This window comes from Acinonyx jubatus, chromosome C1 (assembly GCF_027475565.1).
Source record: "Acinonyx jubatus isolate Ajub_Pintada_27869175 chromosome C1, VMU_Ajub_asm_v1.0, whole genome shotgun sequence".
Lineage (NCBI taxonomy): Eukaryota > Metazoa > Chordata > Mammalia > Carnivora > Felidae > Acinonyx > Acinonyx jubatus.
In genome coordinates, this window is record NC_069381.1 from 147,345,492 (window position 1) to 147,633,849 (window position 288,358).

At 39.4% G+C, this 288,358-nt stretch overlaps 1 protein-coding gene across 9 annotated transcripts; it reads right to left on the bottom strand.

Annotated features, from left to right (window-relative positions):
- Positions 1–17,906: 17,906 nt before the first annotated feature.
- On the bottom strand, positions 17,907–235,194 carry RBMS1 (RNA binding motif single stranded interacting protein 1). 9 transcript variants are annotated; one of them, XM_027055649.2, is made up of 15 exons: positions 234,665–235,194; positions 109,451–109,623; positions 61,692–61,750; positions 56,750–56,841; positions 47,729–47,886; positions 45,446–45,525; positions 31,988–32,103; positions 31,046–31,095; positions 30,826–30,919; positions 28,296–28,343; positions 27,362–27,412; positions 24,362–24,472; positions 23,162–23,242; positions 21,319–21,403; positions 17,907–20,564 (listed from the first exon to the last, which is right to left on the bottom strand). In XM_027055649.2, exons 1-14 carry the CDS (start codon positions 234,737–234,739, stop codon positions 21,326–21,328), a joined length of 1,266 nt encoding a protein of 421 aa, XP_026911450.1. In that variant the 5' UTR covers positions 234,740–235,194; the 3' UTR covers positions 17,907–20,564; positions 21,319–21,325. The 9 variants fall into 9 exon arrangements, with proteins under 9 accessions (XP_026911450.1, XP_026911449.1, XP_053071125.1 ...); XM_027055648.2 differs by having other exon boundaries at positions 109,451–109,626; XM_053215150.1 differs by having other exon boundaries at positions 31,997–32,103; positions 109,451–109,626; positions 234,665–235,193.
- Positions 235,195–288,358: the final 53,164 nt, after the last annotated feature.

A 288,358-nucleotide genomic window follows, 5' to 3' on the forward strand; every position in this document is an offset into this window, starting at 1 on the left:
ATCAAACTCTTATCAAACTTTTCTGTATCATGTGTGTTGTTTATATTTACATTTCTTCAGAAGGATCCTGGTGTTTTCAAGTTAAGTCTATTTTATTGGCAGCTCTGGCTTAAAGTCACTAGCCTCTAAAAATGGCTTGTTTGGATAAACCAGAAAAAGAAAATAAAAACTGATGAGATTAGTATTAAAAATGGTGCCAAACAGTAAATGATCCAGATTGGATTGGATTTGTTCCAGTCGTGCACAGCTGAGACGAGACATCCATACAGCTTTTGAGAAGAAGGGTGAAGTGTTTGGACCACACTCTTCTTCTGAGGCTGAGGCCAACAGTGTAGGGCTTTGGGTCTGCCTTCAAGGAAGTCCTGTGATAGTAACGAGAGATGCTGTCCATTGAGCTGCCGTGGCGTGCAGCTCAAGCACTTGAGATGCATTACCTCACTTAATTCTTACCAGCACACTGTGGAGTGGGTGTATAGTCCTGCTTTAGAGATTTGTTGACTTGTCCAAGGTCACACATGAGTGACAGGATTGAAACTCCAGTCTGACTCCAAAGCAATTTCCATTGGGCAATTTCCAAAGCATTGCCTCTTGAGCATCTGACCAACAGTCCTGGAGGAGGTCTGGTGGCTTTCAAGCCATGTGGTATTTGAGTACGATGGAAGCAAGAGCTGCAGAGAGCCAGAAGACCCGGGTCTGAATCCTGACTCTACCACTTACTTGGTGTTTGAGCTCAGAAAAATTCCCTACGTCTCTGAACTGTCTCCTTGTCTATAAAGAATGTGTGTCTTGCGTGTGTGCTGGATTATTAGAAGACTTTTAAGCCGCTTTTCGTTTCTAACCTTCTATGATACCATGGAGCATTCAAGGGGCTTTTAATTCCCCATATTTGAGGTGCACATTCAGTCTTTTGCTCACTTAGTAAACTCATATGTGAGGAAACACTTCGATTTGGAATTCAAGAACTGACTTAATTTCTGCCATAGAGATATTACTCTTTCTCTGCAAAATTCATTTCCTCTGTGGGTAGTCCCAGTGCTGACTATCTTCTATTTCCTGGGTGGACCTACTCCACTGTGTGCAAAGCGTAGTGCTCTGCTCACAGGAAACCATAGACAGAAAGGCCTCTAGAAATACAAAATGGTATTTCGTAATATCGCAAAGAATACCACTAAAGTTGGCATTCATCTGAAGGCAATAAATGTGCTTCAAGTAGGTTAGAGAACCAAATGTCCAAGTATTCCCCTCCTTATGTGTAATTCACTGTAATACGCTGACAAGTTTTCTCTGAAAACTGCTGTCTGCCATTAAACTGTGCCCTCTATTGCTTGTTTGGCTTGTACCCATTCTGTTGGTGAAAATGTATACTTTGGCTTTCCTACCATGGGCCTTCATCTCCTGCTACTCCCCCGCTCTGCTCAGCATTCTTGAGGATCAAGTGACATGGGCTGGGCTGTGTGTGGGGAGCAACATTGGAAAATTCCTTTGATGTTGTGCCTTGTGATACTCAATGGCTAAATCCAAGCTTTTGCTATTTGACCAAATGCCAACTGGACTAGTTCCTGAATGAATATCTATGATCTTACAGATAGCTGGATGGAAAAATAAGAAGAAACCACTGGAAAAAATATTTCAAGACTATTTTACAGGGCTAATTAAGGCAAAGCTTTGATTAATTGGAAAGTGAGTTGAGCAGAGCGTTAATTAATGAAGAGCTAAGGTGTAACATTAAAAAAATTCATTTAATATATCCTGAGTGTCATCTATGTATAAGGAATGCAAAGAGGGTCAAAAGGTCATATAATCCCTCTGTCTAAAGCACCTTCTGGCTTTCTTCTAGCCATTACTGTTGAAAATTTTGTTCTTTTTCCTTCTGGTCCTTTTTAATGCTTATGTTTTTTGTTACAATGATGTGATCATACAGAATATATACTTTGAATCCATTTTTATTCACTTAACATTGTAAGAATTTAATCTAAGCATCATCTAAACTGTAATGGTGTGCTTAAACATTCCTTTATTTGGTTAAAATTTAAGTTGTTTCCACTTGTTTTCCATGATAGGAAATGCTATAAAAAAATCTTTCCACAAAGAGAATGCCCTTCATTATTGTTAATTTTGTGTTTCTTATGACAAACTCTCATGTGGAATTATTGGATCAAAGAAGACAGTTTTAAGTACTCATTTAAATATTTCATTTAAATACTCAATGCACGGGTGCCTGGGTGGCGCAGTCGGTTGAGCGTCCGACTTCAGCCAGGTCACGATCTCGCGGTCCGGGAGTTCGAGCCCCGCGTCAGGCTCTGGGCTGATGGCTCGGAGCCTGGAGCCTGTTTCCGGTTCTGTGTCTCCCTCTCTCTCTGCCCCTCCCCCGTTCATGCTCTGTCTCTCTCTGTCCCAAAAATAGATAAACGTTGAAAAAAAAAATTTTTTTTTAAATACTCAATGCAGAGGCACCTGGGTAGCTCAGTTGGTTAAGCCTTGGACGCTTGATTTCAGCTCAGGTCATGATCTCGCAGTTTGTGGGTTTGAGCCCTGCATCGGGCTCTGCACCGATGGTGTGGAGCTTGGTTGGGATTTTCTCTCTCTCCCTCTCTCTCTGCCGCCCGGCCCCCCACATTCTCTCTCACTCTCTCCTTTTCTCCCTTCCACTCAAAATAAATGAATAAACTTTAAAAATAAATAAATACTCGATGCAATATGCATTGCAGTTGCTTCCAACATATACTTGCACAACCATCGTTTGACTATAAATTTCTCCCTACTATCTCTATCATTATTGGGCTCTTGATTGTTTACGTTTGCCTAAAACAGGCAAAATACTTTTGAATCAAAAAAACAAATTTAATGCTCATTATCTATGCAATTCACACAATAACCTTGCAAAGGTGTACAGATGAATAGCTACGGGGAAAGATTAGGTGACTCTCTCAAGACCGTACGACTATTATCTGAGCTGGGACTTGATCTTGTTCCTTGAGCCCAGGCCCGCGTGCTGCCCTCTTCCACAGCTGCCCCTAAAACCAGGAAGCTTTAGGCAAATGAGCCTCCAAGATAAGCCTGGATAGGCTCCATGATTGGTATGTATCAAGATGGAAATGAGCAGGACTGTCCAAATGGCTTTGTTCCTTTAAAAACCAAACACTTCCTCAAACTGAGTGAATTTTTGGTTAATTTACACATGCTGTTTCACCTTCCCACATGCACATTAAAAAGATTTTTTTTTTTAAAGGAATGTTATTTAATAGTGCCTGAGTGTTGGAGTGTTTTAACTAAACTCAGATATACATGAGTAACTTCAGTGGAAGTTGTTCATGCATATCTGAAGCAGAATGTGGACTTTTGACTTTAGCCTATTAAACACAAGGAAATGCATCGTTAAAATTCCACTCTTGGCTCTCCAGCCAAGAAGAGAATTGCCCCGGCCACAAAACATGACAGACAGGTCTGCCACGAGGCCCAAAAATTTGTTGGCGTTACAGAATAGGGTAGGCAAACCCCAGTAAATCAAGGCCTCACCTTCATTCCTCAAAAAGCCAAATGAATGAAAGTGTGTGCTTCATTCCTTACAGTGATAAGTTGGGTTTTGCTGGCATGTAAATGTGGAGTAAAGGGGCAGAGTGCAAGTGTGGAGGAAATGACAGATGCCCCCCAGTCAGAAGGTGTTTGGATGCCTCAGGTACCCATTTGGAAGGTCATAATGGAGAAATGATTTGGAACCATGTGGCCTTCCTGTTCTTTGCAGGGGTGAAGAGAAGGCAAACCCAGTTTGCAGGTCACAGTCCTGTACGATAGCAATGTCTGTCAGTCCTGGCTCCGCTGAGTGTGGCTTGGGCAGAGCAGTTTGTGCGTCTTTCCAGCTGGAGGTTCTTGAGATTTAGAAGGTCCCCTGTAAGCTGAGCAGGAGGTTAAATAACGGGGTTTAACAAAACTCAGAGACAGGCTCCTCTTACCTAGATTACAAATCCTGTTCATCTCTAATCGGACTACTATTTAATGGACATTAAGAACAAAACAGCAAATCACCAATATTTATTTCACAAAGATATGACCCTGACCGTGGATAGCAGAAAGGATGCCTTGTTAACATCACCCAACAACTCCGTTTCGATAATTGCAAAGAGGTCTGGATTTTCCAAGCGTTCGGACAATTTCCTCTAGAAGCTTCTGTAGGGAGCTGAACGTGCTTTGGTGCATCCTTCTGTCTGAGAAGGTGATTTGGATTCACTGTGCTTTAAGGGAGAAGCGGGAAGCAGCAGGATGGATTTGTAGAGATGTGGACAAGTGAACGTCTCTCCAGGTCACTCGTTTTGTAACCAGGTTATAGTTTTAACCAGTGAGGAATCCTGAAAAACAATAACAGAAAACAGCTTGGAAGCAGCTTTGCTTTCAAAATTTCTCAGTGATGTCTCCACTCCACCAACGTATTTTCATAGCCTTTTGCCTGAAAGGCCAGGCAATAAATATGCATAACATTCAGAGCTCTGCCTGGAGCTGGGTTCTTGTTTTGCTGGAAGGCATAGAGAGAAGACTCGCTGAGCAGATTACCAGGGGCATTTTCCCCTTTCTAGTGAAATGGCTATTCTCTCTGATGCTACTAGAGTGTTTTCTGTCACCTCCAAACACTACACACTGTGACAACACTGATCTCCAAGGCCCGTACCGTCTGTGACACTCTGTGTAAGATGCAGGCAGAGTTGGACAAGACGCTGAACCCCTCCCGCCCAGCCCTGGCCAGGAGGTGGAGCTGGGGAGGGGCTGGCCCTCAATTTGCCTGTTGTTTTTGGAAGCTTTCATTTAGGTTTTTACTACTGGGTGGTCCCCTGGGCCTCCCACTACATTCTGACTATTTCCAAAACTTTCTGAGAGGTGGTGGTTCAACCGAATGAGCATACTGTCCTCACTCACGTGGAAAGCTGTAGGCGCAGGCTTCCTTCTGTCACACATTCTTCACGTTTTCCCTCTTTATTTGCTTTAAAGTCAGTTTGAACAAAATAGAATTGTGACTCTGAAGTTCTAAGATTCTGGGTACAGTGGTATATATGCTGTTGTTGTTGCTGTTGTTGTGTTGTTGCTTTTCCAGCCCCTTATGTTTCGATGCTCAGTGATCTCCACGCTTTTTGGATGGCTGGCCAGAATGAGTAAAAGATTTTAAGGAGATACTCCCAATACTTGTTATTTGTTCATATATACCTGTACTATTGAACTAATATATTCTGTTCATTAAAATCATACAAAGGCAAACATTAAAAAAAAAAAAAAGGTGGCGGGGGCGGCGCCTGGGGGGCTCAGTCGCTTGGGCATCTGGCTTAAGCCCAGGTCATGATCTCACACTTCGGGAGTTTGAGCCCCGCGTGGGGCTCTTTGCTGACAGCTGAGAGCCAGGAGCCTGCTTCGGATTCTGTGTCTCCCTTTCTCTCTGCCCCTCCCCTACTCATGCTCTCTCTGTGTCTCAAAAATAAATAAAAACATTTTAAAAAAATTAAAAAAAAATAAAAACACACAAAGACAACATTTTGAAAGGTAAAACAATATTAGGTTCTTTTATTTTCTCCCTGGCACACACACAAAAAAAACTTTTTACTTTTACTATGCTATTAATGTCATACGCTCATTTTATATTTACATGTGCCTGAACTGAGTATGCCTCGCTTGAAAATCTTGCTTTACCACTTGGTGATAGGATTCAGAAATTTAATTGTGAGGGCAGTTTATGTTAATATTTGGTCTTAGTGATTATTGTGGCTAAAAACAATTCTACAAAGATAATGAGAGAAGTGCACTGATGTCTGTAATTACTCTACCCTGACTCATGTTTCAGCCACATCTACCAGCTAATGCAAAGGTTCTGTTGAAAGTTCACTAATAAGTTTCCATCTTCCTTGGCATCAGTCATTTGCTCTTGTAATCCAATCAAAAGTGCTTCCCATTGGCCAAACCCAGAGCAAGTCAGAAGGCAAGGGAGACTAGTTAATGTGCATTTTCATAGATGGATACATGATAGATAGATAGATAGACTCAAAGCTCTCTGAAATTATTCATTTGAAAGATTTTTTTTTTATTTTAACGTTTATTTATTTTTGAGACAGAGACAGAGCATGAATGGGGGCGGGGCAGAGAGAGAGGGAGACACAGAATGGGAAGTAGGCTCCAGGCTCTGAGCCATCAGCCCAGAGCCTGACGCGGGGCTTGAACTCACGGACCGCGAGATCGTGACCTGAGCCGAAGTCGGACGCTTAACCGACTGAGCCACCCAGGCGCCCCCCCTCATTTGAAAGATTTTTAAATAATTTAGAAAAATCCCACTTCCCAGTTTTAAAAATATGTACATATCAGAATTTTTTTTTTTTTAACAGAGAAATCATTGTTTTCAGAAGCAAACATATACGATGATGGAAGCTATTCTAAATGTCCATTTGCAAAGTGTTCTCTCCAAGGCATGAATTTTTCAAGGCAGTCACTTTCTCACTCACCAGTACAATGTCAACATTACCTTGGTTGCACAGATTTGGTGTCTTTATTTTTTGCAAGGCTCACTGCTGGGTTGCAGCTTCTTGTCACCATAGGACATTTCAGAAAATGTTGTTTGTTTTTCTTTTTTTTTTTTTTTAACGTTTATTTATTTTTGAGACAGAGACAGAGCATGAATGGGGGAGGGTAAGAGAGAGAGGGAGACACAGAATCTGAAACAGGCTCCAGGCTCTGAGCTGTCAGCACAGAGCCCAACGCGGGGCTCGAACTCACGGACTGCGAGATCGTGACCTGAGCCGAGGTCGGACGCTTAACCGACTTAGCCACCCAGGCTCCCCTGTTTGTTTTTCTTTAAGAAGTACAGCGGCAGAGGGTTCATCTCACCCAGTGACCCCGTGAACGGTTGTGGTTTGTTTCCGCCAGGTAGGATTAGATTTTAGGAACAATTTGGGCGAATGGTGAGGGCAACAAGTGGATGGGTTGAAGTTCTTGCTAGGAACTCCTGGTGTGCGAATCGGGTATTCGAAGTGAGTTTAGCGAAGGTGGGTAGCAAAGTGAAGCAGCCATGATGCAACAGCAAGACCAAGGAGCCTTTACTTCCTTCCCCGAAGCCTGGGGTCTGGGGACAGAACAATAACCCATGCCCAGGGAGAAAATTGTTTCTAGGAATGGAGCATGGTCTGTATCTGTGATTTTGGTAGAGGGACTGTATGAGTTTGTTCAGAATGCCCTAACAAAGTACTGTGACTAGGTGGCTTAAACCACAGAAATTAATTTTCTTGCAATTCTAGAGGCTAAAAGTCCAAGGTCAAGGGGCTGGTAAGGTTGGTTTCTTCTGAAGCCACTCTTCTTGGCTTGTAAATGACTCTCTTCCCCTGGGGTCTTTGCATAGCCTTCCTTTTATGCATGTGTCCGTGTTCAAATTTCCTCTTCTTATGATGACACCAGTCATGTTGGATTAGGGCCTACCCAATGACCTCATTTTAACTTAATCACCTCTTTAAAAGCCCTGCCTCCAAATACAGTCAGTCACGTGCTGATGTACTGGGGACATATAATTCGACATACGAATTATGGGGTGGAGACACAATTCAATCCATGATAGGGACATGCCGATCCGTGGCCCACAGGGAGGAAGCCTGGGCAATAAGCCTCATTGGATCTTCCCTCCAGCCCACCAGTTCTCTGCATGTACTTTGCACTGGCCAAATTCAGGTGGAAGCCAGAGGACAGGGAGCCTGCTTGATGCTATACCCAAAGGTCAGTGTCCTAGGACATGCAGAGTTAAAAAGGGTAAAAAACAGACAATACCCAGCTCACAAAATCACAGTGCTGAGCTTAGAAAACAGAAATGCCATTGGCCTATAGGGTTATCAATAATTTAACATAGAAGGAAAGAAGTAATGGTCAGAGAAGCCAGGGTACTCAGCTTTGGGGATTGCACTGAGATGCTAGCTTCAGGGAAGTGCTGTTACTAGGTAGCTTGGCTTTGTGGAAACAGTTTGAATGTCTTGCATAGCACTTGCCCTGGTGAGAATCAGAAAAAGACATCCGCTGTGGGCAAATTAGAGAAAAGTGGTTTCCGTGGGCTGAGCAGTCCTTTCAATGCCCAGCTTTTGGGATCCTCATTTGTCCTCCTCAGCCAAACACACCCTGCATGACTCTGTGCAGTGACCGTTATCACAGGCTCAGTGTCATGGTCAACATGTCCTCAGCCCCCTTCTTCCAGACCCTTACCACGGACACCTGGAAGGATGCCTGTTGATTTGTGGCTGCTTCAAACTGGCAGCCGCTCTAGTTCCGCATGGAAAAAAATCATTGAACTATGGCAAAATTCACATCGATCACTGGCTGTTTTATGAAATCCATCAAGCCCTTTTTGCTGGCAGTTTCTGGCTGATCTGAACTGAACTTTTGGTGGTTCTCCCACCTAAAGGGAGTAATTAGTGTTCTTTTAGACAGTTGTTCCTTGTGAGCACCTCTTGGTAACCCCATTTTAAGAGTTTGGGATGACTGACAAACATGAGGTCTGAGTATAAGCACTGGAGTTTAATCTATCCATCAGACAGGCTGCAGCTCACGGTGAGAACAACTCTGGGGGGGAGCACATTCACATAGTCACTGCAGATTTGTATGGTCGTTCTGACAATTTTCTGGCAGGTGGCAGCATAGAGTTCTGAAAATGGTACACACGGAGTTCTAAGAGAGGGTGCTTCCTCTGTCCCCAGTTGCTATAAACTTGCTGTCTGGGTAAGTGACTGGTTGGGTGCCCTGTGTGTGAGGGACTCTGTTAGGCATGGGAGTGGGTCTGGGGAAAGGGAAGGACCCAAGGAAGACTAAGACATGGTCCCAACTTCTCCATAGAGTGAAGAGGAGGACAGAAGGGTATCCTCTCAAGAGCTTCAGCTTCAGAATAATGTCCAGATGTACCGCCTTCTCTGTCCCACCCTCTCAAGTTCTGACAGTAAATGAGCAGTGGAAGGTCCAGAGGGAGAACTTCTGCATCCCTCCCGGGCGGTGGCGACATTAGGCTATTGCCTGGGTTCTTTGGGCTCCAAGGCTTGAGCCTGTGAGAGACCCCTGACAGCCATGGCCAGGCCGGGAGTAGAGAACTACTGGAGCTGAAGGGTGAGAGCTGGTAGGACTGGGTGGATGTTGGTTGCGGGCGGGGCAGGCCAGGAGCAGCCTGGTTGGTCCCGCAGCAGCTGTGGGCATCTGTGGAAACCACCAGAACAAAACCCAGGCACCAGAGCACCCTAACAAAAAACTGCAGCTTGCTTGGCAAAGCCCAAGGAAAGCCCTTCTTTTTAGGAGAAAGGAGGGGAACTCTTTTTCAGTGTTCTCAGTGGGAAGCCATTTATACTAGTTATGCACTTGCCCCAGCACTACCCCCTTCCCATGGAGCCTGGGCCCCCTTGGCTGTGGTTACTCACCCCGACTGCTGATCTTTGCCAACACTCACCCTCTTACCTCTGGGCTCTTACGACTGCTTCCCCACCCCCCCACCCCCCCACCCCCCCACTTAAATCTTAAGTAGAGGTATTCTTTGTGAGAAAGACAGTTATTTCACATAATCTTAGGGTCTGTGATTACCACTTTGAAAATACTTGGACATTATCTTATAAAGCCAAAGCTAGGCATACCTCATGGTACAGCAGTCCCCTTCCTGATATACCCTGCAGAAATACGTGTGCACATGTATGAAGTGACACGTACAAGCCTTTTTGATCATTCTTGTTCACACTAGCCAAAAATTGGAGACAGCTCCCATGTTTATCAGAAATGGAATGGACACATTTCGATATGTTTATACAATTTTTACCACCATACAGTGGTACAAATAAACGCATTACTGCTATGCGAAAACACACGATTAAATCTTACAGATATAATATTGAGTGAAAGAAGCAAGACACAACAAAATATTTACATTTTTTAAATGTTTACTTATTTATGAGAGAGAGACAGAGAGCAAGCCGGGGAGGGGCAGAGATAGTGGAAACACAGAATCCGAAGCAGGCTCCAGGCTGTCAGCACAGAGCCCGCGAACTCAAGAGGCATGAGATCATGAACTGAGCTGAAGCGGGACGCTCAGCCCACTGAGCCACACGGGCGCCCCGATGCAACAAAACATTTAGTGCACAATTCCATTTATATGAAGTTCAAATGTAGGCAAAACTAAACTGTGGGTTTTCGGGACACATATTTGGGTGGTAAAATCATAAAGAAAAGCAAGGCATGGAATCCTCTATTGTCTATGTAGTGTGACCCGCTGAGTGGAAGGAGGGGTTCATTGTGAAGAGGCATCATTGGGGATGTCTAGGCAGGCGGCCATGTTCTACTTCTCATGGGCCGAAGTCATAGGGAGCCCATTCTGCAATGAAAATTCGAGCTGTATATTTGTGTTTTATGCACTTTTCTAAGCTTATCGCACAATTTAAAAAAAAAAAAAGTGAAAAAGAAAGCAACTCTTTATTGTCTAGTTATTCTCAGGAAGATTAAGTACCGGGTTGAATCTTGAAGGATAAATAAGAATTATCCACGTGGAGAAGACTCAGACAAGAAGGGGCAAAGGTGCAAAGTATAGAACTTTTCTGAGATTTTAAAGTTCAGGTGGAGGTGTGGTTGGAGGTGGAAGCGAGGTCTTGGGGAGCCAGGTGTTTAGACGTGGTGGGCTGGTAGAGGGATTTGAAGCAAGGGAATGGAATTTCAAGTAGAGGAGGGCTAGTCACAGGGACAAATGCAACAAAGAGGTCATTCAGATAAAGACTGAGGGGTGTCTGACTTGGGAAAGGAGGTCCCTGGCCTCCAGGTGGGAATTGTGCAGTGGGGCCTGGCAGTGGACAACAGACTGGAGTGGGAGGAGGGTGGGAGGGGAGGTGGGGGAGTAGAGACAGATGTGTTTGGCAGTCCTGACCAATGCTGTAGGGAAGGCCAACAGATGAGGAGGTTTAGATCGGGGAACTCACTATTTCTCCATGACCATAAAAGGATGTAGCTCTTTGGTTCCCCAAGTCTGGAAGGCGTTTATTTCAGACTTCAGAATTCACTCATGGGAAATGAGATGGTCGAACGGGTGAGGAAGCATCGCCCTGCTCTGTGAGGTTGGACTACATTCACTTAGGAGGCGCTGGAAAAATCCCTGGGAGTCTCAGAAGACTGTTGCGCCTGAGTTTCTGCAGGATGTTGGATTTGTGGCCTCAGAGATGGCAACTCAGAGATGGAAACGTCTCTGTTCCCTTAATTTAATGCACACCGGAGTAGGTGGCTGAGAGGTTGCAAGAGACCAGTCTGTCTGCCAGGCCCTCGAGGGACAGCTTCAGGAAAATGGTGTCAGTCAACAGTTTCTCTTCTTTTCTCTCCTGCACTCAAACCATCTTATATGCGTTTTCCTTCTTGTCTCCCTTTCTAAGCCTCTTTCCTGCTTCCGTTCCTTCTCTTCTTTCAGACATCCTCTCCTTCTATCTCCTTTCTGGATTTTCCACTTCCACACCATTCCTGCACTTCAAGTCTCTGCTTCAAACCTTTTGCCACATTCCATCTGACAATGAGAGGTAAGCAGACTTCATGGGGCCAATTTATGGCATCACAGAAGGCCCCCTTCTTTTGGGGAAGCACCTGCCCCGTTATGGCAGAGAGACTCCTGCCCCTTGACATACAGTTCCTGTCTCCTCCTGGGCAGAGTTGGAGGATGACCAACTTCCTCACCACCCCCAGACTCCCACACAAAGCCTGAGCAGGGGAGCAAGGCTGAGGCATTGGTACAGCCAAGATGGTGATGTCGGAGCTGGGAGGCTGGTTATACACAGGGGAACTGACCAAATGAGTAAATATACCAAGTAAATATATCGGGATCCAGGTTACTTGCTGTCAGAGATGAGAATTACAAACATGGGAAGGGAAAATAAACCTGGAGGTGTTGGATTGGAACTGGAGGTATAAATGTGTGAACACGTTTTTCAAAATATATGGATAATGTAGAAAACACGGATGTGAGTGTGGGCATGTGGACACCTCCCCCCACATATATATTCCCTAACCCCATTCACTGACAGGGCTTGGGAACAGTGATATATCAGCAGCACAGTGCACCAGGTCCTCAAATCTTACCTTCCAACAACCATTCTCAACTAAAAGGAACCAAGACTCTTTGGAGAAATGGCCGAAGCCAGAACTGGGACAGGAAAAGCACAAGAGGAGCTTGGGACATCTACTGGTACTGGGGAGCAAGGAAACGCTTAAAAAATAATGGGGACATGTTTTGAAAAAAACACAGAAGTTGGCATGCACAGGGTCCCAACTGACCAAATTAGGGACAATTTGAGCATTAAAACAAATAATGATTGTAACAGATTAGAACCCAGCAGATACAATAGGAAACCCTGAGTCCATCCTCATGTAAATAAGTAAATGAATAAATTCAAAGTTTGAGGAAGTCCAGGATATTTACATGGTTGCAAAGCATCTCCCCACGAAATACTTATTAATGGCCAAGTGAGAAGGAATAACTTTACAGTGGAGATGCCAGGCAGAAACCACCTTAATTAAGTGATCAAAGGGAACATTGTTGGTAATGAGAAAAATGGAAATCCTGCACCCCCAAAGGGATTCGGTGGGGAGAACACAGCCTCACTTTGGTGATACTCCTGCCAAAGGTGCAGGACCACGTGGAAACTTCAACCAACCTGAGGACAATCTGAATAACTGGCACATAATCTTCAATTGTGTCAAAGTTGTGGAAGTCAAATAAAGACTGAGGAGCTATTTCAGACTGAAGGAGACTAAAAACACAGCAAGTAAATGCAACGTATGATTTTGAACCGGACCTTTTTATTATGAAGAACAATGGTGCTCTCATTGGCGTTACTTTCCTTATTTTGGTGGTTGTATTGTTGTCACCTAGGAGAATGTCCTCGTTTGTAGAGGATAATGGAGCACTGGGCTGGTAATTTGCTCTCAGACAAACCAGGCTAAAAAAACTCCTTTGTAGTGTACTTGCCACTTTTGTTTCAAAATTAAAAAAATAAAATGGCACAGCCATGTTGGGGGAAAAAGAGAAAGATAGGTTATAAGGTGAACACAAAATTCGCATTAGTTGAGGAAGAAAACATGAAAATTTTTGTGTTTATCAGGGGTCGTGCAGGGCTGTGCCTCAACATCCTTGGAGTCCCCAATGCTCTCTCCTCAGCTCTCAGGGGTCATTTGACAGAAAAAGCGAGATGTATTATTGTTGACAGTCGTTGGAGAGCTGAAGTATTAGGTAATGGCAAGTGTCATGATTCTCCTTCCCAAGTCACAGGCCTTGCCAGAGGACTTGAGCCCAGCGACTTGAGCTGTAGCTGCTGCTTCACGGGAAGTGGAAGAGAACGGACCATGTGTTGGCTATCACTGGAAGTGCTCAGTTAGTGGTAGGACAACTTGTGGCTTACATCTCTTTTTCCATCTGAGGGGCTGAACTTGGACGGGAAAGGAGCATCTGGAATGTTTGTGCTGTTGCAAGACATTTTGTCCTTCAGGATCAGGGCAGAAGGAGGGATGAAGTATGTAAGAACATTTGAGAAGAGACTTAACTGAGAACATTTATTACAAGTTTACAGTCTTCCAGAGTCACTTTCATGGAGTGGGGCTTTGAAGTGCTGTCCTTGGCTTCCATTAAGGGGCCCTACCTGAAACAGCCTTGGGAAAGTGTCCTAGTATTGGCAGATACTTCCCAGTATCTCCTGCAGAGGTCTCTATACAAAGGTAATAAATACTATCTTTTCCCAGAGGATTTGGTAGGCTTTGCTACCTTTGACAAGAGTAGATGTACTTTCTCCCTTTTCACCTTGGCTGCTAGGAAACTCAAAATTATTGAGGTTCAACATAGGGATAATGGAGGCCTTTTGGCTTGCAGAGTTACATTCTGTGCTCTCCTTCTCTCTTCACTGTTAATCTCCCAAGCCCTGATTTTTAAATGTGTTTTATTGTATTTCCTATAAGCTGCTTTAAACTATTGTAAATTAAAGGTTTGTAAACCAAATAAAGGGACAGAAGGATCACTGTAAGAGTAAAAGTTGAAGGAAACAGAAAATTTCCTCTGTAAGACAGAACTAAACATTAGGAAGAAAAGTACACAGCAAGAATGCAAGAAGTTCCTTCGGTATTTCTTAAGAAAAGAAGAGGTAAGAGGGCCACGAACAATATTCACGGTCTCCAGCATGTGTCAAAGCACAGTGTATGACAAGCGGGTACAATGGGATGCCTGCCTAGACTTCTGAGAAGAAAGTAATAAATATAAGAGTTCTCAAGATATTGTGGTGGGGTAGGGAGGCGGGTCAGAAAGCCACACAGGTGTTTGCAAATCCACAATCTGGCCTGTGCAGAACATCTGACAGAGGGCGAACAAAGTCAAAGTGATGCTATTTAAAAAGTATCCTACACCCTGCTTGATTAAAACAAACCAAACCAACACTTTCTTTTCCTACATTCCAATATTTTCAGAGCAGGAGTGACAAAGAACATCAACTCTTTGGACATCTGCTCCAAGTCTCATTCTGGCACTAGCAGACCTATTGAAGACTTCATTTGTCTGCCTGACAATTTCATCTCTCAGAAGGCACAGGGGCCGATGACAGAAACGGCTGCTTTGGCGTGAATTCCGATCAGTAAAAACGGAAACGGTTGGTAATGTGGAAATGACAAGAGTATCAGGAGAGAGTGTTTATGTCGTCTTGGCCCCTCCCGGAACTCCCAAAGCTCTTGATTTAGGTCATGCTTTTGTTACTTCTCCTTGCTAGATTGTCATTCATATGCTTGTGTCTCCTCGCAAGACTGTCCCTGGAGGACCGGGACCACATCATGTCATCTTTGTGTTTTCTGATGTCTGCTGCAGTATCTTTTTTTTTTTTTTTTTTTTAATATATGAAATTTATTGTCACATTGGTTTCCATGCAACACCACCCTCCAAAAACTCCCTTGTGCGGTCCCTTTATAGTCACATCTTCCTCTCCCTCTTTAATTCCTGGCAATCACTCTCATGTCTGTCAATACACTTTGGTCTTTTCAAGAGTGGAAATGACTGACTTACTCTGCAGCATCTCAGTTGGCAGGACTAAGAGTGATAGGTAGAAATTACAAAGATGCAATTTGACTTCGTTATAAGCTAGTTTGGGATCTGTTCCAAAATCATACATGATGCCAGGTAAGGTGGGAAGTGCCCTGTCACTGGAGGTATTCAAGCAGAGAAATTGGATTTAGGGATACTAGATGGTGGAAGATATCTGCACCTCATTTATGATCCGAATCTTGTGTAAAAGAGCATTGGAATAACCTAGATCAAATCTCAGCCTCTCAGAATCACATTTAAAATGAAATGAATAATAGCATTAAAGTTTTTATTTAATCCAAAGCCACCTGTTTTCAATTCTGAGCAGCCCAGAGACCTGCCAGTGCTTTCTCCTGCCTCCAAGTCATGAGGTCTGGCAAGGCTTTTGGCTTTCTCCCCTACCCCCAGCTTCCTTGAGCCTTAAAGTCACATTTGTTACTCCCCAGGTCTGAGCAACAATGCTCTTGGTGAGGAGAGGGCTCTGCCAGCAGCAGGCAACAGTGGTTATCTGTGTGTCTGTTCTTAAAATTACTCTCCGATTCAGAGCCCGGTTACTCCCAGCAGCCTGTGCCTGGAGCTTCAGAATATCCTACCCACCCCCCTTAGTTGCCCTCTAAGGCGCTACATTGTGTCTGTGTATGCAGGTCTCCCAAAGGAGAGCTCACAGCTGAAGCTGAAGAACAACATAACCCTCCCTCTAGTGGCTCAAACTAAAACACTCTGGCCCTACAAAGGTCCAGAGCGAGACGCTCTGGAGCCACCTCGCAGGGCTGAAATTCCACTGCTTCTCAGAGTTTATCCTGAACAAAGGGATAGGCACAGAGCAGCGCCTCTCAGCTGTGCCAAGAGCTGCCTGCTGGGACCCGTGGGCACCCATCTCCCAGACCCACTCCCCGCTGCCATCTGGCACGGGCCCCGGGTGGGAGCCGTGTTCCGTGATGGAGGGGTGGTTGTCTCATCACGTTGCTATCTGAGGTTAGAAACTGCCCAGCTTTTCTTAACCCCTGAGCTCCGAGTTTCCTCCCTCCTCACCTACGTGACATCTTCTGAAGCTTTGTGTGTAGGGAAGGGACCTTTACTCAAGGTAGCTAGAGCTTTTCCTTTTTGGCTACTTGAGTGGAATGAAGGCATGAGTCAGATCTGAACTTTGTTTGAGTCCCACTCAGGCTGGGAAGCACTGCATTTCTACTAGTGAATTTTTAATCAGTGTTTGTGAAATGCACGAGGTGGAATTCAGGCTCCTGTGAATTTACCTAGTGTCACTGGCCAACTTCACCCCAGCCAGTATAGAGAGGGATATATATGCATCCCAGGGAGCAACTGTCAGCTCGTCTGCCCTCCCTTCCAACCCAAAAGTTCCATCTCAGAGGATGGGCCCAGCCCCACCTCAGACAAAGGTGAAATCCTGGCTCCCGAGGATGACCAGAGCAGCCACGACCTTTTAGCTGGGCACCACAGTTCCCCTATATATGAGGGATGGCTCTTTCGAAAGCACCATCACTCCGGTGATAGAAAGGGTGCTCCTGAAAAAGTGTCTACCAGTTTCCTTAAAAAAAAAAAAATTTTGTTTTTAATGCTTATTTATTTTTGAGAGAGAGAGAGACCGCGCGAGAGCGCGCACGAGTCGGGGAGGGGCAGAGAGAGAGAGGGAGACACAGAATCTGAAGCAGAGCTCTGAGCCATCAGCACAGAGCCCAACATGGGGCTCAAACCCACAAACTGTGAGATCATGACCTGAGCTAAAGTTGGATGCTTAACCCACTGAGCTACCCAGGCACCCTCAGTTTCCTTTTAAAGGCAGCCACTGGATGTCTCAGGACTCCAGTGACATAAAGCCTTCCTAAAAGAACAAAGTTAACAAAACCTAAGATGCTTAGCAGCCCAAATAGCAGATCTTTCCTGCCTTTGGTCACTGGTCACATGAGGAAGCACTGGGACAGTGTGAGGCTGGGAAAGAAAGGAGACCATGCAGCTTACAGTCCTAGCAGCCTGCGTTCATCCTGGCGAGGCCACACTTCCTCCTGCCCTGACATCCTTCTTGCTCAAGCACTCATTATCATCAAAGGGCCATATTTCCTTTTCTGAAAGAGCCATTCAGTACCAGGGTTTTCTCGGCCCTGGCAAGTTATGTGGTCTAAACTCCACTTACGTACTTCACACCCCACATGGCCCCACGGCAGGGAGGTGTACAGAGATGGGGGGTGTGGGTTCTTATTGCCTACTTCTCTCATCACCGAGCCATTGGGTAGCAGAAAAAGAATACTGTAGGACTACACCAGAACATTTAATCTGCCTTGGGTAAAGGACTCAATTTCCTGTTCCGAGTATTTCCCATAAAGCACCTTAGCGTGGCAAAGGGAAGAGTTCTCTCTCCCCCATGAATGCTGAACAAGAGCTTCTTAGCCAAATGAGGTCACTGAAGGAGGCCCGTGGTCATCAAGGCACGGATAAGATCATCCTGAAATCCTTACCCATGTGCTTACTTAACACGACAGGGCAGTTTTCTGTTCTGGGCAATGACAAATAGCACCACAGTCAAAGGGTAGCAGTAGGAAAGAGGGAGACGGGTCTGGCTTTCTGGCCTTTTAGAACAGACCAAAGGTGGACTTCGGCTGAGAAGGACTGTGGTCAGCTGATGGCTCATGTCTCCAGTTCCTATCAAAAAAGAAGGAGGTGGCAAGGTTTTCCCACTTCTTTCCAAGGACATGTATTTTGAGTACATACCGAATCTGAAGTAATTTTCAACTCACTTTCAGACCAACTTACTGAGCTGAAGAAAGAGATCAGAAGTGAAATGCATGAAATTCTAATCTACAATGAACCAATTAAAAAAAAAAATAATTGACAGGAAAAATAAAATTTCAGATGTTTTTTATTCAAAGGTTTTCAAAAGAAATAAAACAGAAAAAGCTAACAATCTGATCAAATGTACAGTTCAAAAATGTCTTTTGGCGTTTAACAACAAGTCCTAGGAAAGAAAACTACAGAGTTATCTTGAACCGGACAAATAAGTTACCACTGGCAAGTTTGTGGCACTAGTAAAACAAAAATAAAAAATTAACTCTCTTGATCATATAGATATCTCTATGAAAATCTTTTTTTTTCAATCTGTACAAAAGGTCTTTCTTCATAAATTAATTTTTTTTATAATTTAATGGCTGTCTACTATGTGATGTTTAACTGATTTTTTTTTTATTTTTATTTTTTTATGTACAGAGGTTATGTTTCCCAAATCTTACCCAGACGAGTATGGCACTTAGTTCAGACATATCTAGCAGCAGATTTCCCCTCCCCTCTAACCGAGCTATCAAATTTCTGTCTTAACTAATGCAAAAATATCAAGTAGTGAGAGACCCAGGTTTATAAATGTATTAGGTACAAGGAGGGCGCTGCGTTCAGTCTGGACTTTCACAAAGCAGTAATATTCCAGGGAGCATAGAACCAATTAATACCACAACTTTAAAAAAGGAAACAAAAACAAAAACAAAACACATTTCTCTTAGGACTATGTAATTTTCACTAGAATCTACACTTCTCAGAGCAGCAAGGACTTTTGAAACTATGAAATGTCACTGACATCTATAATCAAATACAAGCATAAAATTTAAGAACTAAAAAATACTCGAAAGAAATAACTGCTCAGCCCTAGCTCCTGAGCTAGGAGGATTTGGTCTGTGGAAACAGGGAGGGCCAGCAACCTGTCCCAGCACAAAAGAAAATAGACTCTGAGGTAGATAACTGATCACACACCGTTGACCAGACAAGTACACAGTTTTGGAAGACAACTTAATTTACCGTTGCTTTTCAAACGTATGCAATCGTCTCACTAAAAGAGCTTTAAGAACAGTGAATCACCTTAGATGTACTAAAGTAGAAATAACCGTGTATTTATGAATCAGGAATTTCATAGTTTCAAAATTGGTTTCTCTTTACACTGAATACTTGTAGTGATGATGTAAAGTGTGGCACTGCTTGGATCCAAATCTTCCTTCATGCTTTTTTTTTTTTGTTTGGGTGTGTCCATACATCAGTTAAAATTATAAAACCTAAATGCAAAGGTACAAAAAAGGCACATTCTCCTAACCGCAAACTGGTCCGGCAAAAATAAAGAGCACAGAAGATATGACGCTGAGACAAGGTGGAGCAACTGGTTACTGGCTCTTCGGTCTTTGGTGAAGTTACCTTTAAAAGTGCCAAGTAATTTTTATTTCTCAAATTTATGTAATAGAGAGAGCGAGTAGCCAATCGTTTTGCTTCTATTCATATCTCAGCTTAGGTTTGAAGATAAAATCCTTACTTTTAGCTTTTGCCATTTAGTTGCAATAGCAACGTTTTTCGCTTTGCCAGATCTCAGGCAGAATTCTCATTCTAAAGCACTATCATTAGTATAAAGGAAGGACAAAACATTCGGTGACTCCCCGCCCCCGCCCCCCACCCCCAGCCCCAACGCTACCTACACTAAATCTAGAACATCGAGTTAGTTTTTTTTTTTTCCTGAAAAAAGGCAAAAAAGACTTTACATTGCATCATACAGCAGATATCCTAAATCAGTCAAACTATCAGAGGAAACTGTTGGCATACAGCCTTACAAACAATTTACCCTATTAAAAGTTCCCCAGTCAGAAAATGTGTTTCACACAAAACATTTTTTCCCTTCTTGCATTTCACTACCTTACACATCATGTGAAAAATCATTAAAAACACCTACTACATATTTAAAAAAGCCAAAATTTCAGCAACTTTATTGACTACCTTTTAAAAGCCCTATGCTGCTGTTTTACAAGGCATAATAGACCAGCTCATTTGGTCAAAGCATTCTACATCATTAGTTTGAACTAACTTTTACTGAAACAGCTACAGCATCAAAGGAGTTAAGGCAAATTGGAATTCATAGAAAAGGAGAAGACACTTCACACTACGTTGAAAGTAAAACGGAAAAGCTAAGAAGAGAGACGCGGAGGGCAACACTGAGTACAGGGACACTCACACGGCAAGCACAGAACGCCATGGGGGAGGTCGGACTACTTAAACTTCAGAGCCCATTTCATACAGCTGAAGAAAACGCAAATTCAACACAAAAATGGACAAAACCACAAAAATCTGGTCATGCACTTGGATAAGTCTTCATGGTCTTTGTGCATACCCAGAAAATTGAAGTTTTCTTTTTCTTTTCTTTTTTTCTTACTTTTTTTTTTCCTTTTTTTTTTCTTTTTTGCATCATAACATTTGATAAAAATCTTTCGTTTTGTTTTTTTTTTTGTTTTTTTGTTTTTTTTGTTTTTTTTTTACTAAAATAAACCTGTTCGGGGGAACAGCTACTAGATGAATTTAAGGGTTTTATGCACCTTATAGAACTTATAGCAAAAATAGTTTTAGTTGATTTCATTATAAATAACGTTTTCAAGAACCTGTGCAAAACTGTCAATAATTTCCTAAAGCACAATTGATCAGAAAAATCCATGATTGTTCAGCCTTCACACCCTTCTTCATGTAAGAACACCCTTCTGTACATCTGGAAGAGAAAAATAAAAGATAAATGCTTTTGTGCATTTGGTATAATACGGCACCTCCTTCTTGTTTTAACGGTGTAGGTGTTTGAGGAAGGCAAGGTGGTGGGCATCTCTGGTGGTAGACCAATAAATGCTGGAACCGAGGGTCGTTCCAATGCCTTGACTCCACCTGTCAAACCTGGGACCTGCACCAGTTCTGGTGCACTTGCACCAGAACAAACAGAGACCCAAGTGTCTTAAGTTCCACACAGCTATTTTATTACGATCTACATGACCAAGTAAAAAGTTTTGAGACTTGTGGTCCAGGTGAGAGCTGGGAATGCAATCCTCCCATCTAAAGATACTAACATTAAATTCACAGTCAAGATATTGCTAATCTTATAATGCTAGATGAGGCAAAATCTCGTATTTCCTTCAGTTTGTGAGGAGTAAAGCAATATAAATTTGGGTACATGTACTATAGGTCAAATTTGATACCTGGTGTTCTGACAGGCTACAGAGTTTTAGGGTGGGGAGGGGTAAGGAGGGTGAGAGAGTAACTATACACTTGACTTCAATACAAGGCACTATTTTTGTTGGACAGAACTGGAAATTGCACAAAATCACTGATTTAACATTTCAGTAACACTGGATTCCTTGGCCATGATTAAGGCAGTGTGACCAAATCTGAGCTATGCTAAGTATCACTATGATAAAAGAATCATAGACTTTTTCCTTGACGTGAGCCCTACAGTTACAAAGATGTTGCCTTCATACCTCACAGTTACTTATTAGGTTGAAAGGTGTATGGTGAATGGTCATTAGACGTCTCGACAGCCACCTGCTGCTGACCAGTTGCTTCCTACGAGAAAGCAGAACAGGTGACACATGAGCAATGGCATCCAAGCTCTGCTACTCACGTCTGAGCTCCACATCTTAAAAAGCAAGCACTCATTAAAAGTGATTTTCTTCATAGTATGTAGGGTTTTCAAGGTTAATTATTTTCCCAAGGAGTTAACATGTCTGACAGACCCAAAGAACCTCCCACCCCAACGTTTATGAGTTGTCTTTTCATATCAAGCTATAACTTATCAAACAAATATCCCTTGAGGCCAGATGTGACTTGGAATTCAGTATTTTCAGATTTTAGAATCTGAAAAACGGTAGGCACATGCTGTATATCACAGAACATATCCAGTGGGGTCTAGGGCTGCACCTCATAACCAAACACATGAACAGGTCTACACTGAAGGATATAAATATGCCCAGTAAGTGCGCTAGGATTCTTGCTTTCCATAAATTCGGGTTCAGTCTTACCACAGGTCAGGTTTTTGCTGAAGTGGTTACAAAGAGAATTTTTACTTTCAGATTTTATTGTGTTTCAGAATTGCAGATAAGGGACTGTGGGTTCTGTAACTGTGGCTGTCAATATGTACGCAAATTTAAATCAATCAGAGGAGAACAAAACAAAGCAAGAATGCCCCAAATGATCCAAACACAGGCCTAGGGGTGTTTCTGCAACTGGAACTTGTGGGATCTGCCTAGTGGGTACGGCTGATTGGGTTGACGAATTTCCTTGGAATTTTCAGGGTACTGTGCAGAAAAATGCTATGTTTTGTTCAATCGTCATTCAAGTGTCAGTCTTCTTCCATGATCATTAGCATATCGGTATCTTCTATAATAAAAACTAAGAGTTATTTAGCTATACTAACAGCCTCTATTAAAAAAAAGGTATGGTTTGTTCCTCATCCCTATTATGATTCTAAAACATCTGAAATACCTTACTTGCAATTGACTACTTCTTGTAGTTATTATTATTGACAATCTTTGGTACTAGGATTACAATCTTTAGCTTTATCTTTTTTTTTTTTTAACGTTTTAAATTTATTTTTGAGAATCAGAGAGAGGCAGTGCACAAGCAGGGGAGGGGCAGACAGAGAAGGAGACACAGAATACAAAGCAGGCTCCAGACTCTGAGCTGTCAGCACAGAGCCCGATGCGGGGCTCGAACTCAAGAACTGTAAGATCATGACCCGAGCCGAAGTCAGATGCTTAACTGACTGAGCCACCCAGGCACCCCTTCAGCTTTATCTTAATTTGCCTGTAAGTATCACTTTACAGGACACAAGATAGATTCCTGAAGGGTATGAAATGTACTACAACCTTGGGAAAATATTTCTGGGAGTTTTGGGGTGTGTGTGGCCTGGATGTTGCTACACTCATCGGTATGCATAGAATTATCTTTCACAGTTGAAAATAATCCTAGCTATACACGCCCTCTAAACTCAATTCTTTATGCAAATATTTGACTTCTGATGGATCTTTGAGTCCTATCTAATTTACCCATTTCTTTTTTTTTTTTAATTGTTTTGAATGTTTATTTTTGAGATAGACAGAGAGTGAGTGGGCAGAGAGAGAGGGAGACACAGAATCTGAAGCAGACTCCAGGCTGAGCTGTCAGCACAGAGTCCGACGCGGGGCTTGAACCCACGAACCACGAGATCGTGACCTGAGCCGAAGTTGGACGCTCAACTAATTGAACCCCCCCCCAGGCGCCCCTAATTTACCCGTTTCTAAAGCTACTCATTGCCAGAATGGCCACTGGAGGGTCTGTACCAACCTCAACGGGAACCGCCGTTGTCTGCACATGTGTATACTGTGGCAAATAAGCTCCTTGCATAGCTGACGTTGCAGGCATGTACTGAAAAGGAGAATACGGTCAGGATGGGAAATGAGAAGCCATGCAAAATTCTGAGTGCTTGGGAAATTTTGAGATGGGATGTCAAGTATTTGAAACTCTCAAAGGAGAAATTTAAACAAGCCACCGCAAAGTTTAATTAGTAAGTATGTCGCATGGAAGGCAAAGTGAATGTTTTCTACTTTCTGAATTTGTCAAACTAAAATTCCCACCTGTCTTTGGATTTCCTAACAAAGAAATACATACATGAAGATCACTAGGGCTTCTCATTCTCAATAATTCAATATCACTAATGTGCAATTTTAGAAGATCTCATCTCAAACAACCTCATTACTTTCCAGCAGCCCCCTGAACTAGTATCTATAGAGTTATTTCCATAGGTGGAGACCTAAGGAGTAAATGATGTGTTGAGTTTTTATCAGGTCACTGCAGAAGAGGAAATGGACCCTTGGTTTCCTGATGCTGACAATCATCCTTTTCCAAAGGCCGCAAAGCTTTCTTGTTGATCTCACTGTGTACGAACCTGGCTGAGCCTTCACAAGAAGCTGCTGCTGGTTTTGAATGTAAGCAAGGAAAACATACCTCCCTTTGTTCTTTTCTGCCACCATCGATATGGTCTGAATTAAAAGCCTTTGGCCATCTTACCGTCTAAATGCTATGTTGATGAATATCAACCCCGAAAGTTCCTCTGGTACCAGCTCAACCTCAGTACCCAACTAAGTCCCCTGGACTTCGGAGAAGTAAGTCAACACTAAGACTCTAATACAGGGCCTCCAAATTTCATAAAAGAAGAAGCGAGGAACAATCTCCTGCCTTTATCACCAAGTACCACCTTCATCTTTTGCTTCATGAGACCAGGTCTGCAGTATGAATGAATGACACCACTGATTAGGGCTATACGTGGTCAAGTGTGGTTGCCAGATTCTGGTAAAGGAGAGCTACCCAAAGGACAGGCATTTAGTTCATCAATTAATCATGTGGAAGGCAATGTTGGGGGGCGGTGAGAAGGGCTCGGACATAACCTTTGATGTCACAGAGCCTGTAATTGATAGATAAGACACAGGCTGCATTAATTTACCCCCCTCCCTTTGCTGAGACATAGGATATTAATTTGCCACCTACTGTTCCGGTGCTGCCTAGTGACAGATGACTCATCTGCTGGGCCAGAGGGCTGATCATAGATGCAGGCTGTAGTGACATGGTGTGCTCCATTGAAGGAGTTAACACGGCCCCCTGGGGAGTCGGGAGACAAGAACAGTGTAAGATAAACTCAAGGAGGGAATGAAGATTCTGTCATTCCTTTTGCAAAGGAAATGCCCTAGTCTGCTGAGATGTGAAGCAAAAATAACCTCTCACACTTGCAAACGGTTTCCTTAACAATTGCCTAAAAGTCTTCTAGCTAATGCTTCCTAAAACTTTCTTAAGAGCATTCATTTCACTGAAATCACTGCATTGAACATCTTCCCCTTTCCTTTTGCTCAGCTGTAAAGCAGGCCAGTCCAGCAGGAGGAGCTGTAGTAGGAAATGCAAACTATTTTTGGCTGGATAAGGCTACAAAAATGCTTCCTTAATTTTTAAAAATTAAATGACAGCTGATGTTCTATGCAGCCACAAAACAGCACACATATCATACGGTGTCTTTGTGTGAAAATGTTCTGGACAGTCACTTGACTCAACATCAGGCTGTTAGGATCAAGATCACATTCTTCATTCACTCTGTTTCTCAGAACTTTCAGCTACAATTTGGCACCAAGGGAGGGAAGCAGATCCAGATATGATTAATACTCCAATTTCAGGTTCTTTGCTTTCATTTGAAAAAATTCTGGGCATTAAACATAAAATTAAATACGATTAAATGGGGTGGGGTGGTGGAGAACAAAAAAAGTATCGCCCATAACCCAGCCTCTCCCTAATACACAATAAACAATTTCATATCCTAGGTTTTTGCTTTGAATGTAACATTCTATTATAAATATTTACCTAACTTAGTGCATAGCCATCATTATCATCATTTTTAATTTTTTTTTTAATGTTTATTTATTTTTGAGACAGAGAGAGACAGAGCATGAGCAGAGGAGAGTAGAGAGAGAGGGAGACACAGAATCCGAAGCAGGCTCCAGGCTCTGAGCTGTCAGCGCAGAGCCTGACACGGGGCCTGAACTCACAAGCTGTGAGATCATGACCTAGGCCGAAGTCGGACACCCAACCGACTGAGCCACCCAGGTGCCCCTATCATCATTTTTAATGATTGCATAATGATACACTGATTGTCTAAACCGAAATGCAGTTAAATCCATTTCTGCATTTTCTCTAATTTATCCTATGTGATATTCTTATGGATTACATCATTCCTCTCACTTCTGCAATCACCCAATTACCTGAGAATGCAGTTATTCTGACACATCCTACCAATATTAATGTCACGTTTTTGGTATCATTGTAACTGATCTACCCCTTCAATAAATATGCTGTTATTTATTGATAATTAGAGCACAAATAAGGCAGAGACTGGTATGTGGGCACTTTAATTCTGGTTGCAGTCTAAACTGGGTAGGGAAAGGCAGATAGGAACCTTCTGCACACACTACCACTGTCTCCTCTAAGATGTTAAACTAAGATATGTGTAGGCTTTGTCTCCAAAAGTTGCCCAAAAAAGATATAGATGTGTGTCAGAAACTGTTTGTTGTTAATGAATGTCATAGAAAATTTCTTTTTAAATTTTTGGTGTGCATCACCAAAAAGTATGTGGGAACATGGAAATGATTCAGAAGCCCAGAATATGCTGAAGGAATTTCCTGCCCCCTTTTCTCATTCATCGGTAGGAGCTACTGTCCAGGACTGTGCACACAGAGACAAATATGTGTGCGTGTTTATAAAGACACACACACGTGTCATCGGAGAGCTCATCTCCTGTGTTATCAGCGAAACTTGTTTTCTCTACTTCTTCAAAGTCATCTCAGCGACTTCCGATTTAGAACATGTCCTTGGATTACTGTTTCATACACATGGTCTCATATTGCATGCTATCCTTCAGGAGCTGTCCTGAGAGAAATTCCTACCTCCTCTTATGGCCAACAATGGTTTGTTTTTCCTAAACAACGGATCTGTTATTATCTTACAAGTACCATGAATTGTTCTGTTTATCAGAATTCCCATTTTGCCTTAGTGACTAAAAGCAGAGGGCCAAATTTGTAGCCTTCTTATGATGAGCATATAGGCCACTGTGTTGGGTGCTGTTAACTTTTTTTGGTGATTCTGTTCTCCACTTTTATTTTTCAACTGTTATTTACTTATTTTTTTAATTTTTATTTATTTTGGGGGATGAGGAAGAGAGAGAGAGAGAGAGAGAGAGAGAGAGAGAGAGACGATCCCAATTAGGCTCCATGAAACATCTGTCAGGGCAGAGCCCAATGCGGTGCTCGATCTCACAAACTGTGAGATCATGACCTGAGGTGAAATCAGCAGTCGGACACTTAACTCAGTGAGCTACCCAGGTACCCCCATTTTTCAACTTTTAAAAGGCATGTTTTAATTCAACAAACTGGATTTTATGTATTTTTGAAAAACACATAAATACACTTAGTGTAACTCAATTAAAAGATGTAATATGCACATAAATATAACAAATGCTCACGCCACTAAAGAAATCACATTTATCAAAGAGTTACTGTTTCAGTATTTATAATTTCTACACAGGCTAAAGTAACACTGATAAAAATCTCTAGCTTAATTTGTAATGCTTTATACCTGCATTAAACAGAATGCAATTAAAAAAAAGTGAACTGTTTCATCCCAACTACTGTTAAAAACAGTAATTTTAAAACTTCAAAATTTTAAAATTCAATTGGGTGGTCCTCTATAGAACTGGTATAAAGAAGAAAATGGTACCCTGCTTCAAATATGATACATTTTAAGTTCTTACCATTGCAAATTTAATTTGATGTCAAGTACCAATCTGTTTTAAGACAAGGGCGAGTGGACGCTTTATACTGAACTTGTATATTCGCATATGCCATGCTTAACATATCCCAAATCCCATACCATCTTTGGCAAAAGGTTTTAACCCAGAGAATGGGTTTCTAAATGTTGCAAACCACAAGGCCATGAAGGTGAAACACTTACAGGGTGCTGTAGGATATATGGTTGAGGTTGCATCCAAGAAGGACTTTGCACCTGGAAAAGGGAGGATTTTGAAAGAAACATTGATTTTCATTGGAATGCTAGCGACTTCTCTAGAGATCTTTTAATCATGTTAAAATCTACAGGAGGAAAATAAGGAAGCAATACTATCAATGATTAAAAAGATCAAGGCAGTTAGAGTTCTTGGCAAACTGGTCACTCTGAATAGGATGAAATGATTATTTAAAACCAAGTTCCACGTGCCCATTCAAGAAGTATTAACTGAGTACCAGGCATCAAAGAGAAAAAGGCAAAGAAGATATGGGCCCACCCTTAAGCAATTTATTGTCTAAGTAAGGAGATAAACAAGTAAACAACTCAAATGGTGAAAGTGTTAAGACCTAGGCACTTTCGGGATGCAGATGAATGAGAATTAATTCCAGCACATCTCATTACAAACTAATCCTTAAAGTATGTGCTTATTTAAAAAGAATAACGAAATTCAATCCCTCTTTGATACCAGGACATTAGGTTTCAGGAATCTTGTCTGGTGGTCAACAATTTCTAGTTAGTGTGTAAAATAAAAATCTGAAAATCAGATTTAGGAAATTAAACTCCAGTAACTACATCTTGACATGTACAGTCAAAAGGGCACCTGCACAGTAGACCCTCTGGGTTGAGGAATAAGCCATGAGAGTCAGGTTCCATGGCAGGAAAGAAAGCCTGTGCAGTCTGCCACTCCAGAGAAAAAAATATCAGTCCATTTCTTGATGCCCAGAGCATTACAGAGGCTACACAACTGTTAAAAAATTAAGTTTCAGTCTCTAATTCTTAGCAACAAAACCCTCCTGTATCTTATCCCCTACTGTTAACTTCAAAGGTTCTATAGAGAGGATATGGGGGAAAGTCATGGGGGGAAGAATGTATTGTGATTTACCTTGATAGCAGAGCCCCGATACTTGTTTTCTCTGGTTTCCTTTGCCACCTAAGGCAGACCAAAGTTAAGTGCTTCTGCCTTGTTAACATTTCAGTTATCTGGACTGCAGTCTTTCCCCACTGGGGTACTACTGGTGGTTTCTTGCAGATGCCAATTTCTCAAATCCAATTGTATAAGCATATGGTGGTTTAGTGGAGAAAGGCCCACTCCAACACGAGTGCGAGGCCTTCATTGAATAAATTGTGGGGAGGAGAGCAGCTCCCTGTAGCCCCCAATTGGGGCAAGATGCTCTCATTTTTGTATGCTTTCAGTGGTCCTAATAATCTAACAGTTTACAGCATTATGGGGTTAGGGAGCTATAACACCTAATCCAATTTTCTTTCTGAAGCAGCAAACGAGCTCCTGTCAATTTCTATTCCTCAATTTTCCCTAACTATAAAATGGGAATAATAATCTATGTTCTTTGAATTCTTCACCATTGGTTCTCCCCTCCTTTGGGTCATGGCTCCCTCTGAAAACCTGATGAAAGAAATAGAACTCTGTCTCCCACCCACTGCCCGCCCCCCAACCCCGCCAACTAACTGCATACACACAAGCAACATTTTGCAAACAATTTAAGGGAATCTCAGACTACTTGAAGCTCATCTGCTGACCCCACTGTGTCCCTGAATTTATGGGGTTAAGAACCTCTCAGTTTTACAGGTTACAGCACTAAGTGGCAAATGGAATGAAATTCTACATGCATCTTAGGGAAACACAGAATGCCCAGGAGAAGAAATCAGGCCTTTGAAATGAAATGCTGTTTCCACAGTCAGGTCTCCTAATTTCTTTTTTCTATTCTATGAAACAATTCTGTGGCCATAATGCTCACTGCATTACAGTAAAGAGGGAAAAAGGTGGTAGGGACATGCATTAGTAGCTGAAATAGTTATAGCAGCACAATTCAAATCAATATGCACAATCATTTACCCGAGAATAAGCTTACTTGTCCCTAGTTTTAATGATCTACATAAATGGCAGAGGTTTCCAAGTTCGGATTTTTAAACAGAACTACCTTTCATTAGGGAATTGTTAATTAGGGAAAACACATTAGAGCAGATGTCACTGAGGCTTCTAGAGTAAGGGAAAATAGAAAAATTTTATGTCCAAAATAATGGAAGAGGCATGAAATCAGCAAATACCATGCCCAGCAGATTGAAGGACTAGCCCAAGTAACATTGAAAACCCAGACAGATAAAAGAAAAAATGAGTGAGAACTCAGGAAAAGGCAGAAAGAAGACCTAAAAGCTGAGGGAAGCTACGAATGCTCCATTAATACTTCAGTTTCAGTGCACTTAACCACTTCTTTATTATTCGAAGCTACTTTTATGTTTTCAGACAGAACCACCTTAATGATATTGCTTATGTTGACCAATCCATTATTTTAAAAAGTATAATGAATATACTCTCATCAGCCTGCTAATCCTGTATATGTATTAACGATGATGATGATAATCACGGCTAACATGTAGTGACTGCTCATGATACACCAGGTACTGTGCTGAGCTTTTTACATTATTTAGTCCTCATACCAAGCCTATGAGAAAGAAACTATTATTATCCCCATTTTAAAGATGAGGAAACTGAGGCTTACAGAAATAAAATAACACAGTTATTAGATATTGTAGTTCCCTAACCCCAGAAATCAGGGCTACAACATCTAATTCAATTGTTTTAAAAAAAACAAACAAACAAGAATACACAAAAGTTTAGTCACACAGGATCTCAACAGTCAACAAAAGAGAGAACTATATTCCCACGTGTCTGTATTGAACTGTTGTTATGTTTCTGTCTGGACCAAGGCGGTAACCCTGTTAGAGGTACTCTGCTATAGGAGGAGAAATGAACACCACCGGGTTCATGGCGAATAGGAGGTAACCCTGCAATAAAACCGAATCACAGAACAAGGTACTTCATGAGATCTCGGTGCTAAGTTGGGAATTTAAGATAAAGCCTCCTCAAAATAACCTGTTTAAACAGGGAGTCACCTCCTTTTTTTTTTTTTTTTTTTGCTGCAAATCTCATTGCATTGCTCATTTAATGTTACCTGATGGAGACACAGCTTTACTCATTAGCATGTTCACTTGCCCTTTTCTTAGTTCCTGCTGAGGAATAAACAAAGGCAACGGTGCACACCTATTCTGTATTTTACCTAACGTCAACGTTTTTTAAGTTTCAACTTCTGGGACACGTGGTGTCCAACAGCAAAGCCCGCTGTGGAGGAAGTATGTGGGTTCATCCCAATTCTAAAATGCTATGATTTCAAGGACTGACAGCTGATAACCATTTTCTCTTGTTTTATATTCTCTTACATAAAAGTAAGTCTCTCTGTCAAATAAAAAGCAGCTTATTCTAAACTGGCTATCCAAGCTGCATAACATTGGACTTAAATTTCATTATAAGTGTTTAAAATTTTAAGACACATAAAAACGCAGCAGTGATTCACAGCCGGCAAGTTGTCATACTCTTGATGAATCCTAAAGGTACAAACCTGGTAGGCAGATACAGGAGATGCAATATAGGGTGTGAGAGAAGTTTGAGTGATCATTCGGTTTGTAGCAATACTGTATGGTGAAGGATAAAATCTAGAACAAACACAAAAGCCTTTATTAAGTAATCCTTTAAAAAGAATAATTCCCGGAACAAATGTCTGATATCTTCCACCTTCACATTTTCCCTCAAGCCATTATGCATTGATCTTAATGACATACCCGTTTTGTATAGCAGCTGTGGTTGGGTCATATGTAAGTGTCATTCCAGCCTATGGGAAAGAAAAAAAAAAAAAAAAGAATCACTCACCGCAAGGGCAAGGTTTACAAACTCCATTTCTTAGGTCATGGCAACATAAAATAGAGACAGTTTACTAGCATTTGATAAAAGTGAGAGTTTCCTTTAGGCAAACATAAACTCAATATGAGCATTCAGCTCTACACCTGCACAGTCTCGTTTGGTAGTTATTAGTTGCATGCAGTTATTGAAACATGGCGTCTCTCCAGCACAGTGGCTATATCTCAAGTGCTCAAATAGCCACATGTGGCTTGTGGTTATCACTGGACAGTGAAGACTCTAAACATTTCTCTGAGTCTGAGTCTCTGAAGACTCTAACATTTCTACTGGATGGCACCTCCTTAGACATTCTTGAACTAGTAGGTTACTTAAAAAAAATTCATTGAAAATAAATATGGAGAAATGGACATCCAATATTTTTACTGTCTTTTTTTTTTAAAGAACATTACTCAAAAGAATTAGGCAAAAAACTCAACAACAAATACACTGTTTGTTTTAATAATGTTACTTAGGATAATTTCTGAGTAATTATAAATGTAAACCTTGAAGAGACCATGACGTTAAAAAAATACCAAACAGTTGTTCCATTTCTTCGAAGCAATTTAAAATTTTCTTTTACTTGATATGCAGCTAACTGGGAACCATTAACTGCACCCACCATCTATCTGTCCATCTGGAGAGTCATCACTCTCTTAGCACCATTTTCACTGGGAAGAGTTTTAATGGGACATCATCTGCATCATAAAGCCTGAATGCTGGCACCTATTTCAGAAGTACAGCGGCCAAGTCAAGATGCTGCATGTGTGCCCAGTCAAGTAGGCTCTCATGATTACACACCCACACTGAAGTCTCAAGAAGGGACTTACAAGTCTCACCTCTCCTTCTCTATGCCATGGTCTTCCATTAGGGATGTATTTGTTTGGGTTCTGCCTCTTCTTCTGTCCTCCATCCGCAAACTTACACAATAAAGGTTCTGTGGGAGCTGAATGAATGGGGACAAAAAACAGAAAACAAAATTGTATGTGTGTGCATGACAAAATGTAGTTCAACTTTTTTTCTTTAAATTTTTTTTGAATGTTTATTTATTTTTGAGAGAGCGAGAGAGATAGCATGAGCAGGGGAGGGGCAGAGAGAGAGAGGGAGACACAGAATCTGAAGCAGGCTCCAGGCTCTGAGCTGTCAGCACAGAGCGTGATGTGGGGCTTGAACCCACAAACCATGAGATCATGACCTGAGCCAAAGTCGACGCTTAACCGACTTAGCCACTCAGGCGCCCCCATTTTTATCCCTTCAATAGAAGCTGTGGCAGGTGCCATAAGGGAATTGATAGAACACTTTAAGCCAAAGGTTTACGCAGACCCTTATATGATTATCCGATGGTGAAAAAGATAGTAAAGAAAATATATTAGTTATTATTTTCAAACCACAGAGTGATGAACAAATTTATTCTAAGGAACCAAAGGAATCTTTTCATTCACTTTTATACTTGTTTACGTGCAGACCCACTTGTTTTCAATTCTGTTGATGAATCTCCAAATGCAAATAACATTGTATCACCTCCCCCCACCCCCAAATTAAAAATGCTCCCTTAGCATCTCATCATTCATTCTTCAGAGAGGCCTTCAATTCCCCCAGGAGAAAACAAGTTCCCCTTTATACTATAGCTCATATTATATTTTTAAAAAATTTTTAAATTTTTATTTGTATTTTTATACCTAGCATTTATAACAACTTGGAAGTGTGGTGATTTGTTTGGTGTCTGTTTCCGCCTCGGGAATGTAAGCCCCGTGGGGAGCGGTGACACTTATTTCTTCATCACTGTATCCCCAGTGCCCAAGTATCTGTCATGTTGTAGGCATGCATGGCACCTTGGTTGAACCAATGGATGAATAAAAACAGGTCTCATATGTTTATTTGTGAAGTACAGCCTTGAAGACAGCTGTTGTAAGAAACGCAAAAACACCTACCCAAGCTATTTAAAGTTTTTTTTCTGTTCCTTTAATCATCCCTCTTGGGGTTGCTTTACTGTATATCCACATCATAGAATGATCCAAAGAACAACTCAAGAAATGAACGCAGAAAAGCAAAAGATTCAAAACTATCACACAGGGATAAGTATTCATTAGCTTAAAAGAAAAAAAATGTGGGGGGGAGGTGATGGCATAGTAGTCTACCCATGACTTTTCATTTTCTTTGCTTTTCCACAATGAAAATAGTATATTCCTGAAAGTTGTGCATATTTCGATAGGTTTCTGGTTAATGTAATAAAGGCAATCATACCTTCCTGTCTGGTTCTCACATTCTGTCCTTTGTCTACTACAGAACTCTGATTACTACTTTCAAGTTCTGTTTCAAAGTTAAATAACCAGGAAGAGAAAAATATTACTTATGGAAAATTTACTCCTTTCTCCTTTGCCTCTTATTATCCTAATTCATCTCTTATTTTATATCACTATTACCCACCCACTAATGACAGGGTGGAAGCAAGAGTGCCTCTTAACACTTCTCTGCCAAAAAAACAAAACACAACAAGAAACGCAACTGTAATTCGTTCTCAGTGAGGGATCTAGGCTGTCATCTGGTATGGCTTCCTCCTCTCCCCAGTGTGAACCAGTCCAGAGGGACAGGCTGGAATGTGAGCTCACTTCTGAAAGGCAGCTGTACTACAGGAACCAGAAGTTGAGAACAACACTGTGAGGTGTTTGGGGAGAATACCAGGGAATCTTGGCCCTACCACTGTTTACCTTCTAACTCCACCCCCAGGCCTCAGGCTTTCCTGAACAGGGAACTTCCATTTAAGACAAATGGGCGTGAAGAAAGACAGACTGGGGCCAAATCCTAGACTGCAGATGAATTACTCTGTCTTTTCAAAAAAATGTACTGACTTTTGGAAATTTCTATACCCACCAACAATCTCAGAAGGTAAAGTAAGTGGATACAAAGGAACAAGAGGGCTTTCTCATAGGTGATGATGTTTTTAATTCTATAACCACGCGTTTGGCAACAGGTGGAAACGAGGGCCAGGAGAACACTGCTTTCGAGTAGAAGGAAGGGATAAAGGGCAAACCTGCCTGAAAGTTAGGATTTTCCTTCTGCCACACGTGGGGATGTCTCACCTTGAAGTCTAAGGACAAACACACAGCTCAGAAGCACAATCTCATTCTTCACAGATCTAAAAGTCCTTCTGGCATTGAATGTTTCCTCCAATGATGTTTTAGAATTTTTACTCCCCATAATCTTGTAGGGCAAGTGAGTAGAATAAACTCTGCAGTGCTAGCCCTTTGTGGGACTTCACTTTGAGGACACCCTTTTATCTAGAGGCATTATAAACACCAGCTAGCTCCTAGACAGAGATTTAAGAGTTTTCCAAAAAAGATTTTAACTTGGCACACTGAGTAATGCAAATGGACCATTTTCCTTCATGAGCATCATTTCTTCCAGAGAAAGAAGGCAACCAAGTTGGACACATTCTAGAAACTCACTCTGGGCTGCCTAAGTAGGCAGGTGTGAACAAAAGTATTTAGGCAGCAATCCCTGGGAGCACCAAAGCTCTACATTTGCTCAAAGGCCAAGTGTCCCTATCTGTGGTAAGATGCTGTCAATACATTTTCATTCTTCTAGACTATGCTCTGCCAAAAAAAAGAAAAAAAAAAAAAGCAATCTCATGCAACAATAAAGCCTGCTAAAAACATCTAATGATGCGGTAAAAGTTGATGAGGTAAACATCAGGTAAGCAATGACACGTTTGCAAATATATCATTCAAAATGAAACGGAATAGGATGTAGTTGAATCTTTCAACAACGAATTATGTTTACTACATGATGTGGTGATGTCATTAGGATATTTTTCTCCCTCCAAAAGCAAAAAGGTAAGTAGTTTAAACAGTTTGATACTGGCAGGTATCCCATATTGTTGGAAAGCAAATTTCTTATTTTAAAGAATTACAACCAGCAGAAATGACAGATTTTTTTTTTTTTTTAAACATAGTTGTTGGCTCCCTGTTTTAGGGAAATGAGAGTGCCCCAGGATTCCATGTGAGGCAAAATAAAATTCTAACAGCTTCTTTCCTCTGTTAAAAATTCTCTTTGGTCTGTTTAGCAGTTGGAACTTATTATTGAGTGCCTACTATGCATAAGGTATAGTGTTAAGAACAAGGAATACAATTGTGGCTAAAATAGGGTCTTATCTCACACAGCTCTGGCAATCTAATGGGAACGAGAGTGCACAGAGTCTTATGAAAACCCATTTAGCCATTAATGGGACAGAATATTGTTTTGAGAGATGTCCGTTTTTTAATAAAAATGCCACCCAGAAGCGAGATACTTCTGATACTGAAATGGCTGTTATTTCTTTTACAGTGGCTGCTTCATGTACCTGGGTGACATTATGAAAAGCAGGTTATCCCTCTGTGTTCTTGATATCTTATTTATTACATGAATTGTACCGTGTGCTCCAGGAAAGCAACTATGTGAAGATTTCTTTAAGATATTTATGTTAGCATGAAGCTGAGCAAGGGTTAGAAGATTTCAGTTAGATTTCTGAATTGAAAGCAAACAAATACACCCAGATCTGTGTCATGGCTCACTTATTTTTAAGTGTGTGGGAGACTGTTGCAAAATGAGAGATCCTTATTTGATTAGCATATCCTGTGTCTTACTTCAAGCCAGACCAGAAGTCTCTAGCATTTGTGTTTTGAAGCCTAATACACAGTTTCCAGGTTGAATACTGAGAGATGCCATGGGATGTCAGATTGTTCTACACATCAGATACTTCCGGTGGCCTGCTTGGCTGTTCTTTTCAGAAGGGAGATATTGAGGAGGACTGACATGCAGAAAAGGAAGTGCCATGAATACTAGCAATATGACCACGATTAACAGGTAGATTTGGGCATATTACCTCAAAAATATTCATATGTAACAGTCACCCCATATCTTTTACATGGTCAATTTTCTAGATTAGCAATATTTTATCCTATTATGCAAAACAGTAATTGGTAAGAGTCCTAACAAATGATTTGTGACCTGAGATATATTCCTGTATTAAAGTGATATAAAAATTCTATCAGATTAGCCATACTCGATTGATTTTGCCAAATATGCAGAGAATTCTTAGCCAAATTTAATTAACCACCATATTTTGGGTTTGTAAAGGGTGTGCCTCAAAGGGTGTGAGAGAAGGTCAAATTCTCTTACTATCCAAGACAGAAAAGTTACTTAGTTATCAGAACCAACAGGAACATGTAATTCCAAAAGCTTGACCACTGTAGTATATAACCTTCCAGAGATGATGCCACAAACGCAAACACTTACCTGATATTTTCTGGCATCTCTTCAGAGCCATCTAAAGTGACTGCATTGTAGGATTCTCCAATGCGCCCTCCACAGGGCCTTGTGAGCTGGGATAACCTTTTATGAATGCCTGATTTTGTGGCACTAACAATCTGGTCCCATCGTAAGGGACAATGAGCTCTATGGGTGATGCCCTTGCTGATTCACTGCCCATCTCTACCAAACAGTTTGCTTACCTATCTTCTGAAGCTCAAACTCTGTAACTATTTAGGCTAAAATGTCTTCCCTTGACATCCACACTAAAAATCACTTCTGGTATGCCTGCTTTGACTAACCACTGTGGCTCATAATTTGACCTCCTAGAAGTCTTCCTCACCTATCCTAATCCAGTGGCTCAGAGAATTAGAGTTGTCTGTCGTTTGTAACAGAGTGGACCTTTTCCTCACTGTGTTCTAACAGCTGGAGAAACTGCTACTTCCAAACTCCCATTTTTCTAGTTAAGCAGTATTTATCCTAATCAACATTCTGTAAAACGTGAACTGCCCTCGATGGAAGTTTTTCCATCGGTTGTGGAAAACCAGCCCACTCAGCAACTGTAATTAGCTTTCTTTCTGATAACATTGCCTACTTTCAAAATTCCTCAACTAGCAACACGCAAGGAACTATCTGGGGCTCTTCCTTTAAAAATTTCGACGTAGGGATCTAATACATATTATCCATTTTTTGTGTGCACGTCATCACTTCCTGCCTAGCTTCCTCTTTGTTTCTAACCAAATCCTGCTGTCCTGTCTAAGCACCACACAGAGCCACAGCCTCTCTCCATAGATGCATGTCCTCCTACGCCTATTTTGTTAGGTTCTCTCCCACATTCCTGACCCTTGTAGAGTGGTTCCTTCTCCCACTCAGCTTTACCTATCAGTAAAATAATGATTTAACAACATAAAAGTCAGGTTAAATAAAAAATAAAAATGTAATCCTTCCACATCACTCCAAGTTAAATATTTTACTATTCTATATTTACTGCTTTTCACAGTCTAAACTTTTCATATTTGCAACGGTAAGTCTTTTTCTCCTACCGTTTTCATTGTGGACCTTTCCCTGTCTTATTATGGAATCTTTTTTTTTTTTTTTTAAGTGGCTACATAAGGTTCATTTTGAAATGGGTTTATGTACAGTTTCTTTGTTGTTGTAACTAACACTATATGAACATCTGTGTGTGTATCTTATTTCTCTCTTTAACCGCATTAATGCCGACTGCTAAAATGGTGGTCAGGTTGTATGGTAACACTGGCTCCAGACTAGTCTCCCTGGTTTGAATTTTGGCTTTGCCATTTGTCACTTAGTGACTCCAGGCAAGTTATTCAATGTCTGAGGTTTCATACTCTGTGGAATGGGGATAGTAATTGTACTTATTTCAGAGAATTGTTACAATTAACATACAAAATGCTCAGAACAGCTCAATGCACAGTAGCTATTGTTATCATACTATGACGACAGGAGGAAGTCAAATGTTCGAATTATGACTCTTCCTCTCGCCTTTGAATTATTAAAACAAGTTCTCAGGAGAGGGACTTCTGGTTTATTAATGTTAGAAACATTTTTAGAGACTGGCCTGTTTTCCGTGGACTTTGATTTTTGTGAGATTTTAACAAGCTGGCCAGGGGTTGCCGCCTTGGCTTCACATACAATGAAGAAATGTTCAAGTTGGAGTTAAGGATGAAGTTACTGGCAAATGCCTTTCAGAAAACTGTTTCACAGTAACACTTACACTTCCCACCCAAGGTCCTTATGCTTTAATAAAATTTTACTCTGCTATTTATTGTTCCTCCCTGGCAGAACCCGATAGCGAAAAGGTATAAAACTGATCTGAGGGATCTGCTGTAGGCTGGGTATGATCGATGGAGCCCCATCACCAGCCTGGCATGGCACGCCAAGCATCTGAGGCTGAAACAGTGGCACATTTCCAGTTGAGATCCCTTGTTACTTTTTAAAAGCTAGACTTCCCCTCCACAGTAGAGAATGAGTTTGCGTTTGGAGCTGTAAGACAGCCCTCTCCCCACGGGCCACCCAGGAGTATTCCAGCAGTTTCATGGCAGTGATTGTTCTTCCTAAGAGCACAGCCCTTGGAGCGGCTGTCTTGACAATACACATATTTAGACTCTGCTCTATGTACACACTGGGTAAGGGAGACAGGAACACATCGCAATCCCAGGGGTGTGATCACATTGTCCTAAAGCTACTACCAGGAGCATCACACATGTCTTCAAGGGTTTCTTTTGTCCAGAGCTGTCAACATTTTCTGTTTTCACAGAGTAACAATAGCTTAAGACAAACATTCAAGGAACAAAATAGGCAATAAAAACCCATGAAAGATTTCTAGCCTTTTCGTTAGAGTCGTAATTTTTCCTCTAAACATTACCTTTCTGCCTCCTGGCATAGGACAATGCCCAAATAATATCACCTATAGACAGAGACTTATGAGATGTGGGTAAGAGCAGTTCTCAAGCCCTGCTGGGCATATACCCAGTCTGAAAAGTCAGAATAACACAGAAACAGATGTAAAACAAGCTGAGGTCTTTGGACAGACCTGGCCAGCAGTTATGCACTTCACTGGAGCCCTTCCATGACAGACGAAGCTTCGGGCTGTGGCAGAATGATGCCAGCACAATACCGAGAATATAATGACTCACATATCCAGGGCTAGACACATTTTTCTCTTTTAAAATTCTTTGCCCTTAGCACACAGGAACGTATTCAGACTCCGATAACATCATGGAGAGGTCCAGAAAGAAAGATGAGTAATCACACTGCATCCTGCAGCAATGGACATATATGTGGACTTTGTCCGTGTGTGTGTGTGTGTGTGTGTGTGTGCGCGTAGGCAAAAACAGAAGGCACGGAGCAAGCACTCTAGGACAGTTCCAGCTAACATGCCAACGTGCATTCATTAGTCTTCTCAGAGACTGTACTCTCTTCCAGGCAGGTACAGGAAGAGCATTTTTTAGACAAAACCCTGAATCATGACCATGAGTGACAGTGTTGTTGCCTGGGGCATGTCTCCTAATCTGAACATCTGGTCTAACTAATGAAAACTCCCCATCCCTTGTTTCTAACATTCACTGTGTGGGAAACCACCACCATATGATTTCCCCGTAACAGAATTTTTATCAAGGAAATATTAAGTTATTTCAAACCTCTGTGAAATTCACCTGGACTGTCTGACAAAGCAGTCATTGGTTCTTTAACCCTGGTTCAGAACCTTCCACGCAAATCTGATGTACTGCAAACCAGCTAGCACTCAAAATCAAGATAGAAATCAAGACAAATCCAAATAAAAGGACAATGCTTCAACATTTTCAGGGGAAAACAAGAGGCTGGATGGGGAAGGATAGAGGGGATGGCCTTATGAGTAATTTTTTTCCAATACAAACTATTATGTATATTTAAGAAAGTTTGCTGGAAGATAAAGCCTCTTTGGAAATATGGTAACATCAGGGCCACCTGGGTGGCTCAGTCAGTTAAGCGACTGACTCTAGGTTTTCAGTCAGGTCACCATCTCATGGTTCTGTGAGTTTGAGCCCCGCATCAGGCTCTGCACTGACAGTGTGGAGTCTGCTTGGGATTCTCTCTCTCTCAAAATAAATAAATAAACTTAAAAAACAAAACATATGGTAACATCAGGCACCAAAGCACAAGATTTTTAAGAAGCAATTTCAGAAAATAGATTGCATTGAAAATCCTGATGTGGATTTTCACAGAGCTATAAACACGTACTCCTTTATGCACATGCCCCCAGGACAGGGTGGAATATGTCTGGTGCGGGGAATTCAGCCACATCACTCTGGTATGAAAAGAGCTGGCAGAAGAGTGGGTGGCACGTGATAAGTGACAATTTATGTGCAGATCTGACCTCCTGCTTAGCCACCTAGAGACTTTCTTAAGACCGCTACAGTTAAGATGAGTTCACTGTTCAGTTTGTTAATTTTCATAGTGTCTTTTGGGGAATGCATCTAACATGGGTTTCTTTTCTGTACTTGCTTGGCTCCAATGTCACAGGCAAATTGCCAGTTGTGCAAGAATCTGAGTACTCTGACAGAAACCATCCTGGGTAATTCTGCTTATGCCGGCTCAACAACTTGCATCACTGATTAAACCATCCTCTGACTGTATTTATGAGACGTTATGTCTGCCTAGCAATGAGCCTACATTATTTAGACATTAAAGTGGAGGCTCATTCAATTTACCCTTGCCTGACAATATTTTTGTTTTTCATCTGGCTCTACTGAAAATAATATATGCATTCCTTGGAGAAACCCATGGTATGCAGTAGCCATTTAGGCAATTTGAGAGAGCAGTATCTAATAAACAGACTGGTAGTCAAAGAAAATTTTCATATTATGTGTACCAAAAAAGGGGAAAAATCCAGAAGTTCAAAACTGCTTCAAATTCTGTTGTGGCTCTCAAATCCACTTGGGACTTGTTTTGGGGAAAAGTTGAGTTGACTGGAACTATCCTTCCAAGGCCCACATTATACATTTCAAACTCCTGCCTAAAGGCAGTTCAAACTCGTTTACATGCAAAGAAGTATTCAGAGAAACCCTCAAAATAGCCATGATTACTGTGATGAGCGAGCCCTACGTGAAAAAATGCTCTTGGAAACCACTTGGTAACCTCTGCTGTTATAGGGCGATGCACAGGCTTTCTGTGCCTAGCACAAAATTAAAAATAAAACAGCCCCTGCTGCCAAAGAACTTGCAGTCTAGTTGGGAACTAATACATAGAAAAAAATCAGGAAACGTTAGAAAATGGCACAAAATCAAGTTCTGATTCAGAACAGAGAGAGTGACTTGACTGCACCCCCCCCCCCCCAGCAGTGATTCTCTGGAAGCAGAAGGAATCTGTTTCTTACCCCCCCGGTGACACCTGGCACAACTTAGAAGAAACTATTCTCTACTAGTTGCAAAGGTACAGAGACTCCTACAATCATTTACATGTGGTTTGGAAATCAAGGTCTTTTTTTCCTTGAATAGGTATGACCAATAGTCTTTAAACCCACTTCAAAGAAAACAGTTTAAATCATACAACCATGAAGTCCAATCTCGATCTGTGACACCCTGAGATCTACTTCATTCAGGAAACTGGTAGATCTTATCTCATCTCAGACTCACACAATAGCAAAACAATTGTGTGCAGGGGTATTCTTCCTTCTCGAACTTTCTTTGTTGTACGTAAAAATGAGCTGAGAAAGTAAAGTGGTCACTGGTGGGTGGATGAGCAGCCCTTCGGAGAGACTAAGAGCGTGGGGTCCTGACACCGATGACATGGGGAAGTGAGGAGAACACCAGGAGTCAGCTGTGCACACGTGGTAACCTCAGAAGGCCCCGCGGGGTAGGCTTTACAGAAAGCTCCCACGTATTAAATTTCTCTCTCGTCTTTACTTGGTTGGAGGGTAAAAACATTGCTTTTTATTTTCTTTCAACTCAAGTGCTGTTGATGGAAAACAAAACGAACTTAAAAAACAAAAAGAAAGCTCCTGCACAAGGTTGAGTTCCCTGGAATAGTGTATTTCAGGTCTTTTTATTGCACGCTCCAAACTTGTGCCCTCAGGCACTTCAAGTTCACAGGCAGTCCTGCAAACTGTGTGCTGTTGGGTTTTAGCATGCCAAGATGAAGTGCAGTCTGTGGTATCACATGTACTTACAAATAGGTTCTTCCACGAAGTGAGACTTAACTAGATGTGGAGAATTAAAGTAAATCTCTAATCACTACTACCAGCCACCCAGTGAAGCATGGAATACTGGGGCTACAGCAGAATAAATACTCAACACCAGTTACACATGCACAGCCTAGTGTATGGGGCAAAATGGAAACGTCTTCCAGTTGGTGGTCGGCCGTTAGCACACGAGCATGTGAACATGTAGTATTGTCTTGGTGAACAGTACAGTGAAATTGATACAAAACCAGCAAACATATGGCTGATGTACTGTGCCGGGATGAAAACAGGAAGATGAGAAAAGTTTCTGCCTTCAAGGAGCTTCTGGTTTAGTCAACTGACACATTTAAACATATTAAGGGGACACAGAGGACAACCCAACTGAACAGGGGAGGCTCTCACACGAGGAGGCAAGATTTGAACACAGGCCTGAAGGGTGAGGGTTGGAGAGCCAGGTTAAAGGGAACTGGAGGGAACTAACTTGGAGACCTTATGAAAGAAAGCAGAGAGGAACAGGGCAGCATGGCATGTTTGGAATACATCTGCAGTTTGGCCCGGGAGGACGGTACATGGTAAGGCAGAGAACAGAGAGAGGGCTCAAGAAGTAGGCAAGAGCCCTTTCACCTCTGGCCTTCAATGACATTCTAAGAGCCTGGAAGGGAGAAGGGGGCTTTTCGCCATAAAATGACACAGAGGCCTGTATTTTATCAAACTTGCTGGCCGCAGGCAGGGAGGGTATCTGGGAAAGGAAAGGCTAGCTATCAGGCAGGCAATTAGAAGCCTGCTGTAATGGCCTTGGTGACAGAGAAGGGGTTAAACTAGGCTGCGGTGGGAGGGATGGAGGGGAGAGGGTAGGTTCTAGAAGTTATCAAGAGAAAAAAAAGTAAGGACTTGAATGGCTTTGTACGTGAGAGATGACGGATGGTGCGGAAGGCAGAGCCCAAGGTGACTCGACCCTGAGTTTCTGGCTTGAGTGCCTGGCTGGGTACCAGTTCCACTCACTGAGAAATGGCTAACTGAAGAAGAGCAGGATTAGACGGGAAAGGGGGCTCGTTCCTCTTTGGAGACAGTGAACGTGTGGTGACTGAGACCAGGCAGCCTGAAGCTCAGGGGAAAAGCCAGGGTGGGAGATGAGCGCTTCTGAATGTACATACCAGCTGAAACCTTGAGAATGCATGACGTCTATTAGAACTGTGGAATTTGGGGAAATAGCAACAGTTAGGGTTTAGATAGAAGAAACAAGCCCACAAAAAGACAAGGAAGTAACACAAGATGGGAAGAAAACAGAGAGATGGGTGAAAGAGACGTCAAAGGAGGACACATCAAAGGATGAGTAATGGACCAGTAGCATCAAGTATAGCAGACAGACAGCATCACAAAGGTAGAGAAGCTTCCAAATTGGATAGTCAGGAGCTAAGTGTTAAGGGCTGCATTGTGTTCTCATGGCTCCCGCCCCCCAAAAAGGCTGGCATCCTAACCCTTGGTAACTCATAATGACAGAACAGGACCTTATTTACAAATAGAGTCTTTATGCTTAAAAAGAGTGGGCCCTGATTGAATGACTGGTATCCTTGTAAAAAAGGGGAAATTTGGACATGGAGACAGACATGCACAGGGGGAAGAAGGCATGAAGAAACACAGGGAGAAGATGCTCATCTACTAGCCAAGGATGGAGGGAGGCCCCTCCCTCCCTGCCAACACCTTGACCTTGCACTTTCAGCATCCAGAACTGAGACAACACATTTCTACTGTCTAAGCCACCCAGCTTGTGGTACTTTGTCACAGCAGCCCAGCAGACTAATATGGACAGTTTACCATGCAAGACACAAGGGGAAGAAGTCAGGTTGGGGAGGGCTGAGGTATGAATGTAAGACAGAAATGGGGACTACACTCTTACAAGGTTTATGTGAGAAAAAAGCTAGAGAGGAACACAGTGCTTGGTTTAATTTAGTTTCAAGATCAGAGACACGTGAATGATCTCAAACACAAATGGATAGATTTTTCCGGGAAACTATTTCAAATTTAAAACGTATTGGCATAGTTCATAGTTTTGTTCTCTGTATTCTGTGATTTAAAAAAAGGCCTGTTGTAGTAACGGTCACAATTTTTGTTCCTAGTGTTATTTGTGCATTTTCTCAACTTCTCTACCAATTAGTCATGCCAGAGATGTTACAAATTGAAAATAAAGGTTTTTGTGTTTTTTTGGAAAAAAAAAATAAAGGCAAAAGACTTTGAAATTATAAGAGAGGGAGGGGATAACTGGCAGAGCAAGGTCCTGATGGGACGCGATCAAGGCCACAGCTTGGGACCCCCTGTTTTTTGAGACTTCAGGGAAGGAAGGAGTTAAGAATGGGGATGGAGGTGGTCCTTGTTGGGAAGAGGCAGGAAGTTGATGGTGTTTCCACCTGTGATCTCAATTTTACTCATCAAGTAAGAAGCAAAGTCATCTGCTCAGAGTTGACAGGGGGTTAAGGAAGACCCGAGCAGGTGGGTGGAGACTGCCGCCAGGGAAGGATGAGAAAACTGAATGAGGGCCAATGATGCTGGGGGTCTGGTCATGCTGGAGACAACATTTACCTGCCTGGATTTAATAGAGGCAGAGGAGGTGGCCTGTTGTAGAATTAATCCAGGTTTAGCATTCTGCAAAGCAGGTGTGACCAAGGTACGGGTACAAGAGAAGTCACGATACTGTTAAAGAAATGGTTTTAGCACTCAAGAACGGAGATGAGGTTTGGCAGGGATGGAAAAGTGGTAAAGGAAGATCCTTCTGTATTTTCGATCAGGTTTAGTGGGAGCTAGAATGAGAGCGATCTTGGAATGAAAAGCTCCTGAGGTGTGGTATTCTTGGTCATGACAACACAAGGCAGAGCGCTGGGAGGAGGTGGTTAGAATGGACTGGACAGAAGGGCTATAGGGACTGAGGTCCGGGCTCCAGAAGGGGGTGCACGGTGACACATGCTGGAACCTTCCACAAGAAAGGCAGGAGCTAAGATGGAAAGTACCTCGGCCCTCAACGGACAGGACTGCAGGACACAAGATTTACTGAGGATGGTAGTGGTAAGATGGGGAGTTACAGGACGGCCTGTCTACCAGAGAAGGAGGGGCTTCTACAAGTCAGACCCTCTGTCCTACTGGGATGGCTTCCATTCATATTTAAACACCCAATGTCTGGAAGAGACACATTTTTAAGTCTTATTTGTACGATCAAAGAAATAAGTTTTAAGAGCTAAATCAGAGTATGTGGTTCTTGATACATCATGTGCTAAAATTATAGATACATTACATAAAAAACGACTGATAAAATTTTAGATAAACAACATACCAGAAACTCCAGGTGGTGTCTTAATGAATTTTCCATTAAAATGACCAATAACGGCTTCGCACTTTTCTGTTGATTCCATCCTATTCATCCATAAAAATAAAACACACGTTTAGAGATCTCTTAGTTGTCATTTGGTTTTGTGCGTGTGAGCACTCTTACAGGTTTACTAGATACAAATGAAACCTAGCAAAAATGTGAATAAGAAAAAGTGGGTTTATTCTTTTACCTAATTGTTATATGTGTACTTCTGTCATAAAATGAAAACTGGTCTCCACAGAGTACTTTCTGAATCATAAAAGAAATACATTATACCCAGAGAGTTTAATATCAAGCACATCAAATGTGTCAGTTTTTTCTACTTGTTGGAAAACTGGCAATCGATACACAATAGTCTTTCTTGGTCATGATACTGAATTAAAACAGAAATGTCAGCTCAAAATACGATTGTATTTATTATTGCTGCCAGAATATTAGTCATTTGATGACCTTTCCTTTTATATAGTCACAAAAGGACAGACTCAAAAGTCATAAGAACGAGTGAAAATCACAGGACACTCCTTGTATGGTTTTACGTTAGCTTTAGGTTTAAAATTAAGTCAGCAAAGTCAGTCATGTACCTTCTTTGTCACCCTGGCTTCAGAGAATGAGCAGAGGACGGAGTCTAACTTCACAATTTATTCTACATCTGCAGGTGGCTAAAAACGTTTGAGAAACATTTCAGGGAAATTACATTATTTTGACTTTTTTTTTTTTTTTAAATGGAAGAAACACTGAATAATCTATTCAAAATGCACTACACTCCTGATTACCCAGAGAGTTACATCTTGGTTTTAATGGGTAGTAACAGTTTTAAAAAGCCATAGAATTTAATTGGGTTCCATCTTTGGATACAAAACTGAAACTGCTTGATCTGCTTTCCGAACACCCACAGAGGTAAGGATTTTTAGATGGTGCTGAGCTTTTCACTGTTTCCCTTGGACCTTTGAAGCAATGAAGGGTACACTGGAAATGCAAGTTTTGGTGACTTTCCACCCATAGAAATTTTAGTTTTGTTTTAAAATTATCTGGCTGAACAGAAAGAGCTGTTAGCTAAAAACCAGAAGAACCGAGTCCCAGACCAGTGCTTGGAAGTCTGGTGAAAATGCAAACATTTCTTCTTTGACTCCATTTTCTTACATGGAAAATAGTAAACAATGCTGTTTGTGTTGATTTCACAGGTCTATGGGAGACATGATGGTCACCAAATAGGATACTGCATATGAAAGTAAAATGCCAGCAGTTTTTCTTCTAAAATAAAAGTCAACACATTGAAAGATATAGACGTTATGTGTTCCTGCACAGTATGAATAGGTTCCTAAATAATGTAAAATCAGTTTTCGTGCATGGGCTTTCAAATTAGAACTATGTCAAAAATCAAAGCTCCTTCTGTTTAAGATTTTTCTGTTGGAAACCAAATTAACCAATACACTGAAGTATCCTTTCTGGGGAGGAAGGTATGAAAATAAGCTGTAAGGGGCCCCTGGGTGGCTCAGTTGGTTAAGCATCTGACTCAGGACTTCAGCTCAGGTCACGATCTCAGGTTTGTGAGATTGAGCCCCGCTTCAGACTTCTGCGCTGATAGCGTGGGAGCCTGCTTGGGATTCTCTCTCTCTCCCCCTCTCTCCTCTGCCTTCCCTGCTCTGCTCCTACTCTCTCTTTCAAAATAAATAAATAAACTTTAAAAAAAGCTAGAAGTGAAAGCACTTTTAGATATATCTGTAACATATTTCTTAAAAAAAACACACTAATCTGAAGCAAAACTGTAAAATGTTACAACTGCTGTAGCAATTGGTGGTTAGACAGGTGTCCAATCATTGTCTTACTTTCTGAATGTTTGAAATAATCTAATCCATTGACTTTATGATGAATCAAATTTCCATCTAATAAGAAAAAGCCATACCAATTTATTTATGAAATCTAGGAGCCTATGATTGTTACTTTTAAGAAGTTATAGGCATCCTGGTCTAATTAATCAAAACATTAAGGACACATATTTTCAAAACTATTGCTCATGTGGTATTTCCTTGCCCTGGGTCACCGAATATTTAGTGTCCTCCGGTTCAAGAATCCTAATGAACTCCCAAAAGATCTGGAAAAACTACCAACCAAAACTTACACATTTAAATTCATGGTAGAGCTGGCTCCCATAACCCTGCCTCTTCTCTTTTTGCTCGACTTTTATTTTGCAGGAAACTTAGCAGAGCTATTGTCACTGACACGATAAAGACAGAGCAGCGTGCTTACCTAGCAAAGCCAACACCACGACTCGTACCACTGGAATCACGTAGTATCCTTGTAGAAATAACTTGTCCAAATGGCTTGAGCATAGTTTCAAGTTCTTGCTCATCCATGGACAGTGGCAAATTAGAAATATATAGGTTAGTAGGATCTTGTTCCTGTTGCTAAAACAGAACAGAGAATTGTCCGTTAATGTCGAACTGAAGTTGAAGTATTTACGTTAACACACTTACTTTTCTTGAGCCCCTCTCTCTGCTCAGGTCCTTTTAGAGCGTTACCTAGAGGGAGCATGGGAGCTACAGAACACCCAGGTCACCTTGGACACTTGAAAACAGTGTCTGAAGCTTGGACAATCTGTGCAGGTCGGACATGACTCCACTGCGTCGTTCTTAGCGGATCTGGGGGTGGAATTGCTGGCATGCACTGCGGAGCTGGAGAGGAAGCCCTCATTGAACCACACTCTCAGCTGTTTGCAGCGCTCCCAAAAATAACCAACCTCTCCTCCACTACTATTTTTAGGAGTCCATTTCAGGCACACTATTGCACACAAGGGTAATACTGTGAATAATTCAATCCAGAGACAGATAACGGATTCTGAACCAAGGCGTCTAAAGTCCACTGGGGCTTTATCTCAGTCCCCTTCCTCTGCTCCATGGCAGGGTCCTTACTACTTCCTTTTGAGTTGTGATCACCAACGGGGAAAGGAGAGCCCGTAAATTCACGAAGACAAATAAACTCAAAGACATATAAAATGATAAACTCTAGGCAGAGCAAACTTTAGAATCTGCATAAAGGTGAACTCAAGAGTAAATGGGGAAAGGGAGCTCTGCTACATCCTTGCTCCTCAAAGAGCGATCCAGGGGCCAGCAGTGATGGGATTACCTGCAAACCTATCAGGAATGCAGAATCTCAGGCGCCCTCCCAGGCCCACAGAATCAGAAGCTGCATTTTAACAGGATTTCCAGGTAATTCATATGCATATGATGTTTAAGGAGCAATAATTAGATCATTTCCCACTCACCTTTCCTTTGCTCAGACAGAATCAGCTGAAACCAAAGATACGCAACTGAATATCCTGAGAACCAGTAACTACTAGGTATATTTACGGAGTCCAGTGTTAAATCATCAGGGAAAAAGCTTATATGACAACTGGAATATTTTCTGACCACGTCAGAATCACTTCTCATCACTTCTGCAGGATCACTTCTGCAATTGTTAAGACTGGAATTTTAATTTAATTTTAAATCAGGCTTTCCTTTGATCTTACTAACCAAGTGTACCTTTACACACTGAACTATGCAGGCTTATGACTTTTCTTTAATGAGCACTTTTAGTAGTCATTCATTGATATTTTAGCATTAGGCAACAGAATGGCAAACTCATATTTTAGGTGTCCAAAATGCACAGTGCTTTGAAGCATACACATATTTGAACTGTACAAAAGTCTCTACTTTTAAATTTGTCCTATCATTAATTAAACCTGAAATGAAACCCGTCCTTTTATGTCATCTGGAGTAAAAGTGAACAGTGACCTTTCGTGATATACTTACCTGGTAAGATTTAAAATAACAACCTGGTATCCTAGGACATGGCAAATGCTCTGGTATTCCCAAGCATTCAAGTTATCAAATCTGGAGAAACTATGGGCAAAAAGTATTGTCCCTATGACCTCCTGGTTCTGACAGTGGGCAGCAACATGGAACCAGGCCAGTCCCAAACGTGTGCAGCAGAGGCTCCAGGCCTGGGAGTCCCTGGGGTGTGTCAGTGTGGGTGGATCCAAGAAGAAAAGTGAAATTTTTCAAATGCTCACTAGCAAGCCAAATACTTAACCTATTAACCCTTCACAGACTGAACAAAATGCTAACTATCTTTGCTTTTAGCTGAAATTAGGATCAGCTCAATGTGGAACGACTGATTATTTTATGCTGAACAAAACCTATCTTTATATCTTTAAGGTATAAAAATTGGAAAGTGATTTAATAAATAAAAAACACTAACAGATAAAGTGGAAATATAAAGAAAAGCAAAACGGTCTTAGGTATGAAAGTTTTCAAATGCTTCTGCAGTAGGGTGAGAAGTAAAATATTCTCTCCTTATTTTCATTTCACTCACTACATTTGCCCCATTAATTGCACAGCTCCTGGGTTAGTCATCTCACGTGGGCTCTACCCTCCCAAGTCCCTGAAGATTTCCTGCGGTACAGAAGGCTCTATTTGTTCCTATGGAAGTCTGGTCCTTAACTGGCCAGTACAGATGGAGTCCTTTCTCTGAGGGTGGGTCCTTTCTCTGAGCCCCGTAGCCTCCTACAGCCAAATGATGTGTACAGCACATTTCATGCATCCCAGACTCGCATAAAATAGCCTTGACGCCAGTCCCGTCTTCCAGCTGTTTATAGTTAAGTAGGAGAGATAGAAACACAAGTAATAAGTGCTATGACAGAGATGGGTACCAATCACAATGGAAGGACGGATGGGGGGAAACGTGTCTTGGGAAGACAGTGAAGACTTTCCGGAGGGCATGACATTGAGTTGAGACTTGGGAAACAAACAAGTTGTTGAGGCTGAAATCAGATTGTGAAAGGCTTTCTAAAGAATTTGATTCTACTCGGTCAGTCACTGCTGTTGAAACTTCCATTTCAGTGCTGCGAACAGCAAGAAGGACTATGTATCCTGAGGAGTCGGCAGGCAGAGGCCAAAGTAACCTTGCCAGAGTGCAAAATTTTTTTGAAGCCTTGTGTTGTATCTTAGAAAAAAAAAAAAAAAAGTCACGTAAATGTTGCAATCTATTCCCTAACTATTTAGGTTTGTTTTAGTATAGAAACAGTATTTCTGACCTCATACTTTCAAGTACTACTGATACTCTGGGGAGATAAGCTGTGTTTATCCTGTGATTTCATGTACTGGGGTGGGGGAGGGGAAGCAGGAGGAAGGAGGGACTGCCTGCCATCCATGAACTGCAGTTAGAAAGCCACAGTCTGACAAACGGGGAGGTTTCAGAAGCATGGAAACAAGGAAATGATATGATCAAACCTATCTTATGAGAAAAATCTCTGAATCATGCTTAGTCAGATTCAGAATAAAGCTGGGAACCCCCTAATTAAAAAGAATTAAAACCCTCCCTGGGCAAAGATATGGCCTAAAAAATGTTACGTAAGAAACATATACCACAAATATTGTGGAGACTTCTCTATAAGTTACAATTATAACAATTAAATGACTAACATTTAAGAACGTTCAGAGGATATTTGTCATATGTGAAGTATTTTTAAAAGGGTTAACAATGTAGGTACAAAATACTTTCTAAATCCATGTTTTAAAATACGATTAAAATATGTGTAAAATACTACATTCTTTAAAGTCTTGATTCAACCTGAAAATTTACCAGTGAAGAAAAAAATAAGCACTAAAATCAGAATCCAGAAAGAAACTGAGCTCTTAACCCATTCATTGGTAAATAGTGAGCTAAAAGTAGACTAAACACAAGTGAATATTTCCTATGATTTTAATACATTTGTTTTCAACAGCAACAACTCAATTAGTTTTTTCATTTGGGATGATCTTTAAAGCTAATGTTATTTATTTTTCTTTTCAAACGGTCAACTTATCCTGCAAACATTAGCTACAAAGTTGCAGTAATTAAAAAAAAAAGAAAGAAAAGAGAAGAAACTCCAGGCTGGCAGGACTGGCCACAAAAATATCTAATCCCCAAAGTGTCCATGGATCCTAATTACCACATGTTCATAGCGAATGGAATATATAATACTTGCAGTGAGTGGGGAGTGGTTCTTGAATGAGGGTAATTTAGTTTCTTTAAAATCAGTGACAACCATAACTCTGTTTTATTGCATACAATGTTATGTCCCAAAAAACAATTATTCTGTAAATTATGGGTGGCCAAACATAAAGTGGGGCCAACAGGCCTCTTTATATCCATCCTTAGGCATGGAAAAGGTTCAATGGCTTCTCTAACAAGTAGAAAACTAGCTCCCACATTGGCCATGAGAGGGATAAATGGCCACTAATGTTCACTTGAGTAGAAAAGCAGGGCTCAGAGGTCCCGTGTGGTGTAAAGCACTCAGTCATCATCTGAAAGAAATTAACAAAAACCTCCCTGTGCATGTGGAATGGTTCCTAACATGCAAGAAAGGGACTTGGCAGGAAGACCAGACATCTGTTTTCCCTTGTACTGAATAGGTTCACCAACCAGCCGAGAGCTGCTTACAGGCATGTGAATGCAAACTGCCTGAAGCATGGTGGACTCTGTGTGGAAGGGGGATTAAATTCCTGCTCCTTTGCCTATTTACTGGGGGAAAAAAATGTGCTCGCTCACCACCAGGCAAAGAACATATGATGGCCTGTTGACTCCCAGCAGGCCTTAAGAGGTAGTGCTGAAAGGCCTGGAGAAGTCATTCTATTAACAGATATTACCAATGTTGATTTGATTGTTAAGTCTTTTCAGCTTGGTATCTGAAATTTTCTCTTCTCTTTACTGATTCTGAGTCTTCTGTTCTAAAAACAAACACATCTGAAACAAAGCCAAGTTTAACAGAAACGGGAATGGCCTTGAGCCTTTGGCAAAAGCTTTTGATAAGTTTCATCAGGGTAGTCTATAGACAGAGCTCAATAAATCTAATTTTTAAATATCCCATTCTTGTCACTATCTGCTCAAGCTAGGAAGAAAGTTTTTCTCTCACTTAGTTGGCTTCTCTGGTCATCAACAAAAAAAACATTTAGTGTCTACCCTATGCCAGGTACCAAGAAAGGTACTGAAAGTTAAAACATGAATAAGAAACTATTTCTGCTGCTGAATGCTCTCCACTCTCAATTCTGCACTTCAGTTCTGAGTATCTGGGGAGTCCTTTTTCAACCCAGGTACCCAATGTGTCAAACAATGTTATATGCTTCCTCACCCTGAACCCCACCCCCCACCCCCTGACTTCCCTGGAATGCACTTTAATTTTTTCTAATTACATAAGAAATCAAGACTTTAATATGTAACAACATGAATTTTCAAAACCTTATGTAGTATCCTGATTAATTCACTAGCAAAAAGTGGATGGCAATGGGTCCCTTATGACTCAACATGGGAGCCAGACCTTAACTTCTTTTAAAAAGCTGTCTCCACAAAAGGTGCATGCCAGGTGCTCCTTTATCCAGACAGCATAAAGGGATGAAGTCAATTCCAGATCTTCAAATCCATGGTGCCATGCTACAGAACAATGGACCCTCTAGCATTTAAAATATCTTTTGTAACTTTAATGATATGATAAAAAATAAATCAGGTCCAGGAAACTCAATCTTTCCACAGAGACCTAAAGAAATTCAGAAATTCATGAAGTGCAGGATGTTGGCACACTGCCAGCATCTCTGAACCTACGTACTGTTCCTTCCCGACAGATGATGTAGAGCGGGATCACTCTTCCCAGCCAATTTACACTACCCAAGTCTCCTAAGGAGGCCTTTGAACAGTGCTCATTATCAATCCACAGGAAAGTGGCGTTCAGGTGCACTGTTGACATGTGCCAATCTAGACCCAGTCCAGTTTTGACTAAATGCAGCGTAAAGAGTCCTTCAAAACAGTGGTTATTTCATAGACCACGCTGCTTAATATCACTGGCACTGAAAAGATGCCTAGGTAAGTGCTCTTAGGGTTGCTTTAAAGAAGGCCTTTGCATTTGTAACAGGCTGTTCAATAGCCCTCTTTCTAACTTGGTTTCAGCAGAAGCCACAAAACAATGGTTGGCACTCTGACATTCCAGAGTGAGAAACCAGACCACCTAAAGAGAGCTGCTGAGAACTGGTTTGGGGTGCTTAGCTGACCACCCACCTCCGTCTGGCCACGAGAGATTGGAGAGGCTGAGGATGAACATGTATGTGGAGAGAAATGCTGATGTGTTCTGAGTCTCACCATGTGGGCTGCTTCCCTATCACTGCGAGTCAAGCAAGAGGGGCTTGAACAGACCACTCAGGAGGCTTGATCTGTGTGCCGTGGAGCTTGGTGGATACAATGGATCAATGTCCGACTTAAACCTGAGGAATCTAAAAGGCAAAAGGCTGGTTGAAGGGGCATATAAGTGTGGTTAGTAAATTACCTACTCTCCCACAGACAGTTGCCAAACGCAGATCAGATGAGGGCCACGCAGGGTAGAACTGGCCCAGCGTTGTGTTAAATCCTTCCAAGAAGGCAGCCTTGAAGGTCAAGGAGGTCTCAGCAGAAAGGGGTTGAAGTTAGACTCTTAGATTATCAGGAGCTGAGGCATATATTTACCAGTTTCGAGGAACCACGGGAGAAAGATCAATTAGGGGTGGTGGTGGTGGTGGTGTAAGAGATCTCTGAAAACCTCCCAAAGCGTTCCACGAAGGAAAACATTAGCCCTCTGTCTGGCCAGAGAAATTAATACCAGATTATACCACTGTCAGGTCAAGAAACTTTCCCATCCTGTACCACTGTTCCAAGGTGGTGGGGCGGGGGCATAGGGGGCAAGAAATCACAGTTAGTTAGCTGATGGAAGCACAGGAAAAACAAGCTTGGGAAATAGGAGAGAAACTAATCATGCTCCTATCCTGTTGTAGGCTTACAAATTAGGGCAGACCTGAGCTGGAAAGAGGGAGAAGCTTCAATGGGATACTCAAAGTTTCATAAAAAAAAAAAAAAAAAAAAAAAAAAGTCCAACCAAGCCAACAAAACCCACCAGGACTGGACATTTAAATTACAGGCATCACACATACAACATCAGTAATGTGTTCTTAAAAATCAGATGTTCAGCATCAAAATGTTAATTAGGATCCCATTCCACATTATTTCAAATAATAAAAAATCATAATGTATTACACATGAATCACCACCCTCAATTTCCTAAAATGTCATTACTTATTTTCCTATTTTTCTACAATTTCCTAAAATGTGACTTAAATACATTTGTTACATATGTATGTATATACCCACGTAATAGATGGTTGTATTGGGATATAAACCTTTAAAACATTGCTTCCTGATCACCAAGTAATCAATACAGTTGTTAGCAGACAATTGCAGTTTAAGCTGTGATTTCTTTTAGCACCAGTGACAGCCGAGACACCTATCTCTTTTGCCCACTCTCAGCAGTTTTCAAAACCTCTCCATGTGATTCTGACATTTTACAAACTGTATTTAGAACGTAACTTGAGACTCCCTATACAATATCTTATTTAAAATATCGTATTGTTTGGTGTAAGTACATTTAGAAATGGCTGAAAATGGGTCGAAAGATAATTCTATTCCGTGACGTTTGGATATAAAAAAAATCAAGAGGCATTCTACCGAAAAAAAAAATTTATCAGAAAGACCTGGAATGAAAGCAGCAATGGAAGGGACGTTTTAAGATAATGAGAGTGGAGGGAAAAGTCATGGGACCTGCCCTGGATATTATCCATGAGAGGATGAAGCAGGAACTTTATAGAACAGAGGAAATGGACAGAGTAGAGGGACAAATAGAGTTGTTTTTTTGACTGTGTCTTGAAAGTCCTGCTTAGAAAATGTACGGTTATCCATTATTTACAGAGGCAGACTAAACATTCTGTAAATCATTATACAACACAGGTACTGCACAATCATAATGAAATATATTTAAAATCCTCATAATCATGATCTTTCAATAATGCCACAGGGAATTAATTACTCTATAGTATAGACCATCTGAAAATCATGATACTTAATATTTATAGATTTGGTTTATTTTTTTTTTTAATGTTTTTTTGTTTTTGAGAGGGGGGAAGCACAAGCTGGGGAGGGGTAGAGAGAGGGAGACACAGAACCTGAAGCAGGCTCCAGGCTCTGAGCTGTCGGCACAGAGCCCGAAGCAGGGCTCGAATTCATGGATCACGAGTTCCTGACCTGAGCCTAAGTCGGATACTTAATCAATCCAGCTACCCAGGTGCCCCTCAGTTTATTTTAACTTCTTACTCTGGAGTTTGAGAAAATCTGAAATATGTCCAACTTATGTCCAAATATTGGGGCGCTTGCGTGGCTCAGTCAGTTAAGTGTCCGACTCTTGATTTTGCGGTTCGTGAGTTTGAGCCCTGTGTCAGGCTCTGTGCTGACAGTGTGGAGCTTGCTTGGGATTCTCTCTCTCCCTCTCTCTCAAAATAAAGAAATAAACAAACATAAAAAAATATATCCAACTCCATTCAAAGCTTTAAAAATATTAAAAGTCAAGGACTACTTTAGAAAGGTGATTCCTTTCAGTAATTCCTGACATCTTTCATGATGTTGAATCTTTTGAGTCAAGGTAAATGTCTATCTTGGTAGGGGCACCTGTGTCCTTCAGGAGCCTCAAGGTCTTAGCAGGTAACTTATCTCTTTCCTAGAACCCTTTAACTTCTATAAATCTTTCCTTCTGGAAATGGGAATGTCCCTGAGGGAATGATCACATGCTACTAGCCAGAAGTAGCAGAGGACAGCACAAAATTACTTTCCTTTGTACTTCAAGAAGCCAGAGAATATAAAATTATCGATCTTTTGAAAAGGATATACGAAATATCAAATTGGTGAGTTTCAGGCTTGAAAATATTTCCCACAGCAATTCAAGGACCACAAATGGAAAAAAAAAAATGCATATAATTATATGAATTTCTGAATAAGTGCCCCCTACAGGTACTAAGTATGACATAACCTGACTTTACATTTGGGCAATAAAAAGACTGGGGCATAAACCTCACTTTAACAATATTCTTCATCTAGAATGCTAAAAGTTCATCAGAAACAACCCTTGAGTAAAGCCACTGTAGAACTACTAAAGAAGAGATTTCTAACCTATAAATAACCAGTGTCTAAAAAAGTCGGACTTGTGTACAGATTCGAAATAGCATTTGTGGCTTCCACCTCACTTAAAGTACTACTGAGGATGTGGGGGCACAGGACAGGTGTTCAGAAGTGACCCAGGCTGTCTGGGACGGAGGGAGGATGTTCGCAGTGACAGGCAAAGCACCAATGCCAGGCTTCGGAACCAAAGCCAGGGACCAGAGCAGCGACGACTGGCTCTCGACTCACCTTTGCCATTTGAGCTTGAACCCCACTAGCCTTCAGGGCAGACACAGCTTTTTGAGCTGCTGCAGGACTGTCGAAGTCGACAAAACCATAACCTGAAATGCAAAACACACTTCGTTATTAAGCCATTCTTTTGTAATAATGTAAAGAGCAAAAAAAAATGACTCTAGTTGGTTTCCAATGTGGGCAGCAGAAACGAAACCCTGACGTCCTGACAGATGTCTAGCACTGACAGCTGCAAATGCAGCGTCCTTCTCAGGCTGTCTTTCCCTGTCGTCTCTCATGAGCTAGACCAATGTCCCTTCAAAGTAAAAAAGAAAACAAAACAGTTTCCCCTTTTCTCAGGTGTCCTATACTTACTGGAAAAAAAAAAAGACATCTAAGTTAACCAACCAAAGTTAAGAAAAGAAAGGGGAGGGAATCAACTTCAGAGAAATAGCATTTCTAACGATTTGGCGAGAAGGATAGAACAATCCTTTGGAACTTAAGACATGACAGGAACAAAAATGTTTATTCCATAGACTAAACTATATTTTTCAAAGAAATTAAGAATACCCATTAAATACCCCAAATATAAAATAATCTAAATTTTAGTACTTGATTAAAAATATGATCACTTGTTTACTTAAAATATACCTCATGATCCCCCTTCACTTAAAGAAGGGGGTAAAAAATGCCTCCAGATATCCAAAAGAGCTGTTTCAGCAGTTCATGCTCTAAAACCTAAAACTAAACCTCCCCAAAGAGGCTCTGATTTAAAGCTTATTTACCCATAGCTTTAGAAACATTTTTAACAAGCTGGTCAGCTACTCCTTGGCCACAATGTATCAAAAGCAGAAAAAGGGAGGGGGGGTGTCAGGCTAAGGGTAGGGCTGCTACAAAAGAAGCATATGGATGGTACTTACCAATGAAAACTGGCAACAAGCGATAAAAGAGGAAAACTATACAAAGAACAGGACTTACTCAGTGTAGAGCAATAGCTCCACGCGTTTTGCACAATCCAGTGAATATCACTGTACTAAAACAGGCACTCTCCGATTTTTCCCTGTGATCATTAAGTTATTGGCAAAAAGCTAAATTGTATTTAACACACTGTTTAAAAGATCAGGGAAACCAGGCAAAAATACCAACAGAGATTTTATTGGAACTCAAACCTATTACAAAATAAATTTTCAATGAGTAAGAGTATTTTGAAAAACAAAAACACTGTTAGGACGCTGCACAGAAGAAGGGCCAGTCCTATCATTGACGTGTAGATATCGTAAAGATAGTTTAGACTGTGAAGTCCTAGTGCCAAAACAGACCAACATACAGATCAACAAGGCCAAATGCAAAGCTTGGAAAAGGTTCAAAGGTCAGTGTGCACTCTTAGTACCAAAAATACGGTCTGGTAACAAAACAAGTTGTAATGAAACAGAGTAAGCCATCAATTATAGAAATAGATGTTTCAGTAGAGATTAGATTAGTTAAAGCTGAAGTAAGAAGCAGCTTCCTTCTATTACTTGGAATTGGACTGAAATAAAGCCTAGTTTGATTTAGACAGTGGAGAAATAGCCAGGTTGGAAAGAAAAAGAAGAGTTAGCTCAGGTAAAAGCAGAGAATGCTACTCAACTACCACATCAGAAATTAGGTTAAACATATTCTGAGTGTTACGTAGAAACCTGTAGTTAACGGTAATATGCATCCCTCCGTGGGCACACACAGGCACACACTCTCTCGCTCTTGTACGTATTTTATTACCAAATACAACTTGAGCAGGCCATAAATGAATACCCAACTACAATGAAATGATGTAACTCCTACTCATGGATATTTAAGCGTGTCCTCCGCACAATTCTGCTGTTGCCAATAAATCACAAGAGACAGAGGATCTCAATTTTGATGTAACTGTGGTTGAATTTATTACCAGTCAAGTACTATTAGTATCATTTTATCTGTTATTTTCTTATTAGGAAAAAATCCATAATGGTTGCATGCTAGTTGTTTACATCCTTTTCTAACCACATAGCTGTTTCATAAATATTTGCTTTAAAACGAACGTTAACGGATAGGCATGCAACCACGTGCCCTTTTCCATTTTCTCTATTGTATCACTTTCTAGTAAAATATGAGAGTATGCAAATTTGAACTACAGGTTCTATGGGTTTCATTATAAATATATGTATAAAGATGTTTCTGAAGGTGGGATTCACTAAGTAACACAACACCCTCACACTGGGTCCCCAGGAGGGGTCTCAGCTCTCAGGACCAGGCATGTCCTGCTTCCTGGATTTTCCTCCACACTGTAGTGACTGATCCATGAGAATAGCTATGTTTTCTGTTTTTGCTTTGGCTATTAGGAAACATAGGCAGGCCATTTCTGTAGGAACCTGAGGTTTCCTGCTCTTACCCTTAGTTTCTCACTGGTCACCCATTTTTATTTTGCGTGCATGTGTTCTAGTCCTGTATGTAATTCTGTAAGCATTAATAATTAATCAGTGTCATCCTCAATACTTTGTAAGTTGTTTCTTTTTCTTTTTTCTTTTGGTCCTGAATTGCCATATATACCAGTGTTGGCAAGTTTTTAAATACCTTTAGTTGGCTAAAAATGGACAAAAATTGAAATGCAGGAGAGCAAGTGATTCGTGAATTTTCACATTTAATAACTAAGGTACATGTTATTCAGAGCAATGTTTCTCCCTTCAGTGTAATTTTCTTTCTTGGATTCTGTCTATAAAATCTGCTTTGTGACCAAAAAAAATGTTCCGTGACCTCTAAGGTCTCTTAATTTCTAGGTGTAAAATTCTTTGATACAGTCAACCTCAAAAAATTAGTATATAACACAGGAACTTTCCATTTATGTGAATATAATCTCTTAGCATTACCTATTTATCCATCTATCCATCCATTCACCTACCTACCTTCTCAAGTTATCAGTGGCTAACATGTTATTTGTCTTTACCATGAGGTATGTTGTGTTATTTCTTCTCGTCTGTCTTAAAATTACTTTTTTTTTTCAGGCGCTCTCTCATTCTCACTTCTAGGATTTTATAAACCCATTTTGCTTCCTTGGTCCCCTCACTCCCTATCCACCCCTCACATATGCTGACATCTATCTATTCCTGAGAGTCTGTGTGAAACAAAGAGCCCTAAAAGATTCCTGTCATTGCCCTCACACAAAGCAGTATCTCCTTCGATTCACTTCAAGAGAAGGTCTCTAAGAGATGTGGCGTATAGAAAATCAGTTCCGAATTATTCCTTCTCTTATTCTAAAAGCACCACAACTCTCTCCACTTACCTTTGAACACTTTCCAACTGTTAAGGCTTTGTATTATGAAAATAGTTTACATTTAGCAGGAGTATTTTTTATTTATACCTTTTCTATACCATGTTGAGCATTTTATAGATTTTGGTTTCTAGGGAATAAGTTCTCATTGGAGAAGAGTGCATAATACGTAGGAATTTTCAGTGCAGGGGCGTAGTGAGGAATTCACCCTTACTTAACTGGGGCAGCTTTGCTAATTTTAAACACACTGATCTGCCATGGAAGATTCTTTTGGGGGGGTGGGGATGGGAGGAAAGATAGGGTAAAGCCATAAAAGCACTGGTCTACTGCGATTTCTCTCTCAGTTTGAAACAAATGTTGGAGATCAGCTTCCTGTTTTATGCCTGCAAAAACCCATTTTGCTTTATACAACTAAAAGATTTTTTTTCTGTGTCCTGCTTTCCCAAATCATTTACAAATATGTGAAGTGACGCTAACCTTGGCAACTAAATGTAAACAGTACAGTCTACAATTTGACTCCCTCTAGTTTAATTCATTTAAAATATTTATTGAGTACCTCTCTACATAAAGCAATGCTTTATTCCCTGTCCCCAGGCAAAACTGTCTTAATGTGCTATGTTGCTTCAACAGGAGCTTAGCTATTGGCCACAATGGCTTCTTTAAATTTAGGAGCTTTGAAGAAGAGTCAAATACAATGAACCACTTCACGTCTAGATTAAAGGAAATGGCTGGCTTCTAAGGCGAGGCCTTACCATAGGGTTCATTTACATTCTTTGCCTTTCTCAGACGGTGCTAAACCACAGCCATCACCACTACTTGAAAAACTAGGGTCTAATTAATGAGGAGATTTGCCTTCTCTGCCTATTCCTGTCAACCTTATTTCAATTCATGGGGTCAGTAGTTCGACTCAAAGTCAGCTGACTCCATTCTTCCCCTTTCCTAGAAATCACATGCCCATTGTTAAGATGCTGGATCATTAAAAGTCAGAACCGGGGAGCATCAGCACTGCCTACTGTAGACGCCTCCTCTTCCAGCTCATGGAGCTGGATGAGCTCATCCTAATTACATGGAAAACTGAAGGTCAGTGCATCAAATTAATGCAGCAGCATATTTCAAAGGGGGATATGACCTCCCCTCCCTATTACAATTTGGTCAGTGAAAATGGTTCTCTCCTCCCTGCTGCCAATATTGTCAACAGGCATTCAGCACAGAACAATTGGGAGTATTGAAACATGTAATTAAGTACTGCTTAAAACTACTCTATTCTAATTAATAGAGCCAATTTGCACAATATGTAATCTTTTCAGTTCTTTAGTGCAGTCCAATGGTCTTCAGTAAGCAGCTCTAATCTCCTTGGGCTCAGGAAAGAAAAGCTATTTTCTAACTTTACTTCCCTTTTAAAAGTAGCGGCTAAATGCCAACCAGTATCCTGCACATTAGCTCCACTGGTGTCCGATCTGCGATTCTGGCAAACTGCTAACTGCTTAGGGTTTCCAGCCAAAGCTCGACCAGGGACAAATGTAAAGGCATATGCTGACATTGTGCAAGACGGGAACTGGGTGACACATAAGACTTGCTTTTTAATAGAATGGAGGTAGTTTTGAAACCAAAGATCAGGTTTAAAATTCCATCATTTTCCTAAAGCTAGGATTTAGTAGATTATCATCCAAGGGAAGGTACCTTTGCATTTGTTCGTTGTCTTATCCAAAATTGCCTTCGTGGAGACTATTTTCCCATATCTAAAAGATAAACAGGAAAAAAAAAAGGAGAAGTTAAAATCAAGGAACACTTGTTAACATCTAAGTCCAGAGAACACACATACTTTTCAAACATCTGCAAACTTTAAGACACAAAATGTTCTATACTTAGAGGACAGAAAATGAGACTTCTAAACTCTAAACTAAAAAGGGGAATGACTAGGTCTGCTATTTGAATCTTTGGATTACAGTTGGATGTTGAACTTTGAGGAATCAGAGGTACTTACCTGACAACCTTGGGACCAAAAAAAAAAAAAAAAAAAAAAAGAAAAGAAAAAGGAACATGAGCTCTGTAAAAAGTTTCTTCTAGTAACACTATGTGAATACAAAGCCAAATGTAAGGCTACAAAATTACTGAAGTACTATGATCCCCAAAGACTTTATAAACTGACATGAGGGGAAAGCTGCCTGCATTATATCTATTCATTTTGGTTTTGCAGACAGCACTGCATGGCTCCACATCGTCACGTGCACGCACGTCCTTGTTTAACATGCCTGATGGTGTATTTAGTGCAGGTCTTTTTTTACCTAAGACTTTGATAGCTATTTAGATCTATATAAACAAATCTATAAAAATATATAACTAACACATTCATTAATATCTGTTTTAACTGAGCAGTAACAGCTATATAGTATACACGCTAATGTGTGTGTACATGCATGTGTGTGTAAGAAATGAACACTAATGAGGGTGTGTATAAATGTGTTCAAATTCCTTAATGTACAGTAGACACTGGGGGAAGAAGGGAAAAAGTCCAGAATACACTGTTACTGAAGATGAAATGGCAGCATGGCTTAAATATATGTACTGATCCTATATCCTTCATAGTGACTAGACCATTATGTAAGGTGCTGCCATCTATGTCTGTCTTCAAAACCCTAAGGAAAAAAAAAAAACCAAAACGCTTTGAAAAATAATTCTTAAAAATGATTGGGACTCAGATATGCACATAACTTACTTCATGATCTGAAACCTGTGTCTTCATTTATACATGGTCAATTTTCAGATTTTACTTTCCTATGTTTTACTTTTAAAATTTCACGTTTTCTCATGATCTTGAGGACTAAAAAGTCTTAAAATCTTAGGAAATGAAGCATCTGTGCAGCACTTTAAACCATTCTGAATACTGTAGGTTTCTAGTTTATGCATTGAACAAGCTGAAATGTTTTTATCAAGAAGAAACAAATGGCTTGAGCCACCTCTTTCCCTCAGTTAATTTTTACTCTATGTAATCATGTAATCAAATGATTACTAACTAGGCATTAAAGTAAAGATAATTTAAGGTTCAAAAGACAATTACATCCAAGAGGCATAATGCTGTACAAACACTTTCAATTCCCTGTAGAGACTCTTGAGTATTTATAACAACATTAACACAGGTCACTATGCTTACCAGGAAAAAAAAAAGTAATAATTAAAAAGAATCTGCTAATCAGAAAAAATAGGTGATTTTAGCAACCATTTCTCTATGTAGGTTATTTACATGCTTGATATTTACCAGTGCTCTCTCCTTTGCTCAAGTTTTGGATGAAAAGATTTTTAGACTGCATTCCTGTCTCATACCGTTCCAAAAGTACGGAAGAAGAAAGTTAGTACAGCTCCAATTTGGGATAAGGAGATTGAGAGTCACAGAGATTAAGAGACTTTGCTTGAGGTCACAGAGTTCAGGGTCTTTTGTAAACCACACAGAAGAAAGGAAATTTAGGGAAGGTCAGGGGCTGGCCTTCTACCCTTCTGGTCCTGCCCTCCACACTAATGATGGGAAGGAAAGAGAGGAGTGGGAAGTAGGAAAAAAGAAAAGGCTCCTGGAACTCAATCCATGTCACACTCTCTTTGGGTTTCTGTTCTCTCTGGTCTCTTTGCTACTTTGAGGTCACTCCTCACTTCCACATCTATGAAACCCACACCTCTTCTGCTCTGAATTGACTCCCCAGATCTTGTTCTACTTCTCTGGGCACTCTTTCCATTCTTCTTTGCCCATTCAGCCTCTTCTTCTCCCTCCTTAACCAAGTACTCTCATCTCAACCCTTCCTTTGCCTAGGAAATCCATCCAGTGCTATGGGGTTGTTTAACGCATCTTCTCTGATGGTGCCTGTCTCCTTTTGGAGTTGTTTGTTGTTGTTGTTTTATCCCCCCCCCCCCCCCGACTTTAGTTTTTGTCTCCTCCGCTTTCAACTTAAATATCTTAGTATGTTATTAAGATACTTTAATATCTCATTCAATGTCACCTAATGCCCGATATTTTCTAAATCCCATCCCCAAAGAACCACAAACACATCTTCCCTGTCTTTTTCATTCAATAGCACTATCTCACTCCCAATCTCCCCTCAAGCTCGAGATCTTACAGACACCATCAACTCAGGCATTCCTGAGTCCAGGCAGTCAGTAACTCTTCTGACTTGTCTCTGATGTGTTTCTCATATTCATCCTTTCCCTTCACTGTGTCTAGACCCAAGCAAAAAACACATAACAGCTCTTGCCTTGCCTCCAGCATCTGGTGCTTCCAACCCTGTCTGCTTTTATTTACCTTAAACATCACTTTAAACATGTCTCTCCCATCCATCCCACCATTATCCCATTCTACCCATGCTTCAACTTGAAGAACCTGTTCAAACATTTTCTCTTCCATGAACCCATCCCTAATCTCCTCATCCAAATCCGTTGTGATTTTGTAAGAAACCAGAAAAGGGATTACATGTACTCAATTCCTACTTATGTTCTAGGCACTGTGCCAGGGGCTTTGTATGCATGATCTTATTTAATTAACTTTGCAACAATCTTAGGAGGTAGGCGCTATTATTCCCATTTTTGCAAATGGGAAAACGAAAGCTCCTGTAAATTTTAAGCCTAAGATCTCACCTAAAACCCCAAAGCTTAAATGAATTGTGTTTCATTTTTCACTGCAACTTACTCATGAAATAATTTTGAGAAACAAGTTTCCTTTATACACTGAGGGTATGAAAGGAGAGGAACCAAGCAGAAGCCCTCTTTGTATTTTATTTTACCTGCAAAGACTTCTTCTTATCAAGTGGGAGTAGACTTATTTTCAAGCCAAAGCAGAGCTTCTGTTTGTGTTAAACACAAGAAATAAACATGTGGTTCCTGGCTGAAAGAGGGATGGGAGGGGGGGGTGTGTGGGAGAAGAGATATTTCTAAAATGTATCAGTTTTGCTTTCTACTGTGGTTTTTACCATGATTTGTGGGTTAAGCCTGAAAGACTGTGACTCTCAGGCAGAAAACAGTTTCCACTCAGTCTGTGCTGCTAGTATTCCATATCGTCTCCCGGCATTGCAGTGGATCAGTGGACTGCCCGTATGGAGTTACCTGAGGGGTGCAGCAGGGTTTACCTCTCATAAGCTGTCTTCTTTTGGGGGCTATCCACTCACCTACACTTCCCACAGTGTCAGAGGTACCTCATTAAAATCACCAGGCTGGAACATGTCACACTTGCCATCACTCAGGCCCTGGCTAAGGTAGCTTCTCAGCGGGTGATGAAGTCAGCATGTTGTGGGGAGGGAGTACGGGACAAGTAGTTCTGATGACAGGTGAAAGGATCTAGAACATGGGGATGAACTGTCTATCAAATGGCACCTCAAGAAACAGGAAAAAGTACAGCAGGGCTTTAGAGCAGTCACCATTTCCCACTACTGGTTCTATCTGCAGTAAGATTTACTAACATGGGGCCAGGGATGGGGGTGTTATAGATGATTAACATTTCGTCTCATTCTGTTGTTGATCATCAGGGCCCAGGTGTAAAAATTCATAAAGCAACTATTCACCTACCCTTGTTCCAACATGCATTTTGTTTAAAAAAATCATGAATTGGGGCGCCTGGGTGGCTCAGTTGTTTGTGTGCGACTGGTGATTTTGGCTCAGGTCATGATCTCACGGTTTGTGAGTTTGAGCCCCACTTTAGCCTCTGCGCTGATGGCACGGAGCCTGCTTGGGATTCTTTCTTTCCCTCTTTCTGCCCCTTCGCCACTTCCCACTGCAAGTCTGCATGCACTTGCTCCCTCTCAGTAAATAAACTTAAAAAAAAAAAAAACAAACTCATTAATTAACAGGGACATGTTGGGAAAAACAGGCCTCTTGACTGGCAGAATTCATATTCTGACAACACCAAGGAGAAGAGAGCAAAGCATAGACTTTTATGGGAAAAATGTGAATATGAAGATTCTTTGGGTTTTTACCCGATTCAAAGTAACAAGGCTCAGACCACAGCTCTGGTACCCAAAATATAATATTCTTTGCTAAGAGCAGATAATCCACTCCAGAGGAAGCAAAAGGATAAAGAGTAATTAGGAGATGTGACTACAGAATCATTAGAATTTCAAAGGGAGAGGATAACAAGTAAAGACTCACATTTAAACCTATTGGCCCAAGTGAACTTGGCTGATAAAACCTTCTGCTGATAATCTACCAACATTTCTTGTGCTTCTATCACAGCTTTAGACATTTCTCCCCCATTTCCTTTTAAATTTCTTTCATCTAAGTTTCAGTCTGTACTTAGTAAGTAAAACTTCATTTTCTCCTCTGCCCCCATCAGTCACTCCTAAGCTCTAACTTTTTATTAATTTACCTTAATTACAACAGAAATGCATACTTGTAATTAGAAGACACAGAAAAGTAGGTTGAAATGTTAGTATCACCAGAAGTCCTGGGTAGGAATGTTAAAGCTCATTAGTGCCTATCTTTAGACTTTGTCCAACGTGCGGGCACATATGGAACACACACGTGTGCAACCTGTGTACACACACACACACACACACACACACACATGTGTGCACAAACTCCTGTACTAGGGAACTCATGGCTTTTATCACATTCCAAGTTACAAGCCCAGGCTCTGGAAAGTGGAGTCCAACCCACCCACCACCAACAGATGGCGACAGTGGTTGATAAGTTATTTTAACATTGGTCATTCCAGTTGTAAATTTATTTAAGATACCACAGGGTTATGTGCAGTGTCTGTTTTGAAATATTTTAGGATCATTATTAAACCTGAAAAAGCAATGAGTATGTGGAAAACAGGAAGAAAAAGTATACACTTACAATGTGAACAAAAAATATATTTTAAGTTTGATGAAGGTGGGATACTGCTCATGTATAGAAGATGATTGGTTTTTGTTTATTTTTTAAATTTTTAAAAGTTTTAAGATAGAGACAGAAAGAGAGAGCATGCGAGTGAGCAGGGAGAGGGGCAAAGGGAGAGAGAGGATACCAAGCAGGCTCCGCACTACCAGTGCAGAGCCTGACGTGGGGCTCGATCTCTTGATCTCAGGATCATAACTTGAGCTGAAATCAAGAGTTGGATTTGACCCAACTGAGCCACCCAGGCTCCCCATGGTTTTTGTTTGTTTTAATAGCTGAACTGCCAGTGAAGGACAGATTGAGTATGCATCCTGTGAGATTCTGTGCCTGTGCAAAGGACAATAATCAGCAAGAAGGAGGGACAGGGAACTGAAATGATGTATGAGTATACGACTATCAGTTCAACATCAATACTGGACAATATGATCTAATGAGTTAATTCAGGAGACTAATAAAAGCAACAGCTTACATTTATCCAGCTTTTATTTTATGCCAGGCACTACTCTAAGTGTTTTAAGTCATTTTAATCTTAACAACCACCTTTGGAGTAGGTGAAGGCTTTTTCTCACTTTGTAGATGTGAAACTAGAGAGCAGAGCACGGGGCCTAGTAAAGGTAGCACAGCCAGGAAGTGGCAAAGATGGAAGACAGGAAGTTTGCTCCGGACAGCCATGCTGACAGATGCAGAAACTGGTTACCAACCATGGGCTGTTCCATAGGTTCAAAGCAATTCCCGTCTTGAGTCTGCATGGCTCTAAATGAGTGAGAGGATGAGGGCAGACTCTAACTGCAAAGGTTTCCAGGACAGATGCTGATAACATTCAGAAGGGAGTTACTGCACTTTCTGAGATAAAATAGACAACACTGTTCTGCTTGGAATAAAATGCCCAATAGAGCATATGTATTCGTGGAAAGGAGGCATGACTGGCTTTAAAGCGTAAAAGGAATAATTCATGTATTTACTGGGTAATAATGGATTTGGGACTATAAGCCATAACTCTTGTCATTTTGGACTTTTGGGGGAGAAGAAAAACAATGCACACACAAACACACCCACACAGAGATCATACTGTATATGCTGTTTTCTACCTTGCTCTTTTCGCTGCTTTACTTTTCCAGTGGCCTCCCAGGAAAAGAGAATTTCCTAAAATTTGTTTTAGCTCTTCTAACAATGGGTTGAAAAGAGGAAGGAAAAAAAGTATTAGATAACACTCATTTTGCTAATTAGAAAAGTTTGTTGGAGAATGAAATAAAAAAGTAGGAGTTTTCCAGTGAGGATTCAGAATAACATGGATAACAAAGCCATGGATATATGTTTTTTATATATATATATATATATATATATATATATATATATATATATATGTATGTATATGTATGTAACATGCATAACATATATATATGTATGTATATGTATGTAACATGCATAACATATATATATATATATATATATATATACATATATATATATATATATTTCCATGGATATGTTATCCATGTTATTCTGAATCCTCACTACCTTGAATAACTCAACTGGTTATGTTTTCTTTATTTACTTGGTATAGGAAGTGGTAAGCATTTGAAGATGTGACATTTTACATTTTAAAATTAGGCAACCAATATCAAGCAAATTTTATAAGACTTTACCTTTTTAGCACTGAAGATTTTATTTTAAAGTTTATTTATTTATTTTTGAGAGACAGTGCAAGTGGTGGGGAGTGGGGGGAGCAAACAGAGAGAGAGGGAGAATCCCAAGCAGGCTCTGCACTGTCAGTGAGGAGCCCAAAGCAAGGCTTGAACTCACAAACTGTGAGATCATGACCTGAACTGAAATCAAGAGTCAGATGCTCAACCGACTGAGCCACCCAGATGCCCCAGCACTGAAGATTTTAAATGTTTCTGCAAGACTCTTCTAAGATCTAAAAATACGAAAGGTATAGAAAGTTATTCTACTTTTCATTTCAGTTGTTTTGCCTTAATGGTCCCTGTTACTTGGGTGTAACAAAGGCTGGGTGTGCCTTTGTGGATAAATGATTTCTGGCACATGGGACAGAACAGAAATCTCCCCCATCTTATGCAGCTGAAATTGGAGCCAGAGTTTGAAGGAGGTAAAATGCTTGGCAAGGGAAAGCTGCTACAGCCTTAAAGGTCAGGAACAAACCTGGTGCTGAAGGTGATCGGAACACAGGAAAGACAAGAACAGTCAAGAAAGGGATCTGACCAAGAAACCAACCCACACAGCATGTCTTTGGCATGCCCTTTACCATATAAGGCCTAGGAAGAATATACACAATGCCATTCTTGTCATCAAAGGGGGGACACTCTGTTGGGGGAATGTTAGGGAATCTTTAATATTAAAAAAGAACTAAGAGAACTTGAGGTGTTGTCTGATGAATGCTAAATCAAGGAGGCATAAAACATAGGATAAATGTCAAGTTCATGAAGAAAGACTTTGGGGAAAGCAGAAATTCAATAAACAGAGGAACCTGTCTAATGCAACCCGTGTTGGAGGAGCAAGGGACGCTAAGTGTGCAAAGGTCCTAGAGGGCCTGGAGTTCCAGGAAAAGGAGTCAAGGAACAGGACAAGGCTGGAGGTGTTGCAACTGCACAGTGATATGACGAAAGCAAGAGTTTAGTAAGATTAATGAAAATCTTATGGCTAGGATCAGCAGAGAGATGCCACATTTTATTATTTTTGTTTTTGTTCTTGGTACTCAAGCAATAACACTCACGTTCAAGAAATTAAAATGGAGGGATCAGAGCAGCTAGGAGATGACTGGAAAGGTTCCAAAGGACAGAAAAGTTTTAAGACAGAGGACTTTTGTGAACTAGCCTTAAATGCTTAACTTGACAGCTGAGAAAAATAATCCATGGTGTCTGTGCGATGGAAAGCCGGTGGCTTGTTTCTGTGAATGCAGAGAAGAGGGAGAAAAGGAGCCACTGCAGCTCACTTTTCCACACTGTCCTGGAAAGGACAAGGGGTTCCAGACCCTGTCCCAGACCTAGAGCTTCAGGAGACATGATCTGGCAGAAGCTCTGACTGTCCTTGGGCAGTCTATCCCTCCTCTACACTGGTTCTGTCATGGCACAGGTGCTGGTGGAGAATAAATTACAGAAGCTCTGGAACAAAGCGTCACATTTTTCAAGAGAAAATATATACACCTGCGGATCTGATTTTTTGTAACACTAACATGTTAAGATAAACATGCCCTTCAGGAATACAAATAAAATTGGCAATTTGTACCCAGTTTTTGAGGTTTATAACCTCTTCTGACTAAATTTAGAGCCATGCCTGCTCATCTGCCTTTTCAACATTCCTGGGTGGCACAGCTCATCTATTATAATTGCTACACAAAAGTAACCAGTTCAGTCTGTTTATTGCATATATGGCTTGAACTAAATAAGTCATAGAGAACGGACATTAAAACTACCTCATTAGAAATGGCTAAGATGCATTTTTGCCATATTCTATGAAAAAATTACACTTCTAAATAAAAGGCACACTATAAAGCATTTGATTTATTACACGGATTTGCTATTGTAGTTTAATATCAAATCTGTTATGATCTGCAATCAAGGTAAAGTAGCTTTAGACTATTTTATGGTCTTTTAAGAGCACACAGCATGCAAAGTGTCATTTACATTATCTTATGACAGAATTTTTGCCACAAGTCACTGTACTACGGCACTTAGGGATGCAGTCACAGATCTATGTTAGCGGTCCCAATACTAATATGTCAGAGGAAAATAATACTCCCTGAAAACGGAAACCAGAATTTTACATGTAAAATAGAGATTATCTATCAGTCTGAAACACTGATTAGTGTCTAACATTTAAAACAAAGACAGCTTGGTTGTAGAAAGTGGTCTTTTATTTCTGAACTGAATTTATGCACTGACAATGACAGAGCATTTTAAAAACTCTCTTCCTCTCCCATCAAAACCCGGAATGTATTTTCTTTGCTTTGACAATGTCACCTTCATGTTGACTTCACGTTACTGTATCGTAACGAAGACAGTATTATACTAGAAAGTAGACAGATTTGCAGCCAGAGAGGTCTATGCTCAAGGGATCCTTTGGTCAATGACCAGCTCAGGGACTCTGGTGTAGCAGTTGTCTGGCCTCAGTAATCCTACCCATAAAGCAGAATGGTAACATCTAACCTCACAGGACCACTGCTAAGGGGCTGGCACAGTGCTTGACACAGAATACATACTCAATAACTAATAAATGCTGTCCTCTTCTCCCAACACACTCCAAATAATGGCACTTCTAATTCTTACCACTTGATAGCACTAAGCTAGACTACCTCCTTACCTTAATTTCGACATGATCCTGGGTTTGCAAATGTTGAGAAAATGTAGACCTACCACTTTTTATCGTGACTTTTCAGTACAGTCATTTGCATAATGTAGCCACTCAATATATACTGGCTGAATATGTGAAACATAAACATGTAATATGAATTTTTTTCCGCTGAAAGTGTTTGGTAGGGAACTGAAGGAGGTTGGCAGTAGTAGGGAGAAGGGAAATATTACATTTTGCCTTGGAAAATGAACACTGCCTTGTATTTTATTCCAATTTAGCTTATAAGAACACCAAGGAGGGAAGCGAGGTAATTTAACAGTTTAACACGAAGTAAAAATTAGTACCAAGAAGAGAAATGTAAAATGTTAGCAGGGGGAGAGACCCAAAAAACTAACAGAATTTTTGTTCCTAGATTGTTTTTCATGTATCTCTAAATTTGTTGCTCTTATAAAGAGAAATCAAAACTAGAAATCTTTCGGACACACACACACACACACACACACACACACACACACACAGTACCAAAGAACTATGTCAGAATCTGCAGAAACTGAATGCATTAAACTGCAACACTGAAAAACATATTAATGTTTTCATTAATTCAAACTGCTTCATTCAAAACAAGAAAAGCGTGACAGAGACTAAAAGTAAACAATGCTCTCTGAAGCAAAACAGAGAGTTATCTGAAACTATTAAAACAGAGTGTGCAAATTACCTAGAAATTTCTTTTGATTCTGATACAAGCAAAAGAGGCAAGAGTCAAATTGGACATTTCCTAGACCAAACACTCGTGTTGGCTTTGATCCAAAACACAGCACCAGCGTATTGATTTTCAAATGCAGTAGGTCCATCCTTTTCTAAAGTAAGATGTCTTGACTGCCACAGGACCTTGAAAAGCCAGTCTGGAGAACAGACTGAAAAGGGAAATGATATCTCTTCTACTCATTTTTAGCTCTAAGAAATCTGGGGACACAGTATAAATGCATCACTGGTATATACACTTGGACAGTATAAGCAAGAGAATGCTAATGTAATCTGCCAGCACAGTTGATGTTCCTAAACTCAGATATTTCATTCAAGGGGCACTTGTGACCATGGTCACGGTTCTGAGTGGATCTGATGGAAAAGGAATGTTGGTTTCTCCCACGTGGGTTTCCTACTGGTTTGCCTCTGAGCAAACCGTCCTTAGACACTGTAGCTGAAGATAAGCAGTCATTCCAGAGCCAGAGCAGTGTGGTTCTGAAAGTTTATAGTCTTAACAATTAAGAAAATCAGAGGGGAATCATCTGTATGTAAAAGAATGGAACTAAGGAGAACCAAATGCTGTAAATTACTTCAGAATCAGTTTCACGAAATTACCATATCCCAAATCAAAGGGCTATACCTCACTCTCAAGATGGCTGGAATTCACTGCATTTTCCAGAAGATGTTCTCATTCTCCTTTGCGAGTAAGGGGGCTGTGAATGAAGGCTAGGACTGTTTACATGACTTTGTAATAATTTTCCCATCTTGGTTGTTTTGAGAAATCTTGCACAATAAGAGAGGTACTAATGGAAAGTGAAAATGCCATTCAGATTCTCTAAAATAACAAAAAACTAGATTCAAGAAATGAAGGCTAATACTGATCTGAAGCAAAATTCCAGAGTGGATTGGTAAACAGAAGGTTAGAGAGACTTGTGAGAAGAACAAATACGAGTGAAGTCCTGAAGAGCAAACCATACACATTCAAGTTTTGTTCTTTCTGTTTTGTCGGGGGGGGGGGGGGCTGCTAAGGAAGAAAGAGCTGCTTGGGAATGCTACACAGCGTATTTTTATTTGAGCTAAATAAAAATCATTATTTGCTCATGGAACTAGATGAGGACACCTGGGAAGAGAAGTTTGGTTTGGATGAGTGGGTATGTAAAGGGTTAAACAGGTGTCTGGGCTGAACTCTGTTGGTCAGTGATCGCAGCATGGAGGGAAGGCTCTAGTGCTGTGCCACACGGCTCTGTTCCTGGCAGCACTTTCTCAACACGTAAGCAACTACATAAATCAGGTAACTAATAGCATGCTAATTACATATATACATGTTCCAAAGCTGGCAGGGGAGGATGGTGGATGTAAGCTGTCAAAATTAATACTTTGAAACTGTTTCAACAGGCTACAATAAATCCTTGGCCAAAGCCAACACTATAATATTTAACAGAGAAAAGTAAGTCATTTGTATATGACTTATTCTGGGGGCGGGGGTGGGGGGAATCAACTGTATAAATTTAGGTAATGCTTCAACGTATTCATGTGAAAATACATGATTTTTTGATTAGGAACAAACAAGTTCAAGTTCTCTGAATAAAACAGACTTAGGTTGCACTAAGAAAAATACATGATCCTGATCATAATGATAAATTGTGCTTTTGGGTCTCTTTGCTCACCAATCCCCAAAACCCACCATTATGGGTTAAATTGTGTGCCCCATAAGATGTCTTAGGCTCCAGTACCTATGAATGTGATCTTACTTGGAAATAGGGCCTCTGCAGATATAATCAAGTTAAGAGGAGGTCATTATTAGGGCAGGCCCTCATCCAATGTGACAGGTGTCCTTATAAGAGGGAAATTTGGATACAGAGACACAGAGAGATGCTATATGATGACAGGTGGGGAACTGAGCTACAAGCCAGGAATACTAAGGATTTGTGGCAAGCCACTGGAAGCTAGGATGAGGCAAGGAGGGGTTCTCCCCTATAGGATTCGGAGGCAACACAGCTCTGTTGACACCTTAATTTTGGACTTCTGGCCTCTAGAACTGTGAAACAATAGTTTTGTTCTTATAAAGCCACCCAGTTAGTGGTACTTTGTAAGAGCAGCCCAAGCAAACTCCTAAAACTCACGCTTGCCTATCGCTATACATGTTGCTGTGCCTGCCCTGCTCGGTCTTAATTTCCTGACCCTTAAGCTATTACTTCGCTCGGGGAACTTTAGTGTCATTCTGCAAGACTCAGTTTCATGGTGTTCTCGGGCAGCAAGGCTTTCTGACCGCCCCTCCCCGCACCCCCCCTCCCCCGCTCCCCATGAAGTGGAGTGCTGTGTCTGCACTACGTCCATGGCAGCGTGTCCTCAGTGCATCTTGTGCGGCAGTCAGCAAGCTGCCGCACGGCCGGCGTGTCTGCGTCCTCATTAGATGGGTACCTTTGAACTGCTTTCCTTTGTGTATCAGGCTCCAGAATAGTCAGCAGTCAAAATTAAGAAGAAAGGAGTGGAGGAATAAATAAACGAGGAACAACAGCCTGCTTTCTACATCGAACGTATTTGTTCTAAACCTCTCCTCTTCCCCAGTCTGGGCGCTTTTCGGAAGAGAATGAGCACAATAGACAAGTCCAGAAATCACAGCCTCTGAGGCAGGCACAGCTGAGAGCCTTACAGATGCTTGCCTGGAAAGGGAGACTATATATATATATATATATATATATATATATATATATATATATATATATATATAAAGGCCTTTCTAAACACGACGTAGAGAGTTGCCACCACAAGCAGTGGTGAAGCAGAGAAGGATCTCACAAAAACTGACCTAGGAAGAGAGGATCACCAGCACTCGACAGAAAAATAAGTGCAGCGAATTCTTCCAAAAGTTAAATTTATTCTAAGATTAGTTTTAAAATGGCCTTTCTTTTTAGGAAGTAGTGGTGAAGAGGGGTGGTTATTTCAGTTTGTGTCCTTTTTGACAAAATATAATCTTAACTCTGTACCGGCTCTCTAACCTTAATTACTTTTGTTTAGTATACTGGCACAACCCTCACTCCCGACTTCCTGCTTTGTTCAGGGCTTACTTAACCTTGAATGCTTCAACTGTCAAGGTAAAACAGGTTCCGAATGTAAATGTTGTATTATGTCCTGTATCTTTAGAAAGGCCCTGTAGAATCTGCTAGGAGAGGATCTTCGTAAAAGAGCCCAAATCCTAGTGATACTAGAAAGTTACTGAAGACAGGGAGTCAAAGGAAATCACCAGAAAGTCTCACTACGTAACACAGTCTTACATATATAAACACGTACATATATGCACGCACGCACACAGTTCTTTTCAGGTGAATGTAAAGTTCACTTACCCCAGATGCCATCCCAGGCCCTAGTGGGTGGAGATGGGGGTGGGGGGAGGAGAGGTGGCCTTTCTTTGAGCTTGAGTTGAAAGCAAAACATAGGGATACGACATGATTATCTCCTGTGCTTACTGGAAAAATACACATAACATTCAATCTATAGGATGATCCTAATAATGATAATTCCCACTCTCTTGTAAGAAACATGGGACTGTTTTAGAATGCAGATAAAATAAAATACAAAGTGTGAAGTAAAAGTGAAGTACCCTTTCTCAGTACTTAACTGTTCAGAGCTCAGCTTAACAAAGTATTTGTTTTTCTTTTACCTGGGTCGGTCCCCACCAGGCCAGTATCTGTTCCAAACTGTATCTGACGAAGGTGATAACTGTCCCCTTAACACCCGGGCCTACACTGGGCACACAATTGCTCCATGACCTTGAATGTTTCTACTACAACACTCTAACTCCCAAAGAAATCAGGGAATGTCTTTAAACTGCAGCTTGCTTTCTAGATCTGTCTCCAAGCCCTCACACTTCAAAGGGTTTCCAAATCATACACTTCATTTTCAGAAGCAATGCAACAGGAATGAAGGGCAAGTGAAGAAGGGGATGGGTGGGGGGAAGGAAATAAGCACCTTTCGGTCCAGTAAATGAAAAATTACATTTCCTTCTGGTGGCTGAGCGTGCAACACAAAGAGATACCCAATTATAGAAACCAGAGAAAAGTTGCAATGGAAATTCAGAAGATAATAACAACCAGCATTTTTTAAAACCAACAAATACTTCAGAGACATGTGAAACCATGAAACTCCTGCACATGAACCTTGAATGGTGCACCTTAAAGAAAACAGAGACAGAGTGCATTGGTTTTAAATAGATGAAAACTTGAGGGGTCGGGACCTGCTCTAGTCACATGTGTAATGAGCTGCCCACATTTGTGTTCGGCAAGGATGATAATTTTTAACACTCAGTTCTATAAATATTTTCATCCTTTTCAATGAGAACAACTACTTTGAATTACTACTCAGAGAGGATTTATCTGCAGTACCTGAAGATTTCCATTTCTCTGACATCATTTTACCTAAGGAGATTTTGCAGAGAAGGAGAATAAGATGTTACTCAGGTAACAAGTTACTCTTGAGTAAGCAAATGAGCTAATAAATGGGGAATCGGTACATCTACCAAGTGTGCAACGGACAAGTGGGCAGTTAAGAACTAGGAGAGAAGCGATAGCACGTGTTTGATTTCTATGATAAACTTTGGAAAGAACTGTCACATTCGATATGTTGTAAGGACTTTCACACACATATCTTGTGCAAGCCTCATGACAACCTGGCAAAGGAGATTAGTCCTGAACAGGACACAGGAAAGGAACGAAGACCGAGGAAGAAAGGGGGTCATCTTTCCACTGCACTGCAGCAGAGATGAATTGGAAGTCAGGTTATTTGGTAGGTGCTCAGTAAAAAGGAGTGTGAATCAGGTTCTTCCTGGAACTCATCAAATAGCCACTTCCAGTGACAATGTGCTTTAAGGAAACTTGGCTAAATGGGAAGAGCTTGTCACTACAGCCAGACTGGACCAGTGCCATGAAGATTGTGTTGGGCCAAGGAAATAATGCAACACAACCCTCTTCTTTAGGAAAATGAAACCAAAACATTTAAGGCCAAAATCCATCTCTTTAAAAGTCACCATTTTAGGCTACGTTGAAAGCACAAGTTTTAAGTTTACTTTTATTAGTAGAGATGAGATAATTTGGGGGAGACAAAAAAAATTCTAATGTATACCTAAGACTTTATCCTGAAATGGGGGGGATAAAGTAAAAAAAAATAATAATAATAAAAAAATAAAAGGTCAAAGCTCTTCAGCTAATCACATAACAAAAAGCAAAATGATGAAGATTAAAATCTATCATAACCCACGGTGCAGAAGATAGAAAGAAAAAGGCATTTAGAATCTAAAGAGTATGTTTTAGACACAGGTGTTTATTCTCAACAAAGAGAAATGACACGGGACCTAGCTGTCACCTGAAAAAGGGATGAAAGAGTGCGCAGGACATTATTTTGGGGGAAAATATTTTTTAAATCATCAAACCAATCACTAAGTGGAAACATGCAAAGGTATAAGGATCTGCAGTACCACTGGGCTCTGGTCAGAATGTGGAGGAGTAGGGAGAGTAAAGGTGTCACAAATACCCAGGAGTGTCCAGTCCCTCAACTGGTGGAGCCTCTTACTGTTACATCCGCACAGCAAACCTGACACATGACAGGTGCAGGACAGCAGCCTCCTAGGGAACTGTTCACACTGTTGTGTGGGAAAAACGTTAATGTGCTCGAGACAACAGTGGCAATCAAGGTCTTGACATAAACCAGCTCCTACCCTTGCTAAAAGAAGAGAAGGAACGCAAAGGGGTGTTCAGCATTTCTTGTCATTTGCTCTCCTCAACTGCAGAAGGCTCAGAAGGGATTTTCATAAACTCTGAGCTAATTGGCCTTGCAATCCTGATGTAACCGTATCCCATGTAGTCGTGCCAATTAAAAACTTCCCACTCGAGGAGGACTCTTCTCCCCAGGATCTTCATTATGTACTTCTAAAACTACACGTAATGTTAACTGTTCTTGGCTTCTTTTCATTCCTAGGGCACATGTATGGATCAGTTCCCACAAGATTCATCCCACAGGTATTCCATGCATTTTTAAATTATTTATGTCTTAGTGGCTTCGTTGCTGGCAAAGAGAACCAGACATTCATTAAAACTATAATTTGGGATGGTCACTGAGTCTGATGTACTTCTGCACAGACTACAAATTAATTCAAGCCTCCATCCCAACTGGGTTTGGATAAGCTGTCCATCATTCTTTCCTCTTATTTGACACTGGGCAGCTCATGTCAGAGTATAAAATTTGGTTGTTTTTCCTTTTCTAATAGAGATAACACACACTCTCTCTCAAATCAGCAACGATGATAACAACAACAAAGTAAAGACCCCCAGGTTGCAGACAAAATGGCCAGAAAGGCACACACCTCTGGCTAAGAGCAAACTGGCCATGCTCACAGGGCAGTGGACACTCTGGAGCCAAAGCTTAAAACCATTTCTCTTATGGAAAAGATTGAGAGTAGGTACAAAGATTCTGTGGCAAAGATTACATAGAAATATTATAAATAATCTAAATATTAATTAAACTGCAGAACAGCCTGGGATGGAAAAGCCATGTAGTCAATGATATTGTATATCCTTGTTACAATACCCTTGTTACTTTGCCCCAAGCAAAGAGGGAACAAGATATGGTATTTCCTGAGCTATAGACTGTCAACAAATCATATACAAATATCCCTCCCTTGTTTTCTCTTGAAATACCTCAACCAACTCTATCCAATAGGAACAGAATTCAAACCACAAATGTGACCCACATATGTAACTTTAAATTTTGTAGTCACCACACTAAAAAGAGAAATACGAAATTATTTTCAACGTTTTACTTAACCAAACATATCGAAGATATTATTTCAACACGTAATCCGTGTCAAACATCAGAATGAGATGTCTAACATTTTTCCGAAGTCTGAAATCCAGGGTGCGTTTGACACCTCCAGCACGTCTCCATTTGGACTGGCCACATTTCGAGCACTCTGGAGACGCCTGTGGCTGGTGGATATCCTGCTGTTTGCACAGATCTGGATGTTTATGTATTGCTGTCTCTTCTGCAGTTCAGCATTTCCCTCGCCATGGGAAATAGTAGCCTGACACTATTTAAATCACGGCTACAGCAACTGGCAACTACTACTTTAGATTTCTTATGGTAGCTGCCTATAGTGGGCACAAATTAGGGCAATAATCTAACTTTTGTACTTTCAAGTGATTTTTCTAAACTTGGCTGTAAGGGAAATACCAATCATTCACTTTGGGGGGGGCTAATCTTTGCAAATGTCTGAACAACAAGATATACCTGAAACATCCTGAAAGATTTTTCTTTTGACTTACTTGGTAAGATCTTATGTTTACTCTCACAGTATAAATTATGTCTCATGGCACATACATGGCAGAACATTCTATAATTCTTCCTTCACCATCCCCAACTCTTGGGGCTTTGGATGAGCTTAAATCATATACTTTAAATGAAATGAACGACACATATGAAACAGGACTGCACATCAGAATGCCATCTCAAACATTTGTTTGGGAAGCCTCATTTCAAGAAAAAAAATCTGGGGGCACCCACATGTCTAATCACTGTCTAAAAACAAGGAACTGACTAAATCTGAAGCCAACTGGCCAGCATATCTGAGATCTGCACTTGTCTCAAGTATCATATTTTAACTTTATCCTACACCACATGATATTAGGGAAAAACCAGGGCAGATACTAGCCTCTAGAGCACCTTTCATGCAATTCAAAAAAAAAAAAAAAAAAAAAAAGATATTCTCTATTGGAGGAGGAAATCACTTAAGCACAGGACTTTGTGACTTGAGTGGGAGACAGAGTTTAGCCCCACATACCCCCGGGCCAGGTATTTTTTGTACAGGTGGCAATGTCTCCAATTGTACATAAAGTCCTGGGAACAATGCATACAATAGCAGATCTGGGTAGCAAGCTCTGGATACAGCAATGAACTCAATATGTAGGCTGCATATTTCCTGTAGGTGCATAAACACTAAGAATGCCATCCTTATTGAATGTTGTAAAATGGGGATAACCCCTCCTGATGGACAGGTGAAGCAGGAGATAAGGAGCAGAAATCCAGATTTTCAAAAGGTAAAAATGCTGTTAAAGATATACACTGGAAATTAAAGTTTCTGAAGTTAAGTGAGTTCTTAGTATAAATAAACACACGATGAACTTCATAAAAATGTTTTCTACAAATGTTTATAAGGTACATAATAAATGATTCTGAATAAGTCCATCTAATGGTATAAATGGGAAAACCGGCACTTGTTGATCACACACTTTTTCATTCTTCTTTTGCTACAATAATTTGATTATAACAGAATATAGAATATTCTATTTAATTTTACATGTGTGCTATAAAAAACATTACTGTACATTCTACTGTCCATCTCAATAGGGTTTAAATGAAAATCTACAATCACTTCAAGCCAAATTCACTGTCTCCTAACCAAACCCAATAGTCCTCCTACACTGGAAAAGCAGGCAGAGCATCCTGCTGTCTATCAGTCCACCTATCTAGTGATCTATCTTTTTTCTCTCATATATATTATAATCTTGTTAAAGACAGCAAGCATGTCTTATTCATTTATATGTCTTGTATCTACCACAATGCCTGTCGCATAACAGGTGCTCAATAAACGGTGGTTGAACTAATGTAAAAAACATTAAACTGTGAAAAGGTAAGGTAGCGGCCATAAGGCACAGACTACAGGATGAACACAGAGAAACAGCCAATAACCACTCACCAGTTAGAAGAGAACAGGAGAGGGAAAGGAAAGAAAGGAGCTGCACTTGTTCCATCATGACCTATCTGTGTGAAGCACTGGTGGAAGAACTTTACACATATCACTCACTGAATCCGCCCCTGCCCCCCGCCCCTTTATGACTGAGAACACGGAGGCCAGAAAGGAAAAGCAACCTGTCCAGGGTCATCCACCTATTACACACGGAGCCAGGACTGAACTTGGCTTGTCTGTGTCGAATCACATCCCTTTCCCTGTGCTCTCGGCTCCAGGGGAGGAGCCATTAAAGAACAAGCCAAGACCCAGCTGTATGGACTCTGGAGAAAAGTTCTGTGCTCCACTGTCTAAGTAGCTATTTTTCTTCTCTCTCCTTTGCCTGTCACACATCTCATTCTGTTCTACGAAGACAAGTTTATTTTCATTATGAGCAACACTACAATCTGAGCATAAACTCTAAATTAATGATCAAGTTACTCTAATAATATTCAACATAAAATTCCAGGAAAACAAGTTATTTCGAGCCTTTGAAGTTTATGGTAACAATGGTTTTGTTACCTGTTGTTTTCCCTGTTTCTGATGTAGCTGGAAACAAAGCTATGCTGATGCTCTAAAATTATTTGTGACAATCGAAAATGGAACAACATTCGTAAATTAATTTTTCCCACAGTGCTGGGAACTGAAACACAAGGATTTATTTATTATACACCGTGAACTAGCTTAAAACAAGGTTTTCAGTAAAGTGTCCAAAATAGTAAAATAAGTATATGTATATGCTCAAGTGTATGTACACATCTTTACACATGTGTATACGTGTGATCAACTAAATATATATATATGTATATATGTGTATATATACATATATATATATGAAATAGCCTTGTGACTAAAGTAAACTGTAATAAGGTATAACATTTGTAAAAGACTAGTTTTTAGTTTATGGGTTTTCTTATTACATAGAAATATATATATATACATATATATACACACACACACACGTATATATATTTTCTTACACAGAAATATATTTTATTTCTTCTTAAAACTTCTTTTAAAACTTTTATTAATTTTTGAGAGACAGAGTGTGAGTGGGGGAAGGGTAGAGACAGAGGGAGACAGAATCTGAAGCAGGCTCCAGGCTCTGAGCTGTCAGCACAAAGCCCGATGTGGGGCTAGAACCCAGGGACTGCAAGATCGTGACCTGAACCAAAGTCAGACGCTCAACCAACTGAGCCACCCAGCTGCTCTGACACAAATATATTTTAAAGGCACAAATTCTGTCCTTGAATTGGTCCTGTATGGACAATGATTAATGCTCATCAAATGTTCATAATATTCGAAGCACTATGTAAGTCCTTGTCCCTGCCCTTTAGAGGCCTGTACTGTTTGGGTTCCCATCTCTCAATCATATTCCTTCTCCTTCTCCCCTCCTTCCCCAGGTAAATTTGGTGCTCTGTTGTGTAGACCTTAATGAATCAGTTTAGGTTAACTAAATACATGTATTTTAACTTTTTTTTTAAAAGATTTTTTAACGTTTATTTATTTTTGAGACAGAGAAAGCATGAGTGGGAGAGGGGCAGAGATGGGGAGACAGAATCCAAAGCAGGCTCCAGGCTCCAAGCTGTCAGCACAGAGCCCAACGTGGGGCTGGAACTCAAGAGCCGTGAGATCATGACCTGAGCCGAAGTCGGACACTCAACCAACTGAGCCACCCAGGTGCCCCCTAAATATACCGATTAAATATTAATCAGTAAACTATGAGGAGAGGTTCTTTAGCAATGAGATTACTTTGGATTCTTAGTTTCTTCAAACTTTTGTATGTTTTTCATTTTTTTATTTTTTTAAAAGATCACTTTTATTTATTTTTTTTTTCAACTTTTTTTTTTTTTTTTTTTTTTTTTTTTTTTGGGACAGAGAGAGACAGAGCATGAACGGGGGAGGGGCAGAGAGAGAGGGAGACACAGAATCGGAAACAGGCTCCAGGCTCTGAGCCATCAGCCCAGAGCCTGACGCAGGGCTCGAACTCACGGACCGCGAGATCGTGACCTGGCTGAAGTCGGACGCTTAACCGACTGCGCCACCCAGGCGCCCCATGTTTTTCATTTTTTTAATAAGCAGATCTTATTTTTGAGAGAAAATATTAAACCATACCGTTCTTAAAAAACCTCTGCTATAATTTATTAATGGATCAATATTAAAGAACATTAGCCAAAATATTAAAATAGTTGTGAGATTATCATCTGAAGACATATTTAATTCTGAATTCTGCTGGAATTCATACTGAATTCTACTGAAGGATTCAAAAAGGGACATCTTTGGGTTATGTCCTTATGGTGAATGTGAGACTGTGGAACACAGTGGAAGCAAGAATGTCTGAAAACATACTCCCAAGAGGTCTGACACTGGCTTTTGGGTCACCAAGGAGTAATCTAGTAACAGAAGAAACACAGCTGACCTCCAGGTACTTAGGGGAAAAGGAGGAAAGAAAGGGAATCTCAAAGGAAACACTGAAAAATTACAGGAGGCTGGAGAGTGTGAAAAATCAACAACTCCTGGAAAACATGTGAAGCAGATGCAAACGCAATAATGAAGAAATGTAGATAACCAGAATTTTCTGAATTACAAATTACAAAAGACGGGCAAAACTGTTGGCCACCATCCAGAAAAAAAAACCCCAAAACCTTAAGGTCAGAGCTGCAAAAACCAGGAGTATGTGTCCATCCCTTGATGAACAGGTAAAAAAAAACTTCCAATTTAATCCTTTAGAAAACTGGGATAACTCACAGGTGTTGTCAGTGAATATACAGAATATATAGATGTTTTCAAAAAACTGCTATCCTAAAACACATGGAAGTCTGAGGGAAGATCAATGTCTTCAAGCTGACTTAAGCACCCAACTATTACAGAGGATGACCCTTAATCCAATGATTAAGAACATAAGGACATTTTCATAGCTTACTCTCATTTTTTCTATTTCTCTGTGAAATGTTCATTTTTTAAAAAGATTCTAAACCTGGCAGATGCTCTTATAAAGTGGGAAACATTGATTTTCTTAGACTTAAAAAAAGTACACATTTGAGTAGACAAGTAAAAATTGTTAACAAAATCAGGGTCATGTCGAACATAGAAGTATTCAATCTTTTTCACGTAATACACTGTGAGAATTTTTTGCATGTCATTAAGTATTTTTCAGAAAAAAGATGTGTAATGATTCTAACATGTTTTAATGGGCACACTATGAATTCATTATTTCTGAACATTTAATTTGTTCCCAATTTTTTAATACTATAAATACTACTGTGATAAACATCCTTTTACTGATTTCTTCAGCCCCGTGATTACCTTCCTTCCACTCGGCACTGAGCCCTGAGAACTAGTGCTGACAATGAAGCTCATAGCCTGGTACCACTGTCAAGAATAGAAAGTCTCCAGGGGCGCCTGGGTGGCTCAGTCGGTTAAGCGGCCGACTTCAGCTCAGGTCATGATCTTGCGGTCCGTGAGTTTGAGCCCCGCGTCGGGCTCTGTGCTGACAACTCAGAGCCTGGAGCCTGTTTCAGATTCTGTGTCTCCCTCTCTCTGACCCTCCCCTGTTCATGCTCTGTCTCTCCTTGTCTCAAAAATAAATAAAACGTTAAAAAAAAATTTAAAAAAAATAAAAAAAGAATAGAAAGTCTCCCTTCTGACAGCCGACAAGGGGCAGGGGAATCTCATGTTCACCATGAGGTGGGGAGGGTTAAGAGTCCAGAGAGAAATCAGAACTGGAAAAACAAACCATAAATCTACTTACATTGCCACAAAAACAGACACATTAATTAGATAACACCTGAGAATATTCTCCCTGTTCTTGGGGAGACCTAGAGATGGACGTCCCTAAATGAAGAGGGGATAAGACAGCTGAGCTAGAGTACCAACTGTTTTCTGCTTTGTTTTTATTTTTAGAACATTTTTTTAATGTTGATTTATTTTTGAGGGAGACAGAGAGAGAGACAGCCAGCATGAGTGGCGAGGGGCAGAGAGAGGGAAACACAGAATCTGAAGCAGGCTCCAGGCTTCGAGCTGTCAGCACAGAGACCAACACAGGGCATGAACCATGAACCATGAGATCTTGACCTGAGCGGGAAGTCCGATGCTTAACTGACTGAGCCCCCGAGGCGTCCCTGTTTTCTGTTTTAAATTGAACCAGCAGAGTACATTAAAATGACCAAATAATTTTATCTCAGACCTCAATTTCTCTTCCATTCCAAATTCCACAATAAATATTTGAGTGGATAAATGAAATGTGAGCAAGATCTAAAGCTGGAATTTCACCTCCAATGTATGTCTTTTCAAACATTTACAACTAAATTGAAATAATGTGGTCCACTAGTAAGATTGAGAAAACTCAATAAAAAATTTACTCTCCAAAAGAAAAGTTCAGTAAACCTGGCAAGAACTTCCTTAAACCCTTGTTCAATCTAGCAATGATATATGAATTTCATTTCACAACCTTATGTTTGATCTCAAAACCTACTAGAACTGCCTGTGAAATCTAGTGACAGTAACATGTTATTCAAAGGGCTAATTAAAGATGCCCTGGTTCTGAGCAGCTGCCTTATTACTATCATTTACAGAAATTTGTCTTAAATATCTGACCCCTTGTCCTTGAAGAAAATGACGTCTATTCATGGTTGGCATAGTATCATGCCTTGCTTTTCTTTGGGAGGCAAATTCTCTTCTGAGAGATTGAAAGGTACAAACTTCCAGTTTTAAGATAAAATATATTTGAAAGTTGCTAAGAAAGTAGATCCTAAAAATTCTCATCATAAGAAAAAAATGAACTACGTGTGGTGATATTAATTAGACTTCTGGTGGTGATCATTTCACAATATATACATATATCAAATCTTTATGTTGTACACCTAAAACTATTAGTCAATTATATCTCAATAAAAAATCACCCGAGACATAGGTTTCTATATACGTTTAAACATCTAAATAGACACCACTAGTGCCCCTTGCAGCTACTAAAAGATGCAAAATGTGTAAGTAAGATTCAAAATGTGTAAATGCAAAGTAAAAAAACCCAACCTGGCATTATTTTACACTCATTTCACTCATACTCATTTCTTAATAGTGCCAGATGCCTATTTATTTAAATGGTTACACAGAAATAGAAGGTTTTTTAGAGGTCAGACACTCCTTCCACTCTGAAGCATCCACACCATTTGTTCATATTAGAGTACTTAAGAGGCATATATCAAGTTAGCAGTAAAGAAGGGAATTTTTTTTAGGAAAAATTTTAGTGTCATCAATCTACTACAACCCAAACAAGGCATCGTCAAGTGATATACGAAAAAATGATTATCTCCTAAGAACTTGAGTAAAGGACCTAAGAAGCCATCATGGCATGGAACACACCTCACAGAAACTGACTGATGAAACCAAATTATGATCAGGAAGTAGATTACTACTTGGGTCAAAAATGCTCACTGCAGTCAAATGCTGTATCCTAGGAAGGACAGTGCACAGTTCTCACAGGGTAAGGAATTCCCCTTTCTGTGGAACCTCAGGCAAGACAGAACCTGATTTCCAGTGAATACTCAAAGTAAAATCAAAAGTGTCCTTTACTCCTACCTTCAAAAGTTGGGTGTTTAGCATTTCAGAAATTCTCTTTGAATCTCGTAAATTTAAGAAAAACAAAAACATCAAAATCCACATTAAAATGACAAACCCGCTTTAGTTAGCATTGCAGCATTGACCCCATTGTCTTACTATAGCCAAATCATAGCAGGGGCTCTGTTCTAGGTTTGCATATGGAAATGGAACAAGTTTATTTGGGTCCCCTGTTTCATTACTAAACCTATCGGATTACTGGTTCTAATTAAGGACTGTGTTACTGGCTATCACAGTTATTAATGTGTATTATTACCATTATAGGACATTCTGACTTCTGCTATGAGTCACCTGGAGTAAAATAACCAACCGGAGAAAACAGGAGTAAGGATGACACAAGATGCCTTCTTGTGAAGCATTTGTGATGGTAAAATACTATTTTATAATTTCTGCTTTGACAGTAGGAGAATAATGACAACTGGAACCTAAAAATAATTCATCCTGAAGATGAGACCACAGTGTATCTATTCTAATTTTCATGTGTGTTATTAATTCAATAAATTCTTTACATAGTATTTTTTTTCAAAGTTCAAGAACATAAGCTTCTAGAAACTGGATTTACTGACTGAAATTTGACTGATGTTAAAAACAATATTGGAGGACTTGCCAACGTATGTTTTATTTCCTACCGTATCTGTTGGCCAAAACAAACAGCTTGAAATTAAGAAAACAGGTACCATTTGAATGGACATTTTTGTTTTTTTAACCTGAATGTTATATTTTCAAAAGGTCAACATGAGGGGCGCCTGGGTGGCTCAGTCCATTGAGCAATTGAGCATCGGACTTGATTTGAGCTCAAGTCATGAACTCAGGGTTGGTTCCTGAGATGGAGCCTCACCCAGAGTCAGGTTCTACAATGACAGGGCAGAACCTCATTGGGATCCTCTCTCTCCCTCTCCCTTTCCCCTCCCCCAAAATAAATAAACTTAAGAAAAAAAAAGTCAACATGAAATCAATAAAATTGACCTATTTCTGGTATCTTAATAACTAATTACTGACATGGTCCTCACAACAGCTAGTAAAATAGGTAAAAAAAAGGTAATTGGTAAGCATTAATACAGGTGGGGCAGCATGTATTACTAAAAAGGCAACAGTTCATTCTCTACAAATTTTAACCTACAATCAAACATTTACCTTTCTGAAATAAGTTCAAAGCCTTACTCAAAGACAGAACATGGGCAGGTGCATTTTTATATTCCTTTCCACATCTAATGATGCTTGCCTGCCTTGAGAAGCATTTTAATGTAGGACTCTAACAATATATGGAAACATTAATGTGTTCTATGAAGATGCAAACATAAGCTATTCAAAAGGAAGAGGTCAGAATTTAACGTTCAAGAGGCATTTATATGGGGATGGCAAAAACTTCACAACTATGACATTTCATGGTTATGTACTGAGTGCTTACCATATGCTAGCACTCAGTCTAAATGTTGGACTAGATGCTGGACTAGAGAGGACAGAGAGGAAAACCCAGTGTTTAATACAGGTAGGTGTTAGCTACAGGGGCTACAGGGTGTCCGTCTGTTCCACTTAGCATCACCTTAGTAGCCCATCTATTTAGCACCGTGCCTGACATACGAGTAGATATTCAAATAAAAGTTTATTAAACTGAACCTAGTATACAATGATTCCCCCAACTGGCTAGGCGATGCATCATTAATTCTTAACTTAAAACATGATGACGATAGTTATAGTAATAGAAACTTCCTTCTGTGAGTGTCCATGGATTAGATAGTTTATATGACAGCTAGGCTATGTCTCTATCTCTCCTAAAAATAATCTTGGAAAAAAAAAATAATCTTGGAATGTTTGGTACTACCCCTATTTTACAAAAAAAGGAGACTAAGCTTCAGGGAAATTTACCCAAGATTATACAGTAATTTTAGTAGAATGACATAGAAAGTAGAGTCCTTCTTCTTCCCATTGAAAACCCACAATGTTAAGGTGAGTAACCCGTAGGACATTCAGGTCCTATAGACTAGTAGACAAAAACATCAGACAGTAAGTTGCTCAGGAGAGCAGGAGAGTGCTCTACCAGACATTGTCACACCAGAAATAATCAGTTTATAAACGGCAGCTGAAAATACAGGAGAGGGAAGGAAGACCAAGTTATCAACATTTTCACGCAGGAAGAATAGCCTGTATGGAGAGGCTAACAGAAAGGGGACAGGGGGAAGTTCTCAAGGGAGACCTGAAACTACCCATTCCTGAGAAAGCCTGTAATAAGGGTCAAAGGGTCAGAATGTCACAGTCTGTGTAACATAATTTCCATACTAAAGATGAAGAAACTGAAACTTAAATGTTTAGTGAATTCTTAGGATGATTCTGTAACCAACCTTTGTTAGTAACTGGTGGATGCAGGGCTTGAAAACAGGTCTTGTGCTTCTTAAACCAACTCCAAATCATATGCTTTGTTTCTCATTTATTCTTTGAGAAGACAGCCCAGGTAAACTGTATCCCTTTAAATCCTAATAAAAAAGTAGGGAAATGCCCAATGGATGGGCAGAATGGGAACGAATCAGGTTGCCAGTGCTTGTTCCGACTGGTTAGTCTCTTTTAACTGTTAAATATTTTGACTGTCACTCTAAAAGGGGATGGTAAGTAGCAGGAATAATCTTTCCCTTATAATGCTGTGTGTAAAGGTTTCAGAAGGGTAGATATCAATCCCTTTAACCGTCCAGGCTATGTCAAGCATGGTGGCATAAATAGTATCCTAAGCAGAAAGTGATTGTTCAGAGTAAAGGACTGTGGTATTACCTTCACTTTAGATTTCCCAGAACCTAGCATAGAAAATACTCTTGATACATATTTGGCGAATTACTTGATAAACACATTTCCCCCCAATTTCGGAAGCCTTCTTAGTCTACAAGGTCTCCTCAACCACGAAACATCTCCCATGCCTACCCATTTAAAAACAACAACAATTCCATTCTTGACCTCTTTTGGCATGGGTCTTTACAATTCTTATCACAGATGGGCTATAATATTAGTCACCATCAGAATGTACTTTTTAATTCAGATATGACAACCCACATGTGATGTTAAAAATACTTAACACCCAATAAGACATAGGCACCAACCAATCAAAATGTGCAGCAGCCAGTGGGCCCTCCCAGGGCTGAATGTGGGACCTGTGCCAGCCTGATCACTCCTTCAGAATAGTAGCCCACTTTCTTGTTTTCCTAAATGGAGATTTTGTTCCTTTTGTTCAATTTTTTTCATTAAAATTACATCAAGAATCATATCATATCCTTAAAATACAGACAATCATAGAAAATATCCAACTCTCCTTCCTACCTACTTCTAAATTTAACCTAGATTGACCTGAATTGCCATGTTATAAACTAGCTTGAGCTTCCATTCTGTCCCTTACTTCTAATTAAAGATAAATAAATCAACACAGAAATGGGGTTAGAGTGAAAACAGACAGCAAGCAAGAGATGCTACACATGAACTCTCTCGATGATTAATGCTATGACTGAGTCTTTCATTTGTTTTGTTTGTTTTAATGTGTATGTATTTATGTTGAGAGACAGAGAGAGAGAGAGAGAGAGGCAGAGAGAGGGAGACAGAGAATCCCAAGCAAGCTCCTCACTGCCAGCTCAGAGCCCGATGCAAGGCTCGAACTCATGAACCATGAGATCATGACCTGAGCCAAAACCAAGAGTCGGAAGCTTAACTGACTAAGACATCCAGGCGCCCCAAGTCTTTCATTTAAGTCATTCTTAAAAGTTAAGACTTCAAAGGCAATACAATGCAATGGACGAACCAAAAACAGAGGTTAGTGGTCTTGTGTCCAATTACAAAACCTTCTAAACACTGCAGAATTCTGAACAAAATTTCTTAAAGCTTCCAAAAACACCATAGAGAACTTTTATTTTTCAATTGGGTTCCTCAATCTATTTAAACTAAATCTAATTATTATGCAAAAGTTCCTTTTTAAAAAAAGCTAACTATGCAAAAGAATAGCAACAAAAGAAAACTCATTGTTTGCTTTTCCAGAAGTACTATGAAAAAGAGATCCTTTCTTATTACCAGTGGAAAAAAAAAATAAGTGCAAAACTACTGGTCAGAGAATGGGTCTTTGCAGTTTAACTTAAATCACGTAAGAAATGATTATCAGAGAAAGAATGAATGACTTCTAACTAAAAGCATAAATCACTTTTAGTGTTAACACAGAGGTGGAGCCATGGATGATATCTTCCTTTCTAAGGGCCAGCGATTGCTCAAAATACTAAACAATATTCTAGCCTTGGTAGCTGTATTAATTCAAATGGTTTAGTTTCAGTGAAAAAACCCAGCATATTGCTCAAAAGGCATTTCAAACCACATAACTACCAAAGTAAATACAAACCTGCAAAAACATAACATTCTTGAATAAAAATTTTTCTAACACCATGCTAGGCTTATTTAAACACAATTTTTACCTTATTTTTAACCCCATGTATAACAATCATATAATATCCAATATCTTGATGTAAGAGGACAGTCACAAGAATGGATTTCACTGATGCAAAAGACCAAGTAAGGCTGTAGAACTGGACAATTATTTGTTGTAGAATGGTGGACTAATCTGTTTCCTCACTGGAGGTCATCAAGTATTGTTATAAATAACCAACCCTGAATCAAAGGTTGGTCTGGCCACCACTTTCATCCATGGAATGTGCGATTCTGAGAGTTACATTTTTACTGATCTCTAACACCATATAATATTATCACAGGAATCATAACATTTCTAAACTAAAGAACTCTGCTGCATTTCACGAGTCATATCTGAAATCTAGCCTAACAGCACACCAACAGAAGCTCTGATATCCCTGATTTTCTGTTTGAATAGACTGTTTATACTTACAAAGTGCTTTCTCATGATCTCCATCTTAATTTAGAGTTCATGCTTGAGAAAGGAGGCTAAAATAAAGGGTAACAAATTAGACATTGTCCATTGCATGGAGAAGAGTCAAGGGCAATATTTCTGAACTTTGACCATTCTAAAATAGAACAATGGCCTGCACGGTCATTATCTCAAATTTTACTACCTGAAACAAGTTTTTCTAATTGTGATCCAATTAAAGAACGCTAGTATCTACTGCACTTAAAACATCATATGAAAGGACATTATTAAGTAAATCTACCCAAAACCAATATTGGATATGTTTTTTTTTTAATTTTAATTTTTAAATGTTTACTTATATATTGGGGGGTGGGGGAGGGGGGAGAGGGAGACAGGGAGGCAGCGGGAGAGAGAGAGAGAGAGACAATCCCAAGTAGGGTCTGTGGTGTCAGCACAGAGCCCGACGTGGGGCTTGATCTCACAAACCATGAGATCATGACCTGAGCTAAAATCAAGAGTTGGACACTTAACCAACTGAGCCGCCCAGGTGCCAAGTACTTTTTTTTTTTAAAGGGGTGTATGCATTTGACACTCTAAATAGTCCCTACAGACATTTTTGAAAGGTATCTCACTCAAAACATCCTCTTCACCAGAGGAATGAACAGATTTCTAGTTGATGTTTTTCATTATTTTACTTCGAAAAGTAAATAGCACATTTATCCATCCATCTATGCATTCAGACATAGAAGCAGCTGTGTGCATGTATGTGTGCATACATGTGCATAGGTACAAACTGACCTGCTGTAGAAAGGGCTCAAGGGAGCTTATAAACAGGCATACCCTACCAGATAGAATAAAGGTACAAATCAATGGCAAAGAAGACAGGAGGCAAGGGAAAATGAGGCAGGAAGGAAAGGGCTTACTGACCAAGGTCAATTGTTTCAAGTGCCACACTTCTCATGGGTGGTGGTTAAGTCCGAAGAGCTTGTCTAATGACTGTCACCAGGCAAACATAGTGAATGACCTGGAGAGGAAGTATCTGATTGACAAGAAATCTATCCTAAGCAGCTCTTCAGCACAAGCATAGTTCACTGATAATTGGCCCTAATGATGACTCTGAAATTCAAGTGTTAAGTGTAACCTGAATCATGATAGAGAAATGTATTCCCTTATATCCTTTTGCTAGGAGAATTGACAATTCATATAAAACACATAAAGTAAAAATCTATAGTCAGAAAATTGGATTAATTACTATAACTGATTTCTTGACTAAACTGAAGATAGCTCAGTTATTGATTATTTGGAGATACGAATCCCTGGTTTATTAACGCATTTTGTGGATATATATTAAATATCAAAAAACAGAAGCAAGCAATGTTCTAGGTTCCCAGAAAGACAAAAAGTAACCCTTTAATTCTCCCTATCACAGGACTGAAAGGAATCTGCCAAGGGTTTTAGACAGGTTTCATCTCACATCCCAACTCTGATGTTTGTATTGTGTAGGGAAGGGTTCTGAGGGCCAGCCAGGCCTCGCAGGAAAGGGCATTCTCATCAATTTATCGGCGATTCTGACAGGGAAGAGGAATTGAGGTGGCAGGTTGCCACTTACCTGTTTATTCCTTATCTCAGTTCAATTTGCTTGATGTTACCAATGAGGCTTAAAGCGGCTGGTTATTTATTTACCATTTCTTTTTAGATTTATTAATTTGTAGCCTGCCTTATTACCAAAACTATTTGATGTGTTACAGAAATACACATAATAATAGTAAGCAGATGAGAAAAACAGGGTAAGAGAGAAAAAAAATACATATCCTGGGGGAGAATAAAGTTTGTCCCTGAGGCAAATTCTAAAGCCTACATTTTCACTATGGCCTTTTTCAGCACTGAGTAATCCATATTCAGTGATGTATTAGAGAGGGAGTGGGAGAGGCAGAGGCAGAGGCAGAGGGAGAGGGAGAGGGAGAGGGGGAGGGAGAGGGGGAGAGAGAGAGAGAGAGTGTGTGTGTGTGTGTGTGAGTGAGTGAAATATGCACCTCAGAAATGGGACAGGTCCTGGGGCGCCTGGGTGGCTCAGCATCTGACTTCAACTCAGGTCATGATCTTGTGGTTTGTGAGTTCAAGCCCTGCACCAGGCTCTGTGCTGGCAGCTTAGATGAGTCAGGAGGATTGGGGAGGAGCAATACAGGTAGGAGAGGAAAAATCAACGCAGGGCTGGAAGGCAACGCAGATCTGGTGGGCTGCAGAAATACCCAAGGGTCCACCACAGCTGGAGTGAAGAGGTGGTGAGGTCAGAAAAATAGGGGCCGGGGGGGGGGCAGTAGATAACACAGGGTCTCATAGCCATTGTAAGACTATTGAATGACATGTAAAGTGAAAAAGCCACTTGGAGTCAATAAGCCAGGACAAGTAAGTTTACCTGTCTTTGGAGACAGGGCCAACCTGTCCATTTCGTGCAGATGTGGGCAGCAGTAGAGTACACAGATTTTAGGCACACACCCAAAGATGTTTATCTTTATGGTTCATATTGGTCCATAACATGAAAAGACAGGCTCAGATTGTGACACATCCTGGCAACTGTGTCCGTGTGACAGCAGCACTCCTTGGATGGTGTGGCTGGGGAGATACATAGGTACAAGAGGGGAACGAGGGTTGCCTAATTTGCTGCTGTCTGAGATCATGTATGAAGTGCTACCTCCTCATTTCTCTTCAATGTGGTATTAAAATTCTTCCTCCTGGACATCTATAAGTGTTGGACCCAAGGTGGAAACCTTGGTCTAGCTGTATCAGGGGTCAGAAAACCATTAATCTATAGAATAAGATCAGGGTATTCATGGATCCAATAAAAAAAATAAAACCAGTCCCCAAAAACTCATAACCAATATATCACTGATGTCTGTGGAAGCTGAGTAAAGACTGGTGCTATTAGCACAGAGAGCCAGAGAAGAAAGCAGAGGACAGAAGGAGAGGAAACTCACAGAAACTCTAGCATGATGACCTACTTCCAGAAGAATGTTCCTTCAAGATCAAATCTGGGAACTTGTCAGGAAGTCATAGTAGAGAATAAAACAGACGCACAGCCCACACGAGGTTTAGAATCTAGAACCAGATATTTTATTTTATTTATTTATTTATTTTTAAAATTTTTTTTTCAACGTTTATTTATTTTTGGGACAGAGAGAGACAGAGCATGAACGGGGGAGGGGCAGAGAGAGAGGGAGACACAGAATCGGAAACAGGCTCCAGGCTCTGAGCCATCAGCCCAGAGCCTGACGCGGGGCTCGAACTCCCGGACCGCGAGATCGTGACCTGGCTGAAGTCGGACGCTTAACCGACTGCGCCACCCAGGCACCCCTAGAACCAGATATTTTAAATTGTGACTTATAAAGCCACCAAAACACAAGTGAAGTAAACTCCTATGGCTAAAACACATCTTCAGGCAAGTTACTGAATGTTTCTGGTCTTCAAACATTAAAAAGAAGGACAACTGATTCAAGGCCAAAGTGAATTTCAAGTGAGAATGGGTAGAAGAAAAGCACATTAAAACAAAACAAAACAAAACCCTTCCTTTTTCACAAGATGTCCATCAAGCTGAGTTGCTGAAAATCATGATTTTGCGTATTTGCCGATTTTAGTGTTTAATGACAGCTGAGGAACTACTGTCTTTATAGGGACACAAAGAGAAGGGACTAGATTTTCCTTTACAATGGAAATGCCATTAGATATTTTAAAATATCATCAACCTCAAATGAGCCACTCTGACAAGAATGATTGCTGTACAAACTGACAACAGAAGACGGAGCGACATTCCACATGCTGTGATTTTAAAAGGGGTAGTCAAAGAGACAGCACGAGAAGCATTTATTTCTGCCTCTTTCCAAAAGAAGTTTGAGACTGCTGGCAAAAATATAAGCAACACTACAAGACAGAAATGGATATGGAGAGCTCAAGGTGAAGGGGAAAAAAAAGCCAGGAGTAGAGTGTTACACAGGCGAGTCCCCTGCCAACTGCCAACATGGGATGTAAATCTGGCTCAGGACTACTACTAGGAACAGTAGTCAAAATTAAGAAGGAAATACAATAATTATGAAACTGAATGCTCACTAGAATAAAAGCAAGCCCAGGACTTAGGAGAAGTTCCCTTTGTCCCAGCCTGAGGGCCAGAAGGAACTTCCTCCTGGGGTCTTCCTAAGGGCTACTACCCCCTAGCAATGCTCGGTCAGAAGAGCACCTGGAGTCTGAAGATTCCCCAGTGCCTGTGTGCGATTCTGCAAGGGCAAATAGCTATGTGGTTCATGTACTGCTTACTCTCCCTGATGACTCTGTTGTATCTAGGGATAAAATACACACTCCCTGGAACAGTGACTATCAAGTTAGGCTCTTGAAGAGATGCTTTAGGAGTTCCACCAATTTTCCATTTGAATTTTATTATCTTAGCGCTGAAAAAAACCAAACAGGAAATGCAAGCAGATGTGCGGCACAACAACTTTAAAACACAGGTAACAGCCTTCACGTTAAGTCGCTCCAAATGGAGATGCTGGGTCAATGTGTCTCCTGCCATCTCTTTGTGTACATTTGAGCTTCTTCAAAATGAATCACTGATTAGGAAAGCTATAACTCTGCATTGGCATTCTGGAAACTCAAGTCTGCGCATGCCCATTCATATAAAATTATACAAGCAACCTACACACACATCACGCTCAAACAAATGACAGACCAAGAGCAGGTACAACTAGTTGGCATACACCCTCACCATGACCTAACAGCCAATTGTATAATAAAGCTGCCTACCATGTTGACTCAGGATGAAGTGACGTCACTACGACTGGTACTGACTCTAAGTTTTAGGTGCTCCTGGTTGGACTTTTCGGTCTATCATGATGCATTTGAATAGCTGTATTATTAGGGATTCAACATAGAAACAAAACATTTCTAGTTCTCTCTAGCTTCTGGATCAAATTAATTCAAGAGGGTACTGAGATAAAATGCACTATTAAGAAACTGTCACCTGTGCAACTGCTTATGGGTATAAATAAGCATTTTCCTGAATGCTATACAACTAAAATGGAACATAGAAATAAGTGAAGTATGTTAGGTTAACAGAATGCTGTTCTGCAACTGTCAACCGGAAGTCTCAATCTCAAATTTTTGAGTTCATCAAAACTGCCTCATTGTTTTCCCTGGTCAATTTTATAAACATTACAATTCTGTATTTACAAAATATATACTTTAAAAAAACCCCATTAGTTTGAAACATTTTTACTGTTAAAGATTTCATTTGACTAAGGGGCTTTCCTACTAAAGAAAAATGTCTAAACTTCCCTTGCTGGAGCAGTTCTATTACAGATGTGGAGATAGTGACCCATCAGTCCCTGGAGACTGGGTGAGGCCTATCACTCCAGAGGACAGACGAGCAGCCTCACCAATTGATGATATATTAATCTAATCTGACCTAATCCTAATAGAATTGAATACAAACATTACTCTTTTCTGTGTGTGCCATGATGAGGTTGGGAAGCTCGGTGATGCAAAAAAGAACTACAAATCCTTTAGGCAATCCTTCATAAATCTAATTTCTTCCAATAGCTTTTGACAAGAGCTGGCAGTGGAGAGGTTAAAGTTAACTTCTTTGGCAAGACAGTGAAGTACAGATATTTCCTACTCATGAGTATAAGGACAGAGTTGAAGGTAGAGTTTACATTCTCTCATGAAAAGAGGCAATCAGGATGGGTGGGTGTTTCAGGAGCCAATGGGATTTATCCTAGGACTGCCACCACCTAATTTTGACCCAAAGAAAGTCACTTAATCTTCTCTGAGCCTCAGTTTTCTCAATTTTAACATGAAGAGACTCAAACAGAGGCTCTTAACTGGGACTGAATATCAGAAATTTCTAGGAGTTGGCGGTAACATTAATACATGCCAGGGTATGTTCTGAGCAGTCCACATGCACTAACCCATTTAGTCCCCACACGAACCTGGTCTTAGTATCCTGATTTTGTACGTGAGGAAACTGGGGCACACAGAGGTTGAGAAATCTGCCTAAGGAAGTTGCAGAGCCAGGCGGAAGGCTCCAGAACCTGTGCTCTTCAGTATAATTGTACATTACACTGCCTCTCTCTATTTCTCCGAATCTATTTCTCCGAATCTTCTGACTCAGAATCTCCTGAAGAGCCTGGGCATGCAATTTTTAATTCTGGTGAGTACTCCTTGTTAACAGCCTTGACTAGAGGAGATGTAAAATTCTGTGATTCAGACTGGAGATTGATTAAATAAATAAATAAATAAATAAATAAATAAATAAATAAATTTTTTAATTGAATAAACGCTCATATTTTTTTGTCTCAATCTGACTCAAAATTAAATGGCCTTTAATAGCTAACTGCATTGTATCAAACAAAAAAAGATAATGAATAAAGGGACAGTAGGAAAAACTGAAGAAACAAAATGTTAGCTAGCCAGCTAAGCAGGAATGACTTACACAGGGCCATTTAAGTAGATGAGCTATTGGAGCAAAAGCTATGCCTATAAAGGGGCCATAACAATAATATTTTAATAATTTATGGCTTAGATTTGGGGGTGACGATGAAACATTTTGGAAAAACCCCTGGAAAGGATCTATGCTCCTATCCAAATGGGCTGGCAGCATAATTTGTTTCCAGGATCACAAATGATTGCCTCTTCGCTTCATCTTTAAAGAAACAGTCCTTATGTTATCAGAGACTGGCCTTTTTGCAAAGTTGGAAGTCTGAAACTATGCATGTAAATGTGGATACTCAAATGGTTTCTCATAAAGGTTCTCTCACATTTGACACCTAATAGAGGCAGGAAGAAGCTATGGCACAAAGAGAAAATAAAGCAGACAAGTGATGCCGGTCTCATAGGCAATTTAGAGAAGCTTAAACCTGGGCTAGCCAGGTCAGTGAGTACAAAGACAGCCAGGAGAAAAAGCCAATGTCCATTGGCAGAGCCATGAACTTGGTCAGGTTTGTTTGTGTTATGAGTGTACTTCCTCACTAATTCTAGATGCCCCATTTAAGGAAACTCAGCCTCTTCTCCTCCTACTCAGTCCACATCTCTCTTAAAAAATCTCATCTTTAAAGTCTCCAACATGAAACCACATGATCCTATCAAGGGCATGGCAAAGCACGTTATCAAACAAAAAGCAACCTTTTAAAAAGTTTAAGCCCCTAATACTCAACTAGAAAAATTTAAGAAAACAGTTACATGTTGCAGGAATATATAGACCTTATTGTTGACCATGAGGGCTGTATCAATTGAAAGTTTCTATTATACTCGATTCCACTGATGAATAAACATGTTTAATCACTAGTATCTCTTCTGCACTGAAGATTCACTAGTTTGGAACTGATGCACTATTTATTTCCATTTAATAACCACACCAAAAGCACACAAACTCATAAAGCAAATGGGCACTCAATCTGAAAAGCTTCCTGTGAGTGGATGAGAATTTCCAGGCAAGAATAAAAATAAGCTCTTTCTCCTGATCCCCTTATCTGCAATAGTACCAAACTCCCAGTTTCCTACACTCAAAATCTTACACTCAGCTTTGAATCATCTTCCTCCTTGGAGCCACTCCCAGTTTTACATTCCATCAAGGGCAAATCCTAAGGCGGCATGTATCCCCTACCTTCCCAGTGAGGTACAAGCCTTCCTCTGGCATTAAAATCCCCCACCGTACGGTCCTAGTGAAAAAAAAGGCAGGCAGCCAGGCTAGTTTTGGCTTTAAACCTGAGTTTGAGCTGCTCATTCCCACCCTGATCAAATGCCAAGCTTTTCCTGATGCCCCAAACCACATGCAGTCACTCCCTATTTTATAATTTCTGTAGCACTTTCTTCTCTCTCTCATGACACATCACATTCTGGCCCATATGATGTGTGAAGTTTATTTTCTATGTGAGACAAGAACCTCCTTGAGGGCCAGAAATATGCCTGGGGCACCATCTAGCAAAACCAAAAGCATGATGCTTAATAAATAATGGAATTTCCCACTCACTTCCAATTGTTTAATTTCTCCTCACAAGTGGCTTGGTCTTATGTTTGAAAGAGGTTTATACTTGTAGCAAAACTATAACACTATGTTGTGTCCATTATTATCTAAAACAATGTTGTTTGGATTTGTCAGACAGTGGTCCCTAAAAGAATGTTTCTTTCTGTACTTGCGCTAACCCCAGGCATCAAGCAGATGACAAATTACATACCTCCTCTGTGCTGTGTGATCTTGGGGGAGCTGCACACTCTCCAGCTAACCAGGAGCTGAGTTTTGTACAGCTAGCTACATTAAAACAGATTACTTCGTTAGATGTCAAGAAAAACGAATTTCTCCTCTAAAAACGAATTCCTCCACTATTCCTCCTCTGCCTTTACTTTGAACTTTGACCCTCTTGGCTATTCATGTGGACTTAAGGAAAGCTGATTTTTTTTTTGAACAAAATCTTACTACAACTATCACAGCTGTGTATCTCTTTTAGGGTTCTGGAGAAGGGAGCCCTTTTTGTAGCCTGTGGTAAACAGAGGAACATGGATGCTAAGGAAGGGAGGACAGAGATGATGAACTGGCCTTTAGAGCGTATCTGGGGAGGGAGGACACACAGAGGTTCAGAGGATGGGCTCTGGAGTGAGACTGAGTGCAAGCCATGGCTCCACCAAAATCCACTGTACTCCTGAGTCATAAGAGAAAGAACCCTCTTTCAACTTCATCTTTAAAACAAGAATACTACTACTGCTCAGAGAGTTGTTCTTACAATTAAATAATCAAACTACTTGGCGCAGTTACTGGCACACAGTAAGCACACATCTGATTAGCTGCTGGCATCATTCAGGTGTTTACACACTGTACAGGGTTTTTTTCATGGACATTTGTGGAATGAAGATGAGGAAAAGTGAAGAAAGAGGTTATAAATTTCTAAGATCCGTGGTAACCCAATAAAGAAATTCTAAGTCAAACGAAGCACAAATGCCAAATCAAGATTTTAGAGGCTTTTATTCCCAATGATACTATCGTCACTTTCATATAATGTTTAAACACCCCAGCCTACTGCTACAGAACACTAAGGTTCCTATAAAGGAACATGGAATGAACATAAAGCAAATTCCATCTGCTCACAGAGAGAAGGAGTGGTTGTTCTCTTAAAAATTATTGTGGTTATGGCCATTATCTTCAGTGCTGGCTTCCCAATTAGATGCTGCTAAAACTAATATTAAAATAGGTGTGCCGACAGCTTGTGCAGTATTTGGGCAATGCAGGGGAGAACGGCTTTTAATCATGTGTAGGAATAACAAAAAGAAATCCTAAAGAAAAATGTCAATTGACAATGAGGAGGATTGGTTAAATCTTTAAAGATTCATGCTTAACAAGCCAATGTTACACTGGAAATAAATTTGAAAACAGACATCACTGAGATTTTCTGCCGAAATATCAAACATATGCATACAGTAGGTACTTGGCAATAATTAGCATCTGCAATTTCATGTACTCACGACAATGAAACTGGAAGTCTCTTACCTATAGTTAGTTTTAATTTTGCTGCAGTGTGTATTTGAATCATGGAGGGGTTAGGCAGAGGGAAGTGAGTCATGTAGTCTATCACCCACAGTCCATATTTCAAGATTTTTGTTCTAATTGTGTAGCAGTAACTCTCGAGAAGGGATTAAATACTGTGTTAATTTCTGAACATTTTCCACCACCCAATAAAAACCAACTGATAGTTCTAATGATAAAAGTGAAGGGAGAGCTAAGAGAGGTCTAAGAAAGACATGGATCTCTACTAGAAAGTAGGTACCTGTGTGGAATTTTTTTTTATGCTGAAATTGTTTTTGTGAAATTCTGGGATTTCCAAGTCTTCAGACTATGTCTTGGTATGTCGAAGATCTACTGTGCATGCCAGAATTCTTTCATACCATGAAAGGAAATCAAACAGTTAACATGCTGAACAAGAAAACCAAGAGATGAATGAAGACAGAGATGATTCAGTTAAATACACTGTTGGTCTGAAACTCTCAAATCTGTTTTGACTGCTGTTTTTAGAAAAAAAGATCACAAATATGAAATTTGGCTCAGTCTCCAATACGTCGTGTTTTGCTGTTTGAGTACACAGAACCTTACGGGAATTTTGACCATAAAGAGAGACTTAGATTACAATTAGTAATGCAACATTTTGACTAAGTAATTTGGGATGCCTTTAAAAGGACGAGACAAAGTCTGAAAACTTCACATCTTAAATCACACTTTCCATCAAAATGCCCAAGTTCCTCAGCGTAAGTCCTCATTGAGTTATTCATTACGTGACATCCTACTACGCTAGCAATAATAGAAAAATGCCAAGTCCCTGAAACTATTGCTATTGGTATTTTATGTTTTAAGAATCTTTTAGGGGCGCCTGGGTGGCTCAGTCGGTTAAGCGGCCGACTTCGGCTCAGGTCATGATCTTGTGGGTCGTGAGTTCGAGCCCCGCGTCGGGCTCTGTGCTGACAGCTCAAGGCCTAAAGCCTGTTTCAGATTCTGTGTCTCCCTCTCTCTGACCCTCCCCCGTTAATGCTCTGTCTCTCTCTGTCTCAAAAATAAATAAACGTTAAAAAAAAAAAAGTTTAAAAAAAAGAATCTTCTAGACCAAGAAAGAACCCTTGAGAGGATAAAAATTAGCTGCTTTATAGCACAAAAACATTTAAAACTTAAAAGAAATTCTGTTATTCTGTTACAAATAAAATCTGTATATGGTCAAGAAGCTATACAATAGTAATAAAAACAAAAGTGGCATGCATTTTCTATGATTAACTTCAGAAAACTCGTCATAACTCAATTTCACTTTTTGGGAAGATTTTACTTTAAAAAGTGTGCCAGTGAATAAAGAAAAGGTTTTTTTGTTTGTCTGTTTTTAAAAAGACGCACTAAATGAGAGAACAAGTATTTTTCTACTGCTTTGTTTCTGTTGACTTTCCTTTTTCGTTCCTCATCTTTCAAAGGAACGAAAAATAAAAATTTGCTAGATAACAGTTTTCAGTACTCTTGTAAAATGCAGTTAAAAAAAATACTAAAAATTCAGATGGCTTTGGAATACAATACAGCTCAACGAATACAATACAGTTCAATAGGTCCAAATCTCAATTGTCTGAGATAGACAATACCAAACAAAAAATGATCTGTTCGTCTTTCATTCTCAGTGTGTGTGAGTTACATAAAACACCACCACAATCACTAAGACACTACTTCAACTTGCTTGGAAGACAACACTTAAAGAGTAAATTATACATTAAAGAGAGATCATCTCCTTGTATCAGCTTCTAATTTAGCCCTACATCAAGAGCTTTGCGTTTGGGAGACTCACACGCCTGACTTTAGAATGATGCTTAATGTAGGCAATAAAACCTTTGGTCTGGGTCTTTCATGTCTGTATAGCTATCGGAATATTCCAGTATAGAATCCATATGTGGAGACAGAGGGAGAGAGAGGTATAGAGAGGAAGAGAGAGGGAGAGACAGAGAGAGAGAGAGAGAGTGCACCGCGTGAGCGTTTCTTCTCTTAAAAAATGCAGTAACTCGGTATGTTCAGGCTTCTTGGACTGAGTCATTTGGGAATACCTGAATGACCTTGGATCACCTGGCTCAACAGTCTCTCCTCAATGTGGAAGTGAGAACCAGCTCTCTTTTGGATGGAATGATTTTTCCTACTTCATCACAGGATCATTGTTTTGAATTTAGGGTCCTTCTCATTTCATGTCATTTCTGTAAATTTCAGAAGATTTCATATTTACCTGGGATTTCAGGGTATTAGATCTAGCAGGCCCGTTGTTACTTTCAGAGTAAAGACCAAAGGTAACATTATTGGGTAAAAGTTGATTAATATTCATCACAGAATGAGTTGCTTTTAGTTTTTACCCTAAAAGTAACCTAATCATTCTGGATTAAAGGGATGATTACTCCATTTGTAGAGGAAAAACACTTTTAGCAGACAGATTTCTAAAAAAAAATCTAGAGTTACAGAGATAAAGATGTATAGGGAAATAACATAAAAGTTTCAAGTTGCCCATTTTCCTGATAGTTGCCCGAGTTTTTTTTCCTGTGCTTTTTCTCTCACTTAATACAACTCAAGTTTTCCCTTTATTCAGAGCTAAAAGCTTACAGTCATTTTTAATCATGCTCAAGTCCCGATATTCCTATCTCCTATGCAGTTCCGGTACCTTCTCCTCTTCTCATTTCCTACCACTGCCCTAAGTCAGGGTTGCATCATCTCTCACCTATAAGAGTCTCCTCCTACAAGCCAACCTTCCTACTTCTGGTAGAATTATAATTCTGAGAGAGGGAAAAAACAAAACAACTCACTGGATTATGCTTCTCTTCCATTACATGCACTTTGTAATTGAAGAATAAACACGAAACTTTTTAGCCTATTACTCAAGGTCTAACAATATGCCCCCAACCTGTACTTCCAGCCCCATTTTTGTCTTTACCCACACTCTCCACTCTGGTCACCAGAAGCCTTGCCAACTAGTAATTGTTGAATGACAGCTACACATTGTGCTCTTTTTTAAAAATTTTTTTAATGTTTTCTTTTTTATTTTGAGAGAGAGACAGAGCATGAGCAGGGGAGGGTTAGAGAGAGAGGGAGACAGAATCCGAAGCAGGCTTCAGGCTCTGAGCTGTCAGCACTGAGCCTGACGCGTGGCTCGAACTCACAGACGGTGAGATCATGACCTGAGCCGAAGTCGGAAGCTCAACCGAATGAGCCACCCAGGTGCCCCAGTGCTCTCTTAAACACCCAACTGCTGTCCCACCTCTTGGGCTCTTTCTGAGGCCTGGAGGACCTATTATTCCACGCTGCATGAAATCTTCCCTGTCCTTTAAAGTCGAGACGCCTTCTACCTGAAAGCAATCCCAATGCCCTGGCAGTAAGGTGAACAAAGCCTTCCTCTGACTTCTCACAGAACACCGCACTCATTACAACATTGACTTTGTTCTGTTTTCATTAGGGTTGGCTGTTTATGTCTACCTTTGTAGACCATCTTGCTTCTCTGTTTTGCCTTTGTAAAAGTTATATTTGAAAAAAAATACGGCAAACTTGCAGAAAACAGAAAACAAAGGGACGGGAAATAAAAAGTATTGGGTATTACAACCAGGGACATGGATGACATTAAAAAAAACATTTCCTTTTAATTAGTAACAGGCTATAATATTGTAAGTTAGACTTAATTTCACATTTACATTGAAATCATGTTTTATTGCACTTTGACATGCATTAGGTATCTATTGAAAGAAAGGACAAAAATAATGGCTGACCAAGATTGGTTTGGGAGTGAAAGAAAGGATACATAAGAGGAGTGGAAATATCTTTTGGTTTTTTGTTCATTTGTTCATTTTGTTTTTTTTTTAATAGTATATTTGCCTTTATTTGCAAGGCTGCTTTATCATTTTTTTAATGTTTGTTTATTTTTGAGGGAAAGAGCATGAGCAGGGGAGGGGCAGAGAGAGAAGGAGACACAGAATCTGAAGCAAACTCCAGGCTCCGAGCTGTCAGCACAGAACCCAAAGTGGGGTTTGAACCCACGAACCATGGGACCATGACCTAAGCCGAAATCTGATGCTTACCTGACTGAGCCATCCAGGCACCCCAATACCTCCTCTTTTGTTTTAGTATCAATAGACTCTTTTTCCTTCAAAATAAGTTGTGGATACACTGAGTTATCCAGACCTTTTCATGAGATGTCATACCACAGTAACCTCTAAGCTACCTAGCCACAGCCAACAGAGACTCACACATCTATTGCTGCTGCAAACCAGGAAGAACTATACCAAAGCTTACATACAAATACTGTTTCTAAATCTTAAAAAAAGATAGTTTGGACACAATGGAAAATTTTACATGCTATAGTCATTATTAAGTCAAGAAATAAATCATGAAACCGAAACCAGTCTTTTTTAAGTGCCAAAAAAAAAGAGCCTCAAGAAGGAGGCGGGCAGTTATGTTAACTATGTTAACATAACCCACTTCCCTGGCTTTTGCAGACTTCAGGATCAGAAAAGCTGTTTGTCGTTTTTTTTTTTCCACCCTTAGTTTTAAATGTAGGATTACATATAATTTAAGTTTATTCTACTAGTTAGGGTTGTGAGGAATAAAGACATGGGCATGAGGGAGACTAATATTTGTTCAATGACGACTGTGTTCTAGGCAGCAGACCAGCTCCATTCCTCAAATTACTTGATTTAATCCTAATCACAACTTCGTGATATAAGCCATATTTGACCCATTTTACTGGCTCCTAACTGAGAATTAGGTACTTGCCTACCACTGTGGTTGGGAACTCTAGGGTACCAAACACTTGCCATGCTGACCTCCATGATTTTATAACATAGGTGAGAAATCTATGAAGATGACACACTGGGGTACATGGCTGGCTCAGTTGGTAGAGCATGTGACTGTTGATCTCAGGGTCATATAAGTTCAAGTCCCATGTTGGGTAGAGAGTTTACTTACAAAAATAAATGAATAAAATCTTTAAAAAAAAGATACACTGTCAGCATCATATCTATCATAGATACACTGCTGAACAGTGGAACAGGCTCTTGGAGAAAAGAACAGTATAAAGATGGCTGACTATGAGAAGTGACACATAAAAGGAAATAAGGAGAGTTTAGTATGGTCCAAGCATGAAGGAGGCAGGATGGGCTTGGACTTAGCCTTGAAGAATCAAAAAAGGGAAACGGGGAGGCCCCTAAGGTGAGACAGCAGCAGGAGCAAATCATTCTCACTTGTCACAATGTGGGGGTGGGGGGGAGGGAAGAAAACATTTAATTCTTCTGGCAGTGAGAGGGAAGAAGAAAGGTCATAGAATCTGCAGGACTTGGTGACTGAAAGGGTAATGGGAAATAGTCACCACTGCTCCAAAGCTTCAAGTTGAGAAGAGTAAATTTAGAACTGTGATAGCTTGGAGAGGAAGGAGATAGTGTTGAATCTGAGGTGATAATATGAGAGTGGAAAATGTGTAGAAAATAGTGGCCTTACAAGAAGATGAGGCTATAGAAGAATGAGCCAAAAAGTAAAATCAAAAGGGCAAAAAGTTGACGAGAAGTGGACAAGGGTAGAAAAGAGCCAGAGAAGATAAGATAGATAGAAGATGCCGGTGCAGTTTCCTTTGAGAACGTGAAGGCAAAATGCAAAGGGTTAAGGTGGCAAGAAAGTGGAAGCGACAAGAGCCCTCAGCCCATCTGTCTCGAAAAATCACCTGAGAAGTCTGAATGAGAGAAATAAAATGGTAACAAAGTCAGGCAAAGTATTTGTTTGGCTGGATGTTAGAGAAGGGAGGGAATTAAGACCGTCTGAAGGTCACGGGGTAATAGATTAATCCCTTCTGTTACTCAGATCATTCCATTTCCTAAGCTTGCTTGTTAACTGTGCTGATGTACTTTCCGAGCAGATAACCTTTCAGAAACAGAAGCAAAGTTGCAGCAGCCTGCAATAGTCACGAGGCTCCAACCAGATTTCCTACACACCTGCCACAATTTAGAAGTTACCTGGTCTGCTTTTCTCATTTAATACTCCTGGAAAATGTATCTACTTTCAACCCCTATCGCCTTACCACTATGGCCAGGCACATCTCCACCTGGTTCTTGATGCAGATCTCCATCCGTAACCAGTTCCCTCCAGTCTGAGCCCTGTCCCGTGACCCTAACCATGTTGATCTATACTTTCCAGGGTCAGGAGTCTCTCTCTGACTAGGGTGAGGCTGCTTTCTTACTCTCGTTTCTTCTAAGATAGCATGTATATATTCGACTCCAAACATAGCTTTTTAAAAATATTTTTTGCTTTCCTCTCCTGTTCTCACAGCCCTTATATCATTCTTGTCTTAGACTTGTGCATTGTTTGTATGGAACTAGGTCACTACTACAAACATTCTTAGATATCTTTTCCCATCTTTCTGTTGGATAATACTCTAAAATAAGCCCCCCAAGTTACTTGTTTCAATTGTTGCCCCTCCTGCAGTTCATCCCTTAGGGTCAATTTATAAATATAGTGCTAAATTTTTAATTCTAAAACGTTTTTTCATTTTTAGACTTATGAATTTACACCCATCTTTTCTGAGAAGTTTTGATACCTACTTTCTAAAAAATCTCTAATTATGTCCACTGGGTTTTTTAGGCTGTGGATGAGTCACTTTTCCCATAGGATGAGTCACTTCCATGTCACCAACTAGTATTCTTTATTGGAAACAATTAAATCCAGAACAGGAATGCCCTTTTTTCTCTCTCTACATTCTAAGACACAAAATCGTCAGCAAGTCAAACTGGTACTTTTCAGAGGCTCTGTGGTAAATGGAATGAAGCTCTCAGCAGATACTGGCGTATGTATGTCTTGCCTCTGTATAAAACATACCAGGAGCACTACCATCAGAGTTCAGTATCAAACCAGGGGTTTTGCCGATAACAGGAAGGAGTGACAGTGGCAAATGTTTATCGCTGTTATTGATAATAGCGAAGAGAGTGAACCACATTAAGATAATTCACACACATTAAAGAGACCAAGAACAAAAAAAAGGAGTGAATTGTCTAGGAAAAGTGAGAAAATGATCTTCTACTGCACTTGGAATATGATTTGACTCAATTAAAAAAAATTACTGGCCTAATTTTTCAAGTACATACTTACTGTGCATAAAACATGGCATTCCTCTATTATTTTATGGTTATTTAACCTCTGTGTCCTTGATATTAAAACTCACCTTACATGATTCAAAACTAGCTGAGGAACTATTTGTCTTTTGAAGTCCTCTCTCCTCTTATACCTCAAGAACTGGAGGGCTAGCTTCATTCTTTTGTTTCCTCCAGTTATATTTTTAGCTCCTTAGACTTTATGGCGCTCTATCTACCTGTAATTATGCTGCAAAAGCATAAGAAGACGCCAGTAAAGATGAGCAGCAGACAAGATAGCAAAAGGCCTATTTGTGGTCTCGAACAGCTGCAATGGGGCAGGGCACGCCTGGCCAAGTTCCCTCTGACTCTGGCCAGGAATGACAAACCCCACGGGCTGGACTGGCCTTCGGAGGAGTCCCTAGCACAGGACATTATTTCATTATTTCACTGCCCCTAAAGCAAAGGGCTTCAGTCAAAGTCCAAGAAGGCTGATCAAAAGGGTAACCCAGGAAAGGCACAGGGAGGGTGCTGGGAGTGGTGGCCTTAGAGAAACCCTCCAGACCCTGAAGAACTACCACCCACCACCCCACCCTCCTCTCTAAAAACAAAACAAAGCAAAACCACCACCATCTCCTTATGGAAGGCCAGATGTTACTTTTAGTTCCAGTTTGGAAATACTGCTCAAGTTCTGAAACATTTTTTTTTTTCTTAAAATGATAAGTAATATATCTGTATTTTACCCAAGACAACAGAAATGAGATGCCATTAATCAGATGTTTAGAAATGGGAATGTTTTTCAGGGAACAGAAACCATTCTCAAGTGGACATTTTCTTCCGCAGTTATGTAAAACTCCTTTTTTGTAAGGGGACATTACTGTCTTTGGGTAAATAAAAGATGTTGTTTGTGTAGGCTTTTATAGCTCAAAGTGATTAGTCTTTACACAATGATCCCTGCACTCTGTATACTGCTTCTGGCTCCTTGATTTAAATTAGCGCTTTCTTACTTAGTGAGTTAACGTAATTTGCAGCAAAGCAACATATTTATATTCTGTTCATCGACCACATTAGCATATAATGCATATTTACTTCGGAACTTCATGCACACGAACACATTTCTTCACAAGACTCAGAAAGGGTGGCAGCGAGAAGAGAAATTGGAATTCTGGAAGCAAGAATTCCCAAAGAGAGATAAGGGTGAACAACCCAGACCACAAAGCGGCAGGTGCTAGTGAGAACACGCTATTATTTCCTGGCCAAAATTAACTCTTACACACGCTTAAGGTACAGTTAGATGGTAACTACCTTCCCGACAAACAGTAACAGCTGAAGTTTCTCTTGTTATGGGATAGACCGGCCTCCACAGATGCTTCCTCAAAAAATGAGCAGTCCTAAAAAGGATCCAGCCATACGTTTTGGAAAAAATTCTCATTTTACTTCTCATATGCCAACGAAGTCCAATTCTACTGCAAAGGTGTTCCAATTTATTTTGTTACACAGGCATTTTGCTGATGTTAATGCTGTGTCCAAAGACTTAGAACTTGAAAACTGTCATTTTGCCAATAAGGAGGATTTACACTTGTACTAAAACCTCTCCTTTAACACAATTGATGTCACTTTAGAATACGATAAAGGATAAAAGAAATATCTATCAGCTAAAAACAACCAAGAGTAACCGGTACTTACGGCTGACACAGCTTCACCAGGTCCTGGTCCGTGGTGTTGGGAGGCAGTCCCCGGATATAGAGGTTCGTTTTGCTTAGCTGGTCCCATCCTGAGTTGCTGCTACTGCTGCTGTTGTTATTACTGCTGGTGGTGCTGGGGCTGGGAGGGGCCATGGGGTGGGCTGGGACCAGAGACTGCTGAGAAACAAAGATGAGGAGTGTCAGAACACTAGCTGCAAGGTATTTAGCACCATTCAGAGGCTATAAGAGCTCCGCAACAGAATACACATACAGATCATCTTAAGCGACTTTAATATATATATATTTTAATTTACACCTTAAAAAGGTCTGTCCATTCTACAGAAAAAGCCCTCTCCTTCAACATGCAACGAATTGTAGAATTTTATTCAGTAGAATGTTCTCCATGTGTCCCTTGAATAGGACTAAATTTATGTAAGATTAACGTATTCACACATTTTAAGGAACACATCTACTGAGACTCTAAATTAACTTGCATGAAGTTATATGATAATAATCATTTTACTGTACCGTAATTTTCTAGTAATTCAGAAATCACTAGACTTTTGAAAAGGTTTTCAAATTCTGAATAACATTTGATTGAAAGTTGCCGATAATTTTATTAAGTCTCTTGGGGGAAAAAGATGACTCTTCGAGTGTAAGAAAGTTTGAGTTCAATCACAATGCTGAAATAAGGAAGCCTGCACCTCGTTCTAAGTCTGGCACACAGCTCCACTGAGACATTTGGATTAAGATTCACAGGCATGCTGCCTTTCGCTCTGGCTAAGCCTGTGAAATTTAACCCCTGTGAGAACGGTGTGGTAGCTGGAAACCTTCCCAAGTCGCGCAGCAAGGAACAGAACTTGGGTAAAGCCTGAACCTAGGGCTCAGTGTGGTTTCACAGTCAGTATGCACCTAAGAAGACTGTCTGAAACCACTCGCACCAGATAATTCTCTGTCAACCAATCGAAAGACACCACACTTCTCTGCCCCTGTGCCACACACATGACTTTTGAGGAAGTTAAATGGTTCAGTCTGAGACGGCAGTGAGCACAGCCCGAAGTGTCCTCAAAGCAAATGCTCAGCAGTTTCAGACCCGGACAGGAATTTTGTCACCTCACATCTAAATGATAAATAGACTAACCTAAGGACTTTACTTATACTGAGTAACAGTTTGAAAATATAAAATTAGTCCCTAGATATTAAAAATATTTTCAAATCTTACAGCTTGATTTTTACAACCACAAACAAAAATTTTAGGCACACCTCTAAGACACGATTAAATCCCACTTTGGAAAGTTCGAAAGCAGAAGACTCCTTGCAATAAATGTCACCTTGCTACCTTGTCGGCAATCTCACCTGTTCACTACAGGTATCTGGCTCTGCACCGAGTTTCTGCCATGACTGTCCTAACTCCACAGTATCCCATACACCGGGGTCTTCATTAATCTACACATGTAACCGTTGCTTCATTCCCATACTATGTATTTTTTTTTTTTCTTCTCACTGCCCAGGGGCCTTGCCAAGATTTTTATGAAGTCCAAACACCGCTCGATCTCAAGAGATTCTCTTTTAGAAGGACAATAGCAAGAAGGGTTAACAATAGTCAGTGTACAAATGAAGGCTGAACTTGTACTGGGAATATCCATGCTGCTTAACCCAAGAAAAAACATACCCGAGATCATATCCTATCAAATGTATTTGAGTTATGCCCGTAAGAAGCAGTTGAACTCCCATCCTTTTCTCTCATCTCTGGTTTTTCTCTAGGGGATAAAGACTCTGCTTTCTAGAAGTAAAACAAAGAGTAAGCCTGTCCCTTGCTCTGCCTCAGGTGGCACCTCATATCTCCCAGGCGTGCCACACAAAGGCCTGTGTTCCTTCTCCAAAATCACTCGATACAACTTGCGCGAGCTGCTACTTGCAATTAGCCAGGCACCCCCTATTTCTCACTTCAGTCAAATACAGAGGTGCGGGGAAGTGAGACACACATTTGCCTCCCTGTCCTGAGCCTTTGATTTGCACAAAGAACTTTTAGCTAGGCAAGGCTGAATTTTTTCTTCAATCGTCTTTGATCAATGTCGGAGAACCTGTCCTTGCCACAAAACACATGGTCACTCACAGTAGGACCCAGTATGTTCAGTGCAGCTGGTGGGGGATGAAACATGGTCACCTGGGATAAGCCTTGGACAAGTCTGCGAGAAGCCGTGGATCCGCTCCACCCCCACCCCTCTGGGGCATCACACCAACATGAAGCAAATGAACCATCAGATGGTTTAAGGACTGCATGCCAAGTCTGCATCGGCTCTAACCTCTTCTCTAGGGGGGAAAGTGGAGTGCCAGGTGTGGACTTGCAGAAGTAAAAGACACATTTGGGGGTATGATTTAGTGAGAGATTATTTGGACATGAAAGGAGTAGGTTTTTATTTACGTATTTATTTTTGGCAGAAGCAAAACCATAATTTGCATCTTGGAATTTACATAGCTGATTTAATATATCTTTGACGGGCCTCCCTATTTATTACAGTAATATTTTCTCACTCTGGGAAGTCGGTGTGGAGCCTATACAGCCTGTCCCTCCCTGCTTCCCCCCTAGTCTGTCCGGTGGTGGAAGAAAGTTTCTAACACTCTGATCCCAGCTGGGAGAAGTGGGTTTCTGAATGTGCCCTGAGGGGGAATGCCCTCTGGTGAATCTTATACAGAACAAGTTCAAATTCAAACGTTATCCTGATATCAATTATTTCTCAGAACTAGCTGAAGACAGACCAAGATACCCGGAAGAGAGAAGCATTCAATTGTTCTAGGTTGCCAATGTTCTGTTTTCTGGTGTAGAAAATTTTAGATCAAAGATTAGGTTTATAAAATGCATAGAAATTAACAACTTAAATCCTAATGACAACTGGACACATGTATAAAGAAGAAAATTCAAACATAAAAAAGCTGGGTTTATTTGCAGAATAGGAAACTTGAGTCTCAACAGGGGTTGGACGTCAGGGCTAGAATGTGAACCCAGGTCTAATGGACAACAAAGCCAGAGCCCTCAAACAGTACTCTACGTGGTACACCAGAACCGTCTATATCCTAAATGTGCTATTTGTATTATTTCATTTCTCTGTGCCCATCCTTCCTGCAATCTAAAATATTAAATTCAAGTTTCTAATACCACTGGTGGCCATATATATATATCTATATATATTATATATAGATCTTTTTTTTTGAGAAAGACAAAGGTGCCCTTAAGTTAATTTAATGAGTGCACAGGTAGCTTGTGTGTGCGTGTGTTTAACAAAGTCAGCTTCTAAAAGGTTAGTTTTTAAAATTCTACTTTATATTTTCATTAACAAAAGAATTCTGCAAAAAAATTTTTGAAAGCTACAGCACATTACAGCTGAATACCAGAGTCAGCATTTTAGAACAGCTAGACTTAACCAGGGAAGGCTTAAATTCAGACTCCCAGATTAAAACGCAATTGAAATGTAAACACTGACAAGTCTTTAAGCACAACTTCAGAGCTCTGATCAATTGAAAACAGTGACACTGTAGCTATGTGCTCAATCACACCAAGAGTAAACTTAAAAAGATATATTAAAAAAAAATGCTTACCAACAGATGGTATTTTACCAAACTCCGTTTTCATTACTGGTTGTCTTTTTATATTTTGCCTTTCAAAACCCCCAACTTCCCTGGAATTTGACAAGGACTCTGTCCCCATCCCCTGTCCCCTTGGATGTCGCTAATTTATACAAATTGGACCTAATTAAGGAACCGGGTGGGTGGCTGGCTGACCACAGGTAAGCGCTGACCCATCCCACAAGAGCCTTGCCGTCTAGCTCAGCCTTCTCTGGCCTAATTTCACTGCTTCACATCAGGTCAACAAGCTACCCATCAAGTTCTCTATCCAAGAGCAGGGAAAACAAACTAATTTAGTTTTCACAGCAACATTACCTGGGCTTAATTTGCATGCCAAAATTGAGAGAGAAACAAAGTTGGTGAACAAGCGGAATGGCTGTGCATGCAGACCCTCACTGCACTCCCTGCAGGAGCGAGTGTGGGCACCAGTGGGAAGAGTGCTTGTCAGCAATCAGGGAGGACTTCCTGAGTGGATGGCTCTGAGGCCGCCATCCCGCCAGGAAGGCCCATTGGTCTCCCACCCTCACACAGGATGATCAACAACAGGCACATGGCAACTACACATACAGCAAATGAATCTATTTCCCTTTCCATCACATCACCCCCACTCCAACGCCACACTAAGTACACTCTTCTGTATATAAAAAAGTCTAAAGGGTGTTTACAAAAAAAAAGGCAAAACTCACCATGTGTGACCTAAAATATTTAGTAATCATGCATTGTTGTAGATTTCTGCTCAGCAAAGATAATGAATAAAAATGAAAATCTGACATTATAATTCTATTGCCTCGTTTCCTCCCTAATACTAATAGGCTACAAGAATTGTGCTCCCACCAACCTCACAACTGCAGTCATCTTCCCTTCCCCCTTATTTTCTAACTTCCCTGGGGACTCCAGTACATTCTGAAGGGAAACCTAGAATCTACCTCTTAATTGCCTTCAAGGCTTCTTTAAGGCTATCATCCTTATAGCTTGCAGAGGCTATGATCCAAAATCCATAAGCCCCATCTCCATCCTGCCACCCCCTGCGCACACATGCTCACGAATGCACACAACACCACCACCATCACCACCCCAAACAACACATCAACTACAAGCCAGAAGCAGCATAACCATTACAGTTGCTCCTGAGAGCCGACAGAAGTTATGGAACAGTCTCATTTTCCACCAGGAAACAGCACATTATCAAACCTGACGTGAACTGAGTACCATGTAAAGACACTACATACCACACTAACTCCACACACTGGTTCTGCTCCTCTGCTCCATAAGCTTTCAAGGTATAAAAGAAACTTAACAATTTAAGGGAACTATCGAAGGGGGAGGAGGAGCATCCAAATGGGCCAGTTTCACCAGTTAGGGTATTTTCTCCGTTTCCTTTTAGACATCTGAGTGGCTCAAAGAGGGCCAGGAATAGTGGCTGTCAGAGATAAAGTTCCTGGCACAGGGAGCTGGGAAAGTACACACAGCTGAGAAGTGGGAGGTGAATTAGTGAGAGATGAGAAACTGGCCAGGAAGCAGATGCTCTTCCGGGTAGGCCAGGATGTGAAAGATCACCTATATTAATGAACAGCGATAGGGCCCCTTCACACACGCAGGCTCTTACTTCTCCATAATGTGGGAGAGACAGCCAAAGGGCAAATATCAATTAGTCCCATTTGATGCCAGGATATCAGGGCTTGAAATCACATGGCTAATTAGTTAATGAAACTGGTTTTCCTAGAGCCAGTGTCCCTTCTTTGAAAACAAGCTTTGTAGCCTCTAAGACTATGAATCTGAGCAACAGATTTATTCACTAGTTCTTTCTTGGATTATGGTTAAAAAGGAGAGGGCCATGTTTTTGTGTTAGCTATTAAAATAAAATCTAAAAATAAAAATCTCCAATATACTTCACAATTAGTATTCTCCAAGACACTAATCAAACTGATCCTTGCATGTAAAGCCCCGTTCTTTGCATAGAAATCTCCTTACCTAAGTCCATGAATAAAGCATCATTTCCTTAGGCTTCAGATAAAAGAAACAAATTTAAAACTTGCATTGAATAAGATAAATATCTGTTGTATACAACATGACTGAATGAATGGACAGAGACCATGTTGCAGAAGTGAAAATAAACAAAGAGAAAAGTACTTATAAATAAAAATAACAACAACAACAACAGCATAGAAAGGCTTTTAGGGGTGGAGGTGGTGTTTGTGAAGGAGGTTAAGAAGAAGAACGAACAGGCAGGTGTTGAAAATCCACGGTAGAAAACATACCTTAGATATGGTGTGTGAATTCTGAGGTCATATTTTCTTTCAAGATCTCATTGAAAACAAAACAAAACAAAACAAAACAAAACAAAACAAAACAAAAACTAGCTTTCTTATCATCCAAATATCTCTTAAAGATCTGGTTTGTGCTCCAGCATGCAAATCAGCTCAATTGTTTGGTTCTCTCCAAGGTTCTGCCAAGAACACCACAGATGCCCCAAGTTGCCTACTGAGAACTCTGGGCCAAGGAACACACCAGAGTTCTTGTGCTATTTGTTCCTTCCAGGGTTTGTAACAGTGTTTATAAAGGGGGAGAATGCTAAAAACCAGCATGAACCCCCTGTAAATACAGTCAACAAATCTTTGACAAAAGAGCAAAAGGCAGTATGATGGAGCAAAAGATAGTCTCTTCAACAAATGATGCTGGAGCAATGGGATGTCTGCATGCAAATTAGGGATGCCTGGGTGGCTCAGTTCGCTGAGCGGCTAACTCTTGATTTTGGCTCAGCTCATGATCTCATGGTTCATGAGACGGAGCCCTGCATCCATCTCTGCACTGACAGAGTGCAGCCTTCTTGGGAGCCTGTCTGTACCTCCCTCGCTCTCTCTCCCTCAAAGTAAACAAACATTAAAAAAACAAAAACAAAAACATGAATCTAGATACAGACCTTACACCCTTCCAAAATTTAAAATGCAAATCTGTAAAGCTCCTAGAAAATAACAGGAGAAACCCTAGATGACCTCAGGTATAGTGATAACTTTTTAGGTATTATATGAAGACAGACTCCATGAAATAAGTTAACTGATAGGGTAGATTTCATTAAAATTAAAAACATCTGTGCTGCAAAGAAAAATTCAAAGAATGAGAAGACAAGTCACAGAATGAGAGAAAATATTTGCAAAAGACAGATCTGATAAAGGACTGTTATCCAAAATATATAAAGAGCTCTTAAAATTCAACAATAAGAAAACAAACAACCCAGTACGTGGGGTGAAGGTCTTAACAGAAACCTTACCAAGGAAGATATATGAATGGAAAATATGCATATGAAAAGATGCCCCACATCTTATGTTAACAAGGAACTGCAAATTAAAACAATATAAAGATACCAGCATATAGCTATTAGAATGGCAAAAATCTGGAACACTGACAACACCAGACGCTGGGGAGCACACGGAGAAACAGGAATTCTTGCACAGGCTGGCAAGAATGCAAAATGGTATAGCCACTCTGCAGACAGTTTGACAGCTTCTTACAAGACTGAACACACTCTCATTATACCATCTGGCAATTGTGCTTCCTGATTTACCTAAAGGAGTTGAAAACTTATGCCCACACGAAAACCTGCACCAGACAAATATAGCAGCTTTATTCACAATTGTCAAAACGTGGAAGCAATAAAGATTCCCTTCAGTAAGTGGAAGGATGTTCCTGTGGTACGTCCAGGCAATGGAACATTATTCAGTGCTAAAAAGACATGAGTTATCAATCCATGAAAGACATGCAGGAACCTTAAATGCATATTACTAAGGGAAAGAAGCCAATTTGAAAGGCCACATTTTATATGGTTCCCCCTATGTAACATTCTGGAAAAGGCAAAAACAATGGAGACAAGAAAAAAGATCTGTGGTTGCCTGGGGTTGGTAGGACAGAGGGATATACAGCACAGAGGATTTTTTTGGTTAATGAAACTCTTTTACATGATAGTAAATGGTGGAAACATATCATTATACATTTGTTCAAACCCATAGAATGTACAACACCAGCAGTGAACCCTAAGGTAAACTCTGAACGCTTTGAGTGACTCTGATGTGTTTATGCAGATTCACCCTTGGGGAAAAAAAACAGTACCATTCTGGTGAATGATGCTGATAATGGAGGAGGCTATACATTTGTGGGGGCAGGAGTATACAGGGAATCCGGGTACTTCCCTTGCAATTTTGTGTAAACCTAAAACTGCTCTTAAAAAAACAGTCTTTAAGACAGACTGGAGGCAATGGACGTAACTTATTCACCAGAAAACTGTAGGGACAAGAAAGTAAGTGAGGAGCTTAGGCAATCAGCTCAAAACTTCCCTACCAGAAAATACATTCATCAGGAAGGGAAAACTTTTTTTATAATATTTTTTTTAAATTTTTATTATTGAGGTATAGTTGACATTCAACACTATATTAGTTTTAGGTATGCAACATAGTGATTTGACACTATCCAACGCTCACCAGGATAAGTGAGGTTACCATATGTCACCACACAATGTTATTAAAAGATTGCTGGTTATATTCCCTATGGTATATCTGTCATCACGATGTATTTACTTTATAATGGGAAGTATGTACCTCTTAAATCGCCTTCACCTGTTTCACCCATCCCCCACCTGCCTCTGATCTGGTAACTAACATTTTGTTCTTCACATTTATGAGTTTTCTTCTGTTTTTTGGTCTATCTGTTCATATGTTTTGTTTTTTAGATTTCACATACAAGTGAAATCATGGTGTTTGTCTTTCTGACTTATTTCCCTCAGCATAATACCCTCTAAGTTCATCTATATTGTCACAAATGCCAAATTTTCATTCTTTTTTAAGGCTGAATAATATATTCTTGTGTATGTGTGTGCACATGTGTATCACATTTTCTTCCATTCATCTACTGATGGCCACTCAGCTTGGTTCCATACCTTGGCTATTGTAAATAATGCTGCAATAAACACAGGCGTGCAAGATATACCTTTGCAAGTTAGCATTTTTGTTTTCCTCAGGTAAATATCCAGAAGCAAAATTACTGGATCAAATGGTACTTCTATTTTTAGTATTTTGAGAAACTTCCAAATGGCTTTCCATAGTGGCTGCACCAATTTACATTTCCACTAATACTGCATGAGGATTCCCTTTTCCCTACATCCTCACCAATGCTGGTTATTTCTTGTCTTTTTGAAACCAGCCATTCTCACTGATGCAAGACACTATTTTGTGGTTCCGATTTGTATTTTCTGATGATTAGTGATGTTGAGCAGCTTTTCTTGTGTCTAGGAAGGAAACACTTTTAACAGTGGGCTCCTAGCTGTATAACCTGCCTCACATATAATGGTCTGGTATGGAACAACTTCTAAAAGAAAAAAGTAAGAGTTCAACAAATGGAAGATTGAGGATGAAAGGGTCTAGGACAGAAATGCTGAGGAGGGCTTCAAGAGGGGTAGATATGGCTGAGTGAGCTGAATACTGGTGGCAAATGGCAGTCTAGAAAGAAGGGGGTATGTGGGGAGAGGAGAAGAACCAACAAAAACAAAGACAGGAAAGATCATTGTTCGTGAAAGTGAAAAGACCAACCTTGGTTGGCTGAGAGGGCATCTAGGACAAGCTGGTGTTTGGGGAGGGGAAGGGACAGGAAGATGGTACAAGAAAGGCAGGAGAATAATCTAGAAATTGAGAGAGAATATGGACATGATATCACAGATTATTATTCAGAGTGTCCCAGGTAGAAAAGAAAATTTAAAGATGGTCAATGAAGAGGGTAACTCATGGGGAAAGTTAAATGAGGAAGTTCTTGCCCATCCTCTCTATGAAAACGTATATAGTAAAGGGGAAAAAAAAATGAGTGGATGAAATAGTCTGAATATCTGGATTCGAATCATGCCTTGGCCAGTAACTAGAACATCATCTGGGAGCAACTCTGTTCCTCATCTGGGAAATGACAGGTGAGACTACAGGATTCCCATCTTCCCTTCCAGCCTGAGAATTTGAAGGCTGGGTAATGTTGCTCCAACTAAGACATATCAAAACAGAACCCAGTCAGGCCCTTGGATACTCTGCTCCATCTGCCCAACAGCCAGAGAAATGGAGGAAGCTAAACAGGCAGACCCTGGAGGGAAGACTTGTACTCTGCATCATGCAGCTGGAAGACACAGCAAGCACCCACCTGGCTGCCATTTTTCCTACCCTGCTCAGGCCAAGCACTAATTCCCTGTTTAGTCACACATGATTCTGAGAAAATATTATAAATATGTAAAGCTATACTAAAATTAAACCAAAGCTTAAAGGAACAGTTTTGTTTGTTCTTTTTTAATGCCATAATATTCAGAGTTCCCCAAACCAGGGTGTTCTTAAGGTGAAAATATTACAGCTGAAATCGCTTTAATAACACCTCTGTCAAGACTTTATGCTGGTTAATGGGCCGGCATCTTTTTGTCTCAACATGTCATTGGTACAAAAAGTTGCATTTCAATTCTGTTTAATCTCTTCTACAGAAAAGGGTCATGCAATAGCTCCAAGACCATCTTAAAAGAAAATTCAAAACAATAAACAAATTATACCCCAAAAAACCAGCTATTAGAACTCGGTAAACTTAAAATCCTGTCCAACTTCAGGTGTGAAATTAATTACCCTTCTGGATTCTGAATGCAGGTATGGAGGGTGGGTTTTTTTTCCCTCCTTCTGAGCCCCAAATGAGGAATTTTCAGATCTGTACCAGTTTTCTTCCTCAGCACAGAGCCTTGTGAAAAAGACAAGAACAAACTCTTCTTTTCCTTTTTACTCAAAATAACTTGAAAAACAGAAAACTTCCTAAGGGAAGTGCAGCATTGCCTTTATCATGACAGTTCAAAACACCTCTGCAATGTTCTGATTTCCTGCCTCACCCCAATGGAGTTAGGATTCCAGCATCGACAACTTCCTTCCAGCTGTTTTTAAAAATCTATGTACAGTACAGTTTGTATTTCTTGTAAGTAGAGACGTACTGCTGAGATTGCAAAGTTCTCAGGGTGGGAAACATTTTAAAATATTCCTTTTCCACATTAAACAATACTTATTGAAAGTATTGTAAAGTTGTTAACTGAACATTAAAGTTAGAAAAATTATACAAGTCAGCTTACCCAAGGAAATCCCAATGAATTTATTCACTTTTTTTTTTTTTTTTTAAGATGTGAATTGCCATGTGAATGAGCATGCAGCATCATGGGTTTCATAAACTCAGCCCTAGAGAAAAAAGCATTATCTGTACTTTCAGGAAACTACACAACTAGTATTTGAAATCTCATAACAATTTTAAAAATGAAATCTCACACTGTTGTCATCTATATATCGCCAAAGTAAAACATCATCACAGGAAAATTTGAGTTAATACAAATTTTTTTGAGTTGTATTAACTCAAAAAATTAATGAATATTCATTTCTTTCTCATGATAAAATCCTGCAGCTTACATCTGATACACAGTAGGTAATTAGTGTAGAACAGCTCTTTATTATGTTTCTCTGTTTATCTCTATGTAAATGTCTGTGTATATATGTGACTGTGTGGGGGTAAACAGAAGGAAGGAGCCGGTTGTCTCTAAGATACATTGTCTCTGATGTATCTGAGATATACTGTCTTGCTGTCTCTGAGATACCTAGTCTCTAATACAAAGCACAGTGGCTTTAAAAAAAAAGAATCTTTTTTTGCCTGAATTCCACCTCAAAAATGAAATTTTTGCCTGAGGCGAAACCATATAAAAATGAAAGAAAAATTTTGTGAAAGTTATCTTCCTTTACCATTGTCAATGCACCTTCATGTTCTCTTTTCTCGTCTATTTCCCTAAAAAACAAATGCTGGTAGTGACCTACTAAATTAATTTGAGACCCCACTAATATAGCCCCTAGCAGGTTAAAAACCAAGGTTGTGTTGCATTTCTAAAACCTTGATGTACTTTTGAACCACTACTCAGTTATTTCAGGTGAGGTCAGGATTGTGCATTTCTACCAGGCTTCTAGGCAATGTCCGTGCACAAGGCAGGACTCAAGACCGTGCTCTTGGTGTGTGAGGATGGATTTTAGAAAGGTCTCCTTCTGGCTTTAAGAAGGAACAAGCTACATCTCCTCACTAAAAGAGATAAAAACTTTTGATTTCCAATTCAGTATCTGCTCAGGATCACAAAATGTTAGAGTTGAGAGAAGACATCAGAGATAATGCAATCTAGTAATTCTCAATTGGAAGCATAACAGAATCTTGAGAAATGGTTGTGGGGTTTACAGTATTTTAATTTTTATCAAAGGGAGCTTGGCTTTAATAACATTGAGGAACAATGATCTAATCTAACCCCTCAACCCAGAGAAGTCAAAGCATATATCCAAGGTCATACAGCTAATTCAAGGCAGAACTAGGTCTCCATTCCCACCACTACTGTCAAAAGGCACCAGCCCTTCTTTGTTCCAAGGATTGTACAAAAAATGATGGCACATGTCAAGTTTTCTTAATGAGTTTTAAAAAGGGAAATTGATATGGTAGTCTTATTAAGGCATCACAGAAAAAGTATGTATTTTGTATGGCCTCTTTTATCCCTCATATTTCATCTGTCAACTTCTAGATGACTTACTTGGATGCCCATGTCTGTGTTAGACATTTAGATTCCCACTTAAAAGAAAGAAAAGAGAAGGAAAGGAAATTCACAGCATCTATTACATTTATAATCCAAAACTCCTAAAAAATTATGAATGGCACCATTTCTATCTGTACATATTAAAACCTTGTGAATAGCATGCATCACCATTATCTGACCATCTATCTACAAGAAGATACAAAAATCAAACAGATTAATTACAGCAGCTTGTTGCCTTTCTGTCAGAGAAGTGTATTTAGGGTCAACTGGCAATTTAATAGGCTTAGATTAGAAACCTTTGAAGAATCATCAGAATTGTCCCCTCACTGTCTGATTTCCTTATATATTCACAGAATTCATATACTTAAAACAAGTAACTTCAGCCTCTCAGTTCCTTATAAAGAAAAAAGAAAGATCTGTACAACTTTTCCTTTTGTGTATTCCAGCGTTGGCTTTTATCCTGAAGTTTGCCATGATTATGTTCATATTAATTCTCTAAGGTGAGCTGATTTTCCTCAACAGTCCAAAAAGGTATGCAAACCTTGCTCCCAGCAGCTCATTGGTATACTCTGGAAAGCTGTTACTTACTGTCTTGATCTGACTAAGCATTTCCCCATTTTTGCAGGTACAAGCTTTCAGACATGTCCTATCTCTCTTTATCAATACTGCATATTCGGACTGAGTACCCACAGCTACTTAGAGCTTGAGACTGGCCCTTTTTTTTTTTTTTTTTTACAGGGCCAGCCCATGCACTACTGTCCAATCATTTCAGGAGTGATGCTATCAACCTTGGAGTACCAAGACACGTTGGAATCTAACCAACTCCTGGCAAGGTTCACCCCTCTCTTCATCTTTCCTCAAGCAGATAAACTGAAGAAGAAGTGCATTCTGCGGTAAGTAGAATCTGGGAAACGGTTTCAGTATTTACAAAAACCAGATGCAATTTTGTTTTTCTTTCAGTCTCAAATTGTTTCACAACACTTTTTGTTTAGAGTAGGGAGTTATTACTCAAGATGAAAAAGAGTGAGGCTATTAATCCTCCTGAACACCTTTTCTGTTGCTAAAGTTAATCACAATGCACCAGCTCCATCACTGCTACCAAAATGAGCTAAATGTACATATTGCTAGTTATTACATTTCCAGAGGAAGTTTCTTTTCCAAGGAACTTGGGCAATCAAGTTACAGCTCTCTGGCATGGAGACCCAGAACTTCCACGTGTGTGGCGGGGTCAGATGTGGGGATCACATGCCCCACAGCAGCACAGCACGTAGACGTTACACTTGGGTTCTACAATCCCTTTTTCTTCTCATGATACTTGGTTTCATTATAATAGCAAATAAAACATCTTTTACCTTTGAGGCACATAATCAAACATGCAATCTTTCACTCCAGTCACAATTCCAGGTTAACCTAATTAGTGACAGGTATCCATATTGGGTCTCACAAGTCTCTGGCCTTCCAAATGCACAAAACAAGAAAACACCACCACCCATTCCCACCAACCACAAAGAAACATTTACGAAGAAAATTGTGTCTAAATGGAAACTGACTTAAGAGACTCACACTCAATGACCAGTGACAGGAGACCAGCTCTCCTCACCTCCCTACCTAATCCAAAGCAGCCTGCGAGCATTTCCAGCACAGGAAAGGGAAAAACAGGCCAGAGCCCAAACACCGCTATGGCCCCCTGCCCAGACAGAGCAGAGAGGAACAAAGGCCCAGGTGTGGCCTGCAGCTACACCAGATCACTGAATTCAGTGAACACTGAGCAGTGGAATCAAAACTTCAGAGCACTCCTACATTATCAAATCATTTTCCTAAAAAAGAAATAAATGCCAGAGGGGAACACAATTTTTAATTTTCTCTTGCTCCACAGAGACGTCACAAGCCCTAAAATTCACGTTCTTTGGATGTTTTCTTTACATTTTGGATCCAGATCTAATCTCAGAATGGTACTCTCTTCCCAATTTAAAAATCAGAGCATAGAGCAAAAGAATGAACTCAGAAGAACGGTGGATTTTATTTTAAGGATCAGCATCAGGCAATGTATCTTCTCACATGGAAGAAAAATCAGGAACGAACAGGCAGCCTTCCTTGCCTGCACCGTGGCCAGGAAGCTGATGCAGCAGGCCCACACCTGAGGGCAGTGGAGGACTACAGCAGCCACCCTGTGCTCCTCTCTTGCAACCCAGCAGTTGGTTCTAGTACAGAAGAACCGTTCAAAGTAAAATGTCACCCTACTTTCAGAAGAACTTCCATCACCACGGAAACTGAGAAGATACAAATCTAAAGGAGAGTTTAGTCTGGCTGGATATGTTTTTTAAAAGGCAATTCTGTAAATTACAAATATCGGGGTCAGAATTTATCCATCAAACCTTGGACAGGTCACCTCACTCTGAGGTCCCTGGAAATACATGTGGGAACTCTGCCTGAATTACACACTAGCTACATCTCCATTCTTCCTTACTGCAAAACCCAATTCTTACCTTGCAGTGACAACTGATGTGCAAATCCCTGCTAGCGGGCTTTCCAGAAATAGATAAAAAGCCAAGACCAATGTTTTCCCCTTAACTGAAGGAGGTAGGTTGTAGCCATTTGCTTACTCATTTTAGTTGGAGCTATAATATTTTATCTTTTTCTTACTCTCAAAGTAATCTAGGTAATCTTTAAACATAGCTAGATAAGCAAAAACCAAAAGGGGGAAAAGCCATTTTAAGCCAAGACAACTTAACTGAAAACATTTTTTCCCCCTAGAGAAATGTGTGTTATTCATAGTACTAATCATTAACATTGTTGACCATTTATCACGTTTCTGGTACCAAGCTAAGTGCTTTGTATATATTGTTTCATTTAACCAAAACAGGGTAGGTATGATTATCACCATTATACAGTTAAGAAAACAGAAGATAAAGGACTTTCCCAAGGTCACTGAGGAGGTAGCAGTCTGGTAGTGAGATAAGGTCTGTCTGACTACATGTTTAGGAGCTAAGCAGAAGGGAAAATGGTAATAAGGGACGTATGCCGTTAAGTTTCACTGTTTCGGTGGCCTGGTTGATACACAATTGCTCTAATTATGGCTTTTGGTCCTGGTTACTGTCACAGTTACTAAAAATCTTCCTAACACCCATCAGTAAAACAAAGCCAAAAGGTTTGGCTCAAGAAAGTGGTTGCCAAACAGCAAAACTCAGTGACACGTCCTTCTTTACTCCAAAACTAACAGTACAACATTACTGTGAGGGAATATTGCTGGAAAACACTCAGGCAATTTGCTTTCCTTTAGATCTTCTCAATATAGGATATGTAATCTCAATACATGTTTAACACTTTCTAATATGATATTTCTACGTTTGAATTAAAGAACAAATCTCCCCCATTAACCTGTAAGCCTTTTGAGTACACATGGTCACGCCCTGTCTGATAATCCCACTCTGCACCTCGGACCCAGGGCTTTGTGCATTTGATGAGGAAATAAATAATAGACTGGCATACGTCAGAAAGCATGTAACTGTGGCAGGGATTAAAACACTGTATGCTGAACAGGTCTCTGGTACAAGGAGGTAAGAGGAGTCAGCAAGAGTAACATGGGGGAGGAACCTAAGTATTTTGGAAAGGAGTCTGACATCTAGGCAGAAATACATCAATCATATCATTTTTTTTAACTGAAACAAGACCTCTACTTACACTGGAATTCTGTTCTATTTCCTCTCTAGACTGAAGCATCTCGGGAACAATGGCCCAACTCTATGACTTTTAAAATTCCTAGTTTAGACTTCAAGACACCAGGGACAGTGGACAAATTATGATTGATAGTGAGAATTATAATTCAGAGAAAAATAGGAGTCCTAATAATCTTAATCGTATTGCCTCTGGATACATCAGATCTGTGGGAATCTGTCTTTTCAAAACAGATTAATCAGAATTACTATAAACCTTCAAGAAGATGTAATCACTTTGGGATCCTACTGCCTTTGGTAATGGCCACATCTGGTCAGGCAGTTGTTATTCATTCTTGCCAGGATTCGCTTTATTAGACTCTCAATTGAAAAATGACACCTTCGCTCCAATCCTTTTAATTGATTTTTAACCTTAGAGAAGTGTAAGCGAAAGAGTTATTTAGAAGACTAACTTCTTAATGGAGTCATCTAAGTGGTCTGGTAAAATTCTTTCGGATGAATGATATCCCCGCCCCTTCCAGCAGGGCTCTAAAAAAAAAAAAGAAAGAAAGAAAAAGAAAAACGCTACTCCTTGAGATGCACTGCACCTCTTTATATAAAGTTAATTCAATATAAGTGTAGCCATGCTAATACAATTTAATGTAATTAGTTTCCATGAGGAAATTTAAAACTCAGTTTGTACACTAACTACAACATTATATACCTGCATTAAGCCATTCAAAAGTTAAAAGATAAAATAGAAGTGGAGAGAAAGTGGGAAATGGCTGTATTAGTTTCCTAGGGCTAGTGTGGCTTACAACAACAGATATTTACTCTCTCACAGTTATGGAAGCCAGAAGTCTGACATCAAGGTGTCAATGCTCTCTTGGAAAGCTCTAGGGGCAAATCCTTCTTTGCTCCTCTGGTTTCTGGCAGCTCCTACTGTTCTTTGCCTCTTGGTGGCATAATCCCAATGCAGCCTCTACGTCACATGGCCATCTCTTTGTGTCTCTCTGTATCTTACCCTCTTTTTATAAAGAGACTAGCCACTGGATTTAAAGCCTACCTTAAATCCACTTTGATTTCATAGCAAGATACTTCAACTAATGACATCTGCAAAGATCTTATTTCCAAATGAAATCACATTCTGAAGCTCTTGTTAGATATGAATTTGGGGGCACAGTCTTCAATCTACTACAGCAGCTTTCTCTAAAGGTCGATTTTGACTCTCTTAACCTTACTTTTAAAAACTTGGGATACATAATCAAAACACGTATAGAGTGCTGCACCTGGCTGGCTCAGTTGGGAGAGCATGCAACTCGTGATCTCAGGGCCATGAGTCTGAGCCCCGTGTTGGGTATAGAGATTACTTAAATAAAACTTAAAAACAACAACAACAACAACAACAAAAAACGTGTAGGGATGCCTGGGTGTCTCAGTCGCTTAAGTGTCCGACTTTGCCTCAGGTCATGATCTCACAGTCTGTCAGTTCCAGCCCTGTGTCGGGCTCTGAGCTGTCAGCTCAGAGCCGGGAGCTTGCTGCAGATTCTGCGTCTCCCTTTCTCTCTGCCCCTCCCCGGCTCACACTCTGTCTCTCTCAAAAAATAAATAAGCATTAAAAAAAAAAAAAAAGTGTAGAGGATTATTTTACATAAGCACCCACCAAGTTATATTACCAATAATTCTTTAACCATAATTAGATCCAGAAAGAAACTTATGGGTCATCTTGCCCAGCCTCATATCCAAACTAAGATGTTTTCCTATGGTGTGGAAATTGGGGGTGAAGGCAGGGCATCATTACAGACCAGCAGATGCCCCAATTTGACATTTCTAATTGCTACAACATATAAGTTGTCATAATTTAAATCTTTAATGATAGCTATTATCCCTCCAGTGATATTCCTTTAAGGCTACAGACAAATGACACTAACCGACAACTCTGGTCAAAACAACTTCTAAGGAGGCAATATAGCAATTAGAGTTGAAAGGATGGATTCGGAAATCAGACTGCCTCAGTTCAGATCCCACCACTGCCATTCACCATGACCCTGGGCAAATGATTTCACATCCGCACATTTCATCTCTTCATCTGTTAAGTGAGGACGATAGCATCTATTCTAGCTTGCAGAATGGTTACAAAGATTGCACAAGTTCATCAGGGTAAAATCCCAACCCACAAGGAGTGCTCAGTAACTGCCAGCTGCACTTGGGTTCATCTTTCTCAATATCCAGATGGCCGTGAGGGCTCAGCCCAGTGCAGGCACCCCTAGACTGAATCTTAAAACTGACTAATAAGTAGTTTTCTCAGTCCTTCTCCTGCTACTCTGAGGCTCTTTCGCCCATAAAAATGAGGGGAAAAAATGGAGAAAACTAAAAACAAAAATGAGTTCAAAGTGGAAGTTGCTGCAAAAGGCAGGTAAAATGGGGGGGTGGGGAAGTTGGGGAGGATTTCCCAGGAAAGGCTCCCTGGAAAAGCTGGCCTGATCAAATCTGATCAGTCCTCATATTCCCTGGACTTTTTTACTTAGGTCAGGTTTACCACTTGAAATTCTAACTAGGGATGCATTAAGTTACGGCCCCTCTTTGAAATACCAGAACTTCCAAGCTACAATGTGGGAAGAGAGTCATCACTTAGGACAGCTGAGAAGCATTGGCAAGACGATTTAAAGGCGGGCCTATGTTCCGTTTGAGTCAACTTGAATAACTTCTGTTATTCTCAATCTTCGGAGAGAGAAGAGGAAGAGTACAAAAGGCCATCTGATTTACATTTTTCATTATGATTATTAGAAGTGAGAAAGCGATTTTTTCCCTCTACTTAATGTACCACATGACAATGCTTTGCTCACAGAGATGCATAACTGGAGCTGTCACTGCCAGTTCTGAAATTCCATTAGAACACTACAGGCTTTGAAGGTAACCTGGGGTTCTAACTACTATTAATAATACTTCAACAGGAAAACCTGAGAACTAAACTACCAAATCCAACGCTTCTGTGAAAACAAACAAAAAAAACACCAGTGTCCTAATTAAAAAAAAAAAACTCACCGTAGAGATGAACTTTTGGATTAGAACTTTTAATGTCTATGCAGTAGGATGATCTCATTTTTTTTAATCTAAATACGTAATTTTATTAAATGTAGGCAAAGCTATATTAATGGTCTAAGCAGCGAAGTCAGTTTTTTGGCTAATACTCATTTACGGCCAAACCAACCACACATGCCTTTTTACACACTTAGTTATACTCCATTTCCCTCAGTATTTTTCACTGAACTGTTAAGACTTTGATTATTTATTCCTTTTAACCCTCCTTTTGTTAAACTGCGCCTATTTTCCAGTGTGCTGGTATCTTCATGCTAATTGTTATTCTACGCAGATCACCATGCCTCCTAGCTGGACATCATCTGAAGAACCGAGAAGCGTGTTTCCTACATGGCATACAAGTTGCTGTTTTCAACAAATTTTATCACAGGATATTCACTGTCTGGCCTTTCAAATCCTAAGACTGCCCTCATCTCTTGATTTTCCTGGTTGCTTTTCCTTTTCTAGCTACTCAATAAACCTATATACAGTTGTCAATACAGAAGTTCAAATTATCACAATCCTGTCACTCGCTACAGTAAGCAGGGCTGGGGAGGTGGTTAACAGTGGAGAAAAGGCTGAGGCAAGTAAAACTGCACTACAGTAACCATTCTTTTTATCACACTGATTCTCTTTGTATTCTTTCCCTTAGGAGGGAGGAGGAAGAATTGGGAAAATCTCAAATTTTAGCAGGAGCTTTTTATTAGTAAATGTTATTTCCTAATATTAACAGTAACTGCTAAGTTGTGTGGACTGTGGCTGAGCAAGCAGAGGAAGTGTATTTGAAAATACAAGGAGCAGGTGCCACTGTCTGATGGGACAGTCCTTCACCTGGCGATGATTATACATCCATCCAACTGGGGCAGGAGATGGGGGTGGCGGTGGGGGTCTCTGCAGTGGTGTCAGCCCCGTCCGTGCTGTCAATGGCAGTCTTGCCCACTCGGGGTGTAGAGCAGAGAGGGTAAGGAAAAGGGTCAAAGAAAGACAGAAAATGGAAACTGACTCTCATCACGCACTATATTTCGGGCTCTGAAATGTTCAGAATTTCTCCTCCCCCCCAACAAGGCAACACACAGACAGAAATGGTATCTACTTCCCCCAAGCCCCCAACACACAAACACACCACAGGGAGTTACTTTAAGAGAAGAGAAAAGAAGAGAGGGGAGGGGAGGGGAGGGGAGGGGAGGGGAGGAGAGGAGAGGAAAGGAATCCATGGCAAAAATTTGACAGGAAAAAAAGAAAAAGCTTGTCTGTATCCTGAATTTCAAAGATTTCCATCTGGTCCTTACGGCTTCTGCTTGACCCTGGAATCCTAGTTGGCTCAACACAGTAACAGACGCCTGCGAAACCACTTCCAGTTTCTTATAGAAATTCAGAACGGCTCAAATGCATCAGCCCAGCTAAGTCCAGTACTCTGGCCAACCAAGTTTCCAAGGGACACGCGTGGTTAGTTTTTCTGACGTCAGTCATAAGAGATGTATCCCAATTTTTCTTTGGACCCAATTTTGACTTGGTTACTCATAAATTTGTCATTCTCTACTTGGCACCCATTTACATTTCCTGCCTGCATCATCTGTGGACTTAAAAGATCACTGCTTTATAAGACAGCTCATTCTTCATCACTGAAAGATTCAAACAAACAGAGCTTCTCTGAGGATTATTTTACCCCAGTGGTCCTTAGATTTCAGTGAGCTTCTAAATCACTTGGAGACCTTAAAATAGCCCCACAGTGTCTGAGGATGCCTGACGCAGTGGGACCCCAAAATGTACATTTTTAATGAGAACCCCAGGAGATTCTGATGCATGTAGCCCTGGGACCACACTTTAGGAAATGCCTCTAAAAAGGGTAGAACCAAGATAGTGTGTCTTTGAAATTTAGAGTCCTGGTGTTCCTCCTACTGGGGGGTGGGGGGAGAAGTCTATTCTATGGTCTCTACAGCTGATCTGAATCTTCCGGGCACTGGGGCTCTCCTAGTCCCTTATACCCCAGCACCCTGACTTTGTGACTATGCAGACTATGCCACTCCCAAAGTGGCCACCATCTTGTCCCCTGCTCTCCACAGTGTCTTTCAACTCATCCAAATGACACTTGATCCTTTCACTAGCCAACAGGAAAAGGCGTCTCCTGGTTCTAAAACTGCACACTCTCTGGCCACACCCTCCAGATCCTCTTTTGCATCAGCTGATCTGAGCAATTTCCGGTTCCTTGATCTGACAGTTCTGACCAACCCTCCCTCAGATGTGAGAGGGTTTCCTGGCTCTTCACTAATTGACATGCAGAGTTCACTGTCCAGTTCTAGGTTAACAACTCTATGTACGTACTTCACTGGGTACAAACAAATACAAACCCTCACCTTGGATGATGCCCCTGGAGGAGGTCTTCCACAGTGCCCCTCCTACACAACAAGACCTTTCTGTTCCTATTCAGTCATGCAGTGAATTCCACACGTGTTCATTTTACAAACCGTCTCAATCCTTACTTTAGTTTTTGTGACTGTTTGTGGCCAAAAACCTCAGAAGGTGGTTGCTTTTGTAAACCCAACAACCTCATTTTGGGCAGAAATGTACATTCCCTGACACACAGCACTGCAGTCACTGATAAATTCTTGCTGAAATAATGACTAATAAATAAGTATGCTCAACTTCACACACTGGATGTGTTGCTGAAAAATTCTACATGACCAAATCCAAGCTTTAAATGCAGCAAGGAAACAGGACTTTGAAAGAAAACTTGAGAAGAAAACCAGCAAATGTTGTGCCCCGAATATATATTTAAAATGCTACACTACATAGACTGAATGTTACAAAGAAATACAGGTTCCAGTGCTCAAAAATATGAAGTAAACTAGTTGGTAATGAGAAACACACTCAAACAGAAGAACAACTCATCAATTAAGCAAAATTCATATATAATTTACAAAAGGAAGAGAAATAACTGATTTACTGTTTTTGTAAAGAGAAAAAACTAATTTATTGTTTTTTAAAAAAACTGCTGGCATTCAAGATGTGTCCTAGGTTTCAAAGGGAAAAGAAAAGAAAAGCAAGAAGAAAAAAAAAAGAAAAGAAAGAAGAAAAGAGGCATCTGGGTGGCTCAGTCTGTTAAGCATCCGACTTGGGCTTGGGTCATGATCTCATGGTTCGGGAGTTTAAGCCCTGAGTCGGGTCTCTGCTGTCAGTACAGAGCCCATTTGGGATTCTCTGTCTCCCTCTCTCTCTGCCCCTCCCTGGCTCTCGCGAGTACTCTATCTCCCTCTCAAGCAATAAATAAACATTAAAAAAAAAAAAAGAAAAAAAGAAAAGAAGAGAGAACAAGAAAAGGTTGAGAATAACCAAAGTGAGGTACCTCTAATGGAGCCTATGAACATCTTTAAATTTTTGTATAAGACTCAAGAGGCTTTAATATCACTTGATATTTCCACAGAACTACAGCTCTATAATAGCTTTCAAAACAATACTTGCAAATGACAAGAACCTTGCTGTTATGAAGGACTTACCTCATAACTACAGTAACTCATTCCCATTCCAAGTCCCTAGAGGTAACCTGATGCCTTAATGGGTAGTGGTGCAAATCATCCTCTCCTCAATAGAAAGGGCATTACTGCTTCTCCACTCCGCCTACACACAAACCCCAACTGAGATGTAGTTGATAGAAAACCATCTCATCAGAATTCTGTCTTAATGTAATAGCAGGAACTGAAAAAAAAGGAGACTAAGCACAGTGATCATCTTCCTGGAAAAGGCAGACCTTAAATTTCAATTTAAAGAAGAGAGGAATGTGAACTTGAAGAGGAGAGAATAGAGTTCTGTGGCCATTTGTGATAGCTTAACGAAAGGTTGGAGGAGAGGAAGGAAAAACAGACTGCAAGAAGCAAGGAAAAGACTTTTGGCTGGAATGCCAGGTACAGACTTGGGCAAAGCCAATCAGAGGAAGGAGCATGTTAGTTACTCAAGGTCCTTGAAGACTATGGTTCATAATGGACATTTCCATAGCTATTTTACATGGTTAATTCTGTAAAGAAATTTCTTTTATCCTGTAGGTTGAAAACAACAACAAAAAGTTTCCTTATATGTTGTGCACAACAGGGCCACCAGTATAATACTTCTTTTTAGTCATGAAGCATTGTGGCTTTATCTTGGGCCCACTATGGTGCCCAATTGATGAGTTCTGACTAAGATGAATGAATGTCTGGTACCAGGTTGTTATGAGATGAATTGCCGCTCCCCCCCAAAAGATAACACTGGAGTTCTAACCCACAGTATCTTAGAACATGATCTTATTTGGAGATAGGGTCTTTACAGAGATAATCAAGTTAGGATGAGGTTACTAAGGTGGGCCCTAATCCAATGACTAGATCCTTACAAAAAGGGAAAATCCGGGCATAGAGACAGACACATAGGCAGGAGCATGTCATGTAAAGATTGGGGTTAGGAGAGGCCTGGAACAGATTCTTCCCTTGCACCTCCAGAGGGAGCATGGCTCTGCCAACACCTTGATCTTGGACTTCTCTTTCAGGCCTGTGAGAAATAAATTTCTGTTGTTTAAGAACTCAGTTTATAAAATGTTGTTACAGCAGCCCTAGCAAACTAATTACACAAGTGCAACAGTAGTTTTGCTTGGACCAGGTTGTTCTGATAATAATTAGTAAAATACAAATTTAGCCAAAAATTATTTTTAAAGAAAAAAATTAACATGTTACTCCCTAGATGCTATTTCTATTTTACCATGGCTCTTGTCTCATCACTTCAGAATTACAGCCAAGCCTTAGCGATTCAAAATACAAAAAAATGACTAAGGAAGTATTGATGACACAGATACATGAAGGATGCCTACCCAAACAGAATCAAATAAAATACTTAGTCAAGACTGAGCCTTTAATCTAAAACCTTCTGGTCAAAGCTATGAATCAGACCTACATTCACTTGGTTTCCTTCTTTGTCTAACCTGTTTTGATGGTGCAAATAAGTATCATTATTATCTGGTTTGAGTTTCATTTTCTTCCAATTCCTTCTGTGTACCTTTCGGTAAAAGAGCCAACAAAGGATTCTATAGATGACGGGTCTGCAAACTACTGTCCACAGGCCAAATCCCATCTGCCACTTGCTGGAACACAGCCATGTCCATTTGTGTATGCATTATCTATGGCTGCTTTTGAGCTACAAAGGCAGTGCTGAGTACCTGTAAGAGAGACCTTATGGACTGCAAAGACTAAGATATTTACCATCAGGCTCTTCACAGAGAAACATCTGCTGAGCCTAGCTACCCACAGTGCTATGAAAAGTATGAGCAACTCCTATGTAAACCTTTCCTGACTGTTTACCTTGATTGTCAACAATCCCAATTCCACTAATATTTTCCATTCCTAATCCACACATTGAACTAGAGAACAATGAAAAGAAGATCCCCTTTGAACTTGAAATAGCATCTTTTTTGCTTGAATTTATCTTAATGTTCTCTAGTTTTCCACATCCCTTTTAAAGAATTAAAACCAAATTTGGCAAGGAATTGATGCCAGGAAAGTGGAAGATATACTTTCTTTTCTTCACCACTCTGCCTTAGTACCCCAGTAAGCAGCTCAATATGGTCTGTTAAAGGGTAGAAGAAATCTAAGGTGACAATCAACACAATGACAAAATTGATCAGCCAACTCAGAATCTTATTTCTACCATGGAATCAAATCAAACGTACCCAGAAATCAAACAGTCTAAATTCAGGTCATCTGGAACATGACAGCTGTAGGTTAAACATGTTGGTACTATGAACTTCTCAAATACCTGCTCTTCATATGGCATTAATTCCCACCTTATATACCTATTTATATACCTGCCCCAGAGCCCCTACTGGACTGTAAAGTTGAGAATAGGACCATTTATGTATTATTTTCAAGGCCTAACATAGCAGTTGGTCCATAATGGACTCTAAAAAATTAAATGAATGAATAATGATCCAGGCTGGATTTGTTTGAAAAGATCCCAAACTGCACTGTCAGGATATATGAGTTCTAGTCCTGGTTTTGTTATAAATAAGCGGTGTGATATTGAAACATTCTGACCTCTAAAATAAAGACTTGGAAAAGCTGGTATCTTAAGATTCTTTTAGCACTAATAGTCTACGTTTGTTTTTGTTTTTTTGTGGTACACATGATATAACAGACATTATTTCATATCACTTCATCCAAAACACTAGTATCATCACATCACTGGATTCACTGAGGGTTAATTTTCATGCTGTGGGCACAGAAAGAATCGATGATGGTCTCCGAAAGACACCTGCCCACAAGGCAACTGAGAACCTTAAAATACATAAAAAGAGAAATGTTCCACGTGAACTACTGTGACTGAAATATCTTAATTATAAAAAAGGGGAATAAATTGGTCGTTCACATTTTTCAAGAACACAGAGAAGCATGTCCTGAAGGGGCCTTCCACACAGCGGGGTTGTAAAGTCTTCACTGTGGTTTCTTCTATACAGGAACTTAACCTAGAAACCACAGAGCAAATTCTGCATGCTGTAATAAGTCAGGCAGGAAGGGGCTAAAAATATGTAAATTTGTCTACCCACAGCCAATTATACCAAAAAAAAAAAAAAAAAGAAAGAAAGAAAGAAAGAAACGATAAAACAAATTTAGAGGGCAAGGGAGGGCATTAATAATTAGAATGTGTGGGTTTTCTAGATCACTGATATTTTAAACTAGATTGATTTCCCAAGTCAGTAATCATGATTTCATAAATGCTTCCAGAAGCAATAAAATAGGTGGAAAAATGAACCCTAAGAGACAAGAAATTAAAAACAAAAGAGATGATAGCTGGTAGATTCCAGTTTATTTTGTCCGAATGTAATGTGAAGCATACCATCCCTAAAAGCCCACTTATTCAGAAAATGATTTTTAAAAACCTCATATGAAAACACAGTTATAAGGATGTGCCACACTTGAAACAGCCAAGACTTTTAAGGTAAGGTGGTGGAGAACTAAGAATCAGAAGACTGAGACTTTTCAAGCTGTGAGACATTGGACAAATCACTCACTGTCTCTGGATTTTAATTTCCTTGTGGGTCAGTTAAAGAGGTTGCACTAGACAGCATCTAAGATCCTTCCAACTCCAAATGCAAAAGGCTCCTTAAATAAATGTCTCCTAAACATTCCCACAGAATATAGGTAATAACTATTCTAGGACAAGTAGTTCCAAGATCAAGTAATTCTAGGAAATGATGAAATGCACAAAGCTGGACAAATGTCTTTATTGCAGGACTTCTCAGAGACTTTTTTATGCTAATTTATACCGTTACTCTCCCAGACAATACCATATAGTATGTAGTATTTCCCAAGTTTCTTTGAACACTGAATATTTTAATTCTTGGAACACTTTCAACATTTAATAGAATCCGAGTATCTTAGTGAACACAATTTGGGGAAAGCAGCTTTAAACAATACACTTCATGAATTTAAAATCAGACGCTGAAAGAAGCAAAATGGTCACATAATAGTTTAGGGCATCCATTTCAGAAACCGTAATATCACTACAGTGTCGACATGTCACAAAGCACTTTATCTTACATTAACTCATTGACCCTTCACTCTAGAAGTCAGGGATGGAGAGAAGAATCATTTCCATTTTACCAATGAGCACTCAGTTTCACTTCTAGATCTTTCTCATCACAAAGTATTTTCTGCTAATGAACAGAATGATCCATCTTCCACCACTATTATCATTCCAGGCTTTCCTTGACCCATCTTCCAACGTCCTCTTGTGTAAACTGACTTGTTAGGTGACACTCTAAGGAAAGAGAGAAGCAGACAGAGCCCCTGTGCCAAGTACTGTGCTAAGAACTGTCACATACATGATTCACCTAATCATCTCAGTAACATTAACTATTACATCTAGTTTTGCCTCTGAGGAAAGTAAGACCAAGAAAGTTTAAGCAATGTGTTCACAGGGAGCCTGGGTGGGTCAGTCAGTTGAGCATCCGACTTTGGCTCAGGTCATGATCTTGCGGTCTGTGAGTTCGAGCCCTGTGTCGGGCTCTGTGCTGACAGCTCAGAGCCTGCAGCCTGCTTCAGATTCTGTGTCTCCTTCTCTTTCTCTGCCCCTCTCCTGCTCATGCTCTCTCTGTCTCTCAAAAATAAATAAAAATGTTAAAAAAAAAACATTAAAAAGAAAAGAAATGTGTTCTTTATAACTGTGAACTAATAAATGATAAAGGTCCACACCCATATCCACTTTTTTTCTGTAAAAGCAATACATGAGATCCTTCCCGCTGATGGGATGGAGAGAGAAGCCCTGGAAGCTGGGTAAGGATCCAGGTTATATATCCATTCTCTCAGGGATTTGGAGTGAACAACTGAAACTGTCCAGGTTCTGTGAAATGAGGACAAGAGGAAATACCTCACAGAGGTGTTGTAGAATAGAGACAATGAAATGTAAAAGTACTCAGCCACAGGTCCAGTGCACAGAGAGTGCCCAATAAATTTAGCCCCTTCCTTTCAGAACTCACATGCTTTGTGAGGAGAAATAATTAGATAGTTCAGATGCTAAGACACTACATAGAACGAAAGGCAGAGAAAGACATATAGGTGTATCTGGAATGGTGTGTAAAGGCTCCTGGAGGAGAGGTCTTAACAAAGCGGTGATGGTGAGAAAGATAGCACTGACAGAGCCAGAAATCCACCTGACTTTCTACTCTGAAGTGAAAAAGAATCTAAGTTTGGACCCAGGAAGGAAGGAAGGAAGGAAGGAAGGGAGGGAGGGAGGGAGGGAGGGAGGGAGGAAGGGAGGGAGGGAGGAAGGAAAAGGAAAGGAAGGAGGGAAGCCGGCCGGCGAGTTGGTCCAAGAAGTGATGGAGTTGGGATCCACACCCATTTCCACCTTTTCTTCTTCAAAAGCAACTCAGATTTTCTGAAACAGTTTGACAGTGCATTTTAAAACTTAAGCTGGACTTGTGGTTCAGTTAAAAAAAAAATCAGTATTTTATTTTGGTTTGTGGTTCATGGTTCGTTGAAGTCTGTTTGAAATATGATTTGATTTACACAAATATTATAACAGTAGAGATAGGGAGGTATAAACTATACAAGAGCCACATCTGTATAATTATAACCACCTGAGCATTTACTGCCTGCCAGACACATTATCTCATTTAATCCTCCCAGCAGCCCTACAAGGTAACATCCTGAAACTGCTCCACCTTCAAGATCTTGACCCCAGAACGTCCTCTCAAATTTCTCCTTCCTTCACTCCAAAGGACTTGTCTTTTTATCTTATTACAACCTGCATGCCCTTCCCTGTTCCCAAAGTTTATTATGTCTTTTCATTTCACCTCTTTAACCTCCATAACAGTGCTCTCAATTTTTGTACAGATTCACCTTAGCAATGCCAAACCCTCTTTACCCAGATTCTTTTCCCCCATTTATTGCTGGAAAAGGGTCAAAATATCTTGCCAACGCAGACTATTGAACTCCCAGAGGCCCTCACTACAGCTCAGTCATCTTTTTACTTGATTTGAATACTCACCAAATTCCCAAAAGTAATTATTCCAAATCTTCTGTCATACTCTTTAAGCCTAGAATTACAATCCCTCCCCCACCATCTCTTTTTCAATCTTAACAGATGACCTAGCCTCTTTACTGAAATGTAAGCTTTTTAAAGGACTGAGTTTCACTGTTCTTCCTACTTCTCCTTGACATCCCTAGCATTCCCAACCTCCTCCTTCCAGTTATCATTGACCTGAAACTCACTCAGATCCCTTTCCTTTAAGACTAACCTTGCGTCAATCTTTCTTAAAGATCTATTTCCACCTATTCCCTCTGTTTCCTACTTTCTTGCTCTACCCTATGTCCATAGTCAGATACTAAGATAACCCTCCCTCAAGGCTGTCTGAAGGGACTCTTTCCTTTGGACACCTAATTTCTCTAAAGACACACCCTCCTCCCTTATTCACTCCTTAAACCCTCTGGAATGTGCTTTCTACAACCCTCACACCTGCCTTCCCTTCCCTGCCCCACCACACACATACTACACTATTGAAACTTCTGTTTCAAAGGCTTTCAAAGACCTCCCAATAGATTATTTCCAATAGCCTTTTACTCAGCCTCTGTCTTCCCTGACCTCCAGGAAACCTGTTAACAGAGCTGACCATCTTTTCTTGAAGCTTTGTTCTTCTTGGGCTTTTGTGACACTCTGGATTCCCCCAACATTTCCCGCTACAGAATCTTTGTTTCCCCAGGTCTATCCAGACTCCTCTGGACATACTGTTTCCCCGGAGTGCTTTAACCTATACGCAGTGCTCCGCCTCTTAAGTTTCAGGAGGTTCTGAGTATTGTGTCCACAGCTCCAGTTCTACCTGGGGAGGGTAATGTGTGACAGGGTGATGGGCAAACCGAGCTCACTGGCTTTCCTCAGAAATTTTTAGTGTGGTAGGATGAACATCCTAACCCCTGAAGCACCCTATCCGCCCATCTTCCGTACTTCTGTTGAAGTGGTTGAAGTGAGAGATCTTTTAACAAAATGAATGTACTTGCCACGCTATAGATGGTATTGATGACTCCACAGCATAGATGACACGTACCATCAAGGAAAAGATTTGCTGTATAAATGCTGCACTCCAGAGAATGTGGGGGTCTAGTCAAACATGAAAATCCATGCACCCATGTGACACAGCCTCTATACCGACTTTAGGGCAATCCCATGAGGAGAGTAGTAAAAAAAAAAAAAAAAAAAAAAAGTTTACAACCATCTCCTTGATGCAAAGTGTGTTCGTACAGTGGTTCACACTGTGGGCACTACTAGCCCTTGAGGCTGGACGATTCTTCCTTAATGAGACTGACTTGCACACGCAAGGGCCTTTTGCATCCCTGGTGTCTGAGCATTGGAATTTAGCACACCCCTCCCCGTACTTATTTTAACACATAAAAAAATGTAGAAAATCTCTGTATCAGAATGGTGGGGTTCTTCCTTACCACTGAGACCAGAGCAAGCAAGGCTGCAGTGACTTTTCATTTTCCTAATCATCTAAAACTAGAAACCTAGGATCTTTTACTAAGCAACCTCCCATCCAGTCACCAGCCATTCTCGTCAATTTTTGTGTGTGCAGTATCTTAAATCCATCCCATCTAATACATCCACACTGCCACTACTCCCTTTTACAACTTTATTTCAACCAGGGCCCCACCTGCTAAACTCAGGCTCTCCCATCCAGCCATTCTAGCAAACTAGACCCTATCCCCCTCTGCCCTCCAACCTGTACCCTGCAGTCTGGCCATCCTGAATTGCTCACTCTTCCCCTAATAAAACCCATGCTTTCCATCTTCCATCTTTGCTGTAATGTTCCTTCCGCCTGAAATGTCACCGTCTGTGATGTAACCAATGATCCCATCTCCTGAGTTAGAAATTTGGCATCATCTTTAAGTTCTTCTTCTCCTTCCACATGTGGTCATAAAATCTTTTGGAGGACACAGATCCCTTTGGCAAGCTGATGAAAGCTGGGAACCTCTCCCCAGGTTTTACATTTTACATACAATTTTAGGGGCTTTATGTACTCAAATGTCTATAAAATTTGGTTGTTCCTCTTGTCTACAATTTAACTGCCTTCTTCTGGGTCCTCACTATCTCCCATCTATTTTAACAGCTAGCTGACTGGTTTCCCTGCACAGCCTCTCCCCTGATGCAGTGTATCCCCTGTATGCCACCAGCTTACTTCCTACAGAATGACGTCTGTTCCCAAAACCACTTAAGTTAGGTTACAGACTCAATAATTATTTAACTCTATGTTTTGGAGTCTGTTAAACTTCCAGTTAAACTAAAGAACATATCCACTCCCTTGGAATTGGTCTGATGCATCTGACCTATAAAACTGAGAACACACAGAGAGAAAGTAAAGACAATGTCATTTCTAGAATCTTTCACTAGGTAGGATTGGTTTGATCACAAATGGTCTTCCAAAATGGCCATTTGGGGGCAGTTGTCCGAAGGGGGAGAGACAGAGAGCTTGTCTTCGAACACAGCTGAAGGAAATTCTACGTGATGAGAATGACATGAAGAAAACAACGTGATGTAATAATGTGAGATAATACAAAACACAAAGCTACATATTTGCGCTCGGCCTGCATACACAGCACCGAAACAATGAGACTTGAGCAGATGTTGTAAAGTGACCTACCAACTAGCACAGTAAGAACCAGACAAGGCAATACTGCTTTCCTTCTCTCTCTCAGCCCCCACCTCTTCCTTCCTCCCTCGGGCTCCCTCCTCTTCTCACTCTGGAGCCTCGCAGCCTCTACACGGTGCACATCTAAAACTCCCCTGATATACTGAAAATCCCCCTGGGTTACACAGTAACAACAGCTTCTAAAGTGCTGACATTATCTGAACAGTGTATTTCTTACTGAAACCTCATGTCCCATTATAAATTAAAGACGACTGTAAAGAAGCCACACCTCCCACTCCACTGCCCTTTCAAAAAGCTAAAACTAAAAAGGAAGTATGTGATGAAGATAGTCATGAGCATTCATAATAAAATAAATCCAAAGGATTCCGACATAAGTAGTAGAACAGTCTCGTTTTTCACATTTTACGTAGAAGTTAAATGTGGGGGAATCTGCCCCCAAAGCAGCTCTGTTTAAGTGCAACTATAAGTCAAATGAAAACAGAGACGATAATGGTCAATTCCTCAATATTTAGGATAGCTATTTTCTGGAAAAATAATCTAGGATAAGAAATTTCATATATATAGCTACATTTTCCCCTTACTGACTCATGTAGATAAACTGGTATAGATAAATGTTTTTAAAACATCAGAACATACAAAGCGAATTTTAAGTGTGTTTAAAATAGGAAAATATTGGGGTGCCTGAGTGGCTCAGTCAGTTAAGCATCTAACTCTTGACTTCAGCTCAGGTCATGATCTCATGGTTTGTGGGTTTTGAGTCCCACATCGGGCTCTGCACTGATAGTGAAGAGCCTTCTTGGGATTCTCTATCTCCTCTCTGCCTCTCTCTTTCAAAATAAATAAACTTAAAAAAAAAAAAAGAAAGGAGTCAGTTAAAAAAATAAAATAGCTGGGCCCCTGGCTGGCTCGGTCGGTTAAGCATCCGACTTTGGCTCAGGTCATGATCTCGTACCTCGTGAGTTCAAGTCCCGCGTCGGGGTCTGTGCTGACAGCTCAGAGCCTGGAGCCTGCTTCAGATTCTGTGTGTGTCTCTCTCTCTGCCCCTTCCCTGCTCTCTCTCTCCAAAATAAACATTTAAAAAATTACAAATAAAAAAATAAAAATAAATGAAACAGGAAAATACTAAGTTCATAAATATAAAAAAACTATCCATCAGTAAAAGTGATTTCCAAAAAGATGCTATTAATAATTTTCAGTAAAAATAAGAATAGAAATTCATAAAAAATAGGAAAGGACCACATCTCAAGGCTCAGGCACAGAAACAAATAATGCCTATATGCTACTTGCTGAAATTCTCAATGACATCAATTTCTTGGATGTTCACAAGTTTTAGACATTAAAAATAATACAATTTTCTAAGTTTTTTTCATTTTTCATTTATTTTTTTTCTTGACAACCAAAGAATTATATATTTATTGTGGGAAGCAAAAAGGACTGGAAGGTTGAAAAAAATGTAAACAATCTCTCAAAATAAGTCACTAGTGATTCTGCCTACCAACAGGAAAATATTTGTTAATATTTTGGCAATTTCCCTCCAGTCCTTTTTTTAAAATTCATTTTTGAGACTGTAGCGTATGTACAATTAACAAATATGAATATAATCTTATACTACAGTGTTTATACTACAGTGTTTTGAAATTCTATATGTTTAAATAAATAAGGTGGAACCAAAACATCATTCTATTTACTAGGGTACTACTACTCTGTATCACATCAAGTTTTTCTGTCTCTGATGCCGTTTAATAAGTGTTAAATAACAATAGCTATATTGATGCTAAGTGAAATAAGTCAGCAAGAGAAAGACAAATATCATATGATTTCACTCGTGGAATTTAAGACTCAAAACAGATGAACATAAGGGAAGCAAAAATAATATAAAAACAGAGAGGGAGACAAACCATAAGACTCAAATACAGAGAACTAAAGGTTGCGAGAGGGAAGTGGGGGATGGGCTAAATGGGTGATGGGCATTAAGGAAGACACCTGGGATGAGCACTGGGTGTTATATGTAAGTGATGAATCACTGAATTCTACTTCTGAAATTATTATTTCACTATATGTTAACTAACTTGGGTTTAAATTTAAAAAATAAGCAAGCTTAAAACAAAAACAATAGCTATATTGATTCATTACCTGAACACAGAATTGTTTGCTCCATTTAATTTTTCACCTTGTCTTTACTCCAGAAAAAGCTTGCTTTCTTGCTCATGGTATGTCTATCCTATTTCAAAATTTACTAAGGTTTTAGAATGTGTTAAGCAAAACATTCTCTATAGATGTGAGTTTAAAAACAAACACCCACCAAACACCTACAGACATCCGAGGACAAAAAAAAAAAAATGTTTATTTTTCTGAGTAATGCAGAGATGGCGTCTTTGAAAACCAAATATACAAACAAGACAAAGGAAAGAATTCAGGAAATCATCATGCATATACTAATAATCAAATCTGTTCTCAAATTAAAAGGTAGCAATTCTCACTGATAAAAGTGATCAATGCTTTTTTTTTCCTTCTCCAATCATATATTTGCATAAATAAAGACATGAAGATTGAAGGCTTTCTTTCCCCAAAGAGAAGGCAAACTCTGCTAATAAGAGCACAATACAGAAATAGTTGTTTTAAAATATGGTGGAATGCACTTTTCTACTTTTGTGGTTCCTTCCTTCCTTCTTTCCTTCCTCTCTTTTTCTTTCCTTCCAGTGGTTAAAGAATCTCATCTTCAAGCTCCAGGTCCTTACCATTTTGGAGGCTGTCCCCACTTTCTAAACATAGTCCATTCTTAGAGGCTGTGTCAAGGTCTCCTAGATCACACAGAGCCTCTCAGGACCACCCACTGTTGCTTGCTCTGTGGGGACATTAATAATAATAGCACCTCCCAGAAGGATTGACAGCAACAACCCTGTGGAATGGGCACTACTCTCTCCTTAACAGAAACAGAGACGTAGACAGGTTAAGGGGAAAGCATTCAAGTGGGAGAGCCAGCACATAAGCCAGGGTCTTTCAATTAGGCTGAGCAACAGTTAAAGAAGTTACAAGGGGAAATCTGCCTTATCATCAGGGTTCAAAGTATAGGCTACGAGGCAAAATTTTAGTGGAAAAAGTAGGAATAATAGGGCTTATCATTATGATTTTTTATATTTATACGATTTATATGATATTTTATGAATTTTAGTTGTAAGAAGTCCAGGAGACAGGGTTGCTGGACTGAGCGAATAAAAATACACGATACTACACAATATTTGGGACATACGTATACTAAGAAATTATTCATGGTTTACCTGAAATTCAAATTTAACTTGGCATCCTATATGTTATCTGACAACCCTAGAGTAAAGGCCTTTATGAAACAAACAAAAAAACACGAATAAATTACAGAGCTACACTTCCCAAAGCTGAAATCTGGGACGCTCTGTGTGCCACATGTCTTTGGGAGGCCACGTAAAGGGAAGTGTAGTGGGGCTACAGCTGGGCTTCCTTCTCCTTCTCCTGGTGGCAGACACAGCCTTGATGGCAGAGACCTAGCTTTCACCAACCAGGCCACTGAAATTCACTGCCTCCAAATTCCTGACCCTTCTCTACTTTCTATGGATGTTGTGAAGATTAAATATAGTTGAGGTTGGGAGGGAATATCATCTATATATCTTTAAATACTTTTTGGTGGAGTGCTTTGGAAACATATTCTCAGAAACGTGGGAAAGACAGACTCCCCCCCATCCCCCCACGCACACACACCACCAAGAAAGGGCTTGAAAAGTATTGCCAATAGATGGGAAGCCCAGTTGACATCAGTCTCTAAAGGGAAGAATGAACGAAAACAAGAGATGTGTTCAAAACCCGAAGTGAACTACAGAAAATGTAGTGAGCTGCCAAAAGGGATGCCCAGCAGAAAAAGTGGGTGATCACAGATGGAGAATTCTGTACTTTTCAAATGGCTATGGATACATGTTTAAAACACAGTTCCTTGATTCATAAATTCTACTGAATCACCAAGACGCTGAGATAGCTTAAAAAAAAAAAAAAGTGTAGGACCTTACTTATGCACGCCAATTTAATTTTCTGCTACCTTCCCCTAAACTGCCAATCTCTATGGTCTGAGTATGTTTACCTTCTTCTCAAAGCAACAAACCGGGAGTAGCTGAGTGTTCATTTGAATATTTCTTTTTTTTTTTAATTTAAGTATTTCTATGCACAACTTTAATCTTCAAACTTAACAAAACCCAATCTACTACACATCGATTGCTGTGAACAGAAAGTGCTTGAAGAGGATTAATCAACAGCTTTGTATGTCATCCTCCAACAAGGCCAAACACTGAATCACTGTTGGATTCTTCACGTGCAGCTACACCCAGTTAATCTTCAAGAAAGCAGCAAACTATGTAAATCTACTTAAACTGGGGAGATAAGTACTTCACTCATCAAAAGTTAGCAACACTTAACAAGTACAGCTATTTGCTGGCAATATCATTTGTAAAGAAAAAGACACACACACAAATTCTTGTGTTCACCCCTCTACCTCAAAGGCCCCAATGCAAATCACTAGGGCATACAGCAAGAAAGGAATTGCTACCTGCCAGTTTGTAAAAGCCAAATTACAGGACATAACTGAGTCAACTACCCCGAGAAGGCAGTTCTAAAGTGGAAGTCACAAAACATGGAGAGAGGAGTGGCTAATAAAAGAATTCAAAGAAAAATCGAAATATTCATTTTCTCGATTTCAAGGCTGTAGCATAAAGCATTTTCTTTTTTTGAAACACAATAAAATAGGTTCACAGCTACAGAGGTCCTGATAAATGTTTTTTTGTTTAGACTGTGGGGGCTCTTTCATACAGACTGGATATGCTTAAGAAATACTGTGTATCTGAAAGTCATAGGCAACAATAACAGGATGTACACACTTCTCCACGGAGACTTGAATAAACCATCTTTGTCCACATACTGCCTACTGGGTTATCACTTCACTCAAAGCCTCTCACTTTGACCTGAGCCAAGCAGGTGTACTTCTAATGCGCTCCTAGGCCTGCGATGCAGGAAAATCCTGTTTATCCGAGATGATGACAGACATCAGTGCTTTTTGATGCCCTCGATATACAACATGGGGCAGGAGGGAGATGAGCACTGAACTAAAACTGCCTGACTCCTATACATGTCAAATACAAACTTTTTAAAGACATTGTACAGTCTCCACTGAAACAATACTTTGACACAAATGCTGCTTTCAAATATCACGAACCCATCATCCATATCATCCATTCACCTCATTCTTTGCTTCCAACCTCACAACCTCCACCCTTTCCCTTCCAAAAAAAAAAAAAAAAAAAAAGAGGCGGAGGAATCCCTAAACTGAACTTTGGAGATGAGAAAGGCAATAGGCAGTGATGCAGATGAGCTGCTCTGTGTGAGTTTCTATTGACATGTGCACATAAGCAGGCAGTTGCAGTGTGGTGGTTTTAAGAGCTTGACTGCCAGGGTCTATCTAAATCCTGCCTTTGGGTTGTACAGACTGGACAAGTTACTTAAGCTATGCCTCAGTTTTCTTAACTGCAAAGGAGATATTATTACCCACCTCATAGGACTGTCAAGATGACTAAAATTAGTTAATCCACCTAAAGCACTTAACACATTGACCAGCAGGCAGTGAGGTGCTCAGTGATGGTTAGCTACTACTAACATATATGGAAAAAAATGATTTTCATATCATTTTCCAGAGGTGACTTTTAGGTATTCCTCATATTCAATTTTTTCTTTAGGCAAATTATTTGAAATCAGCTATATTTCTAGATTAAAATCAAACCACATTAGACACCTAAAGTTTACCTATTCTTTCATCAGAATGAACAAATTAATATGAACTGAAAGGTGCAAGCTTAACATCGCAAAATCTTACAAAAAGCATTAATTGCACTTCTCGTTTAGATGAAGCCAGGATGAGATCACAAAGTCACTCATGGTAACCAGGTCCCCACGCTGGAAGTGTGCTTTCCCAGTGAATGGCTAAATACTAACAAAAGAAACCTTTGACTCAAATACCACTGGTACCCGGGGTCTTGTGTCTGTATAATGCCTACACATTCATTTCTTTCTTTGCCTATAGAAAAAAGAAAGTCTGTTTGTTTTTCTGATTCAGTCAGCCCTTTTAGTCTCTGAATCTAAGGAGAGCCCAGTGAAAAGAAGAGCATCTTATCAGCGTGCTCCAGACCAGCAGGCTGTCCCCCTCTACACACAAAACCTCCAGCCCCTCACAGCAAAAGGGCCTGGCCCTCAGAGCCTTTTCCCCATTTCAGAGCTAACACCCCGCCGGGTTTTGACAATAAATAAATGAATACACAAGGCCTTTACATAATTAGCCATCTTTTCAGGTAGAGAGGGGTGGGGGGGGAGGGTTCAGGAGAAGAATATTTATTGTGAATTGGCATCATGGGTGAAGCTGATGTAAGTGTGCTAGATCCCAGTACATTTATTTTAAATGAGGCCACACGAAATGAGTTTAGAGATGACTGGTTTTGAATCTAGACAATTTTAGCATTATACTTCAGACAAGTCAGAAATGCACTTTTTTTTTTCACGAAAAAAAAAAGAGAGAGAGCTTTTCTTAAACCAGGTAAAAGTTACACTGACTTGGGCAACCAGGGCATTCAGACAAGGGTGTGTTCACTGCCTTTTCAAGGGAAAGCTAACAAGTAAAAGAACCAAAGACTGGAAAACAATACTTTGTGACACCATAACTGTTTGATCAAATTAGCCCTACTTTGACATGTACTTATGCTAAGACATACCCCCCCACCAAATGACTTTGAGAACAAAAAGGACTAAATATAATCAATAATCCTGTGAATGTCTCTAGGAAAGCCACCAGGCATCACCAGGCATCTGTCATGATCTTAACAGAGCCACGGTCTGGATGGAAGGATAGAGTTCACTTGTATCATTATTGGGATAATAACTTAATTGATTTGTCTCCGTAGCTAAGGATGTAGACAAGAGATTTATTATGGAAGAAAAATATCTGCAATCGTGTTTTTGTTTTCTCAACAAGCCTCTTGCCACTGACCTCTAAATCAGTTTAACCTTTTCTAAACAGACCTGCACATTTTTTACATAATTTAAAGCTAGGTTTTGTTATTGCTGCTGCTGAAAGGCTCTGTGAGATTTATCACAACATGGCTTCAGTAACCTTCTTTTAAAAACAAAGATGAAAAACAAAACAAAAGGCCAAAACTATAAGCTCCCAGCTCCACTCCTATTTCCCGGCAGGGGATTTCGATCTAACCACTAAAGTGCCTTTGGAGTTCAATCTGTTAAAAAATGTATGAAACGGTATTAAAATAGGAAAAGGCATGTGTATGACTCAGGCTTATCCAAGTATCTCTGCAACTAGGATGTCACAGGATTTCCCTGTGCTTCTGAAAACTGAAAACCTTGAGAAAGTGACAGAAGTTCCTGTTTCGTCTTTTTTTTTTTTTTTTAAATATATATCGGGGGGGGGGACGCGCGCGCGCGCGCGCGCACACACACACACACACACACACACACACACACACACACACACTGGTCTTCCGGGTTTGCTATGAATCAGGCAGGTTCTTTCAGGTTCCGAGTGAAGACTGTTGCAAACCAATGTTACCACTTATTATCGTACTCTTCTACACACAAAGGTTTCAGGGGGGAAAAAAAAACCAAACTTGTTGCAGAGCTGGGAGAAGCCCCTGGCCCCGCGCTGCCTCACCGCCCCTTCCCCTTCCTCCTCGTCCCACCCGGCCCGGCGGAGACGAGGGCATCTCCCCTGCTAAGGTCACCGGCCCGAGCCGTCCCCGCGGGCCGCCTCCTTCGGAAACAAGGTCACCGCCCAGTCCGGTCCCTCCGAGTAGGAGAGCGGTGTCCGGCCGAGCGCTGGCGCCCTTTGTAAAGCCGGGCGGCCGGCCTCGGCGCGGCATCCCGGCCGCCGCCTCACCTGCTTGCGATAGGGCGTCCTGCAGTTGCTGCTGCCCCCGGGGTTGCCGCTGCTGCTGGGGAAGATCATCGCGGCGGGCGGCGGGCGCGGGCGCGGGGCAGCCTCGCCGCGAGGGGGAGGGCGCAGGAGGGGCCGGCCGGGGCCGCGGCCGCTCTGGGAACTCCCTCTCGCCGCGCGGCGGCGGCCGGCGGGGGCTGCAGCTCGGGGCTGACTTCTCCTCCGCCCTCAACCTCCGGACTCGCCTAAAAGTGCGGCGCGACGGCGGCGGCGGCGAGCGAGACTCGGGCAGCTCCGGTGGCCGCCGCCCTGCGTGCCATGGACGGGAGTTCGCGCGCGGAGCTGGCGGCGCCGCGGACTCTCCCGGCGGCAGCGGAGGAGCAGCGCCGCCGCGTCCCCACCTACCGCGGCCTCAACCACCGCCCCGAGAGCGCGCCGACCGGGGGCGGGGAGGCGGCCGCGCACCGCCTCGCGCCGCGCCCAGGCCCACCCGCGCCTCCCCGCCCGCCCTCTGGGCGCGGCGCCTGCAGCCCCGCCGGCCGATCGGCCCCCGCACGCTCCCTCCCGCGCTCGGGGCCGGAGCCGGGGCCGCGCGGCCAGGGGAGCCGCCGGCGCCCCCGCTCCGGTGCAATGGTTGGGTCTGGCTCCCCGCGTGCCGCACATTCCTTGGAGTAGCCACCCCCCTCCTCTTTTCTTTTTTTCCCCTCGGCTCTTTGCCTAAGCACCAGAGGCAGCTTTGCACCCCTGCTCGAAGCCCCTTTTAAGGGTATGGCTTCGGAGAGCACAATGACACCTGGGTAGGAACTGAACCAGTCCCGGGTCTCTCTTTTCTTTCATCCTTCCAAACTACCACCCACCCCCGCCCCCGCCATCTCTCCAAAGGGTGCGGGCAGTCCCTCGTACTTCAACAAACCAGCCTTCCACCAAACCTCTGCAAATCCGCGCTTCCCCAATTCACAACGCTAAAATTTTAGCACGGGAAAACAGGTCTACACTCCCAACCCTCTTAACGCAAATACGCACGGTAAAGTTCTGCCAGAGTTTACAAGCTTACCTTCAAGATGACAATATCAAATAGCAAAAATCACTTAAGGCCAATGGTTTGGTAAGCCTTCCTTTAAACTGGAATAGTGTAATCCTTCTAAACGTTAATTACTAGATGCCACACAAACGTGCTCTGAGAGGGCACAGAAACTGTAAAAGAGGGACGGGGTGGGGTGGGGAGTTTCCTTTGTTTCCCTGTTGAAATTATCTAACTCGTCTCAAGATGCCCCTTTTCTTGATCACTTTCGCTTTGGTGTATCAAGCCTAGAACCTGTGCATTGCAGAAGGCTTCTACAGCAAGTCCTACAGGCAGAGCCCGCAGGCTCTGGACAGGCCACTGAAGTAGGCTTGCCATCTGTCACGATGGCCGGTTCAGCTGTATTACAGGGTAGTATCAGGGTGCTATTACAAAGTTCTTCCTGGCCGCTGATCTAACGCCTTGGAAGGGGCCATCTGCCATGAAAATGAAAAATCCTAACTCCTCTAAGAAGTGAAGGCACTCAACTTCTGGCTGCCATAAGGAAAACAAAGTGAGTCTACTAACAAAGCTGTGGCTACTGAGCCCCACATTGTGTGTAGAGATACTACATTAAATAAATAAACTTAAAAAATAAAAAAAACTGAGGCCAAAGGTTTTTTCAGCGCAAAGAACTGAAAATATCTATCTTCAATAACCTGCTGGTGACTTCGCTACCTTCATACTCCAAGATGCTCCCAATGATCTCCAGCAGAAGTGATGACTTGCAAGTTTAACCCAATTTAAAACAACCATATACACAAAATACACAGCAGCAACAAAGGACCTTATTCTAGACACAGTACTAGGTACACCATAAACAAGTAAGAACTTGCTAGATAAAATTCACAGAAACATATCTGTCCTTTTAAAGTGCTTTGAAAAAACAGCACAACTAACATTCAATTGCGTGTTAATATATATGCTAGAACTATTTCCTCCTACTCCATAGATTTATAATTGTCTCAGCTGCTGCTATGCCGTCACCTGTAACTAGGACACTTTACTGCAAGTTATTAACCACAGGTATAAAATATAAGGTTTTAGGTAGAACTGTTCAGGTTATAGGTACCTTTTCCTGAGAACTTAATGCCCAGGACCCCAGCAGTTGAGGCAGGTCATCTATGGAAAAAATTCCATGTACAACCTCAGTTGTCATGATTGGTCTCTTAGGAAACCACAATCTAAACCACAAAGAACAGCATAGATTAATTTTTCTATGGCTCTGCTCTAAGGTATTTTTGATGTTGTGCTATTCTAGAATGCTAAGACTTGATTTGAAACCCTGCAGTAGTTTTACAGGGATAAGGCAAAATTTCAAGTGATAACAAACTTTAAATTAGAACACTAAAATATACTTAGAATATTTTATACTAAGTAATTAAAGAATACATTAGTATTCTTATTAAATATAAATAACATTAAAAGGACTCTATTTCTAAGAAAAAAAAAGGATATCTAAATATCAAAAATATATAGCATCTTATAATGATGAATGGCATACAAGGAGAGACCATTTTTTAAAACGGTGTCTACCAGCCAGGGTTCAAAAGTTTCAGACTTAGGTAGGTACTCTTAACTAAGCAAGGCATTATAAAGAAAGGAGAAGATAGCCCCAAAGACTATAAAATGTAATGAAGTGATGCTTAAAGCCCAAATGATTCCAATGTAAAAGAAATAACAGATATATGAAACCATGTGTATATACATAATCAGTTATAGATATTTACAAGTGCTTAGTTGTAAATGATTACAGGGATAGATCCTAGTGAGCTTCATCTGGAAAAGTTTATTGACCTTTGAAACAAATATGTTTTAAGACAGACAAATCAAGGAAACATTCCAGAGAAACTGCAAGTTATCATGGGAAGAACATTGGAATCTGTCCTGTAAATGCTCATTCTCCTGAAAGGGAAACTGAGACTTTGCTACAACACCCTCCACCTCCAGCTCAGCTGGTGGGTAAAGTTATGAGAATCTGACCCAGGAGCAGCCAATCCAGAGACAGGCCAGTGACCTATGACATGGCTTGGATTGAAAAAAAGGAGCAGAGCCAATCAGATTCTCACCCTTGGGAATTTGATTCAGAAAACTCCAAGGGCTGAACTAGTGAGGAAAGGGGCAGAAACTGCAACAGCGCCAGGGGGTAGAATTGAGGCGACAAAAAGCCAAAGCCATATGTAAGCCAAGGTTATGAAGCAGCAGAAACTATGAGTAAACAGGAAGCTGACTGGCAGCAAGCAGAGTAAAGCAGATGCCAGGAGCGGGTGAGCACTTGGCCGTGAGATGACGAAGGGAGCAGCAGTCCCTGGAGCTGCTGTGGCTTCCAATAGCCAGCCCCTCCGTGTGTATACTTTAACCCCACCCCCCTTCCTCAGATGGCTTAAGTGAATCTGTATTTCACAATCCAAGGAAGAAAATTTAAACAGCCAGGCAGATCTGGCTTCCCATTTCAGCTTCCCACTTACGAGCCACATGGCTTGGGACAAGTTAGTTAACCTCTCTGAGTCCCAGACTCCGAACAGATTGTCTTAAGTATATATACATTATACCAACAAAAGGGCCAAACTCAATAAATGCCTGTTGTTCTTATTGTTTTTCTAGGTTTTATAGTGGTGGTTTGTAGATTTAAGTGGGTGTACTGTATAAATAACTGATGCTTAGCAAGTCTGGCTGACCATCAAAGAGCCGGAGCAAGGGTATATAGCTGGAAAGGACAACAAGTAAAAAGAGCTTTCTTATGACTGTGTATACCACAGACTTCACTTTTAGAGGTTAAAAAAAAAGTGTGGCAAAGGTCTGTTTCAATAGCCGAGGTGCCCTGAAGTTTTTTCTCCTACATTTGTTTTTGTCCCATTTCCTTTAAAGAAGTTATGTATTGGACCAGAACGATTTCTGTATGAATGGGGAGACTGTGAGCCAGCATCAGAGATCACACTCTGTAAGGCAGGAGGAGTCTGCAAATGAGGACAATAAGGATGGAGTCATCCATCAGTAGAGGCAGAAGCCTGCAATCTCATGGAAGACATAGGACCTGTGACTTCCAAGCATTTATATAACTAGAATTTGAGAATCTGAATTTAGGAGACGTTTGTCCTAAGAAACAATCTGAAAATGTGACTTTCATTTATAAAGCTCTGACAACAACCCTATTAAGTGGGAAGGGTGACTAGGCTCCATTTACAGATGACAGGGGAAAAAGAGTAGGACTGACTGTCCTACCCATAGCTAGCAAGCAGCAAGCAAGTGTTAAAATCTAGATCTGGCTAGGGTTAAAAGACTTCATCCTGTGCTCCTTTAACTCTATAATGCTGTATCTCCACAAAGCATTATAAGTAATGTTCCAGTTCCCAGGTGAGTACTTGTAACCCCTACAGCACCCGAGTTGCTCTACACTAATAATGCAAGGCATTAAGTGGTAAGTACCAGCCAAGTGGTCTAGACAAGTATGTGCTATGGGAGTCCGCCAGAGAGAAAGATCAATACAGGATACATAACATGGGTGTGGGAAGCTCAGATGTATAAATGTTTTGTTTGAGGGACATTTAGAAAGAAGCACTATGCAGATGGTCTGAAAAACAGAACTTGAGACAGACAGCTTGTATGAGAGAGGATGCAGATTTGGGGCAATCGCTGCTGAAATCATTGCTAATCGATGAACTCCCTGAAGGGAGCAGATGACAAACGATCAAAAGGCTAGGGAACCCCCTCATTCCAACACGCACATTACTGAGTCCCACAGCAGAGAGGAGCCTTTGAATGAAATTACTACAAGGAAAGTATAGTGAAGAAGCTAAGCTTTGCAAGAAATAAAAAAATGGGGACAGAGAAGATGTCCAATGAGGTAAGAAAGAACACCTCTATCAACAAAAGAATAGATTTATAATAGATTCTAACCCTGTATCACTGCTTAAAGCACTTCAGGCACCTTTTTTTATTTGGATCACATTAAAAACAGAAAGGAATTGAGGGAAAATTCACCCAACATTATTTCAAATTACAATCTTTAATGAATAAAATATAACCACATGGTATTGGTTAGCATAAGCAGTTCACACTAAAAAATTATTTACATTTGAGAGTCTCTAGGTTTAAAAGCTCACAAAGCCTCTGGCTCCCAGCAAAAGAGAAAAAAAAAAGAAAGAAAGAAAGAAAAAATATGAGGTCAGCAGATTCTTTAAATTTCTTTTCTTTCCTGGTACAAAATGGAGTTGATAAAGTACCCAATTTCTAAAGTAGCTGCAATATTTTCTATAATTTACTATTTTGCTTTTTTAAAAACCTATGATTCTTATTCTAGATTTAAAGCCTCCCTAGACATACATAAAATCATATGTACATAAAAATGAAACCACTCTAATAAAATAAAACTATAGCTCTACAGCTATAATCCTAGAAGGTATACAGAACAACATAAACATAGCCTGATGAGTCTGACCACAAGCAATAACCTGACGATCCTTAAATCTGTTCTGGGGAACAAAACAGAACAGTCCTTGCCCTACTACTGCTTCTCTGCATGGGCTAATAAATAATAGTTGTCATTTATTGAGTGACTACTATCTTCCAGGCACTCTCTCAGCATGTCCTCTGCCCCATCTCTCTGTAACACACACGCAAACACACACACACACACACACACACACACACACACACACACACACACAGAATCATGAAGAAAGAATGATTATCCCACTTTACTGAAGAAAAAATGGAAGTACTGAAGCTTAGAGGTTTAAGTAACTTTCCCAAGGCCACAGATCCAATACGTAATGGAACTGAGGTTTGAACTCAGGTTTCTTTGACTCCAAAGTCCTCTGCCTCCAACAATACTAATGATGGTTATTAGCTAAGGATCAAGTGCAAACCCCATACGGGAAAACTTAAGAGCCCACACCTCAGCGTATATTGAGGCTTCTGCAATTACCATCTATGTGACCTTATGCAAGTCACTTAAAAAAAGCTATGGAAAAGCATAAGAGACTCTTAAAACTGAGAACAAACGGAGGGTTGATGGGGGGGTAGGAGGGAGGGGAGGGTGGGTGATGGGTATTGAGGAGGGCACCTTTTGGGATGAGCACTGGGTGTTGTATGGAAACCAATTTGACAATAAATTTCATATATTGAAAATAAATAAAAAAATAAAATAAATTAAAAAAATAAAAAAGGCTATGGAGGGGCGCCTGGGTGGGCCCAGTCAGTTAAGTGTCTGACTCCTTATTTCGGCTCAGGTCATGATATCTGGGTTTGTGACTTCAAGCCCCGAGACCCGTGTTGGGCTCTGTGCTGACAGTGCAGAGCCCACGGGGAATTCTCTCTCTCTTCTTCTCTCTCTGCCCTCCCCTGCACGTGCACGCTTTCTCTCTCTCAAAATAAATAAACTTTAAAAAAAGGCTATGGAATAATGTTGAGTTTTCATTCAGTTAAATATATAGGCAAGCTTTTCAGTATTAGAATATACAGTAAATGGTACAGATACATACTCTGACGTAAACTAGCTCCTAAACCTCTTTTAACTGATGATTACTGGGGCACCTGGGTGGCTCAGTCGGTTAAGTGGCCGACTTCAGCTCAGGTCATGATCTCGTGGTCTGTGGGTTCGAGCCCCACATCGGGCTCTGTGCTGACAGCTCAGAGCCTGGAGCCTGCTTCAGATTCTGTGTCTCCCTCTCTCTCTGCCCCTCACCCCCAGTCTCTCTCTCAAAAACAAACATTAAAAAAATCAAACTGATGGTTACTAAGATGTAACTCCTCTCTTGAATCAGTTTTATTTTCTGGGATAGTTGGTAGGAAGGAGTTGGAAGAGATACAGGAAGAACTATCTTCCAGAAGCTAGGATGGTATTTAGGTGGAAGGTACTTCCAGAAACCTGCACTGGAACTGAAAACAAACTTTCCCTTGAAAAGTAGTGGGAGACAATATTAGTGATTAGTTTCATTGTGGGATTCATAGATGCTTCTAGGTCAACGAAAATCCTCATCACCATTTAGGACCTTCCTCTCTATGGAGAAACATCCTGCCAATCTGAAGCAAATCGTACATTAAAAAACTTTTGGATATAATAAACTTTTGTTCATAAATTAGTTACTGCCTTGCTCTTATAGAATAGTTTAAAAATTCAAAGCTTACTCATATTTCAGGAATAATGGTTCTCTGTGAGTTAGATTTCTTTCCAAAGTTTTTCTATAAAAATAGGTATATGGGTGTGGGGGGGGTGCGCCTAGGTGGCTCAGTTGGTTAAGCATCTGACTTTGCCTCAGGTCATGATCTCAGGGTTTGTGAGCTGGGAGTCCCGCATTGGGCTGTCCCTCTCTCTCTGCCCCTCCCCCATGTGCACACGTGCTCTCTCTCTCTCTTTCAAAAATAAACATTTAAAAGTTTCTTTAAAGAAACAGGTATATGGGTTCTTATTCTTTTCAAAAAAAATACAATCTGGGACAGGGGAAGGTTATACAAATTAAAAATTAAGGATTTTTGTTTTATTTTGTACTACATTGAATTTGCATCAAATTCTATAACTAAATAAAGGAGAGTCAACTATTTGGAAAACCAGGACAAAGAGCTCTGTTCATTTACTGTGGATTACTGTTTTCCTAATTACCTGGATGGATGCCTCAATCCTCTATATTCTTGCACTGTGGAAATGTAGAATTGGGGCTATTATTCTCCATTCTATAGCAAGCCTATAAGAAAACAAGTGTTTGTTTTCACAATACTTCAATTCAATGAACTGTCCATGAATTATAGTAAAACATACAAATTATGAAGGATATTAGATGATCTCTAAAGTTACAGTTTTCCTAAAGAGATGTAAGTTAACATAGTCATTTATTGTATGCCAGCAAACTATGGTCAAGGCAAAGCGCTGAGGTGAGGAAGGGAGAGGCTTCTGTGCTGTGGAAACAGCAATCACATCCACCTCTTGCTACTTGGAAAGAGACAGAAAGGACTTAGGGTATCAACAGAATTTGTAGAAGTAGGGCCAAAAAAAATCTCTAAAATAATGAAAAACAAAGTTTGAACCTGGAATGACCACCATATCCTTTCCATAAGTAAAAATCAACTGTTGAAATGACAACTTGGAGAGTAGAGTGAACAACTGTACATGGGACAAACAAAATCTTATGTAAGCTCAGATTCACAAAAGGTTATCCTAAGACTTCCCCAAGTGTCTGGGGGACATAACCAATGTTCATCCAAAACCTGGGATCCATAGTGCAAAAGAGGTTTTCAAGCCTTTAAAACACAGAAGAAAAAAACCCAATGAAACAATTTCCTTTCTCCTCTGTTGCTAAGATTACCATTAAACTATGTCTAGAGGATGAGAGGACAATTAATTATGTCCAAATGCAAATGCTGAAAAGCTTTTCATTCTCCACTGAATTATAAATGTAAAGGTTCAAATAAGAAAATAAAGAATTAGAAATGAATTTCTATTCAGTTGAATGTGTACGATGGCAAACTTTTCAACATTGGAGTATTTCGTTAAAAGTTCTGGAATGGGCTACATACAGAGCTTATAAAAATTCCCCACCCTAAGTGTCCTTAAGAATGACTAGCTCTGGGTTATCTAATACATGGGGCAAACTGATGACAAACCTGTCACAAATTGATACTCCCCAAGCGAAGAGAAGGCGAATGAGGAAATTCTGATGTTGTCAGGACAATATGACTGATCATGACATCAGCAATTCCTAATTCCAAACTATAAAGAACACTCCCAGAATGCTGACAACATATTAAATGGATCCTCCCAGAACCACCCTCCTTTCAGCTTCCCACCTAATACTTGATCTCATGGCAAATACGATAATGTTTCAACTAAAGGATTATTAATTGTTAAAATCATGTTAGATTCTTCTAAGCTGGAGGAAGCAGATACCTTCTGAAGACATTTTGCAAATTCGTTTTATATATATATATATACACACACACACACACACAATGTATATAATATTTTATATATGTATAAATATATTTAACACTTAAAGAAAAAATGAATATATAAAAATGTTACAATTTACAAAATGCTTTATTGTATGTAACCATATTAAAATCTCAGGGAAGGAGGCAGGGCAGGCATTCTCTACTTTTTTTGAACAGGTGACACAGCCTCAACTAGGTTAAACAACATGCCCAAGCTCATGAAGCCCGGAAATGTAGAATCTCAAGGTAGGAAAGGATTATTAAGGGTCAGTCCCTGTGCCTGGCATATAATAATCATTCAATAAATATTGCAATAATGGAAGGAATTCTACGGTCTCTTCTTGGACATCCTGACCAATAATAGACACATTCCATCTACTCATATTTAGCCGTATCTATTACAAAGTTCTATGTTTCATGGCCTCCAAATCTGAACCTACCCCAGGACTATGTCTTCTATAAGATGGTATAGTGTTTTTTCTCTGTATTCCACACTTCCCTACCCATAAAAGTGAGGGCAGAGTCATCTTACTTTGAGCTTTCAAAGTCTTATAAGATGACTTAAAGAGTCTGTAAATTTCTGATAAGTTTCTTAACCCACTGTCCTGTATATAGTAGGTTTTGTTGGAGTCACGAATGGATGAGGCAAGTCAGCCTTCTTATACACACACATACACGAGTAGCACAAATAATGATTTTCAACCATTTTTCAAAACCATGATTATCTGAAGTTAGAAAGAGCTGAATGTGAAAAAGGGAGTGATCAAATCTTTAAAAAAATTTTTTTTAATGTTTACTTATTTGGAGGGGGTGGGGCAGAGACGGAGACACAGAATCTGAAGCAGGCTCCAGGCTCTGAGCTGTCAGCACAGAGACTGACACAGGACTGCAACTCATGAACCATGAAATCATGACCTGAGCCGAAGTCAGATTCTTAACCAACTAGCTAGCTACCCAGGTGCCCCTGGAGTGATCAAATCTTAAAGAATAAGTTTTATATGGGCACCTGGGTGGCGCAGTCAGTTAAGCATCCAATTCTTGATTTCGGCTCAGGTCATGATCTTACGGTTCATGGGATTGAGCACCGTGTTGGGCTCTATGCTGATTGTGCTATGCCTGCTTGGGATTCTTTTTCTCCTCTCTCTCTCCCCATCACCCACTCTCTCTCTTTCTCTCTAAATAAACATTTTAAAAAAAGAATAAGCTTTACAAATTATGATTAAACACGATGAATTTTCATCCTAATTTTTAGATCACTTGGGATTATAAAAGGGGTTGTAATAAATGATGCATTTTGCATTTGTGTGTGACTTATTAAGGAAATAGAAGTCCATAACCAAATGGTTTCTTTTGACCTAAACTGTTACTGTCAGAATAAATTTTCTTGCTTTACTTCTTGGGGAAGAGAAAGGTCCTACTCATCTCTCTCAGATCAGTGTCCTCGAAATATTTGGATATAAACAGTATAGCGTGCAATCTAAGATGCAACTGATTGTAAGATGCTTGATAATTACATGTCAACATTTGAAAAAAAATGGACAACAGTAATTATAAGACACCATAAATTACAAGATGGATCCTGACTTCAGAGACGTTGAAATGTGAAAAAGGCGAGTCTTAGACTCCATAGAGATGGCATACAGGTACATGAACACAATGAATGCGCATGTTCTTTTTATTCATAGCCTAGACTGGAGAAATCTATTTTTTCAAACACTCATTTTTAACCTTCATAAGAACACAGAGCTACTAAGAGGTTACAAGTCAATGACGAACAGACTCCGTTCTTCCAAGGAGATCTGACAGTATGTCTTACAAGCGGTGAGCACAGTCTCCCAGTGTCAGAATGAGAAACTTTACCCTTATCTCACAAAGGCATCCATTACAAAAGAACAAACTCAACTGTCTGCTCCTCTCCTCAGCCATCTCCCTACAATCATTTCAAATTACGCCCACAGTGTTTTATACTGTGCATTTATGTAATAAGAAAGGGTAAATGGAGATGAACCTCAATCTGTAGATATGTACCAGATTTCTCCATTCCACACTTCTTGCTATTGGTAGTGCTTTAGAGTTGTCAGTTGCAAACAGGACTTCAGACCATTCATCCTGGACTGTTACGTCTTTATCAGGTTTTACTCACACAGATGTATACAGAGACATACACACACATTCCCAAGATTAGGCAACGGTACAGTTTTGGCACACGGCATCAATTCGAACCTACGTGTCTTACAAACGGATTTCCATCTTTTTGCAGGACCTGGAGTGCCAGTTCTCAGTCTTCTTCGGGTTTCAGAAAAGTAATTTTTATGTGAATCAGGTAAGTCAAATATAAAAAGACATATATTTAAAATGGTTGTCATAATCCTTAAAATTGATATGAAATTACAACATGAATTGAAAACAATAACTTAGCAGATAAGATGACCCAATTTTAGAAAAATGTCCAAATGGTTTACTCGGAGCAATGACTACTAGTAGATGCTACTATCTGATTTCGTATGTGTTCAGGAAGCGACTAGTCACCTTGTATTTCCTTTTTCCTTATGCAGCTTTCCTTTTAGTCATTTCACTGCTGGTGTGAAGATAAAGCCAAAATGAAAAAGTGAGACAAACTGGTCAATCTATTATTTGTCTCCAGGTTAAACTAACCTATTGTGTGGACCAACCTACAGTCTCCATAAGCTTGGGAACCACCTATGAATTTCACTTATCTGTAATGTTTCCCTTGTAGTAAGAGAAAACTGTAATTGATTTCACAATGAAAATCATCTTATAGGAATTATTAACACATCAAACTGCTAATATATCCTAAGCCCCTAATTCGGGGCCTAGAACATATCAGGCATTCAAATATTGGTTCAATGAGTGTATGAATGAATGAATGAATGAATGAATGAATAATGTCTTCAAATGCAGGTAAGTCCTATTCGAACAGACACTATAATTTCATAAAAGTCCAACCACCTTATAATTTTGAGACATGTTAATTCAATGACAAATTATAAATTCTAATTTATCAGCCAAACTTCTTAAGTATTAGAGAATATCATTCCAGGATCTGTAATTCATGATCTCTTGAGTGATTTGAAAATATATGCTATTTTAGGGCCTCTTTAAAGAAGTCTTAGAATTAACTTAAGCAATACTGAGAAGTATATCAGGTTACAAAATATTGCAACTCACTGAAGAAACTGATTTCCCCTGTTTCTACATCTCTCTGCCCCCTTTATTTAAAAACTCATAATTTAAGTTTTTGATGATTACCAAATTTTTAAAAAAATTTTATTTTAATGTCTATTTTTTAGAGAGAGAGAGAGAGAGAGAGAGAGACCAAGACAGAGACAGAGAGAGACAAAGCACAAGTGGGGGAGGGGCAGAGAAAGAGGGAGACACAGAATCTGAAACAAGCTCCAGCTCTGAGCTGTCAGCACAGAGACTGACGTGGGGCTCGAACTCACAAACTATAAGATCATGACCTGAGCCCAAGTCGGACGCTTAACCGACTGAGCCACCCAGGCACCCCTGAATACCAAATTTTTTTTAAAAAGTAGGTGTACAGGCTCTTGTAATGGAATATCATGTGATTCCTTTCATTGTGTCACACAACATTTTTAATAGTTCTATCAGTACATAAGAATGGACAAATTGTTGATAATTGTTGAAGCTGATGTTTCTATTTTAAAGTAGGTTTGAAAATTCCCATAACCAGAGTATTTTTGGGTGATATCAGTGTATTAAAAGCCTGTGAGGTTGATTTTCAGAGGATCCAGAAACCAAAGCAAATGGATTTTGGGGGCTCCAACACCCTAGAAAGGACTTTTAAATAACTATTTTATCCACCCATTTTACCCTTTCCTCCATGAATCGCTCCTAAAAAAGAAAAAACATTCAAAAGTTGAGATATGAGACTAAATCTAGATGGTACAGAGGTAATAGTGAATCTGTTAGAAAAATACTACAAATCCAAGTGATTAAACAGGTAAGATTCAGCCAGTTTCTTTTTTCTTTTTTTTTTTTTTAAATTTTTTTTTTAACGTTTTTCTTTTTGAGAGATAGAGACTGAGCACGAGTGGGGGGGCGGGGGGAGAGAGAGAGAATGAATCTGAAACCGGTTCCAGGTTCCGAGCTGTCAGCCCAGAGCCCAATGTAGGGCTCGAACCTACAAACTGTGAGATAGATCATGAACTGAGCCGAAGTCAGCGCTAAACCAACTGAGCCACCCAGGCACCCCTCAGCCAGTTTCTACACTTGACGGTGAGAACCCATGATTTCTAAATTAGCAGCATTTCTTCGGTTCTTACTGACTCTTCTTTTTTTGTATCTTTTATCTATTAGTTTCCTCAAGCTAGAAATGCTGGGAGGTCTTCTGTTTCTCCCCCTGACTGGTCCCTATTAATTCCAAATTGTTACATATATTACTTCCAAATATCTTCTTTATGACCCCTCTGGTCCTCTCTTTCTACTTCCTAAAATCTCCACATCCAATGCAAATTTCTGAACATCACTTATAAAGCATTCTCCTTCCAACTCCTCTCCGCCTTTACCTCTCTTCCAATGACTGTTTGTGTTTTGGCTGCCCATGAACTCACTCTGTTCTGGTTCTGAGTTTTGCCAGGAAATAGCCTCTGTTTTTCCATCAGCCAAACCACATTCATCCCTCCCTGTTTACTCTGTTGAAATCACAGCTCATGGTTCACCCCTTCTGAGTTTTTCCTACTCTCATTTATTTTCCAAGATCTCTCACTATATTTTCTAACGACCGTAGTAATGCCTGAATTAGGTCAACTTAGTGTCTTTACATTATAAACTCCTCAGCTGATGAAACTATGGCCAAGATGTGCCATGTCCTCTCCACTATTTACTATACTGAAAGGCATTTTCGGAGAGCTCAGCAAGTCCTTACTGACCTGGCTTCACCATAAGTCAGCTGTTCTCAGCGTCTTTTCTAGTCCAGCACACCTGAAGAATGCTATATATACTCCCATCAGTCACTGTGTCTTACTCTGCACAATTCAGAGTCAGAAATGATGAGGACACACACTCCCATCCTTATCTGAACAGCGTTGTTATAAAGAATGAAACAGAGAGTGGTTACAGGAACCCAGAAAAGATAACCATTTAACTTCAGCACTCGTGTGCTCATGTGCGTGCATTCGCTTACTCTCTCTCTTTATTCCCCTCCCTCCCTCTCTGCCTCTCTACCGCCCCCGCTTTGTGTCTGTCTATCTCTGTTTCTCTCTACATACACATGATATATAACAGATGTATCTATATACAAATATAACTACATGTAACAATTTATATAGAGATATATAAATATCAATATAATAGATACACCTATAACATACTATACATATAAAGTTTTGCTATGAAAAGAAAGAAGCCTTCCTATAAAGTGTATGAAAATTACAGCCTCTTGACCTAAGAAGGCTTAGAGATGACTGTTTTCTCAAGTGAGCTTGTATTTATTAAAACCCAAAATGGTACCAAAATATGTTTTAGAATGATTAGAGCAGCTGGGAAGGACTTTCCCCTGATGACACAATTTTCCTTGAAACTCCAGTGGCTGATTCCTCTGACTTCCCACACCAAGAGGCACCTGCCTCTTCCTTGCTCCTCTTCAATGCAAAACAGCACAGCCCTCAAAATGCACTCCATCTCCATCTATCACCTATAGGTTGCCATTGCCACTTATAATATGGAGTAGTGGACAGGCATTCACTTTCAATAAAAATTACCACGTTCAAAAGATCATTCTACCACTTGCTAGTTTAGCAATCTTCATCTCAATCTAACTGTAAAAAGGGAAAAGGTAACAGTATCTCCTTTACAGTTTAGGGGAGAAGCAAGTAAGACACAACAGTTTGTTAAATTACAAAGACTAGTTATCATTTACTTACCTTCAGAGAATTTAGCACATAACTAAGAGCTTTTTGTAGGTGATACCACATCCTCTAAAACCCCAACCTCACAGATCCTTGAACTCCACTCCAGCCACACCTGCCTATCCACTTTGCCTCAAGGACTAATGTCATTGCATGGCATCAAGGTCTGAAATTACCATTCTTCCATCTATCCTGTACTCTTAATAGAAAAATAATGGTATTAGATAACACTGTTTGAGTGCACAATGTGCCAAACATTGTTATTAGTATTTTACAGGCATTGTTTCTTTACTGTCCATAGCACCTGTATTTTTTAAATCCCAGATGTAGAAACTTCAGCTTCCTCTTCATTGTTTATGCTCCCATTCCTCTGCTTTATCATGTCACTCCTGTCACCAACAGCACCCCTTCCCCACACTTCACGTACTTCCAACCAATCTAGATCCCCAAATCAGGTATCCCAAGTTTGTTATTTCTAGTACCCAGTATCCACAGCCCTTTTAATCTTTCAGATGAACACTTTAACCATCAGATTTTTCTATTCCTTCTCCTGAGTTGCTAACAACTACAAATCATAACTACGCCTATAGGCTTCATTAATAATTCACTAGCATTCATTTTACTCATTTCCAAGGGGCTCCCTACCCCTTCTCACAGAGAATTAATCCCAAACCTTTCCTTTCTTTCCCTCAAACTCTCAATCTCACTCTTCATTGCCAAATGATAAGGTAGAGATCATTTAACATTATTTTCGTGAACTTCCCTCGTTCCTTCTCCAGTGTGCGTGCGTGTGCGTGCGTGTGTGTGTGTGTGTCCTTGATTTCAAATGAATTTCCTTATTACCTGCTCTCCCCATCACCCTCACCTGTCTCTCCAACTCAATTTCTGTAATGGTTTGCTCTTTCTTTCTTTCTTTCTTTCTTTCTTTCTTTCTTTTTTTCTCTCTTTAATTTTTGGGGGGCTACTTAATGTTTATTTCACTATAAAAGTAATACACTAATATATTTTTCTTTTAGAAAGAAGAACAGCGCATGCAATGGCTTCTTTTCCCTGTAAAGTAACTTGCTTGTGCCTTCTTTACCTTAAAAGAAGAGAAATGCTTCCTTGGTTAAGCTGTTTTATTCCTTCTCTCCTTCATTGCCAGAGTTCTCTGAAGACTGTTCATCAGTGGATGTTTGTTTGTTTTCACTTCCCATTCTAGTTACAGACTACGGTAATTTGGTTCATGCCCCCCACTACTCACCCACCACCACCTCTTCATCCTCTTATCCAACGTGATTTAGTTCTGTCACCCATCTTCAAGGAATTCCAAGATGTCACCCCTTTTGGTCATCCTCCTTGGTCCTATCTGTTACCTTGCTCTAGATTTTTTTCCATATACAAGTTTACTCACAACTAGCGCTCCAGTAATCACCCTGGACAAAGGAGTCCACATCTAGAAATCCAATCTTAGCTTTTCTCTAGGGATCCAGACCCATGGTTCAGACTTCCTTGAGCCTCTATTTCCCCTAGTCAGCATTCACTGCTTTAATCTGGTGTCACTACTGAAATCAATATGCTCCCTCCTATGGCCACTTGTGCTGTACTTTGATTATATCTGTGTGTTTCGCTGGAAAGCAAGCTTGTCAAGAGCTAGGGGTCTATCTTAATGCCTTGCACACAGTTGCAACTCTATAAACAAAACTTATTTTAAATGTATTGACTTATGAATCTAGGAAAAAGTACCGTTTTCATAAAATTAAAGAGAACATTTTCTTCATATGTATGTAGCACTTTTTATTATTTATTTTGTTGTTTTGTTTTCACACAGAAAACTTTCAGAATCTGAAAAGCACCTTTACCCTAATGAGGGAAAATATTCAAATGCATTTGAGAATGCTGATTGTTTCCAAAATGCAGTGGGGATGGAAGCCCCATTAACTGACAACTTTGGATATTCATGCTCTAGGAAAAGATAGCTGAGCAACTAAATTTTAAAATGCTTCAACCCAACATTTAGTTGAAAACCTTTAAATAAAAAGAAAAATTACACATTTGGGTCTAATTATATTTGCTGTCCACTTATAAACTATCATTTAAATGGCAGAAACTAGCAACGATTTTATTTACAGAAGGAACTTCAAAACCATTCTTTCCTATTTAAAAAGAAAAAAAAGCAAGCAAAGGAGGGAAGAATTGAGAACTCCTTCCTGGTGTTTACTGTGGTACCCTGAGCAACCAAAAATTAAAATATGAGTAGCTATAGGTAGGCATGGGATTTTGAAAACTGTCATAAAAGGGATGGTTGTGTTAAGGCAATAGGGAATTGAAAATCTATCTATTCACAGACAATTAAGATTAAGATCTGAAGCTCCCAATTATCTCCATTTCAAACAGTTAGGCGTTTAGCTACCTAAATGGGGCAACACAGAAGTAGGAGAATTTAAAGTACCTTTTATAAATAAACAAACATTGAAAAAACACCGGCGGGGGGGGGGGGGGTGGGGGGCGCTGGGTGGCTCAGTTGGTTAAGAATCCAACTTTGGCCCAGGTCATGATCTCACCCACATTGGGCTCTGCGCTGACAGCTCAGAGCCTGGAGCCTGCTTTGGATTCTGTGTTTCCCTCTCTCTACCCCTCCCCTACTTGAGCTCACGCACTCTCTCTCTCTCTGTCTCAAAAATAAATAAATAAATATTTTAAAAATAAAGTATCTTTTAATGTGATAGTCTGGACTCTCAAGCTTAAACATATAAAATCCTTCAGTGCCTCTGTAAACAAGTAATTTTTTTCTATTATTACAGTGAATATTTTTTAAGCCAAAGGTCTCTTAAAATTTTCAAAATATCTTAGGGCACCTGGGTGGCTCAGTCAGTTAAGCATCCAACTTCAGCTCAAGTCATGATCTCGCGGTTTGGTTCATGAGTTAGAGTCCTGTGTTGGGCTCTGTGCTGACAGCCTGGAGCCTGGAGCCTGATTCGGATTCTATGTCTCCCTCTCACTGCCCCTCCCCTGTTTGTGTTCTATCTCTGTTTCTTAAAAATAAATAAACATTAAAAAAAAATTTTTTTTTCAAAAAATCTTTCCCCTTCCAGCTGCCTTTTAGTTATTTGGTATATTGTTAGCTCATTACGATGAGTTACTCTTTAAATCTAATGATGTTCTTCGTCTGTTCATTCAGAGAGAATATATACAGGGAGCCAACCATAGTCCAACTGCGGGGTGCTGGGCTTACGGAGGGAGGCCATGAAGTCGCTGGGGGCCGTGACTAAGCTGAAGTTGGCAGGATGCAGAAACAATGAGACAGAAGAATAGTGACTCACAGGGCAGGGGTTTTCAGCAACACTGAGACTCACAGGAGTGGAGGAATGAGATGCCGGCAAGAAGCAAAATAGCCAGACACAGAAACCAGCTGACAGAAATGGTGGAATTTGAAGAGGAAAACTTTAAACCTGCTGTTCTTGAATTTGTGCCTTGAACTGAGAGCGGTCATCCAGTTGGTCTCCATGAGGCCATAGCTACTATGGTTCCTGCCCTTCCTGAGGCCCAGGAAGGCAGATTTCCAGGGTTCACGTGAGGTCTGGTCTCAGAGCTGAGATTCTGATGCCCTTACGTATTCTCAGAACCATCACAACCCTATTACTTAACACAAACAATAGTGGGTCTCTATTACTTGCAATCAAAAGCATCTTAGTAAACGAACACAAACAACATAGTTGTATAAGAAATTGCTTCTTGGAAGTTACCACTTAGCAATATCAAGTCATTTCAAGAGGGAAATAATATGATGTCAGGCAGTACCAGCTGCTTATTAAATTATTAAATTATTTCCACTTTCTTTCAAATCATTTATTACTAATGGAATTGCCCTAATTTTACCTGTATGATCAGCACGTATCACATTCATCTTTCTTATCATCCCAATTAAAGTGTTGCCTGGTGTCCAAAACAAAACAAAACAAAACAAAACCAAAAAACCAAAAAAAAAAACCCAGAAAATCTGAGTTATCTCAAATTCTGTAAAAGAATTTTACACCCCTCCAGCCCCCCCCAAAACCCACATACAAATTAGACTAACCTTCATCAAACTTAAAATATGTCTTCAATGTTTATATATTTCAATGTCTCAAGAGATAATGTTATTTGCTACAAATTCTTCTAAAAAGTGTATGTACCATGTATTGTTTAAGTAAGTCAGTCTTGGAGATTCTATTTTGGTTTTAAATCTATGTTTTAAATCAAAGGAGACATCTTTTTGCTATTAAAAGCCAACAGATTTTTGATAAGATGGTCTTAAGGGTCGTGTTATATTTTGGGAATGAGCACTTCCTTTCCAGATTTCTGCTGCCGCCTCATTCCCTGGTGACTTCTAAACAACCTAGGGTCACAGTGGCCTCTCTTTAATTAGTATCTCACTAGAGGGAGGGGAGCATGTCCAGAGGAAGAGAATGCACAAAAACATTATAAACAAAGGTCTTCAAGGCAACTTAGTGATTTTGTCAGGGAATGAAAAAAGCCTAGTTCCTTCTCTGTTACCAAAGTAAAGTGGGAAATGGTTTTGATTCCTACAAATTGAGAAGTCTAGAATTTTTATATATGCTTATTTGTTAATTCTAGCTTAATGTGTTAGACTTTATCTCTACTTTGACGGTCTTGATTGAAACCTATACATTCGTGGTTTAGACAGCAAAAGAGTGATCTGTGACATAAACAACTGACTCAAGTAAAAACTTTCCATTTAAGGCATGATTCTATTTGGGTTTAGCAATATCCAAGTTATATTCATACAACGTTATCTTTTTTAAAAAAATACAAAAAATTAAAAAAATTAAAAAGTACATTATTTAAGAGAATAAAAGTCAATAATATCTATCCAAAAGATACTTTTAAATGGATATTAAATATCTAAAGCTATATCTCTCCTATTTATGGGTAATCAATTAATCTTATAAGCCAGGAACAAAGATTCTATTTAAATTAGGCTTCATGAAACAAATGAATGAATGAAACTGAATCAAAAATAAATTTGGCCTGAAACTCATGAAAAACACAATTTAAAAATTCTGAAAAGCCTAAATATGTACGTATGTACGTATATGTATGTATATTGACATCTCTATCTATATATGTATATATGAGTGTGTGTAGATACATAGGTAAAGATTCCATATAACATAATCCTACAAGGAAATTATATTTTCAAAATACTAAAGGGTAAAGTTTTTGAAAATTAATATGGTTATGTGTATAAAGAGGCAATGCTTTTAAATTATTAAATTTTCAGTTAAAAACATGGACTCTGATTAATGGTTTCTATTGGGTACCGTTTACAAGAAATCACCTCAGCAGGGTGCCCGTGTCCAGTTTCATAATCACATAGTACACTCGCCCTACAGGATTATGTTCCAGGCAAGTTCGCATGTTAAGTTGAATTTCATTCTCTTCAGGAAGTGACTTTTACTCAAGATTGAATACAGCTGTTAGCACAGACCACTGTTCCAAAAACACTTCTATGAGAACTGGAAGAAAACACTACTTTAAGAATTGCAAATTCACTTTCATTATTCCAAATCTGTGCAACTAAATGGGAGGAGAATCTTTGGTCTCTGTTAGTTAAATTAGGTTTTCATCAATATTCAAAAGAAAACATGCAGGGTGGTTGGAAGATGGCTATAAGACTTACCATGTACTTTGTAGCCTATGTATTTTAATAACCAGACCACCACTTTGTTTATAACAGATTTAGTGCTTCATTTTTTGTTTCAAAAATCAATGTTATACTAACACTTAATTTTTTCTCAAGTTTCACTCTCTAATACAAGTTGGTTTTCTCTCTTTATATTCACAGAAATGAAGTCTGGCAAATAAAGTGGGGCCTCAACAGAGGAAACGCTGCCAGCTAAAAACACCGGATGTAATCGAGACCACAAGAGACACATACTGGGTTATAAATGTCGAACTAAAAAGAGGTATTGGAAAGAAACAAAGTCTAACTTTTTATTGGATAGTTTAATTGTTTTTATGAAATCTTACTAGTTCATAGTTTACTCCCAAACTAAACAAAATCTCTGGGAATTATGATAATCCTGGGTTCCACTTTCTGAAGTTTTAAAAGGAAAAAACAAATCTATGGATTCTTTTTTTTTTTTTTTTTAAGTAATCTCTGCACCCAACGTGGGGCTGGAACCCCCAACCCTGAGGTCATATATATGATCTACCAGCTGAGCCGGCCAGGTACCCTGAAATCTCTGGATTCTTACCTCCCATCCCTGGCCTGGAAGAAGAGAGGGATGAGAGTCTCAGCCTGCCAGACAAGACAATGCAGTAAAGTAATCTGGATCAGCTTCAGCAAATAGTGGAGAAAACAGCATTTTGTAAGAATGTCTTTGCTGACAGCATTACAGAAAATGTCCTTTTAAAAAGAAATTGGAATTAATCTGCCTGTGAATGGATAGATAACACAGTAAGTTAATGAGCATTATTAACTCTCTCTGGTGAGGGGTGGGGATAGGAAAACTTCGTGTACAAAGTTCATAGTAGCTGTTTTTCTATTCCCACCCTTTGACATGCTTCCTTTAGGTAGAATGATGGTGATAGCTACGATGAATATTGTTTCCCAACTGGCTATGAAAATCTAAATGTGAACTTTATTTAAGAGGGAACCATAAGGTTTTGACACCTCTATTTTTTTTTTTAATTTGGCTATCAGTGCTTTCCAAGCTCCATATTTTAATAGCTATCTATTGCTCTCTTTCTAAAAATGTTTGCAATTAAATACATATATCTGTTCAAAAAATATTCTTCAGACAAAAATTAAAAATTCAATTTACTTTCTAATCAGGGATCAGGATATTTTAGTTGTCAAACTATAATAATTTTTACTTCAGACTTTAGTTTTTATACTTCAAAAGAGGAAATTTCCTTTCCACTTTTTTCATAAAATATGATCGAAGTTTCTTAGGAAGGTTAAAGTTTCTCATAAGAGATGAAAAAATCCTATCATAATTTACACAGGAGAAAGCATACATCTCAGTAAGAATCAGTCATTCTTGAAACTGTGTTCTGTTATATATGTCAGCCATCTTATTATTTCAAGCAAGCTCTTTGGGAAAGAAATGAAATCTTTTGCCACTAGAGGGAGATCAAAATTCCCTTTGTATCAATAAACGTCTAGAATGAATTTAACTTCTGAAACAATAAAATGTAGGATTGTAGTGCATTTCTTCTTTATTAAACAATAAGACTAAATCAGGAATTACGTTTTTAGGGGATATATTTTCCCCTTCAATTAGAATAATTACTGTGGATTTATTTGATGGTTATTATGCATGGCACATTTATATTAAAAACGATGTTGAAACGTTAATCTCCAGGAGTAGTACAGCCCAAGAGTTTGGTTCTAATTTCTTACCCATTGAGTATGGAATCTTTTCATCTATCAAGCTTCAGTCAGTAATGGTTGTGATAGTGGCACAAAAACAGACACTCAGATCAACCGAGCAGAATGGACACACAAACGTATAGCCAACTAATCTTTGATAAAGCAGGAAAGACTATCCAATGGAATAAACACAGTCACTTCAAGTGGTGCTAGGAAAACTGGACAGCGACATGCAGAAAAATGAACCTGGACCACTTTCTTACACCATACACAAAAATCAACTCAAAATAGATGAAAGACCTAAATGTAACACAGGAAGCCATCAAAATCCTCGAGGAGAAAGCAGGCAAAACCTCTTTGACCTTGGCCACAGCAACTTCTTACTCAACACATCTCCAGAGGCAAGGGAAACAAAAGCAAAAATAAACTATTGGGACCTCATCAAAATAAAAAGCTTCTCAACAGCGAAGGAAACAATCAGCAAAACTAAAAGGCAACCAACAGAATAGAAGATATTTGCAAATGACATATCAGATAAAGGGTTAGTATCCAAAATCTATAAAGAACTGATCAAACTCAACACCCCAAAAATAATCCAGTGAAGAAATGGGCAAAAGACATGAATAGACACTTCTCCAAAGAAGACATCCAGATGCCCAACAGACACATGAAGAAATGCTCAACATCACTTATCATCAGGGAAATACAAATCAAAACCACAATGAGATACCACCTCACACCTGTCAGGATGGCTAACATTAACAACTCAGGCAACAACAGATGTTGGCGAGGATGCAAAGAAAGATAATTTCTTTTGCACTGCTGGTGGGAATGCAAACTGGTGCAGCCACTCTGGAAAACAGTATGGAGGTTCATCAAAACATTAAAAATAGAACTACCCTACGTCCCAGCAATTGCACTAGTAGGTATTTTTCCAAGGGATACAGGTATGCTGTTTTGAAGGGGCACATGTACCCCAATGTTTATAGCAGCACTATCAACAATAGCCAAAGTATGGAAAGAGACCAAGTGTCCATCGATGGATGAATGGATAAAGAAGATGTGGTATACACACAATGCAATATTACTCGGCAATCAAAAAGAATGAAATCTTGCCATTTGCTGAGGATTTCGGCTGAGGTCATGATCTCATGGTTCATGAGATCAAGCCCCGTGTTATGCTCTGTGCTGACAGCGTGGAGCCTGTTTGGGATTCTCTCTCTCTCCCTCTCTCTCTCTGCTCCTCCCCTGCTTACAACTACCTGAATGAAGTTAGAGGGTATTATGCTAAGTGAAATTAGTCAGAGAAAGACAAATATCATATGACTTCACTCATGTGAGGACTTTAAGATACAAAACAGATGAACATAAGGGAAGAGAAGCAAAAATAATAAAAAACAGGGAGGGGGAGAAAAACATAAGAGATACTCAAATATGGAGAACAAACAGAGGGTTACTGGGGGGGGGGGTGTGGGAGGAGGGATGGGCTAAATGGGTAAGGGGCACTAAGGAATCTACTCCTGAAATCACTGTTGCACTATACGCTAACTAACTTGGATGTAAACTAAAAGAATAAATTAAATAAAAATTAAAAAAAAATAACGATAATGGTTGTGATAGAATGTTCCAAAGATGGCTGCCACAATCCCTTCATTCTGCATATGCTTTCCCAATATGAATTTGCCCTCTTGAGTCAAGACTTGGAACCTATTTTTAACCCCGTGAAAGTGGGATGGTCCTGTGACTAAAACGGAAGAGTGCAAAAGTATTGCTGAGTGACTTGCAGGTCTAGGCCTTAAGAGCCCTGAGCCAATTGCCACGTAAGGAGGTCAAGGCTAGTCTGCCATCCAAGAAAAGAGCCTACGTGGAAAGAGAAGCCCTGCAGAATGAGAAGCCTGGCAGAGGAGAATGGAGGCACTCCAGCCAAGAGCCAGGTAACTATAAGGTATGTGACTATGGCCATCTTGGACATTCCATCTGCAGCCAAGCTCCCAATTACATGCGGCTGTGTGAGTGACCCAAAGTCATATGGAGCAGAAGAGCCACACAGCTGATCCCAGTCAACCCAGGGAACTACGCAAAATAACATCATGTTTTAAATCTGAGATGGTTTGTTCCTTAGTAACAGATGACTGAAACAATAACACTAGTAAATACATTCCTATGGTGCTCTATAGTTTTTCAAAAGCCCTTTCACATCCATGGTCTTCTATGAGCCTGACCAGAGGCTCTGTTTCCCAGCATGAGACTGGGTCAGAGATTAAATACCCTGTCCAAGAGCTGCGAGTGCGAGAAATTAAATCGAGTTTACATTTAAAAAAGATGTTCTCCTCAACACATGTGACATTGTGTGTCAACTACACGTCAATAAAAACAGAATTAAAAAAAAATTGAACTAGATGTATTTAAATATGAGAAATCATGAGGCACACCTAAGTGAAGGAGATAATAAAAAGATCTTTCTCATAAGAAAATACAAAACCTCGGGGAGTCTGGTAGCTCAGTCGGTCAAGCGTCTGACTCTGGATTTCGGCTGAGGTCATGATCTCATGGTTCATGAGATCGAGCCCCGTGTTGTGCTCTGCGCTGACAGCGTGGAGACTGCTTGGGATTCTCTCTCGCTCCCTCTCTCTCTCTCTGCTCCTCCCCTGCTTACACTCTCTCTTTCTCTTAAAATGAATAAACTTAAAAAAAAAAAAAAAGAAACTACCACAAACACACCTCTAATTTTCTATTTTCCATCTAGTATACTAGTAATTATCAAATAACCAAGCACTGACTTAAAACTATTCTTTCGAGTGTTTCTTTTTAGTAAGAACTGATCAATCCAAACAATTTATGTATTTTTACTTGCCCAAAGGATTCAAAAAGCAGACATAACCTTTCTGAACCTGTGCCTCCTTATACACACTTCCCTTTTTGTTTCCATGTTTAAGAAATGTTAGTCATTTAAAAGTGCTATGCACAAAGCACTGGCATCTTCAAGCACTATTTATTAGAAACTGGATTTTTAAATCTGAAATAACTCTTTAAAACTCCTTGCCTTTTTGTTCTCATTACATTCAGCTGTCTGCTTGAGTTCCAGTTCAACAAAATAATCACTGGCTATCAAGCCCAGCTCCTTTGCATTTTGGTCCCTCCACCTCTTCCTTTGTCTCCTCCAGACTTACCGCAGAGACTGCTCATACAAGTGATATGGACACACAGCTCCAGCGAGAGAAAAATGCTGGCATTTATCCTTTGATGGTTAAGTGTTGGTGGGGAGGGGGTTGTTTGTGGCAGGAGGAATGGTTTCAGAATTCAAGAAAGGCCTAGTTCACTTAGGCAAAAGTCTAAGAGTAAACCGAGAGGAAGATGATTGCTAGAAATCAGTTTTTCAGAATAAACTGAGTGGTCCATATCCAAGATAGAATAAGATTCAAATTCTGAAAACCCTGGATCCAGACTGATAGTCCTTCAACCTACTAGTCAGTTTCTTTTCCAAAGAGGCATCCTGTTATCCTTCGGTAGAGAGGTTCCAACTGCCCGTATAACTTATGCTTTTCCTCTTTTCCCCCAACCGTCAGTGCAGATGAGATCGAGTGCAAATGTAACTTACAGAAGCTGGAAGCTGGAGGCTGTTAGGATTTAACTGAATAAATGTAGATTAAGCATCTTCCACTTTATACCTTTTCTTGATCTTACACTAAAGACTCAAATCCTTCACATGGCCCACAAATCCCTGGGAGCTTTGATGCCTATCCACTCCTCCTCCTGCACCATTCCCTTCCTCACCCACTTAGTTCCAGGTATTCTGGTCTTTCAGCTCTTCGATCTGTAAGGCAATCTATCCAGCAACGTGTTTCACACATGCTGTTCCCCCTGCCTAGAGTCCTCCTCCTCTACTGCCTGGTTCATCCTTCCTATCTCAACTTACAGCGCTCCTACCAGAAAATCCCCCCCACCCCCGCCCGCAGAAGAGGCTAGACCCTCCTGTTGCATACTCTCACATAGAGTACAGGGTATAGCTCCTTTTCTGGACTCATCAAATTGTAATTTAAATTATTATTTAAATATCCATCCTCTGTTGAAACCTCCTTGAGAGAAGGGATCATATCTCTTTTGTTCGTTGCTTTTTTTTCACCAGTGTCATGTATAATGTAGATACTCAATACTATTTATTGAATATGAATCTATAATATTTAAGAAACTAATATATATATGTATATATATGTATGTATAAACATATACTGTTAAAGGTGCTTCTAAAGGTACAAAAAAGAATCTGACAGTTTCAATAAGAAAGAGACATGCACAGATGGCCAAGTGGCAAAGCAGAACCTGACCAGTAATAGATGGAGATCTAGATAACATACAGTGGGAGAACAGGGAAAAGGAGATTGACTCCAAATGGTGACTATAAAGAGCTCTGTGGGACAGGTTCTCAAAGGGCCTGTGAGAATAGGTAAGATTTACACACATTTTTCTGGCCCACTAGAAACAGTAAAATTCACAAGCGTTTGTCATTCTCACAAACACTTTTCTATTCTCTGCTTTTTCTTAGCACCTGGTGTCTCAAATGCCTTCTAAACTCTAGGAAATATAGAAAATGGTAGTTTCATAGAACATTGGCCATGATTAACTCAAAGAAATGTCATTTTAATGCCACACTATTCGACAGAGGTGTAAAGACTGATTTAACCCCTTGCAACAATGACAGTGTGGCATCTGTGGGGGAATTCAGATTAGGAGCTGCAAATCAATCCTGACCAAGAAGTTCTTAGCTAGATCCAGATCTAGGGATATAAAATTTTTGTGAGAGACAGCATAGCATGTAGGACATGCAGGTAGCCTAATGGCAGTTGTGTCCAAGAAAGAGCCAGAGTTTTGAGGAAAGTTAAGCTTGCTGAAACACTGCAGGGAAATCTCTGTGACTCCTTGATGAGTCATGACCGTGATTGGGAAACAGGACTAGCATTTCATTTAATGGTTTGGAATGCTGGACAGATATGCTAAGTAGCCTGCCCAACTACCTAGAACAAAGCAGATTTAGACCTGGGACATCACCCTCATTGCTCAATACTCAAGCAACTCACATCATGAAGGAAATCTAATGAGATAAGCTATGAGCTATTCTTCCCTTCTGAGGTTCGAGGTTCCTGGCTAACTGGCTGGATCTCCTGGGTGAGTATCTACTCTCACGGTTTTGATATAAAGATAGGAAAATATGCTTAGAACAATTCTGTTGACAGAATTCAAGTTTTCAGCAACCAAACTTCATTTTTAGCTTTACAACTAGAATTACTAAAATCTGGTCCATCTAGCAAATATTAAGTGATATTAAGGTATACTTTGTTTCCAGGTTTTACATAAATTATGTCAACATTAGATAGAAAGCAGGCTTCCTTTACAGAAGATCCATTTGGCAAATAACACGACTTAGACCAATTTTTCTGGTTCTGAATCCTAAGAAATGTGGCTTGGCTTTGAAGACTGTTCTTTTTTACACCACAGCTCCACAGTGCTATCTTAAAGCCTTTTTAGCAACTATTCATCATAACTGAATTTTAATTCCCAGTATATTTCAATATCAATCTCTCAACATGAGGCACTATAAATTTAAAAGCAGTCTGGAATATCCAGGAGCATGCCTGTGCAACTGAATCGTGTTTCTTACGTACAGAATTGTGCAATCCTCGTTTACTTTGGGTTTTATGATAAGGACTCAGCTCCTAATCATTTTAATCTCACGTTTTTTATGACCCCTTTGTTTAAAGTCAATATTTTAATTGGTATATATCAAGATCTGAACATACCCTGAATTAGAAATTTTTGTTTAAACTGAGAAAAGGGCACGTATTACTTCAAATGTCTTAGATATGAGCATAGTGACCTAATTTTCACCTAGTAAAGGAGTTTGTAGTCAAGTGAAATTTTTAGAAGTAATGAAACAATACTCATAAGAAAAGTGCAGTCACTAGCTCATGAGAAGTGTTTAGCTAACACATGATTTTAGTCCACTTACCACCACCTATAGCCACCTCTGTGATCACTGCTGCAGGCAATAGATATAAATTAAATTCAAAGGTACTTCAAAAACCTTACTCTAGTCAATAGTTCCAGTCCACCCAGTTATCAACTATTTCATCAATGCTACTAAAAACCAGACATATTGGACACGAGCTTGATCTTTTTCCCTGTTGCTCACCCCAAACAAACAAGCCCAAAAGAAAGAGCCTTTGAAGGAGACAGCAAGAGAAGAAAAACAGCAACATAAGTTAGGAAAGTCTACAATAGTGTTTTCCATTAAAATTTTCTATGGTAAACATGTTCTACCTGTTCACTGTCCAATATGGTGGCCACTAGACACAGGTGGCTACAGAGCACTAGCAATAGGGCTAATGTTAACTGAGAAACTGAATTTTGTATTTTAATTAACTTTAAAATGTCACACATAGCTAGGGGCTTCCATATTAGACGGCAAGGGCCTATAATTTACTAAATCCCTGAAAAATGAAGAAGCAAACTATTATATACCATCAGATAAATGTGGCAATTACTTTATGGCCAGCAGCAGTCTAGAATTATTTTTATCTGATGATCAACTAATGATCCCTTCAAATCTTTATTACTTTAGTCATGAAAAGGATCTTCGACAAAAAATAAGGAAAACTATTGTCAAGGAAGGCCAGAAGTGATGGAAGCAGGGCAGAAAGGACAAACTCAATCCTGAGTCCTGTGGTTACTGTTCTGCCATATTACCGAGCTTTTTGAGAAAAGATATTTAGATATTAGATATTTAGATATTAGATATTTAAAGGGAATTGATAGGGGCGCCTGGGTGGCTCCGCCGGTTAAGCATCCGACTTTGGCTCAGGTCATGATCTCACAGTCCATGAGTTCGAGCCCCAAGACAGGCCCTGTGCTGACAGCTCAGAGCCTGGAGCCTGCTTCAGATTCTGTGTCTCCCTCTCTCTGACCCTCCCCCGTTCATGCTCTGTCTCTGTCTCAAAAATAAATAAACATTAAAAAAAAATTTAAAGGGAACTGATATTTTGGCCAGGACAGTTCAGCCTGATCCAAACTTTCTACATAACCAGCAGAACCAAACAGAACTGAAAAGAAAAGTTCTGTTCTTTCTGGAAATAATTAGGATTATTTTAAACTATCCCTATGCCTTAACTAGATATCCTACCGGAAATACTCTAAGGAGATGCAAGTCTTGTGGGGCAGGGATATGTATATGTAGGTATACATATATAAATATATATACATTTGAGTTCTTTCTCACTTTTTTTGGTATCTCAACACTTCTTTTATTATCATACCCTAAGTATGGCCCTGAATGCTTTTCCTCATTTAAATTTCATAAACATTCTCTGAGGTAGGTAGGTGGAGTAGAAAGTATTCTCAGAATAGCCATCACAAATCCCTTCCCTTCCCGTAGTCACCTGCCATTCCACCCATCAAGGGGTGGACTTTATCTCATTTCAACTCGAACGTAGGCTGGCATGTAACTGGCTTTGACCAACAAAATATGGTGGAAGTGACGCTGTGCCTGGCAGCTTCCACTTTTCCTCTTGGGAGTTAGCCACTATTAAGAAGTCCAGCGGTTTTGAGACGACCGTCCTGTGAGAAAAGGCCAAGCTATCAAGACAGAGAAAGGATAAGAGCAAAGCAAGAGACACTAGCTATTCAAAGTGAAATGTTCACAACTTCCTAGCTCATCCGAGCCACCAGTTAAATGCAGCTGAGTGAGTGAACCCAGTTGAATACACAGCCCAGTGCCCCACCCAGCTGATAACATGTAGAAGGGCCAACCCTGACCCTGTCCCAATTCCTGCACCACCAAATCATGAGAAAGAATAAATTACTGTTGTTCTGGGTTGATCTGTTATCCACTCCATACTTTAGTACCAAACTTATACTTCTACTTTTTATTCTGAATAAAAGAAATATCTTGAAAATTTTGGTTGTCCACTTTCACCCATGTTTAAATAAGGCATATCTATGAGGGTGTTACTGCCATCACTAAGTTAAGAAAAAAAAGTAAAATTAAAAAGGAGCTAACAGAGTAATGGGTTCCTGGACAACTTAGCATACATGTTTATACTATTCAGAATGAATGTATTTAGCAAAAGGATCTTCAGCTAAGCCCTTTAAACTGAAATTTGAAGGACGATGAAGAAAAAAAGGCCAGGTTAACTGAGGTCAAGCAGCCAGGCTGTCCATCTCTGGAGTACATCCTAGAATCTCACCCTGCCCTCACTCTATTTCTTATCTTTTCCTTTTTACCATGAATATTTACTTCGATGATGGGATTAGAACTTTATGTCATTAAAGTAACTAGGTAAGTGCTAAGTTTAAACATTAATCTCGTTTCCACTTTGTTTCCCTTTCCCTACAATGAAATGATGTTGGGAAAATATTTTTAATAGACAAAATCAGTATGAATGGTATGAAACAAAATAGGTGGAGAAGTCTAAAATGCAAAAGGAATGCTGGCCAAGGCAAAACCTGCTTGAGAGTTCCCAATTCACTTAGACTGAATCCTGAAACAGTGATGTTAAAGGGGGAAAAAACTTACATAAAAATAGAATAGCAAATTGGCAGCTACTATCCTAAAGGCCATCATCCCAGACTTTTAGGGTTATTCTTAGTGACACTGATTTAACTTTACCACAACGACCCGCTTAGTTCTTTGTATAGTTTGTGGCTCCCACCTGAGCCCTTCTAAAGGCATTCTGGGAAGGGAGAGGTACAGAGCACAGCCTGATCTCATTTCTCTTACAGTCTCTCTGAGTTTAGCACAATTAGAAAGAATGGTATGTAATCCATAATAAAGTGATATATAATCCATAAAGCAAAGTCTACCCTAATGCCTCACTCAATTTGAAAAATTGCCAGATCTGTCAGAAATGCCAACACTCCAATCCAGTATTCACTGCACAGAATCTTCATCTTTCCATCAGTATGTGCCAGAGTAACAGATGTTGAAATATGACCAATTCTGTGGCTGACAAATGAATCTTGAAATGTCTATATCCACATGAACAAAGGCATCCCATGAATACACTTCCTCTAGGTCAAACTCCCAAGGGTTTTTGGACAGTGTCTCACAACATTTTTGTACCTTATAATATATAACAGGAAAGATTCAAATTTTGAGGGCTCCAGATACAAAGGAGCAGTCCATACCACATGCAGTACACACTGCTGTCATTCAGGAAAAAAATGACAGGCATTGATTATTAAGGGATGCAAGTGATACTTTATAGTTCTTTTAAAAACAAGTTCCAGACCAAGCCCTGTGAGATACTTCTCCATTTAAGGGATTAAGGACACATAAGTAAATTTCTCTGACAGAGTTTTCAAGAGCTGACTCCCAAAAATGCAAGAGAACCACCACTTTCACTCCTGTGATCAGCTGAGATTTTTGACGGGACCTGGACAAGAAATAAGAAATGCCTTAGGGTCCTGCTGTTCCTACCATTACAGAAAAGGATAAGCTACTGTGAAGTCAATGCCCTCTCTGACTTCCTATCAAGTCCTTTTTGCTTCTCAGCAGCATTGAAAGCATTCAGCACTCAAGAATACTCTTTGCGATCACTGTAAGGGACTCTGTAGAGGAATCGAGTTATATAAAGCCCATTGTTTATTGCAGATGGAAGGCAATCTTTGGAGAATCAATGCTTTCCGGTAACTGGCAACATAAAGGAATTTTCCTTCTTCATCAGGAAGGCTGAGCACATGGATCCAGCCTCATGTCTGAGGAGGAACCCAACATTTCTGGCCTGAAGAAACTGGGTCCAAGAGGGGGTGCCTGGGTGGCTCAGTCGGTTAAGCGTCCGACTTCTGCTCAGGTCATGATCTCAATGTTCATGAGTTTGAGCCCCACGTTGGGCTCTGTGCTGACAGCTCAGAGCCTGGAGTCTGCTTCGGATTCTTTGTCTCCAGTCTCTCTCTGCCCCTCCCCCGCTCACACTCTGTCTCTCTCTCAGAAATAAACATTAAAAATTAAAAAAAACAAACAAACCACAACTGGGTCCAAGGTATAATTCTGATACCAAAACCAATCCAGCATCCCTAACTTCCGGATGCTTCTACCTCAGTTCCACCTTCCACATACACTGACTAATTGATCTTTCAGTCAATCGGCTCTTAAGCCAAGGAACACCAGAGGTATCTTCAGAAGGATCCCCATTTACCATAGTCTTCTCTGGGTGAAACACAATAGTTGCCATCTTTACTCCTGGCAAAGCCCACCCCTGCTCCCCACTTAATCCCCACCAAAATCTGTTTGCTTTAAAACAGCCTGTTCTGTGATATCCCTAGATCTGCTGGTATAACAGCACTGCTTTCCATTTGCATTTCCTTAGTAGGTTGTTCACTCCAGGTCCTCCTCTCTCATATTCTTTTGAGGGGTTCTCAAAGCATAGACACATATGTGCACATTGGAGGCAGCCAATTTCTTTTTCCAAGAAATCTCACATATAACATTTTCTCACATTCTTTAAGCTCCCATCTTAGGCTATTCATCAGTCTGCAATCATTTTGGAAGATGACAGTTTCTTCTTATCTTTTTAATTGAGATATAATTAACATAGAATAAAATACACAGATCTTGAATGTTTAGTTCATGAGTGTTGACAACTGCATGCAGCTGTGTAACCAAAACTCAAAACAAGACATAGATCATGTCTGTCCCTAAGAGAGTTACGTCATACCCCTTTCCTGTCAATCTCCTTCTCCAACCACTATCCGACATCACCATAGATTAGTTTTGCCTGTATTTGGATTTCATGAAATAACACAATAAGGCCTTTTTCTTGTGACAGGCTTTTCCACGCAGCACATTTCTGAGATTCATCACTGTTGCTTGAATTAGTAGTTTATTCTTTTTTACTGCTGAGTAGTATTCCATTATAAAGAAATTTGATTATTCATTCTCCTTTTAATGGACATTTGGACTGTTGCCAATTTTTGTCTTTATAAACAAGACTGCTATAAAAACTGCCTATGTTTTTATTTCTCATTGGTAAATACCTAAGAGTCAAACTGCTGGGTCATATGGTAGATGTATGTTTATCTTTATAAGAAATTGCAGAACAGTTCTCCAATGTGGTTAGACCATCTTCTACTCCCGCCAATGACTGAGAGTTCCAGGTGCACCACATCCTCCACAGTGTTCAGCGTTCCCAACCAGTCTTTTCTTTTAGCTCTTCTAGTGGATGTGAAATGGCATCCAATTGTGGCTATAATTTGCATTTTCCTGACGTCTAATGATGTTGAGCACCTTTTATGAGCTTATTGGCCCATGCCCATATCTTCTTTTGTGCAGTAACTGCTTAAGTCTTTAATTGAGTTGTCTTTGTCTCATACATTTGTAAAAATTCTTTATGTATTTTGGATTTAAGTCTTTTGTCATACGAATACATGCTGTGAATATTGCCCCAGTGGGTACTTGCCCATTCGTTTTCTTTTTAATTTTTTTAATGTTTATTTATTATTGAGACACAAGAGAGAGACAGAGCATGAGCAGGGGAGGGACTGAGAGAGAGGGAGACACAGAATCTGAAGCAGTTTCCAGGCTCTGAGCTGTCCGCACAGAGCCCGACGCGGGGCTCGAACTCACAAACTGCGAGATCATGACCTGAGCTGAAGTCAGACGCTTAATCGACTGAGCCACCCCGACGCCCTCCATTCATTTTCTTAAAGGCGTATTTTGGTGAGCAGAAATGTTTAATATAGATAATGCCCAATTTATCATTTTTTTAAGTTTGTGATTTGTGCTTTTTGTGTGGTGCCCAAGAAATCTTTGCCTAGTATGAGGTCACAATCACATCCTCTTTTGTCTTCTAGAAGATTTATGGTTCTAGGTTTACATTTGGGTCCATGATTCCATTGCAACTAATAATTTAAAGTATGGCGATAGCTGTCAATGTTCATTTTCTTTCCAGAATAAGAATTTTATTTATTTACTTATTCATTCATTCATTCATTCATTCATGCTATTCAATACTATTTCGTGATACTATATTTACCATTTACCCATAATTTGATAAATAGGTGCATCCCAGTACATTTAAATATAATTTTTATACACCTTAGTTTACATGCAAGACTCTTTACATGCAAGACATATAAAGACTCTTAGGTTTCTAATCAGAGTGAAAGTCTTATAGTCTCACTCATAAGTACGACTATTTAAGATGAAATGTTTATAAGTGCAAAATATCTATAATTTGTTCATGTACTCAAAATGGGATAGGAGGTAAGCAATGGGCCCAACTCATGTAACATGAATTCAGAAGGCAGGAAAAGACTGTCTGCTATGAAGAGGGCTAAGAGAATTCATGGGCATTTTTTTGCTTGCTTTTTTTCTCTTCCTGCCTCCCACCCCACCCTTTTTAAATCCTATCTACCAAACAGAAACAACCTTGATTGATGTTTATAGAAAATATAGCTCTTCCTTTAGACTTAGAAAGAGCCACAAAGGATTGGAGACTATCTGATAGTATGTGCTACAAATCTCGAAAAAATAATTATTTGAGAATCAGTTAAGAGTACTTTCTCTACCCTTTTAATTCAATTCAAATTCCAGTCAGTGTTCAATTTAACACAGGAAACAGAATATTGGTCAATGAATTAGAGAGCTGTACCTTACCATAGAGCTACTGGTAAGTTGTCCACTGTTTTCTACCTAACTTTCCCAGACACTAACTAATTGAGGATATCTTTGACCCCAAATTCCCTATAAGGAGAACTGAAAGACTCCTGAATTTCTTATTATGGATGAAGTACCTTGATTTCCACAGCAATAAGTTATACAACCATGTGTTTTATTTTTAATTGTACAAGAAGGAAAGTTCTGTGTGTGTGTGTGTGTGTGTGTGTGTGTGTGTGTATGCACGTGCAAGGGCTAAGTAGAAAAGTGAGAAATGTAGAGAATTCCTTTTTCTGTTGCTAGGAAAGTTACTCTACCCTTGCTTTTTCAGGTAGAATGTACACAATGTCATCCTGAAATCGTTAAGTGATAAACTGAGAAGGTCCTAAATTTTTCTGGAGAGCGGACATTCTGTAGTGCTGGAGGATGGAGAGGAGTAGGGAGACCAGATCAACACTGATGGGAAACACTTCTTTATAAGAATTTTATAAAATAAAACATATTCTATTCTCCACAGCGGGAAAATTTTTAAAGCATGCTGTGAATTCCCAATGCCAGTAATCATTGGATATGTAAACATGAAGTACTTGACTACCACATATATAGAATCACAAAAGTCTTAGCTAAAGGTACAAATATCTTATTAGATATTTAGTAATAACTAACATTTATTAACCACTTACTAGATGTCATACACGAAGTACTTTGCATATCTTAATTCATCTATTCAACACGATAAAGCCATAAAATAAATAGTTACCATCTTTATTCTAAGTTTACACACCAAACTAAGAAACAGAGAGGGTAAGTAATTTGCCTTAGGTCACATTCCAACTCAAGCAGTCTGACTCCCATGGCGAGTGTGTTGTGGACTGTATTGTATCCCCCATGCAAAATTCATTATGTTGAAGCCCCAAATTCCAGTGTAATCCTAGTTGGAGATAGGGGCTTTCAGGACGAAAGTAAAGTTAAATGAGGTTATAAGGATGGGGTCCTAATCCAGTAGGACTGGTAACTTCTCTCCAAGCGCATGCACCAAGGACAGACCATGTGAGCATACAGCGAGCAGACAGTCATCTGCAAGCCAGGAGAAAAACTCTCATTAGAACCTAACCATGCTGGCACCCTGACTTCATACTAGCAGCCTCCAAAAATGTGAGAAAATAAATTACTGGTTTTTAAGCCACTCAGTTTATGGTATTTTGTTATGGCAACCGAAGCAGACTAAGAGACCATGGACATCACTCTTCCCAGACACTTCCAAATAAGGAGAGAATCAAAGAGAAGAAAAAAATCTAATTTTTGCCTCACCTATAATTTCTTTGCAAACTAGTAAACTTACCCTTCTTTCATAGGGTACCCAAAGCATCTAAGACACTGAAATCTTATTGGATTTTATTACTATAAATATTCATAGAGTTTTAAAATATATGCATCAATACATGCAGGTGAAGACACGTTTACTATATTGGTCTTTGCACAAGAAACATCAAAGCTTCTGATCGATATAAATGGAAAACTTTTTGGTCAGATTTTTAGCATAACTAGATTTTCAGGCAATGACTCTGGAATAAAATGGAGTAAGAATGAAGACCTTAAATGGCTGCTGTTACAGTGTCCTGATTTATTAAAAATAATCACAGAGCACTACTGGTAATGTTAAATCTCCAGCATTCCAATCTAGTGCAAGGAATTATCAGTGTCTAAAAGGTCTTTGTCAACTTCAACATCTATACACATTTAAGAGGTATTGAGCAGATTCCATAATCTGATCTGCTTTTAACTGTGGAAATCAATGCAATTATTAAGAAGCTATTTAAATAATTCATGTTGTAAAAGAAAGCCTTCAGAGGAGCATAATGTGTTTGCATCTTAATGGTATTTTAAATAAAGTTGTGTCTTGCTCCAGTGCACACTGGTAAGCAAGACCAATCAATCCCCATCCTTCAGTTCGGAGGCAGCGATGAGAGAAATTCTGACAGTTTAGAGGAACAGCTGGGCTATCTGGCTTTGACAAGTAAGGGAGTTAAGGGAAAGTTTCTTCCCCCAATATCTCAGAGGAAGATGGTATCTGCCTTTTCATTCACCCTACTGTCTTCTTGTTGGTGTTTGACACTCTGCACTGCGTTGGAGATACTATTCAGTGATATCATTGCAAGGTCATTTAGCCATATTAACCAGACTAAATGCCTATTCATCAGCCCCAACAAAAAGTACGTATCAAGTGCCAAGTTGTTATCTCTGGGTGAAGACATCTTTGTGCAAGTATAGTTTTCTCTCTGGAAGTTTTTTAACGTTATACACTTCCTTGGTGTTGAAAGCAGGGTGAATGTAAGTAGTTAGCCTTCATAAGATTTTAAATTTCAGATAAATATCAAAGAATATGAGAATATTATTAGCAAAGACATCCAAAGTTTTCTAATCCCCGTTTCATCCAATACCTGAACCATCTGTATCACAGCATCTCCCAAGTTGTGACACCAGTCTATTTCAACCCTTCTTGTTCATCAAACTCATTGCCATCTTCTCTAGGACTGAACAACTGCTGTTCAGGCAATTATGACAGAAAGTTCTTCCTTATGCTGAACCCAAATCTCCCTACCTTTCTACCTATTATCTGAACTAGCCGTTTGGTACCACTCAGTCAAGAATATGCCTCTTCCACCTGCTATCCACACTTGAAGATAATGATTATTGCCTTTACAGGTTCCCTCTTCTTCAAGTGACACATTCCCAACTCCTTCACTTTTCTCATGTTCCGTCCATGTCCATGTTGGCATCAGTAGAGGGGTCTACGATCCCAAACTTCTGAAGATCATGTATGCAGGAAAACCCACTAAAACGATGTCCATTACTAAAAATTACCTCAATTATGAGAAACTGTTTCTATTATTAAACGATTTAGCACATCTGGGTTAGTTCCTCTTCTTTATTGTTTGAATATCTCCATTACACCCTTCATCTTTTACACTGCTTGTCCCTCAAGTCTAGGTGGTTCTCCTTTCCTAGGTTGGCCCACAAAGCTTTCTGTCATCTGTCCTTGATGTCCATTCCCATCCTTTACTCTCCAGTCCCATCCTTAAATATTGCTCTCCATTCCCACTACACCTGGCCACACCAAATTTCTATTTCCTGAAAGCTCCAAACTTTTTCCTTCCCCTATGTTGTTATCCACCTATAACACTCCTCCTTCTCTTCTTCTTCTTTTTTGTATTTATTTTTGAGAGACAGAGAGACAGAGCCTAAGCGGGGGAGGGGCAGAGAGAGAGGGAGACACAGAATCCAAAGCAGGCTCCCGGCTCTGAGCTGTCAGCACAGCCTGACGCGGGGCTCAAACCCATGAACCGTGAGATCATGACCTGAGCTGAAGTCGGACACTTAACCGACTGAGCCACCTAGGCTCCCCCCTCCTCCTCTTCTTCATATAACTAATGCTTACTAGGGGCAGATATCCTTAGAGTGGAGAGAGAGTACATTAAATGGTACAATTAACTGCTATAAAAAAACAACCTCAAATCTAAGAACGTAACACAATAAAAGTTTATTTTTCATTTATATTATAATTCAATACTGTTTGGAGGGGCAGTGTTTATAGGTGGGTGAGTGAACTGCACAGTCTTTCAAGGTGCCAGACTCCTTCCTTCTATCTGATAATGCTGCCATCTTCTAAATCCAGCCTCCAAGGTCATCTTAGAAAGGGAAGAAAGCAAGTGAAGGATTTCGCTTGTCGTACACAGAAGTGTACATCACTCCTGCCCACATTCCACTCACCACAACTCAGTCACAGGGCTCCACCCTGACTGCAAAAGAAGCTGAGAAATGCAGCTGCCTGAGGAAACTGAAACAGGATTGCTAAATCCATAGGCCTGTTTCTAGATGATTCTACTTTGTTGTCCATGAAAGTCTATGGTTACTGATCTCATTGCACTTACTGCTATGGCTGGGGAAATTACACAAGTTAATTTGGTTTTTTTTCCCCCACTAAACTATAAGCTCCTTGAAGACATCAATGTGGCTTTTATCTTTATATTGTTAGTATGTGGCACAAGACATTTCTGCCACAAATGTCATTTACACTTATGAGTGAATGGATTAATGAAGGAGTCTTGCCTACTCTTCCTGACATTCCTAACTGACTTCTGATATTTTGAAGACCCAAAGATCAACACACACTGCAGCATGGCTCCTTTGACCATGGGGAGGGGTGGGTGTCAACAGAGGCTAGAGTGGTCTCACAGTGGATTGGATGATGCCTTTGGCAATTTCAGAGAAGATTAAACTATGTCCTTTTCCCTTAGACTATGGGCTCTCCAAAAGCATAAACTAGGTCTTACTCATCTAGGAGTCCTTAGCACTCAGCACTCTTAGAAAGTGTTGAATGAATAAATGCAAAATATTGTTATAAATAGGGTAGTCAGATCATAGGCTGTATTAACTTTAATTTCATGCCTGATAACAAAATTATCAGGACCAACCATGAAATGCCAAAAGAGTTAGTTTTAAAAAGGTTTATAGAAATTATCTTTATATCCTTTTACAATACTTTCTACTCTGATATTCTTTTTGTAATACCCATTTTAAGGCTAAGAAATTTTTGAGAAAGTTGCATTAATTTTTAAATAAAGTGAAACGGTGAAAATCACTTAACTACTTGAACTTAGCAACCCTGACCCCCAGCTTTTAGGAGTGGTGGTTTCTTCTGAAGATGTAAGGAGACTGCCTTCCTCCTTTGGATTTATTCATTACAAGCTGAGATATCATCATTAGGAAACTGCAAAAGCAGGAAAGGCTGTCTTCCTCTTCCATTCTATAAATAAACAGGAAGACAAAGATAAAGACTAAAGTAGCTCCCAAGCCAGTATTTTGAAACTCATGTTGACCTGCCTTAAATGCCTTTACTGTGAACAATTTTCAAGGGAAAAACAAAAACAAAAATTAAAAACCAAAAACACTCAACTAATGTCTAAACTAGAAAAAATTAATTCTTTCCTTGACATATATTAACTCTTAAACAGTGAGGATCCTTAAGTTTATTTATGTCAAAACTCATTTAAATGTTTGCTCTTTGGATGTTTGTTATTGTGCTCAAAATAGCAGAGATTAATGAGTGTCCACCTTCTAGTGCTTTCATAGTTTTTATCTCTCAATAAATAGAATAAATAAGCAACAGGTCCAAAAATATACAGTGGTCTCCCCTTATCCACAGGAGATATGTTCCAAGATGCCCAGTGGAAGCCTGAAACTATGGATAGTACCAAGCCAAATTCTTTTTCACACACACACACAAACACACACACACACGCACACACACAAAAACACACACTCACTTATGATGAAGTTTAACTTATAAATCAGGCACAGTAAAAGATTAACAATGATAATTAATAATAAAATAGATCAATGAAAACAACATACTATAATAAAAGTGATGGGACTATAGACTCTCAAGATCTTACTGTACTGTAAGTACAGTACATGGTGAGAAGAGGTGTGGTGAATGTCATAAGCATTGTGATGTAGCATTAGACTACTACTGACATTCTGACAATAGGTCAGAAGGAAGATCATCTGCTTCCAGACCAGGGTTGACCGTGGGTAACTGATGGTGCAGAAAGTGAAACTGTGGATAAGGAGGGACTCCCATATTTACTTTAGAATGTATAGTGCAACCCACATCTAAACTGAAATGCAAAAATTAAGAATTTATTGGGTTTTTTTTGTATTAAAGAAATCCATTTGTTTATTGGTAATTTGCAAGTCTACTTAAATCCGATCCATCAGACAAAATATGAAAATGAAAATTTTAATGCAGCATTACCTCGAAAAATCATCTTTCTACGATCTCCATCTATTTTTTTCAAATTGTAAAACCTTAAAAGTTCAATGAAAATCAGATGGATAAAACCTGGATAAAACCAAACTTGAGGGACACCTGGGTGGCTCAATTGGTTAAACTTCCCACTTCTGCTCAGGTAATGATCTCTCAGTTCATGAGTTCAAGCCCCACGGTGGACTCTGCATTGGCAGTGCAGAGCCTGCTTGGAATTCTCTATCTCTTCCTCTCTCTCTCTGACCCTCCCCCATTTGTGTTGCCTCTCTCTCTCTCAAAATAAATTAACTTTAAAAAAAAATAAGCAAACTTGAAGCCTTAAAATAAGCTGCTCAGAGAATTTGAACATCAACCTTGGCACGCCTAGAGTCCCTGTTGTCTAGACTTGCATGAGGATATGACTAGAAAATCGTGTCAATTATAAGATGGCAGTATGGAATAAAGGGAACTGAGAGGATTTGGAAAAGAAGATATACAGTTTGATCTAGAGGCATCTAAGCTCCAGGAAATCCCAAAGCCCTCATATCTCAAGGCCCCAAGACTATCATGGAGCCCAGCTAACAAGGATCCTCTTCCAGTTTGGGTGATTTTACCAGGTTGGTACATTATAGGCTTAAACGAAACTTACCACAAGAGTAGCAGTCTTCAGTGTCAAGTGGTTGGTTAATGAACACCATACTGTGCGCCATGTGATCACAAAGCTAAGCACTGGACGATACAACTAGGAATAAGACAAACACAGAACATGCCCTCATGGGGCTTAGAGTCGAAAAGGAAAGATACACATTTATCAAATAAGTTCTAATGTGATAAAAGTCTTCCAGGAGAACTTAACGGCTATGAGATCCCATTACAGGGGTTCCTAACTTGGTCAGGGATGTGAGCTGTTGGGGAAGGCTTCCCTGAAGGAGTGATAAGTAGTGATATTTATACCTGCTCAAGTCACTTAATTTGGTAGTGTTCTAGTATCTTCATCTATAGAAGGACATCATCGTACCCACCATACAGAACTCTTGTAAGGACTCAATTGCATAACAAATGAAAGCACTGACCATAGTGCCTAGCATGTGGCAAGTTATCAACATATGTTTCTGCAACTGTTGTTATTATTATGATGCTTATTATTAATACTACTATTAGCTCGAAGGTGTAAAACTTAGCCAGGTAAAAGGAGGAGAGGAGGAACAGCAAGAGAAACTACTCCAGACAGTGGAAAAAATAAAAGCAAAAACCCTGAGACCAAGAAGGTTATGGACCTTCTAGACAGATAAAATTAGGAAGGACATGCAAACAATCAAACAAACAAAGGGATCTCCATAAGGGAAGATCCTTCTGGATCTTTTCCAAAAGTTCCTCCTCTCACCCTGACCATCCTAAGAGCATCCTCCCTTGACTCTGCTTTCTCTTCCAGGAACCATATTGTAATCTTTATTTTCTTTTTTATAATGTGCTGCATTTTCCAAGTTCCCTCTTTCCAAATCTAAATTCCAAATTCCCCCTTTCCAAATTCCCAAATTTAGTACATATCAGTGTCATAATTTTTTAAAAAAGAAAGATTTTAAAAGAGATCCCATCATTATTTCTCTTTCCATAGCCACCTAACTTCTGCAAAGTTTGGCTATTATTCACTGCCCTCTTCTGTCCCTTCTCACTCCCTCGGCAACTCATTGCTACCACTCAATTGACAAAGCTCTCTTGGTAAAGTCTTCAGATAGAGCTCCCGCATTTTGTTTCTAAAACACAGATCTGTGCTCTCACTCATATGCTTCAAGTATTTCATGGCCTCTATCTCCTATAAAATAGCATCCAAACCTCTAAGCAAAATCACTCAAATCACCCACAGTCTAAGCCCAATCAGTCCTTCCATGATCATTTCCTGCCATTCTTCTCCATTACCAGCCTGTTTTCTACCCACTCCCAGCCACACAGAACTTCCTTCAGCATGTACTCTGAAGCATGTCTGCCTTAGCCCAGCTCAGTCTTTCTGGCAAGAGCAGTCTTCCGACCTTCCTCTAGCAAAATTCTACTCCTTCTTCTAAACTCAACGAGCTTCAATGTCACCTCTTTTATGAGTTTCTCCAACCCTATCCACCTCTCCCCAAAACACAAGCAGGCTGCCCTCCAAAGAGTGAAATGTTCACCTCTCCGCTTATATTATGAGTTCCATTAAGGGAGAAGCTATATTTAATTTATCTTTGCACATAGAAGCACCCAGCTCGTAACTCAAAAAATGTCGTTGCTACTCAAACTAAAATAATATTATAATGGTTTTTGTTGAGAAAATCACATGAGAGGTGGGATATTGACAGTGAACTAGAGAGAAAGAAAAGAAGCAAAGGCACATGCAAACCATTTCAATTATTTCTTGCAACCTTATGTGAGTATTTACCAATTTGGCACAGAGTTATTGAGGGCTTGCTATTTGCCAGGCACTGTGCCAGGCACTGCGTATACAGCTGTGAATAAAGCAAAACCCCTGTCTTCCCCTTCACAGGGCCGAGGATCTACTTGTGAGATGGATCCTGAAGAAACACACACATAAATACACAGTTACAGACTGTGGTAAACGTCATACGGTTAAAGAAGAGGAGACGATGAAAAATGGCAACTTTGAGGTTCCAAATTAAATCAGGGGATGAGGAACACCCTCTAGCGGAAAGTAACTGTGACAATGAGAAGCACAGGCCGAGGAGGAAGTAACCGTGCAAAGAACGGGAGAAAAGCCATTCTGAAAGAGGGGAAATGTCCTGGAAGGTCCTGAGGCGGGGGGATGGGGAACATGAGGAAATGAAGGACGGCCAGTATGCTGGGAAGCTGGTGAAGAAGAAACATGATGGGTCAGTTCCTCTAAGGCACCCTGGTTCTATGAAAGAGACTGTGCTTTCTTCTCGGGGCACCTATAAGCCACCGAAGATTTTAGGCATACAGTATTGTCTGTTTGGGGCTGGGGGTATAATGGCATCAGATTTACATTTTTAAAATATCACTCTGAAGTGAGGAATTAAAATTCCTTTTAGGTAGAATTACTAGCGAGATGGAAAAGTTGCCCATTTATTTGATTTTTCAGTACATTTGAGGTAATAGTTATGTGAACATCCACCAGTCAAATATTTGTCTCTAATCATTGTCAAAAGTTAAACCCAATCCACCCCTATAGCTCTGACTTCCCTGAATAGTATTCTTTAGGTGTACAAAGTTATAGTACAGAGAGATCCTGGTTCCTAGAATGCCACATGGTACATGCCAACAAATGTTTAATCAGAGCTGTCATTCCAAAGTGTGTAAATCCTCTGGTTGAGATAAAGACTGGTATATGACATGGACTAAACCTCAAATTTTTCATTTTAACTTCAGTTGAAGACTTGGCCTTTTCTACCTGAGCTGACACTTATAAGAAACAGTGAAAGCCGGTATTTTTGTTTGTGTAGAAATGTCACAATCCTTCCCTCTGTTGAGAACAAATTCACGTAAGTTACAATTATGTCACAAAAAGGACATAAAGCACAGTAGCATTAAAAAAAAAACCTTTTTTTTAATGTTTATTTATTTTTGAGAGAGAGGGACAGAGACAGAGCACGAGCAGGGGAGGGGCAGAGAGAGAGGGAGACACAGAACCTGAAACAGGCTCCAGGCTCTGAGCTGTCAGCACAGAGCTGGAAGGAGGGGCTCAAACCCACGGACCTCAAGATCATGACCTGAGCTGAAGTCAGCCGCTCCACTGACTGGGTCATCCAGGTGCCCTGAAGCACAGTATCATTTCAAGAATGTTTCTGTGACAATTTGTTAAACCAAAAGAAATACTACAACCAGAAAGAGGGAGAGGAGGGAAGAAGAGAAATATAGTTGCAGATTGAACAAAAACGAACGGAACATACTTGCACACTTCAGCATATGGACTTAGGCTGGCAAGCAGCAGTGGTGACTGGGCACTACTTACAGCTTGGGAAGGAAAACTGTGAACACACATGGTGAAGATATATCCAACATTCAGCCAAGACAAGAAAAGAAAGAGAGCACATGCAATGTAGTATAAATTCCTTTCCCAAGCTTTTAATGTGCAGCAAGTTACCCAATATAAAAACGATGTTTGGGAAATGGATGAAAGAAAAGGAAATCTAGACCAAACAAAGCAGGAGACAGTGAAGACCTCCAGGTAATATAAAAGGAGTGGAATTTAATGATTTCAGAAAAATACTCTGGAGAAGGTAAAACAGTAGCTGTAACATTCATAATAAGAACACCTGTAATGAAAGCTAACCTTTATTTATCAGGTTACTAGCTCTGTAGTGGGTAGTAATTTTATTTCCATTTGAAAGATGAGGAACCTGGTGCTAACTCAAATATCCCTAAGCTGACGTGTGAATGGGAAGTCAGCTCTGTCTGACTGGAGCTTGTGCAAATGAATTCCAGGTAGCTCTGTTGTTGCTTTTAATCTAGATCATTAAAGCTTTAATGAAATACAATACAGATTTCCGCCTTGTCTTTTAAAAAATATTTTTAAGTTTATTTATTTTGAGAGAGAGACAGTGAGAGGAAGAGAGGCAGACAGAGAGGGAGAGAGAGAGAATCCCAAGCAGGTTTCACACCATCAGTGCAGAGCCCGACATGGGGCTTGAACTCACGAACCATGAGATCATGAGCTGAAACCAAGAGTCAGACGCTGAACTGACTGAGCCACCCAGGCGCCCCTACCTTAACTCTTTTAATGACAAGCTTTCTAAATCATATTTTAGATTTTCCTTCTCTCTTAAACCCAATATCCTAAGCATGACTTAAGGTTCTCTTAATGATACATAATATACTGAGCATAATTTAAACATTAGCTATCATGTTCTGCCTAACAGCAACCTCAAGAGATACTAAGATACGCAGGACTATTTTGTTCCTACACCAAATGGGACCCAAAGCTCTTTGAGTCGTTCCTGTTCATCACATTCTGACTAGTCTAGTCCTTCACTGCCAGGTTATCAGCTCTAACTGCTAGCTGCCATCGGGCACCGAGTTTTAGTAGCAATCTGTCCACACACCCTTCCCCACAGTTCAGCTGCTTCTTGCTTCTCCAAACTCCTCTTGCACCATCCACTGTCTTCTGAATTCCAACCAGCTCAATTTGACACATTTTCCTAAAGTCTATTCTGCCCTGTATTTGTTCTCTGTGGGCTATTTCATCAACAATAATAGTGGAGACGCTGTGCCAAACCAAGAAAACTTGTACCTCCTTTCCACAAACTTCAGCTATCCAGTTCCCAGGGGCTTTGTACGGCTTAATAGAGGTTGAGAAGACTAACAATCCTGTGAATCAGTAGCAGTGTCCTCATTTTCCAAAGTGGTAAACTGAGGCTCAGAAAGGTTAAGCAACTCTGTTAGGCTTTCACAGCTAATAAGTAGCAGAGCTCACATTTGCACATGGTCTTTCTGATTCCTAAGCTTCACTGCCACAAATGGAGGGAGAAAGACACAACAATTTTTTGCCATATGAATGGCCTGAAGAAATCGCCACAATTTGCGTTTTATCTTTAATATAAATTAAGTATTGAATAATATCACAAATCCACACTGAAATTATAAAACACAAACCAGATTCAAAGCACAAACCAGAGATTTACTAAATAGGCGGTATATAATATTTGAGTTGTGCATGAATCAGTGCTAGCCTGAATATCACACTTTCACATATCATGTGACTTCCTTAGTGATTTCCTGGCACTCTTGGGTGCAACCCACAACTTTCGAGGCAGATTACTGCATAAGAGTAAAACAACTATGCAAAGATATAAAGATTTCTCTAGTATATATTATCTCTTAGAATAAAAATATTGCTAGCATCAATTTTTGCATATCATCACACTCCAGCTTTATTGATCACTTTATTCAGAAGCCCATTTACCTCTCCTATATAGACCTAATTCTATTACAGCCTGGTGGTCCAAATTCCGTTATTTATTTAACCAATATTTATTAAGTAGATACTTTGCCACAAATACTCTGTGCTGCATATTATGTGAAACAGCAGACAGAGGTAACTCTTTTTATGGTGTATAACCCTGGATGTTTACTTAGGTACAGAGATTGTAACTGAATTAACATGCACCTTCATTTATTCCCAGGAATCCTTAAAATCGTCAATTATTACAAAGTTCAAGAAACTTCCGTAGGAGTTGTTTCATACATGAAATTACATTTTAACAATTTACTAATTGTTACTAATATTTACTAATATTGGAAGCTCAATTTACTAATTTGAGCTCAATTTACTAATTGACTACTAATTTACTCAATTTACTAATATTGGAAGCTACTAAAGCCTTTACATGGAGTGGAAAGGTCTTTATACAGCAACCACACCAAAAGAACATCCTTAGACCTGTTGTAAGCACTGTTGGTTATGTCTTGGGGTCCTGGGTCTCAGAAAGAAATCTCCAGAGAAACTTTTGAACACAAAAGCCACATACACACGAGTTGTGGAAAAATGGCTTCTTGGATGGGGCAGGTCCTTGTGTTTCATTACTTTAGACTCACACAGCCTTTATTTGCTGCTTTGACTCTTCTAAGCCACAAATCAGAGGCACCCTAGAAAAACTGCATCAATTTCAACAGCTCCTTAGAAGTTCAGGCAGCACCTTTCATAGACAAGACCTAATACCCACCATGTGGTCTAACTGTTTTTGTGATGCAATTATATTTTGAAATTGTTTGGCTTTCAGTTGATCAGCATTTTTGTTCCAAACAATCCTACTAATAGACTATCTATGGCACTTTAGAGACTTTTCATTCATGTAGCTTTGAGCTTTGTCTCTTTTCTAACATTGGCATATGTATTCTTATTTTCCATAAGTATCTACTCTTTCTTAGGGTTACTAAATTGTTGCCTCTCTTCCAAAAAATTCTAGTAGACTTCCCAAGTACATGACATTTAGTTTCATCTTAGAAAAATAAACAGGACACCAGTACTGCCATTCTTCCTGCTTATAAGATTTGCGTTTAATGGGGAAGAAGTGAGAGCTTTCCCCCTAAGGTCAGGAACCTAACAGGGATATCCGCTCTCACCACTGTTGTTCAACACAGTACTAGAAGTCCTAACCTCAGCAATCAGACAACAAAAAGAAATAAAAGGCATCCAAATTGGCAAAGAAGAAGTTAAGCTTTCACTCTTTGCAGATGACATAATACTCTACATGGAAAACCCAAAAGACTCCACCAAAAAACTGCTAGAACTGATATATGTGAATTCAGCAAAGTTGCAGGATATAAAATCAATGTACAGAAATCGGTTGCATTTCTATACCAATAATGAAGCAACAGAAAGAGCAATCGAAGTATCAATCCTATTTACAATTGCACCAAAAAACGTAAGATACCTAGGAATAAACCTAACCAAAGAGGTAAAAGATCTGTACACTAAAAACTATAGAAAGTTTATGAAAGAAATTGAAGAAGACACAAAGAAATGGAAAAATATTCCATGCTCACAGATTAGAAGAATAAATACTGTTAAAATGTTTATACTACCCAAAGCAATCTACACATTCAATACATTTCCTATCAAAAAAATGCCTACAAAAAATCCCTGCAAAAAAATGTTCAAGAGCTACAACAAAGAATCCTAAAATTTGTATGGAATCAGAAAAGACCCCGAATAGCCAAAATAATGTTGAAAAAGAAAGCCAAAGCCAGAGGCATCATAATTCCAGTCTTCAAGCTGTATGACAAAGCTGTAATCATCCAGACAGTGTTGTACTGGCACAAGAACAGACACCCAGATCAATAGAACAGAATAGAGAACTCAGAAATGGACCCACAAATGTATGGCCAAGTATTCTTCGACAAAGCAGGAAAGAGTATCCAATGGAAAAAAGACATTCTCTTTAGCAAATGGTGCTGGGAAAACTGGGCAGTGACATGCAGAAGAATGAAACTGGAACACTTTCTTACACCATACACAAAAATAAATTCAAAATGGATGAAAGACCTAAATGTAAAACAGGAAACCATCAAAATCCTAGAGGAGAAAAAAAGCAGCAACCTCTCTGACCTCAGCTGTAGCAACTTCTTACTACACACGTCTCTGGAGGCAAGGGAAACAAAAGTAAAAATGAACTATTGAGGCCTCATCAAGATAAAAAGCTTCTGTACAGTGAAGGAAACAATCAACAAAACTAAGAGACAACCAACAGAATAGAAGATATTTGCAAATGACATATCAGATAAAGGGTTACTATCCAAAATCTATAAAGAACTTCTCAAACTCAACACCCAAAAAACAAATAATCCAGTTAAGAAATGGACAGAAGACATAAATAGGCACTTTTCCAAAGAAGACATCTAGAGGGCTAGTAGACACATAAAAAATGCTCAACTTCACTCATCATCAGGGAAATGCAAATCAAAACCATAACGAGATACCATGTAACCCATCAGAATAGCTAAAACGAACAACTCACGAAACAACAGATACTGGCGAGGATGCAGAGAAAGGGAACACTTTTGCAGTTGGTGGGAATGCAAACTGGTGCAGCCACTCTGGAAAACAGTATGGAAGTTCCTCAAAACATTAAAAATAGAACTACCCTACAACCAATAATTGCACTACTAGGTATTTATCCAAGGATACAAAAGTGTTGATTTAAAGGGGTACATGCACCCCAATGTTTACAGCAGTGCTATCAACAACAGCCAAATTATGGAAAGAGTCCCAATGTCCATCAATTGATGAATGGATTATGTGTATGTGTGTGTGCTTGTGCATGTGCATGTGCATGTATATCTATCTATCTATATACACACACATACACATACAATGTGTATGTACATACATACAATGGAACATTCAGTGACCAAAAAGAATCAAATATTGCCATTTACAACACTGTGGATGAAACTAGGGTGTATTATGCTAAGTGAAATAAGTCAGAGAAAGACAAAAATCATATGATTTCACTCATGTGGAATTTAAGAAACAAAACAGATGAACACAGGGGAAGGGAAGGAAAAATACGATAACAGAGAGGGAGGCAAACCATTAAGAGACTCTTAAATACAGTGAACAAGCTGAGGGTTGCTGGAGGGGGTGTGGTGGGGGGATGGGCTAAATGGGTGATGGCCATTGAGGAGGGCACTTGTTGGGATGAGCACTGGGTGTTATATGTAAGTGATGAATCACTGGGTTCTACTCTGAAACCAATGCTACACTATCTGTTAACTAACTTGAATTGAAATAAATAAATTTAAAAATTAAAAAATAAAAGATTTACATTTAAAATGCTTTTACTTGATCCTCCATGATCTTTTTAATTGCACAAATGCTTAAATGATTAAATGCACTTTGGAGAAACTTTAAATCCATAATTCTTAATGGCATATTTCAAAAAACTGCAAATGATACATATGCTTATCTTTAAAAATTTCAACAGGAATACAAACTAATATAAGCATTACATTTCTGCCCTATTTTCACATGTTTTCCTTTCTTCAACTCATGAATCACTATTAACCATTGACCAAACTGTATATTATTTCATATGATATATGGTTAATTTTATTGCCTCAGGTGATCAGCGAGCATTTTATGACCAAAGTTATCAGTAAATAATTTATTCCACTTTTCCATTACTTGAAAAGTAAAGTTTCATAACAGTGCCTGACACTAATACTTGAAGCATAGCCCCTGACTTACTGGATAGATGAGATAAGATTTAATGCATTTATCTTCCTTCTAAAAGATCAGCTCGTCAATATTGATTGAACCCAGTGTGCACAAAAGTATATATCAGGAGAGCAGAACTTCCTCTGAACACTATTTTATTTCAAGTTTAAGCTTACCAAGACATGGGAGAATTTATGGCTTTTCCTACACCAGCATCATTAATTGGGAAGAATCCTTAATTTCAATCTAACACATAATTAAATCCATTAACCTTGTGGGTAAGGTAAAACAAGAAGGCCCACAGAAAGTGGAGTCTCCCTAAAACAGGTGATGACCTGAAACAGGTGATCACCCCGCCCCCAACTGCTCCATCTTAACCCGAAGCAAGGCAATCAAGGTGAATGTCCTGCATCTGGTCATAAATTTTGGGACGCATCTGCTTTCTGTGGAGAAGAGGAAATCGAGGCCACTTAATGACTCTGGAAGGCACCAAGTGCGAGGAGCAGAAAGGAAAGGAGGCGGTGACCACATCTGGGTACGTTCATCACTCAGCATGTTGCCACAAGGTAAGGAAATCAACAAAATGGTGGCATTACCAACATCAGAGATAGGCAGGGTGGCTGTGGCTTTGTCTGCAGTTCTAGAACTTTATTCGACCTGATTCAAGTAAGTGGAGGGGCAGGGTGCGACTTCCCATCCCTTTCCTTTTACTTTTTTAAAGTCAGGACTATGGTCACCGACCAGCCCGAGCCTGCACCCTCATCACCTCTGGAAGGGGAGCCCCCTGTGGCTGGTCTGGCTCTGTGAGAGTTCTGGGGCTGCTGTGAACACACAGGATGACCAAGACCGTGGAAGACACCCTCCCTAGCTCACATCCATCACTGCCACTCACTGCCCTTCTCCCTGAGTTATAACCTCCCTTCTCACTGCTCTATATAGTCGATTAGGCCCACACAAGTATTTGCCTACAGCAAATGACTCAGAAATTCTTCACAAATTTCCAGTAGAATATAATAGAAAAGGGGTCAGAGAAAGGAGAGAGTTTAATTTCCCTTGGACTGCTGTTTCTTTTCTTCTAGGCATTAGCCGTGTGGCCTTCTGCTTAGCTATAAAAAATTCCTCGGGCTAATAGGCAGCTGAATGGAATCACCATTGTCACCTTCTTGATTTAATAATTTTTCTATATTCGGTTTTCTATGACAATGGAAGGCAAGTGGCAGAGCTGATGATCTAGAACAACAGATAACATATGTCATTATTATTGTTTTAGCTATTATTGTTTTACATGCTCTACCCCCACCGATTTCCTTCCCAAGCTCTCCTCCACTCAGCCCAAAGGGCCCCAAACTTGAACTGGCATCAAATACATCTGGGAGAGGGTATTCAAGTGGCCTGAATGCACATTGTGTCGTGAGGAAAACCAATCTGTTCTGTGCTGTTTACCACAGATAACTAGCAAATGGACACTGAAGAGTTTCTGCTTAATGTTTACTGAGTTCACAACTGTGCTAAGTACTATAATGAAATAGGAGGGTGATCTCTACCCTATATATGCTCTTTGCTCTTTGCTCCTATATATGCTCTTTGCCCAGGGGTTTCAAGGTAGCAGCCCTGAGAAAACCTCTTGACCTGTAATTTACATATCACACTGGTCAGATCAGGGCAGGAAAGGGTGGGCTGACAAAGAGGAAGGCTGGATTTCTGAGGACAACAGCAGTCAGTAGACCCAGGAGGAACTTGACAACCACGTGATTTTTGAGATTCTAGTATTGAGTACGGAGAAATGACACTCTCAACAATAAAAATATTTGGCAAGAAAAATAGAGAATTTGAACAAAAGATACACAACATCATATTAGCCGTGGTCATTTGCTAGATTTAGATAGACATTTCAGTGGAAGAATGAGAATCTGAGCAGAATGGCAGAGATTGGAGGTTAAAAGGCAATCTAACACTTGCTACTTATACATTAAAGGAAAAGCATGGCAAGGAAATGGGCTTTTCCTGCAGAACTGAGAAGAAAACAGAACACACTGTCAGGAGAAGAGAGGTAAAGAAAACAAACAAACATGATCCATAAAATTAGGCAGAATGCTTTTTTTTTTAATGTTTATTTATTTGAGAGACAGAGCACAAGTGGGGGAGGGGCAGAGGGAGAGGGAGACACAGAATCCGAAGCAGGCTCCAGGCTCTGAGCTGTCAGCACAGAGCCCGACACGGGGCTCGAACTCACAAACCATGAGATCATGACCTGAGCCGAAGTCCGTCGCTCAACCGACTGAGCCACCCAGGCGCCCTTTTTTTAAAAAATTCTGATAGAACTAGGGTTTCATTTCTGCTAACAGTAGCTTCCCATAAGAAAGATGTTACCTTTTCTACAAAAAAGAGGTTCACAAAGATGTTCAGAATGGTCAGATGGTGAATCCAATGCCTATGAAAGCTGATTCTTACTCACTTGAGCTATTTAATCCAGAATCTTTCATTAGATATCTACTTTCATTTCATAATACGCCTCACAAAAAGCATCAGTTTGGCTGCCACAAGAGTACGTATTTAGGGCTGAAAAATGATTCCTGCCAGCTGGGAATGTCACCCGGAGGTTTAGCCAGGACCCTCTCTGAATGAGACGGATGCAGTTTCAGTGTGGTTCCAAGCAACCCAGAGGGAGGGTCACAAGAGGGTTTTTAACCCAATATCTTCTATTTCACTCCACAGTTACCCCTTTTTCTCATTCACAAGTATTTTGTCTATTATGTTGTCTTCCTTTCTCCTCTATGGTTATGAAAAAGAATTTAAATTTTGTGAAACTGACTTAGCAGTTAAACCATCTACCATGAACTTTAAAAAAAAAAAACCCACTTTGCCTATTTTACAAAATACTAAAGCCCCTTTGAAAGAATATGGAGGAGAGGTCCTCTCCTGCATGCTGGTGGAAGGATAAATGAAGACATCCCTTTCAGAGAGCGACTTTCCACTCCTCCTCTTCCAGAATTCTCCTCAGAGAAGCTTCTGCACATGTGCACAAAGAGATCCAGATAGGGATATTTACGGGGATATTTCCATAACAGTGAAAAAATGTGCATCAATCTAATTATGCATCAAAAATTGAATAGATAAATTATGACATAAGACAGAAAATTACTAAGGAATAAAATGAATAAAATATATAATATGCAATCAACATGACATTTTTCAAAAACCTAAGTCTGAATGAACCAAACTACAGAATGATACTCTATCACACAGTATGCTATCATAAACGTAAATTTATTTTTTTAATGTTTATGTATTTTTGACAGAGAGAGAGAGAGAGAGAGGGAGGGAGAGTAAGAGAGAGGGAGGGAGAGAGAGAGAGAGGGAGAATGAGTGGGGGAGGAGCAGAGAGACAGGGAGACACAGAATCTGAAGCAGGCTCCAGGCTCTGAGCTGTCAGCCAGAGCCCAATGCAGGGCTCAAACTCACGGACCATGAGATCATGATCTGAACCAAAGTCAGACACTTAACTGACTGAGCCATCCAGGCACCCCATAAACATAAATCTAAAAACACAAAATAATCTAGTACTACATATTGTTTTATTAACACACATAAATGTAGGAAAAGTAAGGACATGAATGTGAACACTAGTCTCAAAATTCACGATGAGAGGTACCCCTGAGGAAGTAGGGAAGGCAATATTTTATGTCTTTCATTAAAAAGAAAAAAGGAAATTAAGCATATGAGGCAAATGTTAATAACTATTAATACTTTAAGGAAGATACATGAGTTCTTATGTTATTTCCTTGCAGCTTTCTAGATGTTGATTTTTAAAAATAGTTCACCTCTGATTACCTTTTATTTTAAAAGTCATGCATTTTCTTAAATTCATTCAATTGCCTATTTGCTCAATGTATTCAACAAACATTTGTTGAACATGTCATTAATCCTGGGATATGAAGAATATGAAAAGATCGTGCCCTTGTAAGGCCCACATGAATAGACTAATTCTTATTTACGAATCTTGTCACATTCTGCAATGTAGTTTTCTGTATATAGTAAGGAAGGATTCCCGCTAGGTTTGCAATTGCCCAAGAGTAACTGCAAGGTGCTTATTTGCAGGATAGCATACGACTATAGTGCCAAAACTATAATTATCAATATTTACCTTTAACTATCTTCTTGCCATGAGTTTTAAAAAGGGCATTAAAGCAAATGAGTTTTGAAGATGTTCCAAAGTAAGTTATTATCAAACAGACAATTATAATGACAAAAAAGTCAAATAAATTCATCTTTCTTTGAAGGTTTTCCAAGGAGACAGATTAATTGGCTAACCTGTCACTACTAATGACAACAGAATGTGATAGGGTGAAACTTGAATTTGTCATAGTTGCTACAACACTACAATAGCACTTCCAACATCTTACGGCTCAATTCTGTAGACATTCAAGACTAAAAGTATTGCCTATTTCGTTTTTCTTTAAGGTAGCTGTATATAGTCTTTGCGCATCAAATATACATTGCCATCTATACTGAAAAAATCAGTCCTCAATTTGTTGGCTAACTCAACGGTAACTCAGTTATTGCAACCAACCAACTCAATTCTACATTTTTTATTCAACTTTTTTGTTTGATAAAGATGAGAAAGGCACCACTCTCAGTCATCACCTGTCAGTCCCCAGGTCTACAGTAAGGCTACCCTATTATTTACTTTCAAAGAAAGACCAGGTCTAAGGGTATGAAAAAGTCAAATACTAACCAGATCACAGACAGTATCAGGAGTAAGGAATCATTAAACATGATGGATCATCATGGAATCATCAACATGATTGATCAACATGGAATCACCAAAACAGGCTTAATCAGAACCCGAGTGAGGACTGTGGGACTGGATTCTGTCTTCTCTCTAATGTCTTCTGATAGTATCATCAATCATCAAAGTTCACAGTATAGCCATAAGATTAGGAGGCTGGTACAGATTACCCCAATTTATTTATGCCTGGGTCTGATCAACCAGTATGGATCAAGATGCCAGGTAAATAAGTTAGGACTTTGTAGGGCTACAGTATCTCACACACACGCACACGCGCGCACACACACATTCTTACACTTCTGAATTTCAATTTTTACCTACTAATTATGTTACCTAGTTTCCATAAAACCTCTCTCTTTGAGTAATTCTAACACTTATCAGAAAAGGGTTTTTTAGGTGCCTGGGTGGCTCAGTCAGTTAAGCATCCAACTCTTGATTTTGGTTCAGGCCATGATCTCATGGTTGTGAGATCAGGCCCCACATCAGGCTCCGCAGTGAGAGAAGCCTGCTTAAGATTCTCTCTCTCCCTCTCTCTCTCTCTCCCCATCCTCTCTCTCTCTCCCTCTCTCAAAAAAAAAAAAAAAAGGAAATGACTTTTTTGCTTAAAGTGTATTCATGTGTTATCATCATATGGTATGTATACACTCAAAGTGTTTTATCATTTTATTTCACTTATTGTCATTCCAGGTGAGTGAGATGATGTCTGTCAATCATACCTAAAAAAAACAAAAGTTTCTAAAATCATTTCCTTTTATGACATTAAATTTACTCAATAAATTGTATCATTAAGTTCCAGAGATTCTCAGAGTATAGCTAACTGTAAATATATTGTTTGCTTTCCACTGATGCTTTATCAAATCCTAAAGAGGAAAAAACTCTAAATCAGTCATCCATGTAAAAATGAGACACCAAAGCAGCTATCAGGCTAATTTTAAGAATTTTAAATTTGAGAACTGGATCAGCAAGGCCTCAGCTTTTGTTTCTAACTGAAGTAAAAGTACTCATTCCTCACATGTTAACACAGTAACCAAAACCAGTAAGTATATAACATCCACAAACCCCCCACCCCACACACGCCTCAAAATGAAGGCCCAAATTTTACTTGGCTATACCTAGGATGTGGTCAGACGCAGTATCTGTTTTAGCTGAGTTCTGTGTGTTCAATCTTTACTATAAACAAATCACTTAAGTGAACCTAAGAGAAAGAAGCAAACAAGTAAAAACCAGGTGAAGCTCTGACTTCAAGGGAAGCAATGAGATAAAGTGAAGTAGTCTGGCTTTGCAGTCTGACGCAGGTTTCAAATTCTGGTTCTGCTCCCTCCCTGCCTTATGGCCTTGGGCAGGTGCTTGACCTCCATGAACCTCGGTCTCCTCTTAGGTAAAATAGGATAAAAATTATCTGTCACAGATTACTGTGAGGATCAAATCAAATGATTTCATAAAGTACCTGACAATAGTAGGCAATAAATAAATGTTAACACTTTTCCTCCGGTCTCTCTTCCCAAAGAAGAAGAGAATCACCTAGGGACAGACGCATTAAAGGCATGCTGGCAACACTCATGAAGGAGAGAAACAGAGAGTCTGTTAACAAGTGGAGATTATAATTCAGGAGGGCATTCTAGTACACACGTGTGAGGGCAAAAAAATGGACGAGGACTAATTGCTATGAGAAATGCAAAGGGATGCAGCTGACCAGTAAGCGTGTAATGTAGAAGTGTGGCCATTAAGGAAAGGACAGGGTATTTAGTGAGAGCTAATGAGAAGAATCAGGACTTTTGATTAAACACCACTTGGATTCCTGATTGTATTACTTGAGTGCCATCTCCGAGTGAACCTTAGGCATAGCAAGGAATCATGCTAAAGCAACTACAGTGGGACCTTGTTTTCCAAACCCCAGATAGGCTTAGCAGAATTAACAGTGCTAAGGCACCGGTTGTCATCCAGACTGACACACCTTCAGGTCTACATGGACATCCATCCTAACCATCTTCTATACGAAATTAGCTTTCTGGCCCCCTGCGTACTGGCAGGCCAATACGCAGAACCTCCGGGCTTTCAAATGCCATGGGATCAGGTGGATAACTGCAACCTGAGCAAGTACCATGTTTCATCAAATCTAAGATGCCCCCTCATCTTAGATGATGATCCCTCAACAGCAGGATACGCCATTATTTTATGTGCCACTTAGAAATAAAAGATGCTCCACGAATCTGATAGAAGAGCATTACAGACAACTGGGACACAGAAGAGTCACATCCTCTGGGGAAGGGCCAACAAGAAATAAACCTACCATGCTGAAAGAGAACCATACATGCAAGGAACGGTGCATGTCTCAAGCTTGTGACGAGGTGAAGAGAAGAAATCTCCGCTGAGAATTTGAACTACCAACTGGTCCTACACCCAGACAACCAGTATGGCACAAGAAAACCTCAAACAGAGAATTTAATTTCAAGTGGTTTCAAATTGAGTGTCCCCAGGTGGTTGTCCCAAGTACACAAAAATCCACAAATCCCCTCTGGAAGGACTGGACTTTAATCCAGGCTAACAGCACTCAAACATGCCACCAACTACACAATGCACTCCAATTTCAGGGAAGTTAAAGTGTTGGGGGATGAGGGGAAAGAAATGTGTGCATTTGGAATTTTTAAAACACAGTACCTGTTTTCTTAAAAAGAATAAGACAATGTTATTTCTGGATCTGGGTCACTCTTCGAGTATTTATTAGTATATATCCACTATGTGAATAATAGAGGTTTCAAAGCAATTGAAGGCATGACCCTTGCTCCCAAGTGGCTTACTAACGATCTCTCCGGAAACAGAGCTTCATGTCTCTATCTGATTTACTTTTGGATTATTATGGTTGCAGTGCTGTCACAAAATGGTTAGAGGGGTAAATGCACACGCCCCTCATCTTGGGTCTGCTTTTTATCATGGTCTAGCATTGAAATGGTGTCTTTACAAAATCAGAAGTAAACCTGTTTTCATTCCTCCAATTTCAGCAAAACTGATTAAACAAGATACTTTACGATTACTTTGATTAGCTTTCACTTGAAAAAACAGTATTAGGTGCAGCATGTGGGATATGCGATTTTGATCATTTAGTTGAAATTTATAGCATAAGTAAATATGATTAACTTCTACATTGGATAGGAAAGCTTGAAGGAACCTTACCTTTAAGGCTTTTTTTAAAAAACCTGTAAATGTCAGAAATCATTACAGCAACTTTTATTCATTAATTCAGCTTTGAAAAGTGAACATCTAATTTATTGGGCAAGAGAGATCTGAACTCTTGCATAAAAAGAGGTCGCAGGGCTAGCTTAGTAACAACCCACTGAAAAATTGATAGCATTAGTTCTGTCCTTACCCATGACAGAGTTAGTATTTACCTGTGCTGCAATTACTACCTGCACATATGCCAAAACCCAGCCCCAGGGAACCTTACACAAAAGTCTCTGTCGGATGCCACTTCTTGGGAAATGTTCTGTTATCACCACCCGAAGGAATATAGTCTCCTCCAAAGACAGTCACTTGGTTTCATGCCTTGGTACTTTTCTTACAATACCCTCAACCCCCACTCTGAGTCCTCAGCAAGACATGTTCAGAAAGTCATTTAAAACAGACAATATGCCTGACTTGGTACCTGTTCACAAGCAAACATGAAGACTCTCAGAGAATAAACTATATACAAATTATACACATCATAAATGTTTTTAATGCTTATTTATTTGGGGAGAGGGGGCAGAGGGGCAGAGAGAGAGACACACACACAATCCCAAGCAGGCTCCGGGCTCTGAACTGTCAGCCCAGAGCCTGATGCGGAGCTCGAACTCACCAACCGTGAGATCAAGACCTGAGCCGAATTTGGATGACTGCGCCATCCAGGCACCCCCAAATTATACACATTATAGATACATACTCTCACACTGCACATGAGCTGGCTCACACTAGATCATTCTTTCATGGCTCTTCTCCAGGTAACCTTAACCTTAACTCGAACCAGAGACCTCTGTCTGTCTCCTCCGACACGAAGGACCCAAAAGTTCTTGCCTGGGTCTGGTCCTCATCCCCTGAGTCCTTGCTGCCACCACGGCCTTGACTCCAAGTTTCCTTGGACTCTGCCCATACAAGTTATGTGGTCCCGGATAGCAACTCGGGGCTGCAGGGCTTTGAAGGCTTCAAGCATTTTCTACACTCGTCATTTTGCCAGTAGGTGCTAGCTTCCTCACAGTGGGACAACCCTCTGCCAGAATCACTACCCATACCCAAAGGTTTCTAGTTGCCCACTTTGGTATGCGTCCCCTCAAGACCAACTTTCTTCAGGGAGTTGGTAATCTCAGCATTTAAATCCTGACCTTCTGTTTTCTCTCAGGATCTTACTGGTCTCCCTATAACTGTCTCTCAAACCACAGACTTATGCAAACAACTTGAAAATTATTCTGGGGAGGCACTGAGAGAATTGTCACAAGACAACGTATATAATTACATTCTAGAATGTAACTCCATAAGTGAGTAAAAGAAAGATTTCAAAAAAATACAGTTACGGAAATGAAAAGCTGACCTCACAGTGAATAGATAAAACCATGAAAAGTAGGGAGGAGGGATGGGTTATAAATTTCTGAAAGGAGGAATGAAAAAGAAGATTCTTTTTTTTTTTCAACGTTTATTTATTTTTTGGGGGACAGAGAGAGACAGAGCATGAACGGGGAAGGGCAGAGAGAGAGGGAGACACAGAATCGGAAACAGGCTCCAGGCTCTGAGCCATCAGCCCAGAGCCTGACGCGGGGCTCGAACTCCCGGACCGCGATATCGTGACCTGGCTGAAGTCGGACGCTTAACCGACTGCACCACCCAGGCACCCCAGAAGATTCTTAATTAAAGATGCTCCACCTGCATTGGCAGCATCTGAAGCCTAATGCAGAGAACTATGATTTTCGTTGAGTGTGGTACTATTGGACCAAGATGGTAAAATCGCACAGATAAATTTTAAATCCATGAGGTGCAGGTGTAGACGTAAAAGAAAAACAAATCCAAGCCGGTATTCTGCTTGGAACAGCTCCCCCTCACAATCCCCAAATACTATTCTGTACACCCACTTTCCTTTTACTTTCTAGCATGTATTAACTACATTATAGATTTTTTTCAACGGTCAATATAAAACGGTGTCATTATTCATTTCCTATGGTGCCCCGTACATAGGTATTTTCTTGATTATATGAAAAGGGACAATATTTATAGATTAAATATGTTCTGTTTATCAACCACATCAATTATTGTTCTCTTCCCTTTTTTTATTGTTTACTCTAAGATACATTTATACTTAATTGCTATATATTATATTTTAACAATAGTGATTTGCATACATATACATATAAACTCCTTGGAACACTGCCTGGAACACGGCAAATATTCAATAAATGTTAGCTGTAATCATTGTCATTATTATTTTTGTTATTGTTGTTAAAAACAATTTACCTTAGTATAATGAATTCTAATTATATCACAGCTTATACCCGCCAGGAAATTCCTACATTGTGCAGAATGGATTTACACAGTACTTGAGACTTACAAAGTGGATTCCAAATTCATATAATGCAAGAACGTAGAATCACTTTGGCTAGGTATCTTTTGTACACATCGCAGGCACATTTGATTTTATACTTAAATATTTTTGTGATCGGTAGTGAAAAGAGCTGTTTAACACTAATTTTAGTTGAAGTATATAGAAGGCAACTCAGCTAGGGGTTTTCAAGAAACCTTTGACAAGATTCCCAGAAAATCAACTTTAAGATAATAAAGAGCCTTATTATGCTTGGAGTTACCCTCACCTTCAACCCATCCTTCATGCACCTGCTAAATTAATCTCCCTAAAATGTTGTCATTCTTCAGCTAAAAAGTTTTAATGGCTCCCATTGCTGCAAGGACAAACGAGAACTTTTTGCTTGCCTCACCCTCCTACACGGTTTGCCAGACAGAATCCACACTGCTCCTCCTATTAGCTTCAAATATAACAAGGCTTTTCTGCCACCAACATCACTCGTCCTCATCATTATTTCTTTCAAGGCTGAACACAAATATTGACCCGTCCACAGAATCTTTCTGATCTCCCCTGAAGAGAAGTAAGGTCTGTTTCTCCAGTTTTCCACACACCATTCCCCTCATACCATCCATGGCCCTCATCTTAGGTTGTTAATGGTTACTGATCATGCAGCAATTTCTCCAGCTGCACTATACTCTCTCCAAGAGTGGGGATATGTCCGACCTTTGAATCCTCCATATGTGTCGTCAAGAATACTTGTGCAAAGAACATTATTATGGAAGGATACGTAACCAGAAAATAACATAAGAATCATAACATAATTCCTTTAAGTTCCAAGAATGGTCTCTCTCGGACTAATGTTGGGCTTAACATTTTTATTTTTTTTTTCCAACGTTTTTTATTTATTTTTGGGACAGAGAGAGACAGAGCATGAACAGGGGAGGGGCAGAGAGAGAGGGAGACACAGAATCAGAAACAGGCTCCAGGATCTGAGCCATCAGCCCAGAGCCTGACGCGGGGCTCAAACTCACGGACCGCGAGATCATGACCTGGCTGAAGTCGGACGCTTAACCGACTGCGCCACCCAGGCGCCCCGGGCTTAACATTTTTATATAGCACTTAAAAGAAGCATTACACATCGAAACAGCCACATCTAAATATAACTCTCTACCCTTTCGTCACAATGACATACTGAGCTGATGAGGACAAGCTGTGGCAAACTGGATAAAAGAGGTAACTGATGATCTCCAGTATCTATAAAAATCAGACTAAAGTAAAGTAGACATCCCACTAAACTATCAGTTACAACTGGAACAATATTTGGAATTCATTTTGGACTACGTGAAAAGTAGCTACATGAACCATAACCCAAAAGAGCAATTAACACTGGGCATGGGAAATTATTTATTGGAAATAAAATTAAAAACCTAATGTTAGTATGTACAAAATTCAAGTGCATCCAGGATGCTACAGGAAGTTGTAACTACTGCCCTTCCAATAAAATGAAAAACTAAAATGACTCAAAGAATAGAGATATTTCCATGCAAGTATAATTTTAAAATTAGGATTCTTCAGTGTGGAAAAATATTAATTTGAAGGAAATATTTTTAAAGTTTATAAAATCATAACCAAACTCATTCCTCAAATCATGGAAAATTAGGAACAGAGGAAAGATTTGAAATGTGTATTTTCTTGGGGGAAAAAAACAAGCCAAAAGTACTTCACAAATGTGTGTGGATTACATAGCTCTCAGTGTCCTAAACACATAAACAGGCCCAAGAATGGTCTAGTCATACTCACAGATGTTAGATCCATTGGTTATTTAAGAGATATTTGGGGTATCTGGTTGACCTCATCCAACTGTCATCTAATGCTCCAAAAAGTTCCTCCCTTATTTCTCAAAGTAGGGTCAGAATCATGTTTGGAAAAATCCTTGGTCTAACTCAACATAACCTTTCATATATTCTAATTGTAAATGGAAGCTTACCAAGTATTTTGAGAAGCAGGCAGATGGGTTTATACTGTAAGAGAAAGTAAAGGGCTATAAAGAAAATTGTTTGTACTAAGGGCTCTAAACCCAGTTTCGCTTCAGGCCAGGGTTAGGGGGAGGCAAACATTTAATTTTTTATTGAAAAATAATACTTTGGATAACCTTTTAATTTTTTGAGGTGCTCTAACACTCAGCCATTCAAATATCATGATGCAAACCTTTCATATTTCCAATTTTTCCAATTTCCAATTTTTCAGGTTGACAGTCCTCTTCTGAAAAAAAACTTTTTGGCCATATAACAGGTTAACTTTCTGTCAAGTGGTTCAAACCTCTCTAGGAATATGCTTGACAAATTCTCAAATATTAGACAACAGACTAGAAAAAGGAGGCAAAAACAGTTGGAACCACTGGTCTAAACTGAACTCAGACCTTCCTCTCTGTATTGAGTTTTGTGATATAGCTATGCTTTATTTTTGTGTCAATATAAACGAATTTTCATTATTATAAAACCAAACATCCCTGGGAAACTGATAGGAAAAATATTACAGAGAAAGCCCAGTATGTATTTTACATATTTTACATATATACATATATTATTAAAGCACAGAACTATAAATCAATCTTTTAAATATTTCCCCTTTCCAAAAGAGAGAGAGAGGAGAGAGACAGAGAGAGAGAGAGAGAGAGAGAGAGAGTTATCACTCCAGTTGTGTATCTTGTTACCATCTTGTTACCTCTTGTTATTATCACTGCTGAAGGATCAACTCTTCAGGTATTAGCTATAACTATTAAATTAGCCTAATCTAACTTTAATAAACAAGATGTGGACTTAACAGTCTATGTTTGGTTTCATTTAAATCTATGATATTCTGTTGCCTCTTTGCATTTGATATTTTTAGTAAATGCCTGAAAGAAGGAACCAGTAAATATATTTTGTACTAATTTCTAGTGTAAAGTTATTTTCAAACAAATAAAACTTCATAATAAACTTAAACACAATCTCCTTTGTTTATGTCAGCTTACATAAAAGTCCAAAGAGCTGAATGCATAGGCTCAGTTGCAAACAAAATAAAAATATTAAATTCTTTGACAGTCGAAGAAATAATTCTCATTCAGTGATCCTTTTATTATTGCTATCTTTGGTTTCCATGGGGGTTCATGTGAATAAAATAAAGTAAAATCCCACATGCACTTAGACAGAATTACAAATGAATGTTCTCTATTCCTGTTTAGGTTAAGAGTTCCAAGAATGACTATCATGTGAGTATAATGGCGGTCTTTTAGCAGTACCGACATAAAAGGGCCGTTCAACTGTGTTGTTTAATTGTATATATTCCAATGCTAGGCAACTCTCCAAGCCTTATTGTAAACATTGTATAAGGCCTGTAAGTTCAGCAAAATAATGGAGTTCAGGCTTTTCACAGTGAACTCCAAGTGACAGTTGACTTCTCTTCAGGATTTTATATATTGTTTGCCATGATTAGTGCAGATTGCTTTGTCACATAAAACAAGCTGTCATGTGGATCTCAGACCAATGTTATGTTCTAAGAGTGTCATTTTTTTACCCCGTGAACACTGACTTGGTGCAGTGTTTTGTCTTCATGTCTATAGAAAAAGGTAATCTATTACAAACTGATGTTACAGTTGTGTTAAGGTTAGTAATACAAGAGAATGTAATAGAAATAGATAATCAATAGCTATAGTGAACAGGTATTAAGTATACTGACTACTGTGTTACAGCAACAGAGAAATTTTAATTATGAATATTATACTTTAAAAGCACTTTTAGGCAAAAATTCGTGTTTTTGTACATTCTCGAAGTAGTCACCAGTTTCTAGTCGGTAGTGCCATGATTAAGGAAGAAAAAAAGGCAGAGAACCATAGGATAAAAGGTACTACAATACTACCCTTTCGTTTTGTAAGAATGAGGCTCATTTACTGTTCAAAGGACATTGTTTATACATTCCAGACTTCCATCTTATAATTGCTCTAGGATTTGTAAAAAGGAAATCTCAGCAGGGCAGCAAAATTTATTCAAAGCAATAGCTGCACATAATTGGTATAAAATACCAGAACAGTCTGCTCTGAAAACTCTTTTCTCAGCAATGCAGATTTCCACTCCTTCAACTCTCTTTCTATATTCAAATAAAGTTTGCTTCCTTCTCTTCCACTACTTGAACCTTTCCTTCCCCTTTCCAGCTCACATATTTTTTAAAAGGTCCTACAAAGAATTTTCAACACAAATGACATGAGCAACTTTGATGCCCATGTAGTTTTATTTGTTTACCTGGTTACTATGACAACAGGGAAGTAGGATGAACCCCTGTTGTGGAAGAAAAGTTGGTTTTATCTTTCGTACTTACACAGAACTTCATGAGTTAGTTATGTGTTTTATCACTCGAGAGAGAGGGGGAGAGAGAGAGAGAGGGAGAGGGAGAGGGAGAGGGAGAGCTAAAACTTCATTGTTGTGTGAGGATCATCTCAAGAACTGAATTAAATGAACAAAAGAAAGGAAGCTTAAGTTTGAATACTATTATACAAATTTGAGAATAAAGGAAGGAGAGTCCAAAGTGTGATACACGCCATACATAATTAATTACAATCACACCCTTTCTCTAGCACACTGTGTCGCTGTTCCAGAGTGTGAGCTGGGGTTCTGACAAAATTCCTCCAAAAATGAAATGGAAAGAATAACGGCATCTTCCTATTCAAAGTGCCATTTTCATTTTAAAAGTTATTTCAACAAGTTCTTACAAAGCTTACAATAGCTTTGCTAATTTAACACCACTTTAAAATGCCATTAGATAGGATTTTAGCAGATGTTTCTTTACTGACATGAAGGAGAATTTGTGGGTGATTTTTGTTGTTCTTTTTGGAAAAGAAAAAAATCTCCATGAAACTGGAAACTTCACCTCTCAATATTAAAGATTAAAAAATGTTCTTGAGTGGTGATGCTTGCACACAAGGTCAATGTACTTAATGCCATGGAATTGTACACTTAAAAAATGGTTAAACTAACAAATGTTAAGTTATGTGTATGTTACCACAATAAACAAAACACAAACATTCTTGAGTATGTAGAGCAAAAGCCATTTTCAAATTTTGTCATACTGAATTTAAAACTTGCTCCTTTTAAAAGTCACAGTCTTACATATAATCCTCATGTCCTATTAAAGACAGATGAAATAAAGTATAATGTGGAAAAAGGTAGGCAAATGGTAGAGTTGAGTAAAATAAGAATAGTCAGAAAACAAGTATCTATGAACTTGACGCTACGAAAAATATTTTCAGCTGTATTACAGGTAACATATGATATTATGATGTGATAATCTGCTTTTCCTTATGGAATATTTATGAGCATCAAGTGACTATTTTTTCAGATAAACTCCAAGAGAACTCTCAGATCAGATGTAAAGACATTTTATCATAAAGCTGAATACACACATACACACACACACACACACACACACACACACAATACATACAAATGCACATACATATATCCAATAAACTCAATGAAATAAGCAAAAAAATTAAGCCACTACATATCAAAACCTTGAAGATATATATGCCTTCAGTATATATTCAGTCATATATTCTTCTAGCTGTGTACATATTAATTTCCTGTCTTCATTCTTTGAATATTTCTTTGTAACCAATTCCCTTCACATGGAAGCAACTAGTATGGCAATTAAGGATCAAATATCCAGAATAACTACATCATAGAAATATATTGTTTTTTAATTGAAGTAGACATCTTAATGGTAAGAAATCGGGACACAGGTGTCATTTAAAATACAACTCACTCTAGGGGCACCTGGGTGGCTCAGTCGGTTAAGCGTCCGACTTCAGCTCAGGTCACGATCTCACACTCTGTGAGTTCAAGCCCCATGTCGGGCTCTGGGCTGATGGCTCAGAGCCTGGAGCCTGCTTCCAGTTCTGTGTCTCCCTCTCTCTCTGCCCCTCCCCCGTTCATGCTCTGTCTCTCTCTGTCTCAAAAATAAATAAACGTTAAAAAAAATTTTTTTTAATAAAAAAATAAAAAAAAATAAAATACAACTCACTCTAAACAAATATAACCTACATTTGTAAAGCATATGCTATATAACATAAAGGGTTCTGGTATATTTTGCTTCGCTTTTATTATCCAAAGCCTTAGGACCTGCTCCATCTTGGTTACTTTTAACTTCTCTCTTTACAGTCCAGTGACCAGTATGTGCAAGGCTCCTATATATGGAGGCTAATAATCTGAGAATCTGAAAATGCTATGTACCCAACTTTTTACTTCAAAATGGATTTCATACAAGAATTAAATCAGGTGGTGCACATTTATTTAACAATTTGTTATGCACAGTGTCCGATAGGAGAGTCACTATCCAAATGTGGCCAAAAATGTTAAATTCAGTTCCTCCATGGCACTTGCCAACTTTCAAGTGCCTAATTGCCCCTATGGGGCCAGTGGCCACCATATCAGAGTGAAAATACAGAACATTTCTATCATCTCTGAAAGCTGTACTGGACAGGGCTGCAGCACAGGGTTGTTCCAAACAGCAAGCTCCCCAAATTTACTTGAAATGAGGTGTTTTGTATTACTTTATAATGCCACTTCCAACTATTTAATATCAACACTTGCTTCACTGCTTTCGGCATCTATCCGTTATGTAAAGCAAGGTACAGCTCTACTAGCAGCTAATGTCTTAGAAAGTTATCCACTATAGGGTGGCTTAGTCAGTTAAGTGTCCGACTTCAGCTCCGGTCATGATCTCACAGTTCGTGGGCTCAAGCTCCCATCAGACTCTGTGCTGACAGCTCAGAGCCTGGAGCCTTCTTCAGATTCTGTGTCTCCCTCTCTCTCTGCCCCTCCCCCACTCTCTCTCTCTCTCTCAAAAATAAATAAACATCATAAAAATTAAAAAAAAATAAAGTTATCCACTACTGATAGCAACAGGTCTGGTAAAATGCTTTGCATATGGCCACTCTACTAAATCATGTTTAGCTTATTTGACTAATAATGCAGATTTTAAGAAGGCAATAAGTAGCACTGCTAAGTAAAAGTAACAAAACTATCCATTAAGATAAGTAATAAGCGGTCATTCATTTATTCGACAAATATTGAAGGAACTCCAAACCTCCTCTGGCCTTTCCACCCTCTTCTATGCCCTGGGAGGCTGACTTATAATGCCTTCCCCCTGTTCCTCCTCCCTCCAGGTTCCTACTAGTTCCAAAAGAAGGCACAGGCAGGAGATCCCAACATAGGAAGGGAGTGAAGGATGTCTGCCCAACATGGGTTGGCCTTGGTCCTCCAGTGAAGGTCATTGCTCCTCTCTGAAAGCCCTCTTCACAGGGCTATCCCTCTAAGTTCCAGTAACAGCTTCCAACCTAGCTCTTCAGACCCAGCTTAGTAAAGGTGCCCATCTTTTGCTGGCCTCAGAATATGTCATTATCTCTTTTTTGTTTCCCTAATTTCTGCCAACACATTTACAAACATTCTTGTTCATTAAACATCCTTTAAATACCAAGTTTAAGTATATGTTAAGTATATACTGTTATGCTTCCTGCCAGAGAACCTTGACAAATACAACACTCATCCTAACACCCACAGTTCTAGGCCCTGGGAGACCTCCAGCTAATCCTAAGAAAATATATTTCTTAGAAATGTAGCCCTTTTAAAAAAATTTAAGTGCTTTTCAATAATAATGCCCCATCCTTTTATTATTTATAAAACTACACTGATAGGGGCACCTGGGTGGCTCAGCTGTTTGAGCATCCAACACTTGGTTTCAGCTCAGGTCATGATCCCAGGGTCATGAGATCAAGACCCGTGTTCGCTCTGCACTTAGTGTGGAGCCTGCTTAGGATTCTCTCTCTCACTCCCTCTGCCCCTCTCCTTCACTCTCTCTCCCTCTCCCTCTACCCCTCTCCCCCACTTGTGCTCTCTCTTTTCTCTCTCTAAAAAAATAAAATAAATACATAATTATACTGACAAGAGCAGACATTTTAATGTGCCTTCCATTTCTAAATGCATGATATTCACTATATGTAACTTAAGGCAGTCATTGAGTATTTCATTTTTGTACTTCATGAAGTGCTTATATGACAATGACAAACTAGCTTAATAGCAGTGATGGGAGTCTGGGCGCGAACAAGGAGTCCAATAGTAAAGCTAAAGATTGAGAAAATTCTTTAGGTGATTTAGACTAACAGCCCATTTTTAACCTAAAAATATGTGTACTTTAAGCAGAAGCATTCCATCCCTAAAGCATTCTGTCTATGCTTCATATTTCTCTTTGTCATGTTAGACACAAGATATGGATTCAGTTTTATCAACATTTATTAAGTACCTACTATACGCAAAGCATTTAATAGGCACAAATATGAATAAGATATATTTTCTGTCTTAGAATCTTACATTCTTATAAAGGAAACCATAGATATACAAATTACTGTTAACAAAACATTATGTTAAACTATTTCTACTTCTTTAATTTCATGCTACACTTTTTCTTTCCTGATATCTTCCAACATTTTCCATTTTTTTCCATTATAACATGTAAGTTATATTACATTCTAATGCAAATTTGTTATACAGTATAGTCTAAATGAAATCCCACTTAGTGGGATTTACAATATAGTAAGAAAAGGAAAACTCGAATTAGTAAACTCTCATGTCTCATTTTAAACATCGTAAAAAAGACATTTTATAAGCTGCCTAACAGTGAGTACATAACCAATATAGAATTTGATATGTCTGCCTCAATTTCTGTATATTCTGCCTTTATATTCTCTGCCTGTATATTCTTAACAATCTGGGTGAAAAAACTGTGCTCGAAATCTTCATCATATGTTCAGGAAGTTAGATGAAAGCTACTAAAACCAGAAACTTTTGGTTTAGGAAGTAAACGTGGACCAGAAAGGAAACTCCCTGTCTATGGACGGATAAGAATTACTCATATGGTTACTGGAATCCTAACTTTCCTTTTATATTCTAAGTTACTCTCATTGAACACATATGGTTTTTGTTGTTGTTGTTTTAATTTTTATTTATTTTTTTTGAGAGAGAAAGAGAGCGCAAGCCAGGGAGGGGCAGAGAAAGAGGGAAACACAGAATCAGAAGCAGGCTCCAGGCTCCAAGCTGTCAGCACAGAGCAGGACGCAGGGCTCAAACTCACGGACCGCGAGATCAAGACCTTAGCCGAAGTCGGACACTTAACTGACTGAGCCACCCAGGTGCCCCGAACATGTATGTTTTAACTTAGGCAGATAATGCACAGGATTTCTAAAATGTCAAGCATGCCCATCCATCTTCCACTGCTGAATATTAAGTAAGTAAAGGAAATCCAAATACAGGCTACTGCTGTGTTTGGGGAGAAGTTAAGAGCAATTTATGCACAAACATTATTCACAGTAAAACGTGCTGGATCAACATGTTTTAAGGTGATTGGCTCAATCCACCTCAGAGAACTTTGTAGCCCGAGGAGTCAACTGCTCTGTAAACAAAAACAACAATAAAAACAAAATACCTAAAATGTCTAAAAACACATGTGTCTCCCCAACCTTTAAACATACCACCAGTCTGGAAACCTTCCTAACTGTGACAGTCGTCAACTAACAATGGTCCACAAATAACCAAGTTTTCCTACAGATCATACAAAGGCACTAACAGGATCTTAAATCGCCCACAGCCCTTTCTGCCATTTCCTTTTGTGCATCCCACGGCTTCCAGGGTTTATCAGTTATGGTTCCACATACTTACAGGAAGAAACACAAAAAGGTTTGAACCAATCAGTGCAGAGAATTCTTGAAACAGTGAGAAAAAACAATACTAGCTATGGTTGTACCTTGCTTTACTCAACCATGCATTCCTAAGATGTTGGGTGTAAACCAAATATAACAAAATAAACTCATCCTTTCTAACTGACTTAAATTATTTCACAAATTGGTTTTCTTGGTATCTAATACATCTTTAATAGGGCATGGTTCCTGACGGCTTTACTTTAAATATACCTTCTGTCAAAGACTTAGGTATCTGTAACAACCTCTGAAAATATGTAAATGAACTAAGGATCATTTTACCAGTGAGTCTTTTTGTAAACTGTGGAAAAATCATTCTCTCTTATTTGTTTAATATATCCCAATTTCTCCTGTATTTGATTTCTCTAATGCATGGCATAAAGCCAGGCATGATATTTTCAGCTAGTGTACTTGAGGAGTATATGATAAAACAGGATGAGGGAAAAGCTGTGTCCAAGCGGTATAACGGGCTTGTCGATGCCACCTACTGTGCATTTTGTGTTTCCAAGGTTCCCCACATAATTGACGAAAAACAGAGCTGCTGAAGCCTGATCATATGATGAGTACTGAAGGCTTCCAACTATGTTCAAATATCTCGTGAAAAAACAAGACACGCTGGAGACTAGTGGGGTGTGTTTGACATTAGGAAGAAGGCAGTTCCCATCAGAGTGGTTGACCTTCAACAAAAAAGGAGATGTTTAATCAGAGTCTCTCTGGTTTGTTTGTTTGTTTGTTTGTTTCCTGTGGTGACCAAACATGTCACAGCAGGTAGTGATGGCAGGACAGAGAAAGGTTAGCAAGAATGAAGTAGTTCAGGGGCGCCTGGGTGGCGCAGTCGGTTAAGCGTCCGACTTCAGCCAGGTCACGATCTCGCAGTCGGTTAAGCGTCCGACTTCAGCCAGGTCACGATCTCGCGGTCCGTGAGTTCGAGCCCCGTGTCAGACTCTGGGCTGATAGCTCAGAGCCTGGAGCCTGTTTCCGATTCTGTGTCTCCCTCTCTCTCTGCCCCTCCCCCATTCATGCTCTGTCTCTCTCTGTCCCAAAAATAAATAAATGTTGAAAAAAAAATTAAAAAAAAAAAAAAAAGAAAAGAATGAAGTAGTTCAGCATCTATTTTGCTAACATGGGAAGGCTCCAGGCATGCTGAAAAAGTGAGAGGGTCATGGCTCCAGATTCAGGACTATAAAAACAAAGACCCTCAGGAACATGGAGGAATCCAGAAGCAGAACAAAGCCATGAAAAGGCCAAACGCCATGGAGGATGAGCAGAGCCCGGCTATGGGCTTCCTAGCCAATCTGCAAGGTTAGAAACTTGAGAACAAAGCAGAATCGGCTCTGGATACTGTTCTGGCAAACCAGAAGCAGCAGCCACGCCAGTGGAAGTAAGTGCAGAAGTCTCGCTGGCCCTCCCTGCTGGGGTGACCTCGGACACAGTGACCACTACTGGTTTCTGATCAGGCACCAGCTGGCGACACTGGCCCATTCACACTCATCGACTTCTGTGATTAACTTCCTGGAATGACTGCTAGAACTGTGTGTGGCCTCCCTTTTCTTTTCTTCCTCTCTGGCCGCGGCACTGACCAATCATGTGAGATCAGGCCTCACCAGCCCCCCTACCCCGACTCAGACCCTCTGAGCTCAGCTTCTGTCTCTCTACTTTGGGTAGCTTTCCTCATCAGCACAATGAGTAGCCGGGACCAGATTATCTTAAAAGTTGATTCCAGTTCTAACATTCTGCAATTCCTGAATGTTACAAATTCCCAGAATCTCGTCTATTCAACCTCCTGCTCAACCTAAGCTAACCTAGCCAGAACTAATAAGCTTTGAAAGTTCTATGGAGTTGTTCTTGGCTGGCTGAATACAGCAATAATCAAAGCTTAAAAAACTTAAATAATAAAGCATGAAAAAATATGTATATGATTTTTAAAACATCTAAGAAAAAGTTTGAAGGTGCCAACGCCCATGGAGCAGTATGTCCTGTTGCTTAGAAGTTCATACCTAAGTAGTACTTCCCAATCTCTGTTTTCACAATCTCCAGAGCTGCTTACAAAATCACAAGTGGTGACAGAAAATTCTCCAAACAAAACCAATTTTCAATATATTATTATGCATATAAATATATAAGACGAGATGATGGCACGTCATGTCAAATAAAGTCTCAAAAGGAGAATAAGAAGTATTAAGGAGAAACGCAGTTATACTTTGAAATGCATTCAAGAAAAATCAAAAAAAGAACCTCATCTGTTCTTAAATTGTGTTTTAGTAACCTACTTTTCAAAATTAATTTTGATCTCTAATAAATATTCTCTCTTTTTAAAAAATTCTTTTAAGTTTTATTTATTTTGAGAAAGAGAGAGAGAGAGAGAGAGAGAGCATCAGCAGGTAAGCAGCAGAGAGAGGGAGAGAGAGAATTCCAAGCAGGCTATGTGCTGTCAGTGTGGAGCCCGATGCAGGGCTTGAAGCCACGAACCATGAGATAATGACCTGAAATGACCAACATCAAGAGTCAGAGGCTTAACCAACTGAGCCACCCAGGTGTCCATAAATATTCTCTCCCGTTTCAAAAAAATTTTTCTTAACAGAGTTTAAGGCAACTATCATACTATAGATCTTGAAAAAATTATTGGAACAAGCATTTAAAAAATATTTTCCATTGTATTTTATTGTCAATTACTTCAAAGTGGCAAGTTCATCAATAAATAAGAATAGATATATTTACAGTTTGGAAGATATCAATTCTCCAAAAACTGACATATAGATTTAATGCCATTCCAATAAAAATCTTATATTTATTTTTTATGGAAATTGAAAAGCTGATTCTAAAATTTATAAAGAAATTCAAAAGATCTAGGATAGTTAAGACCACTTTGAAGTATATACACTTAATTTATTGCTATAGTAATTAAGACCCTGTAGTACTGACAAAAGGATGCATAGGGAATCACAGAGAAAGTCCAGAAAAAGAAACACATAAATGTGGTCACCTGATTTACAACAAAGGCCACACTGAAATTCAAAGGGGAAAATGAAAATGTCTTCTCCATAAATGGTGCTGGATCAGCTAGATATTCATATGGGATGGGGAGCAAAAAAGGAATCCTGACCCTGTCCACACTAAATGCAAAAATTAATTAGAAATGGATAGCAGACCTGAATGTGAAAGGTAAAATACACCTTCTAGAAGAAAATATAGAATATAATCTTCATGACCTTAAAATAAGCAAAGATTTCTTAAACAGACACAAAAAGTAATATTCATAAAAGGTGGGCAAATTGGACTTCATTAAAATTAACAACTACCATTTATTAGAAAATACTAACCAGACACTTAAAGGGAAAACTGGAAATTGGGATAAGATATTCTCATACATATACTGGTAAAAGATTTGCATCCTGGCTATATTTAAAAACCTACAAACTGGGCCACCTGGGTGGTCAGGTGAGCATCCGACTTTGGCTCAGGTCATGATCTCGTGGTTTGCGAGTTCAAGCCCCTCGTGGGGCTCGCTGCTGTCAGTGCAGAGCCCACTTCAGATGCTCTGTCCCCCTCTCTCTCTGCCTCTCCCCGGCTCTCTCTCCCTCTTTCTCTCTCCTTCTCAGAAAAAAAAAAAAAAAAATTAAAACCTACAAACCAATAAAAAGGACAACTCAATATAAAAAGTGAGCAAGAGGTTGAGTTGTATATTATGCAAGTTATATTCAATAAACCTAGTATTTTTTAAAAATGAGCAGAAAACTTAAAAGACATTTAAAAGACAAAAGATAACCAATTAGCCAACAGATACATGAAAAAGTTCTCAATATCATGAATCATCAGGGAAATGCAAATTAAAACCATAATGAGATACCACCTACCGTTGGGGCTACAATTAAAGGCTGAGAATTCCAAGTATTAGTGACATATACAGCAAATACATTTCTCATGCTTTGCCAGTGGGAGTAGAAAACTGGTAATATCTACCAAAGCCAAACATACAAATACCCTATGACATACCAGTTTCTCTCTTACAAGTGTGTGCATATATTGACCAAATGATATGAACAAAAATAATTATAGCAATTTTATTCATACTAGCCCCAAATTGAAATAATCAAAACACTCAGATAAATCAATTGTGGTATACCCCATGAAGGAATTACTATTAAAAAAAGAACTGGGGCTCCTGGGTGGCTCAAGTCAGTTGAGTGTCCAACTCTTGATTTTGGCTGTTTATGATTCCAGGGTCGTGGAATCCAGCCCCACATTGGACTCAGCACTGAGCGTGGAGCCTGCTTAAGATTCTCTCTCTCTCCCTTTGCCCCTCTCCCCTACTCGCACTCGCTCTCTCCCTCTCAAATTAAAAAAAAATTTTCTAAACAAAGAACAAGCAACTGCTACACATAACAACATGACTGAATCAATCAAAGCAAAATAATAATGAACTAAAGAAGTTAGACAAAAAAGGATACATACTATAGGATTTCACTTTTATCAAGTACAAGAATAGGTAAAACCAATATATAAAGATAAATGTAAGACTAGTGGTTACCTTTGGGGAGTACAAACTGGGGAAAGAAATGAGGGTGCCTTTTGGGTGCCAGAAATATTATATAGTGATCTGGGTGGCCACCCAGATTAAGGAATACCTTAATCTATATATTTAAAATGCATGTCCTATATGGGGCACCTGGGTGGCTCAGTCGGTTAAGCATCCGACTTCGGCTCATGATCTCACGGTTTGTGGGTTCAAGCCCCATGTCAGGCTCTGTGCTGACAGCCCAGAGCCTGCTTCAGATTCTGTGTGTGTGTCTCTCTCTCTCTGCCCCTCCCCCACTCATGCTATATCTCTCTCTCTCTCACTCTCTCAAAAATAAACATTAAAAAAATTTTTAAATGTGTGCACTGTATGTTCTACCTCAATAAAAATTTTAAACACACAAGTAAACAAAATTATCCCATTGTGCTCCATGATGGCACAAATCATGTCTTATTTACATATTTGCACCTCCCAGAGCCTAATACCATGCCTGCTCAGTGTTTGCTGAAGTTAATTAAATTTGCCAGGTAGTTCCAACTACATGATCTTAACTACATCATTTTAAGTACAATAAGTCTGAGTTGTCAATGGTAGAACTATAGCTTAGTGCTTTCTGCAGATTCCTTTTAAATTCCCAATTCATTCATATTTAAAATATCTGGCTTTCCCACCGCCCCCCCCCCCCCAAAAAAAAGGGAGACAGGAACATTTGCATATTGAAAACCAGCCCCATTTTCAGGGTTTAACAAGATTCAAATCAAAAAGGCAAAGGACGAAAAACAAAGAAAGGTGCTGTCGTGGCGCCCTAGAAAGCAGATGTTCATTAGGGCCCAGACACACAGATTACTATCACAATGTACTTATCTGCACATGCTATCGTCAGACCACACAGTCAAATCAAATTTTGAAGGCTCAAAGGATGTGCACTGAAGAACATCCTGTACTGCTGAAACATGAATTTGAATTTTGTGACAGAGACAGAGGGGTAAAAGAGAACTCCACAGATCACCCACTGTCATTTGAAATCCTATTTGTATGTTAAGAAATCTATTCCTTAAAAAAGCAATCAAAATCAGCATTTAAGATTTCTGCTACTAAAATGAAAATCTGAGGAACTACTACCAAATAAGAAACATACCTTGTTTTCAGTCTTTAGCCAAGTAAAAAACACACAGTACTCTTGCAATTATTTCTAGATAAAGAATCAGTTTGTGAAATATCCAAGAAATAGAAAAAAACGATTCTGTGTGACTTTAAATATCAGTATGGGTGAAGAAAAATGTAAACAGTTTACCATTTCACTATCTCATAATTAAATTCTAATCTCATTAGGAGTAGCATTGGTCATCAAAATACTTTCTATTATGCTAATTATGTTCTCTTTTGTTCAAAGTATTACATCATGTCTGCACTTCTGTAACAACATTTATACATTGCCAAATAAAATTTTATTTTAAATTTCCACATAAAATTGGATAAAGATTCAGAAGGAAAATCTGATTCAAAGAGGCAATTGTAGTTAGCAAATTCTTAATCATAATCTGTAGCATTAAGAGTTAATAAAGATTTTTTTTTTTTCAGTCAGGTTAAGTTAGACACACTTGGTCCCTGATTTGGGAATAGCTTGTATGCAACAATCACCCCAGTAGACCAGTAGCTAGTCAGAAGTAAGTCCAGACTGACACTACTCTTAATGTGCAGTAAGAAAAACTGGGGGCAGGAGCAGGGGAGAAGGGAAAAGAAGAAGGGAGTAGGGGAAAAGGAGAAAAGAAAGAGGAAACACCCTGAGAATGCCCAAACCCATGGGCTTTTCCCTCACACATTCCCACTTTGCAGGCTCTTCACTCCAGAAACAAAATACCAGGGGATCCATGGTCTGAATCATCCTCTTAAGCACAGATTGGTTCCGTTCTGACTTCCTCTCAGGGTAGGATTCTTAACCTGTGCTCCACAGGCTGTCCTGGTAAATATTTGAGGTTAATGGAAAAGTGCCATCATCAAATTCTCAAGGTTTAGAGTTCCCCTATGAGTTATGAGCCCTTGTTGGACCAGAACTAGATGAAAATAAGAGAAGTGATGGAACTGGACAGTTTGTTCTTTGTCATTTTGTTTCCTTCTTGTTTCCAGCCTCACAAGGTGTTTGCTTGATCTGATGCTGGAGGAGAGCGAGCAAAGCAGTGAGGTTGTAATCATCTAGTCAATGAGGGGCAAGGGATGAAATGCAGAAAACCTGGGACTGCATTTTTTAAAGTGAGTTTTGGGGCTGGAGGTAGGGGGGGGGGGGTGTTATCGCTGAGGCCAGCGTAAGAAAATAGGTGAGTAGGAAGCTAGTGTCCCAGGGAATAAGGAATAAATCAGGCTCCCAGGGCCTCGCACACAGTGAGAAGCTCCAGAGTCCACACCTCAAAGGACTTCACAAGCCACACCTCCCATCTCTTCTTGGAACCCAGTCCCCAAGTCCTAGAAGCTCAAAGCCCTACTGAAGGACTGCAGGGAGCTCTTGTCTTCCCACAGCCTGTCAGGGGAGTTAGGAAAACCTACCCACCCCCCTAAAGGATGCAAAGATGGGTTCCTGGAACCTGGAATTTCAACTCTGAATACTCATGCACCGCGTCCCTCCCCCAAACATTGCCCAAAAGGGTGCTTTGGTTCTATGATGAGATTAGTACTGGAACAAGTACCTGTGAATTATAAAGTGGATTACTTTTACAGGCTCTTAAAGGTTGGCTGTGGGCCCTACCACTAAGGATAACAATTTATGTATGAAATATGTTAGATGAGTTTCAAGTTCTACATAACTGATAAGTGAACTTTTCAGAACAAACTTGAAAACAATTCACTTGTAGGTTAAGTCATACCCAATCACTGAACAAATCACATAGAGCTCTAGAAAAATATCATCTTTCAGCTATAGAATTTTTGCTATAGAAAGTGTTCTGGTAGCCAATTCCTTTTGTGTTGCTGTTGTTGTTGTTGTTTAAATAAAAGTGCAAACAATCATGTGGAATGAAACCTAGAAGAGGCTGAGATTAGGAACCTCTTTTCGTTAAGGCTTCCATTTTTAAAACAATGAAATTAATCAAAGTTGTGCTTTGCAGGAGGCAAAGAAAGTTTTGAGAATATATCAGTTAATGACCTGAAAATAAAAACTGCCAAATTTGTCTTTTTATTAATGTCTGTATTTGTCAAAAGCCTATTCACTGATGAATCCAAATGCTGTTGAGAAGACAAAGGTAAAGGTGATGGTATTACAAATTTTTAATAAAATGTCACTCTTGCTTACAACCAAATATTTTATTTGAGACTTTACAAGCAGCTAGTATTATTCTATAGGTAAGGAAGGATTTAGAAGTTCTCCAGTACAAATATACTACCAATGGTAGCTCTCAAAATCACCATGTCTAAAAATTGTTAAATAAGGGAAATGGCATAGTGTCATTTGAAGAGCTTAAGCATAATAAAAATGGAAGTTTAAAATCTAAAATTCACTTTTGGCAACTTTGATTTCTCCCCTCCCCCAAGAAACTCAGGTTAAGAGAGCACAGTATTCCATGATGATGTATCCATCCAATTCTTCCCATTCTAATTAGTAAAATTTTCAATTGATTAAAAAAAACAAAACTGGTATCATCTAAAACAGATCCACACACTTTACTTTTCCTACAAGATCGGTAAAAATTATTTGTGATATCTGTGAAAATATTTCGTTTTTTTGCACAAAACCTTTCCCTGGAATCACTCTTCATCTGGGAGGAAGCCCAGTAGCACCTGTTGTTCAGTGGGCAGCCAGAGAGGGGAGGGTTCTATGTTCCCCAGTGAGGCCAGTGAGGCCAGAGGACAACGTGACTCTCAAAGCACATCGTTTCATTTGCAGAGGCGAAGAAAGCTTATTTTAGAAGAATTAAAGCTAGAGAAAAAAATAGTTATACCTATGAAAGATCATGAATAATAAAAAATCTGTTATTTTCTAAAGAAATAACAGCTCACATAGATACGTTATCAACTTGTAGATTGTAGGCACACAATGATGTAATTAGCAGCATAACAAAACATTTTCTCCCTTTGCCGTGAGCACACCTAATGAATTAGAAGAAATAAACATCATTTCAAATGGTTTAAAACAATAAGAGTAACAAATCTGTGTAACCATTATGTCATCACTTAAGCATGATATTCTCAGCCTGTCACAACCCAAATAGGTTGGCTTCGTAGCACACTTATAAGCCTAAAACTTGAAAAATAACAATGTAAAATACGGTAACTGCATATGAAACTTTGTGGGGAAGGAGTTAACATAAAGTACCAAAAAAAGTGTTATTCTTTAACATTCTAAGCACTCATAAAAGGATTATAAAGCACAAGAAATACAAAACAATGCTGATTATCAATTCAAGACATTTTCACTCATTAATCTAAAGCCCCAATTTCTTTCTAAAATTCCCAGGTTTATTGTGGCCTTTATATGCCCTTTACTTTTTCTCACAAAACACAATGGCAGTGTTTTTAATCTCACAGATGTATATCTCAGGGCTTTCTCTGTCACTCAGACTTCTGGTTGATACGTTACCTTCCTGGGTGTACTATTTTGTAAATATTTTTCTTCACTTATTTCTTTTCTTGTATTGTGTCTATTCTGTCTTTCCTGGTAGCTGATGAGATGCTAGAGAGCAAGGACCAGCTATTATACTCCCTAACCTTTCCCAATTTCAAGTGCAGAGAATGGTGCTCTGGGATCACTCAGAAAATACAACCGATTAGTTGGTATGTCAGTCCTTCATGAACCTCAGCAATTTTTCAACAAGCTACCAGCTGAAAACTTTAACCTAATTCCAGAATACAGATGTTACAGCCAACATTAGAAATCATCCACCAGGCATTGTGTTTAAAATGCCAGAGTTTGAAAAGCAAATTAACTGTTTATATTAGCATCTAATCTCTTTTAGGATTTAGGTTTTCATATTTATCATCTAGAAAACTGTTCTCCATCCTCTAAAATGACAAATGCATCCATTTAAGAATTAGCTAAAAGACAATGTATAGAGAAGGACAGTGTTCAGTTCTGTATGTTTTCTCCCCCAGGAGGACTGGGTGTTGATTTTTGCCCCCCCCCTTTTTGTCTCTCTCCCTGTCTCTCTCTCTCTCTCTCTCTCTCTCTCTCTCTCTCTCACCACCTTTGACACACTTCTTTTCCAGTGCTTATTTGAAAAATTAAGATATTCATATAATTATGTTAAGGAGACAAAATACATTAAGAAAAAGTAAGGAATTCAACTATGGGAGATATGTGTTGAGTTTGTTATTAGCTTAACCATCACCATCCCCTTTATACTTCCCCTTCGTAGGAAGAAATGTTTAGTTTCTGTTACCAAATTAGTGTGTGTGCTCAAGTTTGCATGTGTTTCACACACACGGTTCTAAGAAGACATTTTGCTGTGTATCACTCGGCCAAGCTCCCACTGGTGAAAGTCTGTATCCTCCAAGTGCTGCCTTCATGAGGCACAACCAACTTCCATCAGGTCTGACTATCTACCCATTAAAACAATAGAGAAAAGAAAGCCAGAACATTTAAATTCATTCCACATAAAACCTCCAAGTCCAATGTTCAATTTTGAACATATGGTTTGATCTGACACCAAATACTATGGCATTACATTTAAATCACTCACATACCATTACTACATTTTATTTAATAAAGCTACGTTACATTAAATATAGTACTTTTACTTCAGAGCAACTTGATACGTTCCTGCTCATTCCTCTAACCCCAATGAATGGGATAACAAGCTAGGTAGCTGAATGTCTTGTTTAGGGTTATGCAACAGTCAGTAATTGAGAGAGGACTAATTCTGAACACCTCAATGCTAGTTTATATTTTAGTTGTTATCCATTAAATGAATACATGTTTTTACCGAGTCTGAAATACATTTAAGAAGCTGATTTTCTTGAAAACTGAGCAGGAAAAAGTTTCAATTATGTTGGTGGGGGCCACTGATAGGAAACAAAGACAGGCTCTGAGTCACCAATTCATCACATGTAACATTTCCCACCTCAATATAATACTATGAGATTTTTTTTCTGGCACCATAGGCTTTAATGAAGAATGTACAAAATAGCACTTTTGATTCCATAAATGAAGCACTGACCAACTGATATGTGATTCCTCCCAGGGATCTTACTCAATCCATAAAACAATTTAAAGTTGTCAAAATGGTAACAAAATAAATCAAAATGCAAATCAAACTATAATGAGATTGCTATAGAAAATCAGACTGGATTATTATATTTGTACATTTTGGTCTACATTTTTTTCCTGGTCTAAAAAAATTCACATGTACTTACTCTGAATAATAATAGTCACTAACAAGCATTTATTTAGCACCTACTGTTTTGTGAATCAAGCAAGAAACTAGGGAGGTGTTGATATCCTTTGCAGAGAGACTTACAGTGGGCGAGAAGACCATGCTTGGGGAGAGTAAACATTAGTGAGACTAAGCATCCAATAAAAAACAAACTGGACAAAAAAATTCCTCATCCTTAAAAACAATGAACAATATTCAAGTGTCTGTATCATTTTTACTAAGCACTTATCCTTCCATTGTACATATTTCTCTCACATGATTTTTACTGGTTAAGTAGACATGGGGAGAAATATTTTATTTTCTGGAAATGCTCAATTTAATAAAAGAAAGAAAGGCCCTTTTGTCTTTAGGTAAAAGACCCATAACTTAAAATTTTAGTACTCATTAAGTAAGCTGGGGTAATTTTAAAGTTCCAATAAACCATTAAACCAAATACAAAGTCTGAGCAATATATCAGTAAAGTTTTAAAATGTTTTTTCTTGAAACTGCATTACATGGAAATTGCCCATATTTGAACTTAAACTCAAAACCAAGATTGCCAACCATGTAAGGTATATCTAGTTATACTAATACTAAATGACTGAAAACTTTCCTACTTCACTTCTCTTTTCCTTTTCCTTTCCAGTAGCTTGAGATTTAGCTCCCAGCATATAAAAATATAATAGATGCTATGGAAAATCCAAAAGAAATAGCTATCTCGGGGGAAGAATGCTACAGTACTGCATTACAATGCATGTTCATTTTAACCATCCCATGACCTTGGGCGTTCCAATACCACTTCTAGATAGCCACACTATCTCATTCACCAAAGGAACGAAGGTGTGTATTCAGGGTATAAAATATTACTTGGCTGTATTGATCTATTTAAGCAAACTTTATTCGTTGTATAAACGCAGTTACTTGTTAGGACACAAAGCACCCTAAGTTCTAATATCATGCTTCTGTATCTCCAAACCACCCTACTATACTCAGTCGTTCCATGTATCAAATCATAAACCCTAAGCCCTAGAGAAACAGATTGACACAACAGTTATATGGGTACCAAGTAAAAGTTAAGGAATTCAACAAAAGGTTAATGCACACAAAAATTCAATACAGAAAAACTACTTTGTTCTGGTAGCCTTTATTAACACAATCCCAAATTATATCACTCGTTATTTTTCATATTTTGAAGCTAGGTGATATGTTCTTTAGCATACACATATAAAGATAACTTTAAAAGAAGCTTTTGTTTTAGAAAGACTTCTTTAGCGTACAGACAATACTGTTTATGCATAAAAACTTAAAAGCCAAGCTTTCAAAATGGTATGTTTTATAGAAATATCTTTCGATAACTATGAACATACATCACAAATGTGTACACTGCATTTAGTTGGTACAAAATATTAGCTAAGCATGTAAAGAACATTTTGTACTTTCCTTTCTTCAAAAGAAATAAGAAGTATTTCAATTCCCATATATATCTGCATACATGCATTGGCAGTAATGTAGGCTGTAGGATCTCTGAAATAAACAGACCGTGAGGAGTGACTTTATACTAAGTGAAATTAATACAGCCAATGTTTGAAAATGTGCACATACAAATCTTTAGGCTAAAATATGTTAAATTATCAGATTTTTTTCCTGTGTAGCTGAAAAGTGGATACCAAATTTAATGTTTCATAACATACCACAGGTCATTTATAATTCAGAAAATCCTTTAGAACGGTATGTGCTTACATTTACGAAGCTACATCAAACTACCTCGTAGAATGAACGTGTCAGGTGATAAAGAAAGCCTGCTGGGATAAGACCACCCTGACAGAGAAACACAAAAAAAACCCAACAAGCATGTAAAATCAGGTTACTTCTAATCTATGTTACTCCACACTAAGATATTAAGAAAATTTCACAATCTCCTCATTTCCGCCCATGCCCGCCCTTCCATACCATCGTCCGATTTACTTTATGTGTAATGCAGCTGTACTACTTTTCTAATGATTTCTGTCAAATTATTTCTCTTTCTGTCAAAGGACAAAGCATGCTGATATGGTCACGCTGTAACAGAACTGCATAGATTGTTGTTGTTGTTGTTGTTGTTGTTGTTAATAACTGGAGAAGTGACCAAGATGTTTTTATGGGGAAAAAATACGAAATAAAATTTACAACAGTCTCTAATTGGATGAGTAACTCAAGAAGAATTATTTGACATATGTTAATTTCTTAACATAGGAAAACAAAACTCATTCTCAAGTGTCATTTTAACTGGTATGTATTCCTCCTGCTGAAAAGAAATCCCATCCATGTATTCTTTCTTGATTCAAAACCATCACATCCGTCTCCCGATTGCAAGTTTAAGTCAAATATCACTTTGTAAACAACCATGCCATTACTTAGTTTTTGATATAGTTTCCAAACAGAAGTTTCAAAACAACCCTGACCAGCAAACACATCACTGTACTTTAAACAGACTGATGTTTTCTATCGCATGTTTCAGGAAGGTTAAAAGACACACATAGGCAAGGATCATCACCGTACACAACAGATTCTAAGTGAGAATATTAATTCTTTAGGTAGACTAGGCAACACTTGTTTTTAAACTAACTACCAATCAAACAAAGTCACTTTTTTTTTTTTAATGACTCACACTACCATGTTACCAGCAAATACGTCAAGGAGAAAAAACAGAGCTATGCATTTCAAACTGTGCTTACCTAAAATCTGCATCTGGTCACTTTACATTTTAGGAGATACCCCTTTCTGGGATAATCAAGATACGTACAGTAGGGAATTTAGGTTTAATTATCGAACTTTAATACCACGTTATATAGGTCAAGTCGGTATGTGTGTCTTTCTCCTGAAACAAAGAAATTCCGAGTAATAGGATTTCAAATTTCATAGTAGAAACAGCAAGATATGTTTTGAGAATGTCACTTACAGTAACACAAATCAATATTAAATGCTTTACGCAGGAAGCACACTTTCAGAAAATGGGCCCTAAAGCTTTCTGGGATCCGACCCTAATTACTGGAGCAGGCTCTTGCCGTTTGTCTCTCTCTTCAATTATTTACGGGGCAAAAAGAGCCAAATGGCAATGCATTAGCTATATTAAATGCTATGTACTTGGTTTCTAACTTACTAATGGTACATAAAAATTACTAAGGTGAATGTGCCTGTAGAAACATGGCCCTTTTTCTTCTTCACCTGCGTGTATCTATTTATTATTCATATAGTTAAGTGTTGAATACGCTGTCCTTTAGGCACCCGATGCTGCATAATTTAAACAAGTGCATTAAACATATATGATATCTAAAAGGTAGTGCATTGATTATACCTCAAAATTTCTTTGAACAACCTGTATTTACAATGTATCTCACAAAAAAATGAGCACCTCCCTTGGGTCTCTGAAAACAAATATGTGGGGACCACACAGAAATGAATGAGTATTCTTGCTTCTACCATCTTGCTGCTTTCTGGCCACCCAAAGTAAGATGAGAATTGAGGGGAACAAAAAGGAGGTCCTTGATTACTCGAAAATTTCTGGTCTCAGTGCTGACAAGTGTCCTTTTTTACATGAGAAAATACAGAGCTATGTTGTAGGTACATAACGCGGACCACACACACTGTAAGAAAGAAAAGCTTATCAAGATTGAATCAGAGATTCGTTGCATCAGGCCAGGAATGTCCTCTGCCAGCAAGGAGGACATGATTACAACCTACCAAAGAAAGTTCAGACACTGCATCCATACTTGATTCTTTTGTGATCTAGAAAGGCACCTGGGGTAGTGATAGGAGATGCTAATCGCTGAAGAAGGCTGCTGCATCCAACTTCAACCCTCCCAAATTATGGAAGAAGCTTCCAAAGCAGTGAAACCCTCCCTCTTCATGGGCCCACCATATATATATATATATACACATATATTTATTTTAATGAGTTCGGAATGCCTCAAATCTCACTGAAAAAATAAGACAGGCCCACTAACAAGGTACCCGGGGTCTCCAGAAAGTCAGTCGCAATTTGCATGGCTACATGTCATCAGCTGTGTTACCTAAGAGTATGTCAAGGCCACTTTTGAGAAAGCACCACTGGAAATCGAACTGTGGTCAACATATAAGGTAGCATTTTTCTAAACTATATATAAAGTCACTTCTTTGCACTGAAATCTGCCCATTGTCCTTCCTTTGCAAAACCTACAGGATAGATTAAAAGGAACATCAGTGAACGGGGAGTGAACTTTGGCCACTTTTTCACCCAAAACACCAGCGTAAAAGTAGAAATCAGTAACCAGGTGAAGTGCCACACCGCACAAAGATCAAGGCGAGAGGCGGGCGCGCAAGGCCGTAGGCGGGGAAGAAAATGTCCCGTCCCCCCACTTCAAGCCCCAGTCATCGCGCGCGCGGGAGGTTGAGGGGCGTCCCTGGGGGCCCCGGGGCTGCGCACCACTCCGAGGGAAGGCAAGAGTTACTGCTCGCAGGGCGAGGCCCAAGGAGAAGCGGTCGAAAAGCCGCGCCGGCCGCGGGTCCTGCCGCGGAGCCCCAGGCATCGGCGGCTGAGCAGCCACCGCTCGGTGAGGGGCGCCGCTCGGCCCCGCGACCCTCCCCGCCTCCCGGGCCAGGAAGGGGCTGGCGGCTCTTTCCTGTCTAGTCTCTCCCCCCACGGCTTTCTGTAACCCGATCCCCGCACTCCGCTCCCCGGGCAGCCGCAGCCCCGCGCGCCGCCCCGCGCCGCCCAGGCCAGCGCTATAGTTAGCAACCCTCCATCAACTCCGCCGGGGGTGGCGGGGGCTCGCCGCGCGCGCCCCTGCACGGGCCCCGACCGGCGCGCGCGCCCCCGGCGCCCCTTTACCTTCGCTTGAAGATACTGGGGGTAGTAGTAGGTGGCGTACTGAGGGTACATCTGCTGTTTCCACACTTTGCCCATGAAGCTGGAAGGGAGCCTGCCGTGAGCCTGCCGTGCAGGGTCGCGGGCACTTTGGGGTTTCCAAGTCTCGATCTCTCCTGCCTCTCCCTTTCCGGCGGCGGCGGCGGCGGCGGCGGCGGCTGCCGCTGCTCCACCTCCCAGCCCGGACCAGACGTCGTCGTCGTCGTCCTCCTCCTCCTTCTTCTCCTCCTCCCAGGCAGAGAGAAAGACACTGCAGAGCGCAGAGGGCACCCTGGACAGGGCGCTCCCAAGGAGTTGCCTCCCGGAGCCCGACTGCTCCGAGGTTGCCAAGGGCTGGCGCGCGGGCCGCTCTCCGCTCCGGCGAGCAGGCAGAGCGGGGCTGGGAGGTGATCAGTACAAGTGGAAAGTGCTGCTGCGGCGGCGACGACGGCTTCGCTCAGTGCCAGGCGGCATCTGGGGTGGGTGCGCCGGATTGGGAGAGGGGAGAGGGGCTGGCGCGCCGAGGCGGTGGGGGGAAGGGCGGGCGGGGCGGGGCTTGGGCGCCGCGGAGCTCGGGACCCGCTGGAGGTGAGGGCTGAGTTTTAACCACTCCTCACTTCCAGGGCTCGCTGTTGGACGAGCGGAAACCTTGGGAACCCGGGTCGCTTTGTGTGGGCGATGGGAGGTGGGGGGTGACTTGGGGGACCCAGTTTAAGAACTGCAAAGTGGACACCTCGTTTCCTTTCTTGAGTTTTTATCGCCGTAAGGGGGAGGGGAAGTAAGGAGACAGCGGAGGAAATCTGATCAATTTCTCACTCTTCCCCCCCCCCCACCCGCCCAATGATTTTTTTTTTTTCGTAAGAAATCGAAAATGATTTAGTGTCCAACCACAAAGCTGGAGTCGGGACACCTGGGTTCTGTTCTCCCAACCCCCAGACCACAACACTTAATTTTCTAGGTGACCTTGGGAGGGTTAGTATCCTTTGGTTTGGTTTTCCCAGATGTGAGGGGTGAAATCGTGCCCTCTGCACAAGGGGAGGCAAAGCTCTCTCAAACACACACACACACACACACACACACACCTCACAACAAATAGATGGATCCTTCTAAGGTGGAGATGCCGCAAAGAGGCAGAATGTTATTATTAAAGGACACAATATAGACATCAGCTCTTCTCTGCCTCTTTCTAATGCTGCCAGACAGTCTGTCAACTCCCACTCAGGAGCAAGGAAACTCCTGAGTTTGGAATATTTTAAGGCCATTTTGAAAGTCACACTGGCATATTGTTGCAGCGTGCTTCAGTGACATATAAAATCAATCTCTCTCTTTCTGCCTGTCTCCATCTCCTAATTGTCACAGTTCTAGACAGCCCCAGACAGCAGTGGTTCAGTTCACTATGTAACTGGTTATAATTTAATGGAGTTAATTGGTTCCTGAAGCAGCCTGTAGAAGACTTTTATATTCTAGCTCAAAAAGAGATAATACCAAAATGTACAAATAGAGTAAGGAAGCACCTCCAAATTGGAGTCCTTGCACATCTAATAAAATGTAATAAAAAATTCATTTGTTATTAAATAGACCTTGATTACTTTGTTTTGTCAATTTGGTTTTCTGAGAGTCTGTTTTCCTAACAGCACAAAAGGTAAACCAAACTGACATGGAATGCATGATTTCGTTAAAGTTACATTTTTATACCATTACATTTCAAAGCAGGTTTAGTTAGATACTTTAAAACAAAGAAACAGTGTCATGAAACCCTTACAATCTTTACATGATTTGGACAAATTTTAAGGTTATGCATTTTGACAAAACAAAATAAGTGTAAGCTGATATGAGAACATTTTGGATATGCTAGGAGGCAAATCATGTATTCTTTAAAAAATTAACAGTTAACCTATGTAAAAATCCTATACAGAAACTAGTGTTTATTGGGTTTCTGATATATAGTGGGCACTGTTGAGGTTATTGTAAATCTGAAGGTCAGAATGATTCACTATCTGGCTAGGCAAACGTTAAAAAGTTCCTTACATGTTTCATTGTGGGACTCTTTAATGTTTTGGGGAAGAAAACTGACCTGAACTAACTTGTGCTTTAGGAACTTGTGTTTGAAATGCTTGAGGTGATAAGGGAAATTACCAAACTTAGACTGTTCTACTTTTTTCTGGATGATGACAATTCAGCCTGTGTTCAAGAACACAGAAGCACACACACAATTATGTGGACACTTGATTTATGACTGAATTGGTATTGCAGAGCAGTGGAGAAAGAATGAGCTTCTCAATAAATGATTCTAGGTCAATTGGCTATCCATATGGAAAAAATGAAATTGGAGCCCTGCCTCACAAAAGGGAAAGAAAAAAGTTCAAGTGAATTAAAGACTTAAAATAAAAAAAAAAAAAAGATAAAATGGGGCACTTTGGGTGGCTCAGTGGGTTAAGCGGCGACTTCTGCTCAGGTCATGGTGTCGTGGTTCATGAGTTCGAGCCCTACGATGGGCTCTGTGCTCATAGATCAGAGCCTGGAGCCTGCTTCAGATTCTGTCTCCCTCTCTCTCCGCTCCTCCCTCGCTCATGCTCTGCTTCTCTCTCTGCCTCTCTCTCTCTCTCAAAAATAAATAAACATTAAAAAAATTTTAATGATAAAGCTATTAGAAGACAATTTAGGGAAATATGTTTATAGCTTTGAAGGGAAAAATTCCTTTAATAAGGTGACCAAAAGTGCAAGATTGATCAATTTGACTATATTAAAATTATGAACACTGGTTCATCAAAGGATTCTGTATAGAAAGTGAAAAAGCAGACCACAAAATAGTTATTTGTAATCCACAAAACTATAAGGAGTTAATATGTAGAATAATATAAAGAATTCCTTGGTATCAGTAAGAAAAAACAAAATGAGCAAAAGATGGATGCATATTTCACAGAAGAGGAATGATAAATGTTCCTATAACTTTGAAAAGATACACTCTATAATAAAGGAAATGCAAATTGAAATAATAAGATACCATTTCACACTTACCAGAGCGGCAAAAAATAGTACTGAAAATGTTAAGTGTAGGCGAAGAAGTGGAAAAGGGGGAACTCTTGAAAACTACTTTCCAGGGAAAGTGTGAATTGGTACAACTACCATTTTAGAATACAGTTTGTCATTGCCCAGTTTCATTTGCGTGTATACTATGTCACAATAGTTCCACTTGTACATACATACCTCAAAGAAAGTATTCAATATATGCCCCAAGAGAAATATACAGAAATGTTCACAATATACTAACAACTCAAATGTCTGTCAACCATTGAATAGATAAAAAGACTATGGTACTTGCACACAATGGAACACTTTACAGCAGTGAAAATGAATAAACTACAGTTAAAAACATCAACATGTATCTTTTCAAAATGAATGTTGAAGAAGCAAGTCAACATAAAGCATCATTCCATTTGTATCGAGTTCAAAAACAAAAAATAACAAAAAGTATATTGTGTAAGAATAGGTACATGAAATATAAGGAGATAACAGAAAATTCAGAATGGTGGTTATCTCTGAAGGAGAAAGGTGAGATATTCAGAGAGGCACCAAAGGGGCCTGGTAGAGATGGTAACTTTTCATGTTTTGCACTGGGTTGCGGATATGTAGGAATATATTTCAATGTTTTCTGTAAGTGGTTCAGAGAATTTTTTGTATGTTTGCTGTATTTTATACTAAAACACTTTAAAAACAAAACTCAGCTTTTAATTTTACTCATGATCATTTTCAAACAAATACAAAAGCAGAGAGAATAATGAACCAGCTTCAATACTTATTAACATTTGTAATTCTTGTTACACATGCACCCACACCCACACCCACTGACACACTCACCCATACACCAACATGCTTTTATTTTCCTGGAGTATTTTAAAGCTAATCCCAAACATCATGTCATTTCACCTGCAACTACTTTAATATCTACCTCAAGCAAATAAGAACGTTTTAAAACACAATATCATGATCACAGCTAACAAAATTCATAATTTATTAAGATCTACTAATACCCTGTTCTTTCATTTTTCTCTGATTATCTAAAAAATTGCGTTTGTAGTTCATTTAAATCAGACTGAAACAATGCCCACATATTAAATTTGGTTGATGTCTCGCGCAAGCCTCTTTTAATATATAAAAGTTAGCCCCCACTCACTTTTTAAATTGATGTTTGTTTGTTAAAGAAATCATGGTGTTTGTTCCATAGAATGTCCCACATGGCTGATTTCAACCTCTTGGTGTCTTTTAAAGTGATGATTAGTTCTAACAAGGGAAGGGAAGCAAAAATAATGTAAAAACAGAGAGTGAGATAAACCATAAGACACTCTTAAATACAGAGAACAAACTGAGGGTTGCTGGAGGGGTGTTGGGTGGTGGGATGGGCTCAATGGGCAACGGGCATTAAAGAGGGCACTTGTTGGGATGAGTACTGGGTGTTATATGTAAGTGATGAATCAATAAATTCTATTCCTGAAATCATTATTACACTATACGTTAACTAACTTGGATTTAAATTTAAAAATACTACTAATAATAAAACATAAAGTGATGGTTAGTTATAGAGGTTTAATTGCATTCAGGTTCACTTTTTTTTTTGGCAAAGAATGCTTCATAGATGGTGCTAAACATACACAGGTGATGTGATGTACATCATATCACATCAGGAGACACATAATGACTGATTGTCTCATTTTTAGTGATACTAAGATTGATCAGAAGTTTTGGTATTATCAGTCTGATTTACCCATTTAAAAGTTCTATGGTTTTAAGAGTCATTCATCTATTGGGACCTCATGAAGATAAAAAGCTTCTGCACAGCAAAGGAAACAATCAACAAAACTAAAAGGCAACCAACGGAATGGGAAAAGATATTTGCAAATGACATATCAGACCAAGGGCTAGTATCCAAAATCTATAAAGAGGTCACCAAACTCCCCACCTGAAAAACAAATAATCCAGTGAAGAAATGGGCAGAAAACATGAATAGACACTTCTCTAAAGAAGAATCCAGATGGCCAACAGGCACATGAAAAGATGCTCAACGTCACTCCTCATCAGGGAAATACAAATCAAAACCACACTCAGATATCACCTCATGCCAGTCACAGTGGCCAAAATGAACAAATCAGGAGACTATAGATGCTGGAGAGGATGTGGAGAAACGGGAACCCTCTTGCACTGTTGGTGGGAATGCAAACTGGTGCAGCCACTCTGGAAAACAGTGTGGAGGTTCCTCAAAAAATTAAAAATAGATCTACCCTATGACCCCGCAATAGCACTGCTAGGAATTGACCCAAGGGATACAGGAGTATTGATACATAGGGGCCCTTGTACCCCAATGTTTATAGCAGCACTCTCAGCAATAGCCAAATTGTGGAAAAAGCCTAAATGTCCATCAACTGATGAATGGATAAAGAAATTGTGGTGTATATACACAATGGAGTACTACGTGGCAATGAGAAAGAACGAAATATGGCCCTTTGTAGCAACGTGGATGGAACTGGAGAGTGTGATGCTAAGTGAAATAAGCCATACAGAGAAAGACAGATACCATATGTTTTCACTCTTATGTGGATCCTGAGAAACGTAACAGAAACCCATGGGGGAGGGGAGGGAAAAAAAAAATGAGGTTAGAGTGGGAGAGAGCCAAAGCATAAGAGACTCTTAAAAACTGAGAACAAACTGAGGGTTAATGGGGGGTGGGAGGGAGGGAAGGGTAGGTGATGGGCATTGAAGAGGGCATCTTTTGGGATGAGCACTGGGTGTTGTATGGAAACCAATTTGACAATAAATTTCATATATTAAAAATTAAAAAAAAAGAGTCATTCATGAGTATTACCTCAACCCATTATTTCATTAGGTATTACAAAATTATGGTTTTATAATTTTATCATTTCTTCTGCACTTGTTAGTTGGAAATTGTCTATGGAGAAGAATTTTCTTCAACTCTTTGGTTAACTTGAAATACAATTAGCACAGGCAAAGCAAGATACTTCCTTCTTCCTACTTACCAGTTTTGAGAATAATGAATTGATGCCATAGGAAACTCCAAACCTAACCAATTTTAAGTAATATTCTGAACTTACAGCTTTTTATATATTTTCTTTATTTCAATCAATCACAGTCATTATTCTTATTGGTGCTTAAATTGCCCCATCTTTGGTCAATGGAAGACTCTTTGAATTGACTCCTATGTCTTTTTTTATTATTATTATTATTACCAGATCCCAATAGTCTGATCGATTTTTTTTGCTTTCTAGCATGATAAAATTGTCCCAGGTTTTTGTATAGTTTGTGTCCAAGCCTGGGTCAGCTATTTCTCTAATAAACCCATATCAGCTTGCTGAGAAAAAAAAATTTTTAAATAATAACAAATTCTTTAAAATGTGTTCTTCATACTTATCACGTTTGGTAGAAGGAGCTCATGAAAGATTCTTAATGAATTTGATGCCAAGATGACCCTTAGGAGAGCATAAGCCATTGAGTGATGTTCCCCAAGAGAAGCTGTACATTTACACCTTCACTAACATTTAAGAAGTATACTCTATATTCAGGACACGCATAGATACCATTGGGGATGTAGTTTACTTGGTGTTTGCCTGCACAGAGCTTACCATCTAGTGAGAGAGACACAAATGAAACAACATTAAACTGTGGTAAGCTCTATGAAGAAAGTATAATGAGAGGAGAGCAACTTTGTGGGAGTTGGGTTAGAAATTTTAAGTAGAGTTGTCGGGAAAAATCTCTTCAAGGAGACATGCTGGAAGAGAATGATGTGTCAGCCATAAGAAGCTTGTATGAAGTGAAAGATGGGGGACTGTGTCCCTGCAGAAGCAGCAGCAAGTTAAAGACATTGAACCACCAATTATCCCATCCAAGATCTCTAATCTGGTTTCACTTATAACCAAGGGTAAACATTTTTTTATTATACTTAATCAGAAGTGAACCAAACAAGTTAGCATTCATTAATGCCTTTGTTCTTATGCCATCTGCCTGAGTATTGAAATAATTGAAGGATAAAATTAGAAATTTTGCAACACACCCCTGTAGTAGAACATCAGCAAATTGGAAATGGGATTTAGAATTTTTAGAAAGACTTCACACAGAACTTGGAGAATTACTGGCTGTGAGTTCTCTTGCTTCCACATTAGATAACTAGGTGATGTCTGTAATACATTTACTGAATATTAAAACAGAAAGGCCAGTTTTTGCAAGGTGAAAGTATGACTGACATATATGTTAGAAGTCTGAGTGGGTTAAACAAATAAGAATGTATATTCAAGGGAACCCGTGGTTTTACTCTACAATAGAATTTTGTCATGAATAAGGAATTGTTTTTTAAGAGGTTCAGTATAAATCTTCTAGCTTGCTATTTCTTAGATATGTGGCTTTAGACCTTGTTTTGTAGACCCCTGCCCTAAGAAACTAAAATCTTATTATCTTTCTAAGTGGAATATTCTTTAAAAATATTTTTTCATCAGGGGTGCCTGGGTGGCTCAGTCAGTTAGGCATCTGACTTCGGCTCAGGTCATGATCTCGTGGTCTGTGAGTTCAAGCCCACATCTGACTCTGTGCTGACAGAGCAGCCTGGAGCCTGCTTCCAATTCTGTGTCTCCCTCTCTCTGGCCCTCCCCTGCTCATGCTCTGTCTCACTCTCCCTGTCAAAAATAAACATTAAAAAAATTTTTTTTTAACTTTTTTTCATCAAAACAAAACACAAATTAAAAATTTCTCAGAATGTGTCCCGTATCTCCCACCAGAGTTTGGGAAGCACTGTTCAGTTCACACTTTTTATCACAGCTCACAACTCCTTTCTTGACCAGGCCCTTCCCATTTTTCCAGATTCATCTCCTTCCACTATATTACTTGTTGGCTTGTAGTTCTTTCCTCCCCTCCATGCCTGCTCCTTTTAACTCACATTGTATTGTTGTGTTACTCCAGTTTTTTCTGATCCGTCTGCCAACCATACTTTTCACCTTTCTTCACCTGGTCCACTCTATTCTTTTCCTTATGACTCAGCCCTCTCACAACTTCCTCCCACCATGTTGGATCAAATGCCCATCCTATGGAACCCAGTCTGAGCCTCTCTCCAAGCACCAATTATCTAATTATCTGATCAACATGCAAATCCATTGGAGGCCACATGGAGAAGTGTTTCAACACTAGGAATCCTCCAGAATTTGTAGTAGTGAATATTTTAAAGTCCTCAAAGATCCTTTCCAATTTAGACATTCAGCGATTTTGTTACTTGCAGGAATGACAGCAACAACCATCCACCCCTCTTTGGCCCAACGTATTTTGGACAGATAAAAGGAACACATATATTTCAAACAGTAGGTATTAACTTTAGAAAAAATTCCTCCAAGAAGTGAAATAGACAAACAGTACACATGATTTAAAAATTGCTTTTGATAAACGTATTAATGAAAGCTAAAAATGGGCACGATTGAGGAAACTCCATTACAGTGAATATTTATTAATGTTGGTAATGACAGACTACTAAGTCCTAAATTTAGCAAGTAATGCGTGGAGTTGGATGCTGGTATCTAAGAATGTGATGGAACTAAGGACTCAGTTGACTATCAAGAACATGCATTCCCCCAAAAAGCTCTGCTTGGAAAGGGTGGTCCATAAAGATTTCACCTCTTTCTCACTTTAACTGACCTAAGTCAGATGATCATATCCACCAAGGGACAAATGAAATAATTTAGTAACTAATTAATTCATCCAATGAGCATTCAGTAAGCACAATCAGTATGCAAGAGACTATTTGTTGATGAACTCTAGAGGCAAGTAAAGACCTGGACCCTGCCCTTAAGGAACCATGGCTCGATTATTTGCACTCATTGGCTCATCTTAACAGTATGTTTGTTCACAGGTTGCTGATAAGTATTATTATAATCTTTGATGACATCAAAACTCAAAGTAATTTAAAATGTTTAAGAGTCAAGGGTGTAAGCCAGTGGAATGGGAAGGAGACAAATTGCTCTCACTTTATTGTCTGATTTCTTTTCTATAGGCCAGGAGTTGTCAAGCCACATTTGTTAGACATTTGGGTTTCATGCAGATCAACATTTCCTAGAGACAGATTTTAACTTTTGGGCCTTTGCTTTCCAGGTTTATAAAATGCTTCTGACAAAAAAATGATTTAACAGGATAATTTTTTAATGTTTTAAGAGGACCAACAAAATCATTTCATTAAACATGTATCTACTCCTTGAATAGTTGTATTGTTAAAAGAAATCCAAATTTGTAACCATCATTGTGTAATGATATAGACTACCATAAAATATTAGCTTTTTATTAAAGAATAACTCAAACCTAAAAAAAAATAAGATATGTGCTTATACATAAGACCTCAAAGATTCTTACATCAACATAAAGAAGAACTACTCAAAAACAAACAAACGAAACATGTGTCTACTGAGGGTTATTTCTTTCAACTGTAATTTCAATTTCTAAAATATCCCGATGTTAAGCAATATGTTTAGAGGCCTGTGTGAGGTAGGCTGTGATTTCATGATTTCACAGAAGAGGTCAAGAAAAGGTGCATGTGCTCCAAATACCTTAATGAGGATATTTCCAATATTCTCTCCAATGACAGAAGTTCTACAGAAGTATCTAAAGTTAAGATAGAATTTTTGCTTCTCCCCCATTTCTTTCTTTTTTTTAAAATTATACTCCTCAACATTGAAGACAACTATTTAGTCATTTCAATTCTTAGATATTAGAGATTTTTTTTAAAAAAATTAGAAATGAGATAAAACAAAGCTGAGATTTAACCAGTGTGTGTACACACGTTATATATACACATACATATGTGTATACACACACAAAAATACTCTTCAATGTGGTCCTGAAATGAAAAGGTGTAACGTGTTTCAAGATCACATAGAAGTATTCAATAAAAATAAAAACCCAGCACTATAAATTCCATCAATTTTTATCTTTTAGGTCAGGGTTCTGTGGCATTGTAGATTATTAGCCAAGCCAGGGTGGAAGGCATTGGTAATTCTATTTCCTTGATGTTGCTGTGGAATTAGAAAGCTAGGAAAGAAGGAAAGAACACGTAAAGGAAACATCATCTTCAGCTTCTTTAGCACCTGTACATTTCCCGAATTGAAATTATAGCTGGATTCTCAGCAATGCTTTCTTTTTGTTCCTAGGACTTCCTGTGGTCTTATCTGGATTTTGTCACCATCATTGCCATCACCATTATTTTGAAATTATTTTAACATCATAATTACTTTATAGTTTACAAACCCTCTCACATAAGTTACCTCCTTTGGTCTTCACTGAAATCCTTCCAGGTTGAGATTTTTACTACGGGCACAGACTCTGGAGTCAGACTACCTTGGTTAAAAGGTGGCTGTTCGACTCCCTAGCTGGGAAAGGGTAAAATGAAGTAGTTGAGAGATTAAATGAGTTAATATACAAGTGGGAGCTAGAATAGTGCCTGGCACAGGTTAAACACTATAAAAGTATATTTTACCACCATATGTTGCCACCAACATCACCACCAGAAACACTGGAATGTTGCTTCAAACTTAAAAGGAACTTATGTTGAGAAATTTCTCTTTAACAGGTTGATGAAGAAGGATGAAGGATGGAAAGAAAGAAGGCGGGGCAGAAGGAAGAAAGGAAAGATGATTTATGTGTTATGGCATGAAGGGGCACAGTTTAGCTGACAACCATACTATGAGGTATATTTAACTAGCAATTATGACCTCTACTTGTTCATAAAAAACAATGCCTGAGATGAAAGGTGTACCTGAAAAGATTAATAGCAACTCAGACACCGCAGAAGAAAAGATTAGTGAACTTGAACAGGTAGCAATAAAAGCTATCCAAAACAAAAACAAATTCAGAATGCTGAACCATGTTAATACTATGATTATAAATTGATAATTTATGTAAAAATATGGGAATGCTTGTGTAAAAATTACAGGAGTATGTGAGCTAGGATGTTGTGATAGTGGATAGTTTTTGTTGCTGTTGTTGCTCTAATTTTCAATATTTAGTCATTCCATTGTTTATCATATGCACACTAGGTGGCTGACACTGCTAGTCAACAGAGCACTAAGGGTAAATTAAATATTGTTCCTGTCCTTGAGTGGTTCTCAGTCTAGTAGAGAAAACAGACATGTAAATACATGATTGCTATAGAATATGACGAAGCACGTTATTTGGACTAAGGAAGTCCAGGGAAATGCCTCTAAGAAGAGACATTTTTAGCTATAGTTTATGGGGGGCGGGGGGAAGAATTTACCGAGTAAATAGGGATACAATTGGAATGGAGTGTAGGGATAGAGCTGGAGGAGAACTGGAAAATTCCAAGCAAAAGATCAGCATGTGCAGAAGAGTATATGTATAGTTAATGAACAACACATCTTTCATCATGACTTACAACTACCAGTACATGCAGAAGTGAGTAGGGATTGAGGTTAGAGGGGCTTAAGTGAGGGCCGGATCATGACAACCTAGTTAGAATACTACTGTGTAATAAGTGAAATTTTACAGTATTTTCTGCATAGGCAGAAATGAAGAGTTTTGTGAATCATCTGAGGTTTATTCTGTAGCCACAAGAGAGTTATTAAAGGGCTTTATACACCCTGAATTACAATCTGAGCTATAAGGTCAGATTTAAGATTAGAAAGATTACACTGCTATCACTGTGGTAGATACATTCAATGTAGATGGGTGAGGCTAGAATCAGAAACTCCAGTTATTCCAGAGAAGGATGACAATGGCTAAGCTAAGCCAGGATATATGAGAGCAGTTGGGAGCATTTCATTCTGGGTACAGGCAATAAGCGGATGCAATAGCTGTGGAGAATTTCAAAGCAATAAGAAAGCCAGCTAACGTCAGCATGTTTTATATTATCACTAGGCACCCTTTTGTCACTAAACAAAGTTAGTGATAAAACACTCCTCCCTGAAAAAATCTTTCATTGGTCTAAGTTCCAAATAATTGCCAATGGTTTCCATTGAGTTTTAATAGTTGCATTAGTTATTTGTTGCTGCTTAACAAATTACTGCAAAGTTTGCAACTTAAATAACAAATATTCATTATCTCACATGGTTTCTGAGGGTCAAGAGTTTGGGAGTGGCTTATCTGGATGATTCTGGCTCAAGGTCTCTCATAAGATTTAGCTATCAAGTGGGACTGTAGTCACCTGAAGGTTTGACTGGGGCTGGAGGATCCATTTCTAAACTCACTCATGTGGCTGTTGGCTGCATCTTCAGTTAATCTCCAACTGAGCCTCTCTATAGGGCTGCTCAGAACGTGACAGCTGAGTGTGTCTATATACACACACACACAGAAAGAGAGCTAGCGCATGAGCCAGAGAGAACAATCAACCAAGACAGAAGCTATAGTATCTTTTATAACCGAATCTCAGAAGTGACATACTATGAACCCTGACATATTTTATTAGTTACAGTGTGGCAAGGGACTGACTACAAAAGATGTGACTACCAGGAGTGAAGATTGTTGGAGGCCATTTTGGAGTCTGACTACTACAGACAACATGCATTATGTACCATGATGCATTAGAAAGTTCAAATGAACATATTCTTATTATCTACTCTACTTACTCATTTAATAAATATTGTACACTACATGAAAGTTAAATCCGAAAATTACCCATTAAGCGATCACTCCTACTCCCATTCTCTTCCCAGCCTCTGTCAACTAACAATTTCTGTCTCTGTAGATTTGACATTTCTGTATATTTCATATAAATGGAATCAGACAACATATGATCTTTTTTGTTTGGCTTCTTTCACTAAGCATGTTTTTGAGCACATTGTAGCATGTATCAGTATTTCTTTTTTCATGGCTGAGCAATATTCCATTTTATGTTTATACCACAATTTGTTCATCCATTCATCTATTGATGGACACTTGGGTTGTTTCCGTCTTTTGGCAATCTTGAATAGTGCTGTTATAAAAAATATTTGCTTGGGGAAGTGCTGATTTTGAGGTGCCAGTGAATGGTGCGAGTGAATGTGTCCAGCAGCTATTTATTTATTTATTTATTTATTTATTTATTTATTTTTGATAGAGAGACAGAGCATGAACAGAGGAGGGACAGAGAGAGAGAGGGAGACACAGAACCTGAAGCAGGCTCCAGGCTCTGAGCTGTCAACACAGAGCCTGACGCAGGGCTTAAACCCATGAACCATGAGATCATGACCTGCACAGAAGACAGAGGCTTGCCCAACTGAGCCACCCAGGTGCCCCAGCAGGTATTCATTTGTATCCATGGGTCTGAAGTTAAGAGGAGAGGTCAGAGTTGGAGGTAAGCTTGCGATCAGCACTCTATATGGCTCGTAGTCAAAACCAAGATTGGGGATGACATCACCTAAGGAAAGCATGTACAGAAAAGAGAGAAGCAGACTGAAAGCAGGAAGTAAGTCAAAATGTTAATGACGCACAGGACTGGCTAAGTCCTCTAGACATGCTCTGGTCTAACAGCTTGAATCTCATGAGCATCAAACTAGCTCACATTAGGCACAGCTTCCTATTTGTCACTGACCTATAGATTTTGTAGGGTCACAGAACTTCCTTCAAAAATTTATTCAAGAATACAGTCATTTTTATTATCAAGAAATCATTTCCTTCTAGATGCTTAAATTGCAATTTTTAACATTAAGAAATCATATCCTGCCCTGTGGAAGATGAATAATGTTTAGTCAGTGCTCTGTGATAACTGAGGCATCTTTGCTATTGACTAAATAATCTCGGGCCTATCATCTTCTCTTTAAATATTTTCTAATATTTAGATGTGTTTTCTAGGTCTCCAATAATTTACTACATCATGATTCAATTGGATGGTCTAATAAAGCACTGTCTCATGCTCAATAAAGTATGGGCTCTACCAAGCTTTTACAGTTTACCCTTCTTTTAAGATAGTATCGTGTTCTATTGTTATAAGAAGAAACAAGACAAATCCACAATTGAATTATTAGCATATCTTCAATATGTGTTCTATTGGAACCTCAAACCCTTTTATTGATGTTTATGTCTAGATAATAATTTCTCTTATTATATTAGCAGAGGGTATTTTAATTTCAGGGCACATGTTAATGTTGCCTTTGCATTTTTCCACCAAAATTCTCTGTTTACACGTATTTCTAATTTATAAAGAATGCTTTCAATTATCTTCTTATATTTTTTTAAGTGTTGATAACCTTGCCATATTCGATATCATAACCAGAACTGAGAATTCTCCCAATTCCATTTCATCACTGATAAAGAATATTGAATAACATTAGGGATCTCAATTTATCCCAGTGGGGTAACTTTCAATTAGACCGACACTAAGTTGTTCACCTATACTTTTGGGGGACATTACTTTCCATCAAATTATCTTTCTAGGATTGCATGGACTTTCCCACTTTAATGGGTACTGAAACATAAACAAGACTGTAAATCTGTCTCGTGGACTAAATTCCAGCTCACATGAAACTTAGTCATTTCCATTTCCTGTATGTGCAATGCAGAATGCAGTGATTGTAAGCTGTCCAATCTTTGTCAGGACTCTGTGTTTGGTATATATCGTGATTGACACAGCAACGATAATGAAATGTGAGCAGTCCTGTGCTGTCAAGATGTTTTAGAAGGATTTCCTTGTATTCAGGAGATGTCTGGCCTTGAGGGAGGAAGAAATCTAATCTAACATTCAGAAGACCAGTACCTACTCCCTGATGTCTAGAAGGAAGTAAGTTAGACTCCTGGATAATGTGATTATAGGGCAGTGGTGTTTACTGCTGAGGAATCATCAGGATATTCCAACACTTTGAAAGATGGGTCTCTTATGTGCTCAAAGGGTGGGGTTGACACCCCTAATGAAAGCTGTGCAGGAAGACTAGATTGCCTAGGGCGTAATTGGCATTGGGGGGAATGGGCAAAGTTTGGCTGGGTCAGGGCACCCCTACCCCACTAAGATCCAGCCTGCTGAACATCCATTTTCCAGTTGACTTCCTGGAGATCAGGCTTACATTTGACTTCCATAAATCTTTTACATTGATAGCTCTTGCACAATGCCACTTATTAAATGTTATCTCACTTAATCTTCTCAATCGCCCTGCTTTGTAGGTTACTATCTTTGCATTTTCAGATGAGAAGACAAAGATTGTGTGAGGTTACATCTTGCCTAAGGCTTCAGAGTGAAGGAATCAGGATTTGAACTGAGTTCTTAGTGAAGTATGCCTCCTTATTTCACATAAAGCAAAGAGCCAACAGAAGACACGGATGGTGCAGTTAATTAAATTTAAATTAATTTTGAAATCATTAGGCACATTTATGTAAATTTTCTCTGCCCTTATATTGTAAAAGCTGCTTCTAATCCTAATTCTGGTATAATTAAGATTTTTATATATTTATAACCAGCAAATGTGCAATTTCAAGTTCTATCTTTCTCATATACTATTTCATTTATACTTTCCCAGGTTGTATAGTTTTTACAGTTATGATTTTAATAGCTACACAACAGTGCAGTCAGTAAATATTCAGTGATTAAAAAAATTCTTAATGTAGAGGTGCCTGGGCGGCTCCGTGGGTTAAGCATCCAACTTCAGCTCAGGTCATGATCCCCTGGTTCATGAGTTTGAGCCCCACATCGGGCTCTGTGCTGACAGCTCAGAGCTTGGTGCCTGCTTTGGATTCTGTGTCTCCCTCTCTCTCTCTGCCCTTCCCCCACTTGTGTTGTTTCTCTCTCTCAAAAATGAATAAACATTTAAAAATACTTAAAAAAATTCTTAACGTAGTAGTGAAAATTAAGACAGCACTCTACAACTACATCTCACTTTAGGAAACCCAGAATTGTGGACAAAAAAAAAAAAAAAAAAAAAAGGCAAAACCAAAGGTGAATATTTTCTTAATGAAAGGATTCAATATAGAATTCCTTTAAATAGTACACTTCCCTGAATCCCCAGGGATTCAATTTCCTAAAATTAAGAGTTACCCATTTTTGTGAAGGTCTGCCTAAGGCTGACTAATTTCTGGGATCCTTTCTAGCATCACCATGTCTATTACATTGAGTGGGTAAAACGAGGCTGCCCATACATTCTAGGTGTTTCAGTTACAGAAACCTATGGGAATGAAGGATGTGTTTACTTCTTGAGCCCTCATAGTTCAATAAAAATTCAGAAGAGTTTTCCAGTCACTTATTCTGACAGGGCTGAGTCCAAGCATTTCTAGAATCATAGTGTCCCCAGGACTTCAGGGACAGAGTGCGGTCATCTATTCTAGTTCATCCTCCGGTCTCCAGTCGGGACCACACCCAACTAGCCCAGACAGATGAGACTCTGTCCTATTTTAAAATTTTTTTTAAATGTTTATTTATTTTTGAGAGAGAGAGAGAGAGAGACAGGGAGCAAGTGGGGGGGGGGGCAGAGAGAGAGGGAGACGCAGAATCTGAAGCAGGCTCCAGGCTCTGAGCTGTCAGCACAGAGCCCAACACCGGCTGTGAACTCACAGACCGCGAGATCATGACCTGAGCTGAAGTCCATTGTGCAAATGACTGAGCCACCCAGGTGCCCCATGATTACATTATATTTAAACAAGATTATATATGAGCAAGATTATATTTCAGATACATGATATTGAAGACCACTCTACCTCCTTCCACTTACAAAATACAGTTTTATTTTTGCTCAATGGGTTAGATTGCTTTGCAGAAAAAAACCACTATTTCCCATTCTGTTGGTATTTTGCTAATTGTGTCCCATCAGCTTTTATGTAATTCTTTTAAATGCTAGGAAACTGAAGATTTTGAGGAGACTTAAAAGGACAAAGATTAAGGGTGCCTGTGTGGCTCAGTCAGTTGAGGACCCGACTCTTGATTTTGGCTCAGGTCATGATCTGACAACATCAAGCCCCTGTTGGGCTCTGTGCTGAGTGTGGAGCCTGCTTGGTATTCTCTCTCTCTCTCCCTCTCTCCCTCTCTCCCTCCTTCCCCACAGTTGTGCTCTCATTCTCTCTCTAAAAATGAAAAAAATAAAATAAAATAAAAAAAGAGGACAAGGGGTTAATCAAGGCTAGAAGTGGCTACTTTAAGTTGTACCTGATCAGCCTCTCTGCTTTTGTTTTCCGTGTAGCCCAAACTGCTTGTTTGGCATTGCATGGGAATCTTTCTTAGGTAAAGGACATGATTTCCTGAAGTATCATGTGTTATTGCTGTAGTTTTGGTTAGTTTATTTAATAGATTTATCCTATCAAAATAGATTGTTTTCCTCTGATATCAACATTCTGACAGGCTCGGTTTCCTCACTTTCTTCTTCTTAGAAGATTTCTATATTGAAGAATGTAAACAAGAGTGCATGTGCCTCCCTCATCCAGTCTCCTTTTTTTCTTTTTTGGCTCTAAGGCTGATATGCAGCCACAAGGGCTAGATAAGAATTCTCTATCAGATTCAGCCGTTCTGTACATGATTAATTTTGTTATGGGCAAAACAGTATGTTTTCAAGGTTGCTCTGGCAGTCACTGTATAAAGCTATTCTTGCCTTTAAATCATCTTAGTCTATGTGTCGTAAAATAGAGTATGTCTTAGTTGAAACAATGGTTTTCTCCCATTCATGCTGTCTTCTGGACTTTCTAGGATCATATTTTCATACCGATGACAATGGTTAATATCACTCTGACAGGTTGTCTTAATCTTCCTCCATGAATTTGTCCCCATGACAAAGACATGATTTTATTTTTTATATTATAACTAATTTTGAGGCAAGTTACATCAAAAAAAAAAAAAAGGAAGACAACAGTCTGAATCTAAGAATAAAATAAAATAAAAACAAAGCAGAAAGCAAGATATCTTTCTTATCAGGCTTGGGTGAAAACTTACAAACTCCTCAAGTGCAATGAAATTTTGTTTTTCACTAGTGTTCGGTAGATGTATGTTCAACAACTATTACTAAGTGAATAATAGTTCTGCAGAACTCTAGTTCTCAGAAAATGTAGCCATAGATATATTTGCTGATCATATCAAACTACAGTGGAGTCTCTTTACATTTACAGGTGGCTCAGTGGGTGGGAGTCAAGAGATGAACTTAGATTTGAAACCTTGCTCTCTCATTTAATTGCTGTGTGACTCTGGACAAGTACTTAACCTCTGTGTACCTCTGTTTCTTCCTTATAAAATGGAGAAGATAATAACTGTTCTTACTCATAAGCTAGTGTCACTATCAAATTGCTTGTGAATATATTTATTCATATTATATGAATATTATGAATTATAAGTATTAATATGTTCTACATATAATATGTATATATCACTGAGAGACCTGATAAATAATAAGCACTATATATGTTAGCTGTTATGCTCATTTTATCTTATCTTTATTTTTTAAAGTTTATTTGTTTTGAGAGAGAGAGAAAATTCCAGCACATGCATGCTAGCTGGGGAGGGGCAGAGAGAAAGGGAGAGAGAGAGAGAGAGAGAGAGAGAGAGAGAGAGAGAGAGAGAGAATACCAAGCAGGCTCCACGCTGTCAGCACAGAGGCCTACACGGGGCTCAAACTCACAAACCATGAGATCATGACCTGAGCTGAAATCAAGAGTCTGATGCTTAACCAACTGAGCCACACAGGTGTCCCACTTATGCTAATTTTGAAATCCAAGACCTCATTGCTGGGATTCTTTATACTGATCTTGGACATTTGTAAAAATCATGGTGTTTGGAAATGATTACCAAGAGAGCAGGAATTTTGGGGTTTCCTTGTTTTGGTTTTTTAAGTAGGCTTCATACCCAGCACAGAACCCAACGTGGGACTTGAAGTCACAACCCTGAGATCAAGACCTGAGCTGAGATCAAGAGTCGGATGCTTAACCGACTAGAGCCACCCAGACGCCCCTAAGAAGAGGAATTCTTCATAGAAATTCCAGACAACACAGAACTCCTAGATGGTGTGCAAACATGAGGAAAGAATTTACTCTTTTCGGAACAAATCTGTTAACTGTCAGGAAGAGTCACAGAGGCAACTATGACTTCCTTGAGATGTCTAAAGCTGGCACGACCTGATCCAGTTAACAGAAGTCAGGATGGAGGGAGATCCATGTTCCAAACTTCCATTAGTTTAAGGGGACCTGCAGACTGCCTTAACTTCATCCTTGTCAGCCTCTCTACTTGTCCCATGGTGTTGTCGCCAAGTTTCATCTGTGTCCTCCACATTTGGGTAACCACTTGTCAAGTTTCAAACTTCTTCAGATGACATTGGAATAGTCAGCAAAAACCACTAGATCATTTGTAAATTCTCCCTATTCTTCATGTTATATCTAAGAATCGCTTAAAGAAAAAAAAACCTACAAGCATATTACAATGCTTTCTGTTTCTAGTGTTCATTAATTTAGTAGATGAATATGTGTTGAACATTAGTGTGTGTTAGGCACTTGACATATAAGGATAAGTAAACCATGGTCCTTGTCCATATTGGGTTTATACTCTGGTAGTTTAGTGTCGATCTCCTATATAATTGATCCTCATTATTATTTAATCTACCCACTAAAATTTATTTGTAATTTTACAATCAACACCTGTGGTGTTTTTGTGGTCATTTGTGGACATGCACAGAGAAGCAAAAAGTTGGAGTCTCCTGTCATGCACGCTTTTATTTGAGACAGAGCAAGGCAATGCTCTACCTTCTTGTTTTGGCTCTCATACGTAAACAGTGTCCTTTTTGTGGTCTATTTGTTGCTGCATTTTTTGCATTTTTGGGCTTTTTGTTGGTGATTTTGCTGTTTAAAATGTCTCCAGGTGTAGTGTTGAAATGCTGGTTAGTGCTCCTAAGCACAAAACCGTGCTGTGCCTTATGCAGAAAGCACGTATGTTAGATAAGCTTTGTTTGGGCAGGAGTTGCAGTGCTGTTGGCTGTAAGCACAATGTTAATAAATCAACAATATTGTACATCCAGAAAAAGGAAGAGGGAATTCACTAATCTGTACATGAGACTACTCCAGAAACTGCTACCTTACCATCCACAGTGCATGATGATGTTATGAAAAAGATAAAAATATGGCTTAATTTGTGGATCCACGAGACGCTGAAAACCAAAGAAATTTATAGTCACATCACTCAGGGTCAGGGAAACGTGAAACCCCTCTTAGCTAGTGTTTTATTATGAAGAACCACTGCATACAATTATTTTTGAGACACATATTTTAAATAAGCTGCTTTTATTTATTTATTTATTTGTTTGTTTGTTTGTTTGTTTGTTTTAAAAGTGTATTTATTTATTTTGAGAGACAGAGAGAGGAAGAGTGAAAGCAGGGGAGGGGCAGAGAGAGAGAGAGAGAGAAAGAGAGAATCCCAAGTAGGCTCTGTGCTGTTGGCACAGAGCCCAATGTGGGGCTTGAACCTGCAATCCGTGAGATCATGACCTGGGCTGTAATCAAGAGCTGGACACTTAACCAAACGGAGCCATCCAGGCATGACTTAAATATGCTGCTTTTAAACAGAAACATGCATAAAACAAGACTGTGTATTGGTCTTATTGTGACCAGAAGCTTGCAGGAAACTTACCCTGTAATTGCTCTAGAAATAATGGCTCAGTATTTACCAATTCGGTGCTTCCAGTGATTTTATAGAACCTAACTAGTGTGGATAAGAATGAACTGTTTATTCTCTGATATTCTACATCAGTGGTTCTCAACCATCATGATTTTGCACCCTGGAACACTTAGTAATGTGTGGAGGAGCTTTTTAAAACAATGTTTTTTGTTTTTATTTTATTTTTGAGAGAGAGAGACACAGTGTGAGCAGGGGAGGAGCAGAGAGACAGGGAGACACAGAATCTGAAGCAGGTTCCAGGCTCTGAGCTGTCAGCACAGAGCCCAACGCGGGGCTTGAACTCGCAAACTGTGAGATCATGGTGCTACTGGCAGCTAGTGGATAAAGGCCAAGGATGTTGTTAAACCTCCTAAATGCATAGAACAACCCCCCGCAACAAAAAATTATACCATTAAAAATGTCAACAGTGCCAAGGCTGAGAAACCATGCTCTGTACTGAGGGTCTGCAAACTTTTTCTTTAAAGACCAAATAGTTAATAGTTTCTCCTTTGTTGGCCGTGTGGTCTTTATCCCAACTATTCAGCTCTACCACTGTCCCATGAAAGCAGCCACTGACAATATCCCAGATGACTACGGACAAAGCTATTTTCCAATAAACTTCCTTTATTAAAACATCAGCATGCTGGATTTGGGCCTGCGCTGTAGTTTGTGGACCCGTCTACAACAGTGATTTTCAATTTTTGATGCTCACTAGGGGAACTCAAAAGCTTCTAAATGATGATATTGCCCGGACTTCCTTCCCCCAAGTTCTGATTTGATTGGTCTGAAGGGGCCCCAAGTGTTCATAGTGCCTAAAAGCTCCCCAGGGATTAGAATGTACAGGCAATGTTGCAAGCCATGGCTGTGAAATAGTTGCTGTTTGTGTATTTAAAAGTGGCCCCAGCACAGTAGACCCTTATCAGCGATCAGCAGACCCTTCTCTTGCAATCTGGCTTTTGTCCTAGGCACTCTCTTACAAGTCCCCAAATTAATGGCCTTTTATTAGTGTGCATTCCTCTGAACCTTTGAGGTTCAGATGTAGAAACATTCCATGTTTTCAGGTACCTCAAAACTCCCCACTTTCCTCGTTCTCCTCCTGTGCTTCTTCTTCAACCTTTTGCACCTTACATATAGGTGCATCCCAAGAAGCTGCTCTGGGGTTCTTTTCTCACTAAGTTCCCCTGCAGTGTGTCATGACTTTCCCTCTCAATGAACCACGTTCATATAAGTCTCTGTTGGCCTGATCTCCCCTACAGAGGGTGTTTTTCAGTAGGCCACCTGATGACTCTCTTCTTGGTTTGATCATAGTTTTAGAAATAGATATGAAAATTCTTATTCATAAAACGAAGTTACAATCTCTTCTTCCAGATATCAACTCCCACTGCACAGGATGTTTCATAGAACATTTTATTTATTTATTTTCTAAATTTTTTTTTTAATTTTTTTTTCAACGTTTATTTATTCTTGGGACAGAGAGAGACAGAGCATGAACGGGGGAGGGGCAGAGAGAGAGGGAGACACAGAATCAGAAACAGGCTCCAGGCTCTGAGCCATCAGCCCAGAGCCTGACGCGGGACCGCGAGATCGTGACCTGGCTGAAGTCGGACGCCCAACCGACTGCGCCACCCAGGCGCCCCTCATAGAACGTTTTAAACATTATAATCCTTTCTGTGGAACTAGCTTATAGGGGAAACAACCCCACAGTAAGGTCATTTGGGGACTTTGTAATGTATCTTATGGATTTAGACCTACCTCATAATGAATTCAAAGTTATCAGCATATGCAAAGTTAAATGCGATTTAATAATAGTAATAGTAATATATAATAATAATAGTAACATTGGATGTTGAATTTATGTCACCTGAATAGTCCTAGGGTTCAGAGTTATAATAATGAGGCACTAAGTCATTGTCAGATATACCCAGCAGATTGTGGCAGAGGTTAGGTAGCACACACAAACTGGGTCAGGGGCAAGAGTTTTAAGAGGGTCTGTTTACAAAGATATGGGCAGGTGCGTTTGTTTCCTAGGGCTGCCATAACACATTTCCACAAAGGTGGTGGCTTAAAACAACATAAACTTATTTATTTTGGAGATCAGAAGTCCAAAACCAAGCTGTTAGTAAGGCCGCACTCCCTCTGGAAGCTCTAGGGGAGAGTCCTTCCTTACCTCTTTCAGTTTCTGGTAGCTGTTGGTATTCCTTGCTTCCTTGACATGTGTCCATATCACTCCAATCTCTGCCTTCCTTTACATCACCTTCTCTTCTCTTCTTCTCTTCACATTGCCTTCTTTTTTTCTGTCTGCTTTGCCTTCCTTTTATAATGACACTTGTTGTTGGATTTAGAGCCCACCCAAATAGTCCAGGATCATCTCCTCATCTCAGAATCCTCATTAATTACATCTGCAAAGATTATTTTTTCAAATAAGGGATTAAGACGTGGTCATATCTTTTTGGGTGTTACCATTCAACCCATTATAGCAAGATTGGGAGACAGCAACAAGGGACAGTGAAGCCATTCACTGTTTGTCTTTACTAGGGCTGCAGGAAAAAGGGGAGGAAGCACTCAATGAAATCCAGAGCCAGTAGCTATAACTGTAGGGTGAGAATGTGGCACCTGACAGCAACGTGGCTTTTAAAAGAAAATTTTACTCAATGTGTAGACTGACATAAAGAAGGCAGGGAGAATAAATACCCACCTTTATTCTCTTCCCACCCTCGTGTTGATGCCTCTCATTGGCAAAACTAAAATGGATCTCAGACACAAAGATGTTCAATGATGCAGTCCCTCAAAGAGAGCAGTGGAGATTGGATCTGGAGGGGCAAACAGAAAACACAAGGACATTACCACTCTAGAGGAGAAATAGAAAAGTTCTCAAATTAGAGGTTCAAATGAAGTTACATTCGCAAATGTGGCAGTACACTTAACTTTTTCTATATGTAAAAAACAAACGACAGCATATTTCACTTTTTCCTGTAATTTCAGACCATTACACACTGGTACTGAGAAATACTAATTACCTGTGTGTTTTGGGAAAAGAATTATAAACAGAGTACAAACCACCATAGTCCTTTCCATATATAGAAATAATCCCATTATCAGAAGCATCATTATCATTACTGTAATTTTACTCTTCTTATTTATATTCCTTTTCTTTCTCAAAAAGAATTTAGGCAGCTTTTGAAGAAGACATGTATTGTAAAGATGATGAAATTGAAACAGAATGTCAGGACGATAGAAGGGATGCCTGAGTGGCTCAGTTGGTTAAGCTTCCAACTCTTGATTTCAGTTCAGGTCATGATCTCGTGGTTCATGAAATGGAGCCCTGTAACAGGCTCTGCCCTGACAGTGTGGAGCTTGCTTGGAATTCTCTCTCCTTCTCTTTCTGCCTCTCCCCAGCTCATGCGTGCTCTCTCTCTCTCAACAGTAAATTAAAAAACCTAAAAAAAAAAAAAAAATGATGGAAAGGAGTAGAAAGCAAATATGTCAATTGTAAGGGCTAATAGGGGCTTTGTGGTTGAGCATCACATTTGGTCCTGCCTTTCTGGCAGCTGTCATTTTGATGTCACACTTATGCCCACCTCCCACTCTAACACAGTTTTGCTTATTTCATCATGAGAAATTCTGCAACACATGATTCTGTAAAGCCTGTCTCCTTCTCCTTTTCATGTAACAGACACTTTGTATGACTAAAAATTACTGGATAATTTGTACAAGTAAGCACTTGTGGAAATAAAAATTTGACCGATGGGAAAAAGACTATGGAAGAATACAGAGAGACCAGAAGGAAAGAAATAATGAAGAGGAGAAGGCCTTAACAAAGTTAAGGTCAATGTAGCTTTTCTAATTGCTAATTATTTTTAAATTTTCTCACCCCTGCTTTTATATTTTTTATTTGTTTTTTTGAGGTATAATTTAAAATGCATTTTAAGTTTTACTATTTTATTTTTACTCATTTTATTATATTTTTACTATAATATAATATATAATATAATTTATATTTTCATTATAATATATAACAGATTATAATATATAAGTTCGCCAACTTTATGTGAATTGTTGATGATTTTTGACAAATGTTAACAGCTGTGAAACAACCACCACAATTACAATATAGAACTTTTCATCACCACCCAGAATTCCCTCATACCCTTTTACACTCAGTCCCCTCCTCTCATTGTTGCCTCCAGCAACAACTGACCTGCTTCTTAACAATGTAATTGTGGCTTTTCTAGAATTTTCTAGAATTTCCAATATATAGTCTTTTGTGCCTGGCTTCTTTCACTTAGCATAATGCATTTGAGATTCATCCATGTTGTCACAGACATCATAGCTCATCCCTGTTTATTATTGAGTAGTCATCCATTTTTTTTTAATATACCACAATTTATTTATCTATTTATCAGTTGAATGGACATTTGAATTGCTTTCAGCTTTTGGCAATTATGAAAAAACTGTCATGAACATAGGAGTACATGTCTCTGTGTGAGCATATGTCTTTGTTTTCCTTGGGTAAATGCTTCATAGTGGCTTTGGTGGGTTGTATGGTAGATATAGGTTTAACTGCATAGGAAACTGCCAAACAGTTTCAAAAGTACCACTTCACATTCCCACCACCCATGTACACTATTATTTCACATCTTTGTGAAGATTTAAAAAAAATTTTTTTTTTAACATTTATTTTTGAGAGAGAAAGAGAGAGAGACAGAGTGCAGGCGGGGAGGGTCAGAGAGAGAGGGGGAGACACAGAATCTGACGCAGGCTCCAGGCTCCGAACTGTCAGCACAGAGCCTGATGCGGGGCTCAAACCCACGAACTGGAGAGATTATGACCTGAGCTGATGCTTAACCAACTGTGCCACCCAGGCGCCCCACTTGGTGAAGATTTTGTATTGTCAGTTGTCTTAATTTTGGCTATTCGAGTGTGTGCATTGGTGGTATTTTTCTAATTTGCAGTTTCCTAATGATTAATAATGTTAAATATCTTTTCATTATTCATTTGCCACTCTTTGGTGTAGTGTCTGTTTAAATCTTGTGCTCATTAAAAAAGTTTTTGAGTCCCAAGAGGTTATTTTTGTTTTAAAATAAGTCTGATTTAAACAAATTCTTCAGTGTGTTTGTAATTTTTTTTCAGCTATGAAAAAGAAATAATATTACTTTCATCACAGAGCTGTAGTAAGAATTAAATTAGACTAGATAATGGGCAAAGCTTCTGATACCTAATAACTACTTAATAAATGTAGGTTCTCTTCCCATATCCTTTCCCCTATCAATAGATTCAAATCCTCTAGAAAAGCTGAGAATGATGCAAACAAGAAAACATAGTTTGAGGAGGTCATCTTGGAAAGAATATTTTTCAGGATAGTAGTGGGTGGGGTCATAAAGGATGTTACAAAGGATTAAAGAGTAAATGGTAAGAATTTAATCAAGGGTGGGGCGCCTGGGTGGCTCAGGCAGTTGAGACTTTGACTCAGGTCATGATCTCACGGCTCTTGAGTTTGAGCCCTGCATTGGGCTCTGTGCTGACAGCTCAGAGCCTGGAGCCTGCCTCAGATTCTGTGTCTCCCTCAGTCTCTGCCCATCCCCTGCTCACACTCTGTCTCTCTGTCTCTGTCTCTGTCTCTCTCTCCATCAAAATATACATTAAATTTTTAAAAACTTAAAAAATTTTTGAATCAAGGGCAAAGATTATTTATGTATTCTTTTTTGAAAATTAAGAGATGAAGGATGAAGAGAGAAGACAGTAGCACCAGGGAGAAGCAGTAAAGCGTGCCGGGGAAGCACAGAAGTCTGCAGCCAGGTTGCTTGGCTTTGAAGCCCAGCTCTGTTGCCTACAAGCTACGTGAAAAGGAACATGCTATTTAATCTCTTGGTAGAAGAGCAGTTAAGTGAGGAGGGCAAGGTCGCAAAGGAAGTTATGGGGCATGAGCCTGGGGAAAAAAAGCTCAGATTTGCATTTACTGAAGGATGACGGGAGAAAAGTCCACGAGGAATTCTGAGGGATCCGTCAGATCAGATGACCTTTATTTTTTCAGTAAAGTATGATGTTAAATAATCTTCCTAGAAAAACTCAAACCAAGGGCACAGTTGGGAATTAAGGAAAGTGAAGAAGGTGAGGAAATAGTAGTTGTTGAGATTCAAATAGGACGTTAAAAGATTGTCAAAAATCAAGAAGGATCCAGCTGAACTTGGAGACCATGAATTAGAAACGGATTTCATCAACAGGTTCTTGTGACTTGCCCTAATGGTATTTTATCAGTCTGGAAGTAGTAAAGGGAAAACAGAACACAGCCTGAGAGAAAATAGCGGTTGACAAAATAGCAAATATCTAAAGGCTTCCAGAAGAGCACATTGTTGAAATGGTCAAGCGTCTGATAGATATATTTCTGTTATGCAATAGTGTGCAGCTAAAGAATGAGGTGTTCACGAGTGTATTTTGTTTTTATAAGTAGAAAAAAGAAAGGGTAGCTTTTGTAAGTAACAAATTTTAAATGGTTTCCCAGATGGACCAGACAGTATAAGACGGAGAGAAAACCTGAAAATGCTGAAAATGTGGTGGCTCACATATTTCAGATTCAGTGATAACCAGATGCAGATGGTGTTGAAATGAGGGACAGGAAGATGTCAATGGGAGGTTCTCCTGCCATGGGGAATTTTTAGAGAGGAGATTTTCAAGGTAGAAACCTTTGGAAGTTGCGGTACATGGTCTCACGAGTGTTAGAGTGGAGATGGGAGAAATCGCAAATTCATTGGTTAAGAGACTGCAGGGTCAGTATTAGGATGTGTAATGCTGCAGGTGGCACATGAAGGGCGCTCACACATGCTGAGGAACACTGAAGTCCCCATGAAACAAGGAAGAGCGCTTTGGAGATTAAGAACTTATTGTGGAGATCTCTCAACTACCTTATTTCGCCATTCAATTCTAATAACAGGTGGTAGATCTGTATCCAGCTGAGTGTTTGGCTTTGTCTTGTATGTACTACTAAGTGAGCTTCTCTATTATCTTTGATAATTGATGTCCTCTCACTACTCATAGCACACCCATGCCCTGCTCCAGAAAACAAGAAGCTATCAGAGCCCAGACCTCGTCTGCTTGCTCCTCACTCTCAAGTGTAACAAGCCTGGTTGGGATAACTCCAGTGAGCTATCTTTTGCTTGGGACAGAACTGGAGAGTTGGAGAGAGTGGAAAACAAAGTACTCTTCCCTTCTGCTTCCTGTGGGACCATTCTAAGGGGGCAGAAATGTGGGAATAGGGGAGAGCGCATCTATATTTCAGTGCTGGTTGAAAAACATACCTTGGCTTTTCACTGAAGGTGTTAACTTGTGTATTGTGCACATTTGCACTCTGAGCCCCAGGGTTCTTAACTATAAGCACACAGACATGTGAAAGACCACTTAAGGCAAGTCAAGGAAATCTGTAGGGGAATCTGTTCTCTTTCCTCTTCCACTTCTAGTGTGCTAGGTAAAGTTGTATTTGGTCCACAAGAGGAGCAACAATCTTTATAATTCAGCTAAAGCTCATGACTCATTATTTACCACACTGAAAAAAAAAAAATTGAACTTGTCAATGTCTACCTAAAAATGTTTTAAGGTTTATTTAAGCAGGGTGAACTTCTTCGTCTGTGAAAGTAGGCAGAAGATTGCCATTTAATATCCCTATTCCAAGTAATTTGCAGCATATACACAAATAAGTGAGGGATTGAGGAGCCTGTATTGATCATTCAAATCTCAAAAAGTGATTCTGAGAAAATGTTTTACTGCTTGTGTGGTCCAGACTGACTGTCTCCATTAAATACATTCATTGGATAATTGCTTAACTTTCCATTTTCCTTTTCTGGTGAAGTCACATATAATATCTCCAAAATGGCTAGAAGGAATCATGGGATTTATGCATATAAATACAGCATTGCTTTTCAAAGAGGACAGAATACATTCAAGAACTATTTATATTCTGGGTAAGCCTTGAATTATATATATCACACGCACAGAAAATAATTCATTATGAGGATATCTCATGTTGTAGGCCACTCTAAATGACCCTTTGATCCTGATGTCATGTTCATTCATTTTGCAGGAGTGATAGATACCAAGAGGACCAAACATTAATGCCAAGAATGCATGGAATGGGCTCCACAGAACATAATGGCACAATTGTCTGATGGAACAAAATTGGAAAGAACTAGAGGACGGGAAAAGGGTGTGGTGTCTGCAAAAATGAAAAACTTTATTCATGGATTCAAATTTATGCTTAAAATGAATTGGATGTGATATATCATTCTCGGTTCTCAGGCAAAAGTTAGAAACTAGTTAAATAGTGATGGAACTTTCAGAGTAATCTGGCAACTTCTCCTGGAACGCTCTTTCCTTCCACTTCAAATATATGAATTATGACCAGTCCTATCTTTCTTCCCTCAAGGATGACAGAATATCTTCCTTTTATAAACCAATACTTTTGAAAAGTTTCCTTCCATATCCTTTTTGTGACTCCATGTCACTAATCTTCACCTTGCCTTATAAACTTTCCATTTCTTCCCACACATCTGGAAGGGCCTGTTGGTAGAGTCCATTACCACAAAGAACTCAACCTGACTAAGAGACAGTTGGGAAAAATTCTTAAGCCAGGGATAATCCAAAATATTTCTTTGTCTTTTCATTATACTGTTGGTTATATTTTTTATTCTGCCCTATAACCATAATTAAACTTGACTTTGATATCCTTTATGAACACTGACAACCAATAAGCAGCTTTAACATTATCATGAGTATGTAAATAGCGGTCACTTAGAGGCTTCTGGACAGTACAATTTCATGACTTCGGTGTCATTCCAAAGATAGTTTCTTGCGTTAACTTCAAATGAAGGTGCTTTTCCTATGTTACCTACTGCTTAAAATCAGTCCACAGTTTAATTTGTTTCATAATGTCTAGTTCAGACAGTTTTCTCATGGAGCCTTCCCCAGTAAATAGTCCCTCTCTTACTCTTTATTATGTGATATTCATTTCATTCTTCCTTAAGGTTCCTGACTTTGTGTTTTAATTTGACGAGTTTCTTCATCTGTTGGCCAATGCTTTCATACTTACCCTCACTTTCAACTCTTACCATAGATCTCTTTCTTGGGATCCTTTCATCTTAATAGTATCATAATTTGGGTGGATTGCTTCTAGACTTGATATTCTACTAGAGTTTCCTTTTCTTGTGCTCCTTGACTGGATGGATCTCCTATGTTTTTGGATCCTATACATTCCTTCTGATTGCTTTGCACTTTGTTTTGCTGTTGTACATTTTCAAGCAATTGCTCATGAAAAAAAATGAACGAAATGCAAATGTTCCGAGACGTTACCAGTTTGAAAAGAAAATGTCTTTTATCTGCTCTTACCCCTGATTGAGTGAGAGGTTGGATGAATAGAATTCTAGGTTGTAAAAAGCATTTTATTATAATTTCCTCAATGTGATAAAAGAAATTTATGAAAAACTCACAGTTAATATCACACTCAATGGTGAAAGACTGAATGTTTTCTCCTAAAGACTGGGAATAAGGCAAGGTTGTCTATTTAATTTTTATTCAAAAAAATTTTTAAGTCTATTTATTTTGAGAGAGAGCATGAGTGGGGGAGGGGGTGGAGCAGAGAGAGAAAGGGAGAGAAAGAATCCTAAGTAGGCTCTGCACTGCTAGCACAGAGCCTGATGCAACCTTGAACTCTCAAAACCACGCAATCATGAGCTGAGCCAAAACCAAGAGTCAGACATTTAACCAACTGAGTCACCCAGGGGTCCCAAGGTTGTCTGTTTTCACCACTTCTATTCAACTTTGTACTGGAAATTTTAGATAGAGCAATTCGACTAGAAGATGGAATGAAAAGCATCCAGATGGCAAAGGAAGGAGCAAAACTATTCACAGATGACATGATCTTATATATAGAAAATCCTAAAGAATTCTTCAAAACTACTAATGCTAATAAATGAATTCAGCAAAGTTGCAAGATGCAAGATCAACACACAAAACTGAGTTGTCCTTAACATCTGCAATTGGTTAGTTTTAAAGAGATTACCCTTGATAATGTGAATGGGTTTCATCCCATCCGTTGAATGGCTTTAAGAGCAAAAAAAGAACTTCTGCCTCAAGACCGCAGTGTCAACTCCTGCCTGATTTTATAGCCTACTGGCCTGCCCTACAAATTTCAGACTTGCCACCCCTATAATTACATGTGCCAATTTCTTCAAATAAACCTCTCTCTCATATATATGAGAAAAAAATATTCTCTTAAAATATTGAAGATAATCTTCCAAATCTTTTAATTGCTGATGAGAATTCTGATACTAGTCTGATAATCATGCTTTTGTAAATGATTCTTTCCTTCCTTCTTCTTACTTTCCCTCCTTTCTTCCTCACCCCCCACCCCCCCACTCTCAGCAACAAAAGCCACGATGGTCACACTGAGAATGATCTGGTTTATATGCATCTGCTTTTGAGGTAATCTTGAACCCTCCCAAAATAATTTTATTCATGACTCAGCATTTGAAGTCCAAGAAATCAGTCATGGGTTCATCTCCTGGCTGTGATAGGGAAGGGGAGAGGGAATCTGGATCATTTGGCTTCTGAAATATGAGGCATCCATAGGATAATTAGGCAGATAAGGAGAGGTGGATATCAAACAGAGATGACCAATGGCATCTTGAAGTTCAACACATACTGTTTCATAAATGCTTATTATAATACATTATGAACTTAAACAGTGGTGGGGTTAAGTGGCTCACTTAATTATGTAATTATTTGCTCATTCATTTATTGATCTCTCTTGTGAGTCTACAATTAAACAAGAGCCCTTGGTTAAGTTATCCAAGATGTGCTCCTTGGATATCACTGCTGTCAACCCAAGAGTATATTAATGTTCAAGTAAAGCAAATATACACATGGCAAGAAGTTCAGAAATTTATGAATCAGATTCACATCTAAATATGCTCTCATCAGCCATTTCCAAGAAACAATATTGTCAGAGGTTGCTGATAACCTTCACAAATGAATTTGTTCTCGGTTATCAGGATACTAAGCCCATATTGAAAATCAATGTTAATTCATGAATTCTCGGCTCAACATGAAGCTTGTTCTGAGCTCTAGGAATTGTGCAGGAAAAGGAAAAAGGAATGATTTGTGATCTGGGGAATATGCTTTGACAGCCCAAACCCAAAACACATTCAAAAATTTTCACAGGGGCTCTAAAGGTGACCTTAGTGAGGAGGGGAAAGCAATCTTCACCCAGTGAATACAGGGTGAGAAACATTGCCTAGAAAGATACACAGATACATTTTGTTTCAAAATGAAAACAAATTAGAATTTTACCAGATGAGTGCTATGGAAATACAGTTTGAAATGCTGGCATCTCAGCAATAAATATCGGAGAATCTGAAGACTAGAAATCAGATGGTGGCCCCTGCCAATCACCTGCAAGAACAATGAAAAGATTCACCTATTGTAACAATTCACCAGTGCTCCCACTGCCCGCAAGTCAGACTGTCATGGAAATGACTCTCCAATGGCCTCCTTGGAAGCTGGTTCTGGAGTTGGTCTACAGGGTATAATTATGAGATTCTTAAGCTCTCATGCTGCTGTTAGCTAGAAATAAAGGTCATCTCACTTACAGTTCAGCTGGAAATCTCTGTCCTATGTTAAGTATGAAGGAACAGGAGAAGGGGAGGCCTTGAACTTTCACTCGCAAATGCTTAGAAGGAAGCATTGACAGAAGTCATTCTATTTCTCCATTGTTTGATAAATAAATACAGACATAAATGCTAGATATTTAAATGTGCCCCAAAACTCCCAAACCCTTCAAATATGCTCAGAATAGAGCACATGGGCTCTATACTATGAAGTCATAGTAAACTGTGATATACATGTTTAAATGAAACTTAAAAAAATAATACTTTCTACTCATGATTATCTTCATTAGCTTAGCCGTATTATAAGAAAAAATGGGACGCAGTACTACCAGAATTAGAAATTTTAAATACTTTGTTTGTTTTAGAGAGAGAGAGACAGGGGGAGGGACAGAGAGAGAGAGAAAGAGAATCTTAAGCAGGCTCCATGCTCAGCACTGAGCCCAACATGGGGCTTGATCCCATGACCCTGGGATCATTGACCAGAGCCAAAATCAAGAGTAGGATGCTCAACCAACTGAGCCACCCAGGCGCCCCCAGAATTAGAAATTTTAAAAGCCTTGTTTCATTTTCAAAATGAAAAATTGCTTGTAATGACATGGATGGAGCTAGAGAGTATACTGCTAAGTGAAACCAGAGAAAGACAAATACTTTATTATTTCACTCATATGTGGAATTTAAGAAACAAAACAATCAAACAAAGGAAAAGAGAGAAAGAGAGAAGGCAAGAAATAGACTCTTAACTATAGAGAATAGATGGTTAACAGAGTAGAGGTGGGTGAGGGGTTGGTGAAATAGCTGATGGGGATTAAGGAGCACACTTTGTCATGACGAGACTCGGGTGATGTATGGAATTGTTGAATCACTATGTTGTATACCTGAAGCTAATATGAAACACTAGTACGTTTACTAGATTTAAAATTTTTTTAAAGGAAAGATTGTTTTCTTAGTTTTTAAGAAGAAAGTATTAGATAAAACATAAGACAGAGACTGATCTCAGGAGTATTTCTGACTTAAAAAAAATCAAAGTCCATTCTCTTTCAAAACTGATGTGAGTTTCAAGGATTATTCCTTGTTCAAAGACCTGTTTACATATTTTGGGCCAATTAGCAATTTTTTAAATGATTATAAATGAATGTCTATTTGGGGCCTTCCATGTGTATCATATTGTTCTAAGCCATTAAACTGATCCTTGCCCTCACAGACTTACAAATCAAAAATCATAGACTCTAGATAACCCAACCTCAGTGGCGGAGAACAAAGTACTAGGCCAGAAAGCTGAAGCCTGACCTTTTTACCAACAGTTCATTTGAACCTTGTTGAAATTCAATACATGTTTAGTATCTCTGTTTTCTCATCCTTCAGTGGTAAGGTAATAATACCTTATCTCATGGGTTCCTGTATGGAGAACACAGATACTGGCTATAAACATTCCTAAAAATTCCAATGCATTCTTATGATCTATATTAGGCTCAAAAAGACTGCAAAGAGATGTGCATTTCCTTTTAAATAGCTTTAAGAAACATCATTAAAATTTGTACAGTCTTGAAAAATCTCTATAAAACCCCAAACTGCAGAACTGTGTTTTTTAATGTATTTTTTTATTTAAAAAATTTTTTTAAAAATTTACCTCCAACTTAGTTAGCATATAGTGCAATAATGATTTTAGGAGTAGAATCTAGTGATTCATCCCCTACATGCAACACCCAGTGCTCATCCCAACAAGTGTTCTCCTTAATGCCCCTTGCCCATTTAGCCATCCCCCCACCCACAACCCCTCCAGCAACCCTCAGTTTGTTCTCTATATTTAAGAGTCTGCAGAATTGTTTTTAGCTGTAAGTTGGTTTCTGATTTCAGAGGACGATGTAAGTTATAACTCCTCCAACCAGAAGCAAAATGCTGATTTTTTTGAAGAATTTTTTCTCTTCCAGTTTTATTGAGAAATAATTGACTATATAACATTGTGCAAGTTTAAGGTGATTTGATTTACCTATATTTGATTTACAATCAATGATGGCCGCAATAAGTTTAGTTAACATCTGTCATCTTGTGTAGATATAAATAAAAAGAAAAATTCTACTTGCGATGAGAATTCTTAGGGTCTACTCTGTTAACTACTTTTCTATATGTGATACAGAAGTGTTAACTATAGTTGTCATGTTGTATATTATATCCCTAGTACTCATTTATCTTAAAACTGGAAGTTTGTACCTTTTGACCATCTTCCTCCAGTTATCCTTCCTTCCACCCTACCCTCCACCTCTGGTAACCAAAAATCTGATCTCTTTCTCTATGAGTTAAATGTAGGTTGTTTTGTTTTGTTTTATATTGAAGAAATTTTACTGACACTCACAGAAATGTGGAAAAGAAGAGGAAGAGGAAGATTATACTTTTAAGCCCTGAAATATATTTAAAAAACTGATGTGTGGCCTTTTGGGGTAATTGACAAAATACCAGGTTAACCTACTTTATTGAATCTTTGGAATGTCAGAGAATAACATTTCTTAGGAATATGATGATCCTTGAGTAATATATTTGAAATTTATATTAGATATTAATGACTTATAGAAAAAATGTAGACAGTTGAGTTAATATGCTAAAGGCAGAAGATATTTATTTTAATTCTAGGTGTATTTATGATAAAATGAAAACTTGAATGTAAAAAACTTCATTCCCGCTAGAGTTGAAGATGTTTTGTGCCATTGCCTCTTATCTTACTACTCACCTGTGTGTCTCTGATTTTCGGCTGCAGTGATCAACACTGTTTCCATGTATTTCATAGTTAAACTTCCCAAGAGAGGATTGGTTGGGTTCTTTAGTCTATTCAGTATTCAATGCCCCTCTGGATCTCAAAATAGGTCACTTCTGAGGTCACTGGCTGGCCAAGTGCGGTTCCAATTAGTTGTGGTTGTGCTTGTGAGGTCAGATGATGCAAAGCACACTCTGAGGATTCCAATGCACACAGTTTATGTGGGAAGAGCAGGAAACACTAACTGGGGAGTAGGGAAGTAAGACAAGAAAGGAAAGGCAGTCAATAAAGGATGCATTATCTAGCACTGCGAGTGACCAGAGTTTAAGCCCACAGGGAAACCCAGGTATAACCCCCCCACTCCCAGGCCTATCCCAGTGAAATGCAAGGGAGTTGGGGTATTTATATACCAACTCCCCTTAGTCAGTTGTTGAGGGCTGCTGGGAGGGAGGTGGGGGGAATTGTGTTCATTTTTCTATACTCCAGTGTTCACACCCTCAGGCCAAGAGATGGTATTGAACCAGCAGTTAAATGTGCTGCAGCTCAGTGAAATGGTTAGGCCTGGGGGGAATCTGTGTGGGGCATTCACAGCACTTAGTATCGATATGTGAGAAATCACTCATAGCCACTCTCCACCAGAAAGACTTTTCATGTGTAAGCTTCATAGTTTATCCAATCACATTTTTTATTAAGGCAGTAATTCAATTCAAATTTTGTTTTATTTTTATTTTTTAATTTTAAATTCAAATTAATATAGGTGGCACTAGATTTTTGAGTTTGATTTTTTTGGACAACCTTTATTTATATATAAAGTTTATATATATTTACATATATTATTTAATATATAAAGTTTATTTATGTATACAAGCACCAGGTCCTTAAACTTGTACATGTAATTAAGGTTGTCCAAGAAGTCAAACTCAAAAATGATGTAACTTCTTTATATTGAATTTAGATTTTTGTGCATTAGCTGATAAATAAATGTTAAGCTTTTCTGTGGGAATGCTGGGCACTAATCAATAGTTCCGTTCTGGCAGTATTGAGATTTTTGTCAATTAATTGAATTGGATAATTATTTGAGTATTTTATTTTTATTTTTGCTCCAATTTTAATGACACGTAAAAGTGTTAATATGAATCATGGGACCTTTCGTATGATTGCAAAATAGAGACAGTGATGCAAACCATAGAGCATGCCAAAAAATGGAAATCTTTAATCATATTTGAACTTAAACTTTATTTTAAATTTCAAGAACAAAATTAACAAAAACAAAGCATGGGGTGCCTGATGGCTCAGTAGGTTGGCATCTGACTCTTGATTTCAGTTCAGGTCATGATCTCACGGTTGGTGACGTTGGGTTTTGTGCTGAGAGAGCAGTTCCTGCTTGGGATACTCTCTATCTCTCTTTCTCTGCCTTTTCCCCACTCGTTCCCTCTCTTTCTCAAAATAAATAAGTAAACATTAAAAGCAAAACGAAAACAAAGCACAAGATTATGACTCAAATGTAAGATTAGATTAGGATTTTTATATTTTTTGGCTTCTGAGAACGAGCACCCTTTAAAAACTGTAAGTCTGTGGCTTGATTTTCACTTTTCAACTTTGGTGAGTGTTGTTTCAGAAATGTACGGAAACAGAAATTGGAGACTGCAAAGTAAAACTACTTTATGAAAAAATAGAAATAATTAAAAATGTCACTTTATTAAAGTAAAATAAAGCCCTGATAGAGATAGAGTGCCTGACCAAGAGACCATGCATTTGGAAATGCCCTTCAGGATCTGAGTTCTGTCAGTCCCACTAAGTATAAGGTCAGGCAGGCACAGTCGCCATCCGACATAAGGTGGTAGAATGCCAGAGGGCATGAGAATTTGTGTGAGCAAAAGGCCCAGACCCCATGCCTGGAGAATCATCTTAGATGTCACCTATGATTACATTGGAATTCATTACAAACAGCTAATGGAAGAGAAAATAACCAAAACTTGACTTATTGCTAGGTCTGCCTGATGTGGATACAAAACCAAGAACTCTGAAAGACTATTATGCAGCAAATCCTCTCAGTAAACCAGCTGCTTGCGGGTGATGAAGAATATGCTGCAATCAGTGGATTCTATGGCCTTAGAAGATTCTGGCAACTTCTCTGCTGTGAAGTGGATCCCCTAGTCTTTGTGGGATCTATGCTGTTGGACCAAACACTGTTCACCCTCAGAGAGTCATCTGGCTGGGGTTCTGCAGGCAGGAAAGGCAAACATATGCCTGGAGTATGTGTCTACTCTTGGTAGGACAAATCTCAACTCTTCCATGATGGAACAGTCCATGTAGCCACTGACAGAGGGGACTGATGCCAGCTGTCTAAGTCATTTTGTCTACTTGCTTGGTCGTTGCGTCTTTCACGTCGATGCTCTCTGGTGGATGCTGACATGTGATACATAGATCTTCATACTCAGTGTCCACTCCTCTATATCTATCCACATACCTCTACCTTAGCCCTCATTGTACTTAATCTTCCAACTTTTTGTTTTCCAGGTCTCTGGACATTTGACCAGTTATTGGCCTCTTTTCAAAAAGCTAGGCCATTTGCCATTGCTTCTTAATCATATTCAGTCTAACCTTGGGCCACTTCTTCCATCAAAGTGAATACAGCCATTGCTAGGAATATATATATATATATATATATATATATATATATATATATATATATACCTATGCTTTCATTTCTTTTCAGTAAATATCTAGAAGTGGAATTACTGGGTCATATGGTAAGTATTTGTTTAACTCTATAGAAAACTGACAGTGTTTGCAAAGTAGCTATAGTATGGAATCCCAGCAAAGTATGGAGGTCACATGCTAACAACATTTAGTTTTCTCTGTTTTTAATTTTAACTATTTTAACTTTGATGTGTCATCACATCTCATTGTGATTCTGATTTGGATTTCCCTTGGATTACTTCTTAAATTATTATTGAGCAATAAGGTTTCTTTACATGCTTTAGTTTTTTAAGTTTATGTATTTATTTTGAGAGACAGGGTGTGAGCAAATGTGCATGAGTCAGGGAGGGGCAGAGGGAGAGAGAGAGGGGGAGAGAGAGAGAGAGAGAGAGAGAGAGAGAGAGAGAGAGAGAGAATCCTAACCAGGCTCTGTGCTGTCAGCATGGAGCCTGACAGGGGATCGATCCCACAAACCCTGATATCTGCATGACCTGAGCTGAAATCAGGATGCTGAACCAATTGAGCCACCTAGGCACCCCTACATGTTTTAGATTCAAGAAATATTTTCCACTTGCTGAGACTAGCCTTTTCATTTCTTAATTAAAATAATCTTTTGAAGAGAAATTTTTTTTCCAAAATTTTTGTTTATTTGAGAGAGAGAAAGAGGGAGTGCAAGCAGGGGAGGGGCAGAGAGAGAGAAAGAGAGTAAGAGAGAGAATTCCAAGCAGTTTCCATGCTGTCAGCAGAGTCTGACATGGGGTCTGAACCCATGAACCATGAGTTCATGACCTGAACCAAAATCAAGAGTTGGATACTTAACCAACTGAGCCACCCAGGTGCCCCTGAAGAGTCAAAGTTTCAATTTTGATGAGGTTCAGTTTATCAAGTTTTTCTTTTTATGCTTTATGATTTTTGTGTCCTGGCCGAGAAATCATTGTCTACTACAAGGTTGCAAAGATTTTCTCTTATGTTTTTATCTAAAAGTTTTGTAATTTTAGCCCTTATGTAGATCTATGATCCATTTAGAATTTTTTTTTTTTTGCATTTGTGTACAGAGTGAAGGAGAAATCAAGATCGATTTTTTCTTTCTATGATGTGCAGTTGTTCCAGGACCATTTGTTGAAAAGACTGCTTTTCACACTGAGTCACCTTGCACTTTTGTCAAAAATCAATTCACCATATATATGTGGGTTTATTTCTAGACTCTCTGTTCTGTTCCATTTATTTATACGTTTCTTCTTATGCCAATATAACACTGTCTTTTGATTTGTTCCAAGTCTTAATTATTTTAGCTTTATAATAAGACAACATCAGATATATAAGTTCTTTAATTCCATTCTTATTTTTCAAAATCGTTTTGTGTATTTTAGAACTTTGCAATTTCTATGTAAAAGTTTACTGGTATTTTGATTGGGATTGCACTGAATCTGTAGATCAATTTGAGTGAAAGTGACATCTTAACCATACTGAGTCTTTCAACCCAATAACGTGGTATATTTTCCCATTTATTTTGATATCTAATTTTTTTTTGCATTTTTCAGTGCAAAGATCTTACACGTGTTTTTATTAAATGTATATCCAGGTGTTTCATATTTTTGGATGCTAGTATGAATGGAATTGTTCTTTTAATTTTATCTTCCAATTGCTTATTGATTATATATATATATACACTTTTTTATTTTTATTTATTTTTTATTAATATTGTAATGTTTATTCTTTATTTTTCAGAGAGATAGACAAAGCATGAGCAGGGGAGGGTCAGAGAGAGAGGGAGACACAGAATCTAAAGCAGGCTCCAGGCTCTGAGCTGTCAGCACAGAGCCCGATGTGGGGCTTGAACTCACGAATGGTGAGATGTGATCTGAGCTGAAGTCGGACGCTCAACCGACTGACCCACCTAGGCGCCCCTCAATACACTTGATTTTTATATATTTGCTTTGTATTTAGCAACCTTGCTAATTACACTTATTGGTTCTAGTAGCTCCTTTGTAGGATTTTTGGGATCATGCTATTTTACTTCTTTCCTTTAAATCTTTATTTTATGTATGCATGCATTTATTTATTAGTTTGTTTGCCAATGGCACTGGCTAGGACCTCCAGTTTAATGTTGAAAAGAAGTAGTTTGAGCAGACATCCTTTTTTGTTCCTGATCATAAGAGAAAAATAGTCTTCTACTATTAAATGTGATATTAGCTGAGGTTTTTACAGATATCCTTTATCAGGTTGGGGAATTTCTCTTTTATTTAAAAAAATATTTATTGAGATATAATTCATATACCATATCACAGAGTTGTGCAACCGTCACCACAATTTAAGTATAGAACATTTTTGTTACTCAGAAAAGAAACCCTGTGTTTATTATCAGTCTCTGCCCATTCTCCCATTCCCTACCCCTCCCAATGGCAAACAGTAACCTACTTTCTATTTCTATAAATTTGCATATCCTGGACATTTTACATAGAGTCATGCAATATATGTGGTCTTTTGTGACTGATTTCTTTCACTTAGCATAATGTTTTCAAGGCACATCTAAGTTGTAGCATGTAACAATACTTCCTTCCTTTTTGTTGCTTAAAAATTATGATGGCGATGCTGCTGCTGATGGTAATCCCTTATGGTACATTTTATTTATTCACTCATGACTGGATTATTTCCACTTTTTGGCTATTTTGAGCACCACTGCTATGAACACATGTGGAAGTTTTTGTGTGAATGTATGTTTTCATTCCTCTTGGGTATGTACCTAGGAGTAGAATTGCTAGGTCATATGGTAAATCTATATTAAACATTTGAAGAACTGTGAGAGTGTTTTACAAAAAGGCTGAAACATTTAAAATTTGTACAGGCCATGTTTGAGGATTCCAATTTTTCCATATCCTAGTCAACACTTGCATTATCCATGTTTTTGATTATAGCCATTCTAGTGGGTATGAAATGGCATCTTGTAGTTTTGATTTGCATTTCTCTTGACGTTCTTGGTGTGATATTCTAGAGACAGATAGAACTGCAAAGAAAATTAAATTTAACTCAGTAGGTTTTTTTTAAATAGTAATATTATTATTATTATAGTTTTGAAACAATTTTATTTATAGTAGGGTAATGCAAATAAGGCAATTTGTTACCGTTATTAGGAACCCAGATTTTTAATGTAAGCAATAGGAGATAAAAATGGAAAATTAAAGTAGTTAAGGAAACAAACCTCTGATATATAAATCTGAATTGGAAATACCAATATAAAACTCCTCCTATTATAGTAAACTTGAAATTGTCTAGAATCTATGACACTCCAATAACAACAGTGAAAATCTTCATCTTGGTTGGAGCTGAAAGGAATTCTTCTTGGAGAAACGCCTAATTCTCCGGCATGTGACAGGAAAAATACAAAATGAGCCTGGTTTGTCTTGTTGTCATAGAAAGCAAAGAGGTACTCACAGAGCAGTAGGCATGTGACAAAACTATGTAAGAACCAGATTGAGAAGGCTCCATTGGCCAAATGTGGAACAGTTTTAGCATTAAAAAATATCAAGTGTAACTGATTATAATTCATAAATCCATAGTGAGAGAGAGAAAGAAAGAGAGAACATGCCTCGTTTGTCACACTGAAGGTGACTTTTACATCAAATCTTCACTCTGAAAATCTATAATTAAAAGGGAAGAATGATCATTTACCATATTGTTTTAGAAGATAAGGGAAAGCTCTTCTTTATAGAAGGACGCCAGCTAATAATTGTAGAAGAAATGAGAAAATTAGAAAACCATTGTTTTGCAATTCCCAATGAAATGATGGATTTTTGCCAGGATGATCCTTAAATGTAAAGACCAATACCATTAGGTGAATGGTAGCTGTGGAGAAGGACTAACTCATGGTGCTTAATATACCTTTATTGCTAATCTCTAAGGGAAAAATAAAACCACTTTTATGCAGATGAATCTGTTTGTCAACGCTTAACTCAAATCAAGTTCAAATAATGTCCTTTCCAGTAAGAAGATCCATTCCAGAATTATGTGTTGCACCCAGTTGTCTGTCTTTCTAGTCTCTCTCAGTCTGGAACTTGTATTCTGTCTGTCCTTGAGTTCCATGCCATTGACATTTTTTGATTGCAGGGTGTCCCTGTTTTAATGTGCCTCAATTTGGGTTTGTCTAATATTTTTTTCATGATAAGACTCAGGCTATGCATCTTTTGCAGAAATATCACGGAAGTGATGCTGTGTTTTCCTCACTGTATGCTATCTGGTGTTACACAAAGTTCATTTACACCATTACTCATGATCTTAACTCTGAGTACTTAATAGGAGATGTCCGCTAGATATCTCTACTATTAAGTTTCTTTTCTTTCCCCCGTAACTAGTATTTTGTGAACAGACACTTTTGAGAGTATGTAAATATTCCATTTCTTATTCTTCTTCCAGCCACTGCTTTTAGCACCCACTGATGTTTCTTATATGAATTATTACTGATGATTGTCAAATGATTTTCAAATTCCATAATTTCTTCTGCATTTATTTCCTGGCTTTCTATGGTAAGAAAGCTCTTTCTTTCCTTCCTGTTTATTTGTTTACTTATTTATGTCAGAGTGGACTCAGGGGTTCCTGTTTTATTCAATAACTTATAATTCATCACTATCTTTTAATGCTTCAGTTGTTCCAGATTTGGGTATTAGAAGATCCCTCAAAGCTGCCTTCTGTATCCTTTTGACATATCCCATCACTCTTTGAGCATTTTCTTACTTTCTGGCATAACACGGTGTTTTTGATGTATCTTGTACCTTGCCTGCCCACGCCTGAAGTTTGCTATTTTTCCAAGAAGTCCTCGTTCCTTTTAGTGGAGAGTGTGATTTAGAAACTAAGGTTTGGGTGAGCACTGTGCTCAGGGTTATTGGAAAGTTACTGCTCCTGGACCTTCTCAGGAGCAGCAGGAGATGCGCAGGCAAGTCTTTATACGTCCGTATCTCTCTGAGTTTACGTAGCTTCAATTCCAATTCGGTAGTGCAGGATGCATTCTTGTTTCTTTTTTTCCACATTTGTATTCCCCCTTCCATCAGTGAGAACCCTGTCTCCCATTATCCTTAGAGTATTTACTTATTTGTCTTGTCATCTGTATGTAGCTAATTTCCTGATCCTGCCAAGCTGTTTCTGCTGCCCCATTACGACATTGTCCTTGTGTGGGACACAGGTACTGGCTGGCACTGAAATCATGTCCTTCGTCTTCTGTTGCTGTTCTTACTATAACCAGCTGTCGCTGGGCTCCCCGTGACAGCTCGCTCTAACACTTCTCATGCACACTGTCATTATCCATCTTGTTTCTTACGGTAATGGAAATAATTCTAATGAATCTTCATTATGTATGATGCCAGATTTTTGTCATGTATGTACATGCAATATATGTATGTATACTCATATATAATACATGCCCGTATATTTATATGAACACATATATACATATATGTGAATATATATATAACTTTTAAACCAGGGAAGGACATTCAACTTTGCAAAATACTTTTCATTTATTCAAATGATTAGATAGGATTTCTCTCTAACTTATTAATATCGTGATAATAAATTAACAGATATTCTAATTTTGAACTATCCCTTGCATCCCAAGAATGACCCTCATTTGATCATCATGTATTAATCTGTTTATTTGCTTATATATTATGGCTTTCCTGTATTGTTATTAATTCTATATTGGTATGAAGTTTTCCTTCTTATGCTTTATTGTTAGATGTTAGATTCAACGTCAGTTCCATTTTTTCTTTCTGTCTCCATGGTTAGGGACCACTTAGGATTGAAATAATATGTTCCTAGATGTTTTGAATGAAGTCGTTAGTGAGACTGATGGAGCCTGGTGCTTTTGTAAGGGGTTAATCTTTAATAATCTTCTCAATATCTTTACCAGTAAATGGTCTGTTTGTCTTAAAAGAATCTTTTTTAGGGTCTTCAACATACAGATGCCCGATCCTAGCACCATTTGTTGAAAAGACTATCTTTTGTCCATTGAATTACTTTGTCAATATTTGACTGTAGATACATGGGTCTATTTCTGAACTTTTTGTTCTATTATCTATATGTCTATCCTTTTGCCAATATAATGCTTTCTGGATTGTAATACCTTTATAATAAGTCTTAGAATCAGGGAATATGAGTCCTTTGACTTTGTTTTTCTTTTTTCAAAATCATTTTGGTTACTCTAAAGCTTTTGGTTTTTCTTTTTTTTAAATTTTTTTTTTCAACGTTTATTTATTTTTGGGACAGAGAGAGACAGAGCATGAACGGGCGAGGGGCAGAGAGAGAGGGAGACACAGAATCGGAAACAGGCTCCAGGCTCTGAGCCATCAGCCCAGAGCCTGACGCGGGGCTCGAACTCCCGGACCGCGAGATCGTGACCTGGCTGAAGTCGGATGCTTAACCGACTGCGCCACCCAGGGGCCCCTAAAGCTTTTGGTTTTTCATATAAATTTTATACTCAACTTGTTGGTTTCAACAAAAATATCTTTTAGGATTTTGATTGGGAATTGCATTGACTCTGCAGATTAGTTTTGGTAGAACTGACATCTTAATGATACTGAATCTGCTCATCCATGAAGATAGAATATCTAACCATTTATTATGTCTTTGATTTCTCTCATCAATGATTAATAGTTTTGAGTTTATTTGATGATTATAGGGGTAATATAGACTGGGAATAAAAATAGCTTTACTTTTTCTTTTCTAATTTGTATGTCTTATATATCTTTTCCTTTATTTCTTTGACTAGAACCTTCAACACAATATTGCATAGTTGTGGTGAAAGTGGACTTCTTTGTTTTGTTCCCAATCTTAGGGGGAAAGCATTCAATTGTTCATCGCTAAGTACGATATTATCTGTTAACTTCATTGGTTTTTAAACAGTATAATTAACCATGTCCCCTTTCCATGAAAACTGATTCCATCTCTACCTATCGACTTGTAGATTTTCTGAGTAATATTATTATTTCTATATTCTCTTGGTTCTTAACATTTACATTTTATATTGTAACCCCATTGTTTAGTCTTAGTTCTACATCTAAGTTAATTTAAAGAGCACTGCCAGTACTTTAGCCACATTTTCTCTATTTGTCTCTTGGTTAGTAAAGTTCTTCTTTAAATTGATTTAAGAAGATTCAGATGAACTATATTCCTAAATTCATTCATGTTTGAAAATAGCTGCTATTCTTATACATGAGTGAATGTTTGGTTGGATTTTTCTCCTATGGTCTTTGCAGACATTCTTCTGTTGTTCTCTAGAATTAAGGACTACTGTGGAGAAATCCAAAGGTATCCTTACTGGAGTGAAGGTGGGTGTGGGGATGGGTTAAGTAGGTGGTGGGTATTGAGGAGGGCACTTGTGATGAGCACTGGGTATTGTAAGTGAATCACTAAATTCTACACCTGAAACTAATATTACGCGGTATGTTAACTAACTGTAACTCAAATAAAAATTTGGAGAAAAAATTCTTTTAATCCTTTAGGTGATTTTATTGTTATTACTGCCTGGACTCTCACAGAAGTATATTTTCAATTATTCACTTAGTGCCCAGGACTTAATCACTTAGTAAATGTTAGCTGTCTGTTTTGACTTCTTGTTGCACAAAGACCATTGTTTTCTTCTAAGTTCTCTTAATGGAGAACTCTAGCTTTTTCTATGGCAAAAATTCACGTGGGTGTTCTTCATCTGTTTTTTGTTAGCTCTTTTCCTTGAATATTTTTGTAAATATTCTAACTTGATTTTGTTTTTGAAAATTACTGATTTCTAAATATGGGGCAGTCTTCCTAAATAAGCCATTTTGGACAGAAATGTGAGTGAAAGAGTCAGGGGACTAAGCTGAGGTAGCAAGTAATTCAAGAAATTGTAGAATTTTTTGGAATCTCTTTTCTTAGCACGCTGGCCCAGAGGCATTAATGGGTCTCTGGTTAAGTGTGATTTCTTTATGGCTCACAGTGAAGTCTTGTATGATACAGGACATATGCGTTTATGTGTGTGTGTATGATTCGGATTTCCTTTTCCACCATACCCTTGACTGTATTTTAAGCACTGTCTACTTTTTTTTCATGTTTATTTTCTGTATTGGTTTTATTTTCTTTTAGCTGTTCACTCTACATGTCTCTCTGCAGGCTAATTAATTTTTTTGTTTTGTTTTGTTTTATTCCTTTTCTCTTCACTGGTTGCACAGTTCAGTTTCTGATTATAACTCATCTCTAAAGGAGGATAGTCCAGTCACAATGAGCTCGACCTCAATAATTTGGAGGAAAGGTGCCCAGAGGATGAGCTGAAGCAGCGGACAGTTTCACCTTAGCAGACTAAGCTAAGGTAGGAATGATGTGAAGTATTGTAGAGTTTATGGAACCTCTGAATGTCTCAGAGCACTTTCTAGCACTTTCTGTTAGGGCTCCACCTGCGGGCCTGTCTCTCCCCAGTGTTTGTAGCATTCTCTGTACCCTCCTTTGGTGAGCAGGTCAGCTTTCTTTTCAATAATGACCAAGTTTTTGTGTGTGATGATGTTTCCTTCCTTCATTTTTTTATTCACTCGTATTTCCCTTCAAAGAGGCACTATAACTTGGTGGTTCATGCTTATAACCACGTTGGGTTTGAATTCAGTGTCTGTCATTCACCAGCTGTGGCCCTGGGCAAGACACTTAACCCCTCGGTGCTTCAGTGTCCTTACTTGTAATAGAGGGATGGTGATGGTAACAGTACCTGCCTATCTCATAGAACTATCAGAATTAAGTAGATCAAAGTTTTGTAAGATACCCTGCACAGTTCTGGACAAAATGTAAGAAGTAAGTGTTTATATATATAAATAAATAATTCTGTGATTATCTGCTACAAACTCTGATTGCTTATTATCATGTATTCTCCATCTGATCACATGAACAGACTTCTTGGTTACATGTCACATCCCAGTGCTTCTCACTTAGCTCCACATCTTGTACTGCTAGCAGGTTAGAGAAGGCTTCAGGGATATTCCTGGGCACACTCCAAGACCTTGCTGATCCAACCTAGGGATCACTGATTGAGCCCGTCACGGCAACAGGCTGCATTTGGGGAATTGGGTTTGCTGCAAAAGATGTTAGTTTGGTGGCTTTCCTCCCAGCCTCTATCTTTCAAGTTGGTCCAGGATCTGCTGTCTTTTGGCAGATGGTTTTCATAGTTTGCTGTTTGACGTTGTGATTATTTTCCAGCTTCATTGGAGATGAAGTTTTAGTGTCTGTTTTTATCATTGTTTTGTTGTTTAGGTTGGTTTTCGGGAAGAGAGCAGGGGTAGAAGTGTCTTTACTAGGTCATCTGAAGCTAGAGGTTGAGTCAACTTGATTTAAATCACTTTTATTAATCAAATTCTAAGTTGCTGTTCAGAAACGAGAAAGTTGTATATTTATGTTTTATAAAGTATAAATTAAGCACTGTTATTCACAATTTATAGGGACATGTTCCATTTTAAATTTGTACATTTTAGGGCAGTAATTAAATAATTATTTATTTAATAATTAAATATTAATTAAATATTAATTCACCAAGTTACAAATCAAATAAGACAGAGAATCTTAAACAAAAATTCCTCTGCCCCTTCCCTACTTCCAATTCCCTCAGTCCTACTTCTCAAGAACAATCATTTTTACCTGTTTCTTTTCTTTGTTCTTCTTGCAGTTACCTTGATGTATTTAAAGTATCAAGAATGTATTTATATGTGTGTGGTTTTATTTTCTGGTTAATATTGCAATGCATAAAAAAACAAAATAACAGATTGGCATGTTAGAACATGTTCTGTGGATTGCTGTTACAATTCCTCTGATAGAGTTTCACTGTGTGAATTTCACAAGAAACTTCATTAACCCAGTCTCAAATACAAACTCCTCGTGATTTGCTATCAGAGTAGATTTTCCCTCCTGCCAGAGAACTGATTCACTGACTCTCAGGTAAATGGGGGCAGTATTTCCTGAAGATTACCAGAGGGGTCTGTTCAAAGCTTTCTCTGTTGTTTCTGCTTATGTTTAAGTCAGATATTACTTCCCTACTCAGATTTACTCAGAGTTTTCCTGAAAGCACTTTAATTCAATCTTAGATTAAAAAACAAAAATTGGTCCTTTGATTAGTCCTTTGGTAGTATTTCCTGATATAAGTTCAAAATGCTTTATTATAATTCAAAATTAAAAAGCTCTGAAAACCACAAGTTTGTGTGTGTGTGTGTGTGTGTGTGTGCACGTGTGTGTTTAAACTCATTTGGTGGCAAAACTTGACCTGAACTGATTTGAAAGACTATTGTTTAAGTGTTTAATAATGAAGGACTATTCCATATCTCATTGGAGCTACTACACAATTTAATGTATACACACATTGCCTTTCTAAAATCTGAAATATTCCGAATTCTGAAACATTTCTGGCTCTGAAAACTTTGAATAAGGATGTTGTTGACCTGTATTATAAAAGTGAAATGTTGTTAGTACTGGAATTCTCAGCTTAATAGGTGAACCCTGTGTGTTAAATGCCATCTTAAGACAATAGTGCTGTTTACATTTGCATTTCTTAGTGTCTAGTCAGGAAAAAAGACGAGTTATTTTAACAGGGATAATTTTTTTAAACATAATTTATTGTCAAGTTGGCTAACATACAGTGTATATAGTGTGCTCTTGGTTTTGGGGGTAGATTCCTGTGATGTATCACTTACATGCAACACCCAGTACTCATCCCAAGTGCCCTCCTCAATGCCCATCACCCATTATCCCCTCTCCCCTCTCCCCCGTCAACCCTCAGTTTGTTCTCTGTATTTAAGAGTCTCTTATGGTTTGCCTCCCTCCCTCTCTGTTTGTAACTATTTTTTCCCCTTCCTTTCCCCCATGGTCTTCTGTTAAGTTTCTCAAGATCCACATATGAGTGAAAACATCTGATATCTGTCTTTCTCTGACTGACTTATTTCACTCAGCATAATACCCTCCAGTTCCATCCACGTGGTGCAAATGGCAGGATTTCATTCTTTCTCATTGCCAAGTAGTATTCAATTGTATGTATAAACCACATCTTCCTTATCCATTCATCAGTTGATGGACATTTAGGCTCTTTCCATAATTTGGCTATTGTTGAAAGTGCTGCTATAAATATTGCAGTACATGTGCCCTTATGAATCAGCACTCCTGTATCCTTTGGATAAATTCCTAGTAGTGCTATTGTTGGGTCATAACAGGGAGAAATTAGTCTAGGACCTTTGCAAAATGGTTGCTAAAGAATCAAAGAGCAAAAAGGGAGATAGAGGCAACCATGGTAAGAAGAGCTATTTTCCAGGAAGAATAAAGGGAAGAGTTTGGAATGATCAGAATCTAAAAAAATGAATAGAGACCCTGGGGGGGTGGAATCCAAGCCTCTAAAGAGATGGCACTACCTGTCTAGAGCTGGTATGTTTTGGTTTTTATAAGTTTATTTATTTATTTTGAGAGGGAGAGAGAGCAAGCAGGTAGGGGCAGAGAGAGGGAGGGAGAGAAAAAGGATTCTAAGCAGGCTCCACACCAACAGTGCTGGTGGGGCTTGAATTCACAAACCCTGAGATCATGACCTGAGCTGAAACCAAGAGTCAGACACTTACCCAACTGAGCCACTCAGGCGCCTCTAGAGTTGGTATGTTTGAGGGGGCGTTATGAGGTTGGTTCCAGGAGTGCCAGAAAAAGACAGAGTAGCACCAAATGCTGCAGCCAAGGTAAAGGGCAGTTGTTGCGGTAACACGGCCGAGAACAGCAAGCAAACAGGAGGAATCCATCCTCTCCCCTCTGGCCTTCCTGTCTCCCTCCAGTGTCTTCTATCAATGCAGCCTATCAAAGAGCCAGCTGGCAAAGGAGGAATAAAGTTTGCAGATTTTTATTGACAGGTTTCCAAAGCAGAGTACAGAAGGGTAGATTTGGAGGTAAGGGGCAATCGCTGGAGAATGGGCACAGTCCAAATTTGGGGCTACGTGGGATCCATATACACCTTCTAAACGTATTTGAATTTCCATACAGCAACAATAACAAATGTATGCAACTACCCCCCTAAAAAGGAAGTAGTTTTCACCATTGCTCAAAAAGGGGAGATATTAAGGCACAAGAGTCAAATTAAGTAATATCCTAACATCTAATATTTAACATAAGGAGATGATCATGGTGTCTATCTCTAGGTGATATTGATTAGTCTTGAGATTCATTCTCACTTCCATACAAATATTCTGCAATCTGACTAAATTTTAAAGTCAATCACTACCAATAATTTTTTCAAAATAATAGGGAAAAAAGAGGTCAATATATGCAAATATATATAATACAAAAGGTAATAAAATAATGCAACATTGTAATAATCTATCATGTAATATATATTTATTTATATTTATGTAACAAGCAAGGGAGAAAATACACATAGTTGTTATAGTTCTAGTTTCAGAAGGCTGTAGTGATATCTATAACTTCCTTCTTCCATGAAACATTTCATGTTTTCTTTTCCCTCAGCCAGCACTTGAACTGGCCTAAATCCTTTAACTGGTCAGGTGACTCAAATATTTATTATTAAAGGGTCTGAATCTTTAGTGGTCATCGTTTCTCTAGTTGTTATAATTTTCCCATATCTTTTCTTATTGGAAATGGAAAGACTAGGGGGCACCTGAAAGAATACCTGGGTTCCATACATTGTCCTTCCTGCCCCCATTTTGTAACAGCAACTCCCCCTTGGTGATCAGGATCAATCACTCCAGTTGATAAGTGCCCCTCCTTCTCTTTCACTATTGACACAATACTATAAGGAATTCAAAATTGTCAGGCAGTAGTCTCAAACTTCTAGTTCAGCAGAATCGTTGTTGTGTCCCTTTTGTGGAAGCATTCCTCTAAGACTTCCAAACCTGTAGAGCTCAAAATTGGGATAACAGGAATCAAATAATCTGGGTGGGTATAATACTGAAAGGAGCCACTCCCACTCCTACCCCTTCATGATTCCTGGACCCATCTATTCTGGCTATGGGAGATCTAGCACCTTATGGTCACTGATTCAAAGCTTGTACTGTAGTCTATTAGGGACAAAGCAAACATTTCAGAATATTGTCTCATAACTGGTGCTGCAACTGAATCTTCTTCAGTAGGTCATTTTAGTGTTCTATCTATCCAGTCATTTCTCAGTGATGGGTTCTTGGTTATATCCCACCAGCCATTGATCATCACAAGCATACAGTTAATTTTATTAGCTTGTTCCTGCAAGGGAGAACACACACCTTAGGAAGCCATGGAGTGTATTACAATGGGTGAATCACGGAGGTTTTATAAGTTTTGAAGTTGGAGTTAGCCATTGAATGATCTTATCAGTGATTAGTTAAGAATTTGTAAACCAGTCAAGTTGCTGACAGTCAGTGGTCTTATCTTTAATACAGGAATCCATGCAGTTACCGTTGGACCATTTCAACAGTGGTCTTTTTTTTTTTTTTATGTTTATTTAGTTTTTAGAGAGACAGAGAGATAGAGCGTGAGCAGGGGAGGGGAAGAGAGAGGGAAACATAGAATCTGAAGCAGGCTCCAGGCTCCCAGCTGTCAGCACAGAGCCCGACACGGGGCTTGAACTCACAGACTGCAAGATCATGACCTGAGCCAAAGTCAGATGCTTAACCCACTGAGCCACCCAGATGCCCCTCAACAGTGATCTTATCTTGGAACACAGGGATCTAAATGAGATATGTTAAAATAGGGTAAGTTTGACATTTATTTATTTTTGAGAGACAGAGCACAAGAAGGGGAGGGGGAGAGAGAGGAAGAGGGAGACACAGAATCCGAAACAAGCTCCAGACTCCGAGCTGTCAGCACAGAGCCTGTCGTGGGGCTTGACCTCACGAACCATAAGATCATGACCTGAGCTGAAGTCGGCCACTTCAGTTGGTTACAACTGAGCCACCCAGGTTCTAAAATAGTATGAGTTTAAAGTGCTTTTGTTGTATGTTATGGTTTAGGATAGTTCATCTGTTTTGTGAGTCCTGGTATAGTTTTGCAAATTGTGTTCTCTGCTTCAATTTTCAGATATCTCCTTACAGCTACCATCTGGGGTTTTTGTTTTTGTTTGTTTCTTGTGTTTTGCTTTTTACTTCATTAGACTCCCTTTCTGAAAGATGGATTGATGGAACATTATCTTCTGAGGATGTGGTCAATCTAGAGCTGCACTGTTTTTTGAGAGGGCATTATTGTGTTGTGGACTGCATTTTGAACGGTAGTTGTTTTCATCTCTTTAATTGTCAGGCCTTCTTGTTCTCTTTGTTGGAGATTGCTAGTTGAATTACATTACATGGCAGCAGCTGTACAGCAACAATCAAGACTCTGGAGATCACATGTTTGGCTTCTGCAACACAGACAAATACTAAGAAAAGGATTAATATGAAAGCTTACACGGTACTTCAAAAACAAAATACTAGACTTCCAAATCTGAGCCATGAAGAGATGTCTCATAGTCCATTTATAATCACATGATATTTCCCCTTAACTTGGGTATGGATTATTCAACTTTGCCAGTGTCCAAATAATCAATCCTCTATCTGTTGACTGTCATGGGTAAGGATCTTAAGAATATTGTGATTAAAGGTCAGGGATGCCTGTGAACTATTTAGGACCTTAAATGAAATAAGAAAGAAAAAAATAACCCAAGAGTTAAAGACCAGAAACATGTAAAGACCTGAGAGGCAGCCAGAAATTTTTGGTGTCCGGTGGGTCTTCTTCTGATGGTCTTGGGTGAAATGAGTCTGCTTCTGCCTGTCTTTCTTCTAAAGCTCAAGAGACAAAGCAGCTTGCACTGCAGACTGGACTTGCTACAGAGATTTTTCTTACTCTGAGCCCACTCAAAATTTGCAGGCTCAGAAGCTGTTGGGTAAATGGGTCAGAGAAGCACACACAAATGTGGTATATGTTTTCCTCTGATTTGAGATTCCCAGGTTTGGTACCAAGAGACAAAAGCTTAAAAATCAGCACAGTATTTAACCTTTTTGGACCTTAACATTTTTAGAGAGAGAAGAGAGCTGGACTCTAAATATTTCAAGATGAACAAATCTGTTGTCTTTTAGTTCCATTATAATAAGCATGTTAAAAAGATTGCTCTCAGCACATGCTAACTAGATGAAATTCTTTACATGCATTATGTCGTTTAATGCTGACCAGACTAGAAGGAAGTAAAATTAGGCAAATTTTCAAGTTTATCCTTAATGATCCTTGACTCTTTTGGAGACACAGATTCATAATTTATAAACTTAAAGTAACATCTTCACTGATGTCCAATGAGAATTTTAAGAGTTCCTCAAGGCTGGGCTGAAACTACTCACATCAGAGTCATTTTAAGAGCTTAGTGAAGACATAGACTTTTAGATTTCATGTTCCAATTTCCTTATGGGTATTTTTGAGGATGGAACCCTGGAATGTTCAATTCATCAAGTTTCCTACATGATTCCTATGCACAGTAAAATTTAGAGGCCACTTTTTTAGCTACATTCATTAATTTCAGATTTCTTGGGTATGTTATTTATTTATTTATTTATTTATCTTTTTTTATTTTTGAGGGAGAGAGAGAGAGAGGGAGAGAGAGAGAGAGAGCATGAGTGGGGGAGGGGCAGAGAGAGAGGGGGACAGAGGATCAAAGTGGGCTCTGTGCTGACAGCAGCAAGTCCTATGTGGGACTTGAACTTATGAACTGTGAGGTCATGACCTGAACTGCAGTCAGACGCTCAACCCACTGAGCCACCCAAGTGCCCCGGTATGTTAATTTTTTAAAAGAAATTTTTTAAGTAATCTAGTGAAATGCTTAAGGAATTTTATAATATTAAGTTTTTAACAAAGTCTTTGACCTCTTGCACTTAGTAATAACACCTTAATAAAACAGCTGTTTGAGTAAATACTCAACATGTTATATGAGAGTCCACCCAATTTGTGAGGTGTAGGTTCCTAAAAACACCGTAGAAGGAGAATTTAGAGACAATAAATTTTAGAACTTAAAGGAATAAAGGGGTCGGAAGATTAAAGTCCTGTGT

Coding starts and splice junctions, on each gene's coding strand:
- RBMS1 (XM_027055648.2), bottom strand. CDS start 234,739: ATGGGCAAAGTGTGGAAACAGCAGATGTACCCTCAGTACGCCACCTAC. Junction 61,751..109,450: donor CTGGTGAAGCTGTGTCAGCC/GTAAGTACCGGT, acceptor TTTATCTTTTAG/ATATGGGAAAATAGTCTCCA. Junction 21,404..23,161: donor CAACGGCGGTTCCCGTTGAG/GTTGGTACAGAC, acceptor GCTTTCTCGTAG/GAAGCAACTGGTCAGCAGCA.